Raw genomic sequence first — 266,336 nt, 5'->3', positions numbered from 1 at the left:
ATACATTTAGAGCCGATACATAATACCCCTCTAATCCGTAAACCCTCTATCTCTCACACCCATATCCTGCTATTTTCACTTCTATTACGTTATAATCAGTCACATGCTGAGGCAGAAACAGGACACTCAGGAATGTCAATGTGACCTAAACCTTCCTGACGGCACCAGAGATGAAGTTCAAGTCTGCAATTGACCCTTCGCCGGGAGTTTGATTGACAAGCGATCTAACCAATCAGAACGCCGGACCTGCCATTTTGTCCGACAAAGCAGTCAGGAGTTAGAAGATTAACCTCGGTGGACTTGAACTTGAAAAAATGGTGTGTACTGACATCTTTCCGCATTTGAAACAACATTCCTTCTGATGTTCATTCATGTTTATTTGATGCTATAAATGAACTAGTAGGAAGAGATGATCGGTTCACAAGCCGCTTGAGCTGAGGAGCTACAGCAATCTGTCACAACACATTAAAGAGACACAAAACTCTTTTTATTGTTCGAATTTCTAAAAAATTACACAGTTTGAAAGCTGGGACTTTGTTTAATATCATAAGTAACCTGCTCTGTCTTGTCCGTCGACATGTTGTCAGTGTCCTCTTTACTCCACGATGAATATTTCACTCTGTGTGGCGTCACAGCGCCACGGCTTGTTGGACAAAGCAACAGTAACTAAGGGGGACGGGTCTTTACGAAGGGTCAATTACATCACTTGGTGTCTGTCACCATTTTATAAAGAGCAAAATGGACTTTTTAATAATGTCAAAAAAAAAATAAATAAAAAAAAACCTGAAATATCTCCAGTACACTACATAAAGCAGATCAACAACTGTTTGGATACCAACATTCTTCATAATATCTCATTTTGTGTTCAACAAAATTCATACAGGTTTGGAACTACTTGAGGGTGAGTAAATGATAACAGAATTTACATTTTTTGGTGTAATAGCTTTTACGTGACGATGCAAATATTAGTTTTTCGTGTACAGACGACAACATTGACAAAACGATCCCTGTTCACAGATCCGTGGAAGCGACTAAAAAACACTGTATTATTCATGCCAGGCCAGTAGTTGGCGATGTCAAGAAACATACACGTCTCCGTTTTCACAAATTCAAGCTTTTTTTTTGTTTACATGGAGACGATAATGGTATCCTTTTCAAAAACCTGCACTCTCAAACCATTTTCAAAAGTTTGTGTTTTCAGCCTTTGTTGTGTAAATGAATGAGGGTAATGTGTTATGTTACTTTTGCATTACTTTTTCTCACATGGGATAGACTTGCTTGTTTGTTTGTTTTTTAATTTAAAAAAATATATATATTTTTGACAAATATTTTCATTAAAGAAAAGTTCTGTTTTTGGCAATTGTAAAGGCCCTTTCACACCAAAAGTGAAGGTCAAAGGAAATGCATATTCACGTCTTTACAGTATTGGGCGCAGCTCAAACTTTCAGCTGTGCTGCTATAGAGTACCTCAGGGATGACGTGCTTTTGTAGGCAAAACCCGGAAGCGAGTTAGCATTTTAGGACTTCCGGTTCCATTGCCCAAAAGTCTATGGGTTTTTTGAATGGGTTTTTGCTAAATCGCCTGAAATAAGGTCTGTGGTAAACAAAGCCTCTAAATATTTTAACGTTTTGATCTATGACATAAAACACACCAGTTATAACCCGCTTGTGATTTTTTTATACCTTTATTGTGTCTTAAAAACGGCGGTTGCTAATAAAGTGCTAAAATGGACTACTTCCTTTGGCGGGGACTTTAGACGTCAACATGACAAACAGGACATTTGGACAGGATATCCCATGATAAAGTGGGTAAGTATTCACACACAGCGCAGATCATAATCAGCAAGCATGTTTTTAAATAAAGTTGCTTTTTAAATACAGTTTGAAGAAGCTTGGTGGTGAAGACGTTGATCCGCGATCATGGTGTTTTGTAGTCTGTTTATAGCCTACTGTTAGCTTTTTATATCTGACCACTTTATTTAGGCTTCAAAATGTATACATATTGTGTTAACTTGTAAAGATTATCTTGATAAACAAAACGTGTAAGTGTCATAACCCTTTGTTAAACACAGAGCTTATTTTTTTGCGATTTTCCAAAAGTCTATGGGAAAAATGAATAGGCTTTCGATCGAGGGAACCCGTGCGCCGCTAACTTCCGGGTTAGCCTACAAAAACACGTCATCTCTGAGGTACTGGATCACAGAAGAATAGGACACAGGAGAAGAAAGTTCAACACTGGATCACCAAAGGTCAGCAGCAATAAAAAAAATGTGATTAAATACATAAAGTATATTTGAAGACTTACGATGCAAAAGCTGCTGAACGCCAGCTCCATCAAAAGTGAAATAATGATATTGAGCGAATGCTCCGCTAAATCCAAGCCTCAAGCCATTCAGAAAAACCGGTTGATTGGCAGAAACCTCTAAACGCATTTCCTTTTGTCAGCAAAGCCTCTAAGTCCACAGAACCAATCAGAAGAATCATATGATTTCAAGATGAATGATAGAATTTAAAAGGTTTAAAGGGAATTTAATAGAATTTAAAGGGTTAGTTCACCCAAAAATGTCATTTATTACTCACCTTCATGTCGCTCTACACCCGTGAGACCTTCGTTCATCTTCCGAACACAAATTGAGATATTTTTGATGAAATCCGATGGCTCAGTGAGGCCTGCATTGAAATTGACACTTTCAGATGCCAAGAAAGGTACTAAAACATATTTAAAACAGTTCATGTTACTACAGTGGTTCAACCTTAATATTATAAAGCGACGAGAATACTTTTCGTGCACCAAAAAAAATAAATAAATAACGACTTTTCAACAATATCTAGTGATGGGCGATTTCAAAACACTGCTTCATAAATATTCGAAGCTTTTAGGAATCTTTTGTTTCGAATCAGGGATTCAGATCACGTGTCAAACTGCCAAAGTTACGTGAACTATTGAAATTTCGAAACACTTATGACGTAACAAAGCCCTGTTAACTGAAATCACATGACTTTGACGCTCCAAAACTTATTTGCTCAGCAGCAGCAGTGTAGCAGATCTCGTCCAAAATCAAGCCTACGTACATTCCATACTCTATGCCAATAAAATGCTGGTTGAAATCGATTTACTCAGAGAATTGTCATGATTGAAATTATGAATACTGAGGAACAAGCTAAATTAAAAGATATTGTATTGATTGATGATATATATATGCACCTGGTTATTGTCTATTTAAAACACACTCAGTTTATCAGTACTATTACAGAAATCTTACCCGCTTCATTTCTGCATGACTGACAAATATCCCATTCAAATACATAAACCTTGCATTTCAACCTCTAAATATGAGTGTATCAGAAGCAGCAGGATGTGCAATTTGTTACTTGACCACTGGATGGCAGTCCACAGCCAAGCAATGTTTTACCAAAAAATAGGCCCTGAAATGTGCTGTTTTTACCGTAGCACACCATTATCCACAATGCTATAGGATGCCATATGGAAAATGATAGGCTTTTTCTGTGCTTTAAATTTTCAAAGCACCCACAGATGCTGTTGTTTCGGCTTAGTTGTTCCTTCACAAAGCCAAATCATCCTCAGCCTTTCATGTGAGGAGTACAGAAGGAGGCGTTTCATGTCCTGAAATGGACCCCTCTAAACCTGCGTCCCGCCGAACGGATTAGATGACGGAAGGGCCAACTGCTGTCTCCAGGCAACAGCTTGTGGCTCACGGTGAGGCAATATCTCACATGTAAACAAAACTGAGATGTCGATGTCGTTTTCATCCCCTATTGCTAAACAGCAGGTTGCATTTCAAAGGGGAAAAAGCCTTTTTCACCTTTCCTCTGAAATTAAAAAGCTCTACCTGCAATATCCAGATTCTCAAAGCTGATATTTCACACAGAAGGGTGTACTGAAAGAGACTTGCATTAGATCTCGCCGTGCTTTCGACTTAGCCATTTAAGATTGAAATTGAAATGTCTCTATCTGCATGTCATTCATAAAGGTCATTAGCAATATGCGGCCCTGCTCCCCCTATAATTGCATTTTCCAATATAAGATCTAAATTACTTTTGCAGGGCAGTGAATTTCTCTGTCTAGTACAGATTAACTTTCTCACAGAGTGTTTTTTTTTTTTTTAAGAGTTTAGTGAATTTAGTTTGAATGAGTTTTCAAGGGTCTGATTTGGAGCGCACATGCTGTGACAGTGACAAATTAATATACAAATCATGTAAACAGGTCATGCATATTCATCAGACAGGTGGCTTGATTGTGTAGTTTTTGATTAATATTACTTATGAGCTACATTTACATGTGTCATCAGCCCTGAGGGTGAAATTGCAACCAATTGAAAAATTATAGTTTTTTCTATTTATTCAAATCCAAGAACTGCATATTTTTCTTTCTTTGGTAGAAGTCACACTTTTGATTAGGATTTATAATGCCCAAATGAGTAATTCATAAGTATTTATAGTACGGAAGAGGATTAGGGCCAAGCAATAATAAAAAAATAAAACCATCTCGAAATTAAAGTTGTTCAATTTTGAGTAAAAAGGTCGAGTTAAAATGTTGAGAATAAACTCGTTAAATTATGAGAAAAAACTCGTCAAATTTCGAGAAAAAAAAAGTCGAAGTAAAATCCTGAGAATAAAGTCATTAAATTACGAGAAAAAAGTCGTTAAATTACAAGAACAATTTTGTTAAATTATGAGAAAAAAAGTTGTTAAATTTCGAGAAAAAAGTTGAGATAAAATGTTGAGAATAAACTCATTAAATTATGAGAAAAAAATCGGTAAATTACAAGAAAATAGTAATTTAACGAATTTGTTCTCGTAATTTAATGACTTTTTTCTCATAATTTAACGAATATGTTCTCATAATTTAATTACTTTATTCTCAACATTTTATCTTTGCTTTTTTCCCGAAATTTAATTAGTTTTTTTCTCGTAATTTAATGAGTTTATTCTCAACATTTTATCTCAACCTTTTTCTTGAAATTTAACAACATTTTTCTCTTAATTTAACGAATTTGTTCTCGTAATTTAATGACTTTTTTCTCATAATTTAATTACTTTATTCTCAACATTTCATTTTGACTTTTCGAGAAGACAACTCGAGATGGTTTTATTTTTTTATTATTGCTTGGCCCTAATCCTCTTCAGTATTATAGTCACTATGAAATAAAAATTAAAAATTTTATTATTTTATTATAAATTATTTATCAGCGCTCTTCATTATTGTTATCTTTTCATTCATGTGCCTCATAATCTTTAATCAAAATAACCTCTTTCCCTCTTCTCTGATGATGTGAGGGCGGGGCAACCTGTCACTAACATCATGAGATCCACCAATAGCAACCTATATTTGTTCTTGTTCGAGAAGCCTTTTCAATTGGATATACATCACAATAGTTGAAAAAACACTATCTATTCTTAATTACTTACGTTTACCTTGTCATGCTGACTTTAAGAACACATGCGTTTGCCCACTTTAGCCAGTTATTATATACAATACTGGCTACATTATTAATTTAAGGTTACTACTTGAATTCCAGACTAAAAGAAACAAATTTAGCTGTGCCTAATTATTCAAAATCATTTATGGCTAATAACTGACATGTTTGAGATTCTCAAAACCATAATTAATTATGACTAATTAGTCAATTACTTAATGCTTAAATGCATTTTACAGTACACTAATTAAAAGTTCAGTCGCCTTAGAGTAGTCTGAGGTTGCCTTGATCGAGGACGCAAAGAAACCCTTTTGAGGTTTGAACTTGCAGCTCAGATCTTTAAATATAAGGCTACTATTGCTAATGATTGCTAGCTTGTGTTGTGTGATTAGCTTGACTGTTTGACACATAGATGAGTTAAAGAAGTGAACGTTAATGTATAAACCTTTTATGATCAAAAACGTGTTTAATAGCCAAATTCTCTGTGAAGAACTACAGTACCCATAATCCTAAAGTGATATCCACCAATCAGAATTGTCACAGTTAACTTGGAAACTCCTTTAGACCGTATGCACCAGAGAAACAAGCACTCCTCCATCTTTACAATTTTGTTTTTTTTTTGCGAACGCTAACAACGAGCGCTGCGCTGAAAAGGGTCTATCCACTTGTTAAGTCGTGACGTAAGGAACGCCGTTTCCGGGTCCAAGCCTCGACTGGTTTCACTTGAGAATGCCATCGGCGGCCGTTTATGAGCGCTATTTATTCATATTAAACATCAATCATTTTAAAAAGTTAAACATTTTAAATACTTACAGTCTACACAACAGTCTCCGTGCTCACGGCGTCACAGACATTAATATTTTAACGATTTATAAAAGATGAATCATTGTCTGGCCATCTGGAATCTGGTATGGAGATAAAGGTTATGACTATAATTTTTTTTTTTTTTTTGTAGTATTACACCACATCGTGTGTGTATATTAGCACCATTTGTTGTTTTCTTGTGGTATGAGATAGATCGTTAGGACCCGGAAGCGCTGCCGCGTGACGTCAGACTTAACAACCGAATAAAGCATTGTGAATGACGCCTTCCTACACTCTCAGGAAAAAAGGTACTGCACTGTCACGGGGCAGTAACCTAAGGTACAAAAATGAAAAGGTACATCTTTTTACCTTACTTACCCCTAAATGGTACATATTAGTCATTTTAAAACTTTTCACTTTTATACCTTAGGTTACTGCTTCAATGACAAACTACTTATATAGTTGTACATCTACATATTTTACATTAAACTCAAAACATTGCTTTTATACTTAATCAAAGACTTTGCCATGTATGATCCAACATCTTGATTCTCAATGTCTCGTGGGATTAGTTTATTCCCTCATAAAAGACATTAAGCATGCAGTCTTTTACCTTTTGTCATTTTTTTTCCTTTATTTGTTTTTGTTTCAAATCAGTTTGTAGTGTTGAGCTGGATGGTTTGGTTCAAAGCTTAGATCTCTTTTTGAGAATAAATTCAATCTCCATGGAGGAATTGCATGAAGAAAAAAATAGAACTACAAAAATAAGGGGCTTTCGCACCAGAGGAACCTTTCCATAGTTCCCAGAACTATTGGCTGAAATACCCGGATTTTGCCGTGTTTGCACCGCAGGAACTAGGAACGATTTTAGTTCTAGGAACTCTTTTTGGGGCAACTAAATAAGCTCCTACTTCAGAATAGCATCTAAACCAGCTCTATAGGAACTATCAGTGACGTAAGTATACGTTGATTGGTCAAATGCATGTCAAACACCGGCACCCAGCAGTTTTTAAAAAGCTGTGTAAACATATTTACTTCAGCCCCACTTTTTGCTCTTTCAGTGGCATAAATTATGTGTTTACATTCCATCTCCGTTATCAAGAAACTCACAAAACCGATCACGGCATCCTCTATTCACAGATTTTTCTGCCTAGCGTTTGTAAAATACACCACTCTTGGGCACTTCAGAGTTCCTATTGCCGGTGCAAATGCAACCAGGAACAGGGACCAGGGGACAAATTAGTTCCCAGAGAACTATCCTAGTAGCTAGTTCGGTTCAAAAGCCCTGATACTTACAGTGTGTTTGCTGTTGTGTATTATATTGGCATCTGTAATCAAAAGTCATGCAACATCCTATCAGGGTTTTTATATATTTTTTTGTTAATTTGCATGATATTTCTTTGCATTTGAGTAAAAATCTCACAACATTTTGTATGATCTGCAAGATGTCAGTTCAGTGACAGCAGGTCTGGTCTGATTTGAGGTGTGATTTTCAGAGGATGAGCATCTGACCTCCTAGAGATAATGATGAGGCTCAAGACTCTCACAGATTACCAGATCTTTGAAAAATGAATTATATTCAATAACACTGTATATTATTATTATGTTCTATATTCATATACCTATCTTTTCACCTCACACTGAATGTTCTTTCTTGAGATTTGGAGAAAATTAATGCTAAATAACTGAAAAGAAGACCTCTGTTGAACAAGTTGACTGACACTATAAAGAGCCCTTCTGACACAATTTCAAATTTGTTGCAAAATAGAAAACTTGTATAGGCTTATATAAACAGACTGCTGTATGATAATGAATATATAACATTTTATTTTGTTTAATTTAACTTTTATTTCACATCTTTACAGAACCTGGAGTCTACAGAGATAAAAAAAAAAAAATCATGAAGCAGAGGGGTTTTGTTTGTTTGTTTGTTTTTTACTTAAGTTTTTAATTGGCTAAATATTAAAACAGTAATAATAATTTAAAAAGACAGTATCCATACTCTAACGTAAGTGTGCTATCTATGTCACTAAAACAATATTTTTGTGATTTTTAGCACTTGCCGTGTATATCCTCTAGATGGCGACAGAAATCAATAAAAGACAAGAAGTCAACAGACTGGTATCGTCTAATTATCGTATCATTTTCTGTAATTGTGTGGGAACTTTGGGAAGTGCCCACACATTCACAGAAAAGGACTGGGGAAATAACAAATGAGACCAGAAGCCTCACATCAAGTTTCACCGCGCCCTGGTAAGAGTTTTACTAATTTAAGACTAATTTCATATCAATTTAATCCAAATCTGTCTTTTTGATTTGTTGTCCTGTCAGCTCCAGGACGGGTCCAGAGTTTCATCAATACCTTCTTCAACTTTAAATACAGTTTGACTCAGAAGAGTTGTATCACTGTGTCACCGCTAGATGGCAGCGCTTCTGTTATTGTTGTATCAATTCAGCTGTTTACTTGAGCTGGCGGTGTAGTAAACATATTCTCCTACATCTGCCGAATGAATGACAATATCATGAACGATTGTAATAAACATGTCAGGAAAATAATAATAATAATAATAATAAATTACATTAATTTGACTCTATGAGCATGACACTGAGCCTTTTAAAGTTACTGCAGTACAAAGGAAACCAAAATTCCTGTGGTTGAATTGTTTAGATTAGCCTTCCTACTGCACTAGTAATAGATCAGATTTAGCTCTACCTCAGTACAACCATGTCTTCTGGCTCGTCTGATCCCCATATCTTATTTTCATGCACACCAGCGTTTATAACCTTTTCCACAGCTTGTATGAGCATCCCTCCTGCCCAATAGTGATGTTCAAGACCACTGTCCTCTCGTCTCTATGGTAACAGTGAGACACCCTCTCCCCCAACACACACATACACACCTTTCCTCTCCATTGATCATGAGGCTCATGTGCTCATGAGAGCATCTGACCCAAAGATCCCTCTCTCTCCTCACCCAGCGCTCATTAACATGATTCCTCTGTGCCAGGCATCCATTCACCGTTAAAAAGAACAAGTAAATGGAGAAGAAGAAAGAAACAGACATTCATTAATTGCTGCGTGGTGGCCTCATTAGTGTGTCCCAAGCAGAGACGAGCATGTGACAAAAAACAAGCCATTAATGAATCTGTGTCTACCTGCACCATTGCATTACTATCTATCTGTCCGTCCATCCGTCCGACTGTCTGTCTATCTGTCTGCCTATCTATATATGACTGTCTGTCTGTCTATATATGACTGTCTGTCTGTCTATATCTGTCTGTCTGCTTATCTATATGTCTGTCTATCTGTCTGTCCATCTATATCTGTCTGCCTGCTTAATTATATATGACTGACTGTCTATCTATATCTGTCTGTCTGCTTATCTATATATGTCTGTCTGTCTATATCTGTCTGTCTGTCTATATATGACTGACTGTCTGTCTGTCTGTCTATCTAGATCTGTCTGTCTGCTAATCTATATATGCCTGACTGTCTGTCTATCTATCTATATCTGTCTGTCTGCTTATCTATATATGACTGTCTGTCTATATATGACTGACTGTCTGTCTGTCTGTCTATATACTACTGTCTGTCTGTCTATATCTGTCTGTCTGCTTATCTATATATGTCTGTCTATCTGTCTGTCCATCTATATCTGTCTGTCTGCTTAATTATATATGACTGACTGTCTATCTATATCTGTCTGTCTGCTTATCTATATATGTCTGTCTGTCTGTCTGTCTATATCTGTCTGTCTGTCTATATATGACTGACTGTCTGTCTGCTTATCTATATATGACTGTCTGTCTGTCTGTCTGTCTATCTATATCTGTCTGTCTGCTTATCTATATCTGTCTGTCTGCTTATCTATATCTGTCTGTCTGCTTATCTATATATGTCTGTCTGACTGTCTATCTATATCTGTCTGCTTATCTATCTCTGTCTGTCTGCTTATCTATATATGACTGTCTGTCTGTATGTCCATATATGACTGACTATCTGTCTGTCTGCTTATCTATATATGTCTGTCTGACTGTCTGTCTGTCTGTCTATCTATATCTGTCTGTCTGCTTAATTATATATGACTGACTGTCTATCTATCTATATCTGTCTGTCTGCTTATCTATATATGTCTGTCTGTCTGTCTGTCTATATCTGTCTGTCTGCTTATCTTTATATGACTGACTGTCTATCTATATCTGTCTGTCTGCTTATCTATATATGTCTGTCTATCTGTCTGTCTATCTATATCTGTCTGTCTGCTTAATTATATATGACTGACTGTCTGTCTATCTATCTATATCTGTCTGTCTGCTTATCTATATATGTCTGTCTGTCTGTCTGTCTATATCTGTCTGTCTGCTTATCTTTATATGACTGACTGTCTATCTATATCTGTCTGTCTGCTTATTTATATATGTCTGTCTGTCTGTCTATATCTGTCTGTCTGCTTATCTATATATGACTGACTGTCTGTCTATCTATATCTGTCTGTCTGCTTATCTATATATAACTGTCTGTCTGTCTGTCTGCTAATCTATATATGACTGACTGTCTTTCTGTCTGTCTGTCTGTCTGTCTGTCTGCTTATCTATACATGACTGACTGTCTGTCTGTCTATCTGCCTATCTGTCTGTCTGCTTATCTATGTATGACTGTCTGTCTGTCTGTCTATCTATATCTGTCTGTGCTTATCTATATATGACTGACTGTCTATCTATCTATATCTGTCTGTCTGCTTATCTATATATGTCTGTCTGTCTATCTATCTATATCTGTCTGTCTGCTTATCTATATCTGCCTGTCTATCTATCTATATCTGTCTGTCTGCTTATTTATATATGACTGACTGTCTGTCTATCTATGTCTGTCTGCTTATCTATATATGTCTGTCTATATCTGTCTGTCTGCTTATCTATATATGACTGACTGTCTGTCTGTCTGCTTATCTATATATGACTGTCTGTCTGACTATATTTGTCTGTCTGCTTATCTATATATGACTGACTGTCTGTCTGTCTGCTTATCTATATATGACTGTCTGTCTGTCTGCTTATCTATATATGACTGTCTGTCTATATCTGTCTGTCTGCTTATCTATGTATGACTGACTGTCTGTCTATCTATATCTGTCTGTCTGCTTATCTATATATGACTGACTGTCTGTCTGTCTATCTATGTCTGTCTGCTTATCTAGGTATGACTGACTGTCTGTTTATCTATATCTGTCTGTCTTCTTATCTATATATGACTGTCTGTCTGTCTGTCTATATCTGTCTGTCTGATTATCTATATATGACTGTCTGTCTGTGTCTATGTCTGTCTGCTTATCTATATATGGCTGACTGTCTGTCTGCTTATCTATATATGACTGACTGTCTGCTTATCTATATATGACTGTCTGTCTGTCTATCTGTCTGTCTGCTTATCTATGTATGACTGACTGTCTGTCTGTCTATCTATCTATATCTGTCTGTCTGTCTGTCTGTCTATCTATATATGACTGTCTGTCTATCTATATCTGTCTGTTTGCTTATCTATATATGACTGACTGTCTGTCTATCTATATATGACTGACTGTCTGTCTATCTATATCTGTCTGTCTGCTTATCTATATATGACTGACTGTGTCTATCTATATCTGTCTGTCTGCTTATCTATATATGTCTGTCTGTCTGCTTATCTATATATGACTGACTGTGTCTATCTATATCTGTCTGTCTGCTTATCTATATATGTCTGTCTGTCTATATCTGTCTGTCTGCTTATCTATATCTGTCTGTCTATCTATATCTGTCTGTCTGCTTATCTATATATGACTGACTGTCTGTCTATCTATGTCTGTCTGCTTATCTATATATGTCTGTCTATATCTGTCTGTCTGCTTATCTATATATGACTGACTGACTGTCTGTCTGCTTATCTATATATGACTGTCTGTCTGTCTATCTGTCTGTCTGCTTATCTATGTATGACTGACTGTCTGTCTGTCTATCTATCTATATCTGTCTGTCTGTCTGTCTGTCTATCTATATATGACTGTCTGTCTATCTATATCTGTCTGTTTGCTTATCTATATATGACTGACTGTCTGTCTATCTATATATGACTGACTGTCTGTCTATCTATATCTGTCTGTCTGCTTATCTATATATGACTGACTGTGTCTATCTATATCTGTCTGTCTGCTTATCTATATATGTCTGTCTGTCTATATCTGTCTGTCTGCTTATCTATATATGACTGACTGTGTCTATCTATATCTGTCTGTCTGCTTATCTATATATGTCTGTCTGTCTATATCTGTCTGTCTGCTTATCTATATCTGTCTGTCTATCTATCTATATCTGTCTGTCTGCTTATCTATATATGACTGACTGTCTGTCTATCTATGTCTGTCTGCTTATCTATATATGTCTGTCTATCTGTCTGTCTGCTTATCTATATATGACTGACTGACTGTCTGTCTGCTTATCTATATATGACTGTCTGTCTGTCTGTCTGTCTATCTATATCTGTCTGTCTGCTTATCTATGTATGACTGACTGTCTGTCTATCTATATCTGTCTGTCTGCTTATCTAGGTATGACTGATTGTCTATCTATCTGTCTGTCTGCTTATCTATATATGACTGTCTGTCTGTCTTTATCTGTCTGTCTGATTATCTATATATGACTGTCTGTCTGTCTATGTCTGTCTGCTTATCTATATATGACTGACTGACTATCTGTGTCTATATCTGTCTGTCTGCTTATCTATATATGACTGACTGTCTGCTTATCTATATATGACTGTCTGTCTGTCTGTCTATCTGTCTGTCTGCTTATCTATGTATGACTGACTGTCTGTCTGTCTATCTATATCTGTCTGTCTGTCTATCTATATATGACTGTCTATCTATATCTGTCTGTCTGCTTATCTATATATGACTGACTGTCTGTCTATCTATATATGACTGACTGTCTGTCTATCTATATCTGTCTGTCTGCTTATCTATATATGACTGACTGTCTGTGTATCTATATCTGCCTGTCTGCTTATCTATACATGTCTGTCTGCCTATCTATCTGTCTTTATATGTCTGTCTGCCTATCTGTCTTTATATATGTCTGTCTTCCTATCTATCCATATATGTCTGTCTGTCTGTCTATCTATCTATCTATCTATATCTGTCTGTCTGCTTATCTATCTGTCTGTCTATCTATCTATATATGTCTGTCTATCTATCTATATATGTCTGTCTATCTATCTATCTATCCGTCTGTCTGTCTAAGTTTCATAACGCATAGAGGAATATAGAGAGTATAGAGTCATAACGACATTCATTTATTTACTTTTTTTTTAAAAATTACTTATTTATCTATGCATTTGTTTATTTTATGAGTGTGACAGCCCCAGTGAAGTCACCGCTGGAAAAGAGGAGTCAGGAAATTCTGCTATATATCTTTTTGTGTGTGTGTGTGTGTGTGTGTGTGTGTGTGTGTGTGTGTGTGTGTGTGTGTGTTCAACGAAAGAAAATAAACTCATAAAGGATTTGAATAACATGAGGGTGAGTGAATAATGACCGAATTTTCATTTCTGGGTGAACTATTCCTTTGATCATTTCAAATTAACATGATCAGAAACAGGAATGATTGTCCTCTGTAAATCAGATATTTTAATAATAATAATAAAAATTAATAATATAATATAATATAATATAATATAATTTAATAATAAAAAATTATATGTGTTGACTCCACTAGAGAATATTTAAGGCTGCATCCTAGTATTTATCCCAGTACCTATATGGATTTAATTTGTCCATATTTACTGTGAATTTTTTAAATTTTAGTAGGCATTTTTTTAATGTGATGCGAAGAGTGAAGAGTAGATTCATTCAAAGTATTTTAAGACTTTTTATTCTAGATTAAAAATACGCATGTAAAATATCAGTCTAGTCTTGCATTGTCAAGGTCGCACAGTAGCGCATGTCTGGAGAGAAATGAAATCCCAAATCAATCGGTTACTCTGCTGGGCACTGACGGTAAACTTCCAGAGAGAAATACTGTCAGGCAGTGTCAGAGCACGATCAGAAATGCAACAATGTAGTCGTTTAATACAGACAGGCTGTTTAGTGTGATTGTTGCATTTACGACTGAGATGAATAAGAAATGAAGGTTGTTGTGCAGTGATATATTGATGACTGCATTCTGGATTCTGATTTGATGCTTGGTAGACAGAGTACAAAGAAGTGGACTTGCAATTACAGGCAGAAAGGTATTAGTATGCTCGGCTTATTTTTATTCATGGCACAATCTGTGACCCGCGCACCACTCCTTATCTTGTCAGTGAGCACACAGACACACACACACTTTCATAGTCATAGTCACTGGCACGAGCCTCTGCATCATAAAAATCTCTCCAGCCTCCCCCTACAGCCTCAGTGTTTCTCCCCAGAGGAAAATAGCTCAGGCAATCTCAGTTATGTATCTTTCAAGTATTAAATTTATCTCAGATGTTTATCCTCAAATGCCTTATTAGTAAAAATAGACCCAAATGAGATCTGTTGACATTTAGTAAGAATATAGAGGTTTTTTTTTTATGTGAATAACATAGCTCTGATAATTTGGTTTCCCATGTGAATTTTAATAAAAGCATTTCATATAGAAATACATAGAATACAGTATATTTATAATGTGAAGTTACAAATATAGCACATTTAAAATATATTAATTTTAAATATAATACAGAGTAACACTACAGTTAAAATAATAATCAAGTAATTTACATGTGCTTTTTGTGAGTCAACACATCAAAATAAGTACTTCTATAAAGCATGACAAAAAAAATGATTAAAACAATGACTTTAAATGTACTTAAAATGTTGCTCATTTAAAAGTGTACTTAAGTGCGTCAAGAAAATTTAGTTTTTTTAAATATCCTTATAAGGTTTGAAGTACACTACAATGTAGTACAATTAAGCACATTTATGTAACAGTTTGAGACATTATTAATGTTTTGAAACTGCGGGAGATTACTGGATCAGGCTAAAGATAACATGAAATGGCTTGAAAAGGAAATACATCAACCCAAATAAAAAAGCTGCCATTTAGCTTTTTTATTTGTGTTGATGTATTTCCTTTTTAAACAGGAAGTTGGGGCAGAGATTGTGAAGAGGTCATCCCTTTTTAAACAGCCAACAATCTTTTTGTTTAAGCTACAGCCTTGAACCATGTTTTGCTTACTTTTGCTAATCAAATGCAGGTGACAAAAGGGGAGGGACATTCTTCCTCTAGAGAGTATCTGATTGGGCAAAAATTTGCATACGCCTATGAGTTCAGGATGAGTCATCGACTACACTAGCTTAAAAATTACCACAAAACTCCCATTTACATTTCACGGGGTTTCCATTTGTCTTCGATCCAATTTCAGTGCTGTCTAGAAAAAAATAATTGAAATATTCAAGAGATCTAAGACATCTGAGTGAACTCCTTCAACCCCTGGCTCATCCACACCACACTCTTTCTCTTGACGCGCACACACGTACGCCCTGATGAGAGACCGCTAACTTGTGAGACAGCCTTTGAAGCTGACATCTTTCCCCTCCATCTCTGTCCTCTCTCCCAGCTAGAGCAGGTGGTCTCCAGTCGACTCCCCCCTTCACAAATCAGCATTCACACATACATTCGCTGGCTTGCGGACGGGCTGCGAGCCCCCCTGAGCTAATTCCATTATACATTCCGTCTGGAAGTAAGAGAGGACTGCCCTCTAATTGCTTTCTTATCCCCCTGAGCCCCCTTTCTCTCCTTTACGCTCGTCTCTTCTCCTCCAAACAGCACCCCCAACCCAGTACGGCCCACCCCCAGCCCCCGCCCCGCTCCGAACATGGCAGCAAAGGGAAGGAGGAAAGTGAAATAGAGCGAGAGAGACTAGAGAGAGAGCGAGTGAGACGAGTCTGCCACTGACAGGGAATATCTGCCATTTTCCGCGTTGCAGGAGGCTGCAGCCCTGATCCAGAGGACCAGGATCCAGGCACAGGCACCACCGCAGGTAGAGACGCATGTTTCTCTGCATTTAAGGGGCTTAATGTCAGTGTGAGCGGATGGACGGATGAGTGGGGGACAGAGCGCTGCTGTGCGTCTCCAGAGCCGCATGCATGGGGACAGGGGGGCGTGTTGGATAACAGGCTGCACATGTGTTTGCCGTTGCGCTCGCAGTCTGGTCTGAGTTCAGTTTACTCCAGTACAAAACCGATTCTGAATTATTGCAAGATAAACCACGGCACTGATCTCAAATCTGGCAACTTTTACGAGCAACAGATGCTGTACAGGAGGGCTATGTTTGTATGTTGCGTTGGCATCAAAACTGTACTTGGTATGTAGTACGAGCTCATACACAGTTTCCAAAAAAATCTTTTTCATAGTGTGAAGAACATTTTAATAATCCAAAGAATCTTTTTCTACTATAAAAAGAATCTTTTTCTACTACTTCTTCATGGAACCATCAATGCCAATTAGGAACCTTTACTTTTAATAATGTATGTGAGTATTTATATTTATAGAAACGCATTTGTAATATTCAATCTAAACTTGAATAATGTGCTAACTGTGTTTGAGCACTGAAATGCGAGCGATATTTGGAGCCAAAAACAGCACAAAACTATGTCATGCTCTTGTGTTTATATTGAAGACGCATTATGTATATGAAGTGTGTGTTGCGCTTTATGTGAAAATGTGTTTGTGTGATGCTATGAGGAAGATTTTGTGATTGAGACTTTCTGGAAAGCATCGTATCGCTCAAAGTGCATGGATCCTCAGATGAAATGTGTGCTATATTTGGAGCCGAAATCAAAAACAACACAAAACTTCTGCATTTATGTCAGATTCGACATGCTCTTGTGTTTATGTTAAAGACCCATTATGCATATGAAGCGCGTGTTGCGTTTTATACAAAAACTTGCGTTTATGTGATGATTTTATGATTGAGATAATCCGGGAAGCATTGTATCACTCGTATTGGTTTGTTTACATGTGTTTCAGGGGAATTCATTGTGTTTTCTGTGTGTGTTATTTTGCATGCACCATGCCCTTGATCAGGGAAACTCAGGGGTAAAACTGCTCTAACCTATTAAACGCTGCACTGAGACTGCAGTGTCACAGCTGACTGATATTGATGCTCTGGACGGCCCCTCTCCGCAAGAATCCATTTAGAGACGTGCGTGTGTGTGTGTGTGTGTGTGTGTGTGTGTGTGTGTGTGTGTGTGCGCGCGCAGAGGGAGTGTGACTGACAGGCAGGGAGCGCTATGTGTGTGTTGGTATGTGTGAGATGGACAGATACGGAGCGGAGAGAGAGGTGAGAGGAATAGGAAGGCGACGATAAAAATGGAGGGATGACATGAATATGCGAGTGAAATACAGAGGAAAAACAGATACTAACATCTGCAATAACATACTAGACGCATTTACCCAAAAAAAAAAAAAAAAAAAAAAAAAAGGTCGCAACTGTATTCCCAAGGTTAAGAGCGTCACTCTGCATGTAAAATAACCCAAGACATCAGCAGACTAAATCATGTGCCAAACGCATACACACACTTGCTGGGGGCGGGCGCTATGATCACAATCTTCTATCGCAGTATGAGTCATTTTATATCATGGTAATATAACTAGACATATTTTTACTGGAATTTATTTCTAATATAATTTTTGTAAAATTTTATATTATTACTTAATGTTATATTAATATTTAATATTATTAATATTACATAAGACTATATCATATTATATCACTGACTATTTTTGGATGATCTAGTAAATTAAATATTTCATGAATAAAAGGTACTTACATCTTATTTGATTATTTTGTTTTTGTAATTAGAACGTGATGAATGCAAACCAAAATATAACAGCAAACTGCCAATAAAAATATTTTGATATTTACCTATAATTACCTTTTTTTATTTTCCAATAAAATATTTAACTATTATGTAATATTAAATTAAATATTTAATACATTTAAATGAGAAGCAAAATATTATATACAAAATATATACATTTCAGAGAATATAATATCTTTCCTACTCAAATGACATACATTTTCTTAACACAAACCTTACTATTTTTGTTAGATTTATGCTTAATAAAATAAAATAATTTAAATAAATAAATATAGCTGAAATAAATTAATCCGTAAAACTATTTAATTAATTCATTAAGTTTTACTACATTTTTCTTACTCCAATAACAATCTAATCTTAAATTAAATATATATATATATATATATATATAAATCATAAATCATAAGGTAAAGCATAAGTCATAAGGTAAAAAATATAAAGATTTAATTCATTTGATTATCTATTATTAATCATTATTTTTTTGTTGTTTTCCAGTAAAAAAAATAAATAAATAAATAAATAAAACACACACATATATATATATATATATATATATATATATATATATGTTATTTTATTATTATTATTAAAAATAACGATTAAGAAAATTATTTTTCATTGCAATGCCTATAGATAATCAAATGAATAAAATCCAACTAATAAAAACTTGATGATGCACATCAAAAGATCAGATTATCATAAATGAATAATACGTCTGGTTAATCTTCACAAATAAACAACACAAAGCTGAAACTAACATTATAACGGCTCTGAATTCTGATTGGATGAGCCACATCAAAGCTGTTTTAAAATAGCAGATAAAAACGCTTGAATTCTATAATAATGCGGCAAGTTGTGATGTTGCCTGACAACCATAAACATCTAAACACTGCTTCATGTTACTGCTCTTAATAACAAGTTCTTGGCCATCTTGACTTGGACATGTCTCACTCCGTATTTGTGCAGTATTCCATATTTTGCTCTCATGTGTAAATAACGTAACGCAGTCCTGCCCACTCAAATACAGTTACCACGCTCAGGAAAAATCTGTAGAAGCTGATAAATTTCTACCATCGCACAGTATGTACCATCACATCGCCCAACCCTACATGGTGCTATATTGTATTTTGTCAGTGACTATAGCATGGAGGCTGATGCAATCCACTGAAACTGTCACACACCTGAGGGTCAGTCAGAAAACAACCATGAAAAACAGAACCAGAGAGAGAGAGGGAGAGAGGCGGAAACCATCGGCTCTTTCAAGAATAGAAGGTGATAGGAAAGAAATTAGATAGCAGCAGAAAGAAAGAGTAGACAGAGAGAGACAGACGGATATGAGGTGGAGAGAGGAAAGCCAGCACCCCTCCCCCTTCCGCTGTTTTCTAGGTGCGAGAGTCCTGAGCAACAATCTGGCACGGCTCAAAACAGATCCATAAGGTCAGGACGGGGCAGAGCGCGCGAGGGAGGAAGAGAGGAGAGGAGCGATGGAGGAATTATTTATCTCCAGATGCTGCTGTCTCTGCAGCACTAGGCTCAGCAGTCTTTCTCCGAAAGAGCGGAGAACAGGAAATGAATGGATGGAGAGAAGAAATAAACAACAAACTTGACGGTCAGGGGGTCAGATATGTGACACCGTAATGATTCGACACCACAGAAACGTTTCATGAATGCACCAGGCTCAGATGCATTCATGCACAACAGATATGTCTGCAAAACAGCCCGTGTTTCACAAAATTTACAGACAAAAATAGTGATCTGTTTGAAGTTGAAGTGTGCGATTTCTGCTTCAGTCGTGGCAGTGTGAAAAATAATAATTATTTCCTAACGGGTTTCCTGAACACTCCCCGCATCTGCCATTGGTCAATCAAACAGACAGTCCCGCCCAAAACTCACAGCATTGGTTGATTTTATGTAATATATGATGTGATTTGTAAGGGTAATCAAAAGTAAAAAATTATAAAATATTGGCCCGTTCACACCAACAACGATAAAGATAAAGATATAGTGCTAAAAATTGTATATAACAACTATAACGATAACGGCACAGGGAAACAATTTTACTGAAATCACTTTCAGAAGAACAATTTTTTCCAGCTGATGAACGATAAAAACATTGGCAGCCAATCAAAATCCATCCTGCTTTAAAAGGCTCAAGCATTTAAAGTGCTAGATGACAAAACTGCAGCGCACAATTATAATAAACAGAATTATATTGTCCGCTGGTGTGGATGCTAATATAGTTATCGTATAGTTATCATTCTTGGTGTGAACGGGCCTTAAAGTTAATAAAAGATCAATTAAATTAAATACATTTCTGAGGGTTTTCTGTGTAGGCTTGAGTGCCAATAATTGTGTGTGTGTATTTTTGTGTAACTGTATGTGTGTGGCTGTGCTTAATGAACTCGATGCCCTGTTGTTTATGTTTGTGTGTGCGTTTACGCCCCTCATTTCCACGTGTGTCTGAACATACACATCTGTGTGCGGTCGGGAGCGTTTGACGCATGGCGTTGGTGGTATGCTGCATTGAAATCGCTTGGATGTCATCCAGCTCAGTGGAAGGTCATCTAGCGTTTCTCCAAATAGATCCAGCCTTCATTTCCACTCCACAGCCTCTGTATTTACCAGTCCACTGGCCCAGAACGCTAGTGCACACACGCATGCGCACACAAACACTCCTGCTCTCTTCCACACCTCACTACTGACAAACTGATTGCTGAGAAATGAGTCCTTATTTAAAAAAAAAAAAGAGGCATTTATTTTGAGCTTTGCTTAATTTGTTATTAAGCAATTACCTTTCCAGAGCTTTCCATGGCTTAGTGGTTCACAGCACTCATGTGGGCAATGCGTGTTTGAGTCCAGTGCATGTTCTCTCGTTTCCCTCTCTTCTGACATTGTGATTGATGCTTGCCTGCCGGCACGATGATAGGGTGGTTTCTAGGGTGTTCTAGGAACTATCAGTAACTAAATATTTTTTTTTTTTATATTTTAAAATAAAAACTAATTTAACTGTGTAAACTGAAACAAAAACTAAAATACATTTTTTATGATTTCAGAGCTAAGTAAAATAAAATTGTTTATTATAATTATTATTATATAATTTTTTAATTTTTGGAAAATATAATGTATACTGTAAAACTTTCCATTAAACATAAAAATGCCACTAGATAGCAATAACACCAGACTGTGATGAGAAATTTAATGTTGTTAATTTAATTTTAAATGATACCAGTTAACATTGGCAGCCTTACATAAATAAAACAATATTAATAATAATAACAGTTTTAACAATAAAACTACATACATGAATTAACAAACATGAAATGAAAATGTGTTATTGAAATAAAAAACTGGAAAAAAAAAATACATCTTGTGACAATTATTTCAAAACTAAATAAAAGGAAATAATAAAATTAAATTTAGTTTCAGTTTTGGATACATGGTATATTTTGAAACTTTAAATCTTTACAGCTTGCCTGCATTAAACATTATTATTATTATTAATAATAATAATAAATGCCACTAAATAGCAAAAATTCTAAACTGTGATGATAAATTTAAAGCTGGTAAACATTTTAAATTAAAATAGTTAACTTTAAAATAAAAAAAAATTAAATGAAACTAGAAAACTCTGGGGGAAAGGGGGCATAAAACTAAACTAAAACAAAAACTAAACACTCAAAATACAAATTGAAAAGTAGAAAAAAAAAACTAATTAAAAAAACTGACTCATTCTATCTAGTTACTAGGGAATTCTGGGTGGATGCTAGTGTAACCCCTCCGCGGTTCTACTCGCACCGCTCCAAGCAGGATTCAAACCAGCGTTTGGGAGGCTGGCGCTCTAACAAGGACGCTAAAGACCGCAGCCTCGAAGGTCAGTCACCAGTGCGCCTCTTACTATCTGGCCTCCGTTACACTCACTCACCTAAAACTCCCTCCCATTCGGGTCACGCCACCAACGTAACCCCTCCCGTTCTACTTGCGCCACTTCAAGCGGGATTTAATCCGGCACTTCCGGCATAGGAGACGGGTGCGCTAACAAGGACTTTAAAGACCGCAGCCTCAAACGTCAGTCGCCAGTGCGCCTCTTATTATATGGCCCCGGTAAACTCACCCCCATTCGGGTCATGCCACCAATGTAACCCCTCTGGTTTTACTCGCACCACTTTGAGTAGGATTCAATCCGGCATGGGAGGCGGGTGCGCTAACAAGGTCGCTAAAGACCACAGCCTCTAACATCAGTCCCCGGTGCGCCTCTTACTATCTGGACTCTCTTACACTCACCCTTACCCTCACCCCGTTAAAACACACTCCTATCCGGGTCATGGCACCAATGTAACCCCTCCAATTCTACACGCACCGCTTCGAGCGGGATTCAAACCAGCGTTTCCGGCATAGGAGACGGGTGCGCTAAAAAGGACTCTAAAGACCACAGCCTCAAATGTCAGTCGCCAGTGTGCCTCTTACTATCTGGACTCTGTTACACTCAGCCCCTTAAAACTCACTCCTACCTGGGTCACGGCACCAATGTAACCCCTCCGATTCTACCCGCACTGCTTCGAGCGGGATTCAATAAAGACCACAGCCTCTAACATCAGTCGCCAGTGCGCCTCTTACTATCTGGACTCTGTTACACTCAGCCCCTTAAAACTCACTCCTACCTGGGTCACGGCACCAATGTAACCCCTCCGATTCTACTCGCACCACTTCGAGCTGGATTCAAACCAGCGTTTCCAGCATAGAAGACGGGTGCGCTAACAAGGACTCTAAAGACCGCAGCCAACGTAACCCCTCCAGTTCTGCTCGCACTGCTTGAGCAGGATTTAAACCAGCATATCCAGTATGGGAGCTGCGCACACTAACAAGAACGCTAAATCTCTTGAGGCCAGGGAAGTGAGGTTTACCTGCACAGCACTTTCTAGCTGGCCTTCATTATACTAGAGACGCTTTTCCACTGCATGGGGTCGGCTCGGTACGGTACAGCACGGTATGGCTTGCTTAAATAGTACCACTTTGGTCAAGGTTCCAAGTGAGCCGTACCGATACTAAAATGTGATGTATATACACTGCAGATCCCAGATTGGTCAGAGAGAATCGTCACAACCAGCGTCATTGGATTTGAAACACAAGACACCAAACCCTCTAGATTTAAATAGTCAGTAACAACCAATGCAGTATCATTTGTTCGCACAACTTTTTTAAACAATGTGGTATAAACGACTGTCGCACACAACTTGACAAAAAGGAAAGGCTGTATTGGGGTCAGTAGACAAGGTGCAGACTCATTGGTATCAAAGGAGCGGATTCACGGCAGTAGATGTGGCACAACTATAACGATCATTATGTAATCCCACCCACTTTGAAGTGGTACTAAACTGCAGTGGAAAAGCAAACTGCAAGTAAAACAAGCCGAGCCGTGCCGTGCCAAGCTGAGTCGTACTACGCAGTGAAAAAGCGCCATAGGGTTACTTAAAATTGGCCACTCCCAAGTCTCTGTGATATATTCTAGTACTTGATTAAAGTCCTTCCTCCAATGCAGGTCTTAGAGAGTTAAAATAACCACACACCTTCCTCAACAAGCCACACGATTTGAGGTTCATTCATCTCCAAGGCACAAACAATAAGCCGTTAGGGCCAGAGGTTTAATATTTGGGGTTAATGGCTTAGAACAAACCCCTAACGCTAAGTATGAGCAACAATTATAGTCATGCTTGCTTTACCAAGGACAGTAATAAGTGAAAAAAAAAGGCATAGAAATCTTTGCATATATGGCAAAGCTGAAAGCTAATGGTTCAGGTGGCACGCAGAGAGCTGCAGGTTCAAGCCCCCACAGAGACCGAGCGAAAGCATTTGCATGTGATTTATTTGTGTCCCAATTCTGACTGTATATGATCCATACCACATCCCCTCAGGAGAGACCAGCTGCACAGACCAATTTACCACCTAGCATCAGCACATCCCGGGCTACGAGTGTGTGACACTATCAAGGGCACCTACAGGTAGATGCTGGTGTGAGACTTCCAGTGGCGTTGGTCGATCTCTGAGAGGATGCTTTCGGACTCCACAGAGCAACGATGGGGATTGCGTGGGATTTTTAATGACTCTCAGGGGCCAGCAACAGATGAGGGGGGGGTGTGATTTTAAGCCGTGCTGTTGCAGATGATTTTTTTTCTTGCCATGATCAGAGCAGCACAAAAGCATTCGAAAAGTTCTGCAGCTTCAAACAGCCGTTTGAATTATATAACCGTTAGAAGGAGGGAGGTGACGGTGCTTAGCCTAATGTTAATGTTAGCATCAAGGACCACACAACAAGGTACTATACTCAAAAAGGGGTCTGCTTTTGAAAATGAACCAAAAACTAATCCTTTCATAGCACTACAAAAGCTGACAACTGCGTTGGTTTGATTTGAGAAGATCTCATAGCTTGTCTTCACTAGCAGCCACGATTAGCTCACTGTCTATAAGGATTGCTGCATCAAACTCCCTTCACCTAGTGGAGGTGCGTGTTGAGTTGCTTGCGTCTTTGTGTTTGCGTATGTGTTTGTGGTTGGCTGGTGTTCTCTCGATCTCTCTCTCTGTGTGTGTCGGGGTTAGGGAAGGACAGAGACGATCTCTTAGGGGACGGCGTGTATCGGGACAGTGCAGTAAAGTGGGCCATGACCACACATCTCCATCTTAGATTTGAAAATTGCTGTTAAGCCTCCTGAATAGCACAAAATTTATAATTTCTCTGTCTTCTCCTTGCTGTACACGGCAATAATCATTTTCTAAATTGTGCTAAATTCCATATTGGTGAAACATTTTTAAAACAAATTTAAAGTACATTTTAAAGCTGTAAAATAATTGAAATATACCTTATGAATTAAGTAAAACAACAAGTATGAATAACTACATTTAGTACCATGATAAATCAAATTGAGTTCACTGTAAAACTCAACGTAAACGTAGTGCGTAAAATGCACAAAATAATTTCAAAATGTACTGCTTGTGTGCAACTGCTATTTGTTTTCAACTTACTCTTAATTGTTTTTTTTTAAAGAATATTGAAAATGAATAATATTTGTAGTTTTTATTTCTAGAAATGAGCAATAAAGTGAAAAAGAATTTCACTGAGTATATTGAGGCATTGAATCACGTTTAATCTCTTACGTGCAAGCACGAGCAGTAAGTTACTGGCAGCAGTTCACTTAATGGCCACCGGTGTCACTAATAACAATGGTTTCTGAATTCTACACAGCCTTTAAGTGATTTATTAAGGTAGTATAGCTATCTCTATGATATTTGTGATATTTAGTAATTGAATCACTTTTTAGAGTAATACATATTTATTTATTATATAAACAAATTTGTATAACATATTTTATATTATATATAACATATTTCCCACTTGCTTTTTAAATGAATTAATCTAGATTTCAGGATGTTTGGATATTTTTACTCATAAAAAACACAAAAATATAGTATTTGCCTACTAATGAATCAAATGGTTCTGAACTCGCAATGGAAGAATAATTAGAAATTGGATATCTGCATTTATTTGTACTGTTTATGTCAAGGAATGATACATCCATGACAAAATTAACTGTAGTGCTATTTTCCACCTTACTCTCTATTTTGTTTGGTTTTATGTGTTGTCCTCATGGCAACCACACTGTATCCATCTACCATTACAATAAAAATATATATACAATTAAAGCTGTATAAAAGGTTTACTGTAGGCAGCAAAACCAGAAATTGAGGAAGAGAGAAAAAAACATCCACTTAATGCATAACCCTCCATTGCAGCTTGTGGCAGGGGTATTTTGGGCCCCATTGGCAGTTGTGCCTCACTTGCTGCCCTATAAAACATAAGACATGACCAAAGGAAAAAAAAACTTTACTTTAAAACTTTTCTCATAATAAAGCCAGAGGGAGCCAGATAAGATGTGAAAACATAGCCGAAGACAAGGAAAAATAAATTCCTTGTGAAAAAGAAGTGCACTTAATTGTTTTGTAACAATTAATTATTTGTAAATGTGTACTTGTGAACTTCAAATCTTAAAAGTATTTTTTAAGAAGCTTTACATGCAGATAAATATAATATTAATGAAATAAAAGGCCACTTAAGTGCACTTAAAAGAGAGTACTCTTTCTTGACTGTGTTTCTAAACACACTTAAAGGGTTAGTTCACTCAAAAGTGAAAATGATGTAATTTACTACCCACCCTCATGTCGTTCTACACCCGTAAGACCTTCATTCATCTTCAGAACACAAATTAAGATATTGCTGATGAAATCCGATGGCTCTGTGAGGCATACATTGCCAGCAATGTTACTGCACCTCTCATAAAGGTACTACAAACATATTTGAAACAGTTAATGTGACTACAGTGGTTCTACCTTAATATTATAAAGTGACAAGAATATGTTTTGTGCGCCAAAATAAATAAATAAATAAAGACTTTTCAACAATATCTAGTGATGGTAGATTTCAAAACACTGCTTCAGAGCTTTACGAATCGAATTAGTGAATCGGAGCGCCAAAGTGCTGCGATTTCAGCAGTTTAGCCATTTGATAGGAAAACTGAATCAGTGATATGAAACAAAAGATTCATAAAGCTCAGAAGCTTCACGAAGCAGTGTTTTGAAATTGGCCTATATAGATTAGGCCAAAATCTATATAGAATATAAAATCTAAATAGATACTATATAGATAAAATTCGTTATTTTGTTATTTTGGCACACAAAAAGTATTCTTATCGCTTTGTAATATTAAGGTAGAACCACTGAAGTCACATGAACTGTTTTAAATATGTTTTTAGTACCTTTATGTATCTTGAGAGGTGCAGTAACATTGCTGGCAATGGAAGCCTCACTGAGCCATCGGATTTCATCAACAATATCTTAATTTATCAAATTATAATCAAGTACTTTTGTGCTTTAGTATATTAGTCAGCACATCAAGATAAGTGTACTTTAAATAGTGATGAAAGATTATTAAAACATAATGATTTAAAATGTACTTTAAAGTAAAGCTTTTAATTTGACTTTGTTAGGCCTATAAAGTGCACTTCTTAAAAGTGTGCTTAAAAGGTTAGTTCACCCAAAAATGAAAATTATGTCATAAATTACTCACCCTCATGTCGTTCCAAAGCCGTAAGACCTTCGTTCATCTTCGGAACACAAATTAAGATATATTTGACTCCTCCATAGACAGCAATTTAACCACCACTTTCAAGGTCCAGAAAGGTACAAAAGACATCGTTAAACTGTCGACGTGACTACAGTGGTTCAACCTTAATTTTATGAACCAATGAGAATACTTTTTGCATGCGTTGTGCGGCTCACATGAACAGCGTTGGCCAATACTGAGCCGGTGTTCTGACGTAGAACCTGGAAGCACAAAAAAGTATTCTCATCTCTTCATAATATTAAGTTTGAACCACTGCAGTCACATGGACTATTTTAACGATGTCTTTTGTACCTTTCTGGCCCTTGAAAGTGGTGGTTAAATTGCTGTCTATGGAGTAGTCAGACAGCTCCCGGATTTCATCAAAAATATCTTAATTTGTGTTCCGAAGTTGAACAAAGCTCTCACAGGTGTGGAATGACACGAGAGTGAGTAAGAAATGACAACATTTGAATTTTCGGGTGAACTAACCCTTTCATTGGAAATAACATGCAGTTAAGTGTCCGAAAACATTATGTTCACTTCACTTTATAAGTAGGCTACTCCTCTTAAAAAAGTAAGCTGAAGTGTAGGTCTACTTCTTTTTCACAAGGGAAGTCATTTCAAAAACTTTTCCTTTAAGACCTGTACCTGATATCCACTTGCCTTACAAAATCAGAGGGAGCACCTCACTTCTGAACTTTGCTGTGTGGATACACAGTCCACCGCCAGCGGCACTTCACTGTCGGCAAAGACAATGGGCACCCTGCGCCGCCGGCACTGATAATGGCGCAGGCACGCTGCTGGCACGCGCACGCTACGTCAAAACAGAGTGAAAGAGAGACCGAACGGGAGAACACTGCAGATGAAGGGACGCAGAGATGCCCAACCCACTGCCTGTCTGTCTGATGTGTGCGTCTGCGGCTTGGTGTGTAATTATGAGTGCGTGTAGGCTGTAGTGCTTCCATCGCCTGGGAGGGCTCGTCAAAGCGGACACCACAAAAGCTGGAGTGACTGAAACACACCCCTCCTCCACAAAAACACTCGCATGCACAGGCACGCTAGCCGGCCAGAGCACACTGTCACACCGCAGACTGCTCTCGGCCGTGTGACACTAACTAGCCGCACTTCCATTATTAATGTCAGTCATATCCGGACACACTCGCGGTGCAGTTAGCCTGTCTGGACCCATCCACGCACACACAAAGACATGCAAAGAGTGCGTTTTATTTTCTCTCGGCCGTCTCCTCTGCGTCTCGGCTTGCCTCTAGACTGCTAACAACCGCGTCCTGCTACAGGCAATCAGGCTAGAGCACTGCACAGCCTGCAACACAATTGCAGTCTGTCTCTATGCTTTTGTGAGGAGAAGTAGGTTATGCTCCAAAATAGCTTCCCTACCATGCTACTCATACTATTTGCAGCAGTAAGCTTATTATGCATGGCCAGAGTTTGGCATACCCAAATAACCTACTACATTTGCCAAAATGTGCAGTATAGCCTACAACTGTTTTTAGTGTACCATACTAACATACTAATCACACTATTTCTGCAGTATGTACACTATATTGTGCATGAAGGCAGTTTGTATGCATGAAATACCAGAATGACCTATTTGCCAAGTATTTGTTTAATATACAAAAAGCACATTGTAAATGTGTTCGGAATTGCATACTAACATAGACCTACTACTCTTATTATTTTTGTACTATGTGGTATATATAGTGTGCAATGCATGAAGGGAGTCTGTATGCATGGAATACTAACCTACTACATTTGCCAAAATGTGCAGTATATAGCACACTGTGGCTGTTTTTAGAGTACCATACTAACATAATACTCACACTATTTCTGTAGTATGTACACTATATTGTGCTTGAAGGGATTTTGTATGCATGAAATACCAGAATGAGTATTTGTCAAGTATTTGTATAATATACAACAAAGCACATTGTAAATATGTTTGGAATTGCATACTAACACAGGCCTACTACTCTTATTATTATTGTAGTATGCAGTGTATATATTTTGTGCATGAAGGGATTTTGTATGCATGGAATAGAATGACGTATTTGCCAAGTATTTGTATAATATACAACAGAGCACACTGTAAATGTGTTCGGAATCGCATACTAACATTAGTCTTATTATTTTTGCAGTATGTATACTGTGCATGAAGAGAGGCTGTATGCATGGAATACCAAATAACCTACAACATTCGTCAAAATGTGTAAAATAAAAGGGGGCACAGCTAAAATAGCATACTAATACTTCTGCAGTATGTTTATTATCAATTTTCTTTATGCAAGAAACACCTAGATGACCTGCTACGTTTGCCAAAATGCGTAGTATACAGCAGAGCACACAATGGCTATGTTTCGAATAACATACTAGCATACTACTCGTATTTTTCTGCAGGTTGTACATTGTGCATGAAGGGAGTTTGTATGCATGGAATACCAGAATGACCTACTACATTCACTAAAATGTGTAGTATACAGCAGAGCACATTGTGGCTATGTTTGGTATTGCATACTAACATACTACTATTATTTCTGCAGTATGCAAAGACCCATTTTATTTCCAAGATGAGACACCTTTCACTAAATCAAGCATGCAACATGCGACAATAATAACATACTGCTGTTTGAACTGTTTAGTGCTGCATAATGCATACTGCATACTATTTAAAATAAATACAGCAGTAATCCATTCAAAACATAGCCGTAGACAAGCAAGAGCAGTCGCAGACATGTATGTTGTAGGTAGTGACTGTGATTAATCACAGCGTCTCTCTCTCTCTTACACACACACCTTTGTATAGGACAGATGAGAGTATGCCATAGTGTGTGTGGGTTTTCATATGCCTATTTTCATATGCCAAGTTGTTAAGCGCACACACACACACACAGACACACACTCAGAAAGACTGTATATCACACACACACAAATACATCTACAGAGTTTAAGCGCATCCTGCCGTGCACGTGCATTCACACATAGGGCAATTTACAGAGACGCGCATTCATATTCATACACACACACACACACACACACACTACAGACAGCTGTAGGGGCGGGGGGAGGAAGAGAAAGCGGACGGATGGATGAGTGTGTGTCTGTGTGTGATTATGTGAAGAGGATGTGCTCTGTTGATAGATCCCTCCTGTGTTTGTGCCTGTACGTGTGTGTGTGTGTGTGGTGGAGAGGTGTGATAGGAGAGAGGTGTGTCGGGCTGAATGAAGTGTGTGTGTGTAAATCTCTAATGCTGCGAGAGGGAGGCAGACAGATGGGGGGTCTAAATGATTAGTGTAAGTGTGTGTGCGGTCATGTGTGTGTGTGTGAGTGAGGAGAGGCAGACAGCATTACCATGGCTGCTGTGAGTCATACTGAAGCCACACAAATCAGTGCTATAATAATCAACACAAACATCATGTTCTTCACACTCATATGCACCCAAAAACAACTTTATTATTCTAAGTTTCCTATGCTGTATGTGCTTTAGATATGTGTATCGGTTTGTACTTTAAAACACCTGAGAATAAAAAGCTCTCTGTAAAATCCTTTTTCGTTCTAAGAGGAACCATACTGCATAGCAGCATGCTTAGCAACCACTCAGAGTACCTTAGCAACCACAAATAAATGCCCAGCAACCAACTATTACACATTAACAACTGCATGTGTAACATCATTGTTCAAATAAATAATGTGTAATTAGAATAGTACAAGTATAAGGGTGAGTAAATGATTTTAGTGAATATATTTTGGATAAAATATATATTTTTAATATACCTAGCCTATATATTTTGAATTGGCTTTTATTCTTAATTTGAGTTTAAGTTTTAGTCATTTTGCTTAAATGTTTTTTTGTCTTTTTCCTGTTATTTATTTTAATATCTCTATTAATACGGAAGAGGATTAGGGCCAAGTAATAATAAAAAAATAAAACCATCTCGAGATTAAAGTTGTTAAATTTCGAGAAAAAAGTCGAGATAAAATGTTGAGAATAAACTCATTAAATTACGAGAAAAAACTCATTAAATTTCAAGAAAAAAGTCAAGATAAAATGTTAAGAATAAACTGGTTAAATTACAAGAAAAAAGACGTTAAATTACGAGAACAAATTCGTTAAATTATAAGAAAAATGTTGTTAAATTTCAAGAAAAAAACTCGTTAAATTTCGAGAAAAAAGTTGAGATAAAATGTTGAGAATAAAGTAATTAAATTACAAGAAAAAAGACGTTAAATTACGAGAACAAATTCGTTAAATTATGAGAAAAATGACGTTAAATTTCGAGAAAAAAGTCGAGATAAAATGTTGTGAATAAAGTAATTAAATTACAAGAAAAAAGATGTTAAATTACGAGAACAAATTCGTTAAATTATGAGAAAAATGACGTTAAATTTCGAGAAAAAAGTCAATAAAATGTTGAGAATAAATTCATTAAATTATGAGAAAAAAGTCGTTAAATTACAAGAACAAATTCATTAAATTATAAGAAAAATGTCGTTAAATTTTGAGAAAAAAACTCGTTAAATTTCGAGAAAAAAGTTGAGATAAAATGTTGAGAATAAAGTAATTAAATTACAAGAAAAAAGACGTTAAATTACGAGAACAAATTCGTTAAATTATAAGAAAAATGTTGTTACATTTAGAGAAAAAAACTTGTTAAATTTCGAGAAAAAAGTCGAGATAAAATGTTGAGAATAAAGTAATTAAATTACAAGAAAAAAGACATTAAATTACGAGAACAAATTTGTTAAATTATAAGAAAAATGTTGTTACATTTAGAGAAAAAAACTTGTTAAATTTCGAGAAAAAAGTCGAGATAAAATGTTGAGAATAAAGTAATTAAATTACAAGAAAAAAGACATTAAATTACGAGAACAAATTTGTTAAATTATAAGAAAAATGTTGTTACATTTAGAGAAAAAAAACTTGTTAAATTTCGAGAAAAAAGTCGAGATAAAATGTTGAGAATAAAGTCATTAAATTACAAGAATAAAGTCATTAAATTACGAGAACAAATTCATTAAATTATGAGAAAAATGACGTTAAATTTCGAGAAAAAAACTTGTTAAATTTTGAGAAAAAAGTCGAGATAAAATGTTGAGAATAAAGTCATTAAATTACAAGAAAAAAGACGTTAAATTACGAGAACAAATTCGTTAAATTATGAGAAAAATGACGTTAAATTTCGAGAAAAAAACTTGTTAAATTTCGAGAAAAAAGTCGAGATAAAATATTGAGAATAAATTCATTAAACTCTGAGAAAAAAGTCGTTAAATTACGAATTTGTTCTTGTAATTTAACGACTTTTTTCTCAGAGTTTAATGAATTTATTCTCAACAATTTATCTCGACTTTTTTTTCTCGAAATTTAACAACTTTAATCTCGAGATTTATTTTTTTATTATTGCTTGGCCCTAATCCTCTTCCGTACTATTAAACTTTAATTTCAGTTTAAGTTTATTTAGTAATTTTAGTACTTAAACATTTAGAAAAGAACATATATTGTTATTACACAAACTTATATACATAACCTTCAAAAAGCTTTTATTCAGCAAGGATGCATTAAATTAATAAAAAAAATTAAAAAAAAAGTGACAGTAAAGACATAAAGACAAGATTTCTATATCAAATAAATGCAAAATTTTCTGTTCATCAAAAAAATCCTGACAAAATGTATCACAGTTTCCACAGAAATATTAAAACATTGATAATAATAATAAATGTTTCTTGAGCATCAAATCATCGTATCAGAATGATTTCTGAAAGATCAGACTGGAGTAATGATGCTGAAAATTCAGCTTTGATCACAGAAATAAATCAAATTTTAAAATATATTCAAATAGAAAACAGTTATTTTAAACTCTAATAATATTTCACAATATTACTGCATTACCATATTTTTCCTATATCTTTTGATTGAGTAAACACAGTTTTGGTGAGCGTAAGAGACAAAAAGCACTGAAAGCATATGTCGTGTGTTGATTTTATTTGCCGTGTTCACACAGCTCAGTCTGACGCTTGTGCACTGGGCTACAGCGTGGTCAACGTGAGCTCGGCAGCCTCCCAGCAATTTAAAGAGAAAGAAGAAAATCTTTGAGAAAGTGAATCTGTCAGATGTCTTTGAGAGTGCGATTGTGTGTGTGTAATGAAAAGGGATGTTGCTGAGAGAGAGAGCACACACACTCACACTCAAACACACACTAATACAGCAGAAAACAGCACCTCTGCCTTCCCTCCACGTCTGTCTATTTTAAAACCATACATCTTCCCTTTCCCCCTCTGCCTCTCGCTCACTCTCTATTTGACCCTTTTGTCTCCATCTCCCACTTTCTCTTTCTTCATCTCATTTTCCCCATTTCTATCTATTTTTGCGATAACAATTTCTCTCACGTTCCCTGTCTCTCTCTTGTGCTCTCTCTATGACCCTGTCTCACTCTCTCCCGCTCTCGTTCTCTCGTCTAGCTGCCAATTTTAACACTAAGCATCTCTCATGTGCATGCGCCGCACCATCCTTCTCTCTGATTCATTCCTCTCTTCCTCTTGCACTTGTCACTATCTCTCCGTTCTAAATGTGGCTCTGAAACCCTATCACCCCAATACGGCACAATAATTTATTCTGTGTTATGCTGAGAAGCACGCGCTGGTCTCAGAGCAGAGGTGGCTGATGTGAATAAAGGACCGCTGCAGCTTCAACACAAAGCAGCTGATCTCAGGGCAGCGCGAAACAACAAAAGACTGACATTTTCTCTATGTATAACATGGAAATGGAACCTTTTTTATGATCAGTATAGTATCAGCAGCTGATCTCAGGGCAGCTGTTAAAAGTAAGGTTCACGCAAAAATGTAAATTCTGTCATCGTTTAGATAGACCTTATGTGCCAGAGAAACAAGCGCACAGCAGTAGCTCTGTATATTTCTATGGCATCGCTGTCGAAGAGTGATTAGCTGCTGAAGTGGATTTACTTATTCTAGAGTTAATGAAAGTTATCATGATGAACATTGTAATGTTTGAAGCGGATGTCATAAATGTCAGTAGACCGGGAAGAATTAAAAATGAGTGGTTCATTCATAAATCTGTAAGATCTTACCTTCATGCATATATATATATATATATATATATATATATATATATATATATATATATATATATATATTGGTCAATGACATGACGGGTCTTTTTTTTTTTTTTTTTTTTTTTTTCAAAGGCCTTAATAATAATAAAAAACAAGGCTATGACATCCAAAGTATGTAAGGTAGTACAACTAGATCTCTTTTATCGAATCCAAAAGGTTTTAATTATATTTTGCTACATATAAAGGTATTTTAAAGGTTTTGAAGTGTCAAAAGATCATTCGGTTTAACCGTCCAAAGGCCAATACAGCCATTTCATTTGTGATTAAAACATTTAAAAAAGTAATAAATGTATATATTTTTTATTCTGGCATGATTTTATAACATCATATATCAACATGCAAAATGGTATTAAAATTATGTGTAAAAGTCGTTGCTTTGTTATGAGAAAGAATGTCCGGAAAAATGAATTTCATTGATGTCACTCGGAGTAACCAATATAAAGGGACCATTTTGGATCAAGTCAAGCGGTCAATATCATGTGACAGGATGTGACATCATTCAGACACCTGCACAGGACCACATGGTCGTGAAGCAAAGTAGCTAACTCTTTTAACTATTTGAAAAATTCATGTTTTCACTTGCTCATACGGATGTCCCGAAACATCAGGTCATTCGGTACAACCGCCATAAAACATGGAAAATGTTGTAATATTTTAAAAACGTATAATATAAAATATAAAACTTATAATATAAATATAAATAAATAAATATAAAATGTTTGATTGTCCTTTTGCTAGCTAGATATCAGCCTGTTAGCATTTTTTGAAAATATCATCATTTGGTAAAACCAAAAGTGTCATTCGGTAAAACCGAAATTTTGGATAAACCGAATGACTTTTTTGGTGACAAATTTTGTCCACACTGTAAAAAATGACAAAAGCAGTGTTAACTGATTACAAAAACCACATAATCTCATTGTTAACACTTAATAAAACTTCAAAATTAATCATATCTCCACTGTTTTTTTTTTTACACTTATAAAAACCTTATATATATATATATATATATATATATATATTTACAAACTTTCATGTTAGATGCGATTAGACAGTATGTAAAACATATAAATTTTTAGAATTAGCTTTTATTTTTGTATTTTCATTGTAATTTTAGTGTAGATTTTTGTAGGTTTTTATGTGTTTTGTCATTTTTATGAAATTTTGAATTCTTTATTTTTATTTCAGTTTGAGGCAATATTTCTATCTAATTTCTATCTAATCTAATATTTATATTATTATATATATTATATATTATTATTATTATTTATATTATATTATTTATATTTATATTTTATTTTAGCTATGAACCAGAACCAGGATTATTATCAGTTATAGCATAGCAGAGGAAAACGCAGCATACTGCAGCATTGCATTGTTTTCATATAGCAGCTTTGCTTAAAGTCAGTTGCGATAGCCCATATTGTGATATATATCCGAGTGAAACAGCTTTCTGAACAAGAATAAATGTAGGGCGGGACTTGATTTTGTCCATGTGGAATGGTTTGGATGGTTGTGGTTTGCTATTGGTGGATCTCATGTGAGTGACAGGTTGCCCCGCCCTCACACCAGTAAACACATCATCAGAGAAGAGAAGAGCTGCAAGAGGGAGGGGGAGTTATTTTGATTAAAGATTATGAGGCACATGAATTTAAAAATATATAAATAAATAACGATGATGGGCACAGATAAATTATTTAGTGTATAAAAGCACATCATAGATAGTATAAGTATAAATACAACAGAGGAAGGGTTACCAGTCGGCTTCATTATGTTAACAAAAAACCTTCAAAATACTGTGTGTGTGTGAGACAGAGAGAAAGAGACAGCTCAATCTCGTTGCTCTCATTAGGATTTCAGGATTTCACGCTTCGTTATACTCTGACTTTGTCTTTAATTATGTCACTTAAGAGCAGTAGCGTCAAACCTTTCTTCCTCTACGATCTGACATTAACATGCGCCTCCACACACTCCACTCTCACAAGCAAATCAGCAGCTAAAAGCAGCACAAAACAAAAGGATAATGTCATTTTCTAGGTCTCTCTCTGTCCTTTACTGTCTATAGCCAGCTGCGTCTCACGGCCATTAGCGTTCTGTCCACCCCCCATTTTCAATGCGACCAATTCCCAGAGCCAAGACTGAACCCCACCTCCACTCATTCACGCGCTGTTTTAATCTCTCCATCCTCCCACCTTGATCAATCCAGTCTCTGTGCTGCTGAGAGACCAATGTCACAGGATCCATCACCGTTCTTCTTCTATCTTGCCACAAAATCAGAAATGATCACGCCACACACACGCACAGTTATTTTGCACGTCAGATATCTGTTGGGGTAGTTATGGTGAATTGTTGTACATATGCGCCATATGTACATTTCATTTATTGTATCTAATCTTCTATTTATGTTTTATGGATGCAAAGAAGTCGCACACATAAGTAAGCATAAACACATTAAGTGTGAGATGGATGTGGAATATCTTGCTCTATGAGAGGTAAAATGTGCACATTTTCGACATTTTCAGAGAGGCTTGCAATAGCAAGTTAGCTTTCAAATCATAAGATCCCACTCTCAGAGCATTTCCAAAGCCACGCCTCCTCCAAAACACATGAAGGCACACACACACATACAGCCGCTCTCGGCAAAGCGTCACGAGAGATGGCGTTAAACTACCTCATGTCTGAAAGCACAAAACATTACAATAATAATGAACGTAAGCAACTTAGAGAGCTTGTTCCTGACTGCTGCAGATTCATTTTGGTGTTGATACCGTTGACATGGAAACACATAATTCTGAGTCTGAGGACGTGAACACCTCTGGTTAGAGTTGCAATCTCTTAATTGCGATAGTTATGGTATGGCACAGCATAAGCTCGTTGTTTTGGAGGAACTGTAAAAGGTGGCTGCTGTTTGTTTGTGGTGCTCCGTGACTGACGTCTGTCTACATAAACTCTGCCTGGCATAAAACTGGCTGAAGGCGTATGATGTCTGCGCGAACAGCATGCAAAAGGTTACGTAAAACCATACGTTGACAGGCAGGTAGGACATCGTATTATTTAATTTGGACCAAATATAAAGATTGGATGAATATTTTATGGTCCTTCACCTTCCATAGAATATATATAAAAAAATACATTTAGACATTAACTTAACATAGTGATTGCTATCAGGATATAAGGAAACTTTCAAAAAATGTTTCTGTAGAGAATCACCTATTGCACCTTTAAGTCACTTCAGTTAAAGTATCTTCACTAGTATCTTGATGACATTTGTGTAAGGCAGTATGTGTAGGTAGGGTGTCTATAAGAGTTAGTGGATAATTGCACACAGATTAACACTCAAGCAGCCTCAGGTGGAGAAGTATATGTGTGTGAGAGTGTGACTGAAGTATGTGTAATTGTAGGGTGTGTGTGAGTAGCCTAGTTTCACAATATTACCACTGGTCTAGTGAAGTTTTACCATGCACCATAAGAGTGGTTGTTTTTGGGGGAGGATTTCAGAACAACATTGTTTTGAGGGGTTGTTTCAGAAGTTGTTATTTTTAAAAGATATGCACAGTATGGAAGTAGATAGTAGCTTCTGCAGCATGAACACAAGCATGTAATCCACTATTATTGTTGTTGTTGTTGTTGTTGTTGTTGCTGTTACGTGATGTAGCGGTGTCTGACTAGTCGAGACGTGGGGTGATGACATCAATGTTTTACAAAATATAGGGATTGGCTGTACATGTGAAAATGCAAGGGTGTCATTTTTAGATGTATCCACTCTGGGACCCGGTTTAAAAAAATAGCAGTTTCAAGCTCCCCAAACGCCGGATCCGTCTGAAAGAAACAACAACACCTCTCCATGTGGACAGGCTCAAAATCAAGTTTATGTAGAATTCAGAAACCTTGTTATTAGTGACACCGGTGGCCGTTAAGTGAACTGCAGCCATCAACTTATTGATCGTGCTCGAACTAGAGACTAAACGTGATTCAAGGCCCCGATTTTCTCACAGTGAAGTTCTTTCTCGAAAACAGCAGTTAAAGGGTTAGTTCACCCAAAAATGAAAATAATGTCTTTTATTCCTCACCCTCATGCCGTTCCACACCGTAAGACCTTTGTTCATCTTCAGAACACAAATTAAGATATTTTTGTTGAAATCCGATGGCTCAGTGAGGCCTGCGTAGGGAGCAATGACATTTCCTCTCTCAAGATCCATAAAGGTACTAAAAACATATTTAAATCAGTTCATGTGAGTACAGTGGTTCAATATTAATATTATAAAGTGACGAGAATATTTTTGGTGACCAAAAAAAACTAAATAAGGACTTATTTAGTGATGGCCGTTTTCAAAACACTGCTTCAGGAAGCTTTGGAGCACAAATGAATCAGCATGTCGAATCAGCGGTTTGGAGCGCCAAAGTCATGTGATTTCAGCAGTTTGGCGGTTTGACAAGCGATCTGAATCATGATTCGATACGCTGATTCATAACGCTCTGAAGCTTCCTGAATCAGTGTTTTGAAATCGGCCATCACTATATAAGTCGTTATTTTGTTTTTTTGGCGCACCAAAAATATTCTTGTTGCTTTATAATATTAATATTGAACCACTGTACTCACATGAACTGATTTAAATATGTTTTTAGTACCTTTATGGATCTTGAAAGAGTGTCATTGCTCCCTATGCAGGCCTCACGGAGCCATCGGATTTCAACAAAAATATCTTATTTTGTGTTTCGAAGATGAATGAAGGTCTTTCAGGTGTGGATCGGCATGAGAGTGAGTAATTAATGACATTATTTTCATTTTTGGGTGAACTAACCCTTTAAAAAAGCATCTGATCATAGTGATGTTAATATTTTTGCACCAGCTCTGAAATTCACCATCATCATGTCGACAGATTAAAATTACAAAAATGTCCCGAGTCCTTCACTTAAAAATCAGTCTACAGGCTTTCATAGACATTGGGGAAGGTCTCATTTTTTTTTTTTAGTTTTGGCCCTTTTTAATCTTTTAAACTCCTTCATATTCATGACAGAAATCAAAATTGACCTTTTTACTCATTCCTGTTCTTGCATGTTTCATTTGTGCAAGTTATTCCAAGGGGAAAAAATGTCTTTGTAGCATGTCATCAAAATATAATGACTCCATGAATGCCTAAAATTACTCGATGACATCATCGAGGACTCTTATTTTGAAATCCCACCCATAGAGATTGCTTTCATGACCCAAATAAAGATTATTTTCTCATTGAACATCATTTTCACTCAGAAACACATCACGCTGCAGATATAAAATGGTTTGCCAGCACCATTTACAAACAGCCATAAAGGTACTTTTGTTAAGTGAGATTAAAAGTTTGCTTGTGAGAAGTGTAAAAAAAGAGACCACCGTGCATAAGAGCCCCTGTTTCTTAGTTGACTCCCACCTCCCTCTCTTCCAGCGACAGTCTAAAGGTGTTGTCACTTGGTCTTCGAGCGGCTGATTGCATTCCAAGTGTGAAACACATGGTTTGCAGCTTCATGCTCATCTTCTCTTTTCTCTTGACCCGTTCACCTGCTTTCCTTGAATAGAGGGGTGTACAGAAAAGGAATGGGCGGCGCATATGCTATTGTGCGCGGGGTGCATTACATCACTTACATCTGTACAATGATCTAATCTCTGTCCGTTTCTCCCTCTCTCTCCTCCATCCCATTGATTAAATCACTCGATTTTCCTGGCACTGCACAATTACACTGGCACTTTTAAATATGGAGATGAGGTAAAGAGGTGGACCACTGTGGACATGAGCCAAGGCTGAGAAAGAGAGTGAGTGAGATGGGAAAAGGCAGGGGGTTTGTTGTTGTGCATGCATGCATCAGACATTAAAAAAATATGCTTCCCTGCCTCTGTGGAACAAGAGTCGCGATGACATCACTTTCCTCACAGTCGAGAGGTAGAGTGAGACAGATAGCGAGAGGTACGGGAGGGAACAAAACCACTTTAAGCATGTCTCCTCTCTCCACACCCTCTGCTCCTCACATCAGTAATGGAGGTGATATTCGTGACAGGATTCTGGCTTACATACCCTCGGTTCAGCCTCTGAATCTTTACGCAGTCCTTTCTCAATATCTATCGCTGACATACCCAAGGTCAATGTCAAAATGTGTCTCTCTCTCTCACACACACTTTAATTGTAGAGTTTCTGAGCTAAGTCCATCCTAGTTTTAGCCTCAGATGGCACCCAAGGATTCTTACATGATGGATATTACACATAAATAGCAAGAGCTTTCTCAAAACCGCACAATCCCATCAATTACACAAGACTTGTTTACAAGGAACCATTCTGCTTAATGCATCTCAGAGGAAGAACTTAAGTTCGGTCGGAGTTGTGAATCTTTTGAGAAGCTTTACGAATCTTTTGTTTCGAATCAGTGCTTCGGAGCATGTATCAAACTGCCAAAGTCACGCCCCCCAGTGGTGAACTATTGAAATTTCAAAACACTTGTGCCGTAATGAAGGCTCGTTTACTGAAATCACGTGACTTTCATGCTCCAAACTACTGATTCGAAACAAAAGATTCGTAAAGCTTCATGAAGCAGTGTTTTGAAATCGCCCATCACTAGATACTATTGTTGAATAAAGACGCTATTTCGTTTTTTTTGCCGCACAAAAAGTATTTTCATCGCTTCATAACATTAAGGTTGAACCACTGTAGTCACATGAACTGTTTTAAATACATCTTTAGTAGATTTCTGGGCATTGAAAGTGTTAATTGCTGGCAATACAGGCCTCACTGAGCCTTTGGATTTTATCAAAAATATCTTAATTTGTGTTCTGAAGATGAACGAAGGTCTTACGGGTGTGGAACGACATGAGCGTGGGTAATTAATGACAGCATTTTAATTTTTGGGTGACTAACCCTTTAAGTAGGTCTATATTCTTAAAATTTATTACTTACCATTATAAGTATGCTAAAGTGTACTTTTTTTTTTTCTTTTTTTTTTTTTTTTACAAGTGAATGAACATCTCATTTGAGATTTGTCTTATTATCAGAGTTCTAATAGTGACATCTTCATTTATTTAACCAAACCTTTTACTAAGGAGATGGGTCACTCATTATATTTAGTATTCAGGAGGTGTCAATGGAGACGACAGTGTGATGGTGGTGATATGAGACTTATTAGTGGGAGTGTTTGTGTTTAAACTTCCTCCTCCCCTGCTGGAGCAAAAGGTAATTACTGCAAGCTTACTGCACTGCACTGCCACACATCTCACACACACATTACCAGTGCATGCCTATATGTGTGATTCAGTTTTAGACACTGTCAACATGACACTAGCCAGCATGCTTACCCAACATCAATAAACACCCCCTGATCTGGATCGATTGTCAAAACTGAAAACAGAGAGAAAAAAAAAAACAGAGTGTCCTGCTAAAGAGAGAAAAATAAATAAATAAAAGGTGGTTTGCTAGTCTGGTTACAGCAGGTCTGGATGGTCTCCCAGCCTGGCCAAGCTGGTGTTCAGGCTGTTTTATTTGCTCGACCAGCTGGTCAACCAGACTGACCAGCTGACAAGTGCCTAAAAGCAGTCTAAAACCTCAAAACTCACTATGCAAATGAGCTTACCCTTAATTGTACTGAATGTACACTTGTAGTGTACTTCAAATCCTAAAAAAAAAAAAAAAAAAAAAAAAACTGTACTTGCAGATAATATAATATTAATAAAAGGCCACTTAAGTGCACTTAGAGAGAGACTACACTTTAATGTAACACAATTAGGTACACTGTAATAATATCAAATCAAATTTTTATACTTTAGAGTACATTTTAAGTCAGTATGTTGTAATAATCTTTTGTTGTGCTTTAAAGAAGTGCACTTATTTTTATGTCTTGACTAACATATTAAAGCACATGTAAAGTACTTTTAGATTATAATTTTAAATGTAGTGTGTTATTCAATATCACATGTAAGGTTAATATATTTTAAATGTACTAAACTACATTTCCATCAGTACAAATGTTAATTACTAATATATTTAAATATACAGCAAAGAAGTTTCAATAGAAATTACATTAAAGTGTATTTTAGTTTACCATAAATGCTTGGCAGAACACAAAGTGCAAATAGCTGAACTTAAGAGTGTTTTTTTTTGTTTTTTTTACCCACTTAAGTTGGATTTTTATATGGTTAACTTGCCATATAAAAATCCAACTTAAGTGGGTAAAAAAAAAAAAAAACACTCTTAAGTTCAGCTATTTGCATTTATTATAAATTTAAACTATAATACATTTTCATTTAAATATTAAAATATTACATTTTCATTGTAAATAACATGCAGTTAAAGGAACACTCCACTTTTTTTGAAAATAGGCTCATTTTCCAACTCCACTAGAGTTAAACAGTTGAGTTTTACCGTTTTCGAATCCATGCAGCTGATCTCCGGTTCTGGCGGTACCACTTTTAGCATAGCTTAGCATAGTTCATTGAATCTGATTAGACCGTTAGCATCGCGCTTAAAAATGACCAAAGAGTTTTGATATTTTTCCTATTTAAAACTTGACTCTTCTGTAGTTAAATCGTGTACTAAGAACGACGGAAAATGAAAAGTTGTGATTTTCTAGGCTGTGCAATGATGCAGCAGTGCAATGATATTACGCAGCGCCCGTGAGCCCCTGCTTGCACAGGGAACGTGCCTTGCAACCATGGAGACGCTGCGTAATATCATTGCACTGCTGCAGCCATGATACGGCAGCAAAGTTCCTTGATTATTACGCCTGAATGAGAGTATAGTTCCTAGCCATATCAGCCTAGAAAATCACAACTTTTTATTTTCCGTCGGTCTTAGTACACGATTTAACTACAGAAGAGTCAAGTTTTAAATAGGAAAAATATCAAAACTCTTTGGTCATTTTTAAGCGCGATGCTAACGGTCTAATCAGATTCAATGAACTATGCTAAGCTATGCTAAAAGTGGTACCGCCAGAACCGGAGATCAGCTGCATGGATTCGAAAACGGTAAAACTCAACTGTTTAACTCTAGGGGAGTTGGACAATGAGCCTATTTTCAAAAAAAGTGGAGTGTTCCTTTAAGTGCCTGAAAATATTCAGTTTGTGCTTAAAGGGTTAGTTCAACCAAAAATGAAAATTCTGTCATTACTCACCATCATGCCGTTCCACACCCGTAAGACCTTCGTTAATCTTCAGAACACAAATTAAGATATTTTAGTTAAAATCCGATGGCTCCATGAGGCCTCCATAGGGAGCAATGACATTTCCTCTCTCAAAATCCATTAAGGTACTAAAAACATATTTAAATCAGTTTATGTGAGTTCAGTGGTTCAATACTAATATTATAAAATGACGAGAATATTTTTGGAGCGTCAAAAAAACAAAATGAAGACTTATTTAGTGATGGCCGATTGCAAAACACTACTTCAGGAAGATTCGGAGTGTTATGAATCAGCGTATCGAATCAGCTGTTCAGAGCACCAAAGTCACGTGATTTCAGCTGTTGGCAGTTTGACACGCGATCTGAATCATGATTCGATACACTGATTCATTTATGCTCCGATGCCTTATGAATCAGTGTTTTGAAATCGGCCATCACTAGATAAGTCGTTATTTTGGTTTTTTTGCAGCACCAAAAATATTCTCGTCGCTTTATAATATTAATATTGAACCACTGTACTCACATGAACTGATTTAAATATGTTTTTAGTACCTTTATGGATCTTGAGAGAGGAAATGTCATTGCTCCCTATGCAGGCCTCACAGAGCCATCGGATTTCAACTAAAATATCTTAATTTGTTTTCTGAAGATGAACGAAGGTCTTACGGGTGTGAAACAGCATGAGGGTGAGTAATAAATGACAAAATTTACATTTTTGGGTGAACTAACCCTTTAAGTATATTCTTTTTGATATGTTTTTTAAAAGGGTTTGTTTTAGGTTGCTTTTTATGCAGTGTTGTTTGGTGCACAAAGCAAATTAGCATGTATAGAAGCTGCATCAAATGCACAAAGTTGCTGTGACCGCTATGTTTTGAGACTCGCAACACTCTCCCGTGGAAATCTGAATTAGAATTGGTGGAAGAAACACTGGCTAATAATTAAAAATATTAATAATATTAATGAGGCTAGCCTTGCCACAGGTCTCGTAGAGGAGGCTGAGATATATCTGAAGTCATAAGAGCAATGTGCCAGCTTATTGACTTATGCCTGATCCAGCCTGCCTCAGAGCTGCGGCTGCTGTCTGCTTTATTGCTGTTCACCCCTCCTTCCCCTCTTTCAGATATTACACACAGAGAGAGAGAGAAAGAGAGAGAGAGAGAGAGAGAGATCACAGGGGAGATGAGGCTGTGCGGCTTGGATGGATGGACAGATGCATTGATAAGGATTGCAAGCGCTACAGCACCAGCGCTGAATGTCCAATCACTTCTCCCTCCCTCTGTCAGTTCCCTCTCATCTCAGTGGTCTCATTCCCCTCTCACCTCCTTTGTCCTTGTGCACGCCACGGCATAAAAAAATCATCATCTTAATCTGTATTTTTTTAATGTCTAATATTGTCTGTTGAATAGGTTTAGCAAAATCTTTCAAGGTAGCCCCTGCAAGTACCGAGAGAGTCGGTGAGCTAACAATGGCAAACCAAGCTAGTTTTATTCAGCAGGCTTGTTTACTTTAAATTTAATCAGGTTAATCCTAAAAAAGAGAGAGGAAACAATTGAAAAATAAACTTAATTCAAGATATCTTTTCTGAAAACAAGACTTTGCAAGCACAATAAACCTCACAAGAATCATAAATAGGTTTTTTTTCCCATAAACTGGAATGAGACCGCGATCGTTTTTGGCGCTCCTTAAAGGATTCGTTCATCCAAAAATGAAAATTACCCCAAGCTTTACTCACCCTCAAGCCATCCTAGGTGTATATGACTTTCTTCTTTCTGATGAACACAATCTGAGTTATTAGTAAATATCCTGACGCGTCCGAACTTTACAATGGCAGTGAACGGGATCAATGAGTATGAAGCTGAAGAAAGTGTCTCCATCCACATCCATCCATCATAAACGTACTTCACATGGCTCCTGGGGGATAATAAAGGCCTTCTGAAGCAAATCGATGCATTTGTGTAAGAACAATATCCATATTTAACAAGTTATAAAGTAAAATATCTAGCTTCCGCCAGACCGCCTTCTGTATTGAACTTGCGTTGCTTCATTTACACCTTTTTCATAAGTTGAATACGGAAGGCGTAGGACGTAACGTAAGCGTTTTGCACTGCGAGAGGCCTTACACTTTCTTCGTAAGTTGAATACAGAAGGCGTTATTATAAAAACGTCCTTATGTGTAATTTATATGCAAGTAGCCTACTAATAATCAAAAAAAGATTTTTTTCTTTATAGAAAATTTGCCACATACTGTACCTGATAGGCCCTAAATTAATCAATATTAAATCAAAGTAGAGTTGTCAAAAGTACCGACTTCGGTACCTAGTCGGTACTGAAATTTTAAAAATGTGACGCTTTGAGCGCTGTTGAGTGGATTCGTAAACATCTCTGATTGGCCGTTGTTTTCACGGCTCATCGGATATGTCTGTGATAGGCTTCAATGATCAACGCTGTAAAAACGTTGTAAATAGTCATCAATTAATCTCTTCACTAAGCGCTTACACAGATACACACGGGAGCGTTTGAAAGCAGGCGTCTATCGCGGATCGGTCCACTGTTAGACGCCTGCTTTCAATCGCTCGCGCTCCCACTTTCAAAACGCTTTCAAATTCAAACACTTCTGTGTGCTTTCAAATGCTCTCACGCGTTGATCATTGTAGCCAATCACAGGCATATCCGATGAGCACGTCAACACAATGGCCAATCAGAGATGTTTATGAATCCGCTCAACAGCGTTCAAAGCGTCACGTTTTTAAAATTTCAGTACCGATAGGTACCGAAGTCGGAACACATGCTTGTGAATCAAACTCGAATCCAATTGTGAAAATTGTCAATGCCCAGTGTCAATAGGATATATATTTTTACTTGAAGCAAAATTGTCTTTTCCCTTTATTTTTCTTATGTGTCCCTCCTGTGGATAGAGAGAGAGAGTAATGCTTCGTTTACATGTTAAAATAACAGAAAATTTCTTCAGATCCCCCAAACAACAATTTAATACGCAAACATGTCTCCTTTTCCACCTATTGTGAGTTTGCAGGTCAGTACTGGAAAATGAGCCAGAACTACTGATTAAAGGATTAGTTAAATTTCAAATTAAATTTTCCTGATAATTTACTCACCCCCATGTCATCCAAGATGTTCATGTCTTTCTTTCTTCAGTCGAAAAGAAATGAAGGTTTTTGATGAAAACATTCCAGGATTATTCTCCTTATAGTGGACTTCAATGGACACCAAACGGTTGAAGGTCAAAATTACAGTTTCAGTGCAGCTGCAAAGAGCTTTAAACGATACCAGACAAGAAATAAGGGTCTTTTCTAGAGAAACCATCGCTCATTTTCTAAAAAAAAATAAATAAATAATAAAAAAAATTATATACGTTTTAACCATAAATGCTCATCTTGAACTAGCTCTCTTCTTCTTCTCTATTTGAATTCCAGCAGTGTAGACACTGTATTACTGCCCTCCACAGGTCAAAGTTTGAACTAAATTGTCATATACAATATGCTAGTGCAAGTATATAACAATTAGTTCAAACTTTGACCTGTGGAGGGCAGTAATACAGTGTCTACACTGCTGGAATTCAAATAGAGAAGAAGAGAGCTAGTTCAAGATGAGCATTTATTGTTAAAACTTATATTATTATTATTATTATTTTTAGAAAATGAGCAATGGTTTCTCTAGAAAAGACCCTTATTCCTTGTCTGGTATCGCTTAAAGACCTCTGAAGCTGCACTGAAACTGTAATTTTAATTTCAACAGTTTGGTGCCCATTGAAGTCCACTATATGGAGAAAAATCCTGGAATGTTTTCATCAAAAACCTTCATTTCTTTTCGACTGAAGAAAGAAAGACATAAACATCTGGGATGACATGGGGGTGAGTAAATTATCAGGAAATTTTAATTTTGAAAGTGAACTAATCCTTTAAGACAATGATTTTTGTAGTGTATATACCTCTTTCCTGTCTCTGTCCTCCCCTCTCAGTTTTCTTGAGGTCTGAGTGCTCTCTAATGTCTTCATGTCCATTAGAAGATAGGTGGAGGAATCATACTGACAGCTCTTTCGCTTTTGTGCACCTGATCAAAACTGCCTCCGTTGTTGAGGCGAGAAGAACGGGGCAGGAGAGAATTAGAGGCAGTTTCGGATGTGGTAGTGATGTTCAGGTCTGGACATATTAAGCACTCAGTAGGTGTGAACTGTAGGAGTAGGCGTTCGTGGCTATAGCAGCCACCGCTGGGACTAAAATGTTTACCGTCACACCTTCGGTCTGTTTTTGTTTAGTAAGTTTTATCCGTGGCATCAATTTTATCAATTGGCGACATTTGTTTTCTTTGCAATATTTTTCTATTGCGTTCCCTTTGAAAAAAAAAAAAAATCAGTGACATTGGCCTTGAAACCTGTTATTGTCTTGCCTCTAGGACAGCTCGAAATGAGCTCGCCGGTTGCCATGGTTACCTCCCCAGAGATGCGAGCGCGCTTGTTTATCTCTGGCCAGTGCGCGCGCTCAAGCCGCTCGGCGCGGGGGCAGGCGATCTCGAGCAGATGTGAGCGCTCGGCTAGAGGGAACGATTAAAGAACACACATCAGCGAAGCACGTCAATATGCGGCGCTTTCACCTGCTTTCAAGCGCTGCGTTTCTGTGAAAAATCAAAATAGCTCGAATTAAAAGATAACGAGAGCGACGAGCTCCTGTGTGTGTTAAGACGCGCTCTGTCAACACCGCGTGTGATTCAGCTACCGAGCAGGCGCGCACGCGAGCGCTGACGTACGCAGCCAAAAATAAGCGGCGTATAAAAGGAGGATATGAAATGACCGCAGTCAGCTCCAGCTGCCATTGAGCGCGGGACTGCGCCGCAGTCTGGAGGCGATACATGTCAGATGTCAGAGTGTGTAAGTCACAGGCTTGACCAAGCACAAACCCTGAATTTTCTGCACGTCTAGAGCCTCTAGTGCTTTCAGAGACGCGCAGACTTTTGCATCGCAGAGAGATAATCATGATGAGATGAAAGAATTTCATTTTGCCACAGACGGGAAGGAAAATGCCTTTGATTTAAATGTTTTATGTATGAGCTCTCCCGCTGTTTAGACTGGATTTCAAGAAGTGCTGTGGTACTATGTGCTGCAAAAGAAGAAGGCATTTTTATATAATAGCAGGAAAGTACCAGTTCTCTGCCATGCATATATAGGCCTTAAACAGCAGAAAGAAATGCCCTTCTATTTCCTTCTGTCCCCCCAGTTTTTTCAGACAAGTACCTGTGAGGTTAGCATCAGAGTCACCCTCCTAAAAATAACCGGCTTGCCGCACGGCAGGTCCTCCCTCAGGAACAACAGAGCTGTCCTGCTGTGGCCCAGCTCTTCACCGCTGCCCTAATTCATACACACACACACATCATTTGGTACTGTACCCCCTCACACACACACACACACACACATTCTGTACTGTAGCCCCTCTCTCTCTCTCTCTCACACACACACACTCTCTCTATCCACAGGAGGGACACATAAGAAAAAATGCTGTCATCATTTACTCACTCTCATGTTGCACCAAACCCCTATGATATGAACCCCTTGTTGAAAAAGAAGTACAGTTTAGCATACTTTAAAAAAAGAGAGGGCTTAGTACAGAAAATAATGTTTGAATGTTATTTACAGTTAAATGAAAATGTATTATAGTTTTAGTTTTATTATTGTATAATTTATATTAAATGCAATGAGCCGAATTTAATAAAACTCTTGGACTTTAGAACATTTTTATATGTTTTTTCATATACTTCCTTTGAAATATGTCTACTGCTGAATGCACTGATCTAACTAAAATACACTAAAACTTTTAATTTGTAATTATTTTGAAGTGTAGCCTATATGTTAAAAGTGTATTTAATTAAGGGTTTTAAGAAGTGTACTCTCTTTAAGTGGGCTTTTAAGCAAATATGTACTTTTAAGATTTGAAGTACACTACAAGTGCACATTCAGTACTTAATAAGTGTACTTCTTTTCCACAATGGACTTTGTTTTGTGGACCAAAAATAAATAAAGAAAAATTATTTTTCTGCAGAGAAAATAATTGGAGAGTATATGGTTACAGTACACTGGCATCAAATGGCATCAACACATCCATACAACTTTTAAAGTCTGTTTCAGATCTCCACAAAGGGTAAAATGATCAGTGAACAATTTTACTTCAAATATATCTTCAAAACACTTATATATTGGAATATAGTCACATAATCATGTAAAAAAATTTCCCCCCTTTGGAGCTTCCCAGGTGAAAAAAAAGTACTTTTTTTTTTTCTTTAAATATATTATCTCTGTATTTAAAAAATATATTTAGTTACCACTTGTAGTACACTATGGGTTCAAATGTGCTATAAGTAGTATCTAAATACATTTTTTAAATACAGTTTATGGTGTCTCAAAACAGTTCATGGTGTCTCAAAAGAGCACAGTTGAGTACACTTAGATGCTCTTAAGTACTAAAGAGGAATTTTTAGTATATTAAGTACAAAATTAGAGCACAAAAATAGAGCACTTTAAGTACATTATAGAAATGTACTTTTTTTTTTCACCTGGGTTGAACTTTCATTTTATGGAAAAGAGCCACCAATATATTTGAGAATTCACCTTTTGTGTTCTACGGAGTAAATTAAAGGGATAGTTCACACAAAAATGAAAAATTGCTGTTAATTTACTCACCCTCAGGCCATCCAAGATGAAGGTGACTTTTTTTCTTCTGTAGTACATTGAGGTCTTAAGAAGCAAAAAAAAAAAATCGGTCTGTGCAAGAAACTGAACATTATTTACAACATTATTACCTGTAATCCACAGCCTTGGCAAACGGTCCGAAGCGCGTTCACGACAGTCTGGAAAGTGAGCTTCCTGTCACATAATGATGTATTCGCAGGAGCTCAAACGTTGAATCTGTGAAAAGTCAATCTTCCCTATTTAGATCACGCATACATGGGTTGTAGCATCCAGGTTAAGCACAAGTACAATTTTGATGAACAATACAACTCTCTGTTGTAAACTGTGAGTTTGCTCCACTCATACGTCATTATGCGACAGGAAGCTCACGCTTCAGGTCAGGACTGTTTGCCGAGGCTGTGGATTACAGGTAATAATGTTATAAATAATGTTCAGTTTCTTGCACAGACCGATTTTTTTTTTTTTGCTTCTTAAGACCTCAATGTATCATCAGGAGCTGCAGGTATTCATTTTGTTTTATCTGCATATGTGAATCTCAAAGTGACGGCACCCATTGACTTCATTATATGAATCACAGAGGACCACGGTTTCAGTTAAAAATCTTTGAGGCCTGAGGGTGAGTAAAATAACAGCAAATTTTTATTTTTGGGGTGAACTATCCCTTTAAGCCATACAGGCAATATGACTGTAAACAAAGATAGAATTCACATATTTTGGTGAATTGCTGTTTTAACAATTGTACCATTTTCTCCTCATCCTCCGATCTTGGCATCACATACTCTGTTTTATAACCGCTGTACCTCTCCAAAACTCTCTAACAAATGTCCATTAGCCCCTCTGAGGTGTTATGGTAGTTGTCAGCCCAGTTACCACCTCACCCCACAGACCGATAACAGACCATTTAAAAGCGTCCAACACAATGGTCAGCTTGTGGTGTCTTCATGCCAGGTGGGCGATTCACTGCAGATGCCACATGATGTAGCAGCCGAGCTAAAGTGGGCAAGGTTGGCAGCAGCTCCAGCCTCTGCGCCCAGGCGGTGTCGTTGTGGAGCCAGAGAGGCATCAGTATTACACGCTTCCTTGGTTCATCCCCATGGACGCGGGCAACTAATTGCACAAACTGTGCCAGCGCAGATGAGGAGTGATTTGGCTCTGATGGGATGGGCTAATACAGGCAGGCTGGAGGTGAGGAAGAAAATCAATGAGCTTGAGGACTGAGAGAGAGAGACAGACAGCCACTCAGCAACAAAGTGTGAGCCCCTGTATGACTGATGGAGTGAACACACACATGAAACTCTCTGACCTCACAGGCACGAGTGCACGAGATTACAGATCATTCAGTGTATATAGTTTGTTATTATGTGCGCTCGTGGAAATCAAACTCACGACTTTAATGTTAAAGGGTTAGTTCACCCAAAAATGAAAATAATGTAATTTATTAATTACCCTCATGTCGTTCTACACTCGTAAGACCTTCGTTCATCTTCAGAACACACATTAAGATATTGTTGATGAAATCCGATGGCTCAGTGAGGCCTGAATCGACAGCAATGTTAAAGCTTCTGAGCTTTATGAATCTTTTGTGTCAAATCAGTGATTCGGATCTCCTATCAAACGGCTAAACTGCTGAAATCATGTGACTTTGGTGCTCCGATTCACTGATTCGATTCATAAAGCTCTGAAGCAGTGTTTTGAAATCGGCCCATATATAGAGATTGTTGAAAAGTCTTTATTTAGTTTTTTTGGTGCACAAAAATATTCTTGTCGCTTTATAATATTAAGGTAGAACCACTGAACTCACATGAACTGTTTTAAATATGTTTTAGTACCTTTATGGATCTTGAGAGGTGCAGTAACATTGCTAGCAATGCAGGCCTCACTGAGCCACCGGATTTCATCAAAAATATCTTAATTTGTGTTCTGAAGATGAATGAAGGTCTTACGGGTGTAGAACGACATGAGGGTGAGTAATTTATGACAGAATTTTCATTTTTGGGTGAACTAACCCTTTAATATATATGGTATACTTAAAACCCTTTCATTCTCAAGAACATGAAAACAGTGTAGAACAGCAACAAACCAGTAAGAAACACAAAATGTGCATCCAACATCGCATACTGTCTGATTAGGTACTACATTTGATGAGGAACTAACTGCATGACAGTATGTTCTATATAGTATGCATGTGTAGTATGAATATAATCCGGACGTACATGTACTATATCCGCCATGTTGACATTGTCATGTGACTTATGGCGTAAGTTCTGTTGCGTTGCTTCGCCAGTCCTATGGCCTCATGGGATAGTAAAGTGACCATCATATGTGCACTTCAGAATCTCTGTGTAATAAGTAGGTCATCCGGTTCATTTTCACCTACTGTTTTATGCGTAGGCTACTGTGAATTTGGACATAAAGTGGTCATATTTGGATGCAAAATAGAGACATGTTTCACTGACTGTAGCTTAATATATTAGCTTCCTTCAGCTTCACACAGAGGTTCTGATTAACCTCTTGGGGATTACTACTTGATAATGACCAGTACATTATCCCTATTTAAAAAACTGACAGTTCCAGTCCTGTCTTCTGATTTGTCATTTTAGACATGCTAAAATATATGATATAGTAACAGTTAATAACGCTAAACAACCATTCACTGTTATTGTTTACATAGCTATATATCTTCTAGCAAAAGCATGGCACGTTATAAAATAAGGAAGTAAGGCACTCAAGACTGTGCTGTATTGAACATTGTGCCCAGTGGCTTAATTTGTAAATACTAGAACCAGAACAAGGACTGGTTAATGGATCAAGCAGGTTTGGGGTGGTGATAAAGCCGCCAGGTCGGGTTTGGAGATGAGGTATTGTGTTTATTTCTAACCAACAACACTGCAAGCAAGCATCATAATATACCCACCTATCCCACTATAATCAACAAAGCTGATAGAACTGGAGCTCTTGCAGTGTACACAGCTTTCATTACTGTGAAAGGGATTATGTTTTCCTGCATTGCAATGCCCGCGTGTTGTGTAGATTGGGTATAACAGATGCATTAGCATTGCCACAGTTGTGGTGAGTGTCCTAATAACTTGCATTAGCGTAAATTAATATGTAAATAAGATTATTCTGCAAGCAAGGATAATAATTTATTCCTCTAGTGAAAAATACTCTTAAAGGCAGAGTATGCGATTTATTCCAGAAACATATTTAGTTATGCTGGTTAAAAGTCTCTTCACATCCTGATAGCAATCACTAAGTTAAAGCAACACCATGGAACATTTGCTCACGGTTCCCCCATGTGGTTGATAAGCGCAATTGTCTGTTAATTGTCATAAGCTTCCCCGTGGGCGGTGCAGTATATATGAATTTGTTGACTAAGCTGATGGAACCGGCGAATGCAGAAACCTAGTTTGGAATCCATGTCCAGCAGGTAAAGTAGCCCATGTTATTCTACAAATATCATAGTTTTATTTATTGCTATTCCAGAATTGAAAAGTACAATGACAAAAAGAATGGTAGTATGTTAGCCTAGTTTTTTAGCTCGCATTATTTGCATGTAGCATTGTTTGAAAAGGGTGTAATTTGTATAATAGAATAAAATGTTGTCCACATGGTTTTGAGACTTGCATATTAGATCATTTTGTCTAATAGTTAGCTGTTGGCTAACTCCACCCAGGCTATGATTAAAATATGTGACGTATGTAAAGCAGGTCGTACTCTTCCGCTGGCAGGGGATGGGCGGGGCTGTGTGTACCGTCCCGAACACAAAACTTGCAGTGTGGTTGTAGCCGCTAGGAGGCTGCCCGGGTAGCAGCGGCAGTAGAATTTGTCTGGTTAAGAGTTGTTCTACCATCAAAATAATTTTGGAGACATTATTTTAAGGTCAAAAAACGATATCTAAATCACGTGTGGAAGGTGTAGGTCTGAATGCAATGATACAATGTCCTACCTGCCTATTAACGTATGTATTTTCATACCTGCTCACGAAGACAGCACACGTCATCAGCGCGCTTCATGCCATGCAGTTAGATAGATGTCAGTAATGTGGAAGAGATGGAAACCTGTGACGTTGTACTGGGAGCGGTTCGTGACTCGAATTTATGCATTTCAATGGCAACACTATCAACGCTGAAATTAATGTGTTAATAAGTACTCACTCTCATGTCGTTCCAAACCCGTAAGACCTTCTTTAATCTTCGGAACACAAATTAAGATATTTTTAATGAAATCCGAGAGGTTTTTTTATCCACCATAGAAAGCAACATAATTACTGTCATTCAGGGTCCAGATAGGTATTACAGGGAGAGTTCACCCAAAAATGAAAATGTGATGTTTATCTGCTTACCCCCAGGGCATCCAAGATGTTGGTGACTTTGTTTCTTCAGTAGAACACAAATGATGATTTTTGTCTGCAACCGTTGCTGTCGTATAATGCATGTCAATGGGAAATCCATCTATAAGAGTAAAAAAAACATGCTTAGACAAATCCAAATTAAACCCTGCGGCTCGTGACGACACATTGATGTCCTACACTGTAAAAAATGACCGTGATTTTAACAGTAAAAGACTGTAAAAATGCTGCGGCGAAAAACTGTCAATTGGTTTACAGAAAGTTTCCGTACTATGTACGGTGAATAACTGTAAGAGATCTAACAGTACATTTAATGTAATTTTACAGTAAAATAGCGTTAAATTCACAGTTTTTGGAAGTGAAAAATAACAATTCATTGTAAAATTTACAGTGAAAAAACATAAATTGATATTCCCACAATTCCCTGCGTGGCATTTCACATTTGATATATTTTCGTTGAAATAACTGTTTCTTCTTAGTTTTTCTCATTTTTTTCTAATCAGTTATGTACATTAGGGTTTTATGTTACATCTAATGTTGTTAAATTAATGTTTATTGTATTTTTAAAATGTCATGCATGTTACCATGATGGTGTTTAGTGTGTGTGTGAATGACACTGTGTGCACCTTCTTTATGTTAGTGTCGTCCTTCTCAGCTTGTGGAAAATCTGATTGTGATGAACTTTGATTCATCTCGTGACTCTTATCACCACTGTGTTTGGTGACTGTCAGTGTATTATAAAAGTACAAAACAGATATTAGTACTTCATTAGGTTGGTAAATTAACATTATATCAGTTAATGAAATACGTTATTTTACTGTAAATTTAACAGATTTTTTTTTTTACGATGCTACTGTATTTTTTACCGGTAAAGTTCTGGCAACCACAGCTGCCGGTTTTTTACCGTAAATTTTACTGGGATTTTTTTTACAGTGTAAGACACGAAACGATCGGTTTGTGCAAGAAACCGAACAGTATTTATATCATTTTTTACCGAAATGATCACTCGCACTCATTGACATATACACGTGAGAGATCACTTCCGGCATCAGAGCGCATTTTCAGACCACACCAACTGGATGCTTAAGGCAATTGATGCTTAAGGCAATAAATACTGTTCGGTTTTTCGTACAAACCGATCGTTTCGTGTCTTAGGATATCAATGTGTCGTCACGAGCCGCAGGGTTTAATTTGGATTTGTCTGTGCATGTTTTTTTTTTACTCTCATAGATTTTGTTACTATTGACAAGCATTATACGACTGACAGATGGCAACGGTCGGAGGTAAAAATCATCGTTTGTTTTCTACTGAAGAAACAAAACAATAAAACGTGTATCTGAATTGTTCTGGCCCAAATGAAAGCCTAAGTTGTGCCTAACACCACCATTTAGTTATGACTATTCACAATATCGCACTGCCTCTCAAGCCTTATGGCGCAGTTTTCATATGAATTAAATCAAAATTGTGCACAATATATCAAAGCACCTTTATGTGTGATTATAAGGGCGCTGTGTTTATCGTACAGACCAGCGTGTATGTCTGAGCTGGGGGAGGGGACACATCCACGCTGTAAGTATTGTGGCCGCGTCTGTAGGGGGGACTTCAGAGCGAATCAATGCGTTTGAACTGAGGGATTGCAGCGGAGAGCGGCCACAGCAGCGCATAGCCAGCTGGAGCACGCACACCCACGTACACATGCATGCTGTCAGCCCGCCGCTCCCTCTCTCCCTTCACTGTCACCACCTTTCTTTCATGCAGACAGGACCGAGAAAGAGAGAATTTTAATGGAGGTCTCATCTGAGCTCTCTGAGGTGTTACCTATGGTCAGGGAGATAGACAGAGAGAGGAGGCTCCTATGACAATTGATGAAAAGGCTTCTCTCTTTTCCGATCTATTCTCAATGGAGGAATGCATATCTCTTGCACACAAGTCCTTTCTTTCACCTCATATGTATGCAAATCAAGCATCCTATGCAAATGGGGCAGGCAGGCGAGGAGGGGGGCTTTCAAACCTGCTGTGCCTCCAGCTTCCAATCAGTTATTCATGACGCACACGGCGGAGTGCACCTGAATCCACGGGTGAATGGAAATCCTGCTGCAGTTCCGCAGTCGGCGCCACGCCGTTCACCTCGTCGCACCGGCGATGATCGGCGTAGCTGCTGCCAATCTTTGCATTAGTTGCTGGCATCTGCATCTGCTCCACGCCCTACAGCGGCACCATTGTCGCACCGCGGCCCTGAACTTCCTGTGTGTGATGTTAAGCTGCTTTCTCAGGCACGGCTGTTTGCGCCTTCTGGTGAGAGACTTAGCAGGCCGACGGCATCATTTGCTTTCACGCTTCAGAGCCACAACACCCCCTCACCCACCACCTCTACCTCTCTCTCTCTCTCTCTCTCTCGCATATGTGAGGATGGGGATCTGGTGAAGGAGAGACAGTGTTCTCCAGCCTCAAAGCTCTAAGCTGTCAGAGAATGTGTGTGCAGACACGACTCCTGCGTGGCGCTGTGTCAAAGCACCCAACACAGGCGAATGCCAATGCCGTTATGAGACATTCATCTGAGCTGTATTCACAAGACCACATTTGCATGGACTACTTGATCTAAATACACATATTTGTGTTGTGAATTAAAAAGTCTAGTTTACCCCCCAAAAAATGACATTCTTGCATTATTTACTCACCCTCATGTCATCCCAAACCTGTAAGACTTTCTAACAAAAGGAAGAATGTTCACGCCGCTCTTTTCCAATTAAAGCATACAGTTCAATTTGACCATAGAAAGTAAGATTATCAGTTATAACAAATTAATTTTTTGGTCTTTCTCGCATGTAAAGATATTGCTTTGGAAGAGCTTCATAGTCCCTAGTCATGCTTTACCTTTGTTTTATGGAAAACAGCAACATGAACATTTTTACCCTCCTAATGTGTCTTCTTTTCTCACCTATCCCAGTTTTGATCCACGCACAAAAGAGTGTGAGTTTTGAATGAAATGAGGGTATATGATGACAAAAATAGTCATTGCTGAGTGCAAAATTCCTGTAACCATTAAAGGCTCCAAGACGTGCATTATGAAAATCACACATAAATAATACTGTGAAGAGAGTCACTGAATATTGCTTGGAGTAAAAATACTTTCAGATTGATGGTACTTCTCGAGGGAGAGTCAGCTGTGCTGATCTACTGGTTAAAACACCCAAACAGAAGTGAGTCAGGAGCCTGTAAGGCGTACACTGAGCCGCTGAGTTAATATACTAAAACAACCTGTCATGCACTACACACACATTTATCACCAGAGCTCATGTATGTGCAGAGATAGCCCTAGAACAAACTACTATACACAAGCACACAACCCCTCCCCTGCAAACGCAAACACACTTCATCTCAGCCACAAACCCTCATAGCTGCTACTGGTATTTGGTCCATTTTTGGTCACAAAAAAAATATTTTTTTTTTTTCACACTTTGTTCCAGAGTTCCACATTCCAGAATTTCAAAAATTCTAGTTAGTTTTTAGTTTCCACAAGTGGCACTATAATAAGTATTTGTAAAATGTATTCTCTGTTCAGTTTCTATTTCAGGTTAGCTACAAATTACCGTTATTGCTAGGTACCTGAATAATGAAACAGACCTTATTTCCCCCACCAATAAACACCGGCCAAACATTTGCATTTGCGCAATTCGCATAGAATATGCTTCTGGGCTAATGCTAATTATGTTTTCCTGTTTATCTCGGACAACAAACTTAATTATGCTCTTGATGTGTCTGTTTTTAGGTTATATTCATCTCCTTTTCTTTCAAAGTTCAAATCTGTTAAAACACATTTTTTTTTTTTTTTTTTTTGTGATGATGTAAGGGTGAGAAAACTAGCATGGCTTATATCAAAGATCCACTCTTTGAATGGGTCTTGAAATGCCTGTGGGAGGATTTACACACTTGCTGTCCTAATGTCAAATCAATGACATCAATCGTATTTCTTAATACAGATCACGTGCTCACACACACATATGTATGCACAGGAAATTTGAAGATGAGATCTGTTGGTGAAAGAGAGAGAATACTGGCACACAGACTGCGTTAGAAGGGGATAGAGGGCGACAGAATGAGACAGGCAGATGAGAGACAGAGAACTGGAGTGCTATTGTGTAGACTTCACCCAGGTGCAGGGCACATTGAGTCAGACAGGAGCCACAGCTGACTGCTCCATTTTCCAAGCAGCACGGACACCACTGTCCTCTATCCACTCAAAAAAGGAGAGAGAGAAAGAGACATTTTCCCAGCAGGAGGACATGACCTTCAGTCTATCCCTGCATCCAGCCCCTTTAGCTCGCAGTCGAATAACACAACCCTCTTTAAACCATGGCTCTTCGCTCAATTACGTTGCAGGTAATTTGTGTGGTATTGGGAATTAAAGTTTAATTAGGGCGACTGGAGTAATTTGGGCCTGGTTTAATATAATCACGGTGAACTGGCTGCTTGTGAAGTGCCCTGATGTCAGGCTGAGGTAGATGGGATCCAATGCCGCTTTTCATCAACAAAGAACAAAGAATGCCGACTCCCCCAGCCCTCTGCTGGCTTGGCTGAGATCCACCAGCACATTTTCACTCACCCATCCCTGTCCACACTCCCCCACCACACATACACACTCACAGCCCCCTAGCAAACAGCGGCACAGAAGGTTTGGACAGACAGAGACAGCAAGAGAAAAGGAAAACAAGAGAATGAAAAAGAGTGTGAAATAAATATTCCAAAGCCAACACGTCCCTTTGTCTTGGACCTCATTGGCAAAGCCATGGACTCTCTGAGCATCAGAGAAAGCATTTCTGACAGAGCAATCGAATTGGTTGACACTTTTCAAAGAGCAAATCCTCTCCTCCACCACCCACCCCAGACTCGGCAGGATAGAACGACTTGTACGCTCTGTCAAAGAGCATGTTGTTGCGTGGATGTGTGCAGTTGCGTTGGAAAGGAAGTAAACACAGAGGCGTGTGGAGGCGGTCAGCATTAGGGTCTAAAAGAAGCCAAACAATAGATCCCAAACAGGATTCTATAAGCCTCGTCCCAGAGTCAATTTGATTCCACTAGATGAGGATGCCAAAAAGAAAAGAGGGGGGAGGGAAATCAATGACAAAACTGCCTGGCAATAACGATCTCCATTCCATCTTCAACCATCTATCCCTTCCTCCCTCCCTTGTCTTCCTTCTCATTCCTGCTTTGCCTGAAGTCTCCCCCTTCACCCTGCTCTGATTTCACCCATACTGTCAGTGGATTGCTGAATGAGAGGCTTTTAGTGTCAGCCCATCTGGATTTTTCAGAGCTAGAAAATTCCCCTGCTCATTCCTCAGGTAACAGGATGGTGGTTGATAAGGCGGAGAGTTGGGATGACATACATGGAGCATGAAGAGACCGGGAACATCAAGGGCACCTTCCAAGAATCGCCCGAGGTTCTGTCGCTAAAATAAAAAGGACACCACCACACAAACCTCTGCAATACCCAAACCTTGCAACGTTTACTTCAATTTGTTTTTCACCCATTCTTCTTTTCTCCTTTAATTGTATTTTAACGTACTTTATTTTGCATATTCTACGTGGCAACCTTGAATTACAGCCAGTTCCATCACTCATCCTGCATTTACACCAACCTAAGAGCCAGAGCCAAGTGAGAGTCCATGTCAGCTGTCATTGTTGGAGCAGAGAGTGGCTCTCTCTGACGGTTCTCTCGAAAGTCAAAATGACGATATGCCAAACAAAATAGATCACATTGGCACAATATGGTGGCAAAGCTTCAGAGAAGTGCAGATTTGTTGCTCAGAAAGAGTACCATGACTGTTACGTCCTTCCATTAAAACGCCCATCTGACGATTATGGAAAGGAGGTAAAAAAAAGGAGGTAGTAGAAAGCTGCCCTATGGAAAATGCCATGGAGTAATGCATAAAGAATAGAGGGGTGTGGAGAAATATGGGCTTTGTGTCAAAATCAAGTGAGTTGCCAACCTAAACAGCATATTTGGGAAATTCTGCATTTTGGAACATCATAGGCATGGTCACCGTGATTTTGCCAAGTAAGACATGTTTCTTGGCTCTACATATTTTGTTGATCCTGGAACAACATTCTTGTCTGAAATTTTTTTTCTAACCTTATCCCTACCCTTAAACCTAACCCTACCCATAGCTTATCCCTAAATCAGAGGGAAACGATAAGTGAATAATACTGATGCAGAAGCACCTAACTTTAGTGGTAAGCCTAAACTTAACATAAACTTTCATAAACGATCAAATCTGATCGGTTGATTGGAATGTTGTTCCAGGATCAACGATGATGTCGATCCAGGAGCATGTTGTACTTGGTGAAATTACATTCACAAGCACACAGAAGGCTCAATACCTAAACGGCATTTTTCGTCATAAATTTTGCACTTCCGGTCAGAATAGGCAGTAAGTTGCATGTTTCGGCATCATAGCCTCATGCAGAATATTTTGCCCTCAAAATGTGCACGTAGTGAGCTGAGCTAAGTAGCAGCCTTCTAGACAGCATTTTTGGGAATCGTAGAAACACTGAGGCCCAATATGTGTCCAGGTAGGCAGCTGAATTGGTTTTGAACCATGGCTTTTGTCTGTCACCACTCTGCAGCTCCTGAATGCAACAACAGACAGTGTCGTCTCAAGGTCACTGCCAGCGTGTCCTCCGCTTCAGGGTAGAAAGGTTAATCTGTAGTTAAGGTGGAGCCAAAATTGGACAGAGCAGGGGTGTGGTGCAGACATATGAAACAGAAAGAAAAGATGTGTGAAAGAGAAAGAGAGATATCGGTAGCGTGAGTGACACTGCAACCGCTTCGCATCATCAATTAGCCGAGCTGAAGAGGCACAGAACAGGAACAAGCGCAAAGTGGCGTGCCTCACAGGGAGAAATAAATGACTGTGCCCTTATTGAGCGCAGCAAGGCATATAGCATTTCAGGCCAGTAATGTCATTGTGCCTTTGTACCAGCATTATTGATGAAGTCTGTCTCAAAGAAAATAATCCCTCGGCACGACAGCATTTGAGACTTCTCATTCCGTCTGAAAGATCAATGTAAGCGATCTTCGGGACGGAAAATGCACTGGGAGAATGAAACGCAGTGAGCGTGAGTGCGGGCTGGGGTGTTGAGAGTGTGGCCACAGTGGAGCGCTGCAGCAGAGAGAGGTTGAGATCAAAGCGGAGCGCTGCTTCACTGGAGCGCAGCACTGGGAGACTAGAGCGCAGCGGTCTCACCTGCCGCAAAATCTCCCTCTCTCTACATCTGCTGCATCTCACCCCTCTGCTCAGCTAATGCCCTCTCCTGCATGCAGACCTGCCGAAGAATATCAATCAGCCCCGCACCCCAATTTATAGCAGCTCTTTCTTATAAACGTAGAGTCGCAATTCCCCAGATACTATGTGCCTGGTTATATGCGCACATACAGGCGGTAGCTGTCTCTGTCATTCTCTGCTTCTGAGAATTGAGAGATGTTGTGCACCATCAGCAGTAGGCATTTATGTTCCTTTGGTCTGCCACAAAGCAGCTTAAAGCCTATCGTCCTGGTGCAAACATGCACTTCAATCTTATTTAGGTTTTATTCAGGCATTAGGGCTCTCGGAGAGGAGCTTTAGACCTGATTTACCTGTGCACACAAACACACACACCACACGTCTTTCGCTTATAATCACACACTCTAATGCACGGACTAAAAATCGATCACAGGGAGAGGGCTCTCACCATGCCTTACCCAGCACCCTCTCTGAACAGCTCTCATTTCAGACCCCTGAAGTGTGATGCCTTGGGTACCACTGGCACAGATGAAATGGGCACCATGCACCTCACTGCAGGGAGGGCAGGTTTGCTTTTTCACTCCCCTTAGCGTCGCCATGCCAACGGCGGCAGGTTTCAGCATTTAAAGGGCACTCTCTGCAGCCTCCAAATAGAAGCAGCAGCAAAATAACTGGGGGAAAAAGTGTTGAGTGCAATTCTAAGCTAATTGGAGGATTTGTGTCTTCTGCGCAAGTCATTCAAAAGCATTGCCTGCTTCTGCTGTCAGACGCAGTCATTATCACATTGTTGATATTATGACTCATGATTTTTGAACGATGAGGTTGTCAGTAAAAAGGAATTTGAATTATGTGGGACAACACCATATCTCAGAAGATCTTACGTAATCCTGTCTTCACATAAGATTTATTAACAGTCATATCTTTTTTCAATGTCTACTGACACAAATAAAGTATACAATAAAGTCTTTTCTGTATAAAAACTATCATTTCCTTCTGATTTCAGGGAGACGTTATGGGTAGGGTTAGGTTTAGGGCTTGGAGAAAGGATAGGACTAAATTTTCAGATAGGAATGTTGTTCCAGAATCAACAAAATATGTTGATCCAGGAACATGTCTTACTTGGCAAAATCACGGTGACCGAGGTGGGACAGGCCAAAAATCGCCATTTTAAGGGGATACAGACTTTAGCATTTAAAATTAGCCATTTAAAAAAAAAAAAAAGTAATGTACATTATTGGTGTAGATGGAAGTGCTTACGCAAAGGATTTTTAAAAAATATTACATGGGATATTTTAATTAAATTGGAAAGTACATTTTAAGAACTATAATAATGTAGTCTTTACTGACCTCTGCTTTTGTCTTGAAATAGATATGCTTATTCACTCCATGTTTCCAGAATTCAAAAACTGGTGAGCAAACCAACAACTCTTGAAATACGGTGAAGAAGGACAGAATGTTCTAGACATTCCAGGTGTCCATTGCGGATAATACCTTTAACCCTTTATTTTTACCCTTTATTTGCTGTTTCTCTGTATGGTTCTGTTCTTTCAAAGGTCAGTAAAAAGCCGCAGTGATGTCAATCAATATGACATCTCAGAGAGATAGGCCTCACGCCTGGCCAAGACAGACATTCCAGTTGAAAGCCTCCGATCTGATTAGCATCTTTCAGTCCAGTGTGAACCATTCAAAGCAATACTAGCCATCTCTGAAAAACCAGCACTCTGATATAAGAAACTTTTAACACTAAATTATCCCTAGAACATGATATATGTCTGTGATGCAGTTTAGATTCAGGTTGTGAATTACGTTTTTTCTAAATGAACGCATCTAACTTGCATATGTGTGTGCGGTTCTTGCAGGAAACAGATTAAATTTGGTCCTCAAATTCAGTTCATGTCCTTAACGGACTGCGCTGAAATTGAATCGACCCCCTACCCTGACCTTCACTCCCACTTCCTTTCCTTCTTCCTTGGCATCTTCTTTCCTGACTCAATGTTTGCTTTGGTTGAAAGCTCCTTATGTACAGATTGTCTTTCTTGCGCCTTGTGCCCCTCAATCTCATAACGAAGCTGTTTTATGAAGGATTCAGAAAATACCAGAGAGCCGGTTTATTGATTTATTACTTCTAAAATCCATGAGAGTATTCCTTCACCTTTTCAAAAACAGGGAATTTGTATTACTATAGCTCTTGACTATGCTCCAAATGATACTGCCTCACTGTCTTACAGCCTTCATAGGCAGCCCCCTAATCAAATTACAACATCACAAGTGACTGTACATGTAGTTTGGACAAAGTTGTCTTAGATTTAATGTCACAATACATCTCACCCAGACTGCCCAATTCCCAGCCTGAGAGTGAGAGTGAAACAGGCCTCCAGAGAAAGAAAGTTTATTGACTGCATTTGAGATAACCACACGTGTAGATAGAACAGAGAGCATACTCTATTTATACATGCAGTCACTCTACTGTTAATGAATGATTTCATAGTGAATTTTGTAGTGAAAGTCTCACAGGGAATTCTGCCTTAAAATACGTAGAAGCTCATTGAGCTCACAGCTGGCTTAAACATACCACTCCACAGTCTCTGTTTCTGCTTCAACAAGCTTCAAAAATACAAATGGAGGAGAATGACGACAAACAACGCCTACAAATCAAATAACAGGAATAGAATTTTACCTACGTATCTTTTTAAAGTTGTCATCAATTCACACCTACTTTGTAGCACTGTGGAAGCGAGTTTGAGACACATAGCCATAGTTTTGACTCATTTTGGATATGGGCCAGTCCATGCTGGTACACTCATGGTAAGTTCTATAGTAAGGGTATCTTTGTCATTATTTGGTACCCCAGGAGACAAATTCTGCCCTCTCAGCAGACCTAGAAAACTTACTGTACCTTTTAGACCACACTCTCAACAGATCTGTGGCTGTGTCAGCAACATAGCCACACACAAGTCTTTAATCAGCTGCACACAGTGGATCTGTCATGCAATATGTTCAAGCAGAATGTTCTGAATGCCAATGATTCTACAAAAAAAGTCTTTCTATTGGAACAAATTTAATGTGGGATAACTTAAACATATTAATGCACCACTTAATATTGTGCATTTGCAATAATATGTGAAAGGGAAAACAAGATCCATCATGTCACTTGCTCACTCTGGCCAGTTTGTACATTCCACTACATACTGTATGCATTTTTAAAGGCTTAAAGCATAGATCCCGAGTGGTCTTATTTGGGTCACTGTGTAAACAAGCAGAGCAGCAAACAAGCAAAACTGAAGCAGTAGTGGATGGTGGGGCCTCTTGGGAGGGTACTAAGAGGGGAGCACGTTGCTCTTGGGCCTGATGGCTTCAGACAGTGCGCTAGTGAGATGAATAATGTGTGTGTCTGATGGGACTGGGCGGCCATCCCTCGACAGGCCTACAGCACTGGAGTGGAGAAATAGAACAGCCTCCATCTATGCTTACAAATCACACACTTGCTACTTTGAAGTCACTGCTGAGAAGAAAATGTATCCAGTATATCACATTGCCAACCGTATTAAATTACTGAGCAAGATATACGCAAATAGCACACATCGAATCCAAATTCTGAGTAACACCAATAATAGAATCCTCTTATTGAACATGCACAATATTGAATATAATTTATTTTAATAAATCACTTCATGAGCCAATAATAAAATGCTTGGCTTGTTTGCATGCATGATCCTTGTGAATACATGTTTTAAAACCATAATTTGTTTTTAAGAAAATTAATAATATATTATTAATAATAATAATAATAATAATAGTAGCTGCACCTGTCATAGGTATGTACCACAGAAGATGATACCACCAAAATGTGGAATAGATGGGCTGATTCCTAGAATATAATATAACAATGATTGATTGCAGCTGCAGTAAGGGAGAGTGAAATTTTATAGTGCTCATTGAGAAATATATGATTTGATTTTATGAATGACTGAGTATGTGTACATTCTAATATGATTTGTTTTAGGACAAATACTGCAATGAATTCAAATTAATTGAATGAGAGAATGATCACTGATAAGAAAATAAAGCCACTAAGCACAGCCTCTCTCTATTTTTTCTCTCTCTTTCCAAAGAGCCCCCTAGCTGGAGTCATGCAGTCCTTCAGAGAGCGGAGTGGTTTCCATGGCAACCAGCACTGCTACCAGCAGGAACCCCAAGAATTATCGCGCCTTGAGAGTTATAGACATCATCACAGCCAGTCCAGACAGGGCTATGAGCCACACTCTCTAGCTGCTGCAGGGATGTCAACAGCAGGAGCGGGTTCTAAGGACTGTTATGGACAGCAGACCTATCCCGTCTACACCAGCACCAGTGCTACTCAGACTAAAAAACCTTACAGAGGAGCCAAAACTCCAAACCAGCACCTGCAGGCTGGCTACAGCAATCACATGGGCCCTGGATACACCGCCCAGTATATTAGTGAAGGTCACTTGCAACAAAAATGGGATGAGTCAGCTCAGATGACCCAATTTGAACAGGACATGGTGGGACGGCTGGAGTCTGGGGTCAGTGGGTCATCCCAGTACCTAGAGCAGAACATGCTGGCTATCTCTCAAAGTCAGTGCCATCTCCCTTCCCAGTCCTCTGCCCCATCCTATACAAGTTCCCATCAACAGGGCCTCCCACCCAATCCAGCACCATCTCCTTTAATGTATCCACAGGGCCACCTCCATTTCCCTCAGCACTCGCAACCCCCTTCTTCATCTTCGTCATCTTACATGGAGAAATGTAATACAATGCCACATGGCTACAAAGGCTATGGTATACCAACTAATGCCCAGTATGGAAGACAACTCAGCAATCACAGCAGTCTAAAGCAGAGTGGATACAGGCCTCAGAATAATTATGGTTATCAACAAACTCCTTCAAGATCTGGATTTGAACAGGGCTCCCTGCAAGGAATGTCTGGAACACAGGAGAACCTTCAAAAATTCCAGCACTACAATCAGCCCCAGCAAAACTACTGCATAACAGATATTTCTGTAAGGTCACCAGATCAATACTACCAGACCTGCAGTCCAAGTTCCAGTCATTCACCTGCAAGGTCTGTCGGAAGATCTCCCTCATATAACTCTACACCTTCCCCCTTAATGCCAAATCCTGATTCTTTCCAGTATGGCCAACCTCCCATCAACCCTGGGGCTTCCTCGTCCACAGGTTTGCAAGACCAAAATATGCTGATGCCCCCTAATACCCATTCATCACCCAGTGTGAACCACCAGTCCCAGAGCTATTCTGGCTCTATGAAAGAACGATTCTCAGAAAAGCTCCTGTCCAACCCCAGTTTGTGGAGCCTCAATGCCCTGACATCTCAGGTTGAAAACATCTCCAACAATGTTCAGCAGCTACTGCTGTCAGAGGCCCTTATGGCTAACAAAAAGACCAGCAAACGAAACCATCCAAAAAAGGGAGAAGACTATAGAGGTCAGTTAAAGGGTATGGAAGAGTCATCTTGTCCTGATAACCAACATGGTCCTCCTCCATCTGATGCTTATAGCATTCCCAGATCCATGACAGCAGAACTACAGGAAGGAGGATACTCTAGCAGCACTGAGGACCAGATGGACAGGAGCTATTACTATTTTGGTCAAGAAAAAGGTCAAGCACACACCCAGACACACTCACGTCTCAGCCTTGACACAGTGTCCACATGTTCCTTAAACTCAGCTGATGATGTATCTGTCAGGTCAGGTGACTCTGTTCGAAGTCTCCAGAGTGTAGCCTCTGAGGATAATCTCAACTGTGACCCCAGAGTACAGAGAGTTTTGACTGGAGAGGAGCCCAACAGCTCTCTCCGTTGCATTAGAGATGAGAGGTCTCCCATCAGTGTAACAGCTCCAAGTCCTATGAAACAAGAGAGTAATTCACCACCAGACATAAAGCGTTCAGAGAGTACTCTAAAGGAGAACTTTGAGGAGTCAGCATGGACTGAGAGGATGGCTGATGAGGAGGAAATTGGACAAAGAAAACTGTCTGCAGACCGTGAGTGCAAAGGAGAGGTCACTGAAAAACAAGATAAGTGGTTGGAGGATGAGAAAAGTCCTTCACTTTTTCATAAAATAAATAAAGAAGTATTAGACGAAAGCTACTCATATGGAACAGAAGCAAATATCTACCAAGGGCTGCAAAACAAATATAATTTAGATAAAGGAAATTCAGAAGAGATGGACTGTTTTTCTGAACTTAATCACAAAAGTAATGAAGGCACAGAAATAAAGTCAGAACATTTCAAATCAGAGCCACAGACTAATGTTGAAATGCTTGTGAAAACATCACCCAGGAATTCATGCACTGATCTGTATTTGCCAGAGAAAGAAGAAAATTCAAAGAGTGAGAATTCAGTAGATAGCCTCACATGCACTGAGGGACCAGTGGACACCCTTGAGGAGCAGCCGTCTGTCCTCTCCCATAATTCCACTGAGGTAAGAGATGAAAAGGAGGATCTGACAACCTCAGAGGAGGTCATTAATAATAGAGCAAGACCACAAGAGTCCTTTCCAGAAGTCCGTAGTACATTTGAGGAGATGGGAAACATGCCACAAGTCAACACAGAAACAGCAGAAAGCTTTGCCCAGGACGCACCACACAGAGGCAGCGAAAGGAGGTCAGGCATATGTGACATTGCACCTCAGCCTCACACTGCCAAGAGTGGCTTCTCAGCTCTCAATGAGAAAACAACACCTTTGGCTCAGGCTAGGGATCATCACATCGATCGTAGTGATGCAAAGGTACTGGAGCCTGACTCTCCTCAGTTGCCAGGCAAGTCAATACTGCACTCTGCACCATCTTGGGCTGACACCCCACCCTCTCCCAAGAAAGGGGATGAGGATATGGAACCGGGAATAAGCTGTCCCAGTGCAGTGACGCCCTCAGCCAAACCAGAGCCTTTGGCCCCATCTGCACATACGAGAATGTTTGGTAAGAAACATGCACGAGGCAGGAGGAGACTAATGCATTCAAGTGTAGGAATCAGAAGGCAGCTAAGTGTAGAAGGAGACAGTGCTCCACCTTCTGCCCAAAATCCCAGTATGCCCTCCAGCAAAAGCTCCCTTATTCCTGATCAGATGGAAACTGCCCACCAGAATATTAGCAGTCAAACACAGAAGCTTGTGACAGAGAGTTTACCATCGCGCATGTGCACTCGCTCCTATGGTTCACAAAGTAGCCAAAAGGTCTGTCCTCAAGAGAGAAGGAAGCCAGGATCAAAGCCTGGTCCAAAACCAGGTTCAAAACTAGGTGTTAAGCCAGGTCCAAAGCCTGGTCCAAAATCAAATACAAAACCTGGTCTAAAGCCTAGTCCAAAATCAATTTCAAAACCTGGTCCAAAACCAGGTCCTAAACCTGAAGTTATGCCTAGTGTAAAACCTGGTCCCAAACAAAGTTTAAAATGCACAGGGTCCACAGAAAATGCAAAGCCTGGTCCAAAACCTGGTTTAAAGCCAGGTCCTAAATCTGGTCCAAAATCTGGTTCTAAACTAGGCTCAAAGCCTGGGGCTTTACCAGAAATACTTGTTCCAAAGCCAAGTCAAACAACCACAGAGTCAAAACCAATTGAGGAGGCAGTGCCTAAAGGTCCAGGTCGACCAAGAGGCATCACTTCTAAGATAAAATCAATAAAAAGAGATGAAAATATTGAGATTACAAAAGACCATCCCAAGGACACACGTGAACTTATTTTGCAAGATGTGAATGCAGCATTAACTATGGACACACTTGTCGATGTGGTGGACAACACTAAGAATGAAACTTTGGGTTCCACTTTGGAGTCTACTCTAGCAAGCAGTTGCGTAAAGTCTTTAGCAAGAGATCAAAAGTCCATGGTGCTGAGATCACGAAAACAAACAAGAGAAAAGTTGACTGAAGATAAAGAGCAAGAGAGTGATAAATCAACTGAGACACCTTCAGCAATGCCCATACACTCACAAATACAGAATGTTACTGTGGATCAGTCATGTAAAACTGAATCTTCAAATCTTGAATTACCTAAGCAGAAGGATGTCTCTACAGATTCACTTCAACAACCGAGTGAAGAGATAGTTTCCATCAAAAGAAAATCCAGTTTACCATCATTAGACACCAAAAAGAGGAAGAAAGGTGTGCAAGAGAGTCGAGTAAAGACACAGGAGCCTCTATTAGATACAGTCACAGGAGTCAGTATTGCAAAGGGAAAGCGAAAGAGAGGACAACATTTGCAAGCAGAATCTGTAAGGACCACTGTAACCGCTGATAACCCTCCCACTGATGACATAAGTGACATGCCTTCTGTACCTCCTCAGTGTCCCACTAAAACCAAGTATTTGCCTCCTCGGAAAGGTAGGGGACTTAAATATGAGGCAATGGTTCAGAAAATCACATCCCCAGGGTCCAAAAAGCAACCTTTAAATATTCAACCAGATATTGTACCAGACGAATCAACATCAAAACCAGTGCCACAGGTACCAGAGCTGAAGGAGACAATAAACACCCCCGAGGTGACTCACATGGAGGGTGAAAGCACAATAAGTACTCAAGAGACACAAAACACAGAAATTCAAACTCCAAGGAAAAAGAGGAGAAAGTGGGCCACGGTAGAGAGCAGTGATGCACCAGATGTAGCCCTGGAGGCTGGGAGCCTCGTTATCAACACTCCAAGGCTAGCCAAACAGAGAGCCATTAAAAACAACCACGAGATGCATCTAAAGCAACGGAAGAAGAGAAGAAAAGGCATTGAACCACAAGAAAGCATCCCCATTGTGGAGCAACAGGAGCCTAACCAGACTGATATTTTGCCCCCAACTCAGCCCTCCTTGTCTTTACCAGAAACAGGTGAACAGTCACAGTATGAGGAGCCACCAACAGAACTGTGCTTACCATTAATAAAACCAAAACGAGGCAGGCGGCCATCATTCAAAAAGAAACAGGAGGAACTCTCAAGTCAAACAGAAGATGACAAAGTAAAGGAGAAAAAAAAGCCCGGCCCTAAAAAAAAGGTTCTGAATGTCCTCAAAGTTGTAGTGAAGAGACCTAAGATCAAGACAAAATGCAGCAATGATTTTCCCCCAACAGTGAAGGGGACATTATCAGACTTGCATCCAGCACTAGGTGATGGCAAATGTTCTTTCAGACCATATGTACACATTGACAGCTCTTTGGAGCTAGCATCTCTTTGTACCATCGTCAACAGGCCTGAGGAAGAGCAGATGCTCAGCCAGGCAAGAAAAAAGAGCGCAGCTAAAATGAAAAATCTCGTCACAGTTTCCAAGGCAGTATCAGACTCCTCAGTAATGCTCCAGGGGCCCTTAGTTAACAAAAGCCTAATTGAAAGGTGTCTAACATGCTGCCTATGTGGAAAGCCAGCAAATTACAGGGAGCTTGGGGACTTGTGCGGCCCCTATTATCCTGAGGACTGCATACCACGAAAAATGCTGTCTTCAACACACAGAAATGATTTCAGGCAAAACAGCAAGTGTGTAAATGAGACAGAGGTCAGCTGCATCTCAGAGCAGATCACCTCACAGAGTGCATGTTTGAAGGACGTTTATCAAGATGCAAATGAAGGACATAGTGGGCATCCCAGGAGGGGGAAAAGGGCAATTAGGGAACCATTAAGAACCCGCCCCACCTTGCGGATGAGATTTAAAAGACTGCTGCTGTTGCAGAGCAGACTTAGTGGAGCTTCTCCCCCTGCTGGTGAGGAGGGCAGTGGAACAGCTCTGCAGAGATTGCAGATGGAGGCTGAGGCAAAAGAGCACTGGGCTCATGAAGCTTGTACTGTCTGGACCACAGGCATAATCCTGGTAGCAGGCAAACTCTTTGGACTGAAGGAGGCTGTTCAGAAATCTGCAAATGCAGTAAGTGTTTCATTTACATTACACACCATGCATTAGTAACTTCCTGTGCTGTTAAATAGAGGCAAGAGCACATCTCGGAACTCAGAAATAGCTATATACACCACATTCTATCCCACTATGACTCAACTGGAAATTAAATCAACTGTAATATCATCTTTGACTTCTGTCTAGACACTGACAAAAGACATATTTACACATAATAAGTTTAAAGATTCAAAATAAATGTATTTCTTGAGATGAGGTTGCGAGAACAATGTAGCACACTACTGTAGGAAACTGTATACTGTTTCGCATTCTATTTTCATAAATTAGTACACTTAACAGTATCATAATCAATATATTAATATTCCATTCCAAACAGTGTAACAGGAAATTATTAATACTCGAAAATTATATACTTTAAGTCTAGTGGGTATAGAATTATATTAGTTTTACTATATTATGTGGTGGCTCAGGGGGCTGTGAAGGAAAGAGTCGAAATTTTAGAGAGAAGCTCCTCAGGCTTTCTGTTTCATCACAGAAATGCTCCAGGTGCCAAGGTGAAGGAGCTTCCATCTGCTGCAGCTGGAAGAGCTGTAATCAGAGGTACCATTATGTCTGCGCCAAAGAGACGGGTAAGAGTTCTGACATTTTGAAGTGTGCCTTTATTTGTCTACAGTATTTACTGTCCATCCAATGACTCCACCCTCCACTTCATATGCTCCGTCTAGAAACCAAATAGAGTATGCAAGCCTATATAAAGCATATATAATTACTGATTCTATGTGTATCTGATTCAGTTTCTGATCAACAGGTAAAAACAACCAATTATACTTATGTTTTTCTGTGATGTTTAGCTGTAGGGATATCACTGGAGATGGAGATAGGTGAAGTCAGAAACAAAAGGGCAAGATGATCTTGCTTTGCATTTTCAATGGCATTTTCTAATTTACACCTTATATTCTTCCCTTTCTTTTCTCTGTATCTTTTTCCAGGCTGCACGTTTCAAGAAGAGACCTTCTCTATTAAGTGTCCGAAACACAAGGTAAGTAGGTGAATTGGTTTTGCACACAGCAAAGGAGATCTCTGATCTAAAAGACATGTCCATTGTACCATGAACTTCAGTGTCCTTGTAACATTCTACCAACTCTATAACAACAGCAAGGAGTGAAACTAGAGAGCAGATCACAGTTACTCATCAGCACCAGCTCTCAGGACAACAGATGAGCCCTGAGCATATCTCACCCTTATCTGTCTGCTATTGACTGGGCAGCTCTCTACTGACAGCAGAAGTTAGTGAAGGGATGTTAATTATACATTCTGGGCTCTCAGTCTCCTTGTTTCCCTTTAGGAGCCACAAACTTTAAAGAGAAGGAAAAAATAAAGACATTTAGAAGTGCTGCCTGATTATTATTACTGGATGGGGAATGGACACATTTTTCACTCAGTCTTGGCACTTGCATGTAGCAGAAAGCCTTCCAAAAAAGTTCCATTCCTCAAAACAAATTTTATACTGATTTTGCAAAATCCCAAACCTAAATCTGACATTTCTGCATTATTTACTCACCCTCCATGTCATTCCAAACCTGCATGTATATTTGAACACAGCAGGAACATTTCTGAAGAATTTAAGAATTCAAACAAATCATTTCCAAACAATGGCAGCTCATTTCGACCACAGCTGTCAATCACCAAAAAACACTAAAGAGCAATAGACTCATGCACTATATTCATTATATTGCATTTGCATACAACATATGTGGGAACCGACAATGTCAACCCAGACATGACATGTCAAAGTGCCATTTTGTTGCCATCGAAGATAAAATTTTATATCTTCTGATCTTATGTGACTTCAAAAATCTTTATTGCACGCAAATTTTTATGGACTACTTCTGTGTGCTTTTATGGTGTTTTTGGTCCTTTTTGAAGCATGTATGATAGAACTGTTGTTGAATTGTAAAGAGTTGCATGAAGATTCTTCAAAATGCTTCCTTCTGTGTTCTACTGAATAAGTCATATGGGCTTAGAACAACGTAATACATCTCAGGTCATTTGACAATACTTGTGGCATAATGTTGATTGCTGTAAGCATTTTCTAGTTACATGTTAGTAGTTGATTACCTGCGCCAAAGGTACTCCATTATGCCAGAGTGGTGCAGTGTGGTTCCAAAAAGGGCTTTTAGAGTATTGATATGCAATTGCTTGGTGTTGTGGGTTGTTATGACTTGGATCACTAGACATGAGTCATGTACTTCATTGTCAATCGGGCAAAAAGGATCTGATTGATTTAAAAGTAATAAAACACACCTCCTGAACAAAAGAAACAATTCTGCAAGTTTAATACTTAGGGTTAGTATTAATAAATAATACTAGTAATGCTCACCTTAGCTTAAACCTTGTTTCCACCAAAATTACCCGGACCAATTTGTCCCAGGAACTTTTTTCCCCCAGACCTGTTGCTGTTTGCATTTCCATCATGGTCTAAAGTACCGTGAAGATTAGTCAGGTGACGTAGGACTTTCCAGTTCCTGCTGGATGTTGTTCTCCACATATAATCTTAATAAAGCCTGAACCTTGTAGTAATTTTTGAACTTCATTGTTGATTCAAATAGCAAACAGCTCTTTCTCCACTCACGCAACAGACTTTTAAAAAAAGGTGGTTGAAATCAAATGCTGCATGGAGTCAAACATTCAAAATGCTGTGTGAAATCAACCAATCAGTATGTTCAGCACCCAAGTCCACCCCCCAAAGTTTGTGAACTTTGAATAAGTACTACCTAGTGAGCAGGGACTTTCTGAGGGGGTCATTTTTACCTGGAACTTCATTTAGAACCTGGTCCCTGTGGTCGAAACACACCCCAGAGTACCACCCCAAAGTCTCTAGTTCTTGGGGAAAGTTCCTGCGGTGGAAATGCTGCTTTAGTTTCACATGCCACTGTCTAAATGCAGTCTTATACAGTTGCATTTCGTTGTGCATTCGCCACCTACAGGCAATCTGTGTACTACAACTGAGGTAGGTCAGGGAGAGAGAAAGGAAAAGGGATAGATTGAACAAGAAAGACAGAGAAAATGGGCACGCCAGAAAGAGAGAAAGAGAAATGATATTCAGCAGTAGTACAGCTTCCTGTCGGAGACCGTGAGGCAAAACCTGGATGGAGATCAAAACAACCCACCCTCATCTCTCCAGCTCTACCCCTCCCTTCCTCTTTCACCCTCCCACGACAAAGGAAGAGGAGAACAGAATGAGAGAGAAATAGACAGACAAACAGAGCAGAGGAGAAAGTTCAGAACAAGCAGAGCACACATCAGCAGGGGGATCTAAGGGCTTTGGGTCTCTGGGATGCCAATTTGCCGCTTTAATGAAAGCGAGCGGTAGAGATACCACCCCCGTCCAGGTCTCCAAGGAAATCTCTTCCTCCTCTTCATCTTACTCTTCTCCTCTGTGCTCACATGCACTCAGTGGCGAGCTCTCTTTTAGGTTCACGTGGCTTGAGAACATGACAACAGCAATGCAGCACAGGCAGAGCTTTAAGTCAGGCCGAAGGGGGGCAGCGCAGAAGGCAGGGCAAGAGAATGCTGCCATTCTTTCCCCTGTACTTGCATGATAAAAATTGTATTTGCATTTCCTCAAGGAAAAAACTATTCTAGCCAATCAACAAAAGAATAGTGTTAAAGTTTTGGGTAAACTTAGGTTCTGCAACACAGTCACTGTGCTAGGTAATAAAAATGGTTAAATATATGTAACAGAGGCCACCTAGTAGTCGCTGTGTGAGTAAACCTCACTCCTCTGATCTCAAGAGATGCTCTAGCGACTGATGCTAAAGGTTGCATCTTTTATCCTCTTTGTTAGAGCGTCCCACTCCCACACCGGAGACCCAGATTTGATGCCTGCACAGAGCGGGACAAGTAGGACCTGGGTAGAGGGGTTATATTGGTGCCGTGACCCGGATGGGAGTGAGGTTTGGGGGGGGGGGTGTAACGGAGGCCAGCTAGTAGTCACTGTGCGAATAAACCTCACTCTTCTGATCTCGAGACATGCTCTAGCGATTGATGCTAGAGGTTGCAGCCTTTAGCCTTCTTAGAGCGTCCAACTCCCACGCTAGAAACCTAGGTTCGAGGCCCGCACAGAGCGGGACGAGTAGGACCTGGGTAGAGGGGTTACATTGGTGCCGTGACCCGGATGGGAGTGAGGTTTAGGGGGATGAGTGTAACGGAGGCCAGCTAGTAATGAATGAAAAAAAATGTAAAAACATGAACAGCCGCCTGCACATATATGTAACATCAAAGCATGCAGTGAGGCAGATCATGTGAAGCACATACAAAGTTCAGTTATTACAGCTGTGATCAAATCACAGAGAATGATGTCAATACCAGATATAATCATTGTTTGTTTGGAACACGAGAACGTTTGATGAATATCAATGCAGTGCTGCCTAACAAACACTGTAAGCAGGGCTGCAGTTAAATAGCGGTGTGAGAGAGATACTGATTACCAGCGTTAAAGAGCAGAAGGATTAGTTCAGAGATCAGAGAAAAAGCAAGAGATTGGACCCAGAGCAGAGGAGGGAAAGGGAACGAGAGCAAAAGCAAGTAAAGCTGCGGAGGAGGAGAGATACATAAACCAAGAATAACATCCGTGTCAGCGCAATTAGGAAACGGTCCTGCAGTGTTTTTTTCTGGCTGTAGATCCCGGCTCGATGCAGCTTTCATATCGGCGCAGCGGCCACTGTTCCAGCGCAGGCAATTAGAGAGCTCATGCAACGCGTATGATGCACAACCACCAACACAAACATGCACATAATGCGGCCCTGCTGCCGCATACACAACACAGATCTCATGCACAATGCACAGATTAGAGATATATACTGGCAGATTATGCTATTTTTATAAGTGCATATTTTAATTTCAGCAAATTCGTGTACACATTTTGTCATTATCAGCATCAACTACCATGGTCTTTAAGCCTGTCGTTCAATAATTTTTGGTTAATAAATAATGATGTGCTTAGCACAGCATTTGTATGCCAAAACAATGAACAGAACAGAAATAAAGAGCTACAGTTGCTCAGTGGTAGCTTACATGAGTAATCAGCATTTCATTTTTAAGACATCTTTTCAAATGTTGATATTATAAGACTGATGTTTAAATTATCAAACAGATGGAATGTTTTCAAGTGAGACAAATTAAAACCAAATCATCACAAAATTAATTAAATCCATTACTTATGCCGCGTTCCAGGCAACCCGTAACCCGTGTTTTTCCAACCTTCTACCCATGAAAGTGCCTTGGAACAGCAGTCAAAGCCGTGACTTCCCACCTGTGAACTCGTACTAGATCGATGTACTCCCAGTTATGGGTTCTGACGTCACATAGCCCACGAAACAACAATGGCAGCCCCTACTGATGCGGTGTTTATGCAAGTGCACGGTAAAATAAAAGGTATAACAGCTTCTCTTGCCTTATGCACCGTTTTCCTCCTCTGTTTCCCTCAAATAAGCAAGGAGTAAGCACCTTTGGTGATAAAAATAATTGTTAATGAGCATAAGCTCCGTACGGTCCGCCATGTTGGTTTGTTTACACTTTTACGCAGTTTGGCGTGACTTTCCTGGAACGTTACAAAGTCGTGAGTCGTGATTTGAAGTCGTGACTTATGGGCTCAAAAATCTGCCTGGAATGCAGCATTACTGTTGTTTTCCCTCTAAAATGATGTCACTTCCTGGGAGATGATGTCATGTTAAAGGAATATTACAAAAGACTCACCGGATGGAAAGTGATATTTAGGATACTTTTTTGAATTAAAACAATGTTGTCAAGTAAATATGTTTTTTTTGTAGCATTTCCGTTCGAGTAAGGAAAATGAGCACCTGGAATCCAAAATTTTGAAATAACTGTGATAATGTGATGAATGTACCTAAAATGACTTCTATCTTTAAAGGGGTGGCTGAGTATGATTTCACTTTTTTAACTTTAGTTAGTGTGTAATGTTGCTGTTAGAGCATAAACAACATCTGCAAAGTTACGATGCTCAAAGTTCAAAGCAAAGCGAGATATTTTCTTTTAAAGAATTCTCTGTTTAAGGACTACGACAAACGGCTGGTAGGGACTACATCAAGCTTCTTCCCGGGTTAGTGACATCACTAACCCTAAAATTTACACAAACCCTGCCCCCCTACAACACACAACAAAGGGGTGAGGCCCTGTTACTGCATTACACTTTACACAAATGCAATAGCATGTCTAAAAGTAAGATGACAACATAAGTTATAACCATAATTAAACTAAACTATACCTGTTCAATCTTCATGCAGCATATATATTCTCTGACTCTGTAGGATCTTACAACAGTTCCCAGAGGAGCGATTTATAGATTATGACAGAATATGCTAATCAATGACTTTAAGATAGTTAACTCCACATCAGCTACATAAATTCATAAACTAACCATTCAGAAACGTCCTGTTGCATTCTACATGTCACTTCTTGAGTCTCTCCATCATTGTCCGACTTTTATGTTTTGAACATAATAGGCTGAACAGTTTCTGACATTTTCAGTGAGTCTACATGAGGTAATCACCACTGCTAAGTGTTAACATGAGCTCTTGAAACTCTTCTTGAGAGCAACAGCTCATTTGCATTTAAAGGGACACACAAAAATGGAGCGTATTTGCTCACCCTCAAAAAGTGACAAATTTAACATGCTATAAAAAATTATCTGTGGGGTATTTTAAGCTAAAACTTCACATACACACTCTGACATCAGAGTCTTATTTTACATCTTGTAAAAGTGGCATTATACCACCTCTTTAAAAAATTAAGAATTCCATAGATACGAGGGGGGCTTAATAATGTATATGAACGAGGAATATTTCAGCAAGCCTTTCTCCACTCTCACGCATTTCAAAATGGATCTGTTTTTCAGGCAATGTAACATACCGGCGGCGCATGAGGACTGGTGAATGTCACCTATGCAGTAGAACAAGGACATGCGTCTGCCTGTGTGCTGCAAGTCGCTGTGGATATCCAAAACACAGAGAAAAACTGGGGCTTCAGTCGAAGCACAAAGATACTGTAGCAATACCGACCCAAGATCAGATCATCTCCGAATCCATCCGGCCCGGCCCAAACACATAAACCTTCATGACCAAAAGCTGAAAAAGGGAAAGACACTTTTGTTATGAATCCGAATGTGCCATTCTTCCATTTTATTCCGTATTCTAGAGCGGATGTTATCAGTCGGAGACACCTGGTGGCGGATTTGGCCTGCTGCCCCGAGTACTGGCTGGCACGCGTGTGTTTCCACTGTGGAAGAGGGATTGAAATTTGAAGATGTCATGCAACACTGGATGTATTTCAATGGACACTTACATGTTACAAAGAAAAAAAGTGAAAAGTGAAATTGTACATGGTGTGCTTTACAGGTCTAAATATTCTGACATCATGAAAAAAACAAACATATAAATGCATTATTTTAATATACTGCTACTCCAAGATGTAGGCTTATTTTCATGTGCATTTGAAGACAAAACAGCATCATTGGGATGTCCAACAGTGCACCCGGATGAAAAAATATACATTTTTATATATATGAATATATATATACGTTCATACAGTGTTGGAGGTAATGTAATCAGATTACTTTTTCAAGTAACTTGTTAAGTAACAAGTTACTTTTGTTTTCCCATTTATTGACTGAATTTGCATTTCCTTCAGCCTGAGGCTTATTCATTTCACTTTTGGTGTGAAAGGGCTTTTACATTTGACAAAAAATGTATTTATTTATTTTTTTTTTTGTTATTAAAGAAAAAACAAGCAAGCCCAGCCCAGGTGAGAAAAAGTAACGCAAAAATAACGTAATGCATTACTTTCTATAAAAAGTAACTAAGTAACATAATTAGTTACTTTTTAGTGTGTAACACAATATTGTAACACATTATTTTTAAAAGTAACTTTCCCCAACACTGCGTTCGTATTATGTGTATCAGATTCTCAGCATTTATTAAAGTAATTATAAAAATTTTGTCATCCTTTACTCGCTCTTATGTTGTTCAAAACCCTCATGACTTACTTTCTTTTGTGAAAAAAAAAAGCTATATTGTAGAACAACAGCACATCGGAAATTGTCTGGGAATAGTTATTTAAATTTCATTCTCATCACATGACTTGAAATATAGCACTCTTGGAATAGGTTTTTATGATAACGTTTTGTCATTTTGGAGCTTGACAACCCCAGTCCCCCATTCACTTTCATTGAGTGAAAAAGGGCAGCTTGGATATTCTTCTAAATAACTCAACTGAAGAAAGAAAGTCATATGGGTTTGGAAAAAAACATCTAGATGAGAAAATAATGACAAAATTGTCATTTTGAATGAACTTTGAGCTTACGAAAGCCTCAGCACAGTGAAGAGATCCATATCACAAACAGATTTTACATTTACATTCATGTTATTTGTGAAATGATGCAGAAGACAACGTGAAAAACTGAAACTGAGAATTCATAGTCATTTAATCAGATGTATATGTGACTGACATACAGTATTATAGGCTTCACTTCACTGCAGTATTACAGGTAAGACCGCGCATAGAGATGACAGAACCATCACGTAATTATTTGATTCCTAATTCTAAGTAATTGTGTATATAAGTATTTGATGCTGTTTAAATGTAAGATGTGATGTACTATTATAATTGTGTATAGTATTTCTTAGAGATGTTTATTTTCTATAAAACAAATATGTTATTGCTTACAAAAGTTATTAAAACAATGAATTAAAAGGACTTTTTTTGGAATTGTATTTGTCCACAGCTCATATTGCAAAGTTTCTGGTATTTTCTTTTTATGTAAAGCTGCCATGAAATATAATAGATGTGTGAACATGAACAGCTGTCTTTGGAATTGAGATCAAAATCACGTTTTGTTTTCTTTTCGTGCGTCTTTGTTGGTGCTCAACGCAAAGTAATTCAGTGCTATTATCCTTAAAGATGTCTCTGTCTCACAGCCAGTGGTCTGAAATTACATCTGGAGGCATACAGAAACAGATCTATGCCTGCTTGCTTTCTTAACACCTTTATTTACTCTGCTGGGGGCTTCTGTTGGTTTAGCGAGGTGAAAACAAAGCCATTCTATTTCTAGTTTGTCACAAGTGAAATCAACATCTTATCACCCAACCACCAGCACACATGAGTTTCTGTATTTATTTCTGGAAACTATACCCTTTCTGTATAAAATAAATATTCAGTGCTAAAAAAAACCCCCATAGGCCCTCTGAATAAATCCCTCGATCTGCAACAAATAATTCACGTGACTTTGCCTCAACAGAGGATGTGATTGATAACTACTCATTGGAATCATCATTTTTAACAAACTATTACAACTATCCGCACCCTGTGTTTTAGCATAGCACACGTATGTCTGCAAGATGTCTGTTAAAGATCACTTCATCTGGAAAGCATCTGCTGTTTACAAACATCTGATAGACATCTTTAAGATGTCAGTTTTTCATACATTCTAAATCATAAACATCTTAAGGACATCTTCTAAACGTCTACTTGACATCTGACAGAAAACGTCCTATAGACGTATTGCAGATGAGCAAACACTCTAAAAAATACGTCTTCCAGACGTAAACACACACATCAAAGAGACATCTCCGAGATGTAAGTGTGCTATCAGGGTTTGAAGTTAGCATAAATACAAAGCATCAAATTAAACTACAGAAACGGCTACTTTAGATTATGTAAGTTAAATAACTAGGCTACAGCCTATCTACAATTCAATGATTGCTGATAAAACAAAATTTACTTTGTTACCTGAAAGTCCGTTGGGTTTTTTTTTCTACAAATTTGCTAAGTGTCACATGCAATTTCTCCTGTGAGCTCAAAAAGAAGATGGAAGTGTATGATATTGATGTTACCACAGCTCTTTTCTGAAATGTCAAACTTACAGTGTTACATCCGTGTTACAACTCTCCCCGGTCTCCCCTATTAATATAGTGTAAATCAAGTTAATTTAATTGCAGCAAATCTGTTTACATAGCATTTTTGCCATTATCAGCCTTAGATACACTAACCTAACAAAACTGCATGCATTTTGCGGAAGAACGTTGTTTTGTTTGTGCTTCGGCTCTGCTTGACTGTGCGGATGAATATGGTTGTCCTGCTGCTCATAAAACATTCAATAGGCTAAAAGAAATACCAGTTTAGATGAAAACTAGGATCTCAAGTTAACTAGCTGAAGACTGCTATCTATACTTATTAAATAGACACGATACTTCCTTGAAAATAAATTCCAGCACGCCACAACAGCCATAATGAAAAGACCCTTCACAATAGATACTTCTTTACAATCAGGGGCGCCTGCAGGAGGGCTTATTATATAATTATTGTTTTTGTTGTTACATTCGATTTATTGCCACACCTTAATATGTGAATTATATTATCAGAAAACTAAACACATTTAGCGTCGTCAGGCTTTTGTTTGTGCTTAATGGATAAAACTATAGACCTGCGCACTCAGGTTTATGCTTGCTGTAAATTTTAACTGCCACAAGATGGCACTGTTTTCGACCCGAAACATTTAGAGAAAAGCTTCAAAGATTTAAGAGGCTTCATTTCGCCATCCCTACTCAATATTTTTAGGCCTTTTTATATTCTTGTCGCTTTATAATATTAATATTGAACCACTGTACTCACATGAACTGATTTAAATATGTTTTTAGTACATTAATGGATCTTGAGAGAGGAAATGTCATTGCTCCCTATGAAGGCCTCACGGAGCCATTAGATTTCAACTAAAATATCTTAATTTGCGTTCCGAAGATTAACAATGTTGATTCTTGGATTATTACAAGATCTGTCACATTCTCTTTCTGACTGACTGAACTCCTGGGATGTATGTAATTTTCCGCAAAAAAAACATCCAGCTAGGTCTAAAACACTGAGAATAGGCTTACCATAGTGAAACGGTAAAATTGACTCATTTTTAAAATTTTGTTCATTTTGTGCATATAAAAACAACACTTTTTACTTTAAATATTTCTGTTCTGAAAGTACATTTCTGCATACGCACGTAGCATAAAACATTTCCAATGTAATTTAATTTATAAAACACTCATCTTGAGAATACAGTTTAAGTTTTTGGTTCAAATTCACCTTTGTTATAAAATTGCCTTTTGTCCAAATGTTTGTCAGTGTCGTTATTGTGCTATTCAACAGTTATAGCACATATATGATAATAGAATTTTGGAGGCTTGAATTAAAAAAAAAATAAAAAGATCCTAATTTAGAACTATTCTAACTGGAATTACATTGCTGTTTATGCTTATGCTCACCAAGGCCTCGTTTATTTGATCAAAAATACAGTAATATTGTGAAATATTACACAATTTTTAAAATAACTTTTCTATTTCTATTATTTTGAAGTAAAATTTATTCCTGTGATCAAAGCTGAATTTTCAGCATCATTACTCCAGTCTTCAGTGTCACATGATCCTTCAGAAATCAATCTAATATGATGATTTGATGCTCAAGAAACATTTATGATTATCATCATGCTGAAAAGAGTTGTGCTGCTTCATATTGTTGTAAAAACCATGATATTTTTTTCAGGATTCTTTTAATATCAAGTAAATAACTTGAGCTTAGACTTTACATTTAAACGCATTTCTGTTTTTGCAAAAATTATTTTGCATGGTAATCGACAGATGCTGCCAAAATAGGCCGAACCCAGAACACAATAAATTGAAAATAAAAGTAAATTACGTTTTGCCTATAACATCAGGAGTCAAAGACACACAATGGAGGACTTCATTACAAAAGACTTTTATTTACAATCTTAAGAATAAATCAAATATAAGACAATATAGGATACACTATGTGTGCGTCTGCAAGTTTAAACACGGTTCATCTTTGAGACTCGATCACAAGCACTACAGAAAAGTTAGCGTACAAGTAATGAATGTCAATTGCAAATCTCACGGTTACTGCGGATATAAAATGTGTCTAGTAATCAGAGTTCGTACATAACGGTGGCTAGAAATGAAATATAAATATAGTTCTCTCCCTACCAAGAGCTGCAGGTAGCAAATCTTATCTTTGGATAAAGATGTTAACGCTGATGTCTTTGCTTTATAATCAACACTTCAATAACATTCGAATGCAGATGGAATTATTACTCCAATGGAAGACTTTACAACCAAACTGGTTGGAAATACAAATTAAATAGTAGATTCAATGGCAAACGGTGGGCTGTAGGTGACTGTGCAGCCCACTCACTAAATAGTGCAAATGGACACAAATCCAGCGAACAAAGTCATACTGTGGCTGCAGGTAGAAACCGTTTTTTTTCTGATGAATACTTCAAATCATTCAAACTGGTTAAATTTCAGCAGCACGACAAAATCGACCATCAGCCCCTCTTCAAATGCTGCTCACCTACAGCGTCAGACAAATCATAAATACACTTAGTTAAAATATATACAAAGAAAGAACTTTCTCAAATCAATATGTAGAATTCATCCCAGATGGTAACAGGTAAGTAGGAACTACTTTATTCAGCTCACAGTTGTTTTCCTCTATCGTAATCTTTCTTTCTTTCAAAAGGTGCTAATAGTAAAGCAAATATGTGTCCAATTCAAGCACCCGTTGGACCAGAATCCAGTTTACCCTACCAAAACACCATCTTGTGGCCAAAGTCAGCACTGACAGTGCATCGTTTTACAAAGGAAACCGAATAAAAAACCTTCCGTTCAATCTTTGTGTAGGGCATATAAATAAGTTAAATAATTACTTTCATATCAAAAATATCAAGGATAGGGTCCCGTTATCGCCCCTGCATCTTGTAATCGGATATGTAGTGAAGAATTGTTGGGGAGAAAAACAAAAAAACATCTTTGCGTTCCTGGATGACATTGACTGAGGCCTGATATGAAAAGCGTTTTGATTCTCTGTGGAGAGATGTTGGGGTGTGTGTGTGTGTGTAAAAGTGCTCTTTAGTGTGTGTGTGTGTGTTTGTGTGTGTAGTTGGCTAGGTGGACGTGACGGTCGTTCCGCTGCCTAGTTTGATGATCATCTGTTGGCAGTCGTGGAGGGTGCGTTTGTCGCCTAGCTTCTCCAGCGTCCGGGCGGCGTCGACCAGCATGCCCACCCTTTGGCCCGGGGCGGACAGGAAGGAAGGGGGCAGATAGCGACACGCCAGCATCACGGCCTCTGCCTGCTCGCGCTGGCCTGGACGCATCTCGCACTCCTCTGTGAGAGATAACACACACACTAAACGTAAGCATTGTGCAAATCTAACACTCAACAGAGTTAATAACTTTATTAGTGACTGCAATATGATGCAACATGACTTAAATTGATTTAAATTGAATAATAATGTGATTCAAATTAAACCAAGTAATGTTGTGACCTGCACATTTCTTTACCAATTTTTTTCATTACTATTTTTTTCAATCATATATAATATACATGATTATATTAATACATTTAAAAAAAAAATAAATAAATAAATATATATATATATATATATATATATATATATATAGTAAAATGTAATTTATTCCTGTGATCAAAGCTGAATTTTCAGCATCATTACTCCAGTCTTCAGTGTCACATGATCCTTCAGAAATCATTATAATATGATGATTTGATGCTCAAGAAACATTTATGATTATAATCAATGTTGAAAACAGTTGTGATGCTTAATATTTTTGTGGAAACCGCAATTATTTGTTTTAGGATTTTTAAAAGTTAAAAAGAACAGTGTTTTTTTTTTTTTTTTTTTTTTAATAAAAGTCATTTGTAACATTTGTAACAAAAAAAAATAATTTCTTGGTAACACTTTACAATAATGTTTTATTTGTTAACATTAGTTAGCATGAACTAACAATGAACAACATTTCTACACCATTTATTAATTTTATTTAATGTTATTTACAACATTTACAAATATATTATTAAAATCAAAAGTTGCATCTGTTAATATTATTTAATGAACTGACATGAACTTACAATAAATAGCTGTATTTTTATTAACTAACATTAACTGAGATTAATAAATACTGTAACAAAAAAAACAAAAAAAAAAAAAAAAAAAAAAAACACTTTATGACTGACAAGAAATATATATATATACACACATACACACAACCAGTCAAAAGTTTGGAAACATTCATATTTTTAATGTTTTTGAACAAAGTCTCTTATGCTCATTTATTTCATAATACAGAAAAAACAATAATATTGTGAAATATTATTACAATTTAAAATTATGGTTTTCTATATTAATATACTTTAAAATTTAATGTATTCCTGTGATCAAAGCTGAATTTTCAGCATCATTACTCCACTCTTCAATGTCACATGATCCGTCAGAAATCATTCTGATTATGATGATTTGATACTCAGTTATTATCAATGTTGGAAACAGTTCTGCCGCTTAATATTTTTTTGGAAACAGTGACACTTTTTTCAGGATTCATTGATGAATAAAAGGTTAAAAAAGAACAGCATTTATTCAAAATAGCAATCTTTTCTAACAATATAAATCTTTACTATCACTTTTTATCAATTTAAAACATTTGTGCTGAATAAAAGTATTAATTTCTTTCAAAAAAAGAAAGAAAAAAAAAAAAAACGGTAGTGTGAACGTTAGTGTATATTGTTACAAATGATTTCTATTTTAAATAAATGCTGATATTTTTTACTTTTTATTCATCAAAGAATCCTGAAAAAGTATCACAGGTTATAAAATAATATTAAGCAGCACAACCATTTCCAACACTGATAATAAATCCGCATATTACAATGATTTCTGATCATGTGACACTGAAGACTGGAGTAATGATGCTGAAAATTCAGCTATGATGACAGATATAAATTAGATTTCAAGTATATTAAAATAGAAAACCATAATTTTTCTTTTTAATAATATGTCATAGTATTATTGTTTTTTCTGTATTTATTATGAAATAAATGCAGCCTTAATGAGCATAAGAGACTTCGTTCAAACTTTTGACTGGTAGTGTATATATTATATTATATTATATTATATTATATTATATTATATTATATTATATTATATTATATTATATTATATTATATTATATTATATTATATTATATTATATTATATTATATTATATTATATATTTTTACTGGGCGCAGGACACTATATTTCATTTATGTAAGTGAGGATAGCAAAATAAAGTAAACTGTGACATATTACAACCAAAAATTCTTCATACAGTGAGTGGACTACCAGTAAAACTGATACAAATTTGGAACCAAAAATTATTCAGACACTTTGAACTGACCATGTTTTACTTAAGTGTTATCTGACATAATTAAGATTTTTTTTTTCTGACACAGTTTAATTCAGTCTAGACCTTGTCATATTGTATTACCATTTTTTATATAGTATAGTGAATAAACTGTAATAATGAAATGTTCAAATTTTGGTTTGACTGTATATTCAAACAAGGAATTCTTCTCTGATGTAAACAATTCTATTCAAATAAAGACATTTTAAATTAAAAGGGCTTTCAAAGTAAGTCATAAGAGAAAAGCAGCTAGAGCTAGAATTGTCTTGGAAAGGCTCAGTGCACAGAAACCCGCCGCATGTTCACCTGTTCTGCTTCCAGGCGTGGCGCGGCGGCGCAGACTGCGGTCCAAGAGCTGGTGTGTGCGTGTTGGACTGGCTCCCGCCATCAGCCGAGCTGTGGCTTCATGCAGGAACAACTGCAGAGAGAGAGAAACAGAGCCATTGAGTTACACAGAAACGCTCCATAATCCTGCCTGAAGAATGTCAGTTAAACCTACGCAAGAAAACAATGTGTTTGATGTCTTATTCAAACTTCCTTACTGAACAAGATTACTGTGCAAGCTTTTTGGGAAGCTACTTTAAGCAGGTGAATCTGCTAAATTGTTCAGAAATACAGTAAAAATTGTAATACTATAAATTTAGTCTATTGTAATTCTATTGTAATTGTGTTTTTAAATGTAATTTACTCCTGTGATGTCATTTTCAGAGCTGAATTATACATTATACTAAAAATATAAATTTTTTCCAGTGTTTTTTTAGTGTAATAATTAGTTATCAGAGCTTAAAGACTGGGTGTGGTTATGCTATATGGTCATTTATGGTCATTCTGCCTGACCCAGGTCAAGTTGTATGCAACAGTTTGCTTAAATAGAACATTTCTTAGTTCAATGAACTAGCGACACAAGTATGACCACGTGTGATTTTTTGTGTGGACTCTGCCCCGTGTCTGTCTGTGTGCACGTCTCACCCTGCGCATGGCCGGTCTGAAGCTCTGAGTGAGTTTGCGGAGGGAGCTCAGGTCCTGCTGGAAGCCCTGCAGCTCCGCAGGTGAGGCGGCCGTCGGCGAGCTCTGCTGTGACGCCACCTGCTGCTCCCTCCACACGTTAGTGCGCGTCACCAACAACAGATCACACAGCAGCAACTGCACCAGCTACACCAGACAGAGAGAGAGAGAGAGAAAGAGAGACAGATGGACATCAAATGAGACATTTTGTTTCATTCCAAAAAAAAAAAGCCTTAAAATATTTTTCTTTGAGAGCACAAATACCATCTGTGTGTGTTCTGGCATATGTGGTTTATGATGACACAAATGTGAATAATGACATGGTTATTACTTCCTGTGTCCTCGTAAACCAAATTGCTTAAAAAATAAGCATACTAAATGGTGTTATTTTTTTAAATAAAAAAAATGCAGTCAGTTTCCTGTGATGGGTAGGTTTAGGGGTAGTGTAGGGGGATAGAAAATACACTTTGTACAGTATAAAATCCATTACGCCTATGGAGAGTCCCTGTAAACCACATATACCAACATGTGTGTGTGTGCAAAAACAACAAACTCAAAGACCATTTTAATGTGTTGTTATACACACTATATTTTAGCATCTGTTAAAACCGTTAAAATTAGCTAAATCATGGTGTTAATTCACATTAGAAGCTAGCTAACAATGTGTTTTATCATGCTAGCATTAGCAACATGTTAAAACATGTGGGAAATGTGCTAAATTATGCTAGCAACATGCTAACAATAGTTGCGTCCCAAATTACCCACGATACTATACACTATGCACAATAATACCCTACTTATGCACTCTGTACTCAACCGTGTAGTGTGTGAATTTTATAAGGTTATTTTGTCATTCAACATCAGAGTCTGACAGCCCCTCCCCCTCCACTATGTAATTAAAGCTGGAGTGCATGAAGGGTCCAACATTCCACTACTCACAATATTTATACTACCAAACAAGTTAGCAACACGCCAATTAATGCTAGAAACGTAAGGCTAAATCATACTAACAGAGTGCTAATTCATAGAAACATACTAGCAGCAATCTAAAAAAATGTTATCCATCCATCCATCCATGCATTTGTCCGTCCATCTATCTATTCATCCATTTATTCTTCCGTCCGTCCATCTATCCATCCGTCCGTCTGTCCATCCATGCGTCCATCCATCCATCCGTCCATCCATCCATTTATGCATCCATCTATCTATATATCCGTCCGTCCATCCATCCATGCATCATCCATCCATCCATCCATGCATCATCCATCCGTCCATCCATACGTCCGTCCGTCCATCTATCTGTTCATCCATCCGTCCATCCATCCATGCGAACATCCATCGTTCCGTCCATCCATCTATGCGTCCATCCATCCATCCATCCATCCGTCTATCTGTCTGTCCATCCGTCCATCTATCTATTCATCCATCCATCATCCATCTGTATATCTATCCATCCATCCATCCCTACATCCATCCATCTATCTGTCCGTCCATCTATCCATCCATGCGACCATCCATCCGTCCGTCCGTCCATCCATCTATTCATCCGTCCATCCGTCTGTATATCTATCTATCTATCCATCCATCCATCCATCCATCCATCCATCTGTCCGTACATCCATCTGTCCATCCATCCATCCATCCGTCCGTCCATCCATCCATCCATCCATCCATCCATCCATCCATCCATCCATCTATTCATCCGTCTGTATATCTATCCATCCATCCATCCATCCATCCGTCCGTACATCCATCTGTCCATCCATCCATCCATCCGTCCGTCCATCCATCCATCCATCCATCCATTCATCCGTCTGTCTGTCCATCCATCCATCCGTCCGTCCATCCATCTATTCATCCATCTGTCCATCCATCCGTATATCTATCTATCCATCCATCTATTCGTTTGTCTGTCCATCTATCTGTCTGTCTGTCTGCGTCCGTCCGTTTGTTTTTCTGATAGTCTGTATTGCCTTCAAAACCTGCAAACTTTAAGCTTAAAAACTACTTTAACCTCCAAACTACCTCAAACTGGAAACCTTCAAACGTCAACCTTTTAAAACTTTCTGGTCAGGCTTTCTAAAGTAAACAAAGTTTGTCTTGACAAACTTTTTTTATTATCTAGTTACTAACATTATCATTCAAATATTAAAATGTAAAAAGACACACTTTTAAACAAAAACACAAATGACAAAACAGTTACTGTTCAAAATGAAGACAAAAAGTATTGTGACATTTTGTGCCAGTGTTGTTGCCGTTTACTAAAATTAAAACCTTTATTTCAATTAACTATTTTTTTTAAAGCTGAAATTAAAATACAAATATTACATGAAATAACTTCAAATGAAAACAGAAATGGCAGACTAACTGAAATAAGTTAAAGCACCGATATAAAACAAGAAATAAAAAACTAATAAAAATGACAAAAGCACATAAAATTATTAAAACAAACTAAAATGAAAATATAAGCTAAATCAAAATATAAATACTATAATACTATATAAATAAAACTTGTTTGTTTGTTGTCAAATGTTAGTTGAACATGTTTATAGAGAATATGAGGAATACTGTCATGACACCTGTGTGAACTTGAGGAGAACTGACTTTATACATCAACTCAAGACCAGTTGTTTAAAATGATTTAAAAACATGTTCTTCGTGTGTTCAGGAGAAGCTCTGCAGCGCAGCTCTGTATTGCACTGCAGGAACATTGCACAGTTGAGACACATGCAATGCAACTACAATGCACTACAGCCCTGTCCAAGACAAAACACACTGCGCAAAACTGGCAGCGAAACGAATGTGACTCTCAATGATTCCAAACCATGTATGTGATTAAATGCAAATGCGCATCTACCTTGTCTAGAGTGTTGGTGGTGCAGTGTGGGCCGAGGTTGAGGCTGTCTCTGAACAGACCGCTGGCTTTCTCGCAGTAGCTCAGGCTAAGCTGGTAGTTCTCAGGTTTGGCCAGCAGGGAGCGCACTGCTTTAAAAGTGTTCAGACAGGCTTTGGGCAGCGGACTCCTGCAACACAAACAGGATGTGTTTAGCACAGGCCGAGCTAAAAACAATAAACCAACACAAAGACACACATCAAATGAAGCATTGCTCCTGGGAGGTCAGTGGAAAAATAAATAGACCTATATCAACAAAAACTGATTTGCCAGGAAAACCATTCTGATGAGAACTCGCGCAATCTTTTGTCAACCAATTTGATCTTTATTTACTTGTGGTAATAATATGTTTTGAAAGTAAATAAAAACCTGAGAATGGAATTAGGTGGTGTATCAAACACAGCTACTTAATAAAGTGTTCCAATAACACTGAAGTTTCTCGTGTCAAATGTCACTCACTCAGCAGACTGAAGGCTGCGGGGCAAGTGTTCCACCGCTGGGTACAATCTCTCTGCTGCCACATCATCACCCTGGAGCCAATTAATTATCACCACGGCCACTGACGACCACCATTTGGAGTGAGGGTCACAGCCTGGAGGTCAAGGACACAATGGTGATCACACACACACATACACATACATAAAGTATCCTTCATTCACCCTGAATAACATCTGCTTCAAAGAAAACATGCTGAGATGAATGCAGTTTGATGTGAAATGTGCTGACCTGAACAGAAAGCGACAACGCAACTTTATACGAGTTGTAGAGCCCAGTAGTGGCAATGACAGAACATCACAGAATTTACCGCATTTTGGTGCTGATGTGTGAATGGTCTCTTAAGGTGATGATACATGGGGCAACTTTTTGAGCAATGTTGCCGGGCAATGTTGCTGAGCAACGTTGCTTGGGCACTTTCCCACAGAGAATGAGCAACAAATATATATCTGGATACGTTAGATCGGTCGTGGGCAATTTTTTGAGATCCTCCAATAAGAATGTTAGCAGCTGATCACGTGACCGGTTCGGAGATTTCAGAAAAAATTCAAACAAGATGGCGGCCCCTCAGCGGCAGTGGAGCGGAGAAAAGGAGTGTGAACTTTTATCTTTTTACGCTAGTAAGTTGTCATGCGTCAACCCAAAACAGGGAATTTACCTCATATATTGCTTAAAATACCAACAACTGTCTGAAAGTAATGGGTGTATGCTGTAATAAAGCTATTGAATGATTTCAGTTAAATACTAAAAAGACGGGATTTTTCATCGTCTGTAATAGCGTAGGCTGTAGGGCGTTTGACATTTGAATAGCTTTTGATGCGATCGACGCGGGTTCGAATCCGCCTTTTGCCGAACTCGCTCTTCTCCCTTTTCCTGTCACAAATCAGATCGGAAAGGCATTTATTTTTAATAAAAATGAACAAAATATTTGAAAAGTTGAAATAAAGTGCCTAACAAGTGTTTATAATAAAGTATTTATTGAGTTGGCAATAGATTTGCTCCTCTCTGATTAGTTGCTGCCAACTGTCTGTTGCCCTAATTATTTGCCCTGTGTCTCATCAGGTTGCCCGTTGACAGCAACATTGCTCAAAAAGTTGCCCCATGTATCATCACCTTAACTGGTAAAAAGCCAGAAAGCCATTGCTTATGTGAACAGTCTTTACCGGTAAAGTCACTCTGGTAATTTTACGGTAATTTACAGGGATTGCTGTGTGAAAGGGACTACTGATAACATGATCCAGGAGTCCCCAGAACAACAGCTCAGGGGTCAAAGCAGAAGTTAATGGAATCTAAAGTGAAGCTGACCTGTGACGGTGGCCATGTTTGATCCGATGGCAAAGGACTGTGTTGTGGCTCCTGCTGCATCTGACGCGCTGGTGAGTAACTGCAGGTATTCCAGAGCGTCTGAGTATTCCCTGTCAAAACAAACACACAACTCAAATTCACATACAAATCACAATATAAAGTGATAAGGCTGATTCAAAAGTGCATGAGGCACCAAATAAAAAAAATTAAGCGTCACAAATCTTCAATTTTGTTATATTTAGCAACCAATGCTGCCAGGAGTTGCCATAGTTATCCCAAAAGAAAAGGTTTGCAAGCAGATCTTACAGCTGCACTTGGTTAACACCACCTGAGGCATCGCTAATATACATAAATATAAGAATCAAATAGAGTGCATTAGTGACTGTCTACTTTTTCAGCGGCCTTGGTTTTGGAAGCATTAATTTTTCCCATATGGATTAAAAAAAAATTCTTTGTTGAAGCTTTATAAGCCATGAACCACACCAACCAGCTATGTTGTGAATCACAACATTACATTCTTTGATTTAAAGCAAAAAAGACACACAACAACACAAAAATATGCACATATATACACATTTAAGCTATCTAAGCATAGGGAGACAGACTATTACATCATTCAGAGTGCTTCCTGGGACTAGGCAGTGTAAAAGAGTTCTTTTAGCACAATTGACCCTTCGCCGGGAGTTTGATTGACAAGCGATCTAACCAATCATAACGCTGAATCCACGATTTTGTCCGACAAAGCAGTCAGGAGTTAGTAGATTAACCTCGGTGGACTTGAACTTGAAAAATGATATGTACTGACATCTTTCTGTGTTTGAAACAACATTCCTTCTGATGTTCATTCATGTTTATTTGATGCTATAAATTAACTAGTATGAAGAGATGATCGGTTCACAAGCCCCTTGAGCTGAGGAACTACAGCAATCTGTCACAACACATTAAAGAGCAGCAAAACGTTTTTTATTGTTCAAATTTCTTAAAAAAAAATTACACAGCTTGAAAGCTGGGACTGTTTAATATCATAAGTAACCTGTTCTGTCTTGTCTGTCGACGTGCTTTCAGTGTCCTCATTGCATCGTGATGTATTTTTCACTCTGTGTTGCGTGACAGCACCACAGCTCGTCGGACAAAGCAACAGTAATAAGGGGGGCGGGTCTTTGCGAAGGGTCAATATGCTTGTCGCAACTCTGATTGGTTGAGATTCTTTGCAGAATCATGGGTAATGTAGTTTTTAAATCAGGAATTCCACAATTAAAAAAGTTAAAATCACTGATCTATATAGAGCATTTGTATAAATGTAGCTCAAAAAGCAGATGGAGTTATTAAAGTGAGCAGGTGCAGGTCGCAATATTTTGGTCTTATTTTAAGCATAAAGCATTTGGATTTATTTCAGTTTATTGTGGGGCTTGTTCTTGTTCACGGTTCTGGAAACACAAATGAGTCAAGGCTCATACCACTTTTCTTGTGATTTCTTGCACCGCACACATAGAGAAGAGAGAAACATCCCTGATGCATGTTAAAATACATCATTAACAACTAGTTGTTCAGTTCGGTTTCGTACACACTTGTGCAGAATTTCTGTAAATGCGGTTGTCGGTACCTGCATTTTTCGGGAGTTAATTCGGGTTGTAGAATGCGGTTGTCACTTCTATAAATTACTGAACTATGCGTGTATAGAACAGGATTAAGCATTAAAAGGTGAATTGACAACCAAATTTAGCTGCAATATGTACGTGGCCAAACAATACAGTGTGAACACAATCCAATGGGAGCAGGAAAGGGGGGAGCAAACAAACTAGGCTGTCTGAAAGCACCCTTACATGCTTTAAGTGAAACCAGACATCAGATAAGTATTATAAATGCACAGTGCAGCGCTATTCCCAATAGAGATGTGTGTAAACTACCACTAAGAATGACACTCACCCGTCCCCATCAGTGAGGGTCTTGTCGCCTCGAGGCTGTGCCACACAGTAGAGGGCTTTTTCCAACAGATGCTCCCGGAACGCCTGCGTCACCTGAGCCAGTGGGTCAACTACAGACAAATGCAAAAACACACAAGAGTGAGTCTGGGGAATCATTATCACGAGCACAGACACAAACTTTCACATGCTAAAGCCTGGTTTTCTCTGTGTAGTGCTGACCTGAGTTTCCTGCCTGGCTGTAGATGCTCTCTTTAGGGGTGCTGCGTATGGACCAGTCCTCATCCACGAAGAAACGATGACCCAGAGGGTGACACAACCACTGCATGGCAGGAGGGACGCTGCCGCTTGGTGAGAGACAAGCCTGCCGAGCGCTGCTCAAGAACACTCGCTGCAGAGACACAGAGTGCAAATATCATATCTGCACTTACCACATGCAGCACAGAAACTAAATATGGATACATTATCAATACAAGAGTAAAAGAATAAAACTGTACTGGATGAAAAGAGACTCTAACGCTGTTCCAAAACATAGTGAGCGCCCTACGAAGGCAGCATTTTAAGCGCCACATGAACACTGCTGTTGCCAAGTACGTTAGCACTGCAAGTATCCTTGGCATAAAATCCAATCCCAGAATGCACAGCTAGCTAAAATAAATCCAAGAATAGGTGAGTGAAGTGTCTTAATAATATAATTAATTCAATCCTCGGTATTATTGATAAAAAAATACAACAAATTACAAACAGACCATTTAACCCAATGTAAATTGGGTAAGTGTATGTGTGCTGTGTATTTTTATGTTTATAGAGTATCAAACCGTTAGAAATTTCTGTAATACACCCCCAAGTTTGATGAGAATGCTTAGCATATTCTATGAAAGCCCATTCCTGCCACAATTTTGACTTTTTACATCATCTTAATGTGAGATGACATTCATGTGAGATGAAAAGTTGAAATTATGACATACCAAGTCATAATTATGACATCAATATTGATGTCAAAAATATGTCAAAATTGACACACATATTAAAAAGTCAAAATAATGACAAAAAAAAAATTCATGATAATGTGATTGAAAATTGACTTATGCCACATTTATGACCTAGTATATCAATTTCAAATTTTAATGTCATAATTTAGACTGTCAATTAGGATTTTCTTTTCTTATGTGCCAGAAATTGTCTTCCATTATATTCGTACAGCCAAGCACTTCGTCTTTCATAGTAAACTCTATTTGATAATGTGCACTCAACACATGGGGACTAGAACGTTTCATCCTTATCCAGTGTCTGCGCCATTTCTCTCCAGAAGTTATGAGTGATAAAAATCGGGTTGCATGCTAAGTGTATGCGCATACTATGCTGATGATAAAATTTAAGTCATGCACACTGCGCTTAACCTAGTGTACACAAAAAAACGACAAAGCATTTCAAATGAGTCACTTTTGAGTTTACATCTCAGTTGCATGTGGTAGACTGCAGTGCAGCTCACTAGATATTGGAACAGGGCATGTGAGTGTGAACTTGTGTGTACTAACAGTAGTGAAGTGAAGCAGTCGGGGTAGGCTGGTTTTAACCCGTAGGGCTGCAGACACATAGATTTCTGCCAATGTGGCAACAGGAAGACAGTCTCCTGCACACTCAGCCAGGTTAAGAGCGCTCAGTGCCATGTGGATGGCAGAGAGGTGGCTTCCTCCGAGCTTACCTACACACACAGATCAACATCATGAGCAAATATGATTAATGGCTAGAAGACTTGATACAAGAAATGCTTGGTTATGCCGACAAACAACAAACTACAGTCATTCATTTCCAGTGGAAAGTAGTTCGGGAGCTGCATGGAGTTGCGATCAAATGCGTATGTGTAAGTAAAACCATTAAAAAATCTTTCACGTCTTCTTGCGCTTGAACGGACAAATTCATACAAAATGATGTCAAAATGCCCATATAGGCAAGTATCCTTGTGAAACGTCTTAAGTGAATGTAAACAGTTAGAAAAGAAAACTTGCGTGTAACAGCATGTTGGATACATGTAGCTCTTAAAGTGACAGCAGCCTAATAAACCTACTGCTGTCCTCAATGTTCATCTAACAACAAACGACAAAGAGAAAATCACTCACTGCTCTTGACTGGTTGAGCCCTGCTGGAGCAACACTAAATATTCGCTGTACTATTAAATTAAAAATAAATGTTGATAGAGCAATAATATGAACAGCGAAAGCAACCAACAGACATAATTAGGCATGAAAATAGCTGGAGGAAATGTCTATTTGCTAAGCCAACTAATTTAATTCATATTCTTTAGTTTTTTCTGCCCAATATTTTTAAAAAATTAAAAATGAAATGAAAATACAGTTATCAGTACTCTGTATCGGCAAGTACTAAAAATGAAAAGTATCGGTATTAAAGCATTAAAGTAAAGGTTACCTGATTCCTCTATAAGCTAAAGTGACTTACCGGTCATGTGGAGTTGGTGTAGACGGTGGTAGACCAAAGCGGCATCACGGCAGCTCTTGCGGGCATCTTCCTGTAGGGGCCGGTTGGAACGAAGGGCTCCAGCACGGCTGGCTAGCCAGCGGCCAACCCAGAGTCTCTGCAGACACAGACGCAGGGCAGACCACAGCACAGCACAGGTCAGGTCCAGCTGCGACGTGGGCAGAGGTCGACCAAGAGCTTTGAGACACGTCCAGAGGTTCTGAGATGCCTGAGCAAAGTCTCCCTGCAGAAATACATAAAGAATATTACAGAAACAGAAGCATAGAAGTGGATCTGGTGAACTTGGACTCTCAGATAAAACGCAGATGAGCGCAAGAGTTTTTTTTTTTTTTTTTTTTTATACCCTAGCTAGATCCAGGTCGGCCTGCTTGCGATGTCTCCAGAAGAGGACAGATGATTCTGAGTGAGGTCTGGTCACAGGTTCTCCATACACGAGCAGTCGGATCAAAACTCCAGCAACCAGAACACCGTTTAACAGCCACACCAGAAGAGTGGGCAACATCCAATCCATCCAACCCCAAGACTCGGCTACACACATCAAAACAAGATTGCACATTTAGATTAGGTGGAATGCTGTTCTAAACATATTGTGTCTCTAATGAGCTAAAGGCCCAGATATACTTTAAGTGAAATCAAAGAACAAACTGGTGTAATGTCATTCCAAACAAAATCAGGCCAAAACGAAATTCGTTTGGAGTTTGTTTCTGGAGTTTGAAAAAGCTTGCTAAAATGAACTCTCCAGAAAAAGTTCACTCCAGCTGCTAAACGCCTTCATTTGTCAATGGCGATTACATAATAGGTGGGTGTGGCTCTGAGGCCCCGCCTTCTTTGACATGGGAAATCTTTACCGGATCATTTTTCTTCTGTTCAGTCCATCGAGGTCAGATGTGAGTAAAAACATGAAGGTGCTAGAGAGCTGCTTTATAGTAGAAACTGAAGACACGGACAAGTATTTTTCAAGTATAATACTGTAAAGCTGCTTGTTTTAAACCAATCTATTGTATAAAGTGCTATATAAATAAACGTGACGTGACTGGAGTACTGAAATTGCAAATATATCCACATGGCTATGATATGACGCTTCTTCACTTCTATTTTCTCAGAGTTGTCATTTTTGTTGGGTATTAATTTTGTTATTGAGAGGAAAGTGCGCAGCAAATATTTACAAATTCATCTAAACTTCTTGTATCCCTAAGCCAAGACTGAAAAAGAACTTTGCTGAGAGTATATCGGAGGCTTAAAGGTGTGAGTATTAGCACCTGTTTCCTGCATTGCCAGCATACTCCTTCCTGTGTGCCCAGAGACAGACGCCCCAGAGCTACTCCAGCCGCCACACAGCAGAGAAGCCAATGGGTTAAAGGACAAGAAGAGCATGGTGAAGGCACACAGAGCCATGCGAGAGCGATCCAGCATTCCTCCAGCCCTCTCCACCACAGGCTGCAGGAGAGAACAGGAAACAGAGAAGGTGTTAGATTGTGATACGCCAATTCTTCCAGGTTCTTGACCTCAAGCAACTGAATTATCCGTTACATGCTAACACATTCAATTACTTCATGACCAAAGCAAATTCATTAAAGGCATGACAGGAGCTGTAGATCATCTGAGTTTCTGTTACCTTGCTGTCTTCTACCATTGGGCTGTCCGGCTCCGAGTCGCTGCCGTGGTGGGAGTAGGCGCCACTGGATTGAGGCGAGCCGACATCTGATGCTGGAGGGGTGGGGATTTCTGGTTTCACATCCACCTCCATGGTCACAAGGTCCTTCAGTGACTCTGTGAAGGCAAAGCGACAGGTCAGTGCAAAGACAAACACACTCTCTTAGTGAAAAAGAAGTGCACTTAATTGTATTTGAATGTGCCCTTGTAATGTACTTCAAATCTTAAAATAATATATTTTTTTTTTAAAAACCTGTACTTGCAGATAATATAATATTAATGAAATAAAAGGCCATTTAAGTGTGCTACTGTACCTCTTTATCACAAGGTTCTTAACAAAAATATTCTTAATTTGATCTTCAACATTCTTGATATCTTAACATTAGCCAATAGCGTTGTTTCAGAGGTGGAGCAATTCATCAGGTATCTTAAGAATGTAAAAAGGGTTCATTTCATGTTGACTTTGAAGGTACTCTGGGTGAGCTTACTGTTCTTCTGGGTGGACATTTTGAGTGCCATGTTCTCCTGCTTTAGTTTTTGGTTGGACTGCTGAAGGTAACGAATGTAGTCAATGGCTTTCCTCAACACTGCCGACTTATTGAGCTGCATACGAGAGAAGATTCATCTTAGAATGATAGCAAAGGCATCTTCCAGGTAAATAAGAGCTACAAATTCTAGTTTGGTTAGCTCATACCATCTGGTGAAAATGAATTTCAAGGGTCACTACCATGAGCACAGTTTCTCTTGGTGATAAAATAACCAGATTTTGACAGACAATGACCCCACCTTAGCTTCCGTCCCAGCCACCAGGTCTTTGAGCTCAATAATCTTGTCGTTGATGGAGGAGCGGTAGCGCTTTTCAATGGCATTATGGGCGGTGCGTTTCTCGCCCTTATGTGGCTGTCCGCCTGGTTTCCCGCTGATGGCGATGCGATTGATGGGCAGTTTCTCTGTGTCCACCATCAGTGGAACAGTGGTCAGGATGGTTCCTCCACTCATCAGCGCCTGAGACGAGAGATTGCCAGGTCAGAAATGCCTTAGGTATTTGGAAAATGGCAAATGTAAATTTCAATGTGAGAGACTTTTAAACAAAAAAAAAAAAAAAAAAAAAAAAAAAAAAAAGAATTTAAGTATTTAACTTTGGCAAAGTTTAAATATGACAATTAATATCAAATTTCTTGAATGCTGATGTATAGTACTAATTTGATTGGCCAGTTTACACCAAAAACAAAATAATTTGAAGCAAATCTGCGACTTTTCAAACTTTGTTTGCCGAAAATGGGAATTTCAATGGGAATCTGGAAGGCTTGACATGTTTGTTGAAAAATTTAGGAGAACATTTAAAAAAAAAAAAAAAAAAACATTAGGGTTGCAATGAAAATTTATCAAATAATGTGTTTTTTCTTAATAAAGGGATACAAGGAGACACTTACAAGCAAAATGATTTAAATTTATAAGAATACAAAAAGTAGTTATCTTAACTTCTACAACCAACTGTATTTAATAATTATGTAATTAAACTGTAATAAACAGATTATTGTGCTCATACTAGTAAAATCTATGTATTAAATAATATGTTCCAAAAAGTTCTTAGTCTTTCATTACTGTGACACTTTAAAGTAAATTAGTTTACTGGACTTTTAATTATAAACAGTTCTGAAATAAGTCACGACTCTTTAATTTGAAATATCTATGCTTTATTATTTTATGTTATAGATGGTTGTAAGATTGCATATTACAATATAAACACCATAAAGTCAACAGTAGCTCATAAGCAACTGCTTGGCACAAAGGTGCCATAATTTAATGATTACGAACCACAAGTCTGTAGAACACACAACAAAGCCACGTTTTTACTTCGAAATGTGAACTTATATCTCTATTCCTGTTTTTTCATACCCAAATTTAAGACCTTTTAAAATGATCATTAAGATGTTTTAGATATTTACGCACACACATGCTACTAAACACATTTGACAGTTGGCACACATCTATTTTTAGTGAAGCGCTGGCACTGTCGCACTCTTGTTGCGAACAGGTTGTGGGACTGTGTATGTGTACCTGCAGTGAGGTGTTCTGGACTGGGGCAGTGGATGTAGCCAGCGACGTGATGCAGGGTGTCGCTACTGTTGTTACCATAGATACATCAGGCTTCAGAGTTGTGAGCAAGAGAGAGTCTGCCTTAATGAACTGCGGCTGCAACAAAACCTGCCAAACACACGAAAAACACTCAGCTCACACAATAAAAGATATAAAATGTAAATTATTTGGGATGTGGGCGTTGGTGGGTCAGTAAAAGCACTTACAGGAACCTGCTGAACCTGAGGGGAGATTGTCTGTGTGGGTGGGCTGGAGGAGGTGGTCAGGATTGGTGAAGTCGAGAGGCTATGCACCTGGGCTTGGATGGCCATTGGCTGAACATTCTGTGGGGAGGCGGGGAGATTCGGGATTGGCTGAGGAGAGCTCTGCTGAGTGACAGCTGCAAGAGCAAATGAGATCATGAGAGGAAAGAAATGGCAAGAAGTCACACTATAAGGGGATGTTTATATGACACCATTTTAAACTAAAAACTATAAGTCTATAGACGTATAGTGTTTCTTTACAAAGTGACATCGCCATCTACTGGTCTGGCATGAATAATACAGTGTTTTTAGTCGTTTTCACTGATCCGTGTAAATGGAGATCGTTTTGACAACGTTGACGTCTGTATGTGAAAAACACAAAGGAAAAACTTTTTTGTTTTTAGTACATCGTTGTTGTGTAAACGTACCTTAAAACTTTTAAAACTCCTGAAAAAAACTAAGATCATTAGAGCAGAAATCATAACCACCCTTTGCCACTTGAGGCAATATTTCCACTGTTGGAAATCTGTTGAAATGTGAACATGCTGTCATTCAAGAAGAGGTTTAGATTCACACCACTCTTCATCAAACGCCGTTACTGACCAGTCCTGACTTAGTAATTGATACCAGTTTCTCAAATAAGCTTTAGCTCCTTTATTATGTATGTCTATGCAGGATCTGCGTGTATGGAGAGCATTAATTTGAATTTCATCAAAATAAAATATACAGTATGTTGTTGCAAGGTTACTTATAATAGTGAAACAAGGTAACCACACAATTTTTTTTCTTTTGAATAAATCTTGAGAAGTTCATGTTCTGGATTACATAATGGTCCCCTTTACACCTGGTAATGACATTAGACTTGCTGCAATATCAGAATTTGGTTACATTTTATTTAAATGTGTCCTTGTTACAGTGTAAATATACATTTAAATACTGATTAATAATAATTAACTACATGTACTTATTATAGGGTTAAGATTAGTAGCATGTAGTAATGCACAATTTAAAGTAATTATTATAGTAAGTACATGTAACGAGTAAAAAGAATACTGTATAATTAAGTATAATAAACACAGAATTTTCATACCAGTACAGTATCCGCATTCAAACCGGTATTACTGGCACTACAGTAACTGTCCTATGCACACCCATGTAAATAACTTTTACATATATTTGTATACATTATGTAATCTGTATTTTTGTATATCTATATTTTTTTTTTTTTTACATTCTGTATCATGGATTTATGTTAAAGAGTCAGTGACGGCTTGCTTATATGTGGTTCAGAAACCCTTGGATTTCATCAAAAATATCTTCATTTGTGTTCTGAAGATGAAGTGGTTTGGGACGACATGAAGGTGAGTAAATAATGACAGAAATGTCATTTTTTTGGGTGAACTAACCCTTTAAGTACTGGAATTCCTTGTGTGCTTGAATTAATAAAACTGTTAATATCAGTAAAGGGTCACTTACTATAACGCTAGAAATACATAACTCAATACACCTGGAATGAACTTTGATCTACGCTACTGTGATGCTGTATTCTCTCTTTGACCTGGTGGAGACATTACCACACAAGCGCCGCGACGATAAGCAGAATGAGACAAAATAATAAAACCATAAGCAAAGAAAGAATGTGGGCTGGGCTTCTTTACACATGAACACAAAGTACGATAAAAGGTCACTAGGCCTCCAGGACTGACACCAGTGACTTCCTTCTGCACCTTGAACTCAAATTGCCTTTTTATGACAAATCACAGCTACCTGAAGGGAACTGCTGACATGATGTGACTGATCAAAGGTGATGCATTTTAACAGTGGTGGCAGTCATGACGTGAATAATTTTAAAGATTACATAACCTCAAAACACTTTTAGAAAGTTTTCTATGAATCATGACACACTTTCAAAAATCTGATTCAACCTTTCAATCAAATACGTGAGGACTGAACGGATTTAAAAGCCAGTATAAACACTATGAAATCACTGTAAAACTATGATAACAGTAGGACAAATGCTTAGCTCAAGCAGATTCAACCACCATTGCCTTTTCTTTTACATAGTTTATCAGGACTAACTTAATTTGAAAGTTTCATTATCATTTTGTTCATCAATATTACATTGGCTAGGAATCAGATACCGCACATATGAAGCTGGTGTAGTCCAACTGAAGGCAAAACAAAATGTCAGTTTGATCAAAAGTTGAGTAAGTGACTCAAAAAGCCCATGTAACACATGCTACCGTTCAAAGGTTTGGAGTCAGAAATTGAAAGAAATTAGTTCTTTTATTCAGCAAGGATGCATTAAATTGATCATTAAACTGACTAGTTACAAAAGATAAATAATAATCCAGAATAAATGCTGTTCTTTTGAACTTTCAAAAAATGTATCGTATTTTCCACATAAATATGACGCAGCACAACTGTTTTCAACAATGATAATAATAATAAATCTTTCTTGAGCATCAAATCATCACATTAGAATGATTTCTGAAGGATCATGTGACACTGAAGAGTGGAGTAATGATGCTGAAAATGCAGCTCTGATCAAACGAATAAATTACATTTTAAAATGTATTCAAATATAAAATTTTAAAAAAATCATTGTAACACTTTTTAACAATATTGTTTTTACTGTATTGCTGATCAAATAAACGCAGCCTTGGTGAACAGAGGTGAAAGACTTTTCAAAAACATAAAAATGTCACAGACTCCAAAAATGACTCCAAAAATGTTTTATTTTTAAAAAAGTAAAAAAAAAAATAAATAAATAAATAAAATTAAAAAAAAAAAAGACTGAAAGCGAGAGAGCTTTCACAGCAAATGCAACATGTAAATGTAATACATGTTTATTACTGTTGTTTTACTTTTTATTTGGTGCCAATGTTGAATGTTTTAGTTTTTGCAAACAAGGCCAGTGATTTAAAAGCGATACTTGAAAGAAAAAAAGCTATTTGATATTCACTTTATTGGAAGGCTATTCAGAGCTCTACTGGTATAAGAAATCATTGAAATCATTTGGATCCAATTATTAGAGTCACTTTCTCCACAGATGCTTTAGTTACATCATAGTTACATAGTATTTATAAGCTGTCGTAAAAGAAATTGTGACCAATTAGCTTATCAGAAAACTCTGATTTACACTCTTTGAGATGAAGTGTCAATAGATGTAATTGACATATTTATGGTAAGACAGATAAGGCTGACATGGCATGTTTCTGAAGTTATGTTTACTGGTAAATCAGGTACATCTCTTGCACATGAATGACAGATCTTTCACATTTGTAGGCCTTATGACTTCAGCGATGCGGAAAATGTGAATGGAATCGTGTAATCCAGTCATAAAAATGAAATGTACTCTATATGATGTGGAACGTCGCAGAATTTGGATATTTTTGGGTGTATAAATCAAAAGTAGGGCTGTAGAATGAATCAAATTGTGGTGTGGACTAGTGTTTGTGAATATTAAATGGGAAAAAGACTGCTATTGAATCTGAAGTCTGCATGTTCTGTGTGTCTCTGTGTGAATGAGCAGCACAGTTTCGTCTGCTACACACGTACTGAAGCACACGTGAAGCTTGTGGTGTTCTCAGTGTCTGTCGTCTCACTATATGAGGACATGAACACATCATCTCCAGAGCTGCTCTGAGAGACACTTTACCAGCATTACAACATTGCATTATCATCCTATCATTTACACACAGAATAATCAAAGGTCTCCACGACAACCCGTCAAAATAAAAGTTTGATTTAACTTGATGATGTACAGGAGAATGCACTTCTCAAAATTTACTTATTTTATTCTGTTTTAATCTTCCATTTTTTTATTATTCTTCCATGATTAAATATTATCAGCAAGCTTTTGTTGTGCAGCAAATTGTTTACAAAAAATAATAAAAGGAACTGAGAGATTAATTAATGTTTTTTACCACCGTTTTTGATAAATTATAAATCCAGAAAAATTATAATAGACAAAACAGAATTTCTGAATGAATGAATGAATAAATTCATTCATAGGGCCTTATTATTGTGAAAGTTTTAATAAATTAAATAATTTATTAGATTAACAATAATGAATGAAACCACTGAAACAAACGAATTTCATAGGGTTCTAAATTTATTTTTATTTTTTTTTACATCTAATTTAACAATTTACTAAAAGTTTAAGTTTCATTATTTAAATAAATTTATTATAATTATTTTATTATAAATTATTAAATTAATTACACATGCTTTATGATTACTAAAATTAAATGCAACTATTAAAACTGAATACGGAAAAATATAAACCGGGGAGGAAAAAAAAAACAAAAACAGAATCCAGAAAAATTAAAAAATTTCTAACATTTAATTTAACATTACAAAATTGGGGGAAAAAATAAAAGGGAATTTGGGGGAAAAAATAAAAGGGAATTTGGGGGAAACTTAAATGTTTTTCCCAGGAACCTGCAATTGTCGGCACATATTTCAGAATCATGGAGCTAATAAAACTCACCTGTATATCCATTTTGGATGGGGTAAGTGACCACAGGCTGCTGCTGCGGTGGCTGGGGTGTCGGTGAGCTGAAGAGGACCTGCTGGGTGGTGCCGAACACAGTAGGGCTCTTCACAGCCGGGGTAGGTTGGCTCTGGGCTGCCGGGGTGGAAGGGTGGAGGCTGGGAGATGGAGCGGGCTGAGCTTTGGGCTGCGTAGTCTGCAGTGTGGCAGGTTTGGCAGGGGTGGAGGTCACCTGTGCCAGAGGAGACTGTTGGAAAGTGGGAGGGTGGAACACTTTGTCCGGGATGGAGGAGCTGCGGGTGATGGGGGGACCCAGTAGGGCGTCCAGGTGCGGGCTGCTGCTGAGGATGGAGGAGGTGTTGGTGGGCGCAGAAGAGGCGGGTGGAGGAGAGGAAGGGCTGGAGTGAGGCAGGGCTGAGAGCTCCTGCGTGGGCGCTGCGGGAGCAGGAAATGAAGTGTGATCGAACAGCCCTCCAAACTCCATGTCCTGGTTGTTGATAAGCTGGAGCATATCTGTTAACACATGGAAAAAGAGATGGATACAGTGAGCAACAGGGGCATCCTTAGGGGCCCTGCAGTGAATGGACAGAGGGGAATTTTTAGATATTTGATCATTTTTTGCTGGTGAAAGAAATACAAATGAAAAAGAAACCCAAAATATTAAAAGCTATGGATGAATAATTATATATATATACATATACATTTTTTTTAAAACACTAAGATTAGTAGGTCTAAAATTATAAATCTATTGGTTTTAGCTTGTTGCATTATATGCCAATGCTGACAGTTAAAAAATGCTGAGTTTTGCGGTTCTTTTAAATTCTACCCCACCTTAAAACTGAGCGTGTATACCGTAAATACATGACATCCAGTCAAACCTACATCATATTTTGATGTCAAAACTGACTGCATCCACACAAGCAGTGTGCATGTGATAGATTGTGTGCAGAGTATGTAAATCTCATTACAATACTGCTGTTACAACTGCAAATGTGACACTGATTTTATACAACAAACACAAAGATAATATTAAGTGATGCACATTTTAAACACAGCATTGCCAATTGATTTTTGCAAAGATATAATAGTTAAAAAGAAAACCACAGCAGAACTGCAACACACAGTGGTGTTTCATGAACAAATCTGCGGCTTTAAATGAATAGGGCGAGTCAATGATTCAATGACTTATTCATAAATACAGCCACTTGCTTCATTACTGAATGAATGACTCGATTGGCCCTATTTTAAGGATCTAAGCACATGGCGCAGGTGCACTTTGGGCGTGTCCGGATCCACTTTTGCTAGTTTAATGATGGGCAAAATGGTCGGCGCATGGTCCAAAAGGGTTGTACCTATTCTCTTAATGAGTAATGGGTGTGTTTTGTGCGTAACGTGCGATCAACCAATCAGATTCTCATCTCCCATTCCCTTTAAAAGCCAGTTGGGCTCGCACCATGGTGGATTGCTATTTACATGTCGGAATATAGACACCCTCAACCTGAGTCAGTTTAAATACATGTGTGTATTGCCACGATTGGTCATATAATTAGCCAATTTCATTTGTCATTACTGTAAATATGTAATTCTGATACATGCTATGACTACACAATAATAATCTTTTACATTGTAATCCTTTTATTTGTAATATTTGGCATGTTTATGTGCTGCTGCGTGGCCCTTTGTGTGTAACACGTGTATGTGCATTGTGCATCCGCTTATAGGCGCATGTTACTAAAGCATTCTTTAAATAACAAAACAAATATTGTGCCATTGACTTTAGACCAGGTTTTTGTTGGTCAAAGGTGCAGTCGTTTTCAGTTGCCAAAAAATAGCAACACGCCAACAATGCGCCTGAACACACCTCGTTTTCAGACCAGCACGCCCATGGGCGAACAGAAGGGTGCCGAGTACATTTGTTATTTTAACATCTTGGCACTGGACGTGAAAATGATAACTGTGTCAGGCTGAAACTAGCAAAAGATACTTGTGTTGCGCCTGGTGCCACATTGCGCCAAGTGTATGATAAAGCCTGATGACTCACTAATTTAGACAGTGACTTACTGCCACCTACTGGTGGTTTTAGTTTAATATTTAAAAGCATATCTTCATTTTTATCATCATTGCAATATTTCTCTATTAAACTTTTTTTAATTATTATTTGAAGCATTATTTATTTTATAAAAAGGTATTTATAAAGGTAAAAAAAATGCACTGGGAAATCACTTTAAGGGGGCAAATATGGTCCCTTAATGGAAAAGGTGTGAATGCAGCAATCCGAGTGGTAGAGAGGGGGAACACAGAAGGATGTTAAATGCCTCAGGGGGTACGCCACTCTAAAAAGTTTGGGAACCACTGTCCTGTTTGAATCCATTCCAGAGATATGAGAATCTCATTTTGGCTCCATGAGTAAATTGTTAAAATGTACACATTTTCAGTGTCACTTTGCATACAGCTGATTAGAAAACAAACAAACAAAAAAAGTTTTAATTTTCTACAAAGATGTTTAACCTCATTTGTGTTTGCAGTATCTGAATATTTGGCTTGTTATTTTGAGATTCCTTTCAAAACGTCTGAGGTGTCCAGATGTGAGAACCACAGAGCAGCACACACTCATCAGGTCTGAATCCTGTGACTCTTGCACCCAAACGCCTGCACTAAACCATGACAAGTTCAGCTTACGGCTGCCAGGACTTCATTCGGTTGTAGGCTGGAGACGGTGATCTGACTGCAGAGTGACCCGTTACAGAGTTTCATCATTCAGTGCAGACACAGAACCATTGAAGATCATCCGTCTCACAGCCACCCTCACCACTGAGCCCAGTGAATCGAACACATGCATGAGAGGAAATCATGCCACCTCAAATGTTTAAACGATTAATTATGAAGCTCAAAAACCTGTAGGCTACAAAAACTTTAATATAAATGACTTGGCGACCATTTATGATGATCATATTATCACATTCATCTAGTTATGCCAGCATAATGACATATTAATGATCCTGAATTATCTTGTATTTAAATAGCCAATTTACTCTTCACACACCCTTAGGGCACAAATGAATTCAACATTTTAAAATGAAAGCAAAAGGTTTTTGTACATTATAATATTATTATTAAGGACCCTTTTCACACACTGTGATGACAAATTTTAATGGTCATCACCATCATAAATCCTGCAAAGTTTTTTAATATTTTCTTTTTTTTTTTTTTTTTTTTTCTCGCTTCTGAGAAACCCGGAAATGTGAAAAGGGTCAATTGGACAAGGCATTATTATTATCACAGTATTTTTTTATTAAATAACACATTATATTTATTTGAATCTGAGATTTAAAAAAAAAAAAGAAAAAAAAAAGTATTTTACGAACAAATATATAATTTAATATATTGTTCATGTTATTTTCTTAAATCAGAGTATAATTTTTTAAACAATTAATTAGTTGATAATATTGGGATCTGAGATTAAATAAAAAATAATCAGAGTATAATCAGTATAATAATAATAATAATAACAATTATTATTAATAAATAATACATTAATAAGATTGGGATCTGAGATAAAGAAATAAAAAACTGGAGTATAATCAGTAGGTATTATTATTATTAGATTATAAAATGACATTAATATTATTTGGAACTGCGTTTTATAAGGAAATAAAATGTATCTTATGCATAAATATTATATATAATTTAATATATTATTCATGTTTTTTTTTAAATCAGTATAATTATTTTTTAAATAATTAATTCATTAAAATTATTGGGAACTGAGATAAAGAAATCTAGTCTACGTATAAGATATTATTGGGATCTAAAATAAGGAAATAAAGCATTTTATGCACACATATTTATAATTTAAATATTTAATGTTATTATTTTCTTAATTGATTATAATCAGCATAATAATAATATTAGTATTAATAACATTAATATGACTAATAATAATAATAATAATTTTTATTATTACTACTATTATTAAATTATAAAATAATACATTGATATTATTGGGATAAAATTTAAAGAAATAAAGCATTTTATGCACACATATTTATTTAAATATATAATTCATGTTATTATTTTCTTAATTTAGAGTATAATCAGTATAATAATAGTATTACTAATAACATTAATGACTCATATAATAATGATAATTATTATTTTTTTATTATTACTACTATTATTAAATTATAAAATAATACACTGATATTATTGGGATCAAAAAAGAAGGAAATAAAGCATTTTATGCATAAATATATGTAATTTAAATATATAATTCATGTTATTATTTTCTTTATTCAGAGTATAATCAGTATAATAACAATAATTATTAGTATTAATAACAACATTAATATGACTAATATAATAAATAAATAAATAAATAAATAAATAAATAAAGTTAGTGAGTTAATTTCCAACAGTGTAAACACCTGAAGTGGTCAAAAGGTGTTTTCCACACATGTGACCCCACATAACATCAGACTCCTTCAGTGTGCACAGCCATCGCTGCGGCCGGTGTGTTTGTATGAGGTGATCCCGCTCGGCCAATCAGAGGCCCAGAAAGCGCCTCGCTATGCCGCGCAGCGCGCGCACGCGTGCTAAAGGTTACTATCGGACACTTTCCGCTTCAGCGCAGGGTTACTGTCGGTCACTTCACTTACATCCACCCTGCATTTACCATTTAACCATTACAAAGATTAATTACGAAAGGGTTTAATAATGCAGAGGATATAAATGTAAATACATACACAAATTCAGATATATTCAAACTTAAAAGATAACTGTCTAAATGTTTTTATTTTTAAAATAATGCATTTCGGTATGAAATACAAGACTTTTTTTTTTTTTTTGTAATTTTGTTTTTAAATATTCGAGCTCTCAAATGAGCCTTATGAAAGAACTGTGTTGGTAGGTCACAATATAGAGGGGGTGTCCGACAGTAACCTCGCGTGACGACACCGGTCCAGGCTGGAGGGGGGCGGGGCCGCGCACAATGCCACTTCTACATGTGTTTTATTCTCATTTTAATAGGATTTAAAGCATAAAGCACCATTAAATTGTGCAAATAAAGGACCCATGCATGTAATAACTGAAAACACACGCACAGCTTCACTAATCAGATGTGCTCCAGTCACTACCAGCATGTTTAAAGAGGATACAGTCGTTTCTGAGCAAAACAAGCTTCCTAAATGATGACATTGGTTGGTTAGATGCAGTTTTTTTCAATGAAATCGTTATTATAAACACGTGTCTGCGTCTGACAGCACTGTCAATCAATGTAAATATGTATCCGTCCCTAAACTGCACAATTCACAGTTCACTCTGTCCACCCTGCCAACCAGCACCGCAAGTGTAAACAAATGATCTCTCACCATCGATGTCACTGAGCAGAGCCGTGTCAATATCACTCGGATCATGTAAAGACAAACTGGGGTCCAAGTTGTCCAGTGACGGGTCGTCAAAAGACAGATTCATTGTCCTCAAATGCTTTTTTCAAGCTGACTTCAGAAGTATTCAAGTCCCAGCACTCACTCACACACACAACAAGCGGTTTTCCATGTAAACTAGGAACTTCTCGCACTCGTCGAGCAGGCAAATATGCCGGAACATTTGTTGGCGTAGTTTTCAAACGATATGTCCACTTGATTTTCGCTGAATTCAACTTTCTTGCTGATTCAGTCAACTACCTGCTCGCGTTCGTATCCATACTGCCGCACAAGGCAAAGTTGACTTAAGAGTTTGCTTTGCACATTAGCATGCTAACAGAGAGAGCCAGGCAAACCCATAGACAGACGGCTGTGGGTGATTGACACGCCCTCAGACCAATCAGAGCTCGCTCCTTCCTTCACATGACGCGCGCGCTCGCGTACTGCCATGCATTGGAATATAACGGCAACTGAAGTCACTTTACTTTCTTAACTGTAACTTGTTTTATTTAAAATAGAGTACCTTTTGAATTGTTGTTACATATATTATCAGTATATTATTATTATTTATTTTATGTGATGTATATACATGTTTAACAGCATCTAAACACGTTAATAATTATTTCCGACCTGTTCAATTAGTACGATGAGAGTCAACGTGTTAAAAGAGTATGTGAAATCGATAGATTTTTACTATAAAGTGCTCAATATATACACCCCGTTTTTTGTTTACAAAATCTCAGTTGGCAACTGCATGGTTGGGACTTTCAGTGGGCTTGTCTCCGACAGCCAATCAGAGTCGAGCAGAGGTGGGCGCTCGGCCATCATGTTAGTCTGAGCCGCAGGGATGACTCCGCCTGTAGAACCAGAGAAAGCAACCAATCGGGAGGCAGAAAGCGAGTGGGGTGATATGACGTCACGCATGTGGCTCCGTGATTACATCATGTATTTCTCATAGAATAAGAATATATAAATCTAAACGGGGATTAATATGAAAAGCCGATATAAAAATAAAGCTTTTATTTAAACAAAAATTATTCTTTATGTAAACAAATTAAGCACAGTTGATATTATCCGCTCGAAAAAAAAATGAAAATAAATACATAAATTGATCGAGGAATAAAATAGGATGATTGATCTAACCTAAATGATTAGTTGACTTTGTGTTTACAAAGTTAAGTAATTCTATATGTCACTGAACTCACATATAGATAACAACAAACAGAAGTGAAGTGGGTCAATGACCGAGAGTAACACCAAAACGGGTGAAAAAGCCAAGGAGCTCGAATATAAGGAGTCCTGAGGCTTCAGTCATTCATCCATGAAGGTCTTCAGCAGCTCTACTATATAAACTGGGCATAAAAATGGCTAAACATTAAGCATAGCCTACTAACTATAAATTACTGGTAAGGAAATGAGCAAGAATTAAGCAAATGCATGGTGATGCTCTAGAGCGGTGTCTTTGAAAATCTGCTGAGAAATATAGTAATAAATACATCTGTACCACAGTGAAGCATGGAGGAAATGTGCCATTGTGTGGGAAGCCTTTTTAGCTGTTGGTGATGAGCTACTTCACTGTGAAAAGGGTTAGTTCACCCAAAAATGAAAATGTTGTCATTTACTCACCCTCATGCCGTTCCACACCCGTAAGACCTTCATTCATCTTCAAAACACAAATTAAGATATTTTTGATGAAATCCGATGGCTCAGTGAGGCCTGCATAGGGAGCAATGACATTTCCTCTCTCAAGATCCATTAATGTACTAAAAACATATTTAAATCAGTTCATGTGAGTACAGTGATTCAATATTAATATTATAAAGTGATGAGAATATTTTTGGTGCGCCAAAAAACAAAACAAAATAACGTCTTATTTAGTGATGGCCGATTTCAAAACACTGCTTCAGGAAGCTTCAGAGCGTTATGAATCAGCGCATCGAATCATGATTCAGATCGCTTGTCAAACCGCCAAACTGCTGAAATCACATGACTCTGGCGCTCCGAACCGTTGATTCAATACGCTGATTCATTATGCTCCGAAGCTTCCTGAAGCAGTGTTTTGAAATCGGCCATCACTATATAAATCGTTATTTATGTTTTTTTGGTGCACCAAAAATATTCTCGTCACTTTATAATATTAATATTGAACCACTGTACTCACATGAACTGATTTAAATATGTTTTTAGTACCTTTATGGATCTTGAGAGAGGAAATGTCATTGCTCCCTACGCAGGCCTCACTGAGCCATCGGATTTCATCAAAATATCTTAATTTGTGTTCTGAAGTTGAACAAAGGTGTTACGGGTGTGGAACGGCATGAGGGTGAGTAATAAATTACATTATTTTCATTTTTGGGTGAACTAACCCTTTAATGCTTTGGAGTACAGGAGAATATTGCAGAATGGCTTGCTTTCCACAATTGAAAAGTTATCTGAAGAGGAATGATCAGATGTGATTTTCAACAAGACTCCTGCCCATGCACACTGCAAAGACAACCAAGAAGTGCCTTGAGAACAAGTCCTTCAGGCTCATGTTTCGGCCTCATCAGAGTCCAGATTTGAACCTTATAATGAATATTTAGTCACACATTAAACTCAAACGAACTTGGAGCCATTTTTTTAACTACTCATGAACTCATTAACATTGAGTGGAACAACACTGACTCTTCTTCCTGTAAAAAAGCCATCTGCAAGTTGGGGAAGGCTATTCCATGCCAAGTTATTTTATCTGGAAATAAATGTTGTGATGTTATTTCCATCAGGAGGTGCATCAATTTTTGGTGAAGATCTTGTATTGACAATGCAAGAGGTGAGCACTCTGTAAAATCTCCTCCAGCACATCCCACACACTTTCAATGAATTTAAGGTCTGGACTCAGAGGTGAAAATTCATGTGTGAAAATGATTCTCCCTGAACCATTCATTCACAATTTGAGCCTGATGAATCATTGTCTTCCTGGAATATGGCAATAATGTGTCTTTCTACATGTTTGTTTAAGAAATGAAAAGCTTCATCACTTAGTGTTAGAAGAACAGCTGCCAAACATATAACATATATATGCCAAACATATAGGATTTCAATTTGTCATTTTACCCCAATATAACCACTAACAATGTGTCATTTTCAAAACGTCATGCCTTTTCCATTTATCAATTTAAAAATGAAGTTTGATAGTTGATCTCATGGAAGCAACCAATGAAGTTTTACCTCAACTGTAAGACAAAAAGTTGAACAGACACTAAAGACTGAATACAATAAGAGGCAAATTGAGAAATGTTTAATTATTTTGCTGTAAAAATAGTCAATGCCCCCCTCCTTTTCAAAACTAACCTTAAATTTATGGGAGAGATGATCTTGTTAAAATGAATCACGCAGAATAGGAAATGTTTGCATTAAGCAAATGAATCACTTTAATAAAATAGTTTGGATTAAACAATAAATCTGACAATAGGAAACTTTATTACATGTCATTATTCTAAAATACATTTAAGACATTATGGAGGTAAATAATCAAAATAGTTAAGACTTTTAATGTCACACAATGGCAACATTGATTTAAGCAGTTAATCCAAATAATGATGAAAGCAGAGCTCTTTAGAACAAGCAAGTTATTACTAACAGGTTTAACACTTTCTTTCTTACAAGTAATTAGAAGGCTGAAATCAAAAATAGATATTGCCGTTTAACTTCAATCTATTTATTATTACATTATGGCATTACAAATGCTGTTCATAGATATCTTTTGAACGGCCTTGGTTAAGAAACTCATCGGGCCATTATTGATTTTGCTTTCAACATGCTGCAATTTCATTTCAATCAAAGCCACGGTGACTTACGCCTTCAATTCAAGTAAAGCACATACACTCCTCCAGTGTTTCACACATGTATCTGCTGATTTGACTGATTATGGGGGAATGATGGAGGTTCGCAACAGGTTAGATTAACAAAGTTTAAGCCCTTGCCTTCCCATCATTAGTCGTTTAACATTTGAGGTCTTTGACTGTAAAAATGACTTTAGCTGCAGTTACTTTATATACATATAAGACTGAAGTGAACATCTTCCTTAAACATTAACCTCAAGTAGTTGGGAAGATAGCAGTGCAACATTTAGCATGATTAAAACTGTACGGTACAGCTGTTAATGACTGGAATGAAAACCAATGGCGATACTGCAAATCGCATGGAATATCTTTCATGACAAGTCACAAAAAAGAGGGACGCAGTTAAAGGTACACTATGTAAGTGGTTAAAATATGTGCTTGATGAATATAATCCAAAATAGATAATGTTTTACAATCAACTCTGTTAGAGAGCAGTTTTTTGTTCAATAAAATAACTTACTCGCGCCATCTCTGCATCACTTTTACATCATTTTGAATCCCTCAGTTATTGCCTTCCCTGAAAAGCTAAGCTAATGTTGATTCTTGTTTTATTACGAGCTCTGTCACATTCTGCCAGCAGACTCTCCTCTGTTTTGAGATTTAGCGGCTTCATGTCATTCCTTTCTTTGCTCATTGTGACAACTAACCTCTGCCACTCCCACACCATACACGCATCAAAGTAGCCGGAGCAACTTTTCTATATTTACAAATATGGCAACACATGCACGGGTGAGTGACGCGATTATGTATGCAATATTCTGAGAAAACCATCCCGACAGGTCTAAAACATAAACACTTATAATAGGCTTACCATAGTGAATCATTGTGAATCAAAGACATGTTTGGAAGAAGGATTGATGATGTATTGACTTTTTGCTAATTTCGAACGGGAAAAAAGCGTTACATAGTGTACCTTTAAACATTTACACTTTACACCAAAGTTAATACAAACCTTACGTACTATACACACTTCCCTATTGTATATACACATTTATGTATATGTATGGATACATATTTTACAAAAGCCATTGGGCTAATATAATTCTTGGTTAAGTCTAGCAAAGCACAAAACAAAACTTCCATTCAGCTTTACTGCCAAATGTGCGGATTTTTCCTTACTGAAATCAATCAGGAATCTGACAAAAAGATGCAGTAAGTGGGTATATCTTACGAAGAAATGTCTGTCATGTATCACCCCAAAAACAAAAGAAAATTGTATAATCAAATTATACATTTTTTCAGGTTTCTTGAATGAATAGAAAAGTTCAAAAGAACAGCATTTATTTAAAATAGGTAAAATAGATACCGTTATTTTTGATCAATTCAATGTGTCCTTGCTGAATAAAATTAATTTCTTTCAAAAAAAAAAAAAAAAAAAAAATCCTACTGACCTTAAACTTTTGAATGGTAGTATAAATATGAAATAAAATTATTTTATAAGAATCTTATATAGATCTTTTGATTTTGGGATGAAATGTGTTTTTTTTTTTTTTTTGAGTCTGTTCCAGGAAATCATATATCATAACCAAAATTAAGATGCATTTTTCAAAAGCATGTTTTTTCTATTTTTGTATCACTGTAGACACCTGATTTATATGGAGCCTCACACATGACGTGGACAAAATATATATATATATATATATATATATATATATATATATATATATATATATATATATATATATATATATATATATATATATATATATATATATATATAAATATATATAATGGCCACAAATTAAGAATTTGTTCCCACGTTTTACCCATGATTTTTGATTTAACTAAAGCAAGGGAACAAATTATTGATTTAGTCATCAATATCATCATATCATGCATCTAAAATGAGGGAATGAATTTATAAAATCTGCTGACATATTAATAAGCCATGGGAACAAAATATAAATTGTTAATTCATACGATATACATTTTATTTTTCACACATCATGTGTGGGGCTCTGTAAATTTACATTTTAAAATGCCCTCAAATAGTGCTTTTAAACCAGGCTATAATGGCTTCTTAGACAACCTCAGCTGGAGTCAACATATTTTAACAAAAACTTTTATCGATGGTAAACAAGTTTATTCTTCTGTCTTTGGTAATTCGCACATAATGATTACGAGAATGCAGCCATTTTCCTTCATCAGACCCTCATAAGCATGAGACAGCCAATCACGAGCAGTGCACCACTGGCACGGTTGTCTCTGTGCTCCTACGCCTGATTAAGATCTAATGTTTTCCTGCTCTATTTACCACAGGAAAAGATTGAGTCACAATCCATAGTTGATTCACCCCTACAGAAGAACGGATGCGCCTGACAAAACCATAACCTCATGGAATGGCAATCTTTAAGACCATTAGTTCATTACTAAACAATAAATATGAAACCAAACAGCTCTATTCGACTGCATATCTGTTATTCAAAATGAATAAGCTCTCTTATTTTGGCTACATGTTGGCTTAAGCCATCGCTTGACTGCGCCGTTCAGCTTAAAGGTTGCGGTTAAAGCTGTAATGAAGCAGGATTCTCACAGTGCTCTATCAGGCGGGGGATATTAGACAGGGGTCTTGCTGCCGTATAACATCAGTAAAAGAAGTTGGAGGGAAAATGGTTGCGGTCACTGGGCTGAACCCGCATCTCTCCGTCAGTGTTCTACAAAGCAAAGAGATTGTCCTCCGTCTGTTCGGTCTTCCTGCGGCTGCTGCTCGATGCGCTGACGGGGGGTCTGGACTCTCCACCAGTGGCCAACGGTGAAGCCTTGTCTGCAGCTTTGGCCCGCTCCGCTAAGAACTTGTCAAACTCTAAAGAGACACCGGGAGAACAATAGACGTTTTCAAATGGAGCGGTTTAGTGAACCTTCAGACAAAATCCTGACAATATAAAAGTTACTTGTACTTTATAAAAATAAGTAAATATTCCACATTAAAAGAAGGGGGACATTTTTACAAGTATACTAAAAGCCTATTAAAGGTGCCCTAGAACTTTTTTTTAAAGATGTACTTCAAGTCTAAGGTGTCCCCTGAATGTGTCTGTGAAGTTTCAGCTCAAAATACCCCATAGATTTTTTTTTTATTCATTTTTTTAACTGCCTATTTTGTGGCATAATTAGAAATGAGCCGATTCAGGGTGTGTGGCCCTTTAAATCTTGTGCTCCACGCCCCAAGAGTTCAAACAGCTAATATAACCCTCAAAATGGATCTTTACAAAGTGTTCGTCATGCAGCATGTCTAATCGCGTAAGTATAGTATTTATTTTGATGTTTACATTGATTCTGAATGAGTTTGAGGCTATGCTCCGTGGCTAAAGCTAACATTACACACTGTTGGAGAGATTTATAAAGAATGAAGTTGTGTTTATGAATTATACAGACTGCAAGTGTTTAAAAATGAAAATAGCGACAGCTCTTGTCTCTGTGAATACAGTAAGAAACGATGGTAACTTTAACCACATTTAACAGTACATTAGCAACATGCTAACGAAACATTTAGAAAGACAATTTACAAATATCACTAAAAATATCATGTTATCATGGATCATGTCAGTTATTATTGCTCCATCTGCCATTTTTCGCTATTGTTACTGCTTGCTTACCTAGTCTGATGGTTCAGCTGTGCACAGATCCAGACGTTAATACTGGCTGCCCTTGTCTAATGCCTTGAACATGAGCTGGCATATGCAAATATTAGGGGCGTACATATTAATGATCCCGACTGTTACGTAACAGTCGGTGTTGTGTTGAGATTCGCCTGTTCTTCGGAGGTCTTTTAAACAAATGAGATTTATATAAGAAGGAGGAAACAATGGAGTTTGAGACTCACTGTATGTCATTTCCATGTACTTATCTCGTTATTGAACTATGCTAAGGTAAATTCAATTTTTGAATCTAGGGCACCTTTAACTTGCTAAACAAGTATGAACTGTCAATCAGATGATGGAAGGCATGTAGTAGATTGTGTGCAACAGGTTTTTCTACAACTGGTCAGTTTGAAACGGCATTTCCTACCCATTTTATGTTTCCGTAATACATTTCTGAGTGAAACAGAATAAAGTATGTGAAAAAAAAAAAATGTGGTTAGACTTTTATACAGTTAAAATCCAAACATTTAGCTCTTGTAATGTACCTTCACTTGTGACTCCTTCTTCTGGCTCTTCACCTTTCTGTTTAAAGAAGCAAAGATAATAAAATTATTTACATAAAAGACCAGTCATTTTTATTACTTTATCACATTGTGTCACAAACACAGAATGAACAACTACCTACCATTCAGCTGGAAAACACCTTTACAACATGACATTGTTATAAACAAAGATACATACATATGCATTTTCCATATTATTTATGACGATAGATCAGTGTTGGGGAGATACTGACTGAAAATAATGACACTACATTATTCAGTGTGATAGTAGCTCAGTTGTTTTTGAAATAGTCTAGCATTTCCAGTAATATGCTAATATTTACAACAAACAGTGACCAAACACATTCTCTTAGAACGTTCTATAATAAGAAGATTGGGGAAATCCATTTTATCTCATCAAATCAATTGGTTCGGTTGATTATTCATAACGTGACACAAAATACAATCCGTGTACCTTCTCGTATGTCTGTTGTGAATATATCCGTCGCAACAAAAAGTTATCGCGTTCACATCTGTAGCTGTCATTATGACTGTCATCAGACAAACACAGTGAAGAAAGTACTCGGATACTTTTTGGGGATTTCTGAGAGTTGTACAACAAGTCACATTTTTATTATTCGTCACATAGCCATGCACAGAAGACCAATGGCCAATAATACATTAAATTTTGGTTTGTTTTTCACCAAACCCTATCGTAAAGCCCCAGAACACTTGGAATATGACACGTGTACCATCGGACAATTCTGTGATACTTTTGTGTTTTTAAAAAGCTTGGTATCCATTCACTGCTATTATATGGACGAGCGCAAAAAATTCTCCTTCTGTATGAAAGAAGGACATACGGCATTAGAACAACACCATGGTGAGTAAATGATGACTTAATTTTCATTTTAGGATCAACGAACCCTTGATTTCTTTAAAAAAAAAATAAAATAAATAATAATAATAATAATTTGATCATTTAATGTGACGACACCTGTCGCTCTGTTACACGCTGATAGCCGATTTAAAATGCTCCTTTTAAGTGTTTGTGTAAGCGCTCTCTAAAGAATGTCAAAAGGTTTCTATTTACAATGTGTTTTTGCAGAGTTGAGCTTTATAGCCAATCACAGACGTATCTGTTAAGTGCGTGAACACAATGGCCAATCAGATTTAAGCTAGTCAGAATCCGCAAAAAAAGGCAGAGTTTTTGTTCAATGAGTTCTGCATGCTCGCAAATCAAAAGACGCTCGCAAAGACAGCTTCATTGATCATAACAGGAGTTTATTTGAAAGCAAATCGTGTTTTTGTATAAATTATGGCAAAATAGAATAAAAATGACATAAAATCGCTTTGAAAACAGCTTTTGAAAACGAAGGTAACATTACATGAACTTAACTTCTAATGTTAAAGTTCTTTTTTACGTTCATATTCATTGTAAATCACAATGCGCCGATATATTGTGGAAGGGACATCAAATGACACGTATCGCTGAGGTCAGGGTTGATCGATGTACCCTGAGTTCACACGCCAAATGTCCAACTTTGAGTGGCGTTCCAGACGTTATTTCATAGAAGGAGGTGGGAAAAATCCAAAAACCGATCTGTCTGGAACACAGCATAACTACACATTGCAAAATTTCTGGATCGATAGCCATATTTAAATGCGTGACTTTTTTGTTTACAGGTTTTTAAATATAAAATAGTTTTAAGTACTTGTTTTATGAGCTATCCTGATCGCGATCATTTATTATTTAATGAATAAATCGGATGAGTTAATATTACGTAACAAACATAAAAATATGTTTGTCCGTCGCCAACGAAGAACATTTTTGACCCAGGAAATCCCTGATTATGCCACCCTATTTTGTATTATTTTTGTACCTGAAAAAAACACTGTTTTTTTTTTTTTTTTAAATGTTACGTATATGTTACATAGTTATAGAGTCTATAGTTATATAGTCTTATTTAACAATTACAATGTTAATGCGATGGTCAAATTGTTCTGGTTTTGAACATTTCGGAAATGTGTATGAATTTTGAGAAAATATTGTTTAAAAATTTCATTTAATTTCTGCAGTTCTGTTTACGTCTAATTTGCTATCATTAAATTGGTATCGGTTATTTAAAACATTGCTCAGTTTTACCTCAAAACTAATTCTAAATGGCTGTAGTTTGCATCAAAGTAACTTCCCCAACACTGTTCAATGAAAATATATCACATGACATTTATTGACTTCAACAAACTAAACAATTATTTGAATATCAGTACAAACACAACACAGTAACCAACAGATGAAGGAAAGCATCCGGCACCATTGAACTGCAACATTCAACAGCATCACTCTTATCTGCATCTAATGATGCTCCAACACCACCAACAATCGTTCTGAAGCTGACTAAACTAAATTGGTAATAATTTATCCCTAGTTAATGTTCATTAGTATCATGTGAATGTGTGGCATATGGGGGACTGACAACATGATTGGTGGAAGCGAATGATTAGTACTACTGAGGTGGGGAAAAGAAATCCAAAAATAGAACAAAACGGACTTGGATAAATGAAAGTGAGTAAGATGACATGGTGTTACCATGGAAACAAAAACAGAGAGAATGAAATCAAGGTAAAGAAGTCTCACCACATCGGCACAGAGCCACTCCTCAATGTCATCCATGACAGAGGACTGCGATACGGGGATCTATGGAGCGAAAGCCACGGACAAACCAAAGACCCCCAAAGCCACGAAAGAACAAAAAACATCCCGAACAAACAAAAACACAAACAATAAAATCACCAGAAGGTTTGAGAGGAAAATAACAACAACAAAAAATGCAATCAATGCCAAAGCGAGCCACGTGCCTCACACACTTGCGCGCACACACACACACACATACACACACGGCTTGCACATAGAGCTGGAGCAACAGTTTCACATGCTGTGAGAGTGAAAAATGAAAGGACACTGAAGGAGAGATGCAGTGATGTGTCAGAAAGAATATAAGACAAGCCTTTTATCCATAGAAATATAGGATTATGGTGAAATAGATGGTTGCTTTTTTAACAGTAATATCAGAACAGCGGCACAAGGGCTCCCCCTACAGGGCTCTATATGATGGACTCTTCGCACATTACATACTTTATTGCACAATATGTATTTATTTCCAGTGTCATTTCTTCTGAGAAGAATCAGAATAAAACAATGAAAGGACGGTCTTTATTGAAGTTAGTTTAAGGTGCCCCTATTATGCTATTTTAAACTTTGTTTAGGAGTCTTCAACAATATGTTTACATGCACCAAGGTCAAAAAACACTTTAATTTTCTCATAATATACATTGAAGCATCACCTCGTTTCTCACAGTATTTGAAATGGTTCGATAAAGGATTCAGTCTCTATAAACCACTTCTTTGATTGGTCAGATGATCCAGTCTGTTGTGATTGGTCTACCGTTTACAGCACATGTCAGAAACTAAACACCCATTACCATATCTGAATTTTAGCTCTGGATCTTGTTGGCATAATTCATATGTGTTACAAACCTACGTAGGAAGTAAGACTGGAATTACTGACTACTCATTTTATGCAGTTCAGAATCGGTTCTTTCTTTTGGGAGACTATAACTCCATTCATCTGCACTTTGATCTTTGAAACTTTGCAGACCTTTTACATTCACAAACAGCTGTACTACACACTTGAAAGACAATATCTGAAAAAGCATAAGAGGGGCACTTTAAATACTACCAGACAAATAATTTGCTATTCAGCTTTCTGAAATGAGTTTTGTGGACAAACTTAAATTGTGCCAATGATGTATGAATTTCTTTACAAAACTAAAAATTAGGCTTTTTGGAAAGGATAGAGAAAAAAAGGTAGCCAAAAGTAGCCAGTATACATGTGAACTCCATCTGTAATGTTTAAAATTCATCCAAGGATGCTCCTCATGAAGTTGGTCCAGAGAATAAAGTGTGAGCAAAAGCATGAATCTAGACAAAAAGTAAAAATAAATAAAGGATACTTGATTTTTTTTTTTTTTTTGTCACTACAAAATTTTTATTCATTACATATTTTAAAAAAGTGTTGGTGACTAAACTTTTATAATAACATGTTTAAACAGTAATAATAGGAAATGAGTAGGTTATACAGTATATATAATATTACTATATATATATATATATATATATTTTTTTTTTTTTTTTTTTTTTGGGTTAAGATTAATCATGTTAAATATAAATCTGTTAGAACAGAACCATGAATTAATGGGTGAGGTGGGTAGTTTTAATAGTAGTGATGATGATGTCCAGTTTAAGGATCTTCTATAAGCGAACTACTGGACAGTGTAAAGCCCATTCACACTGACAGCACCTTTATGAGTGGATATACAGTACTGTTCAAAAGCTTGGGTCTGTACGTTTTTTTTTAAAGAAAATAATACTTTTATTCAGCAAGAATGCATAAAATTGATCAAAAGTGACAGAAAAATTATAAATGTCTTTATTATTTCAAATAAACGCTGTTCTTTTGAACTTATTTATTCATCAAAGAATCCTGGAAAAAATATATCACTGTTTTTAGCACTGATAATAATAATAAATGTTGAGCATCAAACAAAGACTATAGAATAACACAAGATGTGTCACTCGTATTGTTTTGAATGGGAGAAAGTGTAACGCGCAATATGGCGGAATAAGTCCCGCCTTCTAAATAAGAGCCAATCGCCGACTGCTAAAGTCATCGCGTCACTGCAGCAGCCGTTAGAATCACCGGTTTCTATGGAAACAGTCAGACACGCGCCTCCGAAGAGACGCGCATTTAGGTCTGTGCATGTGCATTAGCTTGATCCAGCCTGAAAAATACATTTTTTTGTCATGATTCGAGCGTTTAGAAACTAAATTTATGAGGCGGTTGTTGTTAGATTTCATTGGTGATTTCAAATATGAAATTTAATCGTAAGGTTGGTGAACAGTTTGAGAATTTGATGTTTCCCCGTTCAAAGAAATTGCATGATGCCCAGGATGCCCGAGAGGCGTTTCAAAGATGGCCGCCGAGTGAAATGACTTGTCTTAAAGGGACTTCGGCATCAAATCAGTATATTAGAATTATTTCTAAAGGATCATGTGACACTGAAGACTGGAGTAATGATGGTGAATATTCAGCTTTGATCACAAGAATCAATTAGATTTCAAAATATATTACAATAAAATATAAAATTGTAAATAATATTTCACAGCACTACTGTTTTTACTGTAGCAAATTAATGCAGCCTTGGTGATCATAAGAGAATATTAAAAATCTTACCAACCCTTAACTTTTGAACATTAGTGTATTTTTGGTGAAAGTAAGTGTTCATACTGCCAGATGCCCTAATGTTAACATTCTTGAGGGGAAAGAGTGTTTGAGTTGGAGACAGATCTCAACTCCTATTGTCAGATCTTCAGATCCTGTAGCAGCTTATTTGCATAAAGTTAAACTGTGTTGTGTCACTGGATACGCCCACAATGCATCGCCAACAGTCACTGTTGCTCCTTTTACTTTCAGATCAGCAACTCTCATTGACTATGTTTACACGCAAACTCATAATGCGATTATAGTGATATTTAGGCAATATTGAGATCAAGCCTTACCGCATGTAAACGCAACACTTTGATCAAGCTGATGTGATTAAGCTCATAATCACAGTAACTATAATCACAGTAATACATGTTGCGCACAGTGCTTTTAATCATAATAAACCGGCATGTAAACACTTTAATTGCATCTTTTCACTCTGATCAAAGTGAGTATGGACGTACGCAAATAAATTTTCATGTGCAATTTTGTAATCATAAAAGGAATCATATTTTTGGGGTGTTGAAGATGGGTCACCATGATTTTGCCAAGTAAGACATGTTCCTGGATCAACATGTTTTGTTGATCCTGGAACAAAATTCCTGTCCAAAACTTTAGTCCTAACCCTATCCCTACCCCTAAACCTAACCCTACCCATAACTTCCCCCTAAAATCAGAGGGAAATGATAGGTGAATAACACTGATGTAGAAGCACCTAACCCTGGTTGTAAGCCTAAACTTGACATAAACTGTTAAGTTGTCCCTCAAATCTGATTGGTTGATTGGAATGTTGTTCCAGGATCAAAAAAGATATTGATCCAGGAACACGTTGCACTGGTGAAAACACGTTCAGCTCTGATTATTGCAAATAATAACATTATTGGTGCACGTGTAAACGCAGTGAATGAAAATAAATGACTTATGGGGACTTTCAGTTGTGAATGTTTCTTGAAACTCCAGCTTTAATTTTGGAGTTCAAAAGAATACAAGATCCAGAACCTTCCATGATCCTGATTTTGATTGTGTTAATTCCTGTTAGAGTCCAGGGTCTAGCTAGTGTATGATGATGAAATCTACTGATTTTCCTCTGAAAAAAAGTAGCGCTGCGTCCGAAATCACATACTGTCTGAACAGGTACTACATTTGAATTTACTTTGCGACCGTTAAAAAAGTATGCTCTATATAGTATCAATATGGGGGGTATGAATACTTCATCCGCCATTTTGTTACTGTCACGTGACCTAACAGCATAAGTTGCATTGCTTCACTTTCATTCATAAAACCCCTCCTGTGGCCTCAGGGGATAGTACAGTGTCCATTGTATACGCACTTCAAAATTTTGGCGGAAGTATTAGGTCAAAATCTGAGGACTTTCCGCCAAACTGTTTTTCGAATACTATGTATTCAGACATACTACTCTTTTGGCATACACTGTTTTTCACATACTATATAGTTGGTAAGTATTCAATTTTGGACGCAGCGTAGGTGTTTCCTACTTGTGATGGAAATGAGGTGATGAGGTGATTCACAGTAAAAGGGACAAAGCAAAGAGAAGAGCCCAGAAACGGCCCTGGAACCATAGAAGAGTTATTAGATCAGAGATGTCGAGACAAAAATATGCTAACCATTAAGACTCTTTCCATACAACGAAAAAACACACCATAAAAGTGGTATATTCAATTCCTTCATGGTGCTTTTGTGGTCACTATGAACTTTAGTTGTACAGAAAGAGTTGCTTCCATGGAAAATAAAACAGCACAGAAGTTTGGAACGACATGAGGGCGAGAAAATAAAGACAGAATTTTCATTTTTGGTTGATCTCTTAACACATGCAAGTCGACTCCTCCGCAAATCAAATCAGGCTTTGAGAGAGCGGCTCTCCCTTTTACTGTGGGTGTGTTTTAGTGGTGGAGGGAGGTGAAGGGGATGAGACTGAGGTCAGGGCTGAGAGGACGGAGGTGGGTGGACACGAGGGGACAGTGGTTCTGGTGAAATCCTCACCATTCCTTGGGTAATGAGCCAGCTGTCTATGGGCTCCAGCTCAGCGTTAGGACCTTTTACATTCAGCTAAATCAACAACAGAAAACACCTTACACACATGAAGAAGAGCAAAGCACCCACCCCAAACAAGCACAGAGACATGCCACCTCCATCTTCAGGAGAACTGAAGCAGGTGTCATTAAGGGCAAGAGAAATGTAATTCTGAGTCAATGAACTAAGGTAGATGGAGTGGGAAAACAAATAAAAAGGAGAGGGGAAAAAGAAGTGTAAACTTTGTCCCATGGGCTGATTGCTATACAGTGCACCTCTAATCCAGGACCGTTATGTAATCTTGGTCGATTTCAACACAAAGCATGTCTGGTACCAGAGATCTAATCAGTCTAAAATGATTTCCTAATATTACTCTTGAAGATTTCATAATAAGTCTTTATATTACATTCAAAAACATTCTTTTTTCCAGAAATAATTGCAAATTATACATACACTGACTTGAATAAAACTTTTAAATGACGATAGTATTTCTGAAGTAAAATTCATTGTTTTGTTTTTTTTGTTAGGGTGATCTGTCGTTATAGTGTGCAACAGTTGGGTTCCCGAAGTAAAAACTCCATTCATTTTCTCCATATAAAAATAATTGTTTGAATGATAACTTATAAACCTTTAAAGACAGACCTACTGTAAGCTATGAGGTTGTAAATCAATAATATTTGCTCCTGTTGAACCCGTCAGCCTGCATTATTTCAATTTAGTTTTAAAATAATTGTTTAACAGCAGAATTCCTGGTGAAAAACTACATTACCCATGATGCTGTACAGAAAATTCCACCAATCAGAGAGTCGCGGCAAGCAAAACGCATCCAAAGAGCTCTTTAGCTCCACCCACTCTTATGAACATCGCAACTGACGTAATCCAGTCCATCTCCCTACGGTCTCAAAATACTTATATATTTCAATACATACGCATATTTTGCAATAATTTATATAAATAAATGTAAACGTATAAATAACTTTAAATAATATATATATATATATTCAACCTTTTTAAATTTCTTTTAATTCTTAATTCTAAAGTTTTTAATCCGATTATGCTGTTCGCAATGCTTCATGGGATTGTAGTAATTTCCCTCACTAAAGAAGTTACGTACACAGTCTTGTACCGTTGTATTTTTGTCCGATTTTCAAGTCAATCTAAGTTTGTAGTGTTCGGATTTACCTCATAGCTAGACCTGGTTGGTTTGGTTCATGGCTTAAAACACTTTAACGAAGACTATTTTGAAATCCCTATGGGGAAATTAATGGAAAAATACTTTCTAAAAATGCTTTAATCATTATTTATCAGAAAACAAAATATTATAACAAAACTGCTTCACTGCTTTAATATTTGAAAAAAAAAAAAGAAAAAGAAAAAAACTTTGTCCACCAAAAAAAATCAATCATGCAGAAAAAACAACAACATAAAACAGGAAATTATATCAAAGAGAGGACCCAGATAATTTGGCCTTTTTATGGCAAGGTTTGTTAAGTTGTAAAATGACGTATAATGTGACTCCCCAAAAGTTTAGCCCCTTCAATGAATTAATAATTTATAGAATTAAAATATATTTAAAAACCTTATTTTTAACTTTATTTATTTTTTTAATACGTGTAGTACACTTCATTATGTATTCAAGGTGTGAGGAAAATATGATTGTACCAATTCGCATTTTAAATGATTTAAAAGATTTGACATGATTGCAAAGAGTTAATTTCTAAGAACTTGACATGTTTTTAAAAGGTTTTTCCTTTTCTGTATCGTTGACACATTTATCATTGACCCTTAAACTGCTTTCAACATCTTTCTGGCATTGAGCTTAATACAAACAACATTATTTTAGTGTAGCAACAATAATAGTGGTATTTTGTAACATTGTGGTCTTGTGGAGACAGCAATAATATTTTTCAGCCAAATCAAACCCAAGCTAATCTGCCAGCACTTGACCAGTCCAATCTGGGCATTAACAAGCCGTGGCATGTTGAAGACTAATTTTGAATGTGTAATTTTGTGTTTTGATATGGAGACCTCATAGTGCCAATATGAGTCAGAAAGAACAGGAGCATTTTTATGCCAAAAGTGAGTATGAATGACATGCAAAGATAGAGGACTATAAATGTGTTAAATATAGTGCTGCAGGGTTGCCATATTTTTGTAGGTCAAAACCCAGAAACAAGTTCGCATTTTAGCACTTCCGGTTCTAGCGTCCTGAAGTCAATGGGTTTTTTGGTGAAATGCCTGAAATAAGCTCTGTGGGAAACACAAACTGAAGATATTTTCAAGTTTTATTCTATGACATAAAATACATCAGTAATAGCCTTTTGTGATATTTTTAAAGCTTAAAAAGGTGGTTGCTAAAGTGGCTAAATGGGACTACAGAGGTTAACATTAAACATCATCAGCCAAACAGGTAAACTCATCTAATCACTAGTCTGCTTTCACAGCCTCATTGTGTTCATATCGCGCTCTTGCAAACTATCATAACTCTGATTCTCAGGGAAGCTTAGTGATGGTGATGTTGAAGTCACGCAACCATAGTGTAGCTTGTTTATAGCCTAAGTTTAGCTTTTGATTTCTGCCGATTGCATTTATGCTTTAAAACTCATAGAAGTTAATAGAAAAATAGTTCTAATAGAAAAATCCTATTGGGTTTTTGTTGAGGGAACCAGTGTGATGCTAACAAATGGGTTGGCCTACAAAAAATATGTCATCCGTGTACCACTCTATTTGCCAATCAAGACATTCCCCCATCTTCTGAGAAACAGTGAGGTCTACAGCACACTAAAAGTAATAACAAGTAGGAACTGAGTGATCAGAGGAAGTCATCAGCCATTAGCACCACACAAACCCTTCATCACTATGAAAGTACAGAGAGACAACATGCTGTGGGAAACTCACCCCGGTGGCATTTTGTTGTCTGATGTCTAAAGCAGAAGCTAGGCCAACCAGAGCCTGAGGTTCCTCGTATTTAACACTGGAAAACAAACAAAGAATACAGATTTTTATGCAGCCCTGCACCTCATTGTGTTCTGTCTTAATTCCACAGCATGAAGGGAAGATCTTACAGATTTATGAGTTAACTGCTCATTTTTAAATCTTCCCGGTCTACTGACATTTATGACATCCACTTCAAACATTACAATGTTCATGATAACTTTAGCTAACTATACAATAAGTAAATCCACTTCACCAGCTAATCACTCTTCAACAGCGATGCCATAGAAATATACAGAGCTAACACAAAAAAGGAAGTTCAAACACAAAATTCTAAAGGTGGCTGAGCGCTTGTTATCGCTGGTGCAGAAAGTCTATAGCCATAGCAGTGGGGAAGTGGACACTCACTTTTTGCGCTGGTCAGCCAGAGAGCTGGACCTGGTGTGGGCGAACATGTCAAAGTCATCCTGAGGGTTGTGAGCGGTCAGAGAGCTGAGAGTGCCGCTGACGCTGTCTGCACCCACATCTACCGGGAGAAATCATCTTAAAGTCAACTTTAAGTTGTTTAGAGGAATAAAAGTAACATATCTTTAACCATACAACAACAACAACAAAAAAACATGTTATATATTTTTTGTTGCACTTCATTTTACAGTATGTGCACTTACATGTAGTTACTAGGGCTGGGACAATACATCGATTATCGATTCGCAACATTCTGATATTTTCCCAATCCATCGTGATTCTCTCTCAAATCAATTCTGGGCCTAGTTTTAAACAGCAGATGCCACTGCGTGCTTTAGAAAAACACATAATGTTACTCTGCTTGCTTCCAGTTCCTTTAGACACACAACTTAAACCTAAAATAATCATTCATAAAGTTCGAAAAGGTTAAAGTGAATTACAAGGGTTTTTGCAGTGGGCTGTTTACATTAATCTCGCGTCATAAAAGCCAAGGTGAAAGTGTATTTAACCATGACTCAGCCGAACACACAAGCGTTCTCCAGCACTTATCTTCATGAGCATTTGAGTGTGTGGTTAAAAACTAGCATAGAGCGCCATCTGCTGTTAAAACTAAGCTCAGAATCGATTTGAGAGAGAAAATATCAGGATCAATCCAGAATCATTGCATCGCTATTTTAGAATTAATGTATTGTCCAAGCCCTAGTACTTACAGTGTACTTAACTAAGAAAGTACTGCTAATATAAGCTAACTACATGGGTTAAGGTTAGGTTTAGAGGAAGGTTCATGAGTTGTTGAGTTGAGGGGTTGTCATTACCTAGTTATTGTAATTACTATGGTAAGTGCATAGTATGTACATGCGGAACAGCACTATAAAATAAAGTGCTACCATACTTTTATCAATATAAAAAATCAATTTGTACTCCAGTCTGAAATTGTCATCCTAATTAAGATGTGCTTACCAAGTCCTGCCAGCTGTGTGGAGAGGGAGGCTGTGTTTGCCACAGCAGCGGCAGCAGCAGCAGGAGGAGGAGGAGCAGGAGGCTGCAGGGTGGATGTGGGTGTATGAGTGGGTGTAGCGCTAACTCGAGGACTGACCACTGCTGGAGAACCAGGACCCAGATCTATTAGATTATCCTCCTCTGAAGCCGCATTCAGGACCTGTGCATTCACAACACACATACACTTACTTTTCTAAGTTAACAATCAGCATTCACCTATTACATCCACCTTTTTCCAAACGAGCCGACTGTGTTTTAGATTATGGGTGGCAATTCCGGTTTATTCTATTTTTTTTTAGACTTTTAAGAGAATAACGTAATGCTTGGTATTTTAATGTGACATTTTTTCGCCCCAAATCCTCACGTCTCTTTCCAGGTTTGTTTTTACATGGATGCTTTAAAATGTAATTGTCACTTCTAATCCCTATTAGCAGTTTACTTTCTAAAGCAGGTAAGTACAATATTTATTGTCTGTCAGAATGATGGAACTGTAAAATTTCAATCACTCAATGTTGCAGTTATGATTACATTTTTGATTAAGGCAGAGAATTTTACATAATACAGACATATATTACTACAGTGATATGTAACACGTCAATAATACTGCTGCGTAAATGATTCGGGGTTATTCACGGTCTGCTGTAGTAATTTGTTAATGTCTTTACACTTTTAAATGTCCTGTTAATGTCCGCTGATTGAAGGGGGAGTAGAATAATGTCATCTCATTGTAAAAGGTGGATATGCTGTAATAAATAATAATTATGATTCATAATAAATTAATCATAATGATAATTAAATTCGGCTCAATTTTTAAAAGAAAAAAAGCAAATTAAAAAGCAATTCAATAGTTTCTAAATACCAATGCATTTTCATTGAAACAATTTTTTTCAAGGACACTGCATTATGTTCAAGTAATTTAGAGTAATATACATTTAAATAGTTGGTGGAAAAGATGATTATGAAAACATTACACATAATTAAATAATAAGTTACATTTATATATATATATATATATATATATATATATATATATATATATATATATATATATATATATATATATATATATATATATATATGTGTGTGTGTGTGTGTGTGTGTGTGTGTGTGTGTGTGTGTGTGCTTAAGGTACATTATTATACTTACATATATAATAAATATAATATAAAACAAATTAAATAAAAATAAATATAACACATATATGTATATAATTAAAGAATACATGATTTTTTTTAAATTATAATCAAAACATATATAATATTATGTATTATTTAATTAATGAATATTTAATACTAAGTAATAATAGTAATATTAATAATAACACAACAATAATAATGTTAAAAGAATTCATGTAAAAATAAAAATAATTTAAATATTTACTAATTAAATTTTGACATCTTTTTTTTTTGGGAAAAGCTGACATTTCTACAGAATTAAGGCCTATAATATATAGGAAAAGGAAGAAAACGGGGAATAATATTTTAATTTCTAGGGTCTAGAGTTCAAATGTGATGCAGGACACTTTCTACATGACATAGATGCATCATACTTGCCTCTCTCAGCTAAGCATCATGCAAACAATTAAATAACAACAACAAAAAAAAAACATGAGCAGGCACTTAACAGACAAATATTATCACAAGGCACATATGTACCCTACAAGAAACAATATTCAACAATGAAAAACAAATAAAAGACTTAAAAACTTTTTTTATGCTGATAGTTTGTGTAAAGAAAGCAGTACTGCAGTGTCAAACTCACCCCATTGTTTTGTGCTGCTCTGCCTACCCTGTATCTCTCGTACCTGTTAGAACACAGAGCACTGGTGAAATATCAAAAACACTCGTCAAGATGAAGATGAAAGAAATGTTAATGTGTTTTCAGACCCTGTGCGCTCTGCTCTAAAGCAAAGGAAGTGAAATCAAAGGCAAGCCAGAGTTGCGTGTCAGCCTCAAGATGTAAAGAGGTTCCTCTGAGAGCCGTCAGATTAAGGCTGATGAGGGAAACTTTTTGTGACGGACACCTCTGCTCACCTCTCGTAGCGCAGGAAGATGTTGTTTAAATCATCATTGGCGTGTAGCAGCTCTTCGGTGACCTCTTCGTTAGACACACGAGAGATGAGCTCCACTATCCTGTGCTGCATGGCTCGACACGTCCTGTTCAGCTCCTGAGACACATGACACTCTTCAGCTTTGCTCTTATTCTTACATGAAATGCATTATGGGACATTAATCTAGACAGAAAGGACTAAAACAAATACATAGTATATAAACATATAAAGCACAAATTCATAGACATGCAATAGGCTAGATGAGGTGATTCTCGGTTTTAAAATATTGTGCTGTTACACCCTCTTGTGGTGACATGTAGATTCATGAGTAAGTATTAAAGGGATCATTCACCCAAAAATGAAAATTCTCTCATCATTTGCTCATCCTCATGCTGTCCCAGATGTATGTGACTTTCTTCCTTCAGATAAACACAAGCAAAGATTTTTAGGGAAATAATCCTCTTTATGAGTCCATATAATGCAAGTGAATGGGTGCTGCTTGGTTGACGCTTGAAAAACCATATCGCTACTATCATGACGGTAATCCATACGACCTCAGTGGATGAATCACTGTCTTCTAAAGCCAAATGATAGGTGTGTGTAAGAAAAATACAAATATTTTTAACTTGTAACTAAACCAAACCGTTCCGGTCTGCTGTCACATGACCGAGACATTGTGACACGTGAAGTATGTGCGTTGTGAAGTTCACGTGAGAAGTGGCAATGCTTTGTGCTTCTGTGTTACTTCTTGCGCAAACTTCACAATACGCTTACGAACTTGTGAACATTCCAAGGAGAGTTGGTTTATAGTTAAAAGAGTTTAAAATATGACTGTTTTTCTAACACACACCAATCGTTTGGCTTCAGAAGACATGGATTCATCCACTTTGGTCGTTTGGATTACCATTATGATTACTGTGTGTGGTTTTTGAAGCATCAACCAAGTGGCAGCCATTCAATTGCATTATATGAACTCATGGAGATGGATTACTTCCCTAAAAATCTTTGCTTGTGTTGATCTGAAGAAACAAGGCCATATACACTATATTGCCAAAAGTTTTGGGATGCCTGCCTTTACGTGCACATGAACATTTAAGACATCCCATTCTTAATCCATAGGGTTTAATATGGAGTTTGCAGCTATAACAGCCTCAACTCTTCTGGGAAGGCTTTCCACAAGGTTTAGGAGTGTGTTTATGGGAATTTTTGACCATTCTTCTAGAAGCACATTTGTGACGTCAGGCAGTGATGTTAGTGAGAAGGCCTGGCTCACAGTTTCCGCTTTAATTCATCCCAAAGGTGTTCTGTCGGGTTCAGGTCAGGACTCTGTGCAGGCCAGTCAGGTTCCTCCACTAACTGGACCTGGCTTTGTGCACTGGTGCGCAGTCATGTTAGAACAGGAAGGAGCCATCCCCAAACTGTTCCCACAAAGTTGGGAGCATGAAATTGTCCAAAATGTCTTGGTATGCTGAAGCATTAAGAGTTCCTTTCACTGGAACTAAGGGTCCAAGCCCAACCTCTGAAAAACAATCCCACATCATAATCCCCCCTCCACCAAACTTTACACTTGGCACAATGCTGAAAGTGACCCATTCTTTCACAAATGTTTGTAGAAGAAGTCTGCATGCCTAGTGCTTGATTTTATACACCTGTGGCCATGGAAGTGATTGGAACACCTGAATTCAATGATTTGGAGGGGTGTCTCAATACTTTTTGCAATATAGTGTAGATCATGAAACAATGGCTGTTGGCGCCCTCTGCAGGCATTTGTTATAATACATAATGTACATAACATTTATATTATGTATTTTGACAGTGTTGTTCTTTAAAACCATATTATTACTTGCTTTTGATACTTTATTTGATCCAAATATTATTGCCTCATTGTTATTATATATGTATTTTAAAGGCATAGGTCTTTGCTTTGCTACCAAAAAAATTATCCAATTACTCGATTCATCATTAACATAATTGACCGATTACCCGATTGCCAAAATAATTATTAGTGACAGCCCTAACATAGTTAATAACTTTTCATTTTAATTTAGGCTATACTTCAAATTTCACTCAAAAAACGGCATTATATATGATAATTAAGCTTTAACATTTAATGCATAACATCGTAATCAATGCAAGTAATTCTGTTGTAGTTTTACAAAGCATAAACAGCCTACAAAGAAAAAAAATATTGATCTGTTTTATTTTGGACAGTTGACAATGGCCCTCTTGTTAATGTTCCATGTGCGTAACTTTTTTGCGCCTTGTTTTAGAAATTACATGAATAAATGTAAAATTAAATTGGATGATAACTGCTCTTTTAATTTTTGCTTGTTTCTGTGTTTGTTTTCATTCCTTGAACCAGTTCAGTGCTCTGGTAAAAATACCCTGAAAAGGAGTGAGCCTAGTGGGAAAACTCGCAAACCTGGAGTAGTTCGAGATCAGATGCGTCTTCTTGGCCCGGCACCATCTCTGTCAGCATCTCTGACATCACTTTAATATTCCCACGCACAATGTCCAGCTCACTTCTCAGTCTTGCAATCTGTGCACACAAACAAAACACTTCCAAATTAACTATAGATATGAACAGAAAAATATAGTGGTAATACTCTAAAAAACATCTATTTTCTTTTAGGAAAAAAAAAAAAAACACTTTTGAATGGTAGTGTAGACAGGAAACTGTTTAAGATTAAGTTTATTTCTATAGCACTTTTCACTAAAATCTCTTCTTAGTATCACTAGGTTTGGAACAGAGCCTCAGTTCAACACATTTCAGCCTAGCATTGAATATAGCATATAGCAGTCTATTCTAAGGTGAGTGTGACCTGCTCTGGGTTTGCTGTGATCGGGCCTGATACAGCTGGAATCTGGGTGGGGTTTACGTCGGGTGTCGCAGCAGCTGCAGGTTTAGGGATCGCCTGAGATGCTGTCTTGGGCTGCGTGGGTGCTTTGTACTTGTGAATGCCTGGATCCACCTCAGGAACTCCCTAAAATGACACGCAAGAGGAGATGAAGCAAAATGAATGAAAACAGATATGCAAGAGCCGTAAGTGTGGTGCATTTTTCTCACCCGCTGTGGTGTATGGATGGGTGACAAGGCATCCAGGTCTGCCATTGGAAACTCAATTCCTTTCCTCTTCAGCTCCTCGTAAATGTGTACGACTCCAGTGAGGTCTGGGCTACTCCTGAACGCATCTGCCCAGGCCTGGGGTTGAACACAAAGACAGAGAGATGATTGGTTAATGTACAGTGGGTTATATGAGAGCTGAAAGAGATACTATATTATATTAAATACACAATAACCAGGTTTATATATTTATCAATAAATCCAATTTCTTTCAATCTCATATATTTTTACTAATTGAATGTTGCTTGTTCTACAGCAGCCATTTGTTCATAATTTTTAACATTCTGAAAATATGATCATTTAAGTAAAATAAAATAGATACAAATATTTAATAAGAAACTATGCCATGATTTTGTTTAGTTGCAGAATTCTTACCCATTTCATTTATGTACTGTATGACTGACAAATATGCATCACATTAACACGGTTGACAGTTGATGGCACCCATTGACTTCCATAGTATTTTTTCTTACTATGGTAGTCAATGGGGGGCGAGATTCTGCTTGGTTACAGACATTCTTCAAAAGATCTTCTTTTGTGTTCACAAAAAAACAAAAAAAACAAAAAAAAAAAACAAATAACACAAAAGAAGATATTTCAACAAAGAAACTTATACAGGTTTGGAACAACTTGAGTGTGAGTGAATGATGACAAAAATTTCATTTTTGGGTGAACTATCCCTTTAAGTCATTTTAAAGGGTTAGTTCACCCAAAAATGAAAATGATGTCATTAATGACTCACCCTCATGTCGTTCCACACCCGTAAGACCTTCATTCATCTTCAGAACTCAGATTAAGATATTTTAGATTTAGTCCGAGAGCTTTCTGTCCCTCCATTGAAAATGTATGTACGGTATACTGTCCATGTCCAGAAAGGTAATAAAAACACCATGTGACATCAGAGGGTCAGTTAGAATTTGTTGAAGCATCAAAAATACATTTTGGTCCAAAAATAACAAAAACTATGACTTTATTCAGCATTGTTTTCTCTTCCGGAATCCTTTCCATTTAATTGATTCCATTGAATCCTTTCATCTGTCAGCGTTGGTAATGCACTTTTACGTCGCCGTGGTTGTTTTTGGCGATTAGGACATCCGCGACATTTTGAAGCATCAAAAATACATTTTGGTCCAAAAATAACAAAAACTACGACTTTATTCAGCATTGTATTCTCTTCCGGGTCTGTTGTCAATCTGCGTTCATGACTCCGCTTCTTCTTCTTCTTCTTTCCTGTTTTACGGCGGTGGCATTCAGCTTATTGGTGCATTAGCGCCCCCTTCTGCTCCGGAGTGTGGTTCACGACTCCGCAGTGATGCTGCTGACGTGTTATCCGGTGCGCCCGAGCTTCGTTTACAGTCTGAGGGAGACGCACGCTGTATTCAAACTATTCTACATTGTTTGTATTTTGGTATTGCTATATTTTTTAAAATGGTGCGTAAGTGTGCATGTCGCGGATGTCCTAATCGCCAAAAACAACCACGTAAAAGTGCATTACCAACACTGACAGATGAAAGGATTCAATGGAATCGATTAAATTGAATCAATTCAATGGAAAGGATTCCGGAAGAGAATACAATGCTGAATAAAGTTGTAGTTTTTGTTATTTTTGGACCAAAATGTATTTTCGATGCTTCAAAAAATTCTAACATGAGGGTGAGTCATTAATGACATCATTTTCATTTTTGGGTGAACTAACCCTTTAAGGCCCCATTGCTATTGGGCTTCGGCACCCTGGTTGAAAACCACTTAGAAAATGGCTATAATTGCCAAATTTGGAAGAATAGATTCTCTGGATGGTTAGAGATATGCTTGTTGTCTAATGGTGGGAAATTTTACAGGCTGAAAAACGATGTGACCATTGAATTTGGGAGGACGCAAAAGTGGATACAATTCTGGAAACTGTCCTGTATCTACCTTAAACTGAGTCAATCTGATTCTGCAATGGCTTCCAGTCAACTAGAATTAATGCAATTGGAAGCTGCCTCGTAGATCAGGTCCAGCAGACCTAGTTTCCAGCCCCAATAAAGAGGCAGTCCTCTAGCTCTAGTGCACATCCATTCTGAATGCAGCAATGGTCATCAACTGTGTTTTCTAAAGGTGTTTATTGCTAAAACAAAGGAAGAGCTCAGGGGGAATATTGAGCCTAATTGCCTCATTCAGTTCACCTGAATCAGTGACAGCACTTTGTCCTGCACTATAGCAGGAGGGTTGGTCTTCGGAGTGATGATCTTCACCATGACACCTTCGATGAAGTCTCTGTTGGCAATGTGGACGTGAAAACGGTGGCCACAGTTTTTCACGCAAGTCTCCAGCACCTAGAAAAGACAAGTACGTAAGAAACTGAGATTATCAATCATTTAGACAAGCCAAAGCTTGCAGATGACAGCATAAAACAGCACTTCCAGCTAGCAAACTGCATCCAAATAGCCACAAAACACATTATTTAAATGTCAAAATAGCCTCTGGCAAGCCTGGAGGAGAAGTTTACAAAGTACTCAGCCGCCATTAACTATTAAAGGTGCAGAGCATCAGACTAAAAAAACAGATCTGCTCTATGTGAAAGTGAGGGAACTCACAGTTAGAGCCAGCATCACTTCACGGAAGTTCTTGTTGCCGTTGAGTCTCTTTTTCAGCGCACGCATGGCATCTTTGGGCCTGTGGGGGAAAACAGTGTAAACGACTAGACGACAGCTCATTCTCACCAACTATAAATGATACCTATATAACCATCCACACCAATGGATTCTAGGCGCACACTTCAGTTATGTTCTGCCATAATTGCAGTGGAAACTTTGAGGAAAGCAGGATTTGACTGCCTTTCAATGGTGTTCATCAGTTGAAAAATAAATCCTCTGAGAAACTGCTTATAATTGTGGTGTGAGCTCCAATAATCTCTTATGGTGCGATTACATTACCGAAATTTTGGCGAAATGTCATGAGAAAGAAACATTCATTGTCTGTCGTCAATAGTGTAGTGATATATGAAGCACAGCTCACACAAACAAGCAGCTTTCAATGCAGCGAATCTGTGTGACCAACCTGAACTTGTTGCGAAGAGATATCTTTCGTCCTCAAGCAAAATTCACAATCACATGGACTTGAATTGAAATGACTAGATTTTGCATGTAAAAATTTGCCGAACAACAGTAAATGTGACTGCACCTTTGGTGTTAGAGCATTTTTTAAAACTTTATTTTAATAGTTATTACCCAATGGGATAGTTCACCCAAAAATGAAAATTATCCCATGATTTACTCACCCTCAAGCCATCCTAGGTGTATATGACTATCCTCTTTCAGACAAACACATATTCTGGCTCTTCCAAGCTTTATAATGGTAGTAAATGGGGCTCAAGATTTTGAAGCCCAAAAAAGCGCATTCATCCATCATAAAAGTAATCCATATGGCTCCAGGGGGTTAATAAAGGCCTTCTGAAGTAAAGCAATGGGTTTTTGTAAGAATAATATCAATTATGTTTAACTTTATAAACTATACTAACTGGCTTCCAGCAATGGCTGTACGCAATTCTAGTTCCTGCGGAAGAGTGATCGCTCTGATCCGATGCAAGACGTATTGACGAACAAGGAAGCGCAGAGGATAGAGCAAAACAAAACACGTCATAAATCAGAAGTCTAAAATTAGAATTTTTAAAGAGAAATGTCGGAGGATTTCGATATAAGAGAATAGGAGCTTGAGTTGTTGCCAGCCCTATTTATTTAAACCTTGAGAGGCGGTCGTACATCGGCTCAGAGGTCACTCTTCTGACGGAACTCGACTTGCATACGGCCAATGCTGGAAGCCAGTTATTATAGTTTATAACGTTTTGAATATGGATTTTTCTTACAAAGAAATCACCACTTCAAAAGGCCTTTATTAACCCCCTGGAGCCGTGTGGATTACTTTTATGATGAATGAATGCACTTTTTTGGGCTTCAAAATCTCAAACCCCATTCACTACCATTATAAAGCTGAAGAAGCGATTTATTTATATGTACTTTATATCACAAAATAACCATTAATTAGTGCCATTGCTCACATTTAGGGTTAGGGATATGAACAAACCCCTAACAGTAGCTATAGAACTGATGTTTTGTGTCATAGACTCTTTGCGTCTGTTTTGTTAATTTCAGCATGATTAGATCAACTATAATTACCCAGGACTGCAACTAACTATTTTAAAGCATACAATTTTGCAGAGCAGTCTGTGAGCTCAGGACAGGAATTAAAAGACTCAATCTGACTAGACACCACCAGAGTGCCAGTACTGAAAGCCCTCTTAATTCAGTGTAATTCAGGGCCAGGAAGTTCATCATCTCCAAGCTTACATAAGCAGCAGCAATTGGGTTTGTTTTTCCTGTGGTGTGATCAAAGCTCTTGTGTCTTCCCAGTCAGATCTAAGGAGCTTTTTACAAGCAAGAACAATGACAGCTACTAAAAGTTGAACTCATTGTAGAGACATTTTAACATTTGTACAAATGAACGCGAGAAATAATTTTTAATCATTATTCATTATTTTTTAATCAATATTTTTGTAACAGGGTGTTACCAACATGGCCGCCAACTGACTTGCCTTACGGACAAACTTTGCTCAGACTCAAACTTTAGACTGGAGAAATGGAGAAAAGCAATATTAGCTCCATCCAAAAACACATTACCTCTGAGTAGGTACTTCTTTTGAATAAGTAATTACTATGATATGAACATATATGAATGTGCTTAATATAAATGTAATCTGGATGTACTACATTCACCTTTTTGTCACTGTCATGTGACTTATGGTGGCAGTTGCACTGTCATTCACAAATCCTCTCCCTTGTCCTCATGGGATAGTAAAGTGTTCATTTGACTTAGTCTTCTGTTCAGACTACTAATTTCACATTGTTTATCGCCAAGTATATAGTAGGGAAGTATGTGATTTCAGATGCAGTCATCGTGTGTTATCCTCAAATAGAGAAGAGGAACTATAGTAATAGCCTCTTGCATTATGGGAAGTACAAAAGGGCAGAAGTGAAAAACGAACCTGAAGGAAGAAAAAAAACAACAACTGGGAAATTCTGGAAATTCTATAAATCATGTCAGACTCGACTATTCTTGCAAAGTCCAAATGTACTCTTTGGCATAATCTGCTTAAAGGGGGATTTATGTAAATAATTGAATGCATAATTAACAGGAAAGATTGTTTAAATTCTTGAAAACACCCACAACTTCTAATACAACAGGAAAAAACCAGCCCAAACAAAGCAGAGCACAACAGAGTCCTGTGTTCCCTTACACAGAACAGAGACAAGCCTGTAGTGCCAGTTTGATGACAGTATGTGTGAGAGAAAAAGAGAAAATGAAGAATCATACGGAGCTGGAACAGCACTGTGACTCTGTGTAAAGGGCCTGTCTTCACCTGGTATGAACATTTGGTTTTTGTTTTCTCCACTGAACGTCTTGCTCAGATGATTCGAAAATCCACTGAGATAAAACCTATTTCCGTTCACAATACTTCGCATCATGTAGCATTATATGCCGATGATGTTCTGGGCCCGATTTCCTGAAAACTTCTTAACTCTATGTCATTCTTAAATTATACTTTAACGTTAATATGTGTTTCCCGAAACATTCCTAGTTATTCGAAGTCATTCTTTGTAAGGTTGGTCTGGACCACTCTTAGCTATACCTTACCTTATGTAAACGAATATAGTTTTGAAGTTGTAATACACCCAATGTTCAATTATAATGGCAAAGAATAAAATGCAAAAATTCACTGCTAAATTCAAATGTGCTTTGGTGCTGAGCCAGAGACAGATACGCTCAGCACTTGACATATATCACAACTATTCAGTGTTTTCAACCACACCAGGTTTATTTTAGGTTTTAGACATTTAAAAACACCTTCGAATGAAGTACAAGGCTATGCAGTCAAACCAAAAATTATTCAGCCGATTTTGATATTTTTGATAAAATGTTTACTAGTGGGTGCAGGACACTATAGTTCATTTATGTAAGTGAGGATAGCAAAATAAAGTAAACTGTGACATATTATACCCAAAAATTCTTCATACAGTGTACTACCAGTAAAACTGATAAAAAAATTTGGAACCAAAAATTATTCAGACACTTTGGGCCCTATAATACACCCGGTGCAATGCGACGCAAGGCGCAGCGCAAGTGTGTTTGCTAGTTTGCGTCCGGTGCCGTTCGCGTTTTCCCGTTCAGCGCAATGTCCTTAAATTAGTAAATGCATTTGCGCCAGTTAGTGAGCCCATGGGCGTGCTGGTCTAAAAAAGAGGTGTGTTCAGGCGCATTGCCGGCGCATTGCTATTTTAAGGAGCTGAAAATAGACCAACTCAAACCTGGTCTAAAGTCTAAAGTCAACGGCGCAATATTTTTTTGTTAGAGCGCGTTGGTAGAAACTGCGCCTCTGGGCGCGTCCACAGTGTGCGTTGACTTTGCTTATTACACACAGGGATGCGAATCACACAAACATGCCAAATATTAAAAACAACAGGATTACAGTGTAAAAGAATATTATTGTGTAGGCTACATAAATATAAAAATGTAATGATGAATAGTCAGTGCCGCGCTAAGCCTTCGCGGGGCCCTGGGCCCTGAAATTTAAAGGAATTAAAGAATTAAAAAATTGAATTTATCTTAGCATAGTTGAATAACAAGAGTTCAGTACATGGAAATGACATACAGTGAGTCTCAAACACCGTTTTTTCCTCCTTCTTATATAAATCTTATTTGTTTAAAAGACCTCCGAAGAACAGGCGAATCTCAACATAACACCGACTGTTACGTAACAGTCGAGATCATTAATATGTACGACCCCAATATTTGCATATGCCAGCTCATGTTCAAGGCATTACACAAGGGCAGCCAGTATTAACGTCTGGATCTGTGTACAGCTGAATCATCAGACTAGGTAAGCAAGCAAGAACAATAGCGAAGAATGGCAGATGGAGCAATAATAACTGACATGATCCATGATAACATGATATTTTTAGTGATATTTGTGAATTGTCTTTCTAAATGTTTTGTTAGCATGTTGCTAATGTACTGTTAAATGTGGTTAAAGTTACCATCGTTTCTTACTGTATTCACGGAGACAAGAGCCGTTGCTATTTTCATTTTTAAAACACTTGCAGTCTGTATAATTCATAAACACAACTTCATTCTTTATAAATCTCTCCAACAGTGTGTAAAGTTAGCTTTAGCCACAGAGCACCATCAAACTCATTCAGAATCAAATGTAAACATCCAAATAAATACCATACTTGCGCGATTAGACATGTTTCATGACGAACACTTTGTAAAGATCCATTTTGAGGGTTATATTAGCTGTGTGAACTTTGTTTATGCTGTTTAAGGCAAGCACGAGCTCCCTGGGTGGGGAGCGTGAGCATTTAAAGGGGCCGCAGCCTGAATCGGCGCATATTTAATGATGCCCCAAAATAGGCAGTTAAAAAAAATTTATAAAAAAAAAAAATCTATGGGGTATTTTGAGCTGAAACTTCACAGACACATTCAGGAGACACCTTAGACTTATATTACATCTTTTAAAAAGACGCTCTACGGCACCTTTAAATTAAAAAGGCTGTCTAGCGTATCTCCAAGGATTAAAAAATAAATAAATAAAATAATGTTGTAAAATATCGGTCGCCTTAAACTCACGCTGGGGGCTCAGCTAGAATAAAGAATATAGATTTAGTTTGCAATTTGGATTATATTTTTTTATAAAATCCCATGAGTCCTGATAAATGCAATTTGTATAGAGTGTATAGAGTGAATTATCGATTCTCAAGCCATCGATGTCAACCAATTCAGCACAGCCGCCATGGACAGTACCTGGTAATGTCTCACTTAAGAAGATATATCTTAAGCAACCTTCCAAGGGATAGTTCAGGGAATTCAGTTTATATTTTCAGTTAAGGTACACATTTAGAGTCTTCATGGCGTGCTAAGAGACAACGTTATCGGTAAACCCAGCCCTGGTTTTCATGGAAAATCCAGTACAGTCTATTTCTAGCCTGCTGTCTATTTGTGAAGAGTTTGGCCATTTACCTGGTTTCAAGGTTAACTTGTCTAAATCTGCCCTAAATGAGTCTGCTAAAATGTTGCCGTATCCACCCATTATTTCTGCTGTTCAGCACTTTAATTATCTTGGGATTCAAATTTATCCCTCTTTGAACCATACTGTGATGCATCATTTTCAGAAGTAGGCAAGGACATCAAGAGAGATCTGGACAGATGGATTAATCTGCCCAACTCTCTACAGGCCAGGATCTCTATTGTAAAAATAAATATTCTGCCTCAACTGTTTTTTTTTTAATTCTATGATACCCCTCCCTTCTGTCAACTTCTGGAATTAAATCCATGGTAACATCTCCCAATTAATCATTTGAAGTTGGCTACTTCACAGAGGAAGAGGGTAAATGGGGGCTTAACAGTATTACATTAAGTTCTATTTTTGGTCTTTTGTGCCTCTGCTTGTATGGTTTAACCCTCATACCCCTGTCTCTTGGCGTAATCTGGAAGACATCCTTTTTTCTAATGCATGTGCTTTGGTCCCATAGTTTCCCATCTTATTCAAACTTGGAGGTTGGGTGAATCTAGATGCAATATCTCCTGTAGGTGGCATACACAGTCTCCCATATTCAATAATAAAGGCCTGACAATTGGTGACAGACCCATTCCTCCTTTGCACTGGAGTAGGACTGGCATTTGCTATTTGAAATACATTCATAATGATTCTGATTTGTGTTCTTTTCAAGACATTGCAAACTCATTCAATTTGCCAGCCTCCTATTTTTTTTTTTACTTTTTTTTTTATCTACAGCTTAGATCGGCCCTCAAAGCATATGGTGCACCTTGGCAACAGCCTTTGCTTGTACACCCTTTATATAAATCGATTATTTCTCAAGGGAAACATTAATAATAAGTATAAAGCGCACAGTACTAGCTTTCTGTTAAATGTCGGATTCTTACATTTCTGGATGTGACTTTTTTTTTTAACTGTCCACTGCTCGACTTAATGGTTCGGATGAAAAGACACTCTGTATTTTAGCACACTGTTGCTGAGTCACTGAAAGCCTGGTTGAGATGATCTCTTTTCTTTACCTGATTTAATTTAAGTTGGTTTAATTCTGTTTACTCATTAATTCAAGCTCCTGAACTTGAGTACTTCCCCTTTGTTTGTTTGTTTTTTCTCTACCGGTATATGTATATTTTATATTTATGTATGGATGTATGTGTATGTATATGTATTTAGTTATGTGTGTGTATTTCACGAGTAGTGATGCAGCTTTGACCACAGGAATAAATTACATTTTAAAATGTATTCACATTTCAAAAACAGTTATCTTAAATTGTGATAATATTTCACAATGCTACTGTTTTTAAAGTATTTTCGATCAAATAAATGCAGCCTTGGTAAGCATAAGAGACTTCTTTCACAAAAATATTACCAACCCCAAACTTTTGAATGGTAGTGTACGTCATTTAATATGTCAATGTGTATGTTTATCAGTACTAAAGATGTCAAAAAATTTAAATCAGACAGTTCTTCTATGGTTGACCAGGGGCCCATTTTAATAATGAGTTGACTTACTCCGAGATGGGAAAATTTTCAGTTTCAGAACAACTAAATTGAGTTAGTTCAATCAACTCCAATAGCCTCAATATGGCCACAATACCAAGCATTGGAAGAATATTAAAATCCAACTGGAAAAAGAATAACTGTTGCTTTTGTGTTAGTAGGAAATAAAGAAGACCAAATAAATTGTCCATACAGTAATCGGTTTCATTTTTAGAAGGTGCGATGATGGGTATATTGTGTGTCATCAAAGCATCCAACCACATTGGGAAATCCTAAATGTTATTAAAAAAAAGACCCAATAATTAAATTGCAATTGTTAGGTTACTTCCAGTGATCGCTGCATCATGTTATCAAGTGAACGTCATTTATCAGATTTGCCTCATTTAAACCGATTCTGCACCACTGACCTGCAATCCTGTGAAACTGCTCTTTGATGGCTCTCATAGGTTTGTGTCCAGGAAACAACACAAAAACTCTCAGAAAAAGCGTGAGAGCGAGGCACACTTTCCTTACCGCTCTGCATACAGCGGCCTTACTAATGTGCTCTGCATCCCCAATGTCATATAGAAAACGACCATTCAAATGTGCTCTATAGAGAATGATGTAATTGCAAGCAGACTGGGTCATGACTTATGAGTAAACATTCTTCAAATGATCTTCTTTTGTGTTCTGCAGAAGAACAAAAAAAAAAAAAGGTCTTATGCTTTTCGACATCAGGTGTAAACAGGCCAAGAGGAACTGCGAGAACCCATTACTGATGAACCACAATGCTACGAAAACACATCCACAGTCAGGTCCTGTCCCAAATGGCACCCTAAACACTTACGGTCTTCCTACGAGTTACGCTTTTGTGGCGTAATGCCGCTTTGACTATTGGTAAGAAGTCTGCTGTGGAGCTCGCGAACACCCTTCTGAAAACTAAAATGACAAACGCGACACCCAACACACATGCGGCAGCCATTTAGGGCTGTCAAACGATTAATCGCGATTTAATCGCATACAAAATAAAAGTTTGAGTTTGCATAATATATGTGTGAGTAATGTGTGTAAATAATATGTATATATAAATACACACAAATTAATGTATATATTTAAGAGAAATATGTTATTTGTGTACAAAAAATTTATTTATATATAATATATAAATATTAGGGCTGTCAAACGATTAATCGCATACAAAATAAAAGTTTGAGTTTGCCTAATATATGTGGGTTTACTGTGTGTAATTATTATGTATATATAAATACAAACACATCCATGTATATATTTGAGAAATATTTACAAGTATATGTATTTATTTATATTTTTATAGAATTTATATTATATATAAATACATCTTTTTTGTACATAAATAACATATTTCTCTTAAATATATACATTAATTTGTGTGTATTATATATACATATTATTTACACACATTACTCACACATATATTATGCAAACTCAAACTTTTATTTTGTACGTGATTAATCGTGATTAATCGTTTGACAGCCCTAATATATATATATATATATATATATATATATATATATATATATATATATATATATATATATATATATATATATATATATATATATATATATAAAAATTATCTAAAAATATAAATAAATACATATACTTGTAAATATTTCTCAAATATATACATGGATGTGTTTGTATTTATATAAACATAATAATTACACACAGTACACCCACATATATTAAGCAAACTCAAACTTTTATTTTGTATGAGATTAATCGCGATTAATCGTTTGACAGCCCTACAGCCATTGTAAGTCCACAAGACCAAAAGTGCATATGAAGTGTGCCAATTGGGACGGGGCCACTGTCTGCTCTGTGAGAGTCACTGTGAGTCATCAGCAGAATCTGTGCGCAACGGTGTGTGTGTGTGTGTGTGTGTGCGTGTGTGTGTGTGTGTGTGTGTGTATGTGTGTGTGTGTGTGTGTGTGTGTGTGTGTGTGTGTGTGTGTGTGTGTGTGTGTGTGTGTGTGTGTGTGTATGTGTGTGTGTGTGTGTGTGTGTGTGTGTGTGTGTGTGTGTTGATCTCTCACCCTTCCTCGGTCTCATTAATGATGTCACAAATCTCCATGTTGAGTGTCCAGTCTTCATTCTGCAAGGAGCCATCTGTGGCTTTTTCTGTGAGAAACAAATCACACACTGATCAGCAGGATGTTTCAATTACTGACACAAACTCAATCATGAGTTCCGGACACATGACCACGTCTGGAACTCAAGCTGCGTTCCAATCGACAGAGTCCCTACGTAGTGTTCACTGCTCATTCCCTGAGCATGCTATGTAAGTTCACTTCACTTGACAAAATACGTTAATTCGGAACACCCTGAAGTAACATCAAACACAGACCAAACTCAAATTGTACATATTAGAGAAATGTGAAGTATGATGAGATAATATACTTCTGTAAATAGATATATCACACTTTTATTTCATATACATGCATGTATATATATAAATATAAATTTACTATAAATTTCAATTAATATAATGTTATATTTGAAAATGCTAAATTGAGTGATTTGAAACGTCTGTTGTGATGTTTAAAATATAAAATAAATGCAATGTGGTTATACACTGTGTGCAGAATTATTAAACAAGTTGATTTTCTGATCATATTTTTTTTTCCAAGCACATTTTACCAATTCCAATCCACATCAATCTTAATAACTACTATTAATATTGTTTTTAATCATTTACAAGTGATATATAATTGTTCATGAAGGCTGGAAATGAAAAATGCCCTATATTCAGGTGTGCAGAATTATTAGGCAGGTTTTCTTTTACAGGCAAAATGAGTCAAAAAAGAGATTTAACTCAAAAATTATTAAATACTCATGAGAAGGACGCAATACTAATGCAGAAATTGCAAAGTTAAAGCATGACCAATGGACAGCAAAATGCTCATTGGGTCAGCGGGGTCATACAAAAACAGCTGGAGAAGAAAAGACACGTTAACTGCAAAAGAGTTAAGAATTAAGGTCAAGAATTAAGCGTGAAACCATCAGGAACCCTTTAGTCTCCAGCGCCACCATTTTACAGAACTGCAACCTACCTGGAGTCTCCAGAAGTGTGAGGTGTCAGGATCTCAGAGACTTAGGTTAGGTGAAGAATCCTAAAAAATGACCTGCTCTTAATAAGAATCACAAGCTGAAGTGTTATAAAATACATGAAGACTGGGTTTTTATAGGCCTCATAGACAGACAGCTTGAGAGTGACTCCTGAAGGACCAGCACCACATCCTCTTGTACCACTGTTTGAAGAATTCATCTTCCAAAATCTGGCAGTAAGGTGTGGGAGTTCACTTTTAGTCCTAACCTAAGTATCTGAGACTCACTTATAAATGATTAAAAACAATATTAATAGTAGTTATTAAAATTGATGTGGATTGGAATTGGTAAAATGTGCTTGGAAAAAAATAAGATCAGAAAATCAACTTGCCTAATAATTCTGCACACAGTGTATTAGATGAGTTTTTTTTTCTTAACTAACTGTAATCATGATAGTTGCATTGCAAATGTTGTGTCTTGCGCACTTTATACTACAAAATAACATGTACAATTAAACTTATGGTAGAGCCTTTACACCATCATTATATTAGTCAGACCTTGCAGTATTGGGATGATGCCAATGCTGTTCACAGTGCCCTTTGAACTTTGCTCCCTTCCCTTCATATGGGAAAGTCACTTACGATGGTGAAATACCCTGTGAAGTCCATTTTGCAGGGCACTTACAGTTGATTGGAACGCACCTTTAAGTCTGGGGAAACTATTTAAAAACAGTAGTTTGTCAAGACATAATTTAAATAATCTAATCAATCTATTTAGGATGGTAACTTCTTTTTAAGTAGCCTACATAAATACGGTACTATGTAATCCTTTTTTTATTTTTTTCCAAATTCTGTTTTTACATTAAATTTTTTCTATATACCGTTCGCATCACAGAAATCATAGGGTACTACAAAATGTCTAAAATATCTAAAAATCTGTTAAATATTTATCTGGCACAAGAAACCACGAGGATCAGGAAAAAATAAATAAAAATCACAGATCAATTGCAAATAAATGTGACGTGTCACTTCTGCACCATTACCGTCATCAAAAGTTACTGCAAAATATAATGACTGTTTTCAAAAAGGTTTCCAGTGTGTATATGTATGTTCATATTAGGGGTGTAACAATATTCAAACAAACCAAAAAAATGCGAAATACCACCCATGATGTGAACCACAATACTCTCACGGCGTACCGAACGTGCCCCGCCCCCTGCTGCCCCGCCTAGCCCTGGCCAATTGGATCTACACAATGAGTACAACATTGTAGCAAACCACTATTAATCGCAACAAACTTCGCGTTTTGTTACTTTCGATAAGAAATAAAGTGTCATCTTTCAAAATCTGTCCATTTAATAACGAAATCAAACAAAATAAAAGCCATTTTGACGCTCTTTAATGTGCCGTGACAGATCTCTGTACAAGCGCCTCAGTTCAACCGGCAGCGTGGTGCGCGAATGAACGCGATCATCTCTTCCTCTTTAATACTAGTTACAGAATAAACATGAATGAACATCTGAAGGTATGTTGAAAGATACAGTACAACTTACTGAAACATATAATATCTCATGTAATCGTTCAATCAGTGTTTCAATGGTGTTAATAAAACAGCTTGTAATGTCTCTTAGCCATCTCTCTTTCTACAGTCTTTCTTCAAATATCCCTCTTCCTCACTCTCTGTCCTCCCCCTTCATGAGTGCACATGCCACCTACTGTTGATTGGCTACAACTGTGTTATGCTGCTCAGTCTGATCCACTTTCATGGCCACTTAAATTGGCTGAGACAAAACTTTCAGTTACTCCCCATCACTGCTTACCTGAATCACTCTATGAAAAGATCAGCAACTAGCAGAAGAGATTTCAGCTTTACTGCCTCCCATCTGTGAGGGAGGCTTGACCTGAACTCGCCTGGCCTGGATTATTACTCATATGTCAGATGTCATTTTCCTCATTGCTTACACAATAGTAGCACAGATAAGGTTTTAATCTTATCCAACTACTGGTGCTCTTCTGGTAAAAAAAAAGGCTTGATTTACACAGTGATGAGAAAGTGAGAAGTTACTGTAGTACTTTTAGAATATAAAAATCACCAGCATGTGTTTCATAATACAACGTTTAGGAAGAGTGTGATGAAATAAGATCTAGTTTCACAATCTTTTGAAATCAGGTGTGAAGAAACTCGGGTATGATTCTCGTACATGACAGCTTACAGCTAAAATGTGCTTTTGCGTGTCTGTCTGGCTTGTTTTTAAGCCAAACAGCTTTAGAACGAACAGTAAATGCCACATTATTGAGGTTGTACACTTGAGAGATTTCACTGTTGCTCAACATGAAGCTGGCATTGCTTTCCTGGTGAGTGACTCAGGATAAGGGTGGGGACTGATGACAAAACATAGCAAAGGAGATCTGATCAAGCAGGTGAAATGTCACAATCTGGCAACCGGTTTATAAACTACATTCCACACTCAAAACAACTTCTGTTTCCTTTACACTTTCTTGTACACCTTTGGAAACTGTGCTGTGAGTTTTATCATCAGACACATAAGTAGAATCTGGATTTTTTGAGGGGCATTTTCTGTGCCAATTTTTAGGGGGAAATCTGTGCAATTCCAATTAAATGTTGTAAAATATGTGAAATGAAATTGAATATAACAAACAAGCAAAGACCTTATTAAGTGAAATAAATCAATCAATAAAAATCTTTTTGCATCAACACAGTTCCTGACCTTTAAAGAGATAGTTCACCCAAAAATGAAAATTATCCCACGATTTACTCATCCTAGGTGATGTATGTGACTATTTTCTATCAGACAAACACAATCAGAGATATATTTAAAAATATTCTTGCTCCACCAAGGTTTATTATGGTTGTGAATGGGGGGCCACATTTTGAAGCAAAAAAAAAAAATGCATCCATCCATAAAAAAAGTAATCCATACGACTCCAGGGGGTTAATAAAGGCCTTCTGAAGCGAAGCAATGGGTTTTTGTAAGAAAAATATACATATTTAAAACTTTATAAATTCAAATACTACTAATTCAAATAAAACTAGCTTCCGGCGGACAATAATTTTCTATTTTTTTGTGTGAACTACCCCTTTAAAGTGGAGAAACTTTATTTATTATTATATATTTTTTATTTAGTTAGTTTAGGTTTACCCCAAATTATCAATGCATATTAGTCACAAAATTTGGATAACATGGTCGAAATAAAATGACTCTGTAGAGCAATCTGTCACTCACAAGAGATCCACCAATAGCAAACCCCAACCATCCAACCATCTAATCAATTCCCCATGGACAAAATAAAGTCTCATCTTACATTTTCTCTTGTTTGAGAAGCAGTTTCACTCATACAGTCAAAGAGTTTTACCAGCTCTTGTGTGAACACAAAACATATGCTTCATGTGCTCTAGTGAACGCGCCAATCGATATCTTCAGATCAATATTTTCATAAAGTGGTAAATGTTTTTTTTTTTTTTGCGCAAACAAAGCAATCGCATCGCTTAACGGGGGTTAAACCACTAGAGTCACATGGATTACTTTAACAATGTCTTTACTACCTTTCTGGACAATAAAAGTAGTAGTTGCATTGGATCTCTATAGACGGACAGAAAGCTCTCAGATTTCATTAAACATATTTTAATTTGTGTTTCAAAGAAGAACAAAGGTCTTACGGATGTGGAACGACACAAAGGTGAGTATTTAATGACAGAATTTTCATTTTTTGCTAGAAATAACCCTTTAACACAGTACATTTGGTCCTATTTTTAGGGAACTGCTCTTAGAGTGCTCACATGTGTTTATTACACTAAAAGCTCTCACGCTGAGCAGCAAAGCACCAATGAACATCCGTACAAACACTGAAACACATTGAAACTTCTGTTCATCAAGATATAATCAATTGTGTTTCTGCAAGTATGAGTTTAGGCAACATTTCCAAAAAAGCTACTTAAGTTACAGTTTCTGTTCCAATTTTGACTACATTTGAGTCACTAGGGTGGCTGACCACAGATCTGTGCTTTGGCCAAAATGAAACACCATGAACAAATTTGGAACAAGCAGCAGTTAGATCTCTAGCTGATGTAGAATTTATCCCCATATCTAGGTCACCATGACTAATTTTCATAACATTTAAACTTTGAAATTGTGTAAACGACAAATCGACTAGTTTAAGAAATCACCAGAAGACAGCCAAAAAACTGTCTGTATAAACTATCCATTTGAAATAGTCTAATAAATCTATGAATCTAACAGGTAAAACCCTTACTGAATGTCACATGTACATGCGCTAAAGATAATTACATGCATTATGATCCTTGTACATTAAATTTGAGCATTCACTTAATCAATGTTAGCCAACACAACAGACATATTTTTAAAGTCAACTGAAGCAACAGGCAGTCCAGGACCAATAAGTACTTAATAAAATAAAGAGAATTCCTGAAATAAATGACTTTGTCAGCAAGGACGCATTAATCAAAAATGACCGGAAAGACATTTGAACTAAATTGTTTTCATTTCTATAAAAAAATCTAAAGAACAGTTGTGGTGGTACCACGTTGTCCAAGCAATATAATCAGTGTATGGCCGGACAGCGTGTCAGCCTGCCATAAGCATGCCAGTGCCAGTAAACTTTCCCTCAACAAACTGGGAAGTGTCTGGAGCATAACACTACTTTCACGGCTGGGTGAGGCCTCTTCCTTTAGTCTGCAGAGCCGCAGGAAATACTTCATGCCTTATTCATACCCCTGAGCTGCTCTTCTATCAAACTGACAGATGTGTCGAGGCAGAAAGAAAACTGCTGCTACTGTCTGCTCACCAGACACCAGGACAGAGTTCATACCAGCTATCTTCTTCTGCTCCTGTCCTACAGCAATGTTCCTGTAGGCTGCCTGTGGGTTGTTTTGTTAAGAAGACACAGGCTGCGTCCGAAATCGCATTAGATACTTATTTTGAATAAGTACTTTGCAACCTTTAAAAAAGTTTGTTCTATATAGTATAGGGTAGTCAAAAGTACCGAAAAGTACTGTTCACGTGCTCAACATAAATGTCTGAGACTGGTTACAATGATCAATGCAGTAGAGCTTGAAAGCAGGCATATATCAACGGATAAGTCTATCAGCGGATATATTAGGTATCCGCTGATAGACGGATCCGCTGATAAACGCCTGCTTTCAAACTCTCCCTTGTGTATCTGTGTAAGCGCTCAGTGAAAGTGTACCTTCACAGCAGAGGGTGCTGATGGAACAGCAGAAATACGGCGGTTACCCCGGAAACCCGTAAACAGCTGCAGTACTACAGTATTTTAAATGCTTTAAACAGCCATTCAGTTTTTTTTTTTTTTTTTTTGTATTCGCAATGTTGTTCATGACAGCACCAAATACTTAATACTTAAAGACTTAACTGGCTATTTATTTTCAAACTTAAAAACATTTTTATATTTTAATATGGACTACAAATTTTCTGATTATTTGATATTGTTCAGTAACACTCGATGACCTAAGGCTTCATTAGTTACTATGTTAATTCATTATTACCAAACTGACAATGAAAAAATACTTTTATTATAGCATTTAAAATAGCATTTATTAATCTTAGTTAATGTCATTTATAGTTCATGTTTATTAAGATTACTAAAATCAAAAGTTGTAATTATTATTAAATGGACCTAAAACTAACAGTGATCAGTTGTATTTATTAACTAATATTAAACAAAAAAAATACCTTCTGTAACAAATGTAGCTATTGCTCATTATTAATCTTAGCTAATGCATTAACTGACGTTAAATAATGAGACCTTATATAGTGTTACCTGTTGTTCTTTATAATTCTTTTGCACTTTAATCTGTTTGAAACATTTTACTTTATAATTTGTGTACTGGGTTATTGTATTTAATTGTTCAGACTTCTTTTTGTTATAAGAAAAAGAATTCTTAAACCTATGACACTACCGTGACAATATTTCAATACCGTGATAATACCGTATACCGTGATAAAAGCTGTGACAGGTCAGTAAGTTGACAGGAAGCGAAGTTTGTGTGCGTTTGTGTTTGTGTATGGGGGTGGGGGGGGTGGGGGGGGGGTCGCTATGTGTCAGCGCGCTGCCCACAAGGCTATTGGCACTGACATTATTTACGTTTTTGAAGCATTGATCTTTGTAGCCAATCACAGACATATCTGTTAAGCACGTGAACACATCAGAAGTTAGTTAGCATCCGTTCAACGGCGCTCAAAATGCTAGGGGGAAATGCTGGCATCGTGACATTTTTAAAATTTCAGTACTGACTTGGTATCTAAGTACACTGGTACTTTTGATAGTACAAATGTGTGTAGTATGAATGTAATTCGAACGTACTATATTCTCCATGTTGTCACTGTCAGGTGATGTATGACATCAGTTGTGTCGCTTCACTCTCATTCCTAAATCCTCTATCCTAAATCCCGCCAGAAGTAGCAGGTCACTTTTTGCCTACTCTTTTATGAGTACTGTGAATTCAGACATACTACTCTTGTCACATACTGTTTTGAACTACTATATAGTAGTGGTTAAACAGATCATAGTTGATCAGTGATCCCTATGAAACAGACCCCAGAGTTCAGCACACATGTGATTAGCACATTAATATCAAAGTTTAACCACCATAGAGTGAAAGTTTATCATTTGCATGTGTTATGTCTTGCATGTGTTATTCAAGCGATTTAAAACCACTAGCACATAACATTTCACCTTTTAAATCATCCAAAAACCGGCCTCATTCACTTCCATTGTAAGTATATCATAATAAGAAAAATAGGGAGGAGATGAATTTTTTTGGGAATTTCTGTCTCACATGCTGTCAACCGGGCTTAACTTCTCCAGAATTTTCCTTTATCCAGCGACTTCCAGAGTGAAAATTCTCCAGTAATCTCTTCAAGAAGATTCATGGGGAGGAAGAAAGGAGGCAATAAGTAAACAAACAAGAGCAAGAAAATAAAAATTGGATAACATTGGATGCTAGAAACTGTTAGACAGGTAGAGAAAGCAAGTGGATAACAGGCAAGACACATGGCTGAGTTCAGCCCTGCGGCGGAAGACAGCGAGAGCTGGACTGAGTGCTAGTCTGAATCACGTGGACTCAGCCGTACCAATCTCTGCCAAACACCACATGGCAATACAGTCACACACATTTGAGACCTGAACACCACAGCCTGACCTGTATACATCAGTGCTTCCTAATATTAATCGGCAGCAGTGCTGCAACTCTGCTGAATATACAGAGTGATTCATGAACAAATGACTCTTGATTCTTAATGAGCCATTTCTTTTAATGAACTGGTCAAAAACTTTTACAAATTCATGTTATGCTTTGAATCAGTCTAACAAATCTACCACTGAATAAACTGACTGAATATATAAGAGAACTTCCTGAACCACAAGCAGTTATTTTAGTATTATTTATTGTTTGTTATAAAACGGTTAGTTCCTGTCCTTGATTCTCGCTTCACCCAACGGTTCTGCGTATCACTACACAACACCCTTAGCAACCAATCTTAGCAACATAAACTGTTTGTTCTCAGTTGATATTGTTCATTGAAGCTTACTGTATTATGTAGAAGATTATTGTGAGAAAGAGATCGATTGAACGAGTTTATTACCTGCATTCAGATTTAAATGTCCGCTGCAATATCTTGTCCTTTTAACAGTTAAGGGGTTTTCCCATGACTGACAGCGCTAGTCAAAGCATTTGTCAGTGGCGTCTTGTTCCGTGTTCACAACAATTCAGTCTTCTCTACTAACTGACACACTCATAAAGACAGTCTTTGCCGCCATCTCATGGTGAAATAATGTAACTTCTGTTGCTGGTCATGGTCAGGGACTATTTTTTCAGGCGGAAGGAAGGCTTTTGGTGATTTTACTTCATGAAAGTTGCATTGATACATATTTTTGGCTTTACTGTTTGTATTGTGTGGTAACCGTTTTATAAAAGCAATAAGGTACTCGAGGCTGTGCTGTATCGTAAATAAGTCACGACTAAAGGGGTTGCAGGCCTTCCGCTTCACGTTGTGCCTAACAACACCCTTCAGTCATGACTTATTCACGATACAGCACAGCCTCTCGAACTTTATTGCTTACTTATAGTTTTTATTAATATTTAATTAGCTTTTATTTATTATTTTCATATTACATTTTAGTAATTTTGTTGTGCTTTTGTGTGTTTTTAGAAACTGTATTTCTATTTAATTTATTTTCATTTCTGTTTTAGTAATTTTAGTACTTCAAACTTATTTTATTTTAGTAGTTGCAAATGCAACTTTTTTAAGTTTAAGTAAAGTTTAAGTTTTAATAGTTTTAGTTAAAAAATAACACAAGTCATTACAGTATTTCCAGTTACTGGCTCGTGAACAATGAGTTTATGAAATGTTTCCCTGCCCATGTATGTATCTCAAGTAGCTTCATATTGGGAAAAAACAAGTGTATACAGAACTTCAATTACAAAATCTCACAAGGAAGTTGGCTGTCAACGTGATACTTTAGTAAAGCTGAACACTTAGCAAACACTTCAGATTCCAAAGCTACTTATGTGGAGACTCATTAAACTCCTTAAACGTTCACGCCTTGGTGGGCCAGTATCAGTCCTGAATAACATTTGGTGTGAGAGCAGGGGAGGATACACTTTTAACCATCATCCTTTAATCTCTCCGAGGAAAAATACTACAATCTTGTTGTCAGCACATTTACATAACAACCTTAGGAGAACCTTCTGTTACTTCAGAGGGTGGTCAGAACTAATCTAATATTATTTAAGATGATATGAAAAAACTGCAATGATCTTAATTAATGTTGTATTTATAATATAAATATTAATATGAAATATATATATATAAAAAAAAAACAATTAAAGTAATGCTTATTTATTTATTTATTGAAAAAACATTGAAAGCTACACGCCATTGATTTAATTGAATGTCATAGCCTAATGTTTAACATAGTTTTTGTTATGGTTACTGGTATTGACTTTTGTTATTGTGTCAAGTCAACCATGTCTATTTCAGAGGAGCTACTTTTTATGACACAGGAAATGAATCAAGAACTGTGAACTTGTGTCCATATTGGTACCAAACAATTATAGCTTGTTTTCCTCTCTCATACTAAAGCCCTATTCATAAAGGACTAGTTTTCTAAACGATATTGCAGTTACAATTCTTATCACTCAAGGTTTGTGATTGTATGTACCAATTCAGACGGGACTAACATCTCCCTGTTGTTTACAGTGGGAGTGTGTACTTTCCAGACGTGGATCTTACAGAAGGTCATCTGCTGTGCTTGCATCCATCACATATGATAAGTATATTATATTTTATGAATTACTTACTGATTAAAACTGATTAAAACCCTATTTAACACTTCACATTTGTTTATAAAAGTGCCTGTTTTTAATAAACACATAAGTGAGCAGAGACATCTAGACATCTAAACAATTATTTTACCTGACACTGATATTAAAATGAGCAGTCTTCCCAGTTTCCATGATTTGACTTAATTTTATCATTTTATTTTTTTAGATTTTTATTTTTTATCAGATGGCAAGCACATGAACTGAAAGCACATGTGCTTGTTGCGCAAACAAAAAATTTGCATTCAAACTGGATTATCTTTTTCAGAGGACCGTTGAGTTTGCCGAAAAAGAGTAAGCAATTTGCTCTGAAATTTTTATGGGATTAAAGGGGACCTATAATGCCCCTTTTACCAGATGTAATATAAGTCTCTGGTGTCCCCAGAATGTGTCTATGAAGTTTCAGCTCAAAATACCCCACAGATCATTTATTCTAGCTTGTCAAATTTGCCCCTATTTGGGTTTGAGCAAAAACACGCCGTTTTTGTGTGTGTCCCTTTAAATGCAAATGAGCTGCTGATCCTGGCCAGCTTTCCAGAAGAGGGCAGAGCTTTAACAGCTTGCGCTTTGGTTGCTCAACAACAACAAAGCTGGAGAATCTCACGCAGCCAAAATGAGGATTGTCAGTAACGGGGTTCAGCCTTACATTGATCAAACCGGAGTCGGACACTGATGGAGAGCGTAAAATGACTGCAACACTCTACTACAACAACTCTTCCTCTTCTCTAAATGAGCCCAACATGGCCTCGCCCCCTTTGTCACATGTTCCCGGGGGCAGGGTTTATAGAGTTTGTGGTTTGTGATGTCACCTTAAAAAGTGATATCCCTTTGCATTGAACTTTGAGCATTGTAACTTTTCAGATGTTGTTTGCTCAAACAGCAACATTACACACTAACTAAAGTTAAAAAAATGAAATCATAATCAACCACCCCTTTAAAATCACAAAGTAAGCCAGTGAAAACTAGCCCCATTCAAACTGGGCTTTACACTACTTTTCAAGTTTGGGCTCAGTAAGATTCCCAAACTACTGAACGGTAGTGTACGACCAAGACATGAATAGAAGGAGCTGCTTTAACAAAAGTATCATGCAAGAGCTAAGTGCTGAAGAAAAAAAAAAGAATTATCTGCCTCATAATGAAATGCTCATCCATTGAGAAGATATTGCCTTTGGTCAGCAGATCCTGAATCTGCAGAATCAACTTATGACTATAGGCCCGAGGCCAGAGAAATGTGGTTCTGAAAAGTAGTGAGCCATTGTTCACAAAATACAAAATCAAATCAAAATGGCGATAATGCAATTTGCCCTCTTACATACTTATGATGCTGTGAAGGCTGAGAAAGATTTCTTTCACTTGCCTAAATTTTATTAAATAGACTTTTCCCAAACCTGTAATTTTTTTTTCCCATTTTACAGGGTGATAATAAAAAATCAATTTACATGAACCTGGTCTCAGGCCTCAAAACCATAGTTGATTAGGATAATACTGAAGTATAATATAATATAGATTGCAATATAGTGGCTATGCATTCACGCCTGGGTTTGCATACTTGCATAGAGTATGGTTCACTTTAGTAAATTAGTGAAAGGTACATTGTCTCCTATTGTAGCATGCATGAAGCACAGCTCACACAGAAGTCACTTTAAAACCAAAAAATTGTTGGTCAGCCAATGTGAATTCATCATGGAACTTTTGTTGAAACGGTATGGATCTGACAGCAGCTGCATCACAAAGCACAAGAAAACAATTGTGACACATTTTTATGGGTAATTATATCAATTATATGAAATTTTGCCTCTTCTTGCATTTGAATGGTTTAAAAATGCTTGAGTGTTTTAAACAATACTCAAGCATTCTTACAAACGTGTGCAAATAATAAACTTTCACTATATAATGGCTAAATGCAATTAATCCCCGAATCAAATGTGTTCCGAACCGCGGGGCCTGGTTCGTACGGATCACGGATCAACTACGATCCGTTGCACCCCTATTGCACAGCATATTTCCGCATGGATCAGATGTTTTAGCGATCTGTCTATGCGTGATTTCACCCATTCCTGTGGAGTTTTTTTTTTTTTGTGACCAAACGTTTAATCGGCTATTATTATTTTTTATCTTATTTTTTTAATAAAAAATAAAATAAAAAACCAGTGAACCTTAAAGGAACCCTCCACTTTTTTTGAAAATAGGCTCATTTTCCAACTCCCCTAGAGTTAAACAGTTGAGTTTTACCGTTTTCGAATCCATTCGGCCGATCTCCGGGTCTGGCGGTACCACTTTTAGCATAGCTTAGCATAGTTCATTGAATCTGATTAGACCATTAGCATCTCGCTCAAAAATGACCAAAGAGTTTCGATATTTTTCTAACTTTGCTGCCGTATCATGGGTGCAGCAGGCGCAATGATATTATGCAACGGCTGTGACCCCCTGCTTGCACAGGGAGCGTGCCTTGCAACCATGGAGACATTTGTGAGAGACGCTGGGTAATATCATTGTGCCTGCTGCAGCCATGATACGGCAGCAAAGTTCCTTGATTATTAATCCCCGAACCTGCAATGTCAACAAATCGAAAGTCATGTGCCTGGAAAAGGTTGCTTTATAATAGTTGTAACCAAGTTCAGAACCAGACATGTTAACACAAACTGGCTTTAAGATTCATCAATTAATATGTCGCACTTTAACTATTACTAATTGCAAATCAAACATGAATACTAGTCGTCAACAAATAAATTTATGTTTATGGGTGTACACACAAATGCATTTGAATGTTACTATTGTGGAGCCGCTTTGAAACAATCTGTATTGTATAAAGCATTATAGAAATAGAGGTGACTTGACTTGTATGCATTCAGTATATATAATAAATGGAATAAATGGAAATGTAAGGATCTCAAACTATTGAGTGATCAAATTATGTATATTTATACTATAAACAGATATGCAAGGGGGTAAAAAATAACTTATTTCTTTCTCAAAACAGTGAGTTTTGATTTCTAAGTGAACAAATTACCGGTATGTGTAAATGTTTTCACACATGGTTGTAGGTTATCAGGAAATGGTTGTTGAGTTTCCCAAATGAAACCCAAGAGCTGTTAGTTTTGAAAGATGTGTCTAATGTAGAGAACTGTGTTTAGCATTTTTCAATAAAATTTGTTTTACAATAGCAAACTGATTGTATAGCAGATAATAGTTTTGTTGACTTGGTCTGAAGATCAGGTACATGAGTGAATGGTTTCACTGAGTGGGCATCAAGTAACACTTTTAGTGTGTAAGCAATATGCATCGGCACTGCACAGACCAACCAGCGTATGACATCAAAGTACCGCAATAGCGACTGGAGAGCATACGACTCCTTATGCTTTTGAATCGATGCATCTCGAATAGGGCTGCACGATTTATCACGATTAAACAGCACAAGATTTGGCAAAGCTTGTCAGAGCTATACGGCTCTGTGATCAGTAGTAAATGCTTCTCCATCTGAAAGCCAGAGGGCGCTCTTGCGCAAAAAACTCCAAATATTCCCTGCTGCAGAAGTAGATAACACACATCATTCCAGGAAATCATACTATGGGCATCATACTATAGCTGTAGCTGAATAAACAGAAGATTGAAACGTTTTGATTGATTAGACATGATTAATAAACACACGACTGCCTTATTCTGTGTAAGAAGCCACAACATCTCACAGAATGATGCTCAACTGTACTTATGAAGTGAGTTTGGAGTAAAAACATGTCATTAAATGTTGTCTTTTATTGGACAAGATGTTAAAAAATGCTTCTGGAATGTCTGGAAAGATGTTTGATGCGTGTTGCTTTTTCAAATGTACATTATAAGCGACTCAAACTCGCAGTGCTTTCAGATGGATTAGCATTTGGAGCCATACTTCATTGACAAGCTGTGCATAAAAAAAAATAATCGCAGCCTTTGCGATTTCATAATCGCGCTAAGATTCACTCAATTGTGCTTTTTCGTATAGTGCGATAAATCGTGCAGCCCTAATCTCGAACAAGCCTAATTTAAAGAAACTGTAATCAGCGTTTTTGAACAAATCTTTTGAATGAATGATTCAATGGCAAATATGTTCAATGACAAATTACAGTCACTTGTCACCACCTACTGGTGGAACAATGTAATTGATACAATCATTATATGAAGGTCAAGATACTTTTAAAGCGTGATTTACTCTATTTTGGTAGACATATCTGAACTATAAACTTTGTATACTTCTTATATACATTCCTAATGATCAATGCTTGACATAACAATGGTGACACTCAACAAATAATAATAATAATAGACACTGTATATTAAAAATACGGAAGAGGATTAGGGCCAAGCAATAATAAAAAATAAAACCATCTCGAAATTATTGTTAAATTTCAAGAAAAAGGTCAAGATAAAATGTTGAGAATAAAGTCATTAAATTACGAGAAAAAAGTCATTAAATTACGAGAACAAATTTGTTAAATTATGAGAAAAATGTCGTTAAATTTCGAGAAAAAAGTGGAGATAAAATGTTGAGAATAAAGTAATTAAATTACGAGAAAAAAACACATTAAATTTCGAGAAAAAAGTCGAGATAAAATGTTGAGAATAAAGTCATTAAATTATGAGAAAAAAGTCATTAAATTACGAGAACAAATTCATTAAATTATAAGAAAAATGTCGTTAAATTTCGAGAAAAAAGTCGAGATAAAATGTTGAGAATAAACTCATTAAATTACGAGAAAAAAGTCGTTAAATGATGATAAATTCTTAATTTAACGAATTTGTTCTCGTAATTTAACAAGTTTATTCTCAACATTTTATCTCTACTTTTTTCTTGAAATTTAACGAGTTTCTTCTCAACATTTTATCTCGACTTTTTTCTTGAAATTTAACGAGTTTCTTCTCAACATTTTATTTTGACTTTTTTCTCGAAATTTAACGAGTTTTTTTTCTAGAAATTTAACTATTTTAATCTCGAGACGGTTTTATTTTTTTATTATTGCTTGGCCCTAATCCTCTTCCGTATACAGATAATACAAACTGCTAAAAGTTTAAAAGAAAATAATTTACAAGCAATGTCTGAGAGTGCAGTAGATACAAGAGAAGCCTTACTGTGAAATTACTGTAAAAGAAATGCACTTATTAATCTGGAACAGACTATAATCTTATACTAAAATGTTTAACAGTGCAATGATACAAATTAAGAGACATTTAGAACTGGTTGATGTTTTTGATATAGGCTATTTAAAATATTTGGTGGCCTGGATAATGACATTTTGTTATTTTTAAACAGTATAGAATACTTTGTGCTGAGCAGTACTGAGCAAAGTATTACATGATTGAGAGTAATCGAAATGACATATATAGACAGAGATATCTCTATGTAGACCTAAATTGTAAATGTTGTAACGATGCTGCTCTGATTGAAGCCAGCGACACTTCAGCTTCACACCCAGTCACAGAGTGAAGACCTGCTGACGAAACACTTACTCCAACTCTCTAGCTGAGAATTTTCCAATTATAAAAACAAATGAGTAACGTTAGTTTCCTAGTAACATTTCTGTGTTCATACCGGATGATAATGCTGGCTAGCACATCATCTAAACAGTGCTGAATTTTCACACTCCTGTATGATTCTGCCAACTAATATACACATTTCGAGCATTGATGAACATGGACCTTTAAGTATTATTAAAACACATTCTGCTGAAGAACGGGCTATTATAAGCCGCTAACTCACCAATGCACTGGCCAACGGGAGTGCTGTACGGATTCCCTAACAAGAACTCCATCTTGATGACAACAACAATCCGCCGATGGTGAGAGGCTGACGGAGAGCGAGCGTAAGCCCCGCCCAGAGGGCGTTTGATTGGTCTAAACACGCGGAACTTTTAATCTATTGATCGATAATCCTGTCAATCATGGGGAAAGTCTTAAAGGCTGAGTTCCTTTTTAAAAGGCTCTTAATGTGCAAAAACGTATGGAAACTATTATAAAAACGTGAATTTATGGGCATGTTTGCTTTACGAAATTATGTTATATTATTATTTTAACGGGTACACGTGAAAAATTCTGTTCTTTCTTCTAAAATCTCGAATATTTCCTTTAATTTTCCATTTCAGGCAGAATTTTACCTCGAAGAATATAATAGAATTCGAAAATATCACTGTATGGCTGAGTATTATTACTATTATTAATTTATTTTAAATTCTTAAGTCCGCCTCAAAGCTACTTACAACTCCGGATGTTGATAGCGATAGTCTGCGGTTGCTGAGCAACAGTGTTGGCGTCCAGCAGACTTGTGCTTAACAGGTCAGTTATCAAATGAATGAGCTTTTAGTACTGAAAAATTACATTTGAAATAGGTGACTGATACATTGTTTTGACTTGTTTCATGTTGACAGGTTTGCTGGGTTACTGCACTGCTAACGTTAATCCCCCTTACTGCAGGTAATAAACGGGTCCAGTCATCAGAAGCTCTGGAAAATGAGCTGGCAACAAGATGAACCCAAAGTAATGGATGAGGAGATGCTACAACAAGCAATTGTTGAACAGGGACCTCAAGGGCAAGCTGGAAAAATAGCCAAGAAAGAGGGCATCCAGTATGAGGAGGTGCTTCAGCTGCGACTGGACTTCATGAGTAAGAACTAATACTGATCATTTCATTCCTAAACCATCATTAGATTGCACTAGTTCAGTTCATTTTAATATAAACTTAGGGGCATTTTGAGCTCATTCAGGGAGAATCTCATGAAAACTTGCCTGGGTCAAATAAATTTCACCCCAAAATCAATAGAAAAATAAGAATAGATTTTGAATTATTACATGACAATGACAATAAAGTAAATCCCCTCTCTGGCACAGATGTTGTTAAATCAGTATTAATAAAAGTTATAATATAATATATAAAATAGAACAGATATTGCAATAAAATCACGAACCGATCAGACAAGATGAAGAGCAGGGGATCTACATGGAGTTGGACAATGAAACTGAAACAATAATTTATTAGTATGGTCCTTTTGTGGCCAATACAGCATCAATTCGTCATGGGAAGTCCTTCACAGTGTCCAGGTCACTATGTGATGCTGGTTGAGGAACAAAACACCACAATAATATTCAGATCTGGTGACTGTGCAGGCCATGGGAGATGTTCAGCTTCACTTTCATGTTCATCAAAATATTCTTGCTGTGTGTATTGGTGTATGATCCTGCTGGTACACGGCACTCCCTTCAGGGTACAATGTTTGAACCATTATGATATTGAAGCCCAAACCATCACTGATCCTGTGCTTCACTCTGGGCACTCAACAGTCTGGGTGTTAAGACTTTTTGTGGTTTCTCTACACCGTAACTCCAACAGATGTGGGAAAGCGAGTGAAGGTGGACTCATCAGAGAACAATACATGTTTCACATTGTCCACAACCCAAGATTTGCACTGTTGGCACCAATGAAGTCATCATTTGGCATTGGCACGAGTGACCAAAGGTTTGGCTATAGCAGCTGACCATCGATATTGACTCTGTGGAGCTCCAGACGAACAGTTTTGATGAAAACAGGAAAGCTGAGGTGCGCATTTAATTCTGCATTGAGTTGGGCAGCTGTGGTTTTATGTTTTTTGGATACAGTCCAGGTTAGTATCCGGACATCCCTTTCAGACAGTTTCCTCTTCCGTCGACAGTTACATGGATGTACTGTATGCTGACATTACCCTGGATACTCTGGCTCTCGATACACCACAATGACTTGCTGTCCTGGTCACAGATGAGCCAGGAAGATGCACACCAACAATTTGTCCTCTTGTGAAATCTGATTTGTCTCCCATTATGTTGTGTGAACTGCAGTATTTTATGTACAGCAGTGCTATTGCCCTGATAATTCAACCTTCACACTCTGCTCTTACTGATGGAGTGTAAAACCAGTCAAGATTGGCCAACAGGCCACACATATATTGGCATGAAACCTCCAACACTATATTGGCCAGTGTTTCAGTTTCATTGTCCAACTGCTGTATTTTGCAGCAATTAAACTTTATTTAACACAAAAAAGAAGATAATCCACATGGAACATGACAGCTTTGAAAACCAAAGACAACACCAAACAAAGAGAGAACCAAACTATAAAATAAGAAGAAATAAACAAATTGCAAATGATAGCACAAATAAATACAATAGAATAAAGAGACAAATGAAATAAACATGGCTTTAAGTTTTTCAAATGGGTCTAATGGTATATTCAGGTAAGAAATTCTACAGAAATTAAAGTAATCAAATGTAAAATAACACCGTAGTCTTAAATTCAGATTAATGCTGGCATTAAAAGTTGCAAAAGTTATTCAGTCAAGAGCAGCAAGTGATTTTTTTGTCTTTTGTTCTTTGATTAACATGACAGACAGCAGCAGGTTTGTTAGGCTGCTGTCACTTTAAGAGCTTATGCACTGATCCAATATACTGTTACACAACATGCGTTTTCTCTCAACTATTTACATTCCAAAACTGACAGTATTTACCTGAATACTCTGCAAGATGGGCATTTTGACAATTTTGTATGTATTTGACCGTTTAAGTGTAATAAGCCACAAAAAAATAAGTTAACTTGGTATTCGCAAACTGTTTGAGAGGCGGCTTTATGAGAGCGCCACTTATATAGATCAGTGGTGTGCACACTTTTGATGTGAGAGCGAGACCTCCGGGAATGAGTACAATAATGCGCAATACAAGCACTATTCATCCGGAGCGAATGAGAAGAGTGAATGAGAGGAGGCGGTTGTGTGTTAATTCGCCACCGGAGAGAAGAGAGAATGAGAATGCACAGCAATATTGGTGTATTGATACTGCAGAAAACGAGTATTGGAACCGTTTCAGATATTTCAGTATCGATACATATCGAAATATCAATGTTTTTGACAGCACTAGTTTGTTAGTACTTTATCATAATCAAATGTGGGGCAACCAACATACAGAAACTTGCAGAAGAAGAAAACATTAAATAGGACATTATGGCAGAGTATGATAATAATAATAATAATAAAAAAAAAAAGGGTTTAAATTAAAAGATTATGAGAACTGAACAAGAAACAGGTGGCGAACATAATCAGTAACGTTGGGGCTGATTACACAACACTTTTTAACTAAAAACTGAACACTTTTTATGTGTTTTGGCCATTCATTTACACAACAATGCCATTTTTGTAGCCTGAAAACACAAACATTTGAAAACGGGTTTCAAAGTGGACGTTTTTGAAAGTTATATCATTTTCATCTCCGTGTAAACTGCAAAAACCAGAATGTGTGAAAACGGTGACAGCATGCACATGCGTATTATATACAGTGGGTACAGAAAGTATTCAGACCCCCTTAAATTTTTCACTCTTTGTTATATTGCAGCCATTTGCTAAAATCATTTAAGTTCATTTTTCCTCATTAATATACACACAGTACCCCATATTGACAGAAAAACACAGAATTGTTGACATTTTTGCAGATTTATTAAAAAAGAAAAACTGAAATATCACATGGTCCTAAGTATTCAGACCCTTTGCTGTGACACTCATATATTTAACTCAGGTGCTGTCCATTTCTTCTGATCTTCCTTGAGATGGTTCTACACCTTCATTTGAGTCCAGCTGTGTTTGATTATACTGATTGGACTTGATGTGAAAGCCACACACCTGTCTATATAAGACCTTACAGCTCACAGTGCATGTCAGAGCAAATGAGAATCATGAGGTCAAAGGAACTGCCTGAAGAGCTCAGACACAGAATTGTGGCAAGGCACAGATCTGGCCAAGGTTACAAAAACATTTCTGCTGCACTTAAGGTTCCTAAGAGCACAGTGGCCTCCATAATCCTTAAATGGAAGACGTTTGGGACGACCAGAACCCTTCCTAGAGCTGGCCGTCCATCCAAACTGAGCTATCGGGGGAGAAGAGCCTTGGTGAGAGAGGTAAAGAAGAACCCAAAGATCACTGTGGCTGAGCTCCAGAGATGCAGTCGGGAGATGGGAGAAAGTTGTAGAAAGTCAACCATCATTGCAGCCCTCCACCAGTTGGGACTTTATGGCAGAGTGGCCCGACAGAAGCCTCTCCTCAGTGCAAGACACATGAAAGCCCACATGGAGTTTGCTAAAAAACACCTGAAGGATGGTGAGAAATAAGATTCTCTGGTCTGATTAGACCAAGATATAACTTTTTGGTCTTAATTCTAAGCAGTATGTGTGGAGAAAACCAGGCACTGCTCATCACCTGTCCAATACAGTCCCAACAGTGAAGCATGGTGGTGGCAGCATCATGCTGTGGGGGTGTTTTTCAGCTGCAGGGACAGGACGACTGGTTGCAATCGAGGGAAAGATGAATGCGGCCAAGTACGGGGATATCCTTGGAGGAAAACCTTCTCCAGAGTGCTCAGGACCTCAGACTGGGCCGAAGGTTTACCTTCCAACAAGACAATGACCCTAAGCACACAGCTAAAATAACAAAGGAGTGGCTTCACAACAACTCTGTGACTGTTCTTGAATGGACCATCCAGAACCCTGACTTAAACCCAATTGAATTTTTTAGTGGAGAGACCTAAAAATGGCTGTCCACCAACGTTTACCATCCAACCTGACAGAACTGGAGAGGAGAAATGGAGAGCAATATAACAAAGAGTGAAAAATTTAAGGGCGTCTGAATACTTTCCGTACCCACTGTATGTTTTTAGTCTATCCACCTTATTTTTCAGCACGGAAAAAGCTGTGAATGTGCGACACTTCCGATTTATTAGCTGCTATAGGGAAATAATGAGAAGAATATCATGCGTGAGGTGAGTGCTCTGTATAAGAATGTGTATGTGCGCAGGCGCAGTCTTTCTTTACAAAATTACATCGCCAACTGCTTGTCTGGTGTGCGTAATACAACATTTTTAGTCATTTGTGTGGATCCGTGTGAACAGGGATAGTTTTGATACTAACTTTTCCGTTTTTAGTACATCGTTGTTGTGTAAATGTATCCTTAAGAAAACAAATGAGAACATGCTTAGGAACTATTACAACCAAAGAAACTGGAACTAAACAGGAAGAATGGAACAAAATAATCTTCAAACTAAGAGTCTCTCAACACAAAGAACCATTGCAAATAATGTATAAATGCTTACATTTAAATAAAATATATATTTTTTCATATTACATTAATGGGCATTGGGGAAGAAAATGTGCTCAATAATCATGATTGTATTGGTATAATTTCAATAACAGTTCATTGTACAAAAAATACCAAATACTGTTATAATAATTAATATAATGTTGATGTTTTTTGTAGACATCCTGAAGATTTACCACCTGTGGAATTTCACCTCTCTAAGAAAACTTCAGCTGGATAATAACGTTATTGAGAAGATTGAAGGTTTAGAAAACCTCACTAACCTGGTCTGGCTGGGTGAGTTCAGACTGTCTGACTGATATCAAAACAGATCTGCAGTGCGTCTGTTTGAATCTTCAAACACTAAGCCAGAATTCTTGTATTCCTCAGATCTGTCATTCAATAATATTGAAGTGATTGAAGGACTGGACTCTCTTGTGAAACTTCAGGACTTGAGTTTGTTCAACAACCGCATTTCTGTCATTGAAAAACTGGATACGCTGCAGAATCTGCACGTCCTCTCTATTGGAAACAACACCATTGCTCAACTGGATAATGTAAGCCAGCTATATTTTAGATGATTCATTTTTAGAAAGTGTGGAATCCCAGGCCAGAATGATGAAAATGGGTCTGATTTCATATGCAGCTATCTAATAATTAATTTACAAGAAGTAATTCATAAGTGTCAAACATAAAGCTGAAGAGAATCATATCCCACCCTGCAGGTGATATACCTCAGAAAGTTTAAGAAATTAAGCACTCTCAACCTCGCGGGAAATCCCATGTGTGATGAAGAGAACTATAAGATATTTGTGACAGCATATCTTCCAGACTTGGTTTATCTGGACTACAGACTGCTGGATGAACAAACGGTTAGTGAGACATTAATAAGTCATTTCTCATAGATCCACAGCTACATATAATTGCACTTGCTTGGCTTAGTTGTCACGTAATGTGGTATCAAAGCTCACAAAGATGATGAATATACAGAATAATCTTTAATAAGAACATACAGGAGAAACACCATTGAAATTAACGTTTTCACTGACGAGAACAGACAAAGAATGAGGGAGAAAACAGGGTTTAAATAATTAGGAGAACTAACAAGATGATTGACAGAACAAGTGAACATAGTGACTAATTAGACACACTAGGGAAACTAGATCACATGGGAGAAACACACCATACACGTTACTTCAGTTTTTCACTCGACCACATGTGTATGCTCAGCTAAAGGGTTCATTGTGCTGTGGAGCGTATGGATATATCACTTGTGGAAAAGAAGTACACTAGCACACTTTTATAGTACTTATAATGGAAATAATATACTTAACCTAATATACTGAACATAATGTTTTCAGACACTTAATTGCAATTGCATAAAAATGTAGGCAGCGACTATTTACACTAAGTGAAAATAGCAATAGATTCTATTTGCACTAAGTGACAATAGCAGCATTTTCTTAGTGATATGCTATTTACACTAAGTGAAAATAGCTATAGATTCTATTTACACCAAGTAAAAGTTTCAGGTCTTTGAAAAGAAAAAAAAAAGTAAATGGTAATTAGATGCTATCTATATTGGCAGATATTATTTGCACCTCAGTGTTTTTGTACATTAACAGGATGCAATAATATCATAGAGTGTTTACCCTCAGTCGCATTGAAAGCCAGGTCTGCGAGCCTTACTCATTTAAACACGTTTTTTCACAAGGAATAGCTATAGCATTTCTCCTAATGTTGTTGTTCTGTATTCTATTTTGGTTCTACTATTTTGGCTTACATATAAAGCGTGAAGCTGCCTTTGCAAAGTATCAGTATGCTGTTGAAGAAATGCAACACAATGAGCTCCAGGAGCAGCAGGCAATAGAAGCTCAGAAGATCAGCAATGAGGAGCTTCAGCAGCACAAGGTGACCACTATTACCACGCCATCCATCTCATTCAAATACAAGAACACCAATCTTTAATGTTCTAGGTTTAATAAGTCAGATTTACACTACAGAGATTGAAACACTGCGCTGTATTAAAACCCCTCTTACTTCTTTCTACCGGACATACAAATCTAGTAAATATATACTCTTAAATCTAGTGGATAAATACTGCTTCCTGTTTTCACAGGACGCATTTGTGGAGTTCTTGAATGGACCTCAGCTTTTCAACAGCATGTTTACTGATGATCCTGATGCAGAGAAACTGGCTCTCCTCCCTGGAATGGAAGCATTGCTGGAGATATATCCTTTACATTATTGGCATTGATGATTCCATGAAGAACCTCTAACATCATATAACTTTTCTTTAAATTAAATGTTCTTTAGATTATTCAAATGTTCTTCACACACACAAAAAAGGGTCTTTTAAGAACTGTTCACTGAAAGGTTCCTCGGGGAAAGAAAAATGGCATCAGTGTGAAAAACCCCTTTTGGAACCTTTATTATTTATACATTTTTAATTTTCTTTAGTGTGTAATGTTGCTGTTTGAGCATGAAAGAGGTCTGCAAAGTTACAAAGCACAAAGTCACTCCTAAGGGAGTTATTCTCTATATCAGTAACACTGGTTCTGAACTCCCTGAAATGACTCTTCTGGGAACGAACACGTCACAGTATTCCTGATTTAAATAATTCCTGCCCAAGGCATACCCAGAATAAAGGGACGAGGCCTGGTTGATTTGCGTTAGTAGTGTGTTGAAACTCGCGGTTATGATAAGGGGCGTGACAGTTCCCAATAACGCTCGAAGCAGTTGACCAATCACAATACACTAATCCAGCGGACCAATCAGAGAACATTGTGCATTTCAGAAGGAGGGGCTTCATAGAGACAGGAACTAAACAGGAGTGTGCTTCCCAAAAGCACTTAGGGGAAATGCACCCCAACATAGTTCCCGAAACCATAGTTCCAATGAACATTTGCAAACAGCATTGCAAAGTTATGTGGTTGAAAAAACAGCTGTCCTTATTTTTTTGATTTTGCGCACATAAAGTATTCTCGTCATTGTACAACATTATGGTTGAACCACTGTAATCACATTTACTATTTTAACATTGTTTTTACTACCTTTCTGGACCTTGAATGTGGTGGTTAAATTGCTGCCTATGGAGGAGTCCGAGAGCTTTTGGATTTCATCAAAAATATCTTAATTTGTGTTCTGAAGATGAATGAAGGTCTTACGGGTGTGGAACGACATGAGGGTGAATTTTCAGTTTTTGGTGAACTAACCCTTTAAACAGCGAGTTAGATCGTTGTTAGGGAAACGCACCCAGAGCGTTACTGACAGACTGGGAAGAGAGGTGCTGCAACAATGTCAAATATGGGAAAAACAATGTTTTGTTTGTTTGTTTTGTTTTGAACATTCAAGCATGAAAACTTCTAGTAGAGACTTAATATGACCTCTTTAAGATAAGGGAACAACAATTAAAAAGGCCTCAAAATAATCCATTTACCTTGACAGTCCATTTACATTTAAGAGCAAAATGGAAGCTCTGTGTGTGCAGATATTTGATGCTGGTTTGACTCAGCATACTCGGAGAACGGCTGAGGTGGAATCCTTTTTTACCTGTTCCCGTGAGGCGGTGGCTGACAATCGGCACAAAGCTGCACAAATCGCAGCTGACTTTGAAAACACCAGGAGGCAGGTTGGTTTCTTCCTCCTCAGGCAAACAAGGAAAATGAGACAACCTGTTTCTCACCAGTTGTTTCTCACAAATGAAATTCTGTTCTATTGCAGAAGATTGTGGAAATGCAAGAGATCGCAGATGCCGAGCTACTTGAAGCTCACATCACTTCCTGCCATGAACAGGCTGACCAGCTCTCTGAAACCCTCATGAGTCTTGAACTACAGCTTGTGGACCAACTGGAGGTCAGAATAAAAGACCTATATTGTTAATGTAATATTAAATACCATATCACCTAAATGAATAGAAGTTTCAGAAATATTTTTTTTTTTTTAAGGACATCTTCAAAGACTTTGAGAGGAACATCTCAGACATGGTTGGAGGGTTCATTGAATATGTGCAAGGGATATATCCTTTACCCAACAAAACATAACAAAAATGCTTTTTAAGAGTTTTTAGGGTGAGGTTTCTTTAACTCTGACGCACATTCGCACTGTGTCGAGACCTGGAGAACCAGCACCATGAGCAACAGCTTGAGATTGCCTTGGCAACACTGGAAAAGGTGGTCAAAAATGAGCTAGAGGAGGAAATACCAGATGATGTTGCAATGGTCAGTGGAAAACAATCTTGATCACTTAATGAAAAGAATATGTTGACTCATTCTGAACAATGAAGAAGTCAAAAACCATGGTAACTATTTACATGCCAGACACTTATTATTTATTGATCCTTTGTCCTCATTTCCTATGCTTTCCTGTAGCTCTTGGTGGATAAAGACACAGTGACCAATGCAGTGAGTGCATCTCATGACACCCACATGCAGAAGATTGATAACAGGGAGGATGAGCTACTGACACGGATCAACAGCTGGATGGGTGGCCTGCTGAAATCGGTACATGATTATGAACACACTTCCTCTGAACTTTAGACTCATTAACAATATTATATTATATTATATTATATTATATTATATTATATTATATTATATCACAGTTTAACCTACAATATAACTGTCCAGGATCACAAAGATGTTTTATTATAAAAGAAAATGTAAATATACAAATCTTTTTGTTTGTGTTAATAGATAAACAATGACGAGGTGAAGAGGAATCGCAAGCGCATCTCGGAGATCCAAAACTACATTCGTTTTGTAAAGGATGACTTAAATGAAATGGCATTGTCTGAACACAGTTAAAACCTTTAATTAAAACTGTCGGATACAGAAAAAAATATTGTAAAAAAATTTTGCTAATTTTGTTGTTAGATGTTGATAAGTATGTAGCTGTATTATTTTTGTTTATTAAATTTTGAGATGCATCAGTTTTACAAGAATGTTGTAGGTTGTGTTTTTGTACTTTATGCAATGCTTCCATCTACAGACAAGTAAAGGTGCTGCAGCGGTGAGAGAGAGAAAGGGAGGAGAGAGGGAGGGAGGGAGAGAGAGAGAGAGAGGGAAGTGGGAGGGAGGGAAGAGAGAGAGAGCTGTACATAAAAGGTAATTTTTCAAATGAGGTGTAGGCAGCTCTCTCTCTCTCTCTCTCTCTCTCTCTCTCTCTATATATATATATATTTATATATATATATATAATTTATATATAATTTAGAAATAAAGTGTTGTATGCTTTAGGTACTTTATCAACATATAAAAAAGTTATTTTTTTACATTTAAATTGTTTTAAATTGTATTATTAAAATGTAGTGTGTGTATAATATATATATATATATATATATATATATATATATATATATATATATATATATATATATATATATATATATATATATTACGTCGTTAAACATGTTTTATTGGCAAATTAATTGTTTGGAAACAGCTGTCACAACATTAGAGATTCTCTGCATTTCCACAGTAACACTTTCTTGAAATGGTACTACAAATCCCATCATGCCTTTTCCAAAGCAGCCAATGAGCATCCAGAGTCATTGTTCCGTAATGCCCGTCATCCAATCAGAGAACAGCATGCTGGATCACATGACTCGCTGTTGAGCGCCTTCATTCTGCTCTGAGGGACGTAACCGCGCGTCCTGCGGGAGAAACTCCGAAACTCACGCACTGCGCTGTCAGTTACGCGTTTTCTTCTCTTCCTGGGTCTCAGATAAGTGACGCTCAGCTGGTTGTGCTCGGGGACTTCCCCGCAGAAGCGATCAAACATGCCGGTCCGTACCGACTGCTGTCTGGGCTCGTCGTTGGCCTGCATGGCCTCGGCCTCTCTCGTTCCGCCCCCGCCGATCAATACCCATCAGCCCGGCGTCAACACCTCTCTACTCTACAGCGGCTCCCAGTTCCGCGGGCACCAGAAGAGCAAAGGAAACTCCTATGATGTCGAGGTGGTTCTGCAGGTAAACACTTTGCTCTCTGTGGATATGCTCAGTAAGGAGTGAGCTGCTTACCTAGGCAGCATTCTGCGAATTCAAATGACTGCTGTTTAGGTTACAGGCAGCTCACTAGGTTGTGAAACTATGAAGCCCAAAAATGATGTTTGTTTGCTAGTAGGGAGTATACTACGTTAGGTAGGTTTTGAGTCAAAAATGCTGTCTAGGTAGACCGCTCTATAGGTTGTGAGACCATGAAGCCCCAAAATAGTAGTCTGGCTACCAGTTTGTTTGTAGGTAGGTTTTGAGTCCAAAACTGCTGTCTAGATTGGCAGCTCACTAGGTTGTGAAACTTTGAAACAAGCATACTGTTTGTTTGTTTGTTTGTTTGTTTGTAGTTATGAGCCTACTATGTACGTTTTGAGTCAAAAAATGCGAATATGAAGCTCAAAAATAATATGCTGACAACCAGTTTCTCTGCATGTAGGCAGCCTACTATGTAGGTTTTTTGAGTCAAAAAATACTGTTTAGGTAGACAGCTCACTATAGTGAGAGTATGAAGCCCATAAATGCTGTTTGTTTGTTTGTAGGTAGCCAGCTTACTATGTAGGTTTTGAGTCCAAAAATGCTGTTTAGGTAGGCAGCTCACTATATAGTATGAGTATGAAGTTTACAAATGCTGTTTGTTTGTAGGTAGCCAGCTTACTGTGTAGGTTTTGAGTCCAAAAATGCTGTTTAGGTAGGCAGCTCACTATAGAGAGTATGAAGTCCACAAATGCTGTTTGTTTGTAGGTAGCCAGCTTACTATGTAGGTTTTGAGTCCAAAAATGCTGTTTAGGTAGGCAGCTCACTATAGAGAGTATGAAGTCCACAAATGCTGTTTGTTTGTAGGTAGCCAGCTTACTATGTAGGTTTTGAGTCCAAAAATGCTGTTTAGGTAGGCAGCTCACTATATAGTATGAGTATGAAGTCCACAAATGCTGTTTGTTTGTAGGTAGCCAGCTTACTGTGTAGGTTTTGAGTCAAAAAATACTGTTTAGGTAGACAGCTCACTATAGTGAGAGTATGAAGCCCATAAATGCTGTTTGTTTGTTTGTAGGTAGCCAGCTTACTATGTAGGTTTTGAGTCCAAAAATGCTGCTTAGGTAGGCAGCTCACTATAGTGAGAGTATGAAGCCCATAAATGCTGTTTGTTTGTTTGTAGGTAGCCAGCTTACTATGTAGGTTTTGAGTCCAAAAATGCTGTTTAGGTAGGCAGCTCACTATATAGTATGAGTATGAAGTTTACAAATGCTGTTTGTTTGTAGGTAGCCAGCTTACTGTGTAGGTTTTGAGTCCAAAAATGCTGTTTAGGTAGGCAGCTCACTATAGAGAGTATGAAGTCCACAAATGCTGTTTGTTTGTAGGTAGCCAGCTTACTATGTAGGTTTTGAGTCCAAAAATACTGTTTAGGTAGGCAGCTCACTATATAGTATGAGTATGAAGTCCACAAATGCTGTTTGTTTGTAGGTAGCCAGCTTACTATGTAGGTTTTGAGTCCAAAAATGCTGTTTAGGTAGGCAGCTCACTATATAGTATGAGTATGAAGTCCACAAATGCTGTTTGTTTGTAGGTAGCCAGCTTACTGTGTAGGTTTTGAGTCCAAAAATACTGTGTAGGTAGGCATCTCACTATATAGTATGAGTATGAAGTCCACAAATGCTGTTTGTTTGTAGGTAGCCAGCTTACTGTGTAGGTTTTGAGTCCAAAAATGCTGTTTAGGTAGGCAGCTCACTATAGAGAGTATGAAGTCCACAAATGCTGTTTGTTTGTAGGTAGCCAGCTTACTATGTAGGTTTTGAGTCCAAAAATACTGTTTAGGTAGGCAGCTCACTATATAGTATGAGTATGAAGTCCAAAAATACTGTTTAGGTAGGCAGCTCACTATATTGTATGAGTATGAAGTTTACAAATGCTGTTTGTTTGTAGGTAGCCAGCTTACTGTGTAGGTTTTGAGTCCAAAAATGCTGTTTAGGTAGGCAGCTCACTATAGAGAGTATGAAGTCCACAAATGCTGTTTGTTTGTAGGTAGCCAGCTTACTATGTAGGTTTTGAGTCCAAAAATACTGTTTAGGTAGGCAGCTCACTATATAGTATGAGTATGAAGTCCACAAATGCTGTTTGTTTGTAGGTAGCCAGCTTACTATGTAGGTTTTGAGTCCAAAAATGCTGTTTAGGTAGGCAGCTCACTATATAGTATGAGTATGAAGTCCACAAATGCTGTTTGTTTGTAGGTAGCCAGCTTACTGTGTAGGTTTTGAGTCCAAAAATACTGTGTAGGTAGGCATCTCACTATATAGTATGAGTATGAAGTCCACAAATGCTGTTTGTTTGTAGGTAGCCAGCTTACTGTGTAGGTTTTGAGTCCAAAAATGCTGTTTAGGTAGGCAGCTCACTATAGAGAGTATGAAGTCCACAAATGCTGTTTGTTTGTAGGTAGCCAGCTTACTATGTAGGTTTTGAGTCCAAAAATACTGTTTAGGTAGGCAGCTCACTATATAGTATGAGTATGAAGTCCAAAAATACTGTTTAGGTAGGCAGCTCACTATATTGTATGAGTATGAAGTTTACAAATGCTGTTTGTTTGTAGGTAGCCAGCTTACTGTGTAGGTTTTGAGTCCAAAAATGCTGTTTAGGTAGGCAGCTCACTATAGAGAGTATGAAGTCCACAAATGCTGTTTGTTTGTTTGTAGGTAGCCAGCTTACTATGTAGGTTTTGAGTCCAAAAATACTGTTTAGGTAGGCAGCTCACTATATAGTATGAGTATGAAGTCCACAAATGCTGTTTGTTTGTAGGTAGCCAGCTTACTGTGTAGGTTTTGAGTCCAAAAATGCTGTTTAGGTAGGCAGCTCACTATAGAGAGTATGAAGTCCACAAATGCTGTTTGTTTGTTTGTTTGTAGGTTTTGTAGGTACTATGTAGGTTTTGAGTCCAAAAATACTGTTTAGGTAGGCAGCTCACTATATAATATGAGTATGAAGTCCACAAATGCTGTTTGTTTGTAGGTAGGCAGCTCACTATATTGTATGAGTATGAAGTTTACAAATGCTGTTTGTTTGTAGGTAGCCAGCTTACTATGTAGGTTTCGAGTCCAAAAATGCTGTTTAGGTTGTTTACTCTTGTTATTATTGGTGCTCATAATGTAATGGGTCTAATATTGCATGTCTGTGAATTTGGAGATGTAATCAGTATGGATCAGTTACCCATTTTTAAGTTAAATAGGGCAAGAAGAGAGAGTCATATCTTCACATTTGAGTCCAGATTAGTGTTTTGAGAGATTTTTGTTGAATGTTATTAACTGACCCACATTAGCAGATCTGTTCTTGTGGTCTGGAGTTGTGCCAAGTACATCATTAGTTTGACTGATTTTAAAACCCTTTGCTTTGGACCCACAGCATGTGACCATGGAGGACTCATACCTGTGTGGATATCTCAAGATCAAAGGGCTGACAGAGGTGAGACGGGCTTGTTGTGGTCAATGTGACCGCATTTCTATTGATGTAATCATACTGTGACCTGCAGTGTGTTTTAGTAGCTGTTGATCTTATAATGGTTTATGACAGGGCATGACATACACACAACACACTCTTGTTGTCTGTCTGAATGGAGATTCTGCTTTTGTGGTCTTATTGTCTTTGTGCAGTACTGGAGCACCAGGGATTTGGACACTGATCTTTAAAGTGCTGCTGTCCTCGCACTATCAGTCTTTGATTTGATCAAGATACAGAATCTTAGGTCCACTTTAAGAAGCCTAATGCACTAAATTGGGAAACTCATTTATTGATCTGCTTCTCAGTGGTAGTGTTTCAAAGGAAATATGAAACCGATATGATACGGTCTGTATTTATTTTGATATTTGTGCAATTTTCCTGAAATATTTCCAATCGATCTTCGAACAAGTAGCTTCAAAATGTTTAATGCAAGAACAACAATGACCATTTTGATGATATTTACTCATTTTCATTGATATGCACAAGTATAACAGTACAGAGTAATAAACATCAATATTTACCTACATGACTACGGTTCAGAAGTTTGGATCTGCTAATATTTTCAAAAAGTCCCTTATGATCATCAAAGCTGCATTTATTTGATCAAAAATACAGTAAAGACAGTAATACTGTGAAATATTATTATAATTTAAATAACTTTTTTCTATTTGAACATATTTTAATATGTAATTTATTCCCGTGATCAAAGCTGAATTTTCAGCATCATTACTCCAGTCTTCAGTGTCACATGATCCTTCAGAAATCAATCTAATATGATGATTTGATGCTCAAGAAACATTTATGATTATTATTAATGTTGAAAACAGTTGTGATGCTTAATATGTGGAAACTGTGGTACTTTTTTCAGTATTTTTTCATGAATAGAAAGTTCAAAAAGAACAGCATTAATTTGAAATATTTTGTAACATTATAAATGTCTTTACTGTCATTTTTTTTTTTATCAATTTAATGCAAAAACTATTGATTTCTTTAAAAAAAAAATCTTCTGAAGGGTAATTTATATTTTTATTAAAACATTCTAATGTATGAAAAATACTACATGCTTAAGTAAACAATTTTGGGCGAGGGTGAGAGTGAATCATTTGAATCAGAGTTTTGAGTTAGTCATTTTAAATGGACAATATAAACTGATTCATGGAAATTAATTTGACTTGCCAACTTTAATGCCATAATGAGGGTTTTTCCTGGATCAAAAATAGTCTTCGGTGGTGGACGAACATGGTCATCCACACACACAGTACAAAGTACCCTGCCCTTGTGAACTGAGAGCCCTGTACTGACAATAAATCCAAAATATATTCAAAGAAACAGGTTGTAATATTAACTACCTATTTACTATCCTATTAACTATCCTGTTTATTCATGAAATAAATTATTATCAGGACAGATCATAAAACAAAGTGCTGAGAACTATTTTATATTCAAAAATCTTTCTGTTTGAATGTAAATGTAAAGTCCCTGAGTGACTGATTTGAAAAGTGCAGTTTACCCGTGTCGATTAACCGCAACACCGGAAGTGGCGCATTCAATGAACTGCATTATTAGACTGTTTTCCAAGGCTGCATGATGTATTAAGTCTATTTAAAATCATAATATAGCATAGTGCTGTTGTGAATTCAAAAAGGCTGTGATTCAATTAAATGAATATATGCGCTTTGGGTTTAATATGTGCTTTAATTATTTACATGCATGTAGGTTACATGCGTCTCGAGCGGCTCTGTTCACAGTAAATGCTGCTTCACATAATCAGTTATCATTTACATGTGTGGAGCATCTTGTTTTTTTGTTTAAAGAAATGTAATTGTATTCACTTTATTAGTTTTGATTTTACATTTGTCTAGTTTTGAGGGATTTATTATGTTTTAAATTTCTTTAAAGGGGGGTTATCACACACAGTTCCTGCCAATCTCAGCTTGGAACTGGGCCTTGTATATGAAACTATAAGCGCCGATCCTGAGGGCTTGAGCAGCCATGGAAAACAGATATTCTCTGATAAAGATATTCTCCATTCATTTTAACCAATAAAAACGCGATTGCAACTTTCAGTTTCTATGGTTATTTTAAAAAAAATATCGGGAGCGCATCAATGTATTGCGTGAGCACAAAACTCTCAGCTCCACTTAACGCTGGGTTCTTTGGGAAGCAAGGTTATCTATCCCTCACAACCAAAAACACACTTCTTTGGTGACATTGTTGATTTTGTGAAGTCCGGTGACCTGTGCAGCACTGCCGACGACTTCTGTAAACACAAACGCGTGTTGATGGGCGTGTTCTTGCTCTCTCGCTCTGGTTGACGTCTGTGCGCGCTCTTCCAGGAGAAGTGCCCGTACAAGGAATTCCGACCTTGTTGACCTCACTCAGGCCGATGCTCAAAAAAAGATCCCGAATCCTGTAAGGATTTGGAAGAGTATTTGTGGCACAGAAATAATCCGTCATACGTCCAACTCATGTTTTGAAACTTTGGCCATGTTTAGCATAAGAATCCAATTCTTTAACAGTGTTAATAAGTCAGAATACATGAAATAGCATTATACCATTATATAGCATTATATATTTTAAAGCTGCAGTCCGTGATTTTTGGCCCTCTAGCGGTTAATAAACAGAACTGCACGTGTCTTGCAGAAGAACATTGTGGCCGGAGCTACTTTTCTCCTTGTATGTCTATGGCAAGTCACGCAGTCATTGTGATACTCTGCGGCGAGTCCTACCAGTCCGGTCTGAAATAGTCAGAATATAAACACTTATTATAAGTGTACCATAATGATTCAGGATAAGACAAAAACACAATTTGGAAAATGGATTCATGTTGTACATTCTCAGTATATAATTTTTGTACATTTTGAACACAAAAAAATGTTACGGACAGCAGCTTTAAATAAATAAAAAATATTTTAGTTTTTCTTTTCCCCCCCAAAATAACTCTTTATATAAAATTCACCTTAAAAAAGATCCATGTCTATGGAAGAGGATTAGGGCCAAGCAATAATAAAAAAATAAGACCATCTCGAGATTAAAGTTCGAGAGAAATTGAGAAAAAAACTCATTAAATTACGGAAAAAACTTGTTAAATTTCGAGAAAAAGGTTGAGATAAAATGTTGAGAATAAACTTGTTAAATTACGAGAAAAAACCTGTTAAATTTCAAGAAAAAAGTCGAGATAAAATGTTGAGAATAAACTCATTAAATTAAGAGAAAAAAGTCGTTAAATTACGAGAACAAATTCGTTAAAGTATGAGAAAAATGTCGTTAAAATGTTGAGAATAAACTCATTCAATTACGAGAAAAAAGTCGTTAAATTACAAGAACAAATTCGTTAAAGTATGAGAAAAATGTCGTTAAATTTCGAGAAAAAGGTTGAGATAAAATGTTGAGAATAAACTCATTAAATTACGAGGAAAAGGTCGTTAAATTATGAGAAATGTCGCTAAATTTCGAGAAAAAAGTCGAGATAAAATGTTGAGAATAAAGTCATTAAATTATGAGAAAAAAATTGTTAAATTATGAGAACAAATTCGTTAAATTATGACTTTTTTTCTCGTAATTTAATGACTTTATTCTCATAATTTAACGAGTTTATTCTCAACATTTTATCTCGACTATTTTCTCGAAATTTAACAACTTTAATCTCGAGATTATTTTTTTTATCATTGCTTGGCCCTAATCCTCTTCCGTACATGTCTCGAACTTTCATTCATGGAGATAAAATGGACAATTTGCCAATGTTTAGTGTAAGATTTTTTCCATCTGTTCGAAAATACAGTTTTAAAAGTAAAATTATCATTATAACAAGTAAATGGCTGCAGAGCTCCGCTTGCTATTTGATTAATTGAAAGGCATCTTTTCATAAGTTTCTCCAATTTAATTTATGTCTACATATTATGAAAACACAATTATTATTAGTTTTGTGGTGGTTCTGCATTTTGGCTGATTTTATTTGACGGATTATAATTTCACTAAGATCACTAACTTATTTCTCAGGTGTCGTCACATTAAATGATCAAATTAACTTTTGGCGTTACAAAGATTCATTTTGGTGGCCGCCAAAATATTTTCAATACAGGAAAAACCCAGCATACTGAAGTTAAATAATAGACACTATTAAAAAAAAAACATCACAAGATCACGGTCTAATGAGTGACATATTCTTTAGAAAACTTAATGGCCAATAAAAAGTGCACTGACATTGTGAATTCACAATGTTGTTTAGTTTTATATTTTGAGAAAAATTTGTTTGACTATCATAAGTATAATGTCAGACAACATTATAGATCACTGCAAAACACACAGAAGAGAAAGAGTTACTCAACCTGCTCTGCCTTCTTTAGGAATATCCCACCCTTACTACATTCTTTGCTGGGGAGATCATAAGCAAGAAACGGCCTTTTTTAACCAGGAAATGGGATGCTGATGAGGATGTCGACAGAAAGCACTGGGTAATAATATAAGTGGTGATTCATTGTGTGTATAAAGCATAATGATTATGAATCATTATCATGACTCAAGTGTGGTTCATAATAGAAACTGATCTGTTAAATATGTTGTTGTTTTTTCCTCAGGGGAAGTTTCAAGCATTTTATCAGTACGCAAAAAGCTTTAATTCAGACGATTTCGACTATGAAGAACTAAAGAACAGTGACTATGTCTTCATGCGGTGGAAGGTATGGTATTTATTTATTTTATTTATGTCTGAAATCACATACACTACCGTTCACAAGTTCGGGGTCAATAAAGATTTAGTTGTGGTTTGAGAGAAATTACTACTTTTATCCAGCAATACTTTTACACTGAAGTTGAGTTTCAAATAAACGCTGTTCTTTTGAACTTTCTTTTTATCAAAAAATCTTGTGAAGTATCATGGTTTTCACAAAAATATGAAACGGTTTTCATCATTGATAATAATCAGATAAGTTTCTTGAGCATCAAATCAGCATATTAAAATGATTTCTGAAGTCCTCATGTGACTGAAGCCTGCAGTGGTGATGCTGAAAATTCAACTTTGCCATCATAAGAATAAATTTCACTTCAAAATATATTAAAATGGTTAAATAGTAAAAATATATTTTACAATATTACTGTTTTTACTGTATTTTTGATCAAATAAATGCAGCCTGGTTGACTTCTTTTAAAAATGTAATCAAATCTCACCGACCCCAAACGTTTGAACAGTAGCGTATATTAAAAAAAATCCATAAAAGCTGCTTTGTGTAAATATACAAATCTGGTGAAATTAATGTAAATAATCAAATAATCCAGCTGTAAAATGTTGTTTGTCCGGTTCAGGAGCAGTTCCTAGTTCCAGATCACACAATCAAAGACATCAGCGGTGCTTCCTTCGCTGGCTTCTACTACATCTGTTTCCAGAAGTCTACAGCCACCATAGAGGGTTACTACTACCACAGAAGCTCTGAATGGTATATAAATATTTAAAGATGTGTGTGTAGACTTTACAGAGTCCTCAATTCTTGCATTGTCAATACAAGATCTGGACCAAAAATTGATGCACCTCTTGATGGAAATAAATGTTGTGATGTTATTTTCATCAAGAGGTGCATCAATTTTTGGTGAAGATCTTGTATTGACAATGCAAGAGGTGAGCACTCTGTAAAGTCTCCTCCAGCACATCCCAAAGACTTTCAATGAAATTAAGGTCTCAGAGGTGCCAATTCATGTGTGAAAATGATTCTTCATGCTTTCTCACAATTTGAGCCTGATGAATTTTGGCTTTGCCATTCTGGAATATGGCCAAGATTTATGATAAATATTCTGTATATATCGCCTAGTCCCAAGAACACAATTTTTATTCATCATATTTTTATCATCAGGTATCAGTCTCTGAACCTCACACACGTCCCTGAACACAGCGCACCCATCTATGAGTTCCGGTGACACTGAAGTCCTCGCGTCACAGCAAGAGGGTGAATCTGCAGTGGACAGAGGAAATGGACATGAGTGAAAGAGAGGAACTGTCTAATGATTACGCCAAGGACTCGGCTGTCCTCTCCCCTCAATGAACGAATAAAATGGAGGTACAGATGATGGAGAACTCTTTCAGGAGACTGTACAAAGGCCGATCAAGCGAGTGGGAATCGGGGATTCGCAGCAGTGTTAGCGTTTTGGTTTTTCTTTTATGTTTCTGATTTTTTAATGCTTCTGTCCTCCGGTCATCTTAGAAAACCATTTTTATCCTTAAGGTTTGGGGATTAAAATCACAGTTTTTCTGGATGGAAGAGCCAATTGTGATATTTTTTTTCTTTTCGCCTTGTAATTTGATAAAACAGCATGGCCAATCTAGAAATTTTGAAATTTGTTTTAATTTATTTTTAATCATTCTGTGATGAAAAGACTGTGTAAATGACTGTGGCCGTGTATACAGACACTGGGGATGTCTTTTACAGACGTATCAAAGATTCAGTGTGCGATATGATGGATACAGAGAGTTGCTATTGTCTGTGGCTTGCTTGGCCCTCGGACGTTTTTTATTAACGTAAGGTGTATCATCAAAAGTCACATATATAACAGCTGGGTCTTTTGCTTCTACATGTGATATATTTTTTATTATGAAGTGAAATGGAGTCAGGTGTTTTGGCAAGAGGTATATATTATCCCATGGTGGTCAAGCTATTTGTAGAGCTGCTTTGGATGAAACATTTCTGGTTTAAAAAAAAAAAAAAAATCTGTTGGTAGTTTTACGCTCCTTGTTTTGCTATGCAACCTGAAAAATCTCAGCTTGTAAGAATCTCAAGTATATGGAGGCTTGTTTTTGCCACAGAATAAAAAAAATGATAAAATAAAATAGGTAATTGTGACTTTTTAATCACACAGTTCTAACTTTATTTTTCTTAATACTTGGAATGCTTTTATTCAACACCTTGTTTGACGTTTTTCTAATCAGAATTGCAACATACCTGTAATTTTGAAGAAAAGTCAGAATTCAGAGTTTACATTTCACAATTCTAACTTTTTTCTTGCAATTCTGAGTTAACATCTCATGGTTCTGACCTTTTGCTCACTTTTGTGAGTTTATATCTCACAATTCTGAGAAAAAGTCAGTAATGTGAGATATAAACTCAGAATTCGGCAAAAATATGTCAGAATTGCGAGATGTAAACTCATTATTGCAAGATGTAAAAGAAATTGCAAGAGAAACTCAGAATTCTGGTATATTGGTAAAGGAAAATAAAGTCATAATTGTGAGATAGATTTTATATATATATATATATAATATACTCAGAATTCCAGTATTCTGGTTAAAAAACGAAAAGAATTGTTCCAGAAAAATAAGTCGCAGTGATTTTAAAAAGTCGCAGTTTCCTTTTTATTGTTTTAAGGCAGAAACGGGCTTCCATGCAATTATCTTCTCACTTGTTCACTTTAATATTCACAGCTCAGAGAGTATTGATTGATTTTCGCACCAGTGTCACGTGGCGTGTCGAAGCGCAAGGCTGGAGATGCACAGACGTCGCTTTCAGTCCTTGCCGAAGATGTCTTGATGGATAAGCAAGTGTTTTTATTGGAAGGCTCAGGAAGATTTTTAAAATCAAACAGTCCAGATGATGGACAACACTGTTCTTTTAAACCACCCATCAGCCTCGACTCGTTTTTGATGGCTGTGATCTGCATCTTTTACAGTCTAGCAGTGCACAAAATATAACGGCTGAGGCTTTAAGGAAGCCTCTCGTGAGGTGTTGGAAGTTTGGGAGAAACATTTATGATACCCATGTGCGTGCGTCCAGTTAAGCTTTAGTCAAACCCTTTGCCTTAAAAGTCAGAGATTTGTCTATGAAACCACTTTTATAAGCATTAGTTTAAGCTCTGTACAGACAGAAAGACTTATACAAATGTGTGTTCAGGTTATGAAAGTGTTTGAGGAGTTTGAAAAGAAAGATTGCTGTACCTCATCCACCAAAACCTCCTTTTTAATTGTAGACTAGTGAGTATTGAACAGGTTCACACCACATTTCAACTTAGCTATGTTGAGACGTCTAATGTACATTTTGTACATACAAAGTAAGACTATATATAGGCTCATCACATGCCCAAACACACCCAATAATTGGCATTTTTTGCAAATGTGTAAATTTGACATTTTTCCCCATTTTATTTATTTTGTTGTCCCTAACAAAAGCAGAAACGTGGTTTCAGAAAGATGTTTATGAATATGTGGGATGTTTTGTTTGTTGCACCTAATAATCTGCTGCCTGAAGGTCAAGATTTATTTAAATAAATGCTAAGAAAATGAAAGGCCACTGCACATGCTGTTACAGTACAAATGTACATAATAGGGCTGTTTGTGGTGTACACAAATGATTTAATTCTTTACAATAATGAGTGATCTTTTTATTGGCACAAAAGGATAAGAAAATAAATACTATTGAACACAGATTTGAGTTGGTCTTTTGGGGAGTACTGGATACAAAAATCAAAATAAAGGTCCCAAAAGTGTTTTTTTCCTCTCTTTCTTTGTCTCTTTAGTGTAAAGAAACACTACGCACCTATAGACTTAACAGTAATACTCATGAGTATGACGTTACTGTTTTTGTAGTGTTTTTGTAGTTTACACGGAGACGATAATGGTATCGTTTTCAAAAACCTGCACTTTGAAACCCGTTTTCAAAATTTTGCATTTTCAGGACTCCTAAACATTACTGTCGTTTAAATGAACGGCATAAAAAGTTTTCAGTTTTTCATTGAAAACTGTTGTGTAAATGGACCCTTAAGTATGAAGAACATTTAGTGGTTGCATGGATGTTAAAGGTCCCTCAATGTCAATAAAGAACCTTTATTTTTTTAAGAGTGTATGGATAAAAAATTCTCAAGGCAAACTGCAGACAGAACATGAAATGAAAGAGTGATTTTGTGTTATAATGCAGTAATACACAAAGATATGAAGGCTCCTTTCAGGAAATGTAAGCAGCTCTTTCAACCACTGGATGGCGTAGTATCATCTCTTCAGTACACGGGCTGTGTTCTATACTACGCTATATATTCTGAATGCCAACTACACATTTTTAAACAGTAGTTCACCACTTTATTAGACAACCTCATTATGCTTAGTTTATTTCAGCAAGGTGCCTGGTTATGACAGAATACATTGTGTGTATACGTGTGTGTGTGTGTGTTAACTATACATGTAATTCAAGGAAGAGAAATTGATAATTACCTTACACTAGCATTTCACTTTTATCACTTAATTATGTCTTGTGACTAAGAGCAATTCTACAGTAATAGGGCAATAACATATTTCCCAGCATATTACATGATTCACAATGTACTTAACGTCAAAAAGCCAATAACACACAATTCCCTTTATTATTCTGTGAAGACAAGAGCGACTCAGATGATTCACAGCAGGAAATGATGGTCTTCGGGAAGAGGCCACTTACTATTTATCTTCCTTTCACAATGAGAGTCTTAAAGGAAGAAATCAAGTTACTTCAGGTTACATAATAATGTTAAACACCTGCATAACTGTGAATGATACATGATGGATGTGATGTCAATGTAATAAAAACCTGTAATAAAAACCATTATGTCCAAAGAGGGAGAGAGTGACGTCAAGCTCCACCCAGTACGTCCAGAGAAGGAGAGCGTGACATCAAGCTCCACCCATTATATCCAGAGAAAGAGAGCGTGACGTCAAGCTCCACCCATTACATCCAGAGAAGGAGATTGTGACGTCAAGCTCCACCCATTACATCCAGAGAAGGAGAGCGTGAGTCAAGCTCCACCCATTACGTCCAGAGAAGGAGATTGTGACGTCAAGCTCCACCCATTACATCCAGAGAAGGAGAGCGTGACGTCAAGCTCCACCCATTACGTCCAGAGAAGGAGATTGTGACGTCAAGCTCCACCCATTACATCCAGAGAAGGAGAGCGTGACGTCAAGCTCCACCCATTACGTCCAGAGAAGGAGATTGTGACGTCAAGCTCCACCCATTACATCCAGAGAAGGAGAGCGTGACGTCAAGCTCCACCCATTACGTCCAGAGAAGGAGAGTGTGACGTCAAGCTCCACCCATTACGTCCAGAGAAGGAGAGTGTGACGTCAAGCTCCACCCATTACATCCAGAGAAGGAGAGCGTGACGTCAAGCTCCACCCATTACGTCCAGAGAAGGAGATTGTGACGTCAAGCTCCACCCATTACGTCCAGAGAAGGAGAGCGTGACGTCAAGCTCCACCCATTACGTCCAGAGAAGGAGAGCGTGACGTCAAGCTCCACCCATTACGTCCAGAGAAGGAGAGCGTGACGTCAAGCTCCACCCATTACATCCAGAGAAGGAGAGCGTGACGTCAAGCTCCACCCATTACGTCCAGAGAAGGAGAGCGTGACGTCAAGCTCCACCCATTACGTCCAGAGAAGGAGAGCGTGACGTCAAGCTCCACCCATTACGTCCAGAGAAGGAGAGCGTGACGTCAAGCTCCACCCATTACATCCAGAGAAGGAGAGCGTGACGTCAAGCTCCACCCATTACGTCCAGAGAAGGAGAGCGTGACGTCAAGCTCCACCCATTACGTCCAGAGAAGGAGAGCGTGACGTCAAGCTCCACCCATTACGTCCAGAGAAGGAGAGCGTGACGTCAAGCTCCACCCATTACGTCCAGAGAAGGAGAGCGTGATGTCAAGCTCCACCCATTACGTCCAGAGAAGGAGAGCGTGACGTCAAGCTCCACCCATTACGTCCAGAGAAGGAGAGCGTGACGTCAAGCTCCACCCATTACGTCCAGAGAAGGAGAGCGTGACGTCAAGCTCCACCCATTACGTCCAGAGAAGGAGAGCGTGACGTCAAGCTCCACCCATTACGTCCAGAGAAGGAGAGCGTGACGTCAAGCTCCACCCATTACGTCCAGAGAAGGAGAGCGTGACGTCAAGCTCCACCCATTACGTCCAGAGAAGGAGAGCGTGACGTCAAGCTCCACCCATTACGTCCAGAGAAGGAGAGCGTGACGTCAAGCTCCACCCATTACGTCCAGAGAAGGAGAGCGTGACGTCAAGGTGACGTCAAGCTCCACCCATTACATCCAGAGAAGGAGAGCATGACATCAAGCTCCACCCATTATATCCAGAGAGTGGGATCGTGACGTCAAGCTACACCCATTACGTCCAGAGAAAGAGAGCGTGACATCAAGCTCCACCCATTACGTCCAAAGAGGGAAAGCGTGACGTCAAGCTCCACCCATTACATCCAGAGAAGGAGAGCATGATGTCAAGCTCCACCCATTAAGTCCATAGAGGGAAAGCGTGACGTCAAGCTCCACCCATTATATCCAGAGAGGGGGATCGTGAGAAGGAGATCGTGACATCAAGCTCCACCCATTACGTCCAGAGAAGGAGAGCATGACGTCAAGCTCCACCCATTATGTCCAAAGAGGGGGATTGTGACATCAAGCTTTAATAGGAGAAAAGATTAAACTTGGGCTGAAAATTCACAGACTTTGTTAAGAGAATCACAAATATGCAACTGGTCTGATCCTGCTTTGTTTGATATCCATGTCTCTGGGAAAGCCTTATCACTACTACCTGTGGTTGTAGCTGCTGACCAGCGGTGTTAGTTTAGCTAACCACATTCACCTGCTTCACTCAGCCTATATGGAGTTTACATTTGATATGCAATATCAGAGGAAAGGCTTGAAACTTTCAAATCACAGCATAAACCTAAAAGATTTGTTATGGGATGCAAAAGATTATCTCTGTCAGTGGTTTGGCAACCCCTTTCAAAGTCAGAGATCCAAGTAAAATGTGTAGTAAACTGGCATTCTCATTTGCAGTGTCAGAAATGCTTGCCTAAACATCACTAGGGTGTTCTGGGTGGTTGCCAAGAGGTTGCTTGGAAGTTGAGAAATAAAGTTGGCAGACTAATGAGCATGGTAAATAAAACATGGCAGGGAGATAATAAAAATAAAGGCTCTTTATTTGCATTTAGTGTGTTTATCTGCTAAAATACTGAATCTAATTTTATTACTGAAGCTTGATCATTGTTGCCATGATTTTTTTGTATAGAATATTTTCTGTGCATGGTCAGTTTTATTACTTTTCGGATCGATTGTTGTTCCACTTTTTTCTGTTTTTTGAGTTTATAATACCTATTTCTTATGTAAATATCTCATTGTCAGATCAACTTCAATAATTAATGTGGTTCAGATAACATAATATTTTGAGTTTCTGTTGATTAAACTAATCACCTTCATTGTATTAACTCAAAAATTTTAAGGCAACCAGGTAACTGTCTTGTAGAATGAAGCACACGACAGGAATAGTCCAAGAAATAGAATTTAAAGGGTTATTTCACCCAAAAATGAAAATAATGTAATTTATTACTCACCATCATGTCGTTCCACACCCGTAAGACCTTTGTTAATCTTCGGAACACAAATAAAGATATTTGTGTTAAAATCCGATGGCTCTGTGAGGCCTCTATAGGGAGCAATGACATTTCCTCTCTCAAGATCCATAAATGTACTAAAAACATATTTAAATCAGTCCATGTGAGTACAGTGGTTCAATATTAATATTATAAAGTGAATTAAAAAACAAAACAAAATAACGACTTATATAGTGATGGCCGATTTCAAAACACTGCTACATGAAGCTTCGGAGCGTTGTGAATCTTTTGTGTCGAATCATGATTCAGATCACGTGTCAAACCGCCAAACTGCTGAAATCACATGACTTTGGCGCTCCGAACCACTGATTCAACACGCTGATTCATTATGCTCCGAAGCTTCCTGAAGTAGTGTTTTGAAATCGGCCACCACTAAATAAGTCCTTATTTTGTTTTGTTTTTTGGCACACCAAAAATATTCTCGTCACTTTATAATATTAATATTGAACCACTGTACTCACATTTACTGATTTAAATATGTTTTTAGTACATTAATGGATCTTGAGAGAGGAAATGTCATTGCTGGCTATGAAGGCCTCACGGAGCCATCGGATTTCAACTAAAATATCTCAATTTGTGTTCCGGAGATTAACGAAGGTCTTAAGGGTGTAGAACGACATGAATAATAAATGACATTATTTTCATTTTTGGGTGAACTAACCCTTTAATAAACAAAATCCAGAACAGGGAGAACACAACAACGTATAACATAGATGAGAACGGACGAAGACTGAGGGAGAACAAGGGACTAAATACAAGCAAGGGAGCAAATCATGTAATTAACAGAACAGGTGAATGGAATCAAATAATCAGACACACTGGGAAACTAGGTCACAGGGGAAACACAGAAACATGAGGACTCTGACAGTAACTTTCTTTTTTAAGTTAAACCAACAATTTTTTTTTACCTGCCATGATAAAATGGGTTTAAAAATCTGTTATGACATTAAATGTAATTAAATTTAAATGATAGATGTGGCTATTGTAGTTCTGAGCTCCTGCTCAGGTCATATTTTCAATCTGATCATAAGTAAAAGCACAATTTTTTTCAATAAGCCACAAGAATTAAGGTATAAATGAGCACAAACAGTGCAGGATTATGTTTTCTTTTTCTTAAATATCCCTAAATATGAGCAATAATAATAAGAACTTTGGCAAAAACCAAGATTAATGAAGAGATCAACAATTATAACATTAGCACAGGAAAAAAAAAAAAAAAAAATCTGATATTTCATGGGGTTTTCAGTGAGTCAGTCAATGCAGCAGGGTTGAAGTGTGAAAACATGTTAAGGTAAGCAAAGGTGTAGGTTGGGCACATTTCGGAAAGGAAACCCTGCCTTACGTCCATTTCCTTAAAGCTTCTTTTAACACTAACATAAATACTTTCTTTTTTATCTTCTATTTCCTGGAATGTCAGTTTGTCTGTGTACGTGCACATCAGCACAAACTTATGGACATTGTTCTATGACACAGTGATGACACTGCTTTGATGTGGAGAAGGGCCACTGTAAAACTGATTTCATAAGTCCAAATACTTTCATGAAGCACATTTAGGCCTACCTGACAAAATATATTTTACACTATTTTACATCAGTGACCTTTTTATTTCTTCACACTGTCTATTAGTGCGTAGATCAGGCCACAATATGCATTTTAAACAAACAGAGAGACAGAGACAGATATAGATAGATATATTTTGTTTGTCAATTGATTGTATTATTTTTGTGAAGGGACCTTGGCTTCTTGAAAGGCGCTATAAAAAATAAACATATTATTATTATTATTATTATTATTATATAGAAAGAAAGAAAGAAGCTTTGGCACTTACATGGTTGGCTATTCTTGGCTCTTTCCAAGGAATATTGGTGACGTAATAACGGACTCTCCGGTTCGTGAAATTGCAGCGGGAGCGTGGTTGATGCGTACGTGGGCGCGCCGCTCACCTGTTCCCGCCTCTGACTGGAACAATAATAAAAAGAAAGAGGAGCAGTCAGTCAGTCAGTCAAACATCAGAGCAAGAGCTGCAGACAACACATCTACTATAGTAGCCTATAACCTGATCAGTATGGAGGAGCAAAGATATCCCGTCAATATTCAGCTTGTTGGAGTAATGCAAAAAGAAGCAGCGAAAGTAAGAGACATGATATTTTTTACATTTTGCATGCATTGTTAAGTAGACACATTACCATTGTTTTGAATGAAATTCTTGATGATGTTTGAGAGAATGTTACAATTTTAAACTACATATTATTCAAATTGAATAGTAGGCCTATAGTATAATTAATTGATATAATAATATAAATAAATACTATAATAATAATAATGATAAATTAATTACAAACAGCTCCATGAGACATTTAAAAGTAGTTCACACTATAAAACATTTTGTTTGTTTTTGGTCACAGTTAACCTAAAAATGTGCTTCATGTGGTAGTTAACTTTTTATTCTTCAAATAATAAAACATACATGATTTATTAAAACTAGAATATGTAATTTTTAAGAGTCACATCAGATAGAAACAGGGATAGACTCTCTTATGGGTGGTAGGCAATTAACATCATTCAGTACATACCGTAAATACACAATAACATGAAGATTGTAATGTATAGCGAGAGCTTTGATGTAATTTAAAAGAAGCATTGATAATACTCTTCCTTTTCTTCCCAGTTGTACATGACCACTGTTCTCTGGTCAGATCAAAATGAGATCACCGTTTACAGATCGCTTGAAGACTTCAAGACGCTGCATGTGAGTCTCCTTCATTTCATCTGAAAACAATGGCCTGTTTCTTTAAAGCTGCATATATGTTTACTTCAGTTGAGAAGAATAACATCTCCCTGCTTATTTCTGTAGAGACAACTCAAGAAGAAATTCCCTTCTTCAAACCCCTTTAAAAGGTCAGGAAGGATTATTCCCAAATTTAAAGGTAAATACTCTACCAGTTGCTCCTTAAAACAATGCAAATTTAAGCACAGTTTTAATTTTAAAACTGCATTTGCAGCTGCAAGAGTGCAGAAAAACATGCAGAAGTGGAGCCCCAGTAAGTCGGTGCTCAGACTGAAGGCTCTGGAAGAATACTGTAGTGAACTGCTGAAGAGCGATCCCCGTATCTGCCAGACCTCCGAGTTCATCCAGTTCCTGCTTCCCAAATCCCAGGACCTCAATTCTGACTTTGCAAAAAACAGGTAAGCTAGTAATGCAAAAACAAGCAAAGCAAAAAAGAAGTACATATTAAAATTTTCACGTAGATATTTAAAAATTCTTTTTTGTTCTGCAGTATCGTGATCATGCCATCAGAGACTTCTCTGGACAGTAGCAAAGTTTTAACGAACAATGATGTTACTCAACCCTTTGTTACTGAAACATATCGCTGCATAGCTACTTATGAGACCAAGGATACCAAGAATCGCCCCTTCAAGGTAGAAGTGGATGAGACTGTGGATGTGCTTATTAAAGACCAAAAAGGTGAGAACTCGTTTAGAAGCATGAAGCCTCTATAAACGCTCTTTGTTGTTTGCTGACCTAGTTGTTTTTGACTTTGTCTGGTCAGGATGGTGGCTGGTGGAGAATGAAGCCAAACATCTAGCCTGGTTTCCTGCTCCGTATCTAAAGAGAGCTGAGATGAGTGATGACGGTCCTGATGTGATGGAGGATGGAAGTAAGGACTGGTTTAGTGTTTTTCTGGCTACGTTAGTCTGGAAATAAAACCAGTTTGGCCACATTGTGAATGTTTCACATTCTTTACTTAGCTCTGAATCAACCTTGCTTTGGAAACCACAGTTTATATAACCCAAGTATACTTATATCACTAAGTCTCACTGAGAATTAATGAACTCTTGTCACTCAGTTTGTTGCAAATGACTGGGAATGCAATTTTAAATCCAGACTAAATAATTACCCTTGTATAGGGTATCCAGTCTTGCTCCTGAAGGCCAACATCCTACAGACCTGCCCCAAAATACTTGCCTGAAAGTTTGTAGCATTTCTGAAAACCTTGATTAGCTTGTTCAGGTGTGTTTTATTAGGATTGGGGTTAAACCAGAATTGGTCTTATTGTTGGGAGATGCAACCATTGGAGAAAGTGTAACTGTGTAACCTAAATTGTGTGTACCTTGATAACTAATCACATTACAGCCTGAATTTCATTCAGAGTTGTGCAAACAGTCAATCACGGTTTGCGGATACCATAGAAATGAATAAAAAGAGCCCTAAACTGAATCATACCTATTGGGCAATTGTCCGTGACTAAAAATACTTCAATCCAAAACGAATGTTTAAGAGCAAACATGTTGGAGATTAGCTGATGGGCTGTCCTTTCATTAAATGAGCAGTTTATTCAGTGTAATGAAGCCTGTCCTTCATTGACATCCATTAAAAAAATGGGCTCTAGCCTCCTTCTCTGCATACCGCAACAGTACGCTTTTTTCGGCTAAGGTTGCAGGCTTTAAGTTGCTTTAGGTAAACTCTGCAGGACAGTGGCCCATCAGGAGCGGGATTGGAAACCCATGCCGTTGTGTATTAAGAATGAATTCATTTGTTGACCAGGTCATTCTTAAACTAATCTTATTATTTTTTCCCTTCTTCAGGTATTTTTTATGTTGCTGCCAAAAATTACAAAGCCATGAACAGTGATGAAATATCAGTTGAGATTGGGTCTGTGGTGGAGGTGTTACAGAAGTCTGACAATGGCTGGTGGATAGTAAGGTAAATCTCCTTATTGTTTCTTCCTGTAACCAGCTTCAATAAATGCCAGTTATCTAACGGGCTGGAATGTTTTATCTGGTCTTTTGTCATGTAGAAAAAGCTTGATGAAACTTGGCACTTGCTTTACATCCTCATTTTTGCAGACTGGTTTTGGCAGTTTGTGCAGACCATGCTTCTTTCTCGTTTATTTCCAAAGAATTAGATTGAATTACCCAGTACCCATTCCTCGAGGTATGACACTGTTTTATCTCTCTTTCTCAGGTACAATCGAAAAGCGGGCTTTGTACCATCTATGTACCTGCAACCGTACAATAACCCACGGATTCGCATGATGCCCGCTCAGAGGGAGATGACCAGCTCCACACTTGACTTGGCACAGCTTCAACTTCCTGGAGACAATTCCCTGCAGGCTTCCAGCCGTGAGTTAAGCAGATCCCAGGGTAACCTGCGTCTACCTTCAGGAAGCACCCTGGACCTTAGAGATAAGCAGATGTCACGTTCAATGGGTAGACTGCCGGATGCTCGTTCGACACAGCTGACTCCACCATCAATCCGAGTGCAATTTGTTGAGAACAGTCAGCAAAGGAGTCTGAGTGAGGACAGCGAAGAGTTCAGCGACGAAAGCAGCTTCTCTGGCACTGATTCACTAAATCGTTCAGACGCAGAAGAGCAATTCCGCCGGAGTCGCACCCCTACACTTGACTCTTCTGGCAGCCTGAGCCCTGAAAGTCTCACAGAAGGCAAGATGATCAGCAGCCGATCAGACCCCAGTCTCAGCAAGATGCCCTCCACTCCCAAGGTGCCACCCAGACCCCAAGCTCAGGAGATACTCAAACGCTGCACCACCGTAACACGCAAAAACCTGCAAAGAACCAGTTAGGTCAGCTCAGTGCGATGTCCAGCACTGTACTTGTTTGAGAAGAACAGGTCCAAACAAGAGTTACTGTTCATCACCAGAACACTTGTGTGATGCTAATGTGATTATTTGATGGACAAATTATGAAGATTCTTGTGCACACAAATACGTTACACCTTATTCTATTTAGAACTAAATTTAGTTCTTATTCTTGGAACAGAATATTATGTATGTTGCAAATGATAATCTACTAAAGACACTGCTCTTTGGATCAGACACGGTCTATAAAGTGTATTACAATCTTTTACAGAATATTTATCCAAGATTTAGGTCTTTCCTAGTTTTTCTTTTTGACGTAAAATCTTTTCCATAGTGGAAAATATAACTTGTACCTTATATGCATTGCATATCTTGACATATATTATACTTGAATACTGTACACTCTTTAGAGAATTGATTTTCTTGCATATTTCCCCAATGTTGATTGCCTGTAAATGTAAAATAAAATAGTTGTACTAAAGACTGTATTTTTGAAGTTTTATTTTTTGCAGGGGTGTCCAATCCTGCTCTTGGAGGACAATTTTCCTTCATGGTTTAACTTAAATCCTAATTAAATACACCTGAACCGGTTAACAAGTATGTTATTACCAGCGTTGGGATAAAGCATTACAAGTAACATGAGTTACGTAATCAGACTTTTTTTCAATTAATAAAGTGGTGCATTACTTTTAAATTTACAACAACATGGCTACTTTTTCAAATAAGTAATGCATATTACTTTGTTTTCCTATTTATTGACTGAATTTGTGTTTCCTTCAGCCTGAGGCTTATTTGTTTAACTTTTGGTGTGAAAGGGCCTTTACATTTGCCAAAAATATAACTTTTTTTGTTATTAAAAAACAAAGCAAGCCCATCCTGGGTGAGAAAAAGTAATGTAAGCATTAGCAAAAATGTAGCAAAAAATAATGTAAATTACTTTATATTAGTGCTGATAATCGATTAAATAAGTAATTAATTAAATGCACGTTTATGATCACATATTATAAACTAGATGTGCTGTGTTTGACAGAAACTGTGCTAAAACCAGACGATTAATAAAAATTTAAATGAGTCCTGTTATAAAAGATTACTGTTATAAACATGAGCCTCATCTGAAAGGCAAAGGGGGAGGTGTTGTTGTTATTTCTAATAATATCTTCAGTATTACTCAGAAGTCTAGTTTCAAATATAACTCCTTAAAAGTGATGGTGCTTTATGCAACGTTATGTTGTGTAAGTGATAAATCCTGTTTGACATTTGTGCTAGCTACCGTATACAGGCCACCAGGGCACCATACAGACTTCATCAAATTATTTGCTGATCACTTCTACCACTAAAGGTTGCTTTATAAATAATTTAAATAATAATTAAATGTCCTCAGCATACCAGCTAGCTTAGAAGAACTCGATGTTACAACAGAAACTATTGACTCTCTTTTCCAGCACTTTAGACACAGTTGCTCCGTTGCGCTTAAAGAAGATTAAAGAAAATAGTCCAACGCCGTGGTACAACGAGCACACTCGGGCCCTTAAGAGAGCAGCCAGAAAAATGGAGCGCAACTGGAAGAAAACAAAACTAGAGGTATTTCGCATTTCATGGAAAGAAAGCATTTTTGCATACAGAAAGGCCTCAAATCTGCTTATTTTTCAAAATCTTAGACAAAAACAAACACATATTTAGGCATTTATTTGATACAGTGGCTAAATTAACTAGAAATAAAGTTTCAACTTCTTATGTTTCCAAACAGCTCAGCAGTAATTACTTTATTAACTTCTTTACTTGCAAGATTGATAATATTAGAGAGAAAATTATAACCATGCAACTATCTACTACAATATTGCGTCAGACAGTGCATTGTAGTGTCCCTGAGTGAAAATTCCATTTATTCATTGCTATAGGAGAGGAAGAACTGTCTAAACTCATTAAATCATCAAAATCAACAGTATGTGTGCTAAAGGATTGTTAGGTTGCATAAATTAGGTCAGCCGGAACTGGGAACACTTCCTATAACACTCGATGTACTTGTTACGTTATAAGAAGAATGGTATCTACCCTAATATCTCTCTGTTTATCCCGAGGTTTACCGTAGTCAGCTGGATCCGGGACATATCCAGATCAGAAGGCGGACCTGCAACTAAACACAAGCACAACACATCCTTGAAATGTCAGCTAGATTGTATCAACTAGACCAGCCTTATCGAAATGACATCCAGTGGCACAGATCCTCAACAAACCTGTCTCCATAATGGCGTGATGAATCTGGTCTTCAACCAGATGGAACTGGATTAAATATTTTGAATGTTCTGATCACAATCTGACTTCTGACCTGTAATGCTGCCTGAATCATAATCATGCACACTGTTTGTTTGTTTGTTTGTTTGTTTGTTTGTTGACCAGAGGAGAACTGGCCTCCCAACTCCTAAAAGGTTTTTATTCTCCATTTTTGTCACCTGATGGAGTTTGGGTTCCTTGTCGCTGTCGCCTCTACCTTGCTTATTTGGGGACACATAATATTCAACAATATCACTGATCTGAATGTATTGCAAACTGAACTGAACTGGATGATGACATCACTGTTTTCTCCAGGGCTGCTGCATAGATAAATAATCAATACTGAATTTAATTAAGCTGGACAATGACACCGTTTTCTTCTAGAGCTGCTGTACAGCCAAAATTATGTTCCCTCTATCACTGTAAAGCTGCTTTGACACAATCTGCATTGTAAAAAGTGCTATATAAATAAATGTGACAACTTAATACTGGTACTGATGTCTCTATGAAATAGATTTGTTTTTATATTATAGACATTCAACATTACAGTATAACAGAAAGCTATTATTAGACTTTAAAAAAATAACTTTTAATTTAAGTGAACTTAAAACAATCTTCACATAAACCCATTATAATAAATGTCATATTTATCTGTGGCCTTGAAGCTTCCGGTTTTGGCAGGTAGGAAATACAGAAATTGAATAAACACTTTATCAAACACTTCATAGTCTTGACTACATGAATTAAAAATTAAAGATAGATTAATCCTTATTAAAGCAACAAATTTCTGTTACCTTTGTACATTAATGACAGACATCACAGCAACTGGTTTATTAGGCTGATTTGAGTTATTTATTTAACGTTATTTAACTCATTAAAGACTGCTTGTATGAGGATACTTGACAAAAGGTGCATTTTGGCATAATTATGTGTGGTGTTTGTTTGTTCAAGGGCGAAAGAAAACTCGACACTGGCACTCATCTTTTTGTGTCACACAGACATGACATTCCCAGACAGAGCATTCTTGTTTGTCTTGTGGCGCTTGAATGGTCTGCTGTGATGATGATGGTGTGATGATATAACGCAACTTATGATTTATTAAAAAAATAAATAATAATAATCGCATGTGTTAACACGTTCATTTTGATAGCAATTCTAATGAAGCACACTTGAACCAGCTTATCAAGGCCTTCAGAATCACTAGAAACTTCCAGGCAAGTGTGTTGGAGCAAGTTGGAGCTAAACTTTACAGGAGCAGTATTGGACATCTTTGACTTGGTGGCCGTTTACATGACACCGTTTTCAACTAAAATGGAAAAATTCAGCATTTTGGCCATTCATTTGCGTGACAACAGCCTTTTGGGGGCCTGAAAACAGAAACTTTTAAAAACGTGTCTCAAAGTGCAGTTTTTTGAAAATGATAGTTATCGTCCCAGTGTAAACTACAAAAACGCAAATTTGTGAAGATGGCAAGGTCATGCGTATTACGTGTTCAGTCAATATGCATGTAGTGTTTCTTTACAAAGTGACATCGCCAACTACTGACCTACTGACCATGAATAATACAGCGTTTTTTGTCATTTTTGCGGATCCATGTGAACGGGGATCATTTTGACAAATTCGTCACAAAACACTGGAGAAACGTCGTTTGGAACTTTCGGTTCACAGGGACTTTCAACTAAGGAGCTGGCTTCAATTTTTTCCATGAGTATTTAAATAACCAAGACCTTTAAGCATATTAAAAAAAAAAAAAAAAAAAAAAAAAATCGAAATCCGTTTAAATGCCAGTCAGGCCGTCAAAAGCTCGACAATGTTCTAAATTTGGCACAATGAGGAAAACGTGACAAGTGAAAGCTCCCTGTAAATCCAGGTGTTTTTGCGTAACAAGGTGTGACTGCAACAATTGAAAGATCTTGTTTCTTGATTTCTGACATTTTTTTTTGCCTTGTTTTACAATGAAATGTCATAATAGTGCATTCAGATAAATGACTTGTCTGTGTAAACTCAGAAATGCATGGTTGGGGTTATGACACAATATCATGTAGAATGCAAAGACCAAGATCAACTCGAGAAAGAACAGGTGAAGTTGACATTCTAAGCTGTGTGTCACACATGTTTTCTGTGTTTCCAACACTTGCAGCAATCTGGGATGCCCAACATTCAGTGCTGTTTTAAGCAGTGCACACATGACTCACTGCTTGCATAAGATACTGAACGTTTCAGGAAAACCAAAGTGGGAAAAAGCCACGGTATCATTAAAAGGACTCAATACATAAAATACAAGATGGTTGTTTGAACAGTGCTATAAGTTCAGAGAGATTGTTGGATTGTTCTGTGATGAATACAAGTTCTGTGGACTGTGACATTGTCCATTTCCACAGAAAATACAGTGGTGGTCAGAATTATTGGCACCCTTGGTAAATATGATCAAAGATGACTATAAAAAATAAATCTGCATTGTTTATCCTTTTGATCTTTAATTCATAAAATTAGCAAAAATCTAACCTTACATTGAAAGAAAGAATTGAAAGTGGGGGGGAAATCACATTATGAAATAAATGTTACATGCCACAATTATTGGCACCCTTTTATTCAACCTCCTTTTGCCAAGGTTTCTCCTATAATGCCTGATGAGTTTGGAGAACACCTGACAAGAGATCAGAGACCATTCCTTCATGCAGAATATCTCCAGATCCTTCAGATTCCCAGATCCATGTTGGTGCTTCTTCTCTTCAGTTCACTTCACTCATTTTCTTTAGGGTTCAGGTCAGGGGACTGGGATGGCCATGGCAGAAGCTTCATTTTGTGCTCAGTGACACATTTTTGTGTTGTTTGTTTTGGATCATTGTCCCGATGGAAGATCCAGTCACGGCCAATTATAAGATATCTAGCCGAAACGTCAGGTTTTGATTTTTATCTGTTAGTATTTGCTAGAATCCTTGATACCATGTATCTGAACAAGATGTGCAGGACCTCCAGCAGAAAAAAAGGCCCACAGCATTAAAGATCCAGCAGTATATTTAACCGTGGGCATGGGGTACTTTTTATCCATGTGTGCGCCAAACCCATCTGGTGGGTTTGCTGTCAAAAAGATCTTTTTTTTTTGTTTCATCTTACCACAGAAGCTTGTCCCGTTTGAAGTTCCAGTCTTGTCTGACAACTGAATATGCTGGAGATTGTTTCTGGATGAGAGCAGAAGATTTTTCTTGAAACCCTCCCAAACATCTTGTGGTGATGTAGGTGCTGTTTGATAGTTTTTTAGGCTTTCTGAGTCTCAAGACTCAACTGATGATGCTGTGATCCTTGGAGAATCTTTGGCCACTCAAACTTTCCTCCTCACCGCACATTAGGACGATTCAGACACACGTCCTCTTCCAGGCAGATTTGTAACATGTTTAGTTGATTGGAACTTCTCAATTATTGCCCTGGTGGTGGAAATGGGGATTTTCAATGCTTTAGCTATTGTACAATCTTTTGCTGAACATCAGAACTTTATTCTTTGGTTTTTCTCATTGTGATGAATGATTAAGAGAATTTGGCCTGTGTGTTTCCTCATGTTTATTGTGGAACAGGAAGTCTCGGCTGGACAATTTCATGTACATGATCACCCTGGTGTGCTAAAAAAATGTAGATATGAATGGGAATATACTTCAGAGATATTTTACTCAAATATTCTAGGGGTGCCAATAATTGTGGCCAACGTGTTTTGGAGAAAAACATTTATTTCATAATGTGATTTTCCCCCCACTTTCAATTCTTTTCCTTCAATGAAAGGTTAGACTTTTGCTAATTTTATGAATTAAAGATCAGAAGGATAAACAATGCAGATTCATTTTTACAGTTATCTTTGATCATATTTACCAGGGGTGCCAATAATTCTGACCACCACTGTACTTAATATAACAAAGATAAAATAAAATACAATTAGAAGTTTCAATGGGTTTCCAAAAAAGTAGAATACTCAAATTTTGGTTAAAAATTACTTTTTGGTAAAATATTTAGCATTTTATAATGTAAAATTTGCCTTAATTTTACTATTTATTTTAACATTTATTCCTATTCTTAAATGTTGTCCATTAACTTTCTTGATTTTCAAAATAAGGTCTGAGTTGACTGCTGTAACTGACTGCAGGTGACAGAGCTCAACTAATTTAACCAGGAATATTCCTCTAAGCCAAACAATTTCCAACACATAGAGGGTAATAAAATTTATTCTTTTTTTCCAAGTGAAATCAACAATATTTATTTGAAGGATGACAAACAACTACATTAAAAAAACCTCTAAGAGAATTGTGTAATTGGTGTAACAGGAAAACCCTGTTTATCAGCAACAATGCATGGATGAATCGGAAAAATTCTGAAAGATCAGAAGTGGTCCATCAATTCACTATACAGCACTGAATAAAAAGACTCATGATTGACAGCTACAGCAGCCAATCACCTTATAGTTGCTGTTTCACAGAGGGCAGAACCTGTAGATTTGGTGGGAAGAGACTTAGTGGAAATTTCCATGACTTCGTCCTCATTTTCACTCTCCTCACTGGACACATGACCTTTATCTGCGACTCGATTCACCCCGTTGTGTTTCTTGCCATTCATATGAGCACTTTTAGATGTGCTGACACTTTCATCTTCATCAGTACGCTCCACTCTGTTTTCTGACTCCTCCAAATCTTCCTCTTCATCTTCCTGTTGCTGCTGAGATGCTTGAGTGTTTGTCATCTCCTTTGGTTGCTTGTCTATTATGAAGATGGACTGAGGACTGGTGTCCATTTCATCATCATCCAAGTTCACACTAGAAAAACAAAAACAGAAGACCAACTATAAATCTTAAAATATATTAAACAAAAATACAGTAAAACCAGAAATATTACAATTTCAAATTTCTGTGTTCAAAGCTGAGCACATCAGCATCATTACAGTCACAGTCACATGATCCTTCAGAAATCATTCTGATAGGATCATTTGATGCTCAAGAAACATTTATGATTATCATCAATGTTGAAAACAGCTGAACCACTTAATATTTTTGTGGAAACTGTGATCAATCTTTTTCAGGATTCTTTTATGAACAGAAAGTGGGTGACATGCTCACACAGGGGATTGTGGGATTAATAGCAATTCAGAGAAAGCAAAGTTAAAAAATGCTTTGAGAAGGGAAAAAAATGCAAATATCTGTCAAAAGACAGCAGATGATAGCGGATTGCTGTGAGGTGCAGGTAGTGAAGCCTGTGCTGACCAAACAAAAATATGCATATTATGGAGAAGTTTCTGCTCTGAAATCATATTGTTTACATATTACTGTATTTCATTCAGATGTCAAATACAGTTTTTAAAGCTTTTATTGTCACTAGACTAGCTGTAGTTAATTCAAGTATGTTAAACTGAAACTTTATTTTAACTTTGGCCATTGTTCATTTTCAACATAAAAGTTCACAGGAAAAACTACTACTTCCAAGTAAGAAAGCCAACAGAAATAGCAAGGGAAAAATTCTGTAAGATATATGACAAGTGAACACATTAAGACGTTTAATGAGTGACTATTTAATATGTGAAAGGAATGTTTAATATTTGTTGAAAATAAGAGTACGAGAATGGTGTTGATTTAAACCCACTTCCTGGAAGATCAGAATCATGTGTTGACTCATTTCAGACACTCAATTCTACAGAACTGTAGTCGGATCAGCAAGGAAACAAATGTTTTATTATTTTGCATGTGACACACTTTACTATGGTGATGTCTATTTTGAAAAAAACTTGCAACCTGAATAAAATTATAAAAAGCAAATGTGATAGAACAGTTCATTTATCGATATTGATCATTTTGGTAATTCATACCCGTGACACCAACATACAAGACTAGATTTGCAGCAAAGTTTAATACGAATATTTAAGGGTTTGTTCAAATCTGTTGAAGTGGTCATGAACTGCATTAAAAACTAATTATATATGTTCTGTGAGGTCCACTTTTAATGTTATCCATACCTTGGATGTAATAAGCTATTTTCCAAGGCAGTGATTTTCTTCTGCAGATGTAATAATGTGACAAAATCCGAAATGAGAGAAGTTTGTGGAGCTTGGCTTCAATAAAAGTTGTTTTTGGACTAATGAAGTTTTGAGTTCTGAAACTTACAGGATAAATCATTATTTTTGTGCATACCCAGGGTTAAATGGGTCATGAATTGAGAAATCTAATTTTAACATACAGTTGAGCTTGAAACTTTACATACCCAAAATTTTTTTTAAAAAATGTTAATCGTTTTAACAAAATAAGAAGGATCGTAAAAATGTAATTATATAAAAAACTATGATCCTTCTTATTTTGTTAAAACGATTAACATTTTTGTAGATTCTGCAAGGGGGTATGTAAACGTTCAACCTCAAATGTATGTCAAAAGATCAAAGGAAAATTTGATTTCTCAATTCATGACCCATTTAACCCTGGGTATGCCCAAAAATAATGATTCTTTCCTTAGCAAATACCACTGACTATTTAATGAATACACAACCAGGAAGTTTGGGGAACTTGTTTTTACCTCTCTTTACCACCTGTAATACGCATTTTCTGCCACATGTAATCCAAAAACATTGAGGCCTGCAGGAGACGGCCGATTCGCTGCATGTGTCTCTCTGCAGGAAACAAGATTTTAATACATATTTGAATGAAAATGCCAGAAAGCAACAGAAACAATATGTCATCAAGTGTGATTTGGATAAAAATTAACAACCCACCTGTGTACGGGATGAGGCCCTCCAGATGAGTCCGAGCCCCCTGATACTGCAGCATCTCCTCTGGGCTCAGGTGAGTGAGCAGCACCTGCAGGACGGCCTGAGCGTCCAGACAGCTGCGCGAGTTAGTGTTCCACACCACACAGTAGCGCAGCACCGACTCTGAACACAACGACAAACCACAGCCACACAATCAGGTCAGGCAACCACGACGAACCTGATGACCTGCACTGGCACACTACTACAACACATGACGTGTACCTTTTTGATCCTGACGGAGTTTCAGGAGGGTATTTTCTAGCTCCTGTAGCCCATGTTCCTGCTGCCGAATTTCTGTTAAAGATTAAAGAAAAGAAAAAGATCATGATTAATTATGGTCACACTTTAGTTTAGAGTCCAATTCTTAATATTAACTAACTATTAACTTTGACTTTAGCCACAAACTACTAATAACTGCTTATTAATAGTTAGTTAGGTAATTGTTCAGTTTAGGTATTGGGTGAATTAGGCATTAATATGTGCTTTATAAGTACTAATTAACAGCCAATATCCTAGTAATATGCACGCTAATAAGCAACTAGTCCATAGTGAGAAGTCGCTGTTTGGATTTAAACAGGCAGATGCTTAAGAGTTTATGACTGGATCATTATTGCTTTGATTATTATGTTTCTAGCATCTTATATGTTTAGGAACAGTTCTTTTACTCCTAATTGATGGAGTGTGTAGCTTTCCATTTCATAAACGACCATGTAGGAAGACACATCATGACCATATTCCAGGTAGGGCTGGGTATCGTTCAAAAATTTTCGATACCGAGACGATACCGATACCTTGACTTCGATACCGATACCTAAACGATACCTTTTTCGGTACCAGTTTTATAAAATATGTTTAAACAAGATTACATAACCTCAAAAAAAAATCTTTGGTTTTATATTTTAACTTTGCTGACTTTTTTTCAGACTCAAAGACTCATCTCCTGAGCCACTGCGGGGAATAAAAAAAGCACAAATTAAAAAAATTTACCCAACACAATAAATCAGTGCAAATAGTTTTAATAAAGTTTAATTTTCAATGCAAAAATTAAGTATGTGAGGCTCTTTTTAAATCACTCAGCAATTGTTCTTCAAAAAATTAATTATTATTAACAAGATCAAAGTGGAAGTAAGAGTGACGCAAGTTCGTTGCGTCTTACCGTGAAATAAGAGTTCTGTGCCTTTATTAAAATCAACACATTAATGATTCATCTCTCATCCACCCGCAATTAATTTGAATGTTTTTTGTTTTTTTTTTATTACTTGGCCCGACCCGCAAATTATCCGCAGTATCAGGAGGACGCTGATACCTCTTTTTCAGCAGAATTGTTCGCGTTCTGGAGCCAGAGGCAGAGCCTTTGCTCGTGCAGGCGAACGAGCCTGTCACGAACCGGTCGCGTGTTTCCATAGACTCGAGGGACGAACGCTGATGTAAAGCTGCTGTGTGTTGTACCTTAGCTTAGACTACAAAAAACATTGCGCGTTCCGCTGTTTCTGCAGGCAGTGCTACACTTTTGTTTTCTGTTAACAGTATCTGTAGTGAACCGGCTGCTCACATAAACAGCCGTTTCTCACCCGTCCATTCGGAGATAAACTGAAAACGAAACCGTTGATTCAATCGCCCTCTCGCACATAGGGTCTCTCTCGCGCGTATAGTTTTATATATTTAGATATAAATAACAATGTAGCGCAGCGTTACTTGCTCCTCAACGAGACAGCGAAAGCATTTCTCCGCCCCTCTCCTCGGCTCCATTCTGAGGTACCGAAATTTGGTACCGAATGACAAGACACTTTCGATACTCGGTAGTATCGAGGCAGTTCGATCGGTACCTAAAAAGTATCGAGTTCGGTACCCAGCCCTAATTCCAGGATGACAAAGACAAGATTCATCAGGCTCAAATTGTGAGGGAGCATGAAGAATCATTTCCACACATGAATTGGCACCTTAAATTCATTGAAAGTGTTTGGGATGTGCTGGAAGAGACTTTACAGAGTGCTCACCTCTTGCATTGTCAATACAAGATCTTCACCAAAAATTGATGCACCTCTTGATGGAAAAACATCACAACAATCTGAATCTTGACACTGTCATACTGGAATATGGTTATGATGTGACTTCCTACATGGTTGTCTTAAAGGATTAGTTCACTTTCAAATGAAAATCACCCCAAGCTTTACTCATCCTCAAGCCATCCTAGGTGTATGACTTTCTTCTTTCTGATGAACACAATCTGAGAAATATTAATAAATATCCTGACGCATCCGAGTTTTATAATGGCAGTGAGAGATAACAACGAGTATGAAGCTCAAGAAAGTGTCTCCATCCACATCCATCCATCATAAACGTATTCCACATGGCTCTGGGGGGTTAATAAAGGCCTTCTGAAGTGAAGCGTTGCAAAGAAATGTCCATATTTAACAAGTTATGAAGTAAAATATCTAGCTTCCGCCAGACCGCCTTCAGTATTCAAATTAAGAAAATAAACAAACAAACAAAAAAACGTAACTGCTGTCACGTCCGTTATGCTTTTCCATAAGTTGATTAGGGAAGGCAAAGGATGTAGCATATACTGTGAGAGTTTTGCACTTTTTCATAAATTCAAATTCAGACGGCGGACCGACGGAAGCTAAATATTTCACTTCATAACTTGTTAAATATGCTTTTTTGTTTTTTTAACACAAACGCATCGTTTCGCTTCAGAAGGCCTTTATTAAACCCCCGGAGCTGTGTGGAATATGTTTATGGTGGTTTATACTCGATTGTATCGCTTTTTGCCATTATAAAGCTCAGATGTGTCAGGATATTTATTAAAGCTGCAGTCCGCAACTTTTTTTGTGTTAAAAATATACAAAAATTATATAATGAGAATATAAAACATGAATGCAAGACACCTATATTATTGCATTTTGTTTATACTTTATTCATTATAGTCATTATTTAATTTGTCAAAGTTTTATTCTCTGTCTCTAACAACCTAAGTGTATGTGTATATATATATGAATAGAAAGTTAATTTATTTGAAATAGAAATCTTATATAATAGTGACATAATATGGATTTGGCATTTCTGAGGTTTGAACAGTTCAACAAAAGAGCAACTCTGAATCTGAACTCTGAATTTCTGAAGAAGAGTTGTTGAATGCACTTTTTGTTTTGTACTTAAGAGCTGTGGTTAAAGGAACAACGATCAAATACAATATCAAGACAATGAGTAATAATACACCAAAAAATCATATTACACAATCATAAACCACCATCGGAAATGAGCTAGTGTTTGGGTTACAACATTGAGGAACTAAAGCTCAATAACTTTAACAAAAACAAAAAACAAAAGTGGTGATGTGTCTCAGATTTCAGGTGAGTAAACATCAAGGAGTATAAAAAATGTGGATCTACCAGATTTTATTCCTAACAATCAGGGTGGCCATTTAAAATAGATGTGTTTGGAAAGTAAAGCAGCCAGGTTGATTCATTAATGCAGAGAAACAAAAGAGAAAGTACCTCTGATGACTCGTAAGGCAGTGTGCGGTTGATCCAGAGAGATAGCGATACCCAGAGCCTTCAGGTATTTCTTTTCATGAATTAAATTTGACAGTTCCTGCTGCCTGTGAAGACACCACAAAATCTAGTATAAGCACTCAAAAGGAGATTTTGTTTTAGAATGACAGACAATAATAAGCAGCAATACTTAGTTAGTTCATACTCTCCCTCATGTGGTTCCAAACCCATAAGATTTTTCATTTTCGAAACAAATATATTTTAGTGAAACATATGAATTTTTAAAAAAAAATGTCTTCATTCACTTAAGATTTTGCTCTCATGTAAAGAAAGTAAGTTTGATCTTCCGCTGACCATATTTGATGTGCTCTCGATGTGCTCTATCAATGTTTATATGTGAATAAAATCCTAATCTTTTTATCATAATCATATAAAGCAACTGTGTCTCTTCAGAAGTCTTGCATTAAACTGCTTGATTCATATGGATTACTATTATCTTTTAAAGATAGAGTTTTGGTGGAATGGTTTCATTAAAATATCTTCATTTGTGTTTGGAAGATGAATGAAAATCATGCAGGTTTGGAATGACATGAAGATGAATAAATTATGACAGAATTTTCATTTTTGGATGGATCACTTTCATGTTAGAAAACAATTAAAGGGTTAGTTCACCCAAAAATGAAAATTCTGTCATTAATTACTCACGCTCATGTCGTTCTACACCCATAAGACCTTCGTTCATCTTCAGAACACAAATTAAGATATTTTTGATGAAATCCAATGGCTCAGTGAGTCACTGCACCTCCCAAGATCCAGAAAGGTACTACAAACATATTTAAAACAGTTCATGTGACTACAGTGGTTCAACTTTAATATTATAAAGTGCCGAGAATATTTTTTGTGCACCAAAAATACAAAATAACAACTTTATTCAACAATATCTCATGATGGCCGATTTCAAAACACTGCTTCACGAAGCTTCACAAATCTTTTGTTTCGAATCAGTGATTCAGATCGTGTATCATTGTGTAACTGCTGAAATCACGTGACTTTGGCGCTCCGAACCACTGATTCGATTCGTAAAGATTCGAAGCAGTGTTTTAAAATTGACCATCACTAGATATTGTTGAATAAAGTCGTTATTTTGTTTTTTTTGGGGGGTTTATAATATACCTTTATAATATTAAGGTAGTCACATGAACTCTTTCAAATATGTTTTTAGTACCTTTATGGATCTTGAGAAATCGGTGACATTGCTGGCTATTCATCAAAAATATCTTAATTTGTGTTCTGAAGATGAACGAAGGTCTTACGGGTGTAGAACGACATGAGGGTGAATAATTAATGACTGAATTTTCATTTTTGGTGAACTAACCCTTTAACATATGCATAAACATTATCACTGATTGAATTCTAGACTTGATATGCTTAAGCTTGTCCTGTATCAAGAATGAACCAGCATGGATCAGATCAGATAAAAATATAAAGTGCTTTAAGGGTTTAAGAAACAATGTTTTGTTTCAACAACAGGATTGGTTTTGGCAAGCAATAAAATTTGTGTGATTTATCTGCAAGTGTGTAGGAGCTTGCCAAAGTGTTATGACATTTAGCCTCTCCAATCTTTCATCAGATATCTATCTAGCTGACTGCATTTGTTTGTTACATAAAGCAGACAAGTGACTTACTTAAGGACTTGGTCTTCTTGTTTGGCCTGCTCTTCCGCCAACTCCACTTCAGTCACGTCCTAACGGGAAGAAAAATATATATATATATATTGTTTGGCCAATAAGCATAGACAATGGAAACAAAAAGACTGCAACCATGACAACCTACACTCATTATATAAAAGTGCTAAAATGAAAATGTTTTTGGGAGCATGACAGTATAAATGAGCATCCAGTTTTAACATAGTAATAGGTGCGGCTGTAATTATAAGCTTGTAGCTTGTTAATCATAAGGAGGTGTGACCAGCACTTTGGCCACATAATGTGTGTTATACAAGTACATTAATAATCCTCCAGCTGTGAAATTCCATTCACGTGTTTCCTACGCAACAGTAATAATAATAATAATAAAGTAACATTATGTTACAGGCTGGTGATATAAGCACTCATTAAACAATTTTTCAAATTCACATTTATTCGTCGCCCTGGAATTATAAGGTTCCATCTGCATTCTGAGCAGTTTTGAGATATAATGAGCTTCAAAGTTTTTGCATTTCATTCGACTTTGTAGATAGAACCATTTGTTTTCTAAATAAAAAGTCCCTCAACGTTGCCAAAAACATCACATAATGTCAATAAAGTTGTCAGAGAATAAGAACACGTTAACTTAATTGTCCGATAGAACCTAATTCCAAGGGGACGATTTGTCAATGTCCTCAGGATGACTAGACTCAACACCCAAACAATCATGTGTTAATCCACTGCATCAGTCTCACACGGTCACACACTGGCAGTAAATCTTCTGCTATTGACCTGCTGACCTATTTGGCTACAAAAATTGTATGGGAGTTAATCAAACAACATCCTGTTTCTAGTCTGAATTAGAAAAAGTAAATAACAGCATTTATTTAAAATAGAGATCTTGTGTAACAAATGTATTTACTCTCACTTTTGATCAATTTAACTCGTCCTTGCCGAATAAAAAGCATTAATTTCTTTGAAAAAAATATTTTAACGTATGTAATGTATGTAACATTACAGAAGATAAATATAAACGCTTGAGATATCGGCTTCATCATGATGATTGTATTGAACAGCAGCACATAATACAGAAATAAGGAAATGGAACATTTTCATCATTCATCAAGATCAGTCTAAAACAATGGGCCATTTCTCTTGGTATGTGAAACACAATGTCTCATTTTGCATTTCTGTTTCATAACAGCGTTTTGATAGGATAAGATGCGTGAGGCGGACTGACCTTCCACAGCGTGATGGTGGAATCGGCTGATCCAGTCACCATCAGGTCGTCTTTGCTGCTGCCATGCAGAGCCCACACTTTGTCCTGGTGAGCATCAAATGTTTTCACACACTCGTTCGTTTTTATTGTCCACAACTTCAAAAGTCCGTCAGAACCACTGAGAAATGACAGAGAAATAGAGTTTGGTCACAAAGGCCTGAGTTCAGATCTATGAACCACAAACACAAAAAAATGATAAACATCATAAAATCTGTGCAAATGTTCTAATTACAATGAAACTGAAAGTTTATATAGTTGAAAGTAGTGCACGTGAACTGTTTGGACTGCAGTTGGGAAATGTAAGATGAAGTAAACCTACCCAGACACTAGTTGAGTTCCTCGGCTGACAAATATGATCTTTAGCACAGAGGCATCATGTCCCTCAAATGTCTGCAGAGATTAAAAAAAAAGAATAGAAATCATTTGAATCTACTTTATAAACTTTTGTTTGAACAGAACATCAATAGGTATGTTTCCATCAAGGCATTGTTTTGTAGGATACCACATAAAATAAATAAATAAATAAAAATGCTGGATGGAAATGTCAAGATGTGAGTAAATTCTCAAAATGCAAGAAATGCTTTTCTTACTTTGATTTTTTGTCTTGTTTCCAGTCCAATTACCTGAGAATTCTTGAATTAAGAAGCATTTTATATACAAGAAAAAATTATTGTCTTGTTTTAAGGGAAAACTCACTTAATATATTGACTTTTTTTTTCTGAGAACAAGCAAAAAATAAATAAAAATCTGTCAATGGGGTAAGCAAAATAATCTTGTTTTAAGTTTGAAATAAGATTTTGCTTGTTTTAAGGAAAAAACTCACTTAATTTGACTTTCTGAAAAGACAATTTTTAATTGTCTAGAAAATGCTTCTTGATTTAAGAATTTTTAGATATTTGAACTAGAAACAAGACAAAAACTAACTAAGAAAACTTTTTTTTTTGCAGTGAGGCGGATATTTTGTTTTACACGATAAGGCATTTACAGAATAATCCCTCGATGTGCAACAAAATTTACACGACTTTGACTCAACAGAGGATGCTGTTATTGGATAACTGGACTTACCAGTGGATTCATTTAATTGCACAGCATCTCAAATGTTGGTTGCGTCATTCTGAAATGGCTGAGCTATGGTGTTTGTCATCAAAATAGTTGGATATATTTAACTTCCTGAACAGTCTCAAATGATTGATTGAACGTCAGGCATCCCCCAAACGCAAGATAACACCACAGTCGTGTTTATTGGGTTTCAACTGCACGCTCTGAGGCGCAAGTCATTTATTAAGTGTAAATAAAGAGCCACAGAGGCTTCCGTGATTGCAACAGGTTCCATTTTATTACAGATATATTGCGCCAGTTTCCTAAGAAACAACTCTTGGAAACTGGTTTATTCACAAATAGTCTATGCGTTATTCCAAAGTTAAAAACACAAAACTGCATGGAAAAATAGCTAACGTTAAGATTCAGAAACCAAAATAGAGTTCATATTTTACAAGCATGGGGCTAAATGTGTGTCAAACAAAGACTCATGGTTTCTGAGACTTCATGGTCAAGTCAATGAAATCAAGATGTACCCCGTTTACTTTCTAAGCACAGTTCCTGGGTCTACAATGATTCAACAGGTCATGTTACACTAAAGAAAAAATGTATCAAAATGTATTAATTCTGTCTCTGAAATTATTTTTCTATTCACATGATGCCCCCAATGTTCTTCAATGTTTTTATCATTGTCCCATCTTCAATATTTTGCTTGGAAAATCAGGAAATATAATGGGCTGCGAATGCAGTTTCATATTTAAATAATCAGATTGGCCCATGCAACATATCATTAGGATGCTAGGTTGTCAGAACATATCTAGAGAACAGAATATGGCATAGCAAAGACTTACAGAGCACAACAGTCGAATTCTGAAAGTAAATTAATTTAATTTCCTCCAAAGGGGAATTGATTTTTAACAAAAACAAAAATTAAACCTTTAAAAGACAGACCTACTGTGAGCTTACAAAGTTGTTAATCGATGGTATATATATTTGTTGAAGCCATCAGACTACATTATTTCAACTTATTTTTTAATAATCGCGTCTAACAGCAGAATTCCTGGTGATAAACTACATTGTTATTCTGCAAGAAAATAAAACTGTAATTTTGACCTTCAACTGTTTGGAGGCCATTGAAGTCCACTATAAGGAGAAAAATCCTGGAATGTTTTCATCAAAAACCTTCATTTCTTTTCGACTGAAGAAAGAAAAATATGAACATCTTGGATGACATGGGGGTGAGTAAATTATCAGGAAATTTTTATCTGAAAGTGAACTAATCCTTTAAATCAAAATAACTTCCCCTTCCTCTTCTCTGGTGATGTGTTTACTGGCATGAGGATGGGGAAACCTGTAACTCACATGACAGCCAACAATAGCAAATCACAACAATCCAACCATCCAAACAATTCCCCATGGAGAAAATCAAGTACCGACCTACACCCTACTTCAAATAAAAGTTTGTAATGTTTTGAGTTGCCTGTTTGGTTTGGTTCATGGCTTATAACTTTTTATTTATTTATTTATTTTTTAAAAATAGTTAAAAATGTAAAAATCAATGTGAAAAATACTTCTGGGAACAAGGCTGCTGGAAAAGCGGTCGGGAACTGTTGCACTCTATAGAAATTGCATATCAAACTCAACAACTCTTTAAACCTTAAAAGTTACCTTGAGGCAGCTGAAGTCTTGAAGGCCCCAGATCTTGATGGAGCCGTCTGCCGAGGCCGTGGCCAGGATCTGGTCCACAGGAGAGAACTGAATACACCAAATACCTCGACTATGACCTCTGAAGACACCTAGCAGACTCATGTCAGCCAGGGACCAGAGTTTTGCCGTGCGATCCTGGGAGCCAGAGGCCAGCAGTTTGTCATTGGGAGAGATGGTCAGGCTGTTCACATCCTTCAGGAATATTCCAGGAAGAGACAGGACAGCAGAAGAGAGGGGATGATGAACATAAAATGTGTGTGTATATATATATTAGATAGATAGTGCTCAGCATAAATGAGTCCACCCCCTTTGAAAAGTAACATTTTAAACAATATCTCAATGAACACAAAAACAGTTTCCAAAATGTTGACAAAAGTAAGTTTTATATAACATCTGTTTAACTTATAACATGAAAGTGAGGTTAATATTATAACTTAGATTACACAGTTTTACTCAAATTAGGGTGATGCAAAAATGAGTACACCCCACAACAAAAACTACTACATCTAGTACTTTGTCTGGCCTCCATGATTTTTAATGACAGCACCAAGTCTTCTAGGCATGGAATGAACAAGTTGGCGACATTTCTCTTCTGATGAGAAAGGTTGAATAAAATTGGCATGCAAGTTCACTGCAGTTATCTAAAGAAGCAGAAAGCCAAACTGGGGTGACTATTTCTCATGACACAATATGGCGTACACTGCAGAGGAATTGCATGCATGGGTGCTGTCCACGAAAAAAGTCTCTCCTAAAGCCCAGGCACAAAAAAGCCCACCTAGAGTTTGCCAGGGCCCATGCTGACAAAGATGAAGGCTACTGGGACCAAGATAAATGTTTTTGGAACTGATTGCTTCAAAACTGTATGGCGTCGCAAAGGTGAGGAATACAAAGAAAAATGCATGGTGCCTACAGTAAATCATGGTGGTGTCAGTGTCCTTATGTGGGGCTGCTGGTGTCGGGAGCTGCATTTCATTGATGGCATCATGAATTCACAGATGTACTGCTCTATACTGAAAGAGAAGATGCACCATCACTCCGTGCCCTTGGTCGTCATGCACTTTTCCAACATGACAATGATCCTAAACACACATCTGAGGCCACTTGTTGGATTTCTGAAGAAGAACAGGCTGAAAGTGATTCATTGGCTCCTGATCTGTACCCAATCGAACATGTATGGGGAATTCTGACGAGACAAGTTGAGCATCACTCTCCATCCAGCATCCAGTCTCTAAAAGAGCTCATTCTTGAAGAATGAAAAAAGACAGATGTTGCAAAATGTCGCCAACTTGTTCATTCCATGCCTAGAAGACGTGCTGTCATTATAAATCATGGAGGCCATACAAAGTACTAGATGTAGTAGTTTTTGTTGTGGGGTGTACTCATTTTTGAATCACCCTAATTTGAGTAAAACTGTGTAATCTAAGTTATATTATTAACCTTACGTTCATGTTACAAGATGTTATATTAAACTTAGTCTTGTCAACATTTTGGAAATTGGAATATTTTAGAAAACTTGACTGAATTTTAACAGCTACTATCTGTTATTTTGAACATAATAATGAATGATGATTACACAATAAGAATGTGCAATGTGCATTTTACTAATCTCTCAACACATTGTTTTGACGCAATGGACAGACAAGAAACGTCAAAAAAAGTTTGAGCTTGTGCTGTCAAAACTTGTTTTGCACCACGTTTCACCTGAAAGTTTCGGTGAATGCATCTCCTGTTTGAGAGTGAACGTGACAAGGGCAAAGACCAACCTTGTCATGAGCTTTCTCAGTGATTCGTGCCGTCATCAAGCCCGGTTCACATCCCAGGGCGGGAGGAGGTTCAGGCACTTCCCACACCTTAATAGTGCAGTCCTGACTGCCTGACACCAGGAAGACTTTCTTTAACCTGCATACAGGAACAGGGAAACAGGTGTACGAGTCAGAACACTGCGCAAATAAGTATTAGTTTTTCAGTTCATTAAGTTCACATAACAAAGTGACCAATGTGTCGAAACATTACAAACAGATATACTGTCATAAAATGAATAGTTGTGGTACATAAAGGGATAGTCACCCAAAAATGTCTCATCATTTACACACCTTCATGCAATCCCTAACGTATATGGCTTTCTTTCTTTAGATCAACACAAAGATTTTTTAGGTAAATAATCTCTGTGAGTTCATATAATGCAAGTGAATGGGTGCTGCTTGGTTGACGCTTGAAAAACCACATGCAGAGATTGTAGTGGTAATACATGCGACCACAGTGGATGAATCAATGCCTTCTGAATGATAGCTGTGTGTATATATTATTAAAAAAACTCATATTTTTTTGGCTGTCTTCCCACTTTACAGGTTTAGTTCAATTAAAGCAAACTGTGGTGCGATTGCTCTGTTATGGTGCTTTTCCACTGCATGGTGCGGTTCGGTAAGGCTTGCTTAAATAGTACCACCTCAGTTGAGGTTCCAAGCGAGCCGTACCGATACTAAAATGTGACGTGAAAACACTGCAGATCACTGATTGGTCACAGAGAATCGTCACTACCAGAGTCATTGGACTCGAAACACAAGACACCAAACCCGCTAGATTTAAATAGTCAGTAACAGTCACAACTTTTTTCAATGACTTTGTCACACAAACTTTGAAAAAAGAAAAGGCTGTATGGTGGTCAGCAGACAAGGTGCAGACGTTCCTCTCGTTGGTAGCCAAGGAGTGGATCCACGGCAGTAGAGGCGGCATAACTATAATCGCACCCACTTTGAAACAGTATTGAACTGCAGTTGAAAAGCAAACCGAAAGTAAAGTGAACCAGGACTAAATGTTTCATTTTCATTTTTTTGGTCTGAGAATCGAACTACAAGTGTGAACATACCCTAAGTGTGCAGTGAAGTTTGCACAAGTAACACAGAGACGCAAAATATTGCCACTTCTCGTGTGAACTTCACAACACACTTACGTCACGTCACAACACCCCTCTCATGAACACCCCAGAAGCAATGATTTATAGTAAAATCAATAAATTAAAAAAAAAAAAAAAGTAATGGCATTATATGCACTCACAGAGATGGATTATTTCCCTAAAAATCTTCATTTGTGTTTATCTGAAGAAAGAAGGTCATGTACATTGGGGCATGAGGGTGAGCAAATGTTCATTTTTGGGTGAACAATCCCTTGGATAGGTCATATTCGAAGGTGTTGTAAAATAGCCAGTGCAGCATAAATGGTCATAATAAAAGTGCAGTACATCTTGGCAACTCAGGACACAGACTTTTCAAATATGTTTCAGGACAGACCTACGATCATGCTGCAGGTGTTTTAGCACATGTGTTAATTTATATTGCTTATCTAACTGATATATACAATACAGCGATAGACCGGCGGCTGAGGTCTGACCTGGAGCAGGCTATAGAGCCCACGGCATTGGAGTGTCCGCTGCCCCGAGCCACGCAGTGCACAAGGCCGCTCGTCGGATCCATCTTCCACAGCCGCAAGGACTTGTCCTGTGTGAAAAGTTACACAAATCTTTTGTTTTTCCATGTGTGGGCGAAACTATGCATTGAATGCCGTGATATGCCTGTGGAAAGCCAGTGGTGCAGCTTTCTAAGAAAAAATAAAAGAATCACCTTTGCACAGCTGGCAAACATGGAGCCTTTGCAGAACACATCAATAGATAAGATGGTATCTGCAGACAGATAATCACAGAGGTTTGTCAGTAGATGACAAGGTTATTGCACGACTCATTGACGAGAATGCCAACAATGTAGATGGTTGACTCAAGAGGTGAATCTGTTCAGTGTGACATTCACTTCACAATGTTTGAAGCCAATTGTTTTTACACATGATGAACTAAGGAATTAAGTGACAATATATGCAGTTTACAAACTGCAGTAACCATGTGTGATAATCTAGAGATTTTTGGTTGATAATCTAGTGCTTATTTTGATTAACTGAATACATTTTTTTTAACAAATCTAATGATAACTTGCACAAACAAGTGCATTAACAGAACACACACCCAAACACACACTCACACCTATTAAAGCATTGGTTCACTTTCAAATGAAAATCACCCCAAGCTTTACTCATCCTCAAACCATCCTAGGTGTATGACTTTCTTCTTTCTGATGAACACAATCTGAGAAATATTAATAAATATCCTGACGCATCTGAGCTTTATAATGGGAGTGAACAGGGGTCATGAGTATGAACTGAAGAAAGTGTCTCCATCTACATCCATCCATCATAAACATACTCCACACGGCTCCGGGGGGTTAATAAAGGCCTTCTGAAGTGAAGTGACACATTTGTGTAAGAAAAATATCCCTATTTAAACAAGTTATGAAGTAAAATATCTAGCTTCTGCCAGACTGCTTTCAGTATTCAATTTAGGAAGAAAGTGTAAACCTCTTGCAGTTCAACCAGCTTACGCTACATCCTACCAATTCCCTATTCAAGTTACAGAAAAAGTTTACACTTTCTTTGTAAGTTGAATACTGAAGGTGGTTTGGCGGAAGCTAGATATTTTACCTTATACACTGTGTTCCAAAGTATTATGCAAGAGACATATCAGTAAGATTTCTGTACAATAAACATTCAGATTTTTGTTTTTCTAAGAAAATGTTTGTTTATTTATCCATGTCTTTTTAGATAACTGGTATCAATCTCAGATAAAATAATTTGCCAGATCTATGGAAACTCTACTTAGAGGTTGTTCCACATTATTAAGCAAGTCACAGTTCTCATGCAATATGGGGAGGAAGAAAGATCTTTCTGAAGACGAAAAGCATGAAATGGTGCGATGCTGTGCAAAAGGCATGAAAACAACTAATATTGTGTGAAACTGAATGGAGATTATCAAATTATCATAAGATTTGTGAGTGATTTAGAGCACAGCAGAACTCGGTCAGATAAAGGATTATTGAGGAGTTCCTATCAAAAAAATTAATTGTATTAAAAGGGCAGCTATAAAAAAGCCAGTGTCGAGCAGCAAACAGATATTTGAAGCTGCTGGTGTCTCTGGAGTCTCAAGAAGCTCACCATGCAGGCTGGCAGTCGTGCATAAAGATGCATTTCAGCCACTCCAAACCAAACCTCACAAAGAGAAACATTTACAGTGGTTGTAGAAATACATTTTCAAACAGTTTTATTGCTGTGGTGTATTTTTGCAGCATGGGATAGTGCATAGTGCATTGTATTTCAGAAGGCACTATCCTCCTTTTTATACCAGCTGAAAATGGCCAGTTATGAACTACACATATCTTGCAAAAGTCATTTAAATACCCTCAGAGACCCTAAAGGGACCTTCCATCTCACTTCCCAGTATTCCAGCCCAAATCATCACCCACCAGCTCCTTGCTGACGTCGCAGTCTTGTTGGAATGTGGTGGCCATTCACCAACCATCCAGAAATCCATCCGTTTAGACCATCCATTGTAGTACAGCATTAGTCAGTGAATAAAACTATTTAAATATGAGTCTTCATGTATTTCTGAACCCACTTTTTTTATAGCTGCCCTTTTCATACAATTAATTTTTTTGACAGGAACTTTCATTAATAAGCCTTTATCTGACTGAGTTCTGCTGTGCTCTAAATCACTCACAAATCTTATGATAATTTGATAATCTCCATTCAGTTTCACACAATATTAGTTGTTTTCATGCCTTTTGCACAGCATTGCACCATTTCATGCTTTTCGTCTTCAGAAAGATCTTTCTTCCTCCTCATATGGCATGAGAACTGTGACTTGCTTAATAATGTGGAACAACCTCTAAGTAGAGTTTCCATAGACCTGGCAAATTATCTTGTCTGAGATTGATACCAGTTATCTAAAAAGACATGGATAAATAAACAAACATTTTCTTAGAAAAAACTAAAATCTGAATGTTTATTGTACAGAAATCTTACTGATATGTCTCTTGCATAATAATTTGGAATGCAGTGTAACTTGTTAAATAAGGATATTTTTTACACAAACATCAATTTGCTTCAGAAGCCCTTATTAACCCCCCGGAGCCGTGTGGAGTATGTTTAAGATAGATGGATGTGGATGGAGGCACTTTCTTCAGCTTCATACTTGTGACTCCTGTTCACTGCCATTATAAAGCTCGGATGCGTCAGGATATTTATTAATATTTCTCAGATTGTGTTTATCAGAAAGAAGAAAGTCATACACCTAGGATGGCTTGAGGGTGAGTAAAGCTTGGGGTGTTTTTATTTGAAAGAGAACTAATCCTTTAAGACACCTGACATAAATCAACCTGGCTACTAACTTTATACAATATGACTTAAAAACAATGAACAAACAATAGCTTTCAATTTGCGTCAGGAAATGTTTAATTTTAGCAACTGGTTAACGTGTTAGTTTCAGGGTGGGGAATCTAAACTGACTAGCTGCATTTTTTAATAAAATTATCTTTACTTGGACTTAATATTTTAAATTTTCTTTTATTTTACTATTTTTATTTCAGTTTTAGTTTTATTATTTTAGTACTTAGACATTTCAGTTAGTTGCCAAAGCAATATATCTATTTTTTTCTACAAACATTTATATTTTATTTTATTTGATCTTTACTTCAATTACAGAAAATTGTTTTAGTTGACAATAAAAATCACTGCTTCCTTTTAATCCATGTCCAAGAACAAATATTTGATCAAAAATAGCCTATTTTGTCTTTCTCTTTTACACTCAATCAGGTTGACAGACTTTTTTTTTGTTTTGTTTTGTTTTTTAAGGGTGGCTCACATAAATGTATTTTTATTTATAAACCTAATGATAACTTGTGCTGTGGGAAACACAACAAATAAGTGAATTAACAGCACACACACCTGTCAACACACCTTTACACACACATAGCTGTCAACACACCTGACACACATCAACCTGCCCACATGAAACTCTACACTAATCATCTTGTTTTAACTGAATCAAGTTCAATACGGTGTAAATTTAGTATTTAACATGATTTTATTTTTAAAAAAAAATAGTTTAGTGAATCAATTTTATTAGTTTTTGCTTTTTTGAAATGTCTATATTTTATTTATCTTTTACTTGAGTTTTAGTTTCAATAAGTACATCAAGCTAAACAATGAAAATGAAAAATGTTATAACCCTGGTTTCCATCATCCATGTTTTTTCACTGCTCTTTTTTTTGCATACAAATGTGTTCTCATTGCAGTCAGGTGAAATCACTAATGTTCTCTGATCACAAATCCTATCAATCAATCTATTTTCATTATTATTTAAGCATTATTAAAATTCTATATTATATATATATATATATATATATATATATATATATATATATATATATATATATATATATATATATATATATATATATATATATATACATACACACCTTTTTTTATGATTAAACCTTGCAGATGTCATGTGATAGCAATACTAATCCCTAATATTAACTCTACTTTAGTGCTGCAATATTTGACATGATTTACGATAGAAATGTTAAATGAAAATAAAAAAAATATTTAATTTGTCTAATTTTGCCATTTTGAATTGAAATATATAATTTACATGATTCATGTAATGCAATGTTGTGATATTAGACATAGGATTAATTACGAATGTGCACATATTGTGAATGAATTTAATAAACAGTTACTTGGCTTTCCTGTTAGCCTTCAGTAAATGTACTTGTCTAAGAAAATGATTCATAAAACATAAATATCAGTTGACCCTATGTTTACTTTCTGTACTAACACAGATGAAAATGAAAAGCTCAGCTTTGGGAAGGGAAGAGATAAAGGACAAGATAAGGAGACTGAGAAAAACAGAAAGAAAGAAGGTGATGAAGATGAGAGAGGAAGAACAACCGTTAACAAATAATTCATATTTACTTCACCCAAAAATGAAATTCTCTCATCATTTACTCACCCTCATGTATAAGTTTCTTTCATGTGTGAAACACAAAAAGGTTATTTTAAAGTATGTTGGTAACCAACCAACCAAAAATAAATAATAATTATGGAAGTCAATAGGGATCCAAAACTGTTTGGTCACTAACATTCTTTAAAATATCTTTTGTGCTCAACAGATCCAATGAACTCTTACAGGTTTAGAACAACTTCAGGGTGAGTAAATGACAAAAATGTCATTTTTGGGTGAACTTTTGGCCTTTAGACATCTTAAATTACATATATCTAGATCAAGAAAATTAAACTTTTCTCAGGGACCTCCCTAGCAAGCTCAATTTTGGGACCTCTGTATTGATCAAACCCTGTGCCGTGTGGCATGTGTAATATATATATACAGAATGCTGCTGCCCTCTAGTGGCTCACTGACCTGTGTGTCCATACAGGATCTGACAGCTGTTAGTGGCCAACTCGAACACCTTCAGCTGAGAGCTGTTAGTGGCCACAACGATGTGCGTGTCGTCCTTCCCCAGGAACTTCACGTCCAAGATATCATCATTGTAGCCCACGAACTTCATAAGAAGAGATAAACAAGCCGAATTGTTTACCATTCCAGATACAGCGGATGCTTATGCTGATGGAAGGTGAGCCGTAAGGCTTACCTGCTGCTGTATGGCCAGCGAGGGCATCTGATAGATGAGGATGTTGTGCTCTGCGGTGACTGTGGCCAGTCTGTTGGACTGAGGCATGGGCAGAAGGTGCATCAGACTGCGCGGGTTCAAATCGGCCTCCTCTGTGCTGAGAGCTGGGGCGTCAGGCAGCGTCTGCGTGAACACACAGTGCGCTGAGCTGGAGTCCCACACTCGAAGAACACCTGCGGAGAACATCGCAAAATACACTTTACAAAACAGCTACTCAAAGGAGACTCAACTTATGCAAAACACAGGAGCGCCACACAGCAGCAAAATCAATACTTATTAATGAATACAATAAAAAAAAGCCTACAAATAAGCAAAATGTACATTATTTTTAAATAATATTTTCTCATTCATCTTATATTTTAAATGTTAGAAAGCAACAAAGCAGATTAAGGTGCAAGTTTGCAGATTTTCAACCTGCTTTGTATTGTTACAAAATGAACAATGTTTACTCGTTCTCCACGTTACCTGGACGGTTCACATTTATTAGTCAGCAATAGTCTGCCAAATTAATTATGCAAACAAATATATTAAATAAATATATTAAATAAATATAAATTAAAGCTACATAAATTTAAAAAAATAATAATGACAAAAGCACATAATTGCTCAAATTTACATTATAATGAAAGCTTCTATTTTTATATTTTCAGTTAATTCAAATTAATAAACAAATACTATAATAGTACATAAAAAATACTAAACAAACACTGATACTAGTAATTTGATGGTTGCACCCCTGGTCAGGACTGCTTTTATGGATTTTAAATTATACTGTGTTTTAAATTGAACCACAGAGTTTACCTTTACTGCCAGCCGTGACAAAGTGTAAACCATCACTCTTCACACCCATCTGAGAGTAATCGCTCGTCCCCGGCAGAAGAACAACACCTTCCACAGCCTGAACACACAAATAAGAGAACATGTAAGACAACAAAGCCATATTTCCAGAGTAGCCTGCTTATTTCACAGCTCTGACACACAGATAATAATTGAGACCTGATTCTGACCTCATAGACAGGGACTGTCCTCTTCACCGCCTTCTCCTTCAGGTCCCACACTGAACAGATTTTGTCTCGGCCAGAACTGAAAATAAAAAGAGCGCGACTATTAAAATTCAACCGTTATGAGGAAAATCCTTGATGATATTCCTCAGAAATTCCCCTCATTTACCTGACGAGTGTTTGGCCATCAGGAGAGAAGGCCAGCGATGTGACGGCACTGTAGTGGCTCTGCAAAACACAGACGCACTTGCTGGTCCGCAGATCCCAGATACGGATCCCACAGTCGACAGAGGAAGAGAAGAGCTGCAGCCTGCTGATGTCCGGATGAAACTCAACCAAACTGAAAAAGACAGGCGTTACAGCTTTTATACATGGCATAACAACTAGCTGTGCAAGCATTGCATCATTACAGGAAGGAATTATAAGATTTATTGAGCATAAATGAGAGATGATTTCAAAGCAGTTTCTTTGGTACTTACTGTACAACACCAGACGATCCTTTCAGATTGTGTGTGCAGTACTGCTTCACAACATCCCACAGCTTGATGGTGCCGTCACAACCTCCTACAAACACAACAAATATTCATTACCCTTATGAAAAAAGGTGCCCTTAACTCTTTTTAATGTGCACTTGAAATGTACTTCAATAAGAATTCTTTTAAAATATGTGACCCATGCTGTAAAGAATGAGTCGGAATGCAAACGAGCTACAGGCAAAAGAAGTGGGAAGAAGTCAATTTTGGTCGAATTTGAGGTCTGGTTTTCACAAAAATGAGTTCATTAAGCCCTCTTTTAGCGATGCCAGTGCTCCAAATAGCAATTAAACATCTAAAAGTATCTTTATTTGTACATTTTCTGAGAGGAGTGCCTTTTCTTTGACCATGAAAAATGTGTTTTTTCTCTGCTTGCTTCTGGACGACTGGCACTTCCCTTCAGCACAAGCACTCAACTTTGTGAATATTCATAGCGAACTCTCGATGGCATGAGTCTGAACCAATGAAATGTGATTTTCAAACTCATGCTGATGATGTAAAAGCAATCTTACTCAAGCTGACTGACGCATTCAAGCGTGCATATGCACAAAGACGTCTCAGACAGCGCGCGATCCCTATATACACATAGTTTAGACAGAATTACAGAATTTCAAAATATCTGTTTTGGCGAGTATTCATGCAAACATTATCTGTTATGCCTTAAAGGATTATTCCACTGTTAAATAAACTTTTCCTGATAATTTACTCACCCCCATGTCATCCAAGATGTCCATGTCTTTCTTTCTTCAGTCAAAAAGAAATTAAAGTTTTTGATGAAAACATTCCAGGATTATTCTCCTTATAGTGGACTTCAATGGCCTCCAAACAGTTGAAGGTCAAAATTACAGTTTCAGTGCAGCTTCAAATTGTTCAACACGATCCCAGATGAGAAATAAGGGTCTTATCTAGAGAAACATTCACTCATTTTCTAAAAAATATTTTTTAATTTTCATACATTTTAACCAGAAAGGCAGTAATACACTTAGCAGTGTCTACACTGCTGGAATTCAAATAGAGGAGGAGGAGGAGGAGGAGGAGGAGGAGGAGGAGGAGGAGGAGGAGGAGGAGGAGGAGGAGGAGGAGGAGGAGGAGGAGGAGGAGGAGGAGGAGAAGAAGAAGAAGAAGAAGAAGAAGAAGAAGAAGAAGAAGAAGAAGAAGAAGAAGAAGAAGAAGAAGAAGAAGAAGAAGAAGAAGAAGAAGAAGAAGAAGAAGAAGAAGAAGAAGAAGAAGAAGAAGAAGAAGAAGAAGGAGAGCTAGTTCAAGATAAGCATTTATGGTTAAAATGTATAAAATTTATTTATTTTTTTAGAACAATTTGAAGCTGCACTGAAACTGTAATCCGTTTAATTCAACCGTTTAAAGGCCATGAAACTAATTTTGACCTTCAACTGTTTGGATACCATTGAAGTCCACTATAAGGAGAAAAATCCTGGAATGTTTTCATCAAAAACCTTCATTTCTTTTCAACTGAAGAAAGAAAGACATAAACATCTTGGATGACATGGGGGTGAGTAAATTATCAGGAAAATTTAATTTGAAAGTGGACTAATCCTTTAAAAGGTACAATTTGTGACATTTTTTTCCGCTAGAGGTTGCTAGAAGCCTATTCAAAACAAAGGCGTAGTTTGATGACGCCAAGTTTTAGAGCGGAAACTTGGGACATGTGGTCTCCATCTCAATGGACGGTGCGAAAGAATAGGGATTGGAGTCTGGAAGAACTCATGTTCGTGGATGCGATTATTAACGTTACTGTAGTATGAAGCAGAGCAGGTCCTAGTGTTGCGGGAGCTGAACGAGGAGCTGGAGCGATTGATCAACACATGCCTCACGAGCCGCGGGACTTTTATTATGACACAGTCGCCGGCGCCGCTTCCGCTTTTCCGGTCATGAGTATACGGGAGCTGTCCTTGTCGACAGAACCAGCAGCAGATGGTAAACAGTAATTATGTTCCATAAATAAGTAACACAATCCACCATAAAACGTGCAAGAAGTAAATAAGGAACTGCTTGAAGCAAGCTAGTGGTTTGCTGGACGCTAGACTCTACTTCCGCATTTGTCCACGGCACTGTTTTCATGTGGTTTCTACGTCAGTAAAGGCGGTAACAACGGTAACTGGCGTCATTGACAGGCGACTGCACTGCCCCGTGTCACTGTTTAGAATGGGAATTTTCTCATGATTTACAAGTAGTTGAAAACATTAGAGACATTGTTAGTAATCAGCTGGACAAAATATATAACACTAGCCTAGTGGTTTTTGGATATTTTACTGCAAAAATTTTACATATTGTACCTTTAAGTGAACATCTGGTTAACTGTTGGGGAAAAACATCTGATGTGTAACATTATATCAGATCCGTGCGGTACAGTAGGTCTTAATAGGCTGTCTGTTTCATTAATGTTAATCAAACAATTGTGGTATCAAGGAAATAAAAAGATGAATATATATTTTTCCTATAGATATTTTGTTTTGATTTGGTGTGTGCCAAATCTGGTGTTATTACCAGGTATTTTTAAGTGTGTTTGAAAGTTGATTTTGTTTTGTAACCTTCAAAAAACTTTTCAGAAAACTCGATTTTTTGTCCTCAAAATTTTTTCCTTTGCTGACTCTATCGACTTCAAACACGTGTAGCTCGGCCATTTTTTGTCTGATTACAACAAAACAATTGTTTTTTTTAAAACAATAACTCATTGTGACTCATTTTGCCAGCACGGGTCACATATATTATCGTAATACGTACTCTTTTTAAAAGTATGCTAAACTAAGATTTGTCTAAACTGATGAATTTGTCCTTGGCCCTGTTTCCACCTGGTTTTAAGATGCGTTTTGGTGGATCAGATCACAAATAGATGAGAAAGACACATACCCGTTTACACAGAGTATTTTAATCCATCTCCTTTCAACCACTTCTGTCCTGATTTCTTCGAGGGGAGGGTCTATGGGTGGGTAAATGTATGGGCTTTTTCAGATCTTTCGATATAATGGATGAAATAAGCTCAAACAATTTACATATGGACACGCACGGAGACGATGATAAAACATATGGAGAGCAGCAGCTTTTGTTTCTGCACTGACAGCTGTAAGACTACGCCGGACACTGTGAGTGTGTGTTGGTAATCAGGAATGGTGAGAGAACATTGTGCTTGGTACATTTTTCATCTTCAAACCAAACTTTGGTCTCCTGCCGACAAAGTTTAAATCCCGTCTGGCTAGTGTAACGTTTACATGTTAGGTAAGTAGGTGGAGAGTAGGTGGTCTTTAGTGGCCGTTCGAAAGCATTCGGCCACATGAGAGTTTACACTACGAAAGCAATCCAATCGAATGTGTTTTCAAATACCTCTTGAAGGGGTTGAAAGTGGACAAGCTCAAAACGTTTTAGACCTCATTTACACCTGTATTTAGTGTTGTCCACATGTGATCCGATCAACCAAAACACATATGAATACAAGCTGTAAACAGGGACTTAGTATAACAATTTGCCCTGTTGCATTAAAGATCTGGCTTAAGTCTGACCTGTCGCCAGCAGGGTGGTGGTGCAGTCAAAGGTCATGCTGGCCACAGGCACATTGTGGATGGCCCTCCACGACCGAGTGCACTTCTCCTGCTTCCAGTCCCATTGCTTCAAGAGCAAAGCCCTGCTGGCGGTCACCAGGATCTGCAGAGAAACAACAGCAACCAGCTCAGTCTCAGACATCCTGAAACACCAGACAGTTGAATGAAAGATCACTGAATGATCTCACCTCATCATCAGGACTGAGAGAGAATGAGGTGATGTCCTCTTGATCATCCTGCTCACAGAAAACAAAAGTGAGAAATACAGGCAGCCATATTTTGAGACATGCCGCTTCTTCAATTTTGGGCACTTCTATATTTCAGGGGTTGATTTTTCTTTTTGTTATTTGAAGTTCACATTAAAGTTTATTACCATTCCTTCAACATATGGCTATTTTTAAATGGGTTTATTTATATATTTTATTGTTTTACCCTTTATTTCAGATCCAGACAAAATCCATAATACAAATATAACACAAAATGTGCTAAGTGTTTATTATAATAAATAAATATAATAAATTATTATAAATACGTCATAAATAAATATCATAAACTCAAGAGATAAATTGAAAACCACTTAATAAAAATAATTTAATTTAATGAAATATTTCTAAATAGACTGTTTTCTTTAGTTGTCTATTCTGAATCATGGGGGAATCGTGAAAAAAAAAAAAAAATCATGATTCTCAATTTATCCAGAATCATGCAAATCTAAGTTCTACTCTACATTTGTTCCAGAAGCCATTTCACTCAGATACACGGCAAAATAGAGAAGAAAAGACCATAGCAACTTCCATTTGATGAAAGACACTATAGATGAACAGGGTAATAACTTTAACTAATAGATATCAACATATTTCTATGGAAGAGGATTAGGGCCAAGCAATAATAAAAAAATAAAACCATCGAGTTAAATTTCAAGAGAAAAAGTCAAAATAAAATGTTGAGAATAAACTCACTAAATTACGAGAAAAAAGTCATTAAATTACGAGAACAAATTTGTTAAATTATGAGAAAAATGTCGTTAAATTTCAAGAAAAAAGTCGATAAAATGTTGAGAATAAACTCATTAAATTATAACTTTATTCTCAACATTTTATCTCTACTTTTTCTTGAAATTTAACGAGTTTTTTCTCATAATTTAACAAATTTGTTCTCCTAATTTAACAACCTTTTTCTCGATAATTTAATGACTTTATTCTCAACATTTTATCTTGACTTTTTTCTCTAAATTTAAAGACATTTTTCTCGTAATTTAATGAGTTTATTCTCAACATTTTATTTTGACTTTTTTCTCGAAATTTAACGAGTTTTTTCTCTAAATTTAACAACTTTAATCTCGAGATGGTTTTAATTTTTTTATTATTGCTTGGCCCTAATCCTCTTCCGTATTAATAGAGATATTAAAATAAATTTCTTCCGTATATTTCCCTGGTAATTCTCACAGCAATACAATAATATGAATTGTTTTGTATTACAAGTTTATTACGAAGTGTCTAAATGTGTTTAAATGATGCATTATTTAATTAATTCTGCAGGTTAATATTTAATATCCTAATAATCTTAGGAATAAAATGTTATAGAAACCAGGCGAATGATCCTCTGCCAAAACCATCAGAATATAGATACACTGTAAAAATTTTCTAAAAAAAAAAATAATCTCTTTCTTTGTTTTAACTCTTTTTTTGTTTTGTTTCAACCAACTAAAAATTAATTAAAAATAATTTTTACAGTGTAGGAATAAAATTGATGTAGTCTGATGTATGTATTACAAGTGCTGCTGAAGTGGAGATTTAAAGACCAATTTAAGAAAGGAGATTTAAGACAGTAAAACTGTGTATATTTGGTGTATAAGTGTACACTACCAGTCAAAAGTTTGGAATCGGTAAGATTTTTAATGTGTTTGAAAGAAGTCTTTTATGATCAAAGCTGCATTTATTTGATCAAAAATGCAGTAAAAACAGTAATATTGTGAAATATTATAACACTTTAAAATAACTGTTTTCTGTTTGAATATATTTTAAAAAGTAATGTATTCCTGTGATCAAAGCTGAATTTTCAGCATCATTACTCCAGTCTTCAGTGTCACATGATCCTTCAGAAATCATTCTAATATGATGATCTGATACTCAGTTATTATCAATGTTGAAAACAGTTCTGCTGCTTAATATTTTTTTGGAACCTGTCATATTTTTTTCAGGATTCATTGATGAATAAAAGGTTGAAAATAACAGCATTTATTCAAAATATAAATCTATTCTAACAATATAAATCTTTACTCACTTTTTATCAATTTAACACATTCATGCTGAATAAAAGTATTAATTTCTTTCAAAAAAAAGAAAAGAAAGAAAAAAAAAAAAAGACTGACCCCAAACTTTTTTTTTTTTTTTTTGGCTTTTGACAAACAGGGAACATTAATGACATTGAATATGTTATGTAGTTGTAAGTATACAAATCAAGGTATTATATACTGCCGCTGTTAGAGATGAATATACTTGTGCACAAAATAAACAACTAAATAATCAACTAACTACATAAGACATAAATGTTCTGTATGAATATACAATATATACATACACTCATACATATACACACACTCATTATATAGACATATATACACATGTACATGTACGAGTACATACAATCTCATTATACCTTCACATACACCTTAAACATACACATTCCTAAACTTGCATGTTAGCAATTGTTTAATGCATACATACAGCCCACATATACATATTCAACACCTAAAATGGAAAAAGAAATTAGGCCTACTACTTGTTCCTTAACATGAACAAAAACTAAACAAAGGCGGTAAAAAAATAAATAAATAAATAAAATAAAAAATAAAATAAAATATCTATGTCGGATGTACTATAGCTCATTGAAAAATGAACAAATAACTGAAACACACAGAGCGTACCATTGTCCTTAACCACTAAGCCTTTAAGAAGTTACAAGTCAAGCTTATTAATGAATATTTTTATTGGGTTCCATATTTTTAAAAATGTCTTTTGTTTTTCTAAAATCCTATATCTCAGCTCTTCTAAAGGTAACACGTAACTTAGCTCTCTAAGCCAAATTTCAAAGGTTGGTACAGACTCACACTTCCATTTCTGTAAAATTGCCTTCTTAGCTAAGATCATGCTTAATGAAACAGCTTGCGACACATATTTACTTCCAATATTTGAAGTATCTCCAAGAATGCCCAATTTTGGCTCAGGTGGCAAATCAATTTTAAATGCATCTGAAAGAAATTTAAATATATTCTGCCAGAATGGTCTAATTTTATGACATGACCAAAAGGTATGAGACAATGTACCTTCTGAGGCTTTACATTTGTTACATACAGAGGATACATTTGGGTAAATCCTATGTAATTTAGTCCTTGAATAATGAAGCCTGTGAATGACTTTGAATTGGATTGCAGTATGCCTTGCGTTAATAGAGCAGACGTGAATTTCGTTGAGACAGCTTTCCCATGACTCACCAGAAAGTTCCACACCAAGTTCCTCTTCCCAAATTTGCCTAATATGATCAGTGTTTGTGTTCACCTTATCTAGTAGTAACGCATAAAAGAAAGAGACTGTGCCTCGTTCAGTTGGGCTGCAGTTACTTAGACTTTCCGAAGTTTGATGTATAGGGATGTTTTCAAAACCAATTAAATGCTTTCTAGCAAAATCCCTAATTTGTAAATACCGGAAAAAATCTGTAGATAAAAGATCATATTTTAATTTAAGTTGAATAAATGAGCCAAATTTATCATCAATATATAAATCTCTTATGGAAGTTAAACCTTTTTGCTTCCATTGGGAAAAAACCTTATCCTGTAAACCAGGGGTAAAGGCATGATTTTTACAAATTGGGCTATCCAAGTATATATGTGGAAGATCCAGATATGATTTAATCTGCTTCCATATCTTAAGAGAGTTATTTATTACCATATTCTCATTATAGAACCTTGATTCGATTTTTACTGGACTGTTCAACAAAGCTTCTAAAGAGGTCTTCCTACACGATGTTCTTTCTAACCAAACCCATTCTGGTATCTCCCCTTTAACCTCTGTAGTTTGTCTCCACCAGGAAAGAAACTGTAAATTAGCAGCCCAATAGTAACATCTGAAGGACGGAAGATTAAATCCTCCCTTTACTTTGGGTTTCCATAAATGTTTTTTAGATATTCTGACCGCTTTATAATTCCATATAAATGAAACAATTACAGACTCCAATTTTGCAAATAATTTAACTGGAATATTAACTGGGATGGATAAAAACAAATATAAAAATCGAGGGAGAGTTACCATTTTAATTGCATTGATCTTTCCTGCCATAGACATAGGTAAGGTCTTCCAAAATTTTATATTATCTTTTAGCTGGTTCACTTTAATATACCAATTCGCCTTGAGTAGTGCGTCTGCCTTTCTTGTGATTGTGATTCCTAAATGTTTGAATGAATTATGAGCTATTTTAAATGGAATAGAGCTTAGAAGATCTGTGTCAATGTCCTCGGTTAATGGCATTAGCTCACTTTTGTCCCAGTTTATTGTAAAGCCAGACAATTTATTAAATGATTCTAAAAGTTTCAAAAGAGGTGGAACAGACATTTCTGGCTTTGCTATATATAAAAGTACATCATCTGCATATAAAGATATATATTGGGGTCTATCATTAATTAAAATAGGGGAAATTTCAACATTCTGTCTAACACATTCGGCCAAGGGTTCCATCGCTAGTGCAAATAAGTAGGGGGAGAGAGGACAGCCTTGACGTGTTCCTCTATATAGTGAAAATGAGGCTGATAGAGTTAAGTTTGTAAGGACTGAAGCTTTTGGTTTAGCATATAAAATATTAATCCATTGAATGAATTTGGCCCCAAATCCAAATCTTTTTAGAGTTGCAAACATATACGGCCATTCGATTTGATCAAATGCACGTTGAGCATCTAAAGAGATCAAGCATGCTTTTGTTGTATGTTTTGCATATATTATATTATAAAGGCGTCTTAAGTTTGATTGTATGCGCCGATTTGGCATAAATCCAGTCTGATCTTGATTTATGATAGAACAAATATATAGTTGCAACCTATTAGCTAAGACCTTACTAATAATTTTTGCTTCTATTGTAATTAAGGAGATTGGACGGTATGATGACATCTTCATTTTATCCCGTCCGGGCTTAGGTATTAATACTATGTTAGCATTGAACAGTGTCGGGGGTAGTTTCGATTGGGAGAATGAATGATTGATCATACGAAGGAACATTGGAGCAAGAATATCCCAGAATTTTTTATAATATTCTGCACTAAACCCATCTGGGCCTGCACATTTATTTTTTGGGAGATTTTTAACAACTTCATTAACCTCAGCCAAAGTAATTTCCTTCTCTAACATTTCAACAGCTTCTTCACCTATTTTGGGAAGATCTATATTAGATAAGAATTTATTTATTTCATTTATATCTATATTACCTTTGGATGTATATACGTCTTTATAAAAGTCTGCAAAACATTCGTTTATTCGTTTGGGATCAGTTAATATTTCGCCCCTCTCTGTCTGAATTTTGTGAATGGCTCTAGATGCTTGAAACTGTTTAAGCTGTCGAGCTAGTAGTTTGTGAGGCTTCTCCCCTAATTCAAAATGGCATTGTTTAATTTGGTTAAGCTGTTTAGCAATTTTTTTTGGCAAGAATAGTATTATATTCACTTCTCAATGCTACAATTTTCTTTAAAGTAGTTGAACAGTAATTAACTTTATAACTTTTCTCTAATTCTGTAATTAGGCCATCTATTTCATTTAATCTCTTTTTATCTTCTTTACCTTTCATTATTTGAAATGAAATTATATTGCCCCTAATGACAGCTTTCATTGAGTCCCATAGCACCGAGTCAGTCACATTACCAATATCGTTTTCAGACAAAAAGTACCCAATTGTTTCTTTTATGTAATCACAGAATTTTATATCACTCAAAAGAGAGTTGTCGAATCTCCAATTATATGTCCCTTTTTCCAACCTCAATTTTAGGTCCAGTGATATTGGGGCATGATCTGATATTAATCTGTTATGATATTGAGTGGACCTAACCATTTTTAACAAATTTGAATCTATAATAAAAAAATCTATTCTAGAATAAGACTTATGCACTGATGAGTAAAAAGAATATTCTCGAGCTGATGGGTTTAAATGCCGCCATATATCTACCATGTTGAGATTCCTCAAATAAGTGTGTAAAGTTGCTGCAGATTTACTCGTTATGCTACGGTTTGGCTGTACATCTTTAACCGGATCAATGACACAATTAAAATCTCCCCCAACAATCAGATTACATAATGCATAGTGTGGTATTTTGTCGAACACTTTTTCAAAAAAAAACGGGTCATCGTAATTAGGACCATACAGGTTGACTAGTGTAATAGGAACTGAATTTATTTCACCACAGACAATTATATATCTGCCGTTATTATCAGATACCGTCTGTTTATGTATAAATGGTACTTGTTTCTTATGATCGCAACTCCTCTTGATTTAGTAGAAAAATTTGACTGATATATTTGAGCTGCCCATCCTGGATTAAGGAGCGCTTTTGCTGTTTGTTTTATGTGTGTCTCTTGTAGAAATATAATTTCAGCGTGTAACTTATTAAGATGCATATATACACCTTGCGTCTTTTCACTGGGTGATTCATACCTCTCACATTCCAACTCAGAAGCCTCACTGTGCCTTCTCCGTGTGTTTGACCTATTCTATTCATATCTGAGTAACTCTATGAAATGAAAAAATATTTCCTGACATCCGACGAGAATTTAATTCACACCAGCCTTTCAACCAAACTATAAACATACCCCTTTCCCAAGAACAGCGATCAGAACACGCGAATACAAACAAAAGAAATATTATTCCCCCCCACCCTCTCCCGCAACTAAAATGACTTAGCTCCACGTTACTACCGGATCACTCACCACCGACGCAACGTAATCCTCCGTGTCCTCACCCACAAAGAACTGTCTTTCCTCCAATGAAGTGTACCAAACATAAATAAACTGTTTAATGAACCTCATATTTGTCCAAATTGTCCAGTTTTTCAAACCTTAAATTGTTGCTTAAGTCCGCTTTAGGATGTTTCTTCCACAGGCCAATTGTCCACGACTCGTGACAAGTAGGTTCCAGCCTCCTCAGGTGTGTCAAAAGTTTTAGTTTCACCCTCCTTTGCGGTCACGATTAGTGTAGATGGAAACCGAAAGCCGTACCTGATTCCAAGATTCTTACATTTTTTCTTTATTTCAGCAAATCGAGATCTCTGCTTTAACACGTCAGATGTCAGATCTGGAAAAATGTGTACCCTTTTTCCTTTATATTCCAGAGATTTCTCTCTGGCCAGCTTCAAGATTAACTCCTTCGTTTGGTAATGATGTAGTCTGACGACAAACGCCCTCGGACGATCATCTCTCGGTCTCTGCAGGGCCCTGTGCGCGCGATCAATCTGGATAGGTTTGGTGAAGTTTTCCGCACCCAGCAGATTTGGGAGTAGTTCCGTTAAAAACTCCGTAGGTCTGCCATTTTCTTCCTTCTCTGCAACACCAATCAGACGAATATTATTGCGTCTGGAACGAGACTCAAGATCGTTGCATTTATCTCGGAGTCTCTTACACTCTTCCATTATTTCAGCGTACTGTTTCTCGACGCATGTCAGGCGGGTTTCATGACTCATGGTAGCCTCTTCAATTACCGCAGTAAAGATAGTTTGCGGTTTGATATTCAGATTTCTTTTGGCTATAAATACGCAGTGCGCTGTCATAGACATGCAAATAATACCAAATATCGTTCTCCATGATTTGTGAATTAAGGTGACGCTGTCCTTTGGGCCGAAATCAGGTTTTTTTTTCGTAGCGACTCTTAATTTTATAATGGCTATAGCTCCAAATGTTGGACACTTAGAGGAATGAAACTGGTGTCATCTTCACCAGCTTGATCTGTGAATTTTTTCACAGCAAAGCTCGTCCGTAAACCCCTTGGTAAGACCGCCAGTAAGGAATGTGAAATAAAGGCGTTCTTCATGTTTAACGTCTATTACCAATGAACAGGCAGACTGCTGGAATAAAATAACATTGTTTTAGGTCGAGCTCGATTTGTGAAAACTTTCACAAGAGCATTTTGTCTCGTGGTCATGTTTCTCTTTGCTCTGCCCCCCGTTTTTTGTATAATTTGATATATATATATATATATATATATATATATATATATATATATATATATATATATATATATATATATATAATTGACCTTGTACAGATAATGTACATCACTATTCTCATCTGTGAAAACTTTCACAGTTCAGTACGGGTCAGCTGACCATTCCCTGGGTCACTAATATCGTTATTCTGATCTGTGAAATATTTCACAGTTGAGTTTTGGTGAGCTGACCCTTCCCTGGGTCATGTACATCACTATTCTGATCTGTGAAAACTTTCACAGTTCAGAAAAGTGACGCTAGTGACCCAGGGAAGGGTCAGCTGACCCGTACTGAACTGTGAAAGTTTTCACAGATCAGAAAAGTGATTCTAGTGAACCAGGGATGGGTCAGCTGACCCGTACTGAACTGTGAAAGTTTTCACAGATCAGAAAAGTGATGCTAGTGACCCTGGGATGGGTCAGCTGACCCGTACTGAACTGTGAGAGTTTTCACAGATCAGAAAAGTGATGCTAGTGACCCTGGGATGGGTCAGCTGACCCGTACTGAACTGTGAAAGTTTTCACAGATCAGAAAAGTGATTCTAGTGCCCAGGGATGGGTCAGCTGACCCATACTGAACTGTGAAAGTTTTCACAGGTCAGAATAGTGATGTACATGACCCAGGGAAGGGTCAGCTGACCCGTACTGAACTGTGAAAGTTTTCACAGATCAGAATAGTGATGCTAGTGACCCAGGGAAGGGTCAGCTGACCCGTACCGAACTGTGAAAGTTTTCACAGATCAGAATAGCGATGTTAGTGACCCTGGGATGGGTCAGCTGACCCGTACTGAACTGTGAAAGTTTTCACAGATCAGAAAAGTGATGCTAGTGACCCTGGGATGGGTCAGCTGACCCGTACTGAACTGTGAGAGTTTTCACAGATCAGAAAAGTGATGCTAGTGACCCTGGGATGGGTCAGCTGACCCATACTGAACTGTGAAAGTTTTCACAGGTCAGAATAGTGATGTACATGACCCAGGGAAGGGTCAGCTGACCCGTACTGAACTGTGAAAGTTTTCACAGATCAGAATAGTGATGCTAGTGACCCAGGGAAGGGTCAGCTGACCCGTACCGAACTGTGAAAGTTTTCACAGATCAGAATAGCGATGTTAGTGACCCTGGGATGGGTCAGCTGACCCGTACTGAACTGTGAAAGTTTTCACAGATCAGAATAGCGATGTTAGTGACCCTGGGATGGGTCAGCTGACCCGTACTGAACTGTGAAAGTTTTCACAGATCAGAAAAGTCATGTTAGTGACCCAGGGAAGGGTCAGCTGACCCATACTGAACTGTGAAAGTTTTCACAGATCAGAATAGCGATGTTAGTGACCCTGGGATGGGTCAGCTGACCCGTACTGAACTGTGAAAGTTTTCACAGATCAGAAAAGTGATGCTAGTGACCCTGGGATGGGTCAGCTGACCCGTACTGAACTGTGAGAGTTTTCACAGATCAGAAAAGTTATGTACATGACCCAGGGAAGGGTCAGCTGACCCGTACTGAACTGTGAAAGTTTTCACAGATCAGAAAAGTGATGCTAGTGACCCTGGGATGGGTCAGCTGACCCGTACTGAACTGTGAGAGTTTTCACAGATCAGAAAAGTTATGTACATGACCCAGGGAAGGGTCAGCTGACCCGTACTGAACTGTGAAAGTTTTCACAGATCAGAAAAGTGATGCTAGTGACCCTGGGATGGGTCAGCTGACCCGTACTGAACTGTGAAAGTTTTCACAGATCAGAAAAGTGATTCTAGTGCCCAGGGATGGGTCAGCTGACCCATACTGAACTGTGAAAGTTTTCACAGGTCAGAATAGTGATGTACATGACCCAGGGAAGGGTCAGCTGACCCGTACTGAACTGTGAAAGTTTTCACAGATCAGAATAGTGATGCTAGTGACCCAGGGAAGGGTCAGCTGACCCGTACCGAACTGTGAAAGTTTTCACAGATCAGAAAAGTAATGCTAGTGACCCAGGGAAGGGTCAGCTGACCCATACTGAACTGTGAAAGTTTTCACAGATCAGAATAGCGATGTTAGTGACCCTGGGATGGGTCAGCTGACCCGTACTGAACTGTGAAAGTTTTCACAGATCAGAATAGCGATGTTAGTGACCCTGGGATGGGTCAGCTGACCCGTACTGAACTGTGAAAGTTTTCACAGGTCAGAAAAGTAATGCTAGTGACCCAGGGATGGGTAAGCTGACCCGGACTGAATGGTGAACGTTTTCACAGATCAGCAAAGTGATGCTAGTGACCCTGGGATGGGTCAGCTGACCCGTACTGAACTGTGAAAGTTTTCACAGGTCAGAATAGTGATGTACATGACCCAGGGAAGGGTCAGCTGACCCGTACTGAACTGTGAAAGTTTTCACAGATCAGAATAGCGATGTTAGTGACCCTGGGATGGGTCAGCTGACCCGTACTGAACTGTGAAAGTTTCAAAAATGAGAATAGTGATGTACATAATCTGTACAAGGTCATTTATATAATATATATATATATTATATATATATATATATATATATATATAGATATATATATATATATATTATTCATATTATTCAAAAAATGGGGGGCAGAGCAAAGAGAAACACGACCACGAGATAAAATGCTATTGTGAAAGTTTTCACAAATCGAGCTCGACCTAAAACAATGTTATTTTATTCCAGCAGTCTGCCTGTTCATTGGTAATAGACGTTAAACATGAAGAACGCCTTTATTTCACATTCCTTACTGGCGGTCTTACCAAGGGGTTTACGGACAAGAGCTTTGCTGTGAAAAAATTCACAGATCAAGCTGGTGAAGATGACACCAGTTTCATTCCTCTAAGTGTCCAACATTTGGAGCTATAGCCATTATAAAATTAAGAGTCGCTACGAAAAAAAAAACCCTGATTTCAGCCCAAAGGACAGCGTCACCTTAATTCACAAATCATGGAGAACGATATTCGGTATTATTTGCATGTCTATGACAGCGCACTGCGTATTTATAGCCAAAAGAAATCTGAATATCAAACCGCAAACTATCTTTACTGCGGTTCTTCAATTGACATAACTCTTTCTGCCGTGGTCGTCAATGTGGATCGTAACTCTGTTAATGTTTGCGTGAACATGTCGAATTTTTGGCTAAATGAAGTGTTTAAAGCTGTTATGGCACCCATGATGTCTTGAGTGGTAGGAGAAGTTGAGCTACCATTAGCGCCGGTTAGTTTCGGCTCCCCCACGGTGTTGTTCGAGGCCTTGTTCTGTTCGTCGCCCTCTTCGTGATGTCTGCCGTCTTTTTTTAAATGTTTTGGCATTGCTGTGGTTTTGTGGATTCTCTACTTGCTATTAAACAACTTTAAGGATTAAAATAATTGTTTGAGATTCATTTATTGCAAAATTAATTGGAGGGTTAACGGAGCTTAGACGAGAGCGGCTTTCTCCATGCGAGCCGGAACCAGAAGCCCTGACCCCAAACTTTTGAACGTTAGTGTATATTGTTACAAAAGATTTCTATTTGAAATAAATGCTGATATTTGTTACTTTTTATTCATCAAAGAATCCTGAAACAGAATCACCGGTTATAAAATAATATTAAGCAGCACAACTGTTTCCAACATTGATAATAAATTATCATATTACAATGATTTCTGATCATGTGACACTGAAGACTGGAGTAATGATGCTGAAAATTCAGCTATGATGACAGGAATTAATTATATTTTAATGTATATTAAACTAGAAATCCACAATTTTTAAATTGTAATAATATTTTCACAATGATATTGTTTTTTTCTGTATTTATTATAAAATAAATGCAGCCTTAATGAGCATAAGAGACTTTGCTCAAAAACATTAAAAATAGTAATGTTTCCAAAGTTTCCTATATATATAGTATATCACTAAATCAGCACAAAATCTCAGAATTGACCAAAGCATGAAAAACAATAGTTTCCACCACAGAATAGAGCAGTACAGACGAACAACATCGTGTGAGATGTGCTGGAAACAGTTTATTTATTACAAGTAAATGACAGCGTGCTTCTGTGATGGATGTATATCCACTGTTTTAGACAAACTAAATAAACTAGATCAAAAGTTCCCATAGTTGAAGAAACACACATTGAAAACAGAACTGTAGGAGACTGACCTGCTCAATACTATGGATGATTTTCCCTGTGTCGATCTGCAAAATGTTGACTTTTGATCCACATGTGCAGAGGAGGTACTGTTCATCACGACTTATCTGGATGGAGATACAAAACAAGTCAAACGTGCAGGTAAAATAGCTGTCGTTTATTTAACTGATATTATTATTATTATTTTACCTGCTAAAAAATATGAACTTACCTGTACTTTTCCTCCCTTATAGAACGGCTCTATTTTGCTGGAGACTGCATAACTAAACAAACAAATGAGATGATTATACACTAGTTGTCACATACGGTAGGTAGTAGTAATCTCAACTAGCCTCTGTAAGTTCTGCACATTTTAAAAGGATCTTTCCCATTGACAACAGACGAAAGCTACACTTACTTTGATTTATACAGCAGCGTGTTTCCAGCCATGACAAACAACGATGATTTCAACGTCTCGCGAATAATATAGGTCTTATAAAAAGCATGAGTATTTAATTCATGTACCTCAAGATTTTACACGCATGGTACATGTGTTCATGCAAATGTCGCACTGATATGACGTCAAAATTAAAACGCGAGCTACAGTGACCTCTAGTGGCAAAAAAAAAGCAAAGTATTATATTCGCAAGTATTTTATGTTTACAAGCGCAAATGTTTAAAAGTTGATTGTTTCCAATTTGCAATCCGTCTTTGTTGCTCTTTATTGAAGGTTTCGGGTTTTGTAATGTAAAAACCCCCTTACTTTATTTTTTATTACGTAACTGTGTTTTTCTTCTAATTTATCGTTTGGTATGTTGGAGAAAGTGATTTTAAAACTGACCTGTTAATCTAAGTATTTGTAAATCATTCAGTTATGAGTCGCTTTTTGGCTTCATATGGTGTTTTAAAGTTAGCGCTAGATGTCGCCAGTATTCTCCATCAATGGAAGCGAAGAAGTCATCTTACGTCACCTCCGCTGTATCCTCAAACAGACCTCAGATCAGCTCGTGTCAGTTGGAGCGCCCTTCAGTTCGTTGTGTTTAATATTAACAGCTGATTCGGGGTCAGTCATTTGTATGCGGCGTTTGTACAGCGTTAGGTTGTGTAAACCGACCGTCACTTCCCCGTCGAGAGAGCATGATGTTAACTGTCAGCACTATGAGGTTAACAGCAGTTTTAAGTTTAAAGAGTTTAAGATGTCAGCTGTTTAGTTCAGCCTGTGTTGCTCAGAGTCTCTGCAGTGTCTCCAGATCAACACAGTCACTGACCAACACACTGGTAGGTCACTGCCTTATTCATTCAGATTCAGTCATTCAAAAATAATATCAAATACACATCTGATATTTTATATGACAGGTAGTTAGAGTGATTGAGGTGTTGTCGCTTTAATATTTTCATCATTTATGTATTCATATTAACGTGTAACTGGTCACTGACGTATACAGCAACACTATAGACGAAGGTTTAATTTAGTTAACAAATGAATACAGAATGAACAATACTTCTTTAGCATTTATTAATCTTACTTAATGTTAATTTCAACATAACAAAGTAGGTGAAGGTCTCTTTTTTTTAAATTTCAGCATGTACTAATACATTATTAACATTTTAAAATTGTATTTTTGTTAACATAAGTTAATGCACCATGGTCCGTAGTGTGAACTGACATGAACAACTGTATTTTTATTAACTAACATTAACAAAGATTAATAATACTGTAACAAATGTATTGCTTGTTGTTAGTTTACTTTACTTAATACATTAACTGATGTTAACAAATGAGACCTTATACCGCATATATTTATTGAAGTTGGTGCTTCTCAAGCTTTTTGACTTGAGGGCCCTATATTGTCCAACACAATATTCAAAGGCCCCTCATATGAGTTATTATATTTCCACTGATATATGCTGCTGTAATGATATTATGACTTTTTTTATTGTCAGAAACCGGGAGTGTCATTATATTCAATTAAAGGTGCTAAAGAGGATCTTTTCGTCGACTGAGAAACCAAAGACTGTTAGTGAGTTTTTTAAATGAGCGCATGCGTAAGAACAACCCCCCTCCTTTCGAGGGAACGCCTCTCAAAACTCGTGCATGAGTATTGGAACAAGAGTGTTTACCACCGGCATTCTCTGTGTCGTGTTAGTGGACTCATTATGTCGGACTCACCACAGGTAACTCATAATCTGCAGTTGTTACTCCTGTCTCCTGACAAAAACATTGCATGCGGCGCCTGTGGATTGTGGAAAGTTACTGGAGCGCGCAGCCATGCTCGTCTCTCACAAGGAACGTCATGGCAGTGACTGACAAGCCAGAGGGCCAATCGTTTATGCGATGATCGCGTAAATGATTGGCTGATGTTTTTAAGGCCCTACCTCGTGCACAGATGTATATTAATATTATTCCTTTCAGTGCACCTAATAAATAGTCTTTTATCAGTTAGTAAAGACAGTTTCAAGTAATATTGCAAAAATGTATAAAACACCTTTAGCACCTTTAATTAACTAGAGTTATTTTTGTGATTACAGAAGTTTCAAGAACTGTGTTCAATATCAATAGTAAATAGGGATTAGTCTATATTTAAAAAAAAATATATATATTTAGTCTAGACCATAATTTTGTGTTTTTTAAAGATGATTTTAATATAAATTTAACCATTTAACCCTAAAAAGGGCAAGACCATAAAGAGACATCAGAAATTAATTTATTGCTATTTTCCATCTTTATAATAATACAATTCCATGATTTTTAAAAAAAAATGAGTTTTATTTTTGATTTTAATGTTTGTATCACCCATGTCACGTTGCCCGTTTGGGGGTATAAATCCATTGAAAACAGAATGCATGTTTGTCAATGCGTGTTACAACATTTTAGCCACATTTTATTCCATTTATTCTCTCATAACTTAAACATTCTTTGTCAAATTCTGTTGAACAATATAAGTATAATGCCTATTTATGAATATATTGTATAATGCTGTATAATATTTAATACGCAAATTTCTAGGCCCTATAAATTCTCAATATGACCAAAACTTTGCTGAAAAAACTGTTGTACACAATCTACTTCATGCCTTTTGTCCTCTGATTGATAATTCATACTTTTTGTTATTAAGTAAAGTCTTTTTTGCTCAGAAATCTATTAACAACAAACACCCTTTCAACATGAAACCAAGAAATGAGACCTAAACTTTCCCTGCCTTGCCCCACAGCCCCTCAAATGTTTGTATCACCCGCGTCACGTCGCCTCTTTTATGGTTAAAAGGTTAGTTCACACTAAAATGAAACTTCTGTCATTAAAGTTGCAGTAGGTAACTTTTGTAAAAATGTATTTTTTACATATTTGTTAAACCTGTCATTATGTCCTGACAGTAGAATATGAGACAGATAATCTGTGAAAAAATCAAGCTCCCCTGGCTCCTCCCAGTGGCCCTATTGCCATTTGCAGAAATACACCGCTCCCGGTAAGAACCAACCAATCAGAGTCAGGAGGAGTGTCTTAGCAGTGTCAATCAAGCTCGTGTGCGCGCTGATCACACTCCTATCATGCACAGCCATAGTGCACAGCGTGTACAGGCATTCAAATTCAAGATTACCGGTGTGCAGCAGCTTTGCTTATGGCGGACAAACAATCCAGTTTCGTACGTATAATACCCCATAAAGTGCGTATCATATGCATGCGAAAAACTCATTTTGGTGTATATATTCTACGAGATTACAAACTCGTACTATTGATACGCATTTTCGTGTGATCGGGCTCTATTAAGTCATGATATGCAGTTTTAAGATTTTATCAGGCGAGAATGTGCTGGTTTAAAGCTCAAATTTGTGGTTAATTGATAAAGATAGCGCCTTTCTGAAAATATGATCTGACGCTGTCGGAGTTTTGAGATCCAGGCGATCACGGGACTCTCAGCGCTCATGTACCCAGCCGAGAGCAGCCTTACCTCGGCTAATCCTTCTGACGTTTGCCACTGGCTCCGTTTTGGCTGAGGGCAACGTGACGTTTCATAAATTTATATATGGCTATTTAACTTTTGTATCATACTAAAGCACTGATTTTGTACGCTTGACTGAATTGTTTGCTTTATTTCTTATTGTATATTTTTATACTTTTTATAATGGCTATTATTGAACATTAAAACTGACAAATAGTATTACATTTAATATGTTTGAAATGTAAACGAAAAGAGGCAGGTTGTTTAATATTTTGTTTTGTTATAAATATAAGCAGACATTGCAGATTATTAATCACTCGTTGCCTGAGGCTATTAATATGTTTTTGTTTCTTTCTTTAAATAAAATGAAAAGAGGCAGAGTGGTTTAATAACAAATTTTGTTTTATTCTTGGCTAAAATATACATACAGAGATAACCGGGGAAGCCAGTTATTTGCGTACTGTAACCGTTATATTATCTTACTAGCTATTTATTACTTACAGAAATAGTGCATATACGTCATATAGTTACATTACATGTATTGCAAAATACGTAATGTTTTGAGGACCAAGTTTGTAGTTAAAGTATGGGAAGGCCATAGTCAATGTAAATCAAATTGTTGATGTTTTGTTCGTATCAGTGAATGTGCTATAACTGTTTATCCGCCGTCATCGGTGGCCCTGCTTGCTTACTAGCCTGCGCGTTCACGGCAGGCTCCGTTGTGATGGGGGAGGAGCTGTGGAGGGAAGGCTGTAGCGCAGCAGAGAGCAAGGGGGAGTGACCTGTGACTTGTGCTTGTTCAAATTTTCAGGCTAAGTCAACGTTTTCTAAAAACTCCCTACTGCAGCTTTAATTACTCACCCTCATGTTCTTCCACACCCATAAAATCTTCATTCATCTTCAGAAAACAAATTACAATTTTATTTGATAAATTCTGAGCAGTTTCTGTCCCTCCACTGAAATTCTATGCAACTACCAACTACTAAAGACATCATTGAAGTAATCCATGGGACTCCAGTGGTTTAACCTCTACTTATCTCTGTTTTATGAAGATTTATGATTAATATTAAGATTAATATTTAAAAAAAATTGAGGTTAAAGAAATGGAGTCACACATGGATTACTTTAATGATGTCTTTACTATCTTTTTGGGGCTTGAAAGTGGTTGTGTAGCTGTCAGTGGAGGGACAGAAAGTTCTCAGATTTCATCAACAATATCTTAATTTGTGTTCTGAAGATGAACGAAAGTCTTACAGTTGTGGAACGACATGAGGGTGAGTAATTAATGACAGAAGTTTCATTTCTGGGTGATCTAACCCTTTAAAGGGAGAGTTCACCCAAAAATGAAAAATTGATGTTTATCTGTTTACCCCCAGTGCATCCAAGATGTAGGTGACTTTGTTTCTTCAGTAGAACACAAATGATGATTTTTAACTCCAACCGCTGCCGTCTGTCAGTCAAATAATAGCAGTGATTGGGAACTTGAACAATAAGAGTCAAAAAAACTTCCATAGACAAATCCAAATGAAACCCTGCGGCTCGTGACGACACATTAATGTCCTAAGACACGAAACAATCGGTTTGTGTGAGAAACCCAACAGTATTTATATAATTTTTACCTCTAATACACCACTATGTCCAACTTCGTTCAGCTTCCGGCTAGTGAGGTCTGATCGCGCTCTGACAGCAGCAGTGATGTCTCGCGCTCATTGAAGTATATGGGCGAGACATCACTTCCGTCATCACAACGCGTTTTTTGACCTCACTAACCGGAAGCTGAACGAAGTTGGACATAGTGGTGTATTAGAGGTAAAAATTATATAAATACTGTTCGGTTTCTCGCACAAACCGATCATTTCGTGTCTTAGGACATTAATGTGTCGTCACGAGCCGCAGGGTTTAATTTGGATTTGTCTAAGCAAGTTTTATTTACTGTTATAGTTGAAGTTCCCATCTACTGCTATTATTTGACTGACAGACGGCAGCGGTTGCAGTTAAAAATCATAATTGTGTTCTACTGAAGAAACAAATTTACCTACATCTTGGATGTACTGGGGGTAAGCAGATAAACATCAAATTTTCATTTTTGGGTGAACTATCCCTTTAAAACATCCTTAGGGTTTGCTGAGGGCCTCTAGTGGCTTGGTTGAGAACCATTGGTCTAAAATGTGTCCCTTTTATAAATGATGTTCATATGTAGTGTAAGTGTGTTTACTCCTCAAGCATTTTCATTTATTGTATATGTGACTTTCTTCTTCAGTTTCGGACGTGTAGGACAGCGCCATGTGTGTCCCTTCTGAACATACGGACACTGTCCACTCTACCTCCACCTCCATCATCTAGCAGAAAAAAATCCAACAACCGGAAGACTGGTGTAAGCTTCATTTACAGCACAATGTAAAGATCAGCTGAAAGATTGTTTGTTCCCCTAAATGCTGGTTTTGGATAAAATGGTCCATAAAAATAACAAAATTGTAATGCATTTGTAAATTAGTATAATCAAACAAATGCATTTATTTGATCAAAAAATACAGTAAAAACAGTAATACAAATTTAAATAGTTTAAGATAGCTGTTTTCTACTGTGGTATATTTTAAAATGTAATTTATTCCTGTGATCAAAGCTGAATTTTCAGCATCATTACTCCAGTCTTCAGTGTCACATGATCCTTCAGAAATCATTCTAATATGATTATTTGATGCTCAAGAAACATTTTATATTATTGTTTGTGGATTACTGATGATTGAGTGTATTTCTATCAAACGTATGAATGGTGCTATTTTCCGCAGCCAGTTACATGGAAATCTCTTGCTATCACATTTGCACTGGGAGGAGGTCTTCTTCTAGGGATGAAATACTTCAAGAGAGAAAAAGAGGAAAGTAAGAATCTGGATTTATGTGTGTATAAATAACCTACACCACTTTGTTTTTGCATCCTTATTATGCAAATGCTGCTCTACATCATAATGATAGCTTTATCGTTGATGTGTTTTTGGTGTATTAGAGATTGAGAAGGAAAGAACAAAGTCGATGGGGAAACCAGCTATTGGAGGTCCATTCTCACTTGTTGACCACAACAATAAACCCACAAAGAGTGAAGATTTCCTCGGCCAGTGGCTGCTGATATATTTCGGTTTCACACACTGTCCAGACATCTGTCCGGATGAACTGGAGAAAATGATTGAGGTCGTAGATGAGATTGGTAATGTACCATTTCATTTGTTTATTACGTAGACTAACAGTTTTGATTTAATAGACATTATAAAGCTTTCAGGGTTGATTTGATTTACTTCTCATGTTTTGATGTTTGCAGAATGTCATATTAAAATGTCTGTAGGCTGGATTGTATTTTATACATTGGCCCCTAAGAATCTGTACTCTTACATGGGTTCTGTAGAATTCAGAAACCCTTGTTATTAGCGACACCGGTGGCCGTTAAGTAAACTACAGCCATCAACTTACTGCTCGTGCTTGCACTCGTGCACATACAGTATTATGTACAACAGACTGAACATGATTCAAGGCCACAATACGCTCAATGGCAATGCTCTTTTTCGCCCTTCACTTAGAAATAAAAAAAAAAATTGGACATCCTGACAAAAAAACCCATCCTGACTCCGTCCACATAGCTGAGAGTGACGTTTGGATGAATATGTGCTGCGCACTTTCCTCTCAAATAACAAAATAAACAACTGAAAAACAGAAGTTAAGAAAGCATTTGACCATATGTTGTTGATATGTTTGCAGGAGCTCTGTGATTCACCGCCAGCATGTCAACAAATTACACTATTATGATATTTTTATAATATATATTTTTATATTTTGATAGAGTATAATTAAGACTATAGTCTATACAGATCTGACTATGTGAGAATATAGTTATTAATCTCTTTTCTTTGCATGATACATTGACATTACAGTACAGAATGGCTCTTTCAGTATTATCATGAACATTGTATAAGCATTTATTTCACGTGTCATTGAATGGAAGAAAGGCTCTTTCGGGAGCGTGAGTAATTGTCACATCCAAAAATTATTCTATAGGCTTTCATATACAACCTAGGAAGTAGGTGAAGGCCTTTTTTTTTTTTTCTTTTTTTTTTTCTTTTGATACAAGCTGTTCATACACTGGCGATTTAATTTTTCTCATGGATTTATTGCTTTTAATATTATTTTTAATACATGAGATAAAATAGCACAGAAAGTGGCATTTATTTTAAAGGAAAATAGAACAAGACATTTCAAGCAGCTCTACTTGTGTGCATTACATTTCTGTCACAGATAGAATAAAAACCCTTCCAGACTTAACACCACTTCTCATCACCATTGACCCTGATAGAGACACACCAGAAGCAATGGCAGCATATGTCAAAGGTGAGCAGGCATCATATGTATTACTCTGCAGTCTACACTCACCACATTATGCTGTGAAATGATTCCGTCGTCATTTATAATTTTCGATTTCTCACATGCAGAGTTTTCCCCCAAGCTTATCGGTCTGACAGGCACAACTGCCCAGGTTGAGCAAGCATCCAGAGCCTACAGAGTGTATTACAGCCAGGGCCCAAAAGATGAAGACAACGACTACATTGTGAGTTTTTGGTGCACTAAATAATGTAATTTGGCTTGTGACACAAGAAATTGGTTTTCTTTCGCCTGAAGACAGCATTCATATATTGTATATATTGTATTTTCCTGAAATTGCAGGTCGATCACACCATCATAATGTACCTGGTGGGTCCTGATGGCCAGTTTCTTGAATATTTTGGACAGAATAAAAAATCCACTGAGATCTCATCATCCATTGCATCCTACATGAGAAAGTACAAACATGAAAAATGAGTTAAAGGGCATGGCTTCAGCACATGTTAGAGTGCTTATTTCTGTCCCATTACTGTGAAAATGGGTTATATTTATTTGAAGTGGACTCTGATTCACACGTTTTTCAGACTTTTGAAGCATTCCCCATTTTTCTGCAGCCCAATATGATAACTTTTGTTGATCTTTGTTATTCATTTCTTTACACATCAATAAAAATTCAAAACATTCAACTTTAATAAATTACATTTTGATTGATATTTTTGTAATGCATTGTGATGATGAATTGTGCGTTACCATGTTGCATCACAAATTACATTGTCTTTACATCATTAAACAAATAAATTCATAATTTATTTAAATTCTATACATTTATTTACTTACCAGGGTGAAGACTTTCAAACAACCATTTCTTAATCAAAATGTTAGCAACTGACAGATGGTTGACATATCATTCACTGATGTACATTCAAACATATACATAAAAAATATACAGACACCCCAATAGCTGCTGGATCATACATCAAAGGCACCGCCATATTGGTCCAGGCAACTTGCCGTAGCTCTCACAAGTGGACTGAAGTAAAGATCCCTGACTATTTTGAGGTTTAACAAATCGTCGTACAATCCGAACCAGATCTTGGTGGATTACCTTTCACATGTAAGTCTAAACAATTGTTCGTTATATTTGTATTGGTTCATTATAACATGTTTTTGACAGCTAGTTGGCCACCATAGTCAGACTATTAATAGCTAGCGATAATGCTGGTTAGCTTCAAAAACTTTATAAGAAATAAAATACAGTTTACATGATTCTAATGAAGTCTGAGCTTATTTTATAGTTTATTTTACTCATCTAAGTTTTTTAGCCAGGGGAATTTGACAGACTGTCAGAGATAGACCTAAAACTGACTCATCTCCAAACAGTAAGGTTCTGGACTGGACACAGTAGGTGCAAAGTCTGCTCATCCTCAGAAATGGGGAGAGAGTTGTTACCTGTGCCTTGAATGGAGTGAAAAGCACCTTAAGCGCCTCAGGCAAGACCTGAAGCTACCACCGTTATGTTGTCCGAATGGACCAGGATGTGGTGCCTACTTGAGGGGTCCCCGAGCTTGAATGATGCCACCAGCCTCACCAGCATTCTGGTGAATGCAAGTCCCGTATTTGGGCCAAATCAATGAGATTAGCTGGCTGGGAGACTGAGGTCTTGGGTAAAACGGTCCTGAACCCCAGGCATTTCAGATGGCTGAGGAGCTGGAACCTGTACTCACACAGCTTGAGAACTGAAACCAGAACTAGACAGTCATTGAGTTACTTCTGTCTCAGGGGAAAAGGGCTGCGTCCATGCACTTCTCAACCGTACACGGTGCCAGCGACAGTTCAAACGGAAGGACAGTATTTTGGTATGCCACTCCCTCAAATGTGGATCTCAACAACTGGGGGGCTATGTGGATATGAAAATAAGCATCTTTCAGATTCACTGATAAAAACCAACCCCCTGGGCGAAATTGCAAGAGGATCTGCTTCAATGTTAGCATTCTAGCTGCCATCCTCCTTTGGAACAAGGATGTATCGGCTGTAGAAGCCTGTCACGCTGTGGGCTGCCAGGACCTTCTTTACGATGCTCTTCACTAGTAAACACTCTACCTCAGACCGAAGTTTGGATCACACCCCCAAAGAAAGGCAAGGATTGGTGGGGGTCTGCAAGTGAACTGAAGTGAGTAACATTGTTTGATCATCTTCAGGACCCAACCTGACACACCCGAAATGGCCTCCAAGGCCTGGATTTGGGTGGCTAGAGGCTGGAGCACCATAAGAGGTGGGTCGCTACACTGGGGCAGGGGAGCCAACAATCACATTGTTTAAAGTGTGAAGAGGAGAAATGCTCTTTTTGTGAAGGCGTTTGTTTTTTTATTTTTGGTTTGTTATAATGGTGGCAAACTGCCTGGGCTCAAGCACTTTTGACTGGGCAGACCTAGCACTGACAACAAACACATCACCAGCGGCGCCCAGAACTGAACAGGGGGCTCGGGGACGGGAACAAGTAATCTTGGGAGGTGGTCCAGCCTCTGCGGCACCTTGACTTCCTCTTACATCTACTATAATACAATATATTGTTAGTCTTGAAAGTATTTATATTAGTGAATAAATACATAAATCCGTGTCCAATTTGTCTGTCCTCATGGCCTGATGGTAGAACTTTTGTTAAGCATGACAGATTTTCTGGGCTCTAATCCGCCCTCAAATAGTTTTTTTTTTTTTTCTCATTAAAACCAAAGATGTTCATCAGTGATTGTATTTCAAGAGCAGGGACATATTTGTTGCATTTTGTTTTGTGATTTCACTAAAACGAATAGAGTCTCTGCTCTTACTCTTAAGTGAAGTTTCTAAACATAATTTATGGAGGAGTGAGCTCATCTAATCTTCCAATCAACAGCCAGAGTATATAAGCAGCTGCTTTCCTCTCTTCAGTCTAAGCTGCTCCCCAAACTCCACCTTCATCTAAGGTACCTTGCCCCATGTAATCATATCCTATATTTATTCACTGTGGGGGTATATCAGAGCTTGAGTTGAAGCTGCTTCATTGAGCCCCTCATCAGTGGGCAGCAAGCCAAATTAGCTAACCTAATACCTTATATGGGCAAACAAACTTGTTAAGCTTTAGAATGAAGTGCAACTGAGTTATTTGCGTATCAAGTTTCAAATCACTGTCTAGCAGGACATCCAGATTCTTAGCATACGTTTTAGCTTAAGATGTAAAGTGATGCAATTGAGGTAGTAGTACATCAATCTACAATCAGTAGGAAGAAAAAGATCATCTCTGTTTTATTTTCATTTAAATAAAAAAAAAAACAGCAGACATCCACATTGTAATGTCCTTCGAACAGGCCAGCAAGGGCTCAAAGTTATTATTCCAGATGGTTTTTAGAGAGAGAAATCTAGGTGTCATCTGTGTAACAAAGAAAAGACACATAATGTTTCCTAAAAATTTAACCCAAAGGAAGCAGATATAATAAAAAAAAGAGTGGAGGCCAGTATGGATCCCTGATGAAGAGAGATGAGCAGCAGATGACACAGATGAGCCAAAATTTACAGATAATTTAAACCATTTGAAGCCTGTTCCTTTCAATCCAACACCATGTTCAAGTCGGGAGAAAAGGATATCATGGTCCACCATTTCAAAAGCATGAGCTAAGATCTAAGTGTATTACAGTTTTTTCCAATTGCTAACACACTAAAATGACATGCACAGCACAATTATTTAAACTGACACACAGAGAGCAAAACTTCTTCTCAAGTCTCCAAAAGTCTAAACACCTTTTCTGTTTTACACACATTTTGCATTTCAAAATAGCACTTTTTAAATTCACTAAATACAGTTCTCTGCATAAGACACAACAATCTGACATAAAGTCACATGTTTGCCATTTCAAAACACTGCCATTCAAAATGACACTACATGAGCTAATTGGCCAATTACATGTGCCACCTGGCCAAACACCTCAGTGGTTAATTGTTAACACTTCAATCAGGATGTAAGCACTATGAAAAGACCACAGGTGAGAACCTTTTTTTTTACAACAACAATGGAAGACATTGCAGAGAGAGGAAGAGGAAGAGGAAGAGGAAGAGGGAGGTTGAGAATAAGAGGGGGAGGAAGAGTGAGAGGTAGGGGTAGAGCAGGTAGAGGAGTTCATGGCCAAAGAAGACAAACACTTTCAAATGAAATCAGAGCAACCTTAGTAGATCATGTCATCAACCATGGGTTGACAATGCGTGAGGCTGGACAGACTTGAGCCGTTTTACTGTCGCCTCTGTCATCCGGACCTTTAGACTGGAGAACAGGTGTGTAACCAAAATTTCATGTAGTACACATGTAGTATACCCCATGTCATAGTGTATCAGTTGGGTGACACCTGTTTACTTAGTGTATGACATCAGCCATTCATGAACTGTACAAGTTTCCTGTACAATGTACTCTACTGTGGGGGAAAATATTTAGGCTGCATTGTCCAAGCCCTATATATATTTTTATTTTATTTTTTCTAAAGGACTGAGAGACGACACCATGGTGGAGGAAGGGGCCAAATGTTCACCGGGGTACAGGAAGCTGCCATTGTAAACTTGGTTTTGGAAAATAATGAAATCAGATTACGAGAAATTCAAAGCCACATCTTCCAAGACAACACCTTATTCAACAACATTCAACGAGTTAGTCTGTCCACATTGGCTCGCATTCTCAAGCGAAACCAAATCAGAAGGAAACAACTTTATAAGGTGCCGTTTGAGAGAAACTCTCAAAGAAACAAAGAGTTCAGACGAGCATATGTGGATGTAAGTACTATATTGACTGCAGTACACTACACACAACATTGTTTCCCAGTGTACTGGATAACACCATATTGAGTGATTTTTGTTCTTTGTTTTCAGAGAGTACTGGAAATGGATGCTCATGCAATCCCACATGAGTTCATCTTTATAGATGAGGCTGGGTTCAACTTAGCAAAGACCAGAAGAAGGGGGAGAAACCTCATTGGCCACAGAGCCATTATAGATGTTCCTGGCCAACGTGGTGGGAACATCACAATGTGCGCTGCCATCTCCAATATGCATGGTGTCCTCCACCGTCATGCCAAACTCGGACCATACAACACAGCCCATATTCTCACATTTCTGGACAGACTTCACAACATTCTCATACCACCAGAGCGTATGAATGATGCAGACCATCAAAGAAACCGGTACGTTGTAGTATGGGACAACGTGAGCTTTCATCGTGCAGCCCCAGTCCAAAACTGGTTTGCTGACCACCCAACATTTCTCGTGCAATACCTCCCACCATACTCACCATTTCTGAACCCCATAGAAGAATTCTTTTCGGCATGGCGGTGGAAGGTATACGACCGGCAGCCCTTTGTGCGCATGCCTCTTGTGCAGGCCATGGAAGAGGCATGTGATGAGATTGATGTGGGTGCAATTCAGGGATGGATAAGGCACTCAAGGCGCTTCTTCCCTCGATGTCTGGCAAGGGAAGATATTGCCTGTGATGTTGACGAGGCGTTGTGGCCAGACCCGGCTGTGCGGCAAGATCCTACCTTATTTTTCTTGCCTTTTTTTTTGTTTGTTTTTTTTACTGTAATATATTTTTTTTCAGAAATTTTCTTTTTCAGTTTACTTTTTTTGTAAGAATATTTTTGTTCAGTCCCATGTAAATATATCTGCTGTGCTTATGTTGTATTGACTTGTTTACTGTAGTGAAGGAAAAAAAATAAAAATGTTGCAACAGCATGTGTGTGTATCTGCAAATCTTTCTGTGCATGTGAACAATCTGATACATATTTTAGTATTATGGCAAAGCATACTAAAGATGGGGGTGCTTTTCATTATGCCCAACAGTGTGTAGGTGGTTAGGCAAAAATCTGGTAATATGAATGAAGTGTGTGCCATTTCATGCAAAAGTTTGATTTTGATAATGTTATGTGTAGTTTCGGTTGCAGTGCTTCATTTTGCAGGATATATGAGGTATTTTGCAGTTTGGGTGTGTGGTTTTGTGAATTGTGTTAAGTGTTTTGATAAAACCAGACTAGTTTGAAAAATTGTGTGTTAGCAATTGGAAAAAACTGTAAATGAAGCTTTCTCCAAATGTTCAAACACTGTACGAATGAGTTTCAGATGTTCTGTCCACTTGGTTGAATACAGTACAAGGTCATCTAAGTAAGCATTACAGCCAACACCGTTTGTATTAATCTTTGAAATGTGGCAGGTGCATTTCGTAATCCGAACGCCATCACGTGATATTGCATGAAGCAGTCCGGCGTTACGAAAGCAGAGATGTCAGAAGTGAGAGATGTTAGCGGGACCTGCCAATACTCTTTCAATAAGTCCAGCTTTCTGACAAATTTGGCGGAGCCCAAATTGTCGATGCAGTCTTCCATTCTGATTAATGGATAACAGTCAGGTACTGTAACTGCATTTACTGTACACAACGTTAGTTGGTGCAAAAATGAAACGAACCGTCTGGCTTGTGCACTAAAAGGCAAGGAGAACTCCAGGGGCTACTGCTGTGTTTAGCTAATCCATTCTGCAACAAATAGTCAGTTTCTTGCTTCATAATAGATCTCTTAACAGCGTTAACCCGATATGAATGTTGCTTAATCGGGGATGCGCCATCAGCATTAATATCGTGTTGCAACACAGTAGTTTGCGGAACATCTCCAAATAAAGAAGGAAAATCAGTAATAACACCAACAATGTCTTGTCTCTGATCTTCAGGTAAATGAGAGAGATGTGTCGACAAACTTTTTAAAATTTCAGAATTGTCCAACTTGGCACACTGTTGAGAAGTATTACGCAGGACTATGCCATCATCTGCACTAACCTCATCCTCCAGATTTGATTGCACTTCACAAGTCAGAGACACAGAAGATTCCATGGGCCCTATGGTCACCTCACTAGATCTGTTCTGCGAATTATCTCTGGTGTAATAAGCCTTGAGCATATTGATATGACAGACGCGCGACTGGCGCAACACTATTGTATTAGCAACACTAATACTTCATCCCCAGGTTGAAAAGAAAGATACACAGACTTGACATTATAACGTTTCTTCATTTTAGACTGAGCAGTTGCTAAAGATTTCTGTGCAAAGCTGCATGCATAATGCAATCGTTCACGCAAATGACTAACATAATCCAGAATATGCATTTCTGAATTCGAATTAACTTCCAGCATTTTCTCTTTGAGAACAATTAACGGTCCTCTCACAGTGTGTCCAAACACTAACTAGGCTGGACTGAATCCCAAGGATTCTTGCACAGTCTCTCGGATTGCATATATCACTAGAGGAACACCTTCATTCCAATCGTTTCCAGTTTCTAAGCAATATTTTCTCAACATAGATTTTAATGTTTGATGAAATCTTTCAACAGCCCCTTGGCTTTCAGGGTGATAGGCGCTGGACACTCTGTGTTCTATAGATAGTGACTTTAAAACTTGTGCAAAAAGTCGTGACAGAAAATTTGTTCCCTGGTCAGTCTGTATAACTTTAGGGAAACCAACGTTGAGCAACGTTTTTACGATCACTGGAGCAGTTATTTTTCTCAAAGGCACTGCCTCTGGAAATATAGTAACTCTACACATGACAGTGCACAAGAATTGATTACCACACTTCGTTTTAGGTAATGGTCCGACACAGTCGACAAGCACCTGTTCAAACGCCTCACCCATTACCAGGCCCGGATTAAGAACACGTTGGGCCCTGGGGCTATAGCAACACTAAGGGCCCCCTTTCATATGATTGCCATGCCACAGTGTCTTGTACCACAAGAATTTTTTTTTTTTATTATTATTTTTATTTTTATATTTTAAAAATTTCATTTTATCAAATCATTTTATATAACCACACTAAATATTCCATGCTATTTAACATATTTTAAAATTGTATTGCATATATTGCTGACACAATAATTCTTTCCTCTGATTAACACAAAATAAACTATTTTGAAGAATGTGGGTAACCAAACAGTTGATGGTCCCCAGTGATTTCCACATTATATATATTTTTTTCCTACTATGGAAATTAATGGGGACCAGCAACTGTTTGGTTACCCACATTCTTCAAAATATTTTCTTTTGTGTTCAACAGAAGAAAGAAACTCATTCAGGTTTAAAACAACTTGAAAGTGAGTATGTGATGACAGGATTTTAATTTTTGGGGTGAACTATCCCTTTAAGGACAAGGGTCTGCATGCTAAGTATTAGGATGCTGTCACTTTAAGACCTGCACGCGTCCGATTTTCTCAACTCACTTCAGACATAACCAACTGTGTTTATGTAAACCTTTTGTGTATTTGACAGTATTATAGCGCAATCAGACGCGAAAGATGAAGTCCAGTAGTCAGGTGCTGTTTGACAGGCTTGTGTGCACGCTTTGGGTGTATAGGGTCAGAAAAAGCGCATCTCAGAACAGCACACGAATTACATGTTTAACTGGCAGGGCTTTAAAGCACATGCAAATAAACAGGGTTTATGCAGGTTTCAGTAAGTCAAATTTAAGACCTTTTTAAGACATTTTAAGACCATAAAGATTGAAATTTAAGACCTACACGACGCATTACCAAAAAATATTCAAATCAAAGAAATTCTGAAAAAAATCATTTTATTTCAATGAATTCAGTCATTGAAAAAGCATTAATTTAATTTACAGACAAAGCAATCACATTAGTAACCTTCCACATACATCAATGTGCCAAATGCCCAAAACCTTAGGCCCAAAATGAAAATACTTACAAACTTGCCCTCAAATAGAATAGATTTCATCTCATATTTATTTACATTAAAAAAGCATATTACAACAGCATATTAATAGCCTAATAAAGATTAAACAGGCTACTCCAACCCATGTAACAACCAATGTAGTTGGTTCCATGTTAGATAGATACTCTAATTATCCCGAGGTAAGTATCTATCTATCTATAATGGATTATCTGATATATGCGTGTGTGTGTGTGTGTGTGTGTGTGTGTGTGTGTGTGTGTGTGTGTGTGTGTCCCGCACTGTCCCATGAACTGTGAGCCCAGGTACCTCGACTTAATTCCATTGTTCCAGAACAATGGTCCTGGTGGTCTGATTTTGGCTTTCTTTGAACGTTACGACATACGGCCCGGTAAGAGTACGAATCAGTTCCCTCTTTATAAACTCCCCCAATCCAAATCTCGCCATAAGCGATCTTGTTGGGCCCGCAAGAGAACGGCTTTGCGATTACTGAATCAGGGAACATCACTTGGAAGAGATCGCTAATCTCACTGTTGCTATTAAATGAGTGGTGTTTGTTTAGTCACCGTGTGTAGTATACAAATCACCTCGGCTTTCGATGTGTCAGTCGCTCCAAAAGTACCCCAAAGGTTGTTCGACGGAGCTGTGATGATATTGCGCTGGAGACCGGAGGGACCAGGCATTGAGGAGGACGACGGCAGTGGTGAGGCTAATTGGCCGAGTCCGCTAAAGGGATTTTGCGGCTAGCTTGTGTTTCTCCGCTCTAGCGTGTGACTCCAGCGCCTTTACACCGCTTCACACCCAGACTCTCTAACTGATTTTTTTATTTTTATTTTTTCAAAGTTTGCAGTGAGCCTCGTACCTGGAGCTGGGTACCGCTTGTAACCAACAGCAGAAATCGCTGTGATCTAGCCATGTCTCGTTGAAAGTACACTTTCCCATTTTCCACACGTAGCCGAACTTTAACAAACTCTGAGGAGACGCAGACGTATTTCGCGGGCAGGTATTGCATTTATCACGGGATTTGTAGTTTTATCACCGTGTATACCAACACCAATATACCCCAGAAAGAACTACGACTCGCTACTTTTATGCTACTTTGTAATAACTTTCAGCAGGTAGCGTTTCTGGAAATGGGTAAAAAAATTTAAGACCTGACTAAATGAAATTTAGGACCTCGGATGAAAATCTGGCCGTTTTTAAGACTTTTTAAGGCCTTAAATTTAAAGTTCAGAATTTTAGACTTTTTAAGACTTTTTAAGACCCCGCGGAAACCCTGAATAAAGAACTTTTGTGATTGCGAATAAGTGCAGCGTCCCGTGAGTAACTCTACCGCTGTGTTAACGTGTGATGTGAATGTGTCGAGGGCTCGAGGTCGAGTTGTACGGATGGAGGCACCAGAACTGCAACTGATAGAATGTGCTTCAAAGGCAGATAGTTGAGACAAGTCACTCGAAATTGGTGTTCGTCAAAAAACAGTAGGAAAGTTAATTCGGGATTTTTACACGGGTGATGATGATGAGAGAAAAACACTGACATTCTGAATTCAAACGGCAATAAAATCAACCGACTCGTCCCTGTAAATGTTGAAAACACCTTACGTTTTAATGAGAAACAATTACTATCCGAATAGGGCTTAACTCGTAATAAAAATAATAACTTGATGCAGCTGCTATCTCACCTTTTTCAACGTGTAAAGCATGCAGATCGGCGACGGTGTCGGGTGAAGATAATTGTGAGCTGCCGCTGCACGCGGGGTCTTCCGCTGGCTCGGATGTTTTATGTGAACCGAAGCAGTTAGTTTTGTAATTTTTGCTGTAAGATTAGCATCCCTTTTCTCCCTTTCAAGCTTATTTTTCCTTTTTTGCGCACCACTATCACTTTTTTTTTAATCAATTTGAACACCAGCAAGGCTGAACAAGCAAGAAAGGCCAATTTTCTAGTCTACATGCGATGCGATAGCATAATGCAAAAGGGCGTTTCCCGATGACATGTCGCGAATTGTAAAGTGATTTTGATTGGACGGTGATTTATCAGTCAGGCACATTTTCCAATCATTTTTTCTTGTTATTTATTAGACACAAATCAACCACGTTTGACTTGTCAATCTCATTTCCTCCAGCCAATCACGGCCCCCTCTACCCGCGGGCCCTGGGGCTTCAGCCCCACCTAGCCCTTATGTTAATCCGGCCCTGCCCATTACAGGGATAGGTGAAAGAGGAGCGGGTGGAATCAGCTGATTCGGTTAGCTGGCAAACATGGCAAGTTCGACAAAATTTAGTGACATCTCTCTATATTCCTGGCCAAAAAAAAAATGTCTGAGAATGCGATGATATGTCTTGGTCACTCCCAGATGACCAGACAATAAATGTTCATGTGCCAAAGATTTTGACGATACTCACTAGGAACAACAATTTGATAGACTGCACTCCAGTCCAGGTCTGCGTCAACCTCTGAACTCCACTTACGCATCAACATTCCACCTTCTAAAAAATATGCAGTGTTTCTGTTTTCAACAGCATCAGAGCTAACAATGTTAGAGAAACATTTGCTTAAGGTCTGGTCTTGTTTCTTGTTTGAAACACATCTGTGTCAGTAACTTCCAGCATGGGCATGACTTTACCCCCAGCTAGGTCATTCCCCAAGATGAAAGTATCCCATTTACCGGGAGTGAAGGACGTATGCCAACCTTCACGTAACCTGTAACAAGTGCACACTTCAAGTACACGCAATGTAGAGGGACTTTAACCACTCCCATCTCAGTGCCCCGGACAAAGACACTTGAGTCGCGAGTCGGGTGACAATGATAAAACGGCTGAAGTTTTGATTTGTGTTTTCTGTAGAGTTTCCAGTCTCTCTCAGCACCTCCTGAATCTACAGACAAACCTGATGATCCCTTCAGTTTTCTCTTCTCTTTTGATGGCATGAGAGAATCTGTCCGTCAACTGAGAGACAAACTGGAGGATTTCTGCAAAGAGGAGATCAAGAAGATCTCTGACAGAGGTAAAGTCCTGCGCCTCCATTATAAATCAGAATCTCATAAAGATGTGTGTAGAATGATCCTAAATGTGAACATATAACAATTTCTGAAATGTTCCTACAATTTATAAAATGTCCATACACATAAATAATGTTCCTAAATGCATTACTGTTCATGTCTGTTTATTTCCACAGTCACATTCACCAACATGAATCCCAAGACCAGGAACGAATTCCTACAGTGTAAGTCACTAAGAAAACAAGCAGAAAAACACATGAATGTGTTCATGTTGTTCCTGTAGAAGGTGAAAGAAATCATGATAGAAGAGTTTAATAATTGATCATGTAAATGATGATTCAGGATATCTGGTCAGCTGTACTGAGATACTGATGATACACTGAACATTGAGTCATGAAGAGTTCAGATACATTAAAAGATCTGGGGCCGTATTCACAAAACATTTTATCTTACCACTAAGAGTTCTCCTAAATAGCAGTAAAAGTTCTTAGCTAAGAGTTTTCTCTTAAAACCTATTCACAAAGCTGCTGAGACCAACTTTTACTGAAGTCTTAAGCTAAGAGAAAGGGCGGGTTGACCTCGTTGCTATGGACTATAGGTGCGTTCACACGGCCTCGTAATTCCTGTAGTTACAAGATTCTAGCTTGTAAAAAGCGTTCACGTCCTTGTAGAGCTCGTAATTACAGCTTGTAAGCTGGGAGTTTTCTGAAAGCTCCCAGATGTACCACGTGGCCGCTGTACCACCTGACCGCTGTAGATTCATTTAGGTGTTGATAGTGGTGCCATGGAAACCATAATTCCCAGTCCGAGGACGTGAACAGCTCCGAATATAACATCACGTGTTGTCATTTCAAGAATCCGGTAAATACGAGGTGACGTGAATGCAGCATATCCTCACAGTGATTGGCTGATGTGTCAGTGATTTAATCATAGAAATATTGTTGAATGAGGTATCATGTTTCTATATTAAAATAAAGGTTTTAAAATAAAAATGTTGCCATATTCAATTAAAGGTTTTAAAATCTTCTACAGGCAATCAGGCATTATTTATTTATTTATTAAAGTTTTTTTGGGGGGCGTTTTATTATAGATTCAAATCTATATGTAATATGTATTGCATTTATGAAGAAAAGGTTCAGCACCCAAGGCTCTATCGCTATTGCCTCAATGGTGTTCAGTGTCTTTAGGTGGATTAGGACTGTTTGTGATTTGATCTTAGTAACTTAGGAGTCCTTTTGACTACTCCTAACGTTTCACAGACTTAGGAGTTAGTTTTAGCGCTAAAATGCTTTGTGAAATACTCTTAGAGCAAAACTTTAGGAGTCCTAAAATTGACACACCCATTATTTTTAAGAGTTTCTCCTAAATTGACAAGTTAGGAGCTACTTTTAGCCTTAAGATGTTTTGTGAATACGGCCCCAGATTCATAATTCCTGATTCTGATGTGTTTCTCTCCATCAGATTCAAATCCAGCTCACTCTGGATCTGAACACAGTGAACGAACACCTCTGTCTGTCTGAGAGGAACAGAGTGATTACTTACACTGACACAGTCCAGCCGTATGCTGATCATCCAGACAGATTTAATGAGAGGTCTCAGGTGTTGTGTAGAGAGAGTGTGTGTGGACGCTGTTACTGGGAGATTGAGTGGAGTGGGAGTGTGTGTATATCAGTGTCATATAAGAGCATCAGCAGGAAGGGATGGGGTCATGAGTGTGTGTTTGGACATAATGATCAGTCCTGGTGTTTGTACTGTTCTTCCTCCAGATACTCATTCATACACAAGAAGATAAAGACTGCTCTCCCTGTAAAGTCCATCAGCAGGAGAATAGGAGTGTTTGTGGATCACAGTGCAGGAACTCTGTCCTTCTACAGCGTCTCTGACACAATGAGCCTCATCCACACAGTCCAGACCACATTCACTCAGACGCTCTATCCTGGGTTTTGGGATTGTTCCTCTGGATCATCAGTGAAACTGTGTTGATGTTTCAGAATAAAAGATTTTGCCCATAATACTTTGAGCTTCATGAGAAATCAGTAAGAATGTGATGTTAAAGGTGTGTATAAGTCATGGTGAGTGATGAAAGTGTTGAAGAAAATCTTTTTAATTTAGTTTTTATTGTAGTTACATCAATACATATATAGTTTTTATTATTACCATTAAAAGTACCCTTTGAAATGAACACAGGGTTCATTACAAAAAGATTTATCCCTTATATCTGTCACAGTCACGTCATGTTCTGTTTGTTTTGTTTTTCATTCTGTCACATGTGCTCCTTTGTTCTGTTTTCCCGCCACAATGAGTCACCATAGACACTCATCACATTCATCACAGCTGTTTGTCATTTGAGTTAATTCATCAGTATATATAAGTTCCCGTTTGTGTATGTTGTATGTTTCTGTCTGGATTCTGTATTCTCCCGTTGGATTATCAAGCAAAAACTTGTTTAACTATCTTCCTCGTCGTGTGTTTGATACACCAGCAGTACCGTAACATTATCCATTAAATGCTTAATTCATAGGCATTTAACGTGTTACTATTTTTGATTATTACGATTTTTTTCCCGGAAGTGACATTTAATAGGCCTGTATATGTAAAGCATATCCCTTTAAATAAAATTGTAAAAGCTATTGTTACCTTTTTCCCCATTTATTTTCACACAACTGTAACGTCAGGGAGCTCTGAGACTGTTAATCAATGCTGTTTCTGACCATTAAAGGGGATCAAAAATGAAGAGAGAAGAGGACTTTAATTCTTTTGGAGATACGATAATCAACAAATCCTTCATGAGAGAGAGATTTTACAGGTGTTGAAATATGAATATCAACAGAGTGATGATTTGTATGGTTATCACGCCACTTAGTGGTCAAAAGCTGCACGTGTTTGCCACTGAAATGGCAAACTTTATACAAAATCAAACTGATTAAGAGTTTAATGTGCAAAAAATAAATGAAGTAATGTTTCTTTTCAGTCAGCAACAATTCCCTTGATTTTTTTCTCCAATTCTCACGTCAATAATTGCACTGCAGGCCATCTGTCACAGTATTGTTTTGGCATCCTGTGTCAAAAAACACTTAGGCCTACGTGACATTATCAAAGTCCTGGCTTCTGAACAAGTTAAACAGGATTAAAGCTGACTCTCATGGGGCTATTTCTGGGATGTCATCCATCAGAGATCACCCTAATAATCATAAAGCAGAGTATGGATCTACATGTATGCTTATATGCTGTCCTTGTTCTTTTTCATTCTTCATTTAAGGTGTTATTTCTGTTCATCTAGTAATATTGTGACAAATAATGATTGTTCCCAAACATGTCTCAACTTCAAACTAAACAACAGGCTTTATGTCGAATCGTCACATGAACAAACAGGAAAATAGGTCTCATTGCATCTGCTTATTGGACTTTTAAGGTGATCAGCTAACCTAGCTATTTTGTTGCACATAAACTCCATTCTATTCAGTCTCTTTTTCTAATCTGTATAAAAAACACCAATATTGCATGAAGAGGAATGTCTATTTTAAAACAATTTAGATTTTGTTATATATGAAACCTAATTCTGATGACTGAAGTTATAATTTGCTCATTATTTCTCTCTATAAAGCATGAAATTATTTCCCTTTGAAGCATGAAACAAGAAGAAATCTAAATGCACTAATCCCTTGTGAAAAACAAGGGCACTTAATTGTATTGAATTTGTACTTGTAGTGTACTTCAAATCTTTAAAAGTATATTTTTTTTTTTAAAAGTGCCCCGTTATGCTTTTTCGTATATTATCTTTCATGTAGTGTTTAGTACAGCTGTTTGTGAATGTAAAAGGTCTGCAAGGTTTTAAAGATCAAAGTGCACAACAAATAAAGTTACTGTCTCCTTAAAGAAAGAAAAGATCTGAAGTCTGTACTACTGGAAACAATTTAACAAATATGCGTAATGGCAGCCTGTGGTCTTCACTGGCTCCCAGCGAATGAAGTCTACTTTGACCTTCAAACACAGCAGTTGTAGCTGAGGCCTGGAAGAGTTTGGTTTGTGTTGTCGATATGCTGTGAAGACGCTGTTTTCTGTGCTGTGAAAGCAAATCCACTTTTATGTAATTCAAAAGAATGAGGACTTGCACTAGAATTTACACAGTAATACTAATGTCATTGCTACTGCTCGTGTAACCCCTCCTGTTCGAACCGCCCAAACAAGTGGGACTCAAATCCTGGTCTGTCGGCATGGGAGTCGGGTGCTCTAACAAGGAGGCTAAATCTCGGCTCACAGATGTAAAGGACTTGTCTTACAGCTGGTGTCTTACACCAAGGATTTCCAGCATAATGTCAAACAAACATTCTCACAGATTAAAGGTGCCCTAGAACCAGTTTTCACAAGATAAGTCTAAGGTGTCCCCTTAATGTGTCTGTCAAGTTTCAGCTCAAAATACCCCATAGATTTTTTTTTTTTAATAATTTTTTTAACTGCCTGTTTTTTGGGGCATCATTAACTATACACCGATTCAGGCTGCGGCCCCTTTAAATCGCATGCTCCCTGCCCCCCGAGCTCTCGACTATATTACAGTGCATTTACAAAGTTCACACAGCTAATATAACCCTCAAATGGATCTTTACAAAGTGTTTGTCATGCATACTGCATGCATGCGTCAGATTATGTGAGTATCGTGTACTGTTATATTGTTTACATTTGATTCTGAATGAATTTGAGGCTGTGCTCCGTGGCTAACGGCTAATGCTACACTGTTGGAGAGATTTATAAAGAATGGAGTTGTGTTTATGAATTATACAGACTGCAAGTGTTTAATAATGAAAATAACGACGGCTCTTGTCTCTGTGAATACAGTAAGAAACGATGGTAACTTTAACCACATTTAACAGTACATTAGCAACATGCTAACAATAATTTAGAAAGACAATTTACAAATATCACTAAAAATATCATGTTATCATGGATCATGTCAGTTATTATTGCTCCATCTGCCATTTTTCGCTGTTGTTCTTGCTTGCTTACCTAGTCTGATGATTCAGTTGTGCACAGATCCAGACGTTAACACTGGCTGCCCTTGTGTAATGCCTTGAACATGAGCTGGCATATGCAAATATTGGGGGCGTACATATTAATGAGCCCAACTGTTACGTAACAGTCGGTGTTATGTTGAGATTCGCCTGTTCTTCGGAGGTCTTTTAAACAAATTAGATTTATATATGAAGGAGGAAACAATGGAGTTTGAGACTCACTGTATGTCTTTTCCATGTACTGAACTCTTGTTATTCAACTATGCCGAGGTATATCCAATTTTTGATTCTAGGGCACCTTTAACACCGCTGAAAAATTGTGTATTACGTCAAAATGAGATTTGTAGGTGGGTCTAGAGGAGCAAGAGCCCATAACAATCAGCAGAGCATGTCCTTGAAATTGGAAGTTAATGAAAGGTAAGGATTTAAAGTGTCCTTAAGTCATGTCGACAAAGGTCCCTATTGTGTTCTACAGCTTTAAGAGTAATTGATAT

General features: G+C 37.3%; 8 protein-coding genes and 1 long non-coding RNA gene across 14 annotated transcripts; 6 read left to right on the top strand and 3 right to left on the bottom strand.

Annotated features, from left to right (window-relative positions):
* Positions 1-65,987: 65,987 nt before the first annotated feature.
* On the top strand, positions 65,988-78,861 carry LOC137013261 (retinoic acid-induced protein 1). The gene is made up of 4 exons (XM_067376942.1): positions 65,988-71,726; positions 72,247-72,340; positions 72,701-72,750; positions 78,628-78,861. The coding sequence occupies exons 1-4, from the start codon at positions 65,988-65,990 to the stop codon at positions 78,634-78,636; spliced, it is 5,892 nt and encodes a 1,963-aa protein (XP_067233043.1). The 3' UTR covers positions 78,637-78,861.
* A 5,784-nt stretch (positions 78,862-84,645) lies between these two features.
* On the bottom strand, positions 84,646-111,404 carry srebf1 (sterol regulatory element binding transcription factor 1). The gene is made up of 19 exons (XM_067382675.1): positions 110,997-111,404; positions 105,628-106,143; positions 101,097-101,269; positions 100,852-100,998; positions 99,577-99,795; positions 99,279-99,393; positions 98,753-98,907; positions 98,397-98,574; positions 97,481-97,665; positions 97,099-97,360; positions 96,180-96,346; positions 94,864-95,032; positions 94,646-94,754; positions 92,720-92,829; positions 91,379-91,511; positions 90,884-91,049; positions 87,991-88,173; positions 87,328-87,439; positions 84,646-84,950 (listed from the first exon to the last, which is right to left on the bottom strand). The coding sequence occupies exons 1-19, from the start codon at positions 111,097-111,099 to the stop codon at positions 84,730-84,732; spliced, it is 3,423 nt and encodes a 1,140-aa protein (XP_067238776.1). The 5' UTR covers positions 111,100-111,404; the 3' UTR covers positions 84,646-84,729.
* A 5,239-nt stretch (positions 111,405-116,643) lies between these two features.
* Positions 116,644-169,507, bottom strand: LOC137017907 (TOM1-like protein 2). 5 transcript variants are annotated; one of them, XM_067382670.1, is made up of 15 exons: positions 169,401-169,507; positions 147,619-147,703; positions 138,555-138,633; positions 138,144-138,293; positions 135,922-136,056; positions 135,677-135,838; positions 135,277-135,393; positions 132,838-132,971; positions 132,566-132,608; positions 130,766-130,964; positions 129,749-129,866; positions 129,305-129,380; positions 121,690-121,749; positions 119,055-119,091; positions 116,644-117,734 (listed from the first exon to the last, which is right to left on the bottom strand). In XM_067382670.1, the coding sequence occupies exons 2-15, from the start codon at positions 147,654-147,656 to the stop codon at positions 117,586-117,588; spliced, it is 1,497 nt and encodes a 498-aa protein (XP_067238771.1). In that variant the 5' UTR covers positions 147,657-147,703; positions 169,401-169,507; the 3' UTR covers positions 116,644-117,585. The 5 variants fall into 5 exon arrangements, with proteins under 5 accessions (XP_067238771.1, XP_067238768.1, XP_067238772.1 ...); XM_067382667.1 differs by lacking the exon at positions 169,401-169,507 and adding an exon at positions 163,740-163,843; XM_067382671.1 differs by lacking the exon at positions 169,401-169,507 and adding an exon at positions 155,362-155,398.
* Positions 164,293-174,024, top strand: drc3 (dynein regulatory complex subunit 3). Its single transcript, XM_067382674.1, has 13 exons — positions 164,293-164,311; positions 164,450-164,639; positions 169,297-169,413; positions 169,507-169,673; positions 169,842-169,988; positions 170,908-171,027; positions 171,236-171,350; positions 172,575-172,747; positions 172,840-172,971; positions 173,064-173,134; positions 173,213-173,336; positions 173,487-173,618; positions 173,811-174,024. The coding sequence occupies exons 2-13, from the start codon at positions 164,486-164,488 to the stop codon at positions 173,919-173,921; spliced, it is 1,563 nt and encodes a 520-aa protein (XP_067238775.1). The 5' UTR covers positions 164,293-164,311; positions 164,450-164,485; the 3' UTR covers positions 173,922-174,024.
* Positions 174,025-174,619: 595 nt separating this feature from the next.
* Positions 174,620-187,034, top strand: gid4 (GID complex subunit 4 homolog). Its single transcript, XM_067382673.1, has 6 exons — positions 174,620-175,084; positions 178,493-178,552; positions 182,935-183,042; positions 183,166-183,267; positions 183,890-184,020; positions 184,432-187,034. The coding sequence occupies exons 1-6, from the start codon at positions 174,896-174,898 to the stop codon at positions 184,493-184,495; spliced, it is 654 nt and encodes a 217-aa protein (XP_067238774.1). The 5' UTR covers positions 174,620-174,895; the 3' UTR covers positions 184,496-187,034.
* Positions 187,035-193,004: 5,970 nt separating this feature from the next.
* noxo1a (NADPH oxidase organizer 1a) lies at positions 193,005-197,148 on the top strand. Its single transcript, XM_067382672.1, has 8 exons — positions 193,005-193,120; positions 193,658-193,738; positions 193,844-193,916; positions 193,992-194,175; positions 194,268-194,455; positions 194,541-194,648; positions 195,577-195,694; positions 195,956-197,148. The coding sequence occupies exons 1-8, from the start codon at positions 193,055-193,057 to the stop codon at positions 196,572-196,574; spliced, it is 1,437 nt and encodes a 478-aa protein (XP_067238773.1). The 5' UTR covers positions 193,005-193,054; the 3' UTR covers positions 196,575-197,148.
* Positions 197,149-203,036: 5,888 nt separating this feature from the next.
* On the bottom strand, positions 203,037-241,372 carry tbl3 (transducin beta like 3). Its single transcript, XM_067382663.1, has 23 exons — positions 241,227-241,372; positions 241,041-241,092; positions 240,841-240,936; positions 228,672-228,719; positions 228,445-228,586; positions 224,879-224,963; positions 224,569-224,739; positions 224,406-224,481; positions 224,200-224,296; positions 223,360-223,571; positions 223,128-223,269; positions 218,449-218,507; positions 218,219-218,325; positions 216,595-216,730; positions 214,793-215,023; positions 212,406-212,476; positions 212,048-212,204; positions 210,808-210,866; positions 209,126-209,229; positions 205,851-205,922; positions 205,593-205,751; positions 205,397-205,490; positions 203,037-203,655 (listed from the first exon to the last, which is right to left on the bottom strand). Exons 1-23 carry the CDS (start codon positions 241,256-241,258, stop codon positions 203,298-203,300), a joined length of 2,760 nt encoding a protein of 919 aa, XP_067238764.1. The 5' UTR covers positions 241,259-241,372; the 3' UTR covers positions 203,037-203,297.
* Positions 241,373-241,917: 545 nt separating this feature from the next.
* On the top strand, positions 241,918-249,923 carry sco1 (synthesis of cytochrome C oxidase 1). Of its 2 annotated transcripts, none has more exons than XM_067382664.1 (7): positions 241,918-242,086; positions 247,007-247,120; positions 247,536-247,626; positions 247,751-247,948; positions 249,028-249,120; positions 249,222-249,337; positions 249,454-249,911. In XM_067382664.1, exons 1-7 carry the CDS (start codon positions 241,946-241,948, stop codon positions 249,586-249,588), a joined length of 888 nt encoding a protein of 295 aa, XP_067238765.1. In that variant the 5' UTR covers positions 241,918-241,945; the 3' UTR covers positions 249,589-249,911. The 2 variants fall into 2 exon arrangements, with proteins under 2 accessions (XP_067238765.1, XP_067238767.1); XM_067382666.1 differs by lacking the exon at positions 241,918-242,086 and adding an exon at positions 242,861-242,983 and having other exon boundaries at positions 249,454-249,923.
* A 10,772-nt stretch (positions 249,924-260,695) lies between these two features.
* Positions 260,696-263,139, top strand: LOC137013254 (uncharacterized). The gene is made up of 3 exons (XR_010893688.1): positions 260,696-260,841; positions 261,013-261,060; positions 262,298-263,139. It is a non-coding gene; the product is annotated as an uncharacterized lncRNA (long non-coding RNA).
* The last annotated feature ends 3,197 nt before the right edge of the window (positions 263,140-266,336 follow it).

The sequence above is a fragment of the Chanodichthys erythropterus genome, chromosome 3, assembly GCF_024489055.1.
Source record: "Chanodichthys erythropterus isolate Z2021 chromosome 3, ASM2448905v1, whole genome shotgun sequence".
Taxonomy (NCBI): domain Eukaryota; kingdom Metazoa; phylum Chordata; class Actinopteri; order Cypriniformes; family Xenocyprididae; genus Chanodichthys; species Chanodichthys erythropterus.
Note: the sequence above shows the minus strand (reverse complement) of the source record. Positions and strands in the feature narration are given on the sequence as shown.

Excerpts from the sequence above, each read along its gene's own strand:
- LOC137013261 (XM_067376942.1), top strand. The coding sequence starts at position 65,988 with ATGCAGTCCTTCAGAGAGCGGAGTGGTTTCCATGGCAACCAGCACTGC. Across the intron at positions 71,727-72,246 it reads TTCAGAAATCTGCAAATGCA|AAATGCTCCAGGTGCCAAGG; the intron begins GTAAGTGTTTCA and ends GTTTCATCACAG. Across the intron at positions 72,341-72,700 it reads TGTCTGCGCCAAAGAGACGG|GCTGCACGTTTCAAGAAGAG; the intron begins GTAAGAGTTCTG and ends ATCTTTTTCCAG.
- srebf1 (XM_067382675.1), bottom strand. The coding sequence starts at position 111,099 with ATGAATCTGTCTTTTGACGACCCGTCACTGGACAACTTGGACCCCAGT. Across the intron at positions 87,440-87,990 it reads TCAGACCGGCCATGCGCAGG|TTGTTCCTGCATGAAGCCAC; the intron begins GTGAGACGTGCA and ends CTCTCTCTGCAG. Across the intron at positions 84,951-87,327 it reads CACGCCTGGAAGCAGAACAG|AGGAGTGCGAGATGCGTCCA; the intron begins GTGAACATGCGG and ends TATCTCTCACAG.
- LOC137017907 (XM_067382667.1), bottom strand. The coding sequence starts at position 163,791 with ATGGAGTTCTTGTTAGGGAATCCGTACAGCACTCCCGTTGGCCAGTGC. Across the intron at positions 121,750-129,304 it reads GACAACAAAATGCCACCGGG|ATCCCCGTATCGCAGTCCTC; the intron begins GTGAGTTTCCCA and ends TTCGCTCCATAG. Across the intron at positions 117,735-119,054 it reads AGAAGGAGTCACAAGTGAAG|AGTTTGACAAGTTCTTAGCG; the intron begins GTACATTACAAG and ends GTGTCTCTTTAG.
- drc3 (XM_067382674.1), top strand. The coding sequence starts at position 164,486 with ATGAGCTGGCAACAAGATGAACCCAAAGTAATGGATGAGGAGATGCTA. Across the intron at positions 164,640-169,296 it reads GCTGCGACTGGACTTCATGA|ACATCCTGAAGATTTACCAC; the intron begins GTAAGAACTAAT and ends TGTTTTTTGTAG. Across the intron at positions 173,619-173,810 it reads TGGGTGGCCTGCTGAAATCG|ATAAACAATGACGAGGTGAA; the intron begins GTACATGATTAT and ends TTGTGTTAATAG.
- gid4 (XM_067382673.1), top strand. The coding sequence starts at position 174,896 with ATGCCGGTCCGTACCGACTGCTGTCTGGGCTCGTCGTTGGCCTGCATG. Across the intron at positions 183,268-183,889 it reads ATGTCTTCATGCGGTGGAAG|GAGCAGTTCCTAGTTCCAGA; the intron begins GTATGGTATTTA and ends TGTCCGGTTCAG. Across the intron at positions 184,021-184,431 it reads TACCACAGAAGCTCTGAATG|GTATCAGTCTCTGAACCTCA; the intron begins GTATATAAATAT and ends TTTTATCATCAG.
- noxo1a (XM_067382672.1), top strand. The coding sequence starts at position 193,055 with ATGGAGGAGCAAAGATATCCCGTCAATATTCAGCTTGTTGGAGTAATG. Across the intron at positions 194,649-195,576 it reads TGATGTGATGGAGGATGGAA|GTATTTTTTATGTTGCTGCC; the intron begins GTAAGGACTGGT and ends TCCCTTCTTCAG. Across the intron at positions 195,695-195,955 it reads AATGGCTGGTGGATAGTAAG|GTACAATCGAAAAGCGGGCT; the intron begins GTAAATCTCCTT and ends TCTCTTTCTCAG.
- tbl3 (XM_067382663.1), bottom strand. The coding sequence starts at position 241,258 with ATGGCTGGAAACACGCTGCTGTATAAATCAAA. Across the intron at positions 241,093-241,226 it reads ACGCTGCTGTATAAATCAAA|TTATGCAGTCTCCAGCAAAA; the intron begins GTAAGTGTAGCT and ends TTGTTTGTTTAG. Across the intron at positions 215,024-216,594 it reads CTGAGAAAGCTCATGACAAG|GATGTGAACAGCCTGACCAT; the intron begins GTTGGTCTTTGC and ends ATATTCCTGAAG.
- sco1 (XM_067382664.1), top strand. The coding sequence starts at position 241,946 with ATGATGTTAACTGTCAGCACTATGAGGTTAACAGCAGTTTTAAGTTTA. Across the intron at positions 242,087-247,006 it reads AGTCACTGACCAACACACTG|TTTCGGACGTGTAGGACAGC; the intron begins GTAGGTCACTGC and ends TTTCTTCTTCAG. Across the intron at positions 247,949-249,027 it reads TGAGGTCGTAGATGAGATTG|ATAGAATAAAAACCCTTCCA; the intron begins GTAATGTACCAT and ends TTTCTGTCACAG.